This window comes from Crinia signifera, chromosome 4 (assembly GCF_055691185.1).
Source record: "Crinia signifera chromosome 4, ASM5569118v1, whole genome shotgun sequence".
Taxonomy (NCBI): Eukaryota; Metazoa; Chordata; class Amphibia; order Anura; family Myobatrachidae; genus Crinia; species Crinia signifera.
This window is the reverse complement of record NC_139220.1, coordinates 228,128,641-228,416,998: the sequence shown is the minus strand read 5'-3', so window position 1 is coordinate 228,416,998 and position 288,358 is coordinate 228,128,641. Positions and strand designations below refer to the sequence as shown.

The 288,358-nt window shown below is 42.9% G+C and overlaps 3 protein-coding genes and 1 long non-coding RNA gene across 5 annotated transcripts; 2 read left to right on the top strand and 2 right to left on the bottom strand.

Moving 5' to 3' along the window:
* The first annotated feature begins 110,560 nt into the window (after positions 1-110,560).
* Positions 110,561-233,031, top strand: DMXL2 (Dmx like 2). 2 transcript variants are annotated; one of them, XM_083183914.1, is made up of 44 exons: positions 110,561-110,980; positions 129,744-129,869; positions 145,720-145,794; positions 148,876-148,954; positions 151,101-151,254; positions 152,703-152,769; positions 157,397-157,575; positions 160,626-160,803; positions 168,759-168,933; positions 170,737-170,943; positions 171,339-171,601; positions 174,643-175,315; positions 180,693-180,814; positions 182,456-182,545; positions 182,963-183,080; positions 185,080-185,199; positions 185,357-185,593; positions 186,316-187,998; positions 189,287-189,397; positions 192,594-192,763; positions 194,349-194,446; positions 196,713-196,878; positions 196,989-197,253; positions 198,683-199,761; positions 202,274-202,465; positions 204,645-204,721; positions 206,626-206,756; positions 207,649-207,897; positions 209,680-209,861; positions 212,294-212,430; positions 214,594-214,679; positions 216,319-216,520; positions 217,591-217,708; positions 218,492-218,560; positions 219,021-219,107; positions 219,979-220,100; positions 220,193-220,331; positions 220,645-220,705; positions 220,787-220,914; positions 222,643-222,720; positions 228,516-228,607; positions 230,485-230,537; positions 230,790-231,007; positions 231,129-233,031. In XM_083183914.1, the coding sequence occupies exons 1-44, from the start codon at positions 110,894-110,896 to the stop codon at positions 231,336-231,338; spliced, it is 9,153 nt and encodes a 3,050-aa protein (XP_083040040.1). In that variant the 5' UTR covers positions 110,561-110,893; the 3' UTR covers positions 231,339-233,031. The 2 variants fall into 2 exon arrangements, with proteins under 2 accessions (XP_083040040.1, XP_083040041.1); XM_083183915.1 differs by lacking the exon at positions 218,492-218,560 and having other exon boundaries at positions 110,562-110,980.
* A 2,062-nt stretch (positions 233,032-235,093) lies between these two features.
* Positions 235,094-251,686, bottom strand: GLDN (gliomedin). The gene is made up of 10 exons (XM_083179765.1): positions 251,240-251,686; positions 248,049-248,100; positions 245,716-245,733; positions 243,845-243,961; positions 241,702-241,848; positions 240,837-240,974; positions 238,484-238,567; positions 238,277-238,405; positions 237,564-237,714; positions 235,094-236,025 (listed from the first exon to the last, which is right to left on the bottom strand). Exons 1-10 carry the CDS (start codon positions 251,612-251,614, stop codon positions 235,560-235,562), a joined length of 1,677 nt encoding a protein of 558 aa, XP_083035891.1. The 5' UTR covers positions 251,615-251,686; the 3' UTR covers positions 235,094-235,559.
* A 6,481-nt stretch (positions 251,687-258,167) lies between these two features.
* Positions 258,168-261,277, top strand: LOC146075063 (uncharacterized). The gene is made up of 6 exons (XM_083183913.1): positions 258,168-258,434; positions 258,618-258,782; positions 258,863-259,526; positions 259,909-260,163; positions 260,288-260,410; positions 260,504-261,277. The coding sequence occupies exons 1-6, from the start codon at positions 258,279-258,281 to the stop codon at positions 261,184-261,186; spliced, it is 2,046 nt and encodes a 681-aa protein (XP_083040039.1). The 5' UTR covers positions 258,168-258,278; the 3' UTR covers positions 261,187-261,277.
* A 2,987-nt stretch (positions 261,278-264,264) lies between these two features.
* On the bottom strand, positions 264,265-266,753 carry LOC146075062 (uncharacterized). Its single transcript, XR_014473494.1, has 3 exons — positions 264,904-266,753; positions 264,631-264,768; positions 264,265-264,550 (listed from the first exon to the last, which is right to left on the bottom strand). It is a non-coding gene; the product is annotated as an uncharacterized LOC146075062 (long non-coding RNA).
* Between the last annotated feature and the right edge of the window lie 21,605 nt (positions 266,754-288,358).

Genomic DNA, 288,358 nt, shown 5'->3' with positions numbered 1-288,358 from the left:
AGGCCGCACACGCCATCCAGAGCTGGTAAGTGTGACCCCATGCAATCTTAAACATACATGCAAATGTTTTATAACTATAATGTTCACTTGTATTGTTATGCTAAGTAAAGTGCTGCTGTGGAACTACATAGCCCAGCAAGGTCATGCACAAGAAATTGCATGCTCCTACTTTCAAATTGCTCATAATGCTGGGCCCTGTAGTTCCACAACTGCTCATATTGATCAACACTGTAACATTCTTTCTAGCAGCCTAACATGTATGTGGCCACAAACACAGAGGTGTACTGGTGGTTTAGCTGCCATGACTACATACCACAGATTATCCCATAGTTGTCATGTGGCCACTAATTTAATAATAATTTAAACAAATAATAGTGTTAATAAAAAAAAAAAAAAATGTGGTGAGGAAATAATGCAGTCCTTATCCAAAGGAAGTATTGTCCGTTACAGTCATTTCAATGCATGTGTTTTGTAAATGCTTATCCATTGTAAGGTCCATAATGGCTGCCCATCTTTCCTTGTACAGATTGTCGATCCCGAAGTGCTGCAGCATCCAAGAACAGAAGGCCCGTTGCTGCAGAATCTGCGGAAGTAGGTAAATGATCAAAAAACACGCCATTACACATACAGTACACACACCCATGTCACATCAACAATATCTCACACTACATTCATCTCCTGCTGTTACATTGCAACGGAAATGAATGTCATCTGAGCTAGGCATGTGACATATTATTCATGTCAATGTTACATGCTGTATCGGGGTACATGTGTAAGTACATAACACCCCTAGGTATGTGCGTCCAGCATCTCAAGCCCTATGTAAAACAGTATAGACGACAGTGTGGCCTATTTATACATCAGTACTTACCTCTTCATCTGTATCCACAGGTGTATACAACTAGGGACCAACCAAACAGATTCTTCAAAAATGGTGTTAGACGAAATGGACATCATTCTTGAACCGGTCGAGACCTTTGCGGCAGAGGAAGAAATACAGACCTCATCACAGAGTGATCTTCCCCCAAGTGGGGTGTCTCCCAACCCAACCCACCCCCACCCACAAACACACCCCATACAGCAGCTTCTGCTTCCCAAGTAGCTAACTCCTTGGTCAATTTCAAGGACAAACAGATTGAATTCATGGCCTCCCAAAGCCTGCAAATAGGTAACATCCAGGGGTACATGCGTGACACCTTTCTTCAGTTACGCAAAATTGCACGTAGTGTACGGGTTGGTGTAGGCACTCATGTGCGCATTGCTAACAGCATTGACACCCGTTTTGCAGAACAAACTTCTGCTGTAAGGGAACAGAATAGGCATATTGGCAGCCTTGCGCAAAGTATAGCTGCACTAAGCCAATCATGCACAGCGCAGACCAATGCCTTAATAGCTATGCAGGCCCAAATACAGCAGCTGGAAGCCAATGTGGGAGGTGGCACAGCATCAACCCTCAGCAGTGTATCCAGCACCCCAATAAGTGCCTCCCCCACTTCCCCACCCCGGCGGAGTGTTAGGACCCGTGGTGGCCTTGGTGCAGGTTCTAGAAGTGGTGTAGGGGTGCCTGATGCTGGGAGAAGGTAGCTCATATATATGTTTGTTAATTATATATGTTTGTTAATTTTGTTAAATCCCAAACATCTTGTAACATGCCCCCACAGTTGTTATCTTTCACCTGCAAAAATGCAGATTGCGTCTGAAAAAGTAGGCAGAAGTAAAAATGTCTAACCGCATTCCATTGTGTTTGTGTCTTTTTATAAAAACAAATTATTGTGTGAATTATAACATATTGTAATGGTATATGACAATGGGATTGCACTAAAGTAGTGTGGGGTAACTCCATGGCCGGCAACGGTTGTGGATCTACATATTCCAGCAGGCTCTGACACTCATGGTTTGGACTGTAATGGTTGTAGTGTGTCAGGGCATGCTGGCACATGTAGTTCCACAACACCAGTGAGCCATGTTTGACTGCAAACTTCATTCATACATGTATCAAATGTACTTACAAGCTAGATACCAGCAAGGGATAGGTCAGCACCACCATCTGCATCCGTTGGGCACTGTGTATTAGGCTAAATGTGGGTGGAAACAGATGGTATTGGTCAATAATTTGTTTATGAGTACACTTACAGCACAGGTACATTTTGGTGTACAGGGCACATGTGCTTACCAGAAAAGTAACGGCTGATGATGTATGTCCGCCACAACTTCTTTAAAGTAAGTAACACTTGAGTAAAATGCTTAGAGAAAGTGGGCTGTGATACCCCCAAGGCCCATGAGGTCACAGACTGAGTGGAGCCTGTGGCCAAATAGTAGAGGGCACACATTAATTTGTGCTGGCCAGACACTGCATAGTTGGCTCCCCTAAAAGGGTCCAAATCATCTCTCACCTGCTCATATAAGTCCAACAGGTTAATGCGGTTCAGCGTAACCATCCCCACAACCTGTTGATCCGAGAGAGAGTCCAGGTACAGGCGAGCACGATACATACGTGGGGTACGCAGTAGTCGGGGGGCTACCAGGATCTGGTGCGCAGCTTCCTCCCTCCTGCGCAGCTCCTCCAAATGGGCCACATCACAGATAAGCAACTCCAAAACAGTCTGCAAAATCTCCATGTCTGAAACCCTCACAGGTGTCCTTAACCCCTTCCCGACATTTGACGTACATGTACGTCATGGTCGGGAAGTACTTCCCGACATTTGACGTACATGTACGTCATGGCTTGTAACTGTCACAGCGTCTATAGACGCGGTGACAGTTAGGAGATGTCTGCTGTCCCTGACAGCAGACATCCCCCCTCGCCGCCCAGGGGGGGCAGGGGTGCCCCCCCCGGTCGGCGATCGCTGTGATTGGCTGTTCAAATCTGAACAGCCATTCACAGCGTTTCCTGTGTTACCGGCGGCTAAGCCGCTCGGTAACACAGAAAACGGTGGTGATCGGTGTAGCACCGATCACCACCGAGCGGCAGCACCCCCCTCCCACCCGCCGGGCACTCACCCGGCAGCTCCCTCAGGTCCCCCGGCAGCAGCAGCAGCACGCCAGGTCCCCCGGCAGCAGCAGCAGCACGGAGCCTCAGCGCACGCAGCGCTTCCCCCCTCCCACCCCAGCAATGAGTTAAAAAAATTAAAAAAGGCACTGAAATATATATATATATATAAATATATATATATATATATATATATATATGTGTATGTGTATATATATATATATACACACATATATGTATGTGTATATATGTATATATATATATATATACACACACATATATATATATGTATATATATATATATATATATATATATATATATATAGACAGATATATGTGTGTATATATATGTGTGTATATATATATATATATATATATATATACATACATACATACACACACACACACACACACACACACACACACACATATATATATATATATTTATATATATATATATATATATATATATATAGAAAGATATTCCCGACATATGACGTATATATACGTCATGGTCGGGAGGTACTTCCCGACCGAAGACGTATATATACGTCATGGTTTTAAACTGTCACCGCGTCTATAGACGCGGTGACAGTTTGGAGATGTCTGCTGTCCCTGACAGCAGACATCCCCCCTCGCGGCGATCGCTGCGATTGGCTGTTCAAATGTGAACAGCCAATTGCAGCGTTTTCTGTGTTACCGGCGGCTAAGCCGCTCGGTAACACAGTGATCGGTGGTGATCGGTGCTGTTAAGTACAGCACCGATCGCCAGCCCCCCCATCCCACCCGGCAGCCCCCCCTCCCTCCCACCCACCCGGCTGCCGCAGCGCCAGCACCCCTCCCAACCCCCCACCAGCCGCAGCGCCAGCCCCCCTCCCAAAGCTGGTGACCAAAATGGGGTCACTTGTGGGGGGGTTCCACTGTATTGGTGCTTCGGGGGTCTTGCTAATGCGACATAGCACCCACCATTCATTCCACCACCAAAAATCACTCCTTCCCTTCTGAGTCCTGCCATGCACCCAACTGGTATTTTTTGGTCACATGTGAGGCATTGCCGTACTCGGGAGAAATTGGGGCACAGATTTTGGGGTGCTTTGTATCCTTCATTCCTTGTGAAAATGAAAAATTTTGAGCCAGAACTGCATTTTTCTGTAAAAAATTACATTTTTTTACACAAAAATGCAGATCTGGCTCAAAATTTTTCATTTTCACAAGGAATGAAGGATACAAAGCACCCCAAAATCTGTGCCCCAATTTCTCCCGAGTACGGCAATGCCTCACATGTGACCAAAAAATACCAGTTGGGTGCATGGCAGGACTCAGAAGGGAAGGAGTGATTTTTGGATTTTGCAGCACAGATTTTGGTGGAATGAATGGTGGGTGCTATGTTGCACCAATACAGTGGAACCCCCCCCACAAGTCACCCCATTTTGCAAAGTACACCCCTCAGGGAATTCATCTAGGGGTATAGTGTACATTTCAAACCCCCAGGGGTTTCACCAATTTTGATACAAGTGGGCAGTGAAAATGAAAAATTACATTTTTTTACACAAAAATGCAGATCTGGCTCAAAATTTTTCATTTTCACAAGGAATGAAGGATACAAAGCACCCCAAAATCTGTGCCCCAATTTCTCCCGAGTACTGCAATGCCTCACATGTGACCAAAAAATACCAGTTGGGTGCATGGCAGGACTCAGAAGGGAAGGAGTGATTTTTGGATTTTGCAGCACAGATTTTGGTGGAATGAATGGTGGGTGCTATGTTGCACCAATACAGTGGAACCCCCCCACAAGTCACCCCATTTTGCAAACTACACCCTTCAGGGAATTCATCTAGGGGTATAGTGTACATTTCAAACCCCCAGGGGTTTCACCAATTTTGATACAAGTGGGCAGTGAAAATGAAAAATTACATTTTTTTACACAAAAATGCAGATCTGGCTCAAAATTTTTCATTTTCACAAGGAATGAAGGATACAAAGCACCCCAAAATCTGTGCCCCAATTTCTCCCGAGTACTGCAATGCCTCACATGTGACCAAAAAATACCAGTTGGGTGCATGGCAGGACTCAGAAGGGAAGGAGTGATTTTTGGATTTTGCAGCACAGATTTTGGTGGAATGAATGGTGGGTGCTATGTTGCACCAATACAGTGGAACCCCCCCACAAGTCACCCCATTTTGCAAACTACACCCTTCAGGGAATTCATCTAGGGGTATAGTGTACATTTCAAACCCTCAGGGGTTTCACCAATTTTGATACAACTGAGCTGTGAAAATGAAAAATTAATTTTTTTTATTTTCACTGGCCAGTTGTACCACAATTGGTGAAACCCCTGGGGGTTTGAAATGTACACTATACCCCTAGATGAATTCCCTGAAGGGTGTAGTTTGCAAAATGGGGTCACTTGTGGGGGGGTTCCTAACTTTTAGCATCTTATGGTGCCTAGAAACCTACATGGTGCCTAAAAAATAATCTCATAAAAAGGAAGCTCCAAAATCAAGTAGGTGCTCCTTCTATTATGAAGCCTGTGGTTTGGTCACCGTGCACACTAGGGCCACATATAGGATATTTATGAAAACCAAAGAATTGGGGGAATCAATTTTTAGTCACATTTCTCTAGTAAAATCTACTGTATTCGTTAGAAAAATGTATTAAAATTGAAACTCTGCAAAAAAAATGAAATTTTGAAATTTCACCTACACTTTGTTTTAATTCCTGTGAAACACCTAAAGGGTTAACAAACTTCCAAAATGCTGTTTTGAATACTGTGAGGGGTGCAGTTTTTGAAATGGCATCATTTATGGGGGTGTCTCACATACAAGTCCCTCAAAGTCACATCAGAACTGAACTGGTCCCTAAAAAAATCAGTGTTTGAAATTTTCTTGAAAATTTGAGAATTTGCTATTCATATTTTACGCCTCCTAGTGTCCAAAAAAATGAAAAGGAAGTTGAAATAATGATGGCAACATAAAGTAGACATATGGTCTATGTTAGTTATTAACTATTTTGAGTGGTATGATTATTTGTCTCACAAGCAGAAAATTTAACATTTTGCAAATCGCTAAATTTTCCATTTTTTCACGACATTTTGGTATTTTTCACAAAAAAACACAGACTGTATCGACCCAAATTTACCACTAATTTGAAGTACAATGTGTCACGAAAAAACAATCTCAAAATCACTGGGATAAGTAAAAGCAAAAAAAAGTTATCCCCACTTAAGTGAGACATGTCAGATTTGAAAAAAATGGCTCTGTCAGGAACGCAAAAACTAGCTCTGTCAGGAAGGGGTTAATGATGTTGGGGTTTATGTAGGGGTGTTTGGGAGTGAAAATTAGGGCACCTGTGGTGAAATTAACCATGTGTGCACTTGACCAAAATGAGCTCTGGGCCAAATCGCCAAACAGAACCTGGTCTGAAATAAGTGCGATTATTAGACACCTAAAAAGTGTGATTTGCGAATGCGCATTGCATTAAATAAGCGAGTTGTATACTTTTCTATACGAAAACATCTGGATGCGATAAAAATGCGAAATAATTTCGCACTTTTGGTCCGCATGCGTTAACGCACATAATATGCGATTTCACTCCCTTAGCGCACCCTATTAAATATGCGAATTGACGGAAAAATGCGATGTCGCCATTTTGTTGACTAATTAACGCCAAAAAACGCAAATCTCATCCCATAGAATGTCACCCATGGAGTCGCGACCCCATGCTGAGAAGGTCAGGACCCACTTTGGGGTCAGGACCCACAGTTTGAGAACCGCTGTTGTAGGTAATATAGATTGTAAACTCCTTGGGGCAGGGACTGATGTTAATGTTCAGATATTCTCCATACAGTGCTGTGGAATATGTGTGCGCTATATAAGAAACTGTTAATAAATAAATAATAGACAGCTTTAAGCATCTTTCACAGAGCACAAGCACCTGTAGTGTGGTGCTGAGTATCCCTAACATATGCCTATGGTAATCACTCATCCAGGACTGCTCTGGACATTGCAGTAATATGAGAATTTATCCAGACTAAACCAGAATCTAATCCTAGATGTAAAATGTATAGGAATCTAAATGTTATCTTACTTATTGCCTGTCCCGGACTATGCTGTGATCACTTCAGAATTAGCTCATTAATACAAGTCCTGTTGAGAACCCAGGCAGCCAGTTTGGCACAGTGGTGAGACAGAGGCACCCAGTGTGTGTCAAGAGGGGCCTGCTTGAGGTCCTGAGTCCTGCTGCCCCTTTTCTTCATTGCAGGCAGGGAGAGAGGACTGACTCTCCCCGAACACAGGACATGCTGTTGTGTGTTATGCTAGTGAGAGAGGCAGCAGTCAGTCTCCCTCTTTTGTGCAGTCAATCACCCACCCCCACTGCCCACCAAATGTAACCGGTAGAATTCTTGGAATTGGTTATGACTAGACAGGATTATATGCAACATAAAAAGCTTGAAATATGCATGCAAATATGCATGAAAAATACGTAAAATATGCATGAAAAGTGTTAAAATATGCTACATTAAATAATAAAAAAAGTTATTTTTTACTTATTTATTTAAAATTCAGCATACAATTAGTTGCAAATAAACCTAAAAAATAGGCTCACAGCATCCGCAGAGGTCTAGTGCCGTACACAGGATTTTTTTTCTTCCTGGCTGCTACAGCATACTGCAGCGTCCAAAGCTCTTCTTGCATCAACTACATGGACCCTCATTTCCAGCACCGATAGATCAAATGTTAGCATAGCGTGTGAGGGCGGCACAGTGGAAGGCTTCCTCCCTGCGCTGCATACTCACTGTGACATGGCATTTCCTCCACAACACTTGATGTCACAACCCTTCAGCCCGCCTCCTCTGCTGCAGAAGTCTGTCTCTTGGTGTAAAGTCCCAGGCCAGGGGCAGGCAAAGGTTCAGGAGCTTCGTAATGGCATCCGCCCCGACTGACTTTTATCAACATGGATTGGCAGCCTAGAGCAGTGTCAGACATATCGTACAACCAAGGTTCCCCACACTGCGCACATATTGCCCCAGCCTGCACACTCTACCACTACCTGGCCAGCAGCAGCAGGGCAAAGCAGTGCTGTGACTCGCGGGTGGAAAGGGGGCAGAGCCTAAAATATGCACCATCACTAGATTTCAGGTGAAATATGCAATAACCAGTGAGAATGGGCAAAATATGCAAATAAATATGCAAATGCATATAATCCTGTCTCTAGTTATGACCAAAGAATAATCTGGTAACATACACTGCAGGTGAGTAAACATTGCTCAGGCTAGATACCATTAATACAGGCACAGGAAGATAAAGCAATGATGATGGTTTCTGATGTTTGCTCACAGATTGATGGATATCGATGAAAACCCTCTGAATGGTGACTGGTAGAATGAGATGGCTATATAGATGAGCAGGTAGGTGATAGTAATAAGCAGTGAGTGCTGTAGAGAAATGGGGTTCAATAGTATTGACAGTATCGATGGTATTGATGGTGACTGTACAGGTGATAATAACCAGGAGTGGTACAGTTGAGAATCGGCTGGAACCAAAGGATGGTAATTTGCATGATGCTGTAGAAAGCAGGATATTCACAGGAGCAGATCTAAAGATGCAGCTACACTGGAGACATCATTGTACTGTTGGCTATGCCCATGGCCGGAGAATGTAGGGAATTCTGACATGCTGAGGGCATGGCTGCGGCCTGTAAAAAAAGGTGGTGTGGATGAACATGGCAGAGGGCTGTGAGGAGCAGGTACTTGTTTCGGAAGGAGCAAATTCCTGTTGTTTGCATGAGCATGAACTGCACCGGACTGATGCCAGCTCGCCCGCAGAAAGCACACTGTACCGCAGGGGTGTGGTATGGGACTCCGACAGTCGGGATCCCGACAGTCATTATCCCGACGTCGGGATCCCGACTGTCCAGAGTCAGACAGTATGGCGAGTGCAAAAAAGCCCCTTGCGGGCTCGCTGGCTCACCACGCTGCGGGCACGGTGGCTCGCTACGCGAGCCACCTATTCTATTCTCCCTCTATGGGGGTCGTGGACCCCCACGAGGGAAAATAGCGGGTGGCCGTCGGGCACCCGGCTGTCGGCGTTTTGACAGTCAGGATCCCGACGTCGGGTAAATGATTGTCGGGATCCCGACTGTCGGGAACCAGTCCGGCACCCGTACCGCAGAGCAAGCTTAGAGAGACACTTGAATGGTAAGAAGAAAGTGTTTCTAAGTTTCTGGATCATGACAGGCACATTGGTCCTCTCTACTCCTCCTCCATCTAGGAATAACAGAAAACACCAAGACAGACAAAATAAACAATGAAAAAGAAAACTAAATGTACGCTAACACACAAATAAAAAAAATGTCAAGACAATGACTCAATATAATATCCTAGATAGACATCAGGACGACCTGTATACGACCGCTCGTTCGACCATAATGAGACCCAATGGATGAGACGTGCAGCGCGTCTCGTCTGAGGAGTCCACATAATGTGATCGTGTGCACACAATCCGTTGCAAAACCAGTCAAGATTGGATGGTTGGGTCCAATCTTGTTGTGGTGTACGGTGGCCTTAAGATATTGCTATTTGTTTTACTCTCCCGGTGCAACTCCACCTACATATTTAACTATATACACACCTTCACAGGTTATCAATACATTCTAATGACGTGGATTGTCCTATGCCATTATTGATATTAATATTTCTGGTAAGGAAACTGCTCATTGACTGTTATTTCATTGATCCTTTTTCCTGGGGATCACTAGACCTGTACTTCGTAAAAGTATATCTAAATCAAGCTTGTATGACCACTTCCCAGTTATTTGTCAATTGGTAAGAATCATATTGAAGTTAGCATGTTATTTTAATAATGTCTTTCCATAAGATCATGATAGTCTACAGCAGGGGTGGGCAACTATTTTGGCTGTGGGCCTCTTAACACTTCCAGTAAATATTCGAAGGCCACACACACACACACACACACAAAGAGGTGCAGTGGGGCCCCTACCTACACAACCAATGTGTGTGTGTGTGTGTGTGTGTGTGTGTTTGTGTGTTTGTGTGTGTATATATATATATATATATATAGTGTTCTAGAGGCAGCACTGCCACTAATGCAGTTTACTTGCTCTGGTGTCCTTCCCCGGATAACTGATAGTTATCAAATGTAAAGAGTACAGATTGGCGGCAACCAGAGTCTGTTAATGAATGAATCAAATGAATCAATGCTGCAGACGCGTTATGATGATAACGCGTCTGCAGCATTGATTCATTTATTAACAGACTCTGGGTGCCGCCAATCTGTAATATATATATATATATATATATATATATATATATTGGGTGTAGGGGGGACGGCGGCACTCGCACACAGAAAGAAATACACGGAGGCGTGGATGTACCAACGTTTCGTGGCTGTGTTGCCACTTTATCAAGGTGCCTAATAAAATACATATCATAAAACACTCACCTAAATAGTAGCTGGGCAGCCCGTCCATGCGACCAAGCGTCTGGCTCCGTGGCGTATGATGATGACGTCACACGTTTCCTACGGCGCAGTGCCGCACGGAGGGGAGCCTGCACTGTGCAAAAGAGAAGAACAATAAAGTTATTGAAATAAAAAAAAAGAGGGAAATTAGGAGAAAAAAACAGCTCTGGTATAGTACCAGTGTAGCAGCATATATACAGACGAGAGATAAATTCACCAATACATGGAATAAATATATACAAAAACATGTAGGCATATTAGAGAGATACTGTAGCAATACTTTTGTTATTTGCTTATAAATAAATTACCTCTAATGCAAAAAGTGGAAGAAAAGGTTAATGGAAGAAAAAACTAATTATGGATAGAAATAGACAGTGTGTCTATAAAAAACAAGTCAAACCTAGGTTCTCATTTAAACCTCGGGGTGCAAGTGTATCCAAAGTATAAATCCACCGGCACTCCGCCTTGAGTAGAATCAAAGACCTGTCACCCCCACGGGGAAGTGGAGGCACATGGTCAATGATCCTGTATCTCAAGGAGGTCAGGGAATGTCTAGCTTCCAAAAAATGTTTGCTGACTCAGCCTCCTGTCTGTATATATATATATATATATATATATATATAGTCAGTTTGGTGGTGCGGCACTCCCAGTGCGTATCGTGGTAGCTGGTAACCTGGTGCCCGCCGAGATGTAGTCTGTAGGAGACAGGCTGTATACGTGCGTGATGGCGGCGGCACTCAGACAAAAAAAGAAGAGACAGGAGACCTGATAACTTCCCAACGTTTCGAAGCGCAGCGGCTTCTTTATCAAGGTGCAAAGAACAACAAACTTACAGTGTACAATATCCTACCTTTAAGCTGATTCGGATCCCCTCACGCCCACCAGCCGTCCCGCCCGGCTCCATCTTAGTGACGTCATCCAGGGGAGACGTCCGGCGCGGCTGCAAAGGGCATCCTCAATCTGCCCATACCTGAAAAACAGTAACAATAATGCAAATCTTAATGAATTATACTTTAAAATACCATAAAATACAGTTGAGTCGCGTATGTGAAAAACTACTACAAAATGTAAAAAATGTACAAAGTGCACACAATAAGACGGGCGTCCTATGACCCCGATCAGCTGAGTGATACACGCTTCAAAACATGCTAAAACACGACTCCTAATACATATATATAACAATGTAAAAAATAGTGCAATAAAGTGCTTATGTGAAAAACTCGCAATGTGAGAACTACATGTCCCTGCAACATGGGAAAAATTCTCTGGTTGGTCTCTAAGCAATGATGCACCCACCCACCTTAGGGGGGGTGTTCATGTATATGCAGCAATGGTCTGGGAACTCTCGGGAGCTGATGAATGGCAGATTTCCAAATTAAGATGTTACGGCATAAATGAGCATGATCGTGGCCTACCTACAAAAAGTACGAAAGACCAGCATGCTCATTTAAGCCCCTGGGGGACAGTGTGTCGAGCCGATGTATCCATCGGCTCTCTGCTCTGCACAACATCAACCCTCTGTCACCCCCTCTTTTTAAAGGTGGGATCTGCTCAATTATCCTGTGTCTCAAAGAGGCTAAAGTGTGGCGAGCCATGGCAAAGTGCCTTGCCACGGGCTGTTCACTGCTCCCCACTAGTAGGGCTTGTTTGATGGCAGACCTATGGGCTGCGGCCCTTTCTTTAAACGTGCGAATTGTTTTGCCGACGTAATGTCGGCCACACGGACAGCTCACAAGGTACACCACATAATTGGAGGAACATGATACTTTCTGTTTGATTTTAAAGGGCTTGCCGGAGTACGGGTGACAGAATGTATCTCCTGCAATCATGAAGCTGCAAGTGGTACACCCGCAGCACTTGTAACAACCGGGTTTGGGGGTCCCGAGGAAACTGGAGGGTGTCTGGGGTATGGCTTCAACCACATCATTCTTGATGAGGTAATCTTTCAAGTTTTTCCCCCTGGTGTATGCACACATAAGTTGAGAATTGTGCAAGGACCGCAAGGCTGGATCCGTCCGGATGATGGGCCAATGAGACTTGGCCATCCTGTTGATCGGCCTGCTCTGTGAGTGAAATGCATTCACCCAAATGAATTTATTTGCTTTGTTATTACGATTAGTGGGCCTCATTGCTTGCTCCCTAGTAAGGGCTAGGGCTTTATTTTTAGATTTTTCAAGATCCTCCAACAAATACCCCCGTTCTCTGAATTTCTCAACCATGTTGGAAAGAGCCCCCTCCAATTCTTCTGGGTCACTAACAATTCTGCGAACCCTGAGCATTTGGGAGAATGGCAGTCCTGCCTTCAGCGGGGGAGGATGATGGCTGGAGGCCAACAGCAAATTATTGCGGTCAGTGGGTTTGCAAAAAAGTGAAGTGGCAATCCTGCCACCCTGGTTCTTAATATTGACGTCTAGAAAGTGAATACTTTCTCTGCTGATATTATACGTCAGTTTTACCGGAGAAGAAGAAGCATTGTGGCTCTCCAATAGATTCTCCAGCTCCTCTCTGGGACCAGACCACAGGATCAGCAGGTCATCTATATACCTGGTGTAGAGCAACAGATGCCTACTGATCCTGGGGTCTTGATAGAACAACTTGTGCTCCACAGTGAACATGTAACTATTGGCTAGCGATGGGGCCACGGAGGACCCCATCGCACAGCCACACTGCTGGAGAAAAAAATGGTTGTTAGACATGAAGAAATTTCTGGTCAATGTAAGCTTCAACAATTTGATAAACAGGTCAATGTCGGAACCCTTATACAGAGGATTCTCCGTGATGAGTGACCTGACTGCCGCGAGCCCCCCCTCATGCGGTATGCAGGTGTAGAGGCTCGCGACGTCCACTGTACACAACAGACAATCCTCCGGTAACCGACCCAACCCCTGCAGTTTCGCCAGTAAAGAGGTAGTGTCCTTCAAATATGTGGGCTGGCCTTGTACACAGGGCTGAAGGAAGCTGTCTAAGTAGATGGAAATAGGTTGATACAACGACCCCCGGGCCGAGATGATGGGTCTGCCCGGAGGGTCCACCACACTCTTGTGTACCTTGGGAATGGTGTATAACAGAGGCACTATTGGATAGGCCGTTCCCAAGGCTTGTCGTGTGGTGCTATCAATCAAGGCCTCCCTCAGTGCAAGGTCCAGCAGATTATCCAATTCCTGTTTGAACTCCGTGGATGGATCTCGGGTAAGTGGTAAATACACGTTTGTGTCTGCCAGTTGCCTGTGGATTTCTTTCAGATAATCTGTGGAATTTTGAATGACGATGCCGCCCCCTTTGTCGGCCATCCGGATCGTAATTGAAGAATCTGTGCTCAAAGATTTTAGGGCTCTCCATTCAGCTGTCGAGAAATTCGATCTGCTGGAATCTCTTTTGGCTATAATGGTCCTGGTGTCATGCTCAATCATCCTGTTGAAGGTTTTTATTGCTGCATTTGATGTAAGCGGATCAAATTTGGACTTTGGACGAAGTATCGGTGGTAATAGACTTGGTGTGACACCCGTTGCTTCCTTGTCCTGAAAGTATTCCTTCAACTTAAGCTGACGATTGAGCTTAAATTGTTCCACTTTGATCTTGAAGGGATCAACTCTATTAGTAGGAATGAAATTGAGTCCTTTGAGTAAAACCTGCATTTCTGGCGGAGTTAAGGAACGTGAGGAGAGATTGAAAACAGGATTCGTTACTTCTTGTTCACTGGTGGCTTGAGCGATTTTCCGCGACCTTTTGTTTTGGCCACCGCGTCTGGTATAGCGTCGCTTCCTTGGGCCAATTGCTTGCGGGTGCGCACCCCCATTGGGGTGCGGCCTCGGGAGTTTTTTGCCCCCTCGAATTCACTGGCAGAAGATCCTTCGTTTGACGATTCAGTTTCCCGGATGTTACGTTGAAACCGGTTGAATTGTCTTTTTCTAAATGGGCGTGTGGACAGATCACCCCCTGTTAACCAGGGGTACACTTGATGTTTATCATAATCCATGTTTACGCGATCTTTTTTATTTTTCTTGTATGCCATGAGTTCTTTTTTGTATTTGTCAATTTGGCCAGATAATTTCTCACTCCAATTGGTTCCTGTATCGCTGGTTAAGGTAGCAAGGTGACTCTTTTCAAATTCTTCAATCTTGGCACGTGTGGCCGACAGTTCCCTGGTTACCTCCTCGATGACTAACAACATTAAATCGAATGAACACTTGTTCAATATTGAGGTCCAGGTTCGGCAAAAAGGGATACTGTAGCGGCCCAAGGTGGGTACATTTTTAATGCGGAATCCGCGCGGGATCTTTTTATCCCGGATGTAGTCAGAGAGCGTGAGTCCGTGGTAGAAGAAATCGGTCTCTTTCCGTTTCAGATTTAATAATTCATGGAAAAGCTGCATATTGTCCATAACAGCATGGCTGGCTCCCACATCTGCCTTAAAAAGCAGTTTCTCATAATCGGAATCAGAGAAACTGAACATCACTCCATGGGTCAGTTCCACCCTAGATTGCGCTGAGGCTGCCGCATCTGCAGCAAACGATGGAGTGTCCATGTTCAGGGTTTCCATGCTAGTTCACCGGTGAGTGCAGTGAAGCAGTGGCTTAAGTGGTGCAAAAACCACAGCGTGCTGCAGCCACAGTGTGTGGAGGCAGGGGTGATTTGGTCAGCTTTGCGGTGAACGAAGATGATGAAAGCAAATCGCGGGGGGTGCCTGCACTTTGGTGGAGTCAGCAAAAACTCGCCCAATATTCAGTCAGTTTGGTGGTGCGGCACTCCCAGTGCGTATCGTGGTAGCTGGTAACCTGGTGCCCGCCGAGATGTAGTCTGTAGGAGACAGGCTGTATACGTGCGTGATGGCGGCGGCACTCAGACAAAAAAAGAAGAGACAGGAGACCTGATAACTTCCCAACGTTTCGAAGCGCAGCGGCTTCTTTATCAAGGTGCAAAGAACAACAAACTTACAGTGTACAATATCCTACCTTTAAGCTGATTCGGATCCCCTCACGCCCACCAGCCGTCCCGCCCGGCTCCATCTTAGTGACGTCATCCAGGCAAGCCCTTTAAAATCAAACAGAGAGTATCATGTTCCTCCAATTATGTGGTGTACCTTGTGAGCTGTCCGTGTGGCCGACATTACGTCGGCAAAACAATTCGCACGTTTAAAGAAAGGGCCGCAGCCCATAGGTCTGCCATCAAACAAGCCCTACTAGTGAGGAGCAGTGAACAGCCCGTGGCAAGGCACTTTGCCATGGCTCGCCACACTTTAGCCTCTTTGAGACACAGGATAATTGAGCAGATCCCACCTTTAAAAAGAGGGGGTGACAGAGGGTTGATGTTGTGCAGAGCAGAGAGCCGATGGATACATCGGCTCGACACACTGTCCCCCAGGGGCTTAAATGAGCATGCTGGTCTTTCGTACTTTTTGTAGGTAGGCCACGATCATGCTCATTTATGCCGTAACATCTTAATTTGGAAATCTGCCATTCATCAGCTCCCGAGAGTTCCCAGACCATTGCTGCATATACATGAACACCCCCCCCTAAGGTGGGTGGGTGCATCATTGCTTAGAGACCAACCAGAGAATTTTTCCCATGTTGCAGGGACATGTAGTTCTCACATTGCGAGTTTTTCACATAAGCACTTTATTGCACTATTTTTTACATTGTTATATATATGTATTAGGAGTCGTGTTTTAGCATGTTTTGAAGCGTGTATCACTCAGCTGATCGGGGTCATAGGACGCCCGTCTTATTGTGTGCACTTTGTACATTTTTTACATTTTGTAGTAGTTTTTCACATACGCGACTCGACTGTATTTTATGGTATTTTAAAGTATAATTCATTAAGATTTGCATTATTGTTACTGTTTTTCAGGTATGGGCAGATTGAGGATGCCCTTTGCAGCCGCGCCGGACGTCTCCCCTGGATGACGTCACTAAGATGGAGCCGGGCGGGACGGCTGGTGGGCGTGAGGGGATCCGAATCAGCTTAAAGGTAGGATATTGTACACTGTAAGTTTGTTGTTCTTTGCACCTTGATAAAGAAGCCGCTGCGCTTCGAAACGTTGGGAAGTTATCAGGTCTCCTGTCTCTTCTTTTTTTGTCTGAGTGCCGCCGCCATCACGCACGTATACAGCCTGTCTCCTACAGACTACATCTCGGCGGGCACCAGGTTACCAGCTACCACGATACGCACTGGGAGTGCCGCACCACCAAACTGACTGAATATTGGGCGAGTTTTTGCTGACTCCACCAAAGTGCAGGCACCCCCCGCGATTTGCTTTCATCATCTTCGTTCACCGCAAAGCTGACCAAATCACCCCTGCCTCCACACACTGTGGCTGCAGCACGCTGTGGTTTTTGCACCACTTAAGCCACTGCTTCACTGCACTCACCGGTGAACTAGCATGGAAACCCTGAACATGGACACTCCATCGTTTGCTGCAGATGCGGCAGCCTCAGCGCAATCTAGGGTGGAACTGACCCATGGAGCGATGTTCAGTTTCTCTGATTCCGATTATGAGAAACTGCTTTTTAAGGCAGATGTGGGAGCCAGCCATGCTGTTATGGACAATATGCAGCTTTTCCATGAATTATTAAATCTGAAACGGAAAGAGACCGATTTCTTCTACCACGGACTCACGCTCTCTGACTACATCCGGGATAAAAAGATCCCGCGCGGATTCCGCATTAAAAATGTACCCACCTTGGGCCGCTACAGTATCCCTTTTTGCCGAACCTGGACCTCAATATTGAACAAGTGTTCATTCGATTTAATGTTGTTAGTCATCGAGGAGGTAACCAGGGAACTGTCGGCCACACGTGCCAAGATTGAAGAATTTGAAAAGAGTCACCTTGCTACCTTAACCAGCGATACAGGAACCAATTGGAGTGAGAAATTATCTGGCCAAATTGACAAATACAAAAAAGAACTCATGGCATACAAGAAAAATAAAAAAGATCGCGTAAACATGGATTATGATAAACATCAAGTGTACCCCTGGTTAACAGGGGGTGATCTGTCCACACGCCCATTTAGAAAAAGACAATTCAACCGGTTTCAACGTAACATCCGGGAAACTGAATCGTCAAACGAAGGATCTTCTGCCAGTGAATTCGAGGGGGCAAAAAACTCCCGAGGCCGCACCCCAATGGGGGTGCGCACCCGCAAGCAATTGGCCCAAGGAAGCGACGCTATACCAGACGCGGTGGCCAAAACAAAAGGTCGCGGAAAATCGCTCAAGCCACCAGTGAACAAGAAGTAACGAATCCTGTTTTCAATCTCTCCTCACGTTCCTTAACTCCGCCAGAAATGCAGGTTTTACTCAAAGGACTCAATTTCATTCCTACTAATAGAGTTGATCCCTTCAAGATCAAAGTGGAACAATTTAAGCTCAATCGTCAGCTTAAGTTGAAGGAATACTTTCAGGACAAGGAAGCAACGGGTGTCACACCAAGTCTATTACCACCGATACTTCGTCCAAAGTCCAAATTTGATCCGCTTACATCAAATGCAGCAATAAAAACCTTCAACAGGATGATTGAGCATGACACCAGGACCATTATAGCCAAAAGAGATTCCAGCAGATCGAATTTCTCGACAGCTGAATGGAGAGCCCTAAAATCTTTGAGCACAGATTCTTCAATTACGATCCGGATGGCCGACAAAGGGGGCGGCATCGTCATTCAAAATTCCACAGATTATCTGAAAGAAATCCACAGGCAACTGGCAGACACAAACGTGTATTTACCACTTACCCGAGATCCATCCACGGAGTTCAAACAGGAATTGGATAATCTGCTGGACCTTGCACTGAGGGAGGCCTTGATTGATAGCACCACACGACAAGCCTTGGGAACGGCCTATCCAATAGTGCCTCTGTTATACACCATTCCCAAGGTACACAAGAGTGTGGTGGACCCTCCGGCCAGACCCATCATCTCGGCCCGGGGGTCGTTGTATCAACCTATTTCCATCTTCTTAGACAGCTTCCTTCAGCCCTGTGTACAAGGCCAGCCCACATATTTGAAGGACACTACCTCTTTACTGGCGAAACTGCAGGGGTTGGGTCGGTTACCGGAGGATTGTCTGTTGTGTACAGTGGACGTCGCGAGCCTCTACACCTGCATACCGCATGAGGGGGGGCTCGCGGCAGTCAGGTCACTCATCACGGAGAATCCTCTGTATAAGGGTCCCGACATTGACCTGTTTATCAAATTGTTGAAGCTTACATTGACCAGAAATTTCTTCATGTCTAACAACCATTTTTTTCTCCAGCAGTGTGGCTGTGCGATGGGGTCCTCCGTGGCCCCATCGCTAGCCAATAGTTACATGTTCACTGTGGAGCACAAGTTGTTCTATCAAGACCCCAGGATCAGTAGGCATCTGTTGCTCTACACCAGGTATATAGATGACCTGCTGATCCTGTGGTCTGGTCCCAGAGAGGAGCTGGAGAATCTATTGGAGAGCCACAATGCTTCTTCTTCTCCGGTAAAACTGACGTATAATATCAGCAGAGAAAGTATTCACTTTCTAGACGTCAATATTAAGAACCAGGGTGGCAGGATTGCCACTTCACTTTTTTGCAAACCCACTGACCGCAATAATTTGCTGTTGGCCTCCAGCCATCATCCTCCCCCGCTGAAGGCAGGACTGCCATTCTCCCAAATGCTCAGGGTTCGCAGAATTGTTAGTGACCCAGAAGAATTGGAGGGGGCTCTTTCCAACATGGTTGAGAAATTCAGAGAACGGGGGTATTTGTTGGAGGATCTTGAAAAATCTAAAAATAAAGCCCTAGCCCTTACTAGGGAGCAAGCAATGAGGCCCACTAATCGTAATAACAAAGCAAATAAATTCATTTGGGTGAATGCATTTCACTCACAGAGCAGGCCGATCAACAGGATGGCCAAGTCTCATTGGCCCATCATCCGGACGGATCCAGCCTTGCGGTCCTTGCACAATTCTCAACTTATGTGTGCATACACCAGGGGGAAAAACTTGAAAGATTACCTCATCAAGAATGATGTGGTTGAAGCCATACCCCAGACACCCTCCAGTTTCCTCGGGACCCCCAAACCCGGTTGTTACAAGTGCTGCGGGTGTACCACTTGCAGCTTCATGATTGCAGGAGATACATTCTGTCACCCGTACTCCGGCAAGCCCTTTAAAATCAAACAGAGAGTATCATGTTCCTCCAATTATGTGGTGTACCTTGTGAGCTGTCCGTGTGGCCGACATTACGTCGGCAAAACAATTCGCACGTTTAAAGAAAGGGCCGCAGCCCATAGGTCTGCCATCAAACAAGCCCTACTAGTGGGGAGCAGTGAACAGCCCGTGGCAAGGCACTTTGCCATGGCTCGCCACACTTTAGCCTCTTTGAGACACAGGATAATTGAGCAGATCCCACCTTTAAAAAGAGGGGGTGACAGAGGGTTGATGTTGTGCAGAGCAGAGAGCCGATGGATACATCGGCTCGACACACTGTCCCCCAGGGGCTTAAATGAGCATGCTGGTCTTTCGTACTTTTTGTAGGTAGGCCACGATCATGCTCATTTATGCCGTAACATCTTAATTTGGAAATCTGCCATTCATCAGCTCCCGAGAGTTCCCAGACCATTGCTGCATATACATGAACACCCCCCCCTAAGGTGGGTGGGTGCATCATTGCTTAGAGACCAACCAGAGAATTTTTCCCATGTTGCAGGGACATGTAGTTCTCACATTGCGAGTTTTTCACATAAGCACTTTATTGCACTATTTTTTACATTGTTATATATATGTATTAGGAGTCGTGTTTTAGCATGTTTTGAAGCGTGTATCACTCAGCTGATCGGGGTCATAGGACGCCCGTCTTATTGTGTGCACTTTGTACATTTTTTACATTTTGTAGTAGTTTTTCACATACGCGACTCGACTGTATTTTATGGTATTTTAAAGTATAATTCATTAAGATTTGCATTATTGTTACTGTTTTTCAGGTATGGGCAGATTGAGGATGCCCTTTGCAGCCGCGCCGGACGTCTCCCCTGGATGACGTCACTAAGATGGAGCCGGGCGGGACGGCTGGTGGGCGTGAGGGGATCCGAATCAGCTTAAAGGTAGGATATTGTACACTGTAAGTTTGTTGTTCTTTGCACCTTGATAAAGAAGCCGCTGCGCTTCGAAACGTTGGGAAGTTATCAGGTCTCCTGTCTCTTCTTTTTTTGTCTGAGTGCCGCCGCCATCACGCACGTATACAGCCTGTCTCCTACAGACTACATCTCGGCGGGCACCAGGTTACCAGCTACCACGATACGCACTGGGAGTGCCGCACCACCAAACTGACTGAATATTGGGCGAGTTTTTGCTGACTCCACCAAAGTGCAGGCACCCCCCGCGATTTGCTTTCATCATCTTCGTTCACCGCAAAGCTGACCAAATCACCCCTGCCTCCACACACTGTGGCTGCAGCACGCTGTGGTTTTTGCACCACTTAAGCCACTGCTTCACTGCACTCACCGGTGAACTAGCATGGAAACCCTGAACATGGACACTCCATCGTTTGCTGCAGATGCGGCAGCCTCAGCGCAATCTAGGGTGGAACTGACCCATGGAGCGATGTTCAGTTTCTCTGATTCCGATTATGAGAAACTGCTTTTTAAGGCAGATGTGGGAGCCAGCCATGCTGTTATGGACAATATGCAGCTTTTCCATGAATTATTAAATCTGAAACGGAAAGAGACCGATTTCTTCTACCACGGACTCACGCTCTCTGACTACATCCGGGATAAAAAGATCCCGCGCGGATTCCGCATTAAAAATGTACCCACCTTGGGCCGCTACAGTATCCCTTTTTGCCGAACCTGGACCTCAATATTGAACAAGTGTTCATTCGATTTAATGTTGTTAGTCATCGAGGAGGTAACCAGGGAACTGTCGGCCACACGTGCCAAGATTGAAGAATTTGAAAAGAGTCACCTTGCTACCTTAACCAGCGATACAGGAACCAATTGGAGTGAGAAATTATCTGGCCAAATTGACAAATACAAAAAAGAACTCATGGCATACAAGAAAAATAAAAAAGATCGCGTAAACATGGATTATGATAAACATCAAGTGTACCCCTGGTTAACAGGGGGTGATCTGTCCACACGCCCATTTAGAAAAAGACAATTCAACCGGTTTCAAGGTAACATCCGGGAAACTGAATCGTCAAACGAAGGATCTTCTGCCAGTGAATTCGAGGGGGCAAAAAACTCCCGAGGCCGCACCCCAATGGGGGTGCGCACCCGCAAGCAATTGGCCCAAGGAAGCGACGCTATACCAGACGCGGTGGCCAAAACAAAAGGTCGCGGAAAATCGCTCAAGCCACCAGTGAACAAGAAGTAACGAATCCTGTTTTCAATCTCTCCTCACGTTCCTTAACTCCGCCAGAAATGCAGGTTTTACTCAAAGGACTCAATTTCATTCCTACTAATAGAGTTGATCCCTTCAAGATCAAAGTGGAACAATTTAAGCTCAATCGTCAGCTTAAGTTGAAGAAATACTTTCAGGACAAGGAAGCAACGGGTGTCACACCAAGTCTATTACCACCGATACTTCGTCCAAAGTCCAAATTTGATCCGCTTACATCAAATGCAGCAATAAAAACCTTCAACAGGATGATTGAGCATGACACCAGGACCATTGTAGCCAAAAGAGATTCCAGCAGATCGAATTTCTCGACAGCTGAATGGAGAGCCCTAAAATCTTTGAGCACAGATTCTTCAATTACGATCCGGATGGCCGACAAAGGGGGCGGCATCGTCATTCAAAATTCCACAGATTATCTGAAAGAAATCCACAGGCAACTGGCAGACACAAACGTGTATTTACCACTTACCCGAGATCCATCCACGGAGTTCAAACAGGAATTGGATAATCTGCTGGACCTTGCACTGAGGGAGGCCTTGATTGATAGCACCACACGACAAGCCTTGGGAACGGCCTATCCAATAGTGCCTCTGTTATACACCATTCCCAAGGTACACAAGAGTGTGGTGGACCCTCCGGGCAGACCCATCATCTCGGCCCGGGGGTCGTTGTATCAACCTATTTCCATCTACTTAGACAGCTTCCTTCAGCCCTGTGTACAAGGCCAGCCCACATATTTGAAGGACACTACCTCTTTACTGGCGAAACTGCAGGGGTTGGGTCGGTTACCGGAGGATTGTCTGTTGTGTACAGTGGACGTCGCGAGCCTCTACACCTGCATACCGCATGAGGGGGGGCTCGCGGCAGTCAGGTCACTCATCACGGAGAATCCTCTGTATAAGGGTCCCGACATTGACCTGTTTATCAAATTGTTGAAGCTTACATTGACCAGAAATTTCTTCATGTCTAACAACCATTTTTTTCTCCAGCAGTGTGGCTGTGCGATGGGGTCCTCCGTGGCCCCATCGCTAGCCAATAGTTACATGTTCACTGTGGAGCACAAGTTGTTCTATCAAGACCCCAGGATCAGTAGGCATCTGTTGCTCTACACCAGGTATATAGATGACCTGCTGATCCTGTGGTCTGGTCCCAGAGAGGAGCTGGAGAATCTATTGGAGAGCCACAATGCTTCTTCTTCTCCGGTAAAACTGACGTATAATATCAGCAGAGAAAGTATTCACTTTCTAGACGTCAATATTAAGAACCAGGGTGGCAGGATTGCCACTTCACTTTTTTGCAAACCCACTGACCGCAATAATTTGCTGTTGGCCTCCAGCCATCATCCTCCCCCGCTGAAGGCAGGACTGCCATTCTCCCAAATGCTCAGGGTTCGCAGAATTGTTAGTGACCCAGAAGAATTGGAGGGGGCTCTTTCCAACATGGTTGAGAAATTCAGAGAACGGGGGTATTTGTTGGAGGATCTTGAAAAATCTAAAAATAAAGCCCTAGCCCTTACTAGGGAGCAAGCAATGAGGCCCACTAATCGTAATAACAAAGCAAATAAATTCATTTGGGTGAATGCATTTCACTCACAGAGCAGGCCGATCAACAGGATGGCCAAGTCTCATTGGCCCATCATCCGGACGGATCCAGCCTTGCGGTCCTTGCACAATTCTCAACTTATGTGTGCATACACCAGGGGGAAAAACTTGAAAGATTACCTCATCAAGAATGATGTGGTTGAAGCCATACCCCAGACACCCTCCAGTTTCCTCGGGACCCCCAAACCCGGTTGTTACAAGTGCTGCGGGTGTACCACTTGCAGCTTCATGATTGCAGGAGATACATTCTGTCACCCGTACTCCGGCAAGCCCTTTAAAATCAAACAGAGAGTATCATGTTCCTCCAATTATGTGGTGTACCTTGTGAGCTGTCCGTGTGGCCGACATTACGTCGGCAAAACAATTCGCACGTTTAAAGAAAGGGCCGCAGCCCATAGGTCTGCCATCAAACAAGCCCTACTAGTGGGGAGCAGTGAACAGCCCGTGGCAAGGCACTTTGCCATGGCTCGCCACACTTTAGCCTCTTTGAGACACAGGATAATTGAGCAGATCCCACCTTTAAAAAGAGGGGGTGACAGAGGGTTGATGTTGTGCAGAGCAGAGAGCCGATGGATACATCGGCTCGACACACTGTCCCCCAGGGGCTTAAATGAGCATGCTGGTCTTTCGTACTTTTTGTAGGTAGGCCACGATCATGCTCATTTATGCCGTAACATCTTAATTTGGAAATCTGCCATTCATCAGCTCCCGAGAGTTCCCAGACCATTGCTGCATATACATGAACACCCCCCCCTAAGGTGGGTGGGTGCATCATTGCTTAGAGACCAACCAGAGAATTTTTCCCATGTTGCAGGGACATGTAGTTCTCACATTGCGAGTTTTTCACATAAGCACTTTATTGCACTATTTTTTACATTGTTATATATATGTATTAGGAGTCGTGTTTTAGCATGTTTTGAAGCGTGTATCACTCAGCTGATCGGGGTCATAGGACGCCCGTCTTATTGTGTGCACTTTGTACATTTTTTACATTTTGTAGTAGTTTTTCACATACGCGACTCGACTGTATTTTATGGTATTTTAAAGTATAATTCATTAAGATTTGCATTATTGTTACTGTTTTTCAGGTATGGGCAGATTGAGGATGCCCTTTGCAGCCGCGCCGGACGTCTCCCCTGGATGACGTCACTAAGATGGAGCCGGGCGGGACGGCTGGTGGGCGTGAGGGGATCCGAATCAGCTTAAAGGTAGGATATTGTACACTGTAAGTTTGTTGTTCTTTGCACCTTGATAAAGAAGCCGCTGCGCTTCGAAACGTTGGGAAGTTATCAGGTCTCCTGTCTCTTCTTTTTTTGTCTGAGTGCCGCCGCCATCACGCATATATATATATATATATATATATATATAATTAGTGAAAGAAGGATTTTTCAACAGGTTACATATTGTGGGTAGAAAAATGGACACGTTTTTCTACCCACAATATATACCCTGTAAAAAAAATCATCTGAGTGCCTCCTTCATTCACTACCTATTCATCGTCATTTTGGACGGGCACCGGGGTTGGAGACCAGAGAGGGAGAGTGCCAGACCGCAAGAATTATATATATATATATATATATATTTATTGTTACACACGTGTGTGTGTGTGTGTGTGTGTGTATATATATACACACACACACAGTGTTACAGATGTGTATATAATATATATATATATATATATATATATATATATATATATATATATATATATATATATATATATATATATATATATGATCCGAGGGAGCCGGCACTCGGGGTTGCTGTTCTGTAGTCTTATGCCCAGGTGCCTTCCCAAAAGCCAAAATGGCCTGTAGATATGTGTCCAAATAGGCGGCACTCAGACGATGTAAGTGGTTAAACCATAAAAGGTTTATTGTGCAAAACAAGGGCAACGTTTCGGGGAGGACCCCCTTTCTCAAGCCAAAACAAACATATATATATTACATATGTACATAAAATAATTTGCTGTCAGCTCCTTACTTGTATTATTATTTTTCATGGCTGTGGTGCTAAGAGAGGGGAAGCAAGGAGCGTTACTGGAGCTGCCTGCGTAGCCAACCATTAGCCACCTCATACACAACCTGCCAAAACCTGACTGAGCCTGCCCCAGCAGCATTACTGGAAGTGTGGGGAGGGTGACGCGGTCACGTGGTGGCTGCACCAACCAATGGCGGGGAGGTGGCTGCCGCGTCACTGCATCCACTCCCACACTCCCAGTAATGCTGTGCGCTGCGGGCGCAATCTTGCATCGGTGGGGGTACCACACTTCTTTTAACCCTGCGGTTAAATGACAAGTGGCTCAGCTAGTTGGGCCGCTTGTCATAGTGACAGAGGTCAGTGCGGCAGGCCAGACCTGAGCATCTGGCAGGCTGCATCCGGCCTGTGGGCCGCCTGTTTCCCACCTCTGGTCTACAGGCTCAGAACTTTCATATTATCAGACTACAGTATATCATGGGATCGTCTGCACCTGGAACAGCCAAACAAATTATACTTTTTAGGATTAGCAGGAAAGAGCCATATCTTTATATGTCTTCTTTGGTACAGTGCCCTTATAATACAGTACTTAATATCACATGATACACATCAGGGGCGGATTGGGAATTAAAACCAGCCCGGGAAAAATCTTGAAGCAGCCCTAAGAGGGGGGGGGGGAGTGTTGTTGCGCGCCGGAGGCGCGCCCGAATTTTTAGGGGGTGTGGCCTATCAATATGGGGGTGTGGCCTATTCCAACAAGGCCACGCCCAATTTTTGCCGCTGTGAGGGCATGGCTAGTGGCTCTCTTAGCTGCTGGCTATGTCCCCAGCCCCTCAGGCTGCAGAATAGGCGCATGCGTACAGCGTTTATTCTACAGCCTGTGGGGCTGGGGAGATAGAGATGGGGGGGGGGGGGTGACAGGGGGTCTCCCAACACAGTAGAGTGGCATGGTGGAAGAGGATGCAGGGAGGGAGGGGGGGATGGAGGGTGCCGTAGAATGCTGGGAGGGGAGATGCAGAGTGGCTGAGAACTAAGGGAGTGAGGACTTACACAGGGTGGCACAGGACGCAGAGTGTGAGGGGGCATGGTGGCACAGGATGCAGGGTAGGAGGGGGGATGCAGAGTGGCAGGGGATGCAGGGAGGGGAGTCACAAAGTGGTGGAGGAGACAGTGATGCCCATTATAGATATGCCATACACCGTGATGCCCATTATACATATGCCACACATCCTGATGCCATTATACATATGCCGCACACCGTGATGCCCATTATACATATGCCGCACACCCTGATGCCCATTATAGATATGCCGCACACCCTGATGCCATTATACATATGCCGCACACCCTGATGCCATTATACATATGCCGCACACCGTGATGCCCATTATACATATGCCGCACACCGTGATGCCCATTATACATATGCCGCACACCGTGATGCCCATTATACATATGCCTCACACCGTGATGCCCATTATACATATGCCTCACACCGTGATGCCCATTATACATATGCCGCACACCCTGATGCCATTATACATATGCCGCACACCGTGATGCCCATTATACATATGCCACACACCGTGATGCCATTATACATATGCCTCACACCATGATGCCCATTATACATATGCCACACACCGTGATGCCCATTACACATATGCCACACACCGTGATGCCCATTACACATATGCCTCACACCGTGATGCCCATTATACATATGCCGCACACCCTGATGCCATTATACATATGCCACACACCGTGATGCTCCATTATACATATGTCACACACCGTGATGCCCATTATACATATGACGCACACCGTGATGCCCATTATACATATGCCGCACACCGTGATGCCCATTATACATATGTCGCACACCGTGATGTCCATTATACATATGTCACACACCGTGATGCACCATTATACATATGCCACACACCGTGATACTCCATTATACATATGCCACACACCGTGATGCTCCATTATACATATGCCGCACACCCTGATGCCCATTATACATATGCCACACACCCTGATGCCATTATACATATGCCACACACCCTGATGCCATTATACATATGCCGCACACCCTGATGCCATTATACACATGCCGCACACCCTGATGCCATTATACATATGCCGCACACCCTGATGCCATTATACATATGTCGCACACCGTGATGCCCATTATACATATGCCGCACACCCTGATGCCATTATACATATGTCGCACACCGTGATGCCCATTATACATATGCCGCACACCCTGATGCCATTATACATATGTCGCACACCGTGATGCCCATTATACATATGCCGCACACCCTGATGCCATTATACATATGCCGCACACCGTGATGCCCATTATACTTGTGCCGCACACCGTGATGCCCATTATACATATGCCACACACACACGTGATGCCCATTATACATATGCCTCACACCGTGATGTCCATTATACATATGCCACACACCGTGATACTCCATTATACATATGCCACACGCCGTGATGCCCATTATACATATGCCGCACACTGTGATGCCCATTATACATATGCCACACCGTGATGCTCCATTATACATATGCCACACGCCGTGATGCCCATTATACATATGCCGCACACCCTGATGCCCATTATACATATGCCCACACCGTGATGTCCATTATACATATGCCCCACACCGTGATGTCCATTATACATATGCCCCACACAGAGATGTCCATTATACATATGCCACACACCGTGATACTCCATTATACATATGCCACACACCATGATGGCCATTATACATATGCCACACGCCGTGATGCCCATTATACATATGCCGCACACTGTGATGCCCATTATACATATGCCACACCGTGATGCTCCATTATACATATGCCACACGCCGTGATGCCCATTATACATATGCCGCACACCCTGATGCCCATTATACATATGCCCACACCGTGATGTCCATTATACATATGCCCCACAACGTGATGTCCATTATACATATGCCGCACACCCTGATGCCATTATACATATGTCGCACACCGTGATGCCCATTATACATATGCCACACACCGTGATACTCCATTATACATATGCCACACACCGTGATGCTCCATTATACATATGCCGCACACCGTGATGCTCCATTATACATATGCCGCACACCGTGATGCCCATTATACATATGCCACACACCGTGATGCCATTATACATATGTCGCACACCCTGATGTCCATTATACATATGCCACACACCGTGATGTCCATTATACATATGCCACACACCGTGATGCCATTATACATATGCCTCACAGTATGAACCTCTCTCTCACACTTTAGTTACCTTAAAATCAAGCTGGCTGGCACTTCATCTACTTCTTCCTTTCATTAGATGTGTGCTCCCGTGTAGCTCCGCCCCCTTCCACTCGTGTAGCCCCGCCCCTCAACTCCGTGTTGCTCCGCCCCCTTTCCAGTCCCTGCTGTCATGACTGATGACACATGAAAGTGGGTTGGAAGCCAGGGAGAGAGCTCTGTGCTGCCGGCGCTGCTGCCTCTAATGTAGTGTGACAGTGTACTGGCAGCCGGCAGCTACAGAGTCTGAGGACAGAAGCGGCCGGGGATGTACAGCAGGGAGAGAGCCTCCCTGCGCAACCATCCTCACAGTGAGTGCTTGCCACACACAGAACCGCGGGAGCAGCTGCGTGCGGTCGCACATGCGCACCAGCACTCCCGCGGCCATTTTTATTTCTGTAATAGCCGAGGCTGCCCGCAGCCATATTTGTTTGGGGCACAGTGCTGCGGCCACGGCCGCCCGTTAACCGCAGAGATGGCGGTCTGCGGCCCCGCCAATGGGGTGAGCGGCCTTTTAGTGACTATTAGGGGCCGGCCCACCGGGAAATGGCCCGGTTTCCCGGTGGTCCAATCCGCCCCTGATACACATATAAGTAAAATGTGACTGGAGCTAAATTTTGGCAAATGAAATCTTGGCTCCAAAAGCTAATGTCCAGAAAATATTTCCAGTTCTTGTACCATTGTTTCAACTGAGTTGAGCTTGTTTCCTTTAAGTACATTCTAAAATACTGTATACCATATGTATATACAGTATGTTTATTATAGATTTTGCTAAAAATTAAATTTTAGGCTTAGTTATCCTTTCATTTTACCTATGAAATATATAATTTGACAGTAGATAAGAATCACTTGGCCTATCTAATCTGCCCATGTACCCGCACACCCACATTATAGTTAATTTTTTGTTTGAAATCAATTAACCTACGGGTATATTTTTGGAATCTGATTTGTCAAGCAACAGATATGTACTAATTTAAACAATAATTCCAATTTTACTTTTTAAGGGGAAATAATCTTTAATTTAGTCATTGTGATTGATTAATATTTAATATACTTGTATATACTAAGACTTTTTTGAAAGATGCATTATGAATAGTACTATATGATCATTTTGTTGATTGGATTTTACGTACGTTTTAATTTTAAAAGTGTCACAAGGGATAAACGAAGCAGTCACACAAGATAAACAAGTCTGTCAATGTTTTAGTTTCCAAGCTTGTGTGTTGGGATTATCTGAACCTTATCATTCAAGCAGCAAATTACCAAGAACTACATTAAAAATGTGTATAGTCATTTTCAATTTTGAAAGATTCAAGACCATACATAATTAAAAAGGTAGGACATCTGTTATTTATGAGCTGGGATGGCAGTTTTAATTTAGACCCTTATTTAGCAACGGCTTATGTATATAGAATTTGGGATGGCAGCACAAATTGTTTGCAATGCCAGCTTCGAGAGCTCTCAGCATCACAAAGTAGAAACCAAATCAATTTGCTTTGTTGCTGCACCATTTCTAGGTTAGCAGATGGGAGTCTTCAAGAAATATTTTGTCCTCTTATGTCTACAATACAAGAAAACATGTTATGTTATCTATATGTAGGTTATATTATGTATAAAAGTGTTTTATTCTGTTGACACTTTTGAAAACAGATCATTGATTGATCAGAGAAGCACATTTTGTATTTAGATATAGTACCTTCAAGAAAATGTAGTCAATAACATTCGACAGTCAGAATCCCAGCAGCATATTCCAACGGCTCAAAATCCTGATCGAATGATAAGTATAGATTACGGTTAGACACTAGGAGGAAGGTTAGTGTTAGGCTGCAGGAGGGGACATTAATTGTAGGATGCCAAAGGCAGTGGCATAACTATAAATTTTGCTCCCCCCTGCCAAAAAAATTTTGCCCCCCCAGGCTCCTCTCCAGCGTGTTTCCCCAGTGCGTGGGAAGGAAGAGAGACCAGCAGACACTGCTGCTTCCCTTGGCTCCAACGCATCCCAGGCCGCCCTGGCACGCCCTTCCGCCTGCCCATCCTATACACAGTAGCCAATAACCAGCTCTGTGTACAGTCAATTGAATCAGTGGGGGGATTTGTCTTCTCTGCCATGGCCACACCAGCACTGCGGCTGACTCGCCTCCGGTGCTCAGTCAGAAGGCAGCGGCAGGCAGCAGCTTGTCAGTGCGTCAAGCGGGTGCCAGTGCCCACACAGACCGCGCTGCTGCTTGCTCCCCCAAGTGGCAGCTGGGGCTGCCTTACAGTAGTTACACCACTGGCCAAAGGGGATGGTTAGGGTTAAGCTGTGGGAAGGGTGGGTTAGAGTTACAATATTTACCAAAATCCATTAGAATTTTTACCATCAGTATTCAAACCATTAGAAAGGCAACCACTGGGATATCATACCATAACCATTTCAATGGTATTTATATCCTGTAAAAAAATATAGGAATGGAGGCTTAACATTCTAAGTAAAAACATACAAATTGATGCAAACATGCAAACTGATCATACAAGCACAATCGAAGTAGTAAGGCCCTTGAGGTAAACTGAAGCTATACTGTACATTTTGTAGTTAGTTATAGTATTTAGATATTTAGATCATGTAAAAAATATTGGCTATATTGTCAATATTACAGGTAATTGCAGCTAAGATTCTGCAAAAAAAAAAATGATTTCCAGGATTTGACTAGCCACGGGGTTCATGCGGAATGGTAGTTGCTTAAATCAAATTTCAGGGTCATTACAGGTGCATGTAAGAGAACGGGTAATCTAGTGAAGAACAAAACAAAACAAAATTACCTCAATGCAATGTAATGAGATATACATTTTGCATGATAATATAAATGCAGAGATACATTTGCAAACATATGCTAAACCACCAGTCATGCCAAGGCGTGTTTGCTTTGGTGTTCCCAAACCGTATTATAATAAGCACTGACATTGGGTCATATGTTTATGTATTACTGAATTGAGAGCTACAGTAACTAACCTTTAGGATCAGCCTACCCTCCAACTACTGATCACATTCATGCTTCTCAGAGCAGGGAGATACATAGACCTTTCTTTTGCCTGACTGTGACAATACGTAATTATGATATTTATGACAAAATGACATGCTCAAACTATTATGAACTGGTCCAGTTTCCAAAGACATTATGAGTAGATCTGTGTCCTGGATCAGGGTTTCTCACCATACTTCAAATGGTATTGAAGGGAAAGTATGCCTTTTTGCAGATGACACAAAGATATGCAACAAAGTAGACACACCAGGAGGGTAAATCAAATGACTGATGATCTAAGTAAACTTGAGAATTGGTCAAGAGCATGGCAACTACAGTTTAATGCTAAAACATGCAAAATTATGCATTTGGGACTCAAAAACCCAAAGGCTCAATATAGTATCAAGGGTACTATAATGGAAACTACTGAGGAGGAAAGAGATCTAGGAGTCACTATTTCAAGTGACTTAAAGGCAGGAAAGCAATGTAGCAAAGCAATGAGGAAGGCTAGTCAGATGCTTGGTTGCAGAGGGAGAGGAATCAGTAGCAGAAAAAAAGATGTTATAATGCCACTTTATAGGTCATTGGTACGGCCTCATCTGGAATACTGTGTCCAGTTCTGGAGACCATATCTTCAGAAGGATATAAATACATTGGAGAGTGTACAAAGATGGGCAACTAAAATGGTGCATGGCCTACATCACAAAACTTACCTGATAGACTAACAGATCTTAACATGTATAGTTTGGAGCAGAGAAGGGAAATGATCAAGGGTTTTAACATAGTACAGGAGGGAAATTTTCTTCAAAGGAAAATAAGTAATAGAACACGAGAACATGCACTGAAACTGGAGGGAGGTAGGTTCAGGGGAAATGTTAGAAAGAATTACTTCACAGAAAGGATAGTGGATAAGTGGAATAGCCTCCCATCAGAGGTGGTAGAGGCTAAGACAGTAGAACAATTTAAACATGCTTGGGATAGGCATATGAATATCCTTACAAAGAAATAAGGATTAAAAAGGGTTGAGCTTACCTGAAGGGTAAAAAAAGGGGCAGACTAGATGGGCCAAATGGTTCTTATCTGCCGTCAAATTCTATGTTTCTATGTTTCTATGTACTTGGATCCAAAAATACGGAAAAATGTAATCTTCCCAGCACCAGATCCCATGTGTTTTGGATTACATAAAGGCCCTTCCTCATGATTCATTCATGGCACGGTGGGTACTACTAACAAAAAGCACATGGAGGATACACACCAGTGGCAGTGACCAGAGGGAGAGTGTGTAAGACTACGGATTATGTGAGGCACTGTGTTATGTGATTAAACATCATGTAAAGAAATAAATCAGAAAAACCGTGTGTTGTTCATACACTTTGTTAAAAAATAAAGGGATTAGGGTGCCATTACCAGGAGCACTATGATATCAGTTGATATAAGAGCAGGAGCAGAAACCCAGTACCAGTGATAGTATTTCAACATCTATTAAAGGGTTCCAGGGGACACAAAGTTTGAGAACTACAGTACAAGCACCTGAAGTCTGAACAATATTTTACAATGTTACAGAAAACATCACCTCTAAAGGGAAATTTACTGCAGAAAAACATAAAATTACAAACATGGCAAATACAATACCACACACAGTATCAAGGTGGTGGTACTGCTATTGTTATTGCTGTTTCGTGCACTATTTTCTATCGTTTTCTATTGTGGAAGCAGGGGCCAACTTGCATAACCTTGTATGATGAAGCCAGGGGTAGATTGGCCATAGACCTTTTAGGGAAGATTTCTGGTAGGCTGACACACCTCAACTATCTTGGGGGGGAAATGTGCACTCTAAAAGGGATCATGGATGGGGAGGATGGTGAGGGATGTTGGATGGGTAACAGTGTGGAGTGAAAAAATGGGGGGAAGATAGTCTCTTAGTTGCGCTCTTACCATCCAAAACAATATACCAATGGTCAGGATGCAGTCCTTTTTTCAATGCTCTTTTCCTTGTTCAAAGAATTTTCCAAAAAGTTTATGGCAAATGTAAAAAGGAAAAAGAGAAGACCATAGTGTAACCAATTTCACAAAAACGAATATTCGTATCAATCAATATAGGATTCGCCCTTCTTCCACTATGGGTCTTGGGGAATTCTTTCTTTACTGGAGCACCTCAGTGTTAACGAGAGAATGATTCTCTTACATGAAGCTTACATTCATATGTATTCTACCAGACATATAAGGGAATCTTTTTTAACGAGCTTCACACCACTCAAACCAACCCAAAGATGTTGCTCACACATCTGCTTACTTGATCCAATTGTTTATCCTCATATCTCGGTTTCTTTCATCAAATCCATAATCCGAAAAAAAAAAATCCTCCCAGAGTAGGCAGTTTTAAAAATAATTTATTGATATTACTGATGTTGAAGTCTATATTTTTTCCTTTTGGTTGTAGAATTTGCAGTGTGTATATCCATTTCATGGTCTTTGTGATGGGCTTCCTTAAAAAGGTTGTGAGAGGCTGTGTTGTTCATATCCTATTTTGATGTTGCGAATGTGTTCGTATATTCTCGTTTTGAGGGGTCTAATGGTTCTCCCTATGTATCGTGTGCCGCATGGACAGGAAATGATATAGACTACTCCCTTTGCTTGTTTTGTACCATCAATTTTTTTCTGTATGATTGTGGTAGGTGACACAGATGTAGCACCTCTCAGCCAGCCCAGGGAATTGCCAGATTCCTTGAGCTTGCAGAGAGGTGCTGCATCTGATGGGGACGCACGCATGCCACCTTCACTCTGACTGGAGTCACACGAAGACAGCAGCTGCAACGTTGGAATCACCAAAAAAATGGCTGCAACACATGTGCATTAGAGTTTGAGCTCTCTAGCGCTTACACTCTATAGTCCTGCGCTGTTGCCAGCAGATAGGCAGGTTCATGGACAGAGAAGGCTGCACGCAGTCCTCCCCCTCTCTTAAAACAGCCCTGTCAGAGACTATTTCTCCTGCTGTATCCAGCCATAGTACCTGTTATATACATCATAAAGTTCACTCTAAGGGTGGGTACACATTTAAATGATATCGGCTGAATATGTCATTTCAAGGCAAATCATAATGACAAATTGGGCATATAACTAAGTGAGACAGAGGATTTATTGTAGCCATATGAATTATTTTGTAATCGTTGTATAATAGGGATTAGGGGGTGCTGCCTCAGCCATATTAACATGAGAATTAAGCAAGAAGAGAACAGAGTCTGGCCCACTTGTATGTAATAGATAATCAAAATGTACCTATCATTGGTTAATCTAAAATCTATTTATATAAATCTATAGATTTTAGATTAACCAAAAAAGGTAAATTTTAGATGATCTATTTTATCCAAGTGCGCCACTATCAGACTCTGTTCTCTTCTTGCTTACTTTGCATATAATTAATAGTATATGCCTCTCTGAGTCCGATACTGCATACTGTAACCTACCAGTAAACAAACCCATTATTATAACTTCTTAGCAAGACAAATGAGTATGAGAAAAATAATACAATTCTGGGTTTTAAAAATGTCCTGAGTGAATAATTGTAATATTAATTTTTGTTTGTTAAGGGCAATACAAACTATATATATATTTTTTTTATTTATTTATTTATTAATCTATGTGTTTATAATGTATCTCATCTTGTTCTCTTACTATTTACATATAATCAAGACTTTTGAAAAGATAAGTTACTTTAGATTGTTCACAATCTGGAAGAACATACCACAACCGTTAACATGACTAGCACCTAATTTCAACTGTTTTTAGATAGAAAAAAACTGCTAATGATGAGATTCCTGTGAGCAAGTTTAGCAGGAAATTTACAAGGTTCTTCTGTTGCTTGAATTAATAGTGAAGTATGCACAGCTGTTCTTGGCTGACACTTAGAAAAGCAGATGAAAGGAAACTAGATGCAAATACAACAATTAAAGGAAGATCTTATTTCTTGGTAAATCAGTCAGCTCTGCATGAAATCTGCACTATCCCAATGCTCTGTGATGAATGTCACTCACTTCCTTTCATAAGACAGTGCAACAACAAACAGAACTAAGCTTCCACAATTATGTATTTAAAAGAGCTTTTATCTTTGCTGCTGTAACACAAATACTAATCTTTTAATTGATAAATGTTCTACATACTGTAAACTACAAAAAGATAGACATGTTAGGTATGCAATATATTATGACAGCATACCTCCCAACTCTCACGATTTTGGAAGGACAGACCAATTTATTGGGCATTCTCTCACCACCCCACACTGTCAGGCTTCAAAGTCTTCCTCGGGAGGAGGAAGTTTGGTGGACCAGCTTGCAGGAGAAAGAGGGACTGGGTCAGGGCATAATTATAGGTTCCAGGTGCCCTAGGCTAATACACATGTAGCTCCCCTTGTAATGTTGCTACACATATGTGTATGGACGCACAGGGAATCGACATTCATACTGCCCATGTGCATGTAACAAAGGTTATACATCTAGCATGTATGATCTAATGCTTGTGGCAAGGAGACTTTGGCTTTAGGCTGCCCAGCTGGAATTATAGCACCATGTACATAAAGTAATGGTTCCATCAGTAGGTTACATTGGCACAGCCATCTAGCAGTCACCTTAAGAACTTTACCTCCTCAGTACATCGGGATGGGTGATAGCTAACAAGCATGGAATAAATGAGGCCTTAATTTTATTTCTCGGCTGTCATCTGCAAGGCGCTGCAGCAGCCTATTGGCTGATTAGGCACAGACAGAGCACCAAGCATGCCCTCGCAGTAACAAAAATAGGGTGTGTCTTGTGATCATTTGCCATGAGGTTACTAACCTCATTTTGAGTGACTTCTTCACTCCTGGGCAAAGTTGGGAGGTATTTTCCAGTGATTCTCAAACTCAAGGTATCCCAACAGTCCACATTTTAAAGATTATGGGGCAGATGTATTAAGCCTTAACAAGAGATAAATGCAAGTGGGATAAAGAGAGATAAACATCCAGCCATTCACCTGCTAACTGCCAATGTTACAGGCTGTGTTTGAAAAAGTCAGATAGCAGGTGATTGGCTGGACGTTTATATTTCTTTTTCACCCTCGCATTTATCTCTTGTTAAGGCTTCATACATCTGCCCCATTGGGGGAAGATGTATTAAAATGCTGTTTATGTTTTTAAAATAACGGGTCCCGCTTCTCCTGCATAACGAGGAGAAGCAGGAACCTGTTACTGACAGATGTATTAAACCCCCCCAGCCGATAAGGAGAGCCATTATGCCCAGCATTAACGGCTCTCCTTATTGGCGGCCCCGGCGGCCCTGTGCATGCGTGATCTCCCTTAATGGACATGCGTGATATCTTGCTATTACCACAAGATCTCCAGCGCCACAGCAGGGCTAGCATTGTCCCCACAGTGGGGTATAGGACAAAGCTAAACCATATCTGGCGGAAGTGGCTGGGGCTATTTACGCCTTGGGGGCTGTTAATACATCACCCCAGGCGCTATAATTAATACCTCAGTCAGTTTGTTTATACTATAACTATCAAGTATGTACATCTTTAAAACGTGAACTGTTACTGTACCTTGAGGACTGAGTTGGAGAAACACTTTATTTACTATGCTTAATACTTTCCTGAAATAATACAGATGAATAGCAGGAGGTGAGTTGGGCCAGCATATTATTGCGAAGTAGGCAGCATACTATATGTGAATGAAGATGCAGTGGTACGTCGCACTGATGGAATTTCTTAGCTTCATAGGAAGCTCTTTAGAGGTGCAAAGTTCTGGTGATAAACATGTCAATTTCAGCAGCCAAGTATAGAAATTGGTAGCCCAGAAAATGGGTATTTGTGTTATCCATGCCTTAAGCATACAATGTGTCTCAGGTGACATAGGGATAGATAGAAAAGGATTTTTGCATTGAGGTTTCTCCCATTTGTGTGTTTATGCGTAGTATTCTGATAATAGCCAATTGCTTGCACATAACAGTGCACAGTTGTTGAATTAAGCCCTAAATTCCATATTTCTTCACCTGCAACTTTCTATGTGTTTAAAATAGAGATGTGCAGGTTCGGATTTACCCGGAACTCAAAACGGGATCTTATAACGGGATCTTATTGGCGATCGGCTGTCACATGATTTGGAGTCAAATCATGTGACAGCTGATAGCCAATAACTAAATCCGGGTAAATCTGAGTAAATCCGAACCTGCACATCTCTAGTTTAAAACTAATTCCTGTGTGCAGCCCAGCATTACTGGTACGATGACAGTTGTGTTTTGCTGCAACTGCAATGTGAATGCAATGCAAAAGTAAAAAAAAGATGGCCTACTACTCCCATTCTAGCGGCACAGTCGTACGCTATAAGGTATTTTAAGGCCAGATGTTTGAGGACACATCTGTACTTTTCTGTGAATATTATCATAAAAATTGTGCATCATACTGTATAAACTTACAGTATATTCACTTACTTAAACATGATAGGCAATTTTCTTCCTTTCTGTCAAGACTAATTTTCATGTTCTCAGAATATTTCAGTTTAGGAATACCCTTTTTGTCCCTTAGTCTAGACAGTTGCCCCATTTTAAGTGGTTTTATTGTATTTATTATTTATATTTTTCTTTAACTATAGATGAGAATAGGGAAGTTGGCTTTATGAATTCACTCTGCCTCAGAAATGTTAGATAGTCACCTAAATCTAGATTGCATGTCAACTCACATGACTTCACTATGTACAGGAACATATAAAGGGGTGTGGAAGGATGGGCAAAAGAGATTTAAAATTATGTCATACCTTTATTATTATTTCAGTAAGATGTCAGTCTTTGACTTTCAAGAAAAACAAATCCTTAATTCGAAATGAAGCCCTGGTTTACAAGTAATAGGTGCGAATAGCATAGTAATGCATTTTAAAAGATTTTTAATTTTTTTTAAAGAGATTTTAATATTTTTTGCAATTTGTTTGCAATTATTATTAGTGTGACAGTAACTAGTTTAATTCTTTTCATCCAGAAAAGTCAAAACCTCATAGAAAAAGTGCTGAAAAAAATTGGCTATTAGGGCTAATAAATATCTGTCAATAAAAAGGGGGAAATGCATAAGGCCAATTCGACGGTAATAGAATCCATTTTTATTGTGATAAACTCTATTCATCATACAATTGTCACCACTAATGCGAAGAACACTATATAAATAAACAGCCACATACTAGCCTATTATCTCAGAATGGCCGGTAGGCTTCTAAAAATTGGTTGCCGCTCCCAGTCCCCCTGCATAGTGGACAAGTTTTCTGTCCAGCCACCATCAAACCTGCACCCCTCAGCCATATATAAACTCCTGCAGCTGGGGGTCCCATAACGCAATTCAGGGTGAATCTTGGCATTGTGTCGCAGCGATGGGACTGTGTTGGTATGAATTTGTAGAAACAACACTCACTCCACCCTAACCCCTTGAACTTCCGGTTTCCGAGTACTTCCAGGTTTGGGCTCTGTATTTTCCCGTCAGAGCAAAATGTCATCTTCCCAATCCCTTCATCAGATCTCTTGCGTGTTTTGGATTTCATAAAAGTACCTCCCTCATGGTACAGGTGCCATTGCACAAAGAACACCTCAGGGAGAGGGTGTGGGATGGGCTACAGTGCGATTGAGGGCTACCATGACTGAGAGTTCTGTGTTGCGTGAATGGGTCTTGTTGCGGGCCATGTATCCAAATCTGAGTAATTTGAATTAACATTGCAAGCCAGTTTAAAGATTTGCAGATTGTGGAATGGCTATAGGGATGAGATCAGTCTATATATGGCATTTAAAATGGATTGAGCCATTGAATGATGATTAAGGGAAAGGACAGTGGCATCATATACTGTCAATATGGAGATGGCAAGGCTGCTAATGACACACAATGTGAGGAGTATACATAAGCCAGAACTAAGGGTGATACTGGAGCAGCAGGTTAAGGAAGACTGAAATGTGGTGTTGCTAATGCGGGAAATTTGGAAAATATGTGCTCTTAGAAAAACAAAGACATGTTTTGGGCATGTCAACGTAATATTGATGCATCCACATGAAAATAGTTTAGAGATAGTTGCCTATAAGGTAGTAGGAGAAGGAAATAGATATGAAATAAACATGCCAATAGTGCTGTAGTAAAAATTAGGACAGAGAACAACAGATAGTGGGAGTGGCAGAGAGTTAAATGTTCTTTTTGATAGGTAGAAGGTGCACCAGTGAAGAACTGTGTCAACATGGTCAATGGAGTAAAGTAGATTACAGAGAAGAGGGTAATACATGATGTTTTAAACAATCAATAGTACTGAAGGGTTACTATGAGGAAATAGAATTTAGGCATTACTGTAAGTAAATTGTTACACCATGCAATGGTAATCTCAGTGGAAGAGAAGATATTGAAAGAAGAGAAATTTATAAAGGGTAAGAAAAATGAAGAGAAGTTGGGTCTAGAGATTTTGGGGCTGATGAAATATACCAGTGGATAGAGAAAAGTATGGGAAGAATTGCCTGCAGGTAGAATGGAGGAGGCATGAGGAGATAGCTTGTTGAATAGTGTTCATTTTGATCTTGATTCAGACTTGTTTGCTGATCTGCTAATTTTTCAGATGACTGCCAGTGGTTACCCACCACCCAGAAAGACTGAAAACCTGCCCTGTGTATATCTGTAAGTGAATTGTAAAAATTTCGCAATCCACTGTCCTGTTGCACATCCATATGCAATTCACTCAACATCGAATGATTTTACCAGTCTGTGCAAATGTGATTAAGTCTGACCTTTCCACAACTCTGCGACAGATACAGGCTGATCGAGGCCGGCGCTGATGTCACACACCCTCCCTGAAAATGCCTGGGCATGCCAGTGTCTTTCCTGACACACCCAGAAAATGTCAGGTAATCACCCACAAATGGCAAATTTAGGGTTTATTTACTAAGATGGGAGTTCTATTGAAGATGGGATGTTGCTATGAGCCTCCAATCAGATGTTATCTATTATTTTGTAGAAGGTGCTAAATAAATAATAAGTCAATTCTGCTTGGCTGTCTTCCAAATTGCGAAAGGATTGCAATTAGATATTTTAAGTATTTCTGTTGCTATTTTGGCTCGGGCATGTGCGCAATGATCCATATGCATGCTCAGTCATTAGATCAGTGTTTTTCAACCACTGTGCCGTGGCACACCAGTGTGCCCTGAGCTGTTCTTAAGTGTGCCCCCAGATCTAGAGATGCCCAAACCAGTTTACAGCCACCACCAGTTCAACTGTTATTTACTGGTCTTTTCTTTTCATGTAAAGGGCCAATGTATTTAATTTTTGTTACCTGTGGGGACCAGTGTGATGTTTTTTTTATATGGGGGGGCCAATAGGTTTGTTTTTTTTCCTGTGGGGGCCAATGTGTTTTGCCCTGTGGGGATCTCATGGTGTGCCTTGGCAATTTAAAAATCTTATTTAGTGTGCCGCAAGGTAAAAGGGTTGAAAATCACTGCATTAGATAATTGAACTGATTGCAAATTCACACAATAGTAATCAACTCTGAATCAAGCTTCTTGCCTTTAAAGTAGGTGGTGAAGTCATGGACTATCAAGGAGAAAAAATGAAGTACAGATGGAGCCAGCAGGGGCTGGTGAAAGTATCGCCAGCCCCCCAGTGGCCGGCTCCCGCCAGGAGGCGCACGTGCACGAGATGCTTGCGCGCCCCGTGGCAACCAAGCTTCCCCCGGGTCCCCGCCGCCTCCCTCAGCGCCACCATTGGTCCACCTCACCGCCCGACCCCCCCAACCCCCCCCCGACCCCCCTAACCCTGCCCGTCTCCCTGTAGCGGAGATGGGCAGGGAGACGCGTCCCAGTCCCCGTCTGCCGACGCTCGCCAGAGGAGAGGATCCCATGGGGCGCCGGGATTCAAAGAGGCCGGCTCCATCTGTAGTGCAGCAAGACAGAAATGCAAGATTAAGGAATGTCAAAGCAGCACTAAGCATTAGAAGACAAGATGGACATTAGAGAAGTGAATGAGGTTTGCTTGGCAAGTGACAGGGCACTGTTGTACATGAATCTGAGTGTGAACAAAATCGCTGTTGGAGCTACGTTTCCTCCAGTGACGCAGGGCAGTGCAAAAATCTTTTACAGACATCAGGTCACTTGTGATGTAAGTACAGTATTGTAGCTGTGCCTAGTCATTGTGATGGTATTCTCATTATATCATTAGGGTGATGACTTAATCTAGAAATACAGAATGTGTCAGTGAAAATGTCACCTAGATATCTTGAATATTGTGTTCCTTTATCTGACTTTTAATTTTTCAATATTTAGAATTTAATCTATATTTTTATTTTGTCTTGTGGATGCAACTATACCTTCCATCACCACAAAACCTATTTTACTCAACAGCTGTTTTACCAAGAAAAGCATATTTTACTAGTGCAACTTATTTAAATAGTACACCACACTACGCTCGGCACACTAATTTATTCTTCCTCTATGGGTGTCGTGGACACCCATAGAGGGACAAAGTGCCTGGATTTCGGCGGTCGGGATTCTGGCTTCAGGATTTCGACCGCCGGGGTACTAACTGCATCCCATTGGGGTGGAGTATGTATATATATATATATATATATATATATATATATCTAAGAAAGGGCAGAAAGAAGGCGCTTCATGGTGTAGTATATTTAAAAAACACAATTTATTTTAAAAGATTGAGCCACGGTAAGGGTTAACAAGAACTCGTACCAAATGCAAGGGCTGTGTGGACTGGGTACCACATGGCATAAGTATAAAACCAAGGCATATGCTGCTCACACTGTACCAGGTACTCGGGTGCACTCGAACGCCGCGGGGCTGGGTTGCAGAGAAGCGTGGAGAAGCACAACGGGTCCTGGATACCGGTGTCAGAAGGAAGGAGCGTCGTAGGCCACGCCCTGACGCGTTTCGTCACTGCGGACTTCGTCAGAGGGCGTGGCTACTACGTACGCTCGTGGAGTTAATGTAGGGCTGTCCCTGTCAATCACTTGACCGGGTCAGTATGCGGTAATCACCGCCGAAGTATGGGGACGGACTTAGGAACACCACGTCACTAGATCACGTGGTGCCCGCATCTCCGTCAGACGGAGCGGCTAGTATAGTATAGTATGTCTACCAGTACACGCTGTACGGACCAATCACCGTCACAGCATTGAACCATCCTACAAGTGAGAGATGTCTAATTGGTCTTCTGCTAATAGAGCCGTGATTAAACAACCAAGCGGCATAACACGGCGTACAACAGCCGCTTGCAGCAAAACACTCCCAACCATCACTATACAGATAGGAGACTAGTTCAGTAATAAAGCTAAACGTCATTTGTACCAACACTAATATATATTGTGCTACCGGTACAAAGTATTAGTGAGAACAGCATATCACTCCGGAGTATACATACATGGAAAATTACAGAGTATACAATACGCATTTTCCTAAAAAATGTATATAGACAATAGCACATATATAAAAAAATATATATAAAAAAATACCATATAAAAGATATAAAAAACAAAAAATACATAAGGGAAACTAGTATGTAACCCAATATTTATACCACATATAATATACTGCAGCATGAAAGAAGAAAAGGAAGAAGGGCAACCGATGCCGCCCATCAATGTTTAACTAATGGTCATTTGTCGAATACATTTATCACAAATGCAAAACCGGCACATAATGAAGTAACAGGAAGATGACATTTGCATTATATTCAAAGGCACCAGCACTTTACAAAAATATTTTTTTTATAAAAGTTTGAAAGCATCAACCAATGAAACCATGTACCCTATATCATTCCTTCAAGGATGTATCTGGGCATGTTTATCTATTGCATTTAAATCCTTCTATACATATCATTATAAGCTTAGAATGTTTACAAGGGACATAGGGACTTAAGTATAAGGTCAAGAACCAATTTTAGCCAATAAAGGGTGTTATCTCGTAACCCTCGTTTAATCCTCTGGGTACCAGAGTGTCAAGCCTCAGTATCCAGATGGTTTCTCTTTTCAAGAGAAACCTATCATGGTCACCACCTCTTTTGCTGTGGTGAACCAACTCAATCCCCTTACATGCTAGTGTTTTAGGGTCACAATTGTGATGTTCTTTAAAATGTCGGGGTACACTATGATTAGTGACCCCATGTTTGATGTTCCGGAGGTGCTCAAGGATTCTAACCTTGAGACACCTCTTCGTCTTCCCGACGTATTTCAAACCACATCCACACATTAGGAGATATATGACTGAAACAGAATTACAATTAATAAATTCATTGACCTTGATATCAGTACCTTCAATGACAGGTCCTTTTTTCATATGAGGACATATTTTACAGCGATTGCAAGGATAACTGCCTTTTAAACTCAAAAAGGTCTCAGATGGTTGAGCTGAATTTTCAAGCTGACTTTTTGAGATCATCATTTTTAGGGTTTTTGCTCGGCGGAACACCATTTTTGGGGCCTGTGGGATGTGTCCAGCCAAGATGGGGTCCAATTTGAGCACCCCCCAATGTTTCTTAAAGATATATTTGAGATCTTTCTCATGTGAATTGTACTGTGTTATAAACATAACATCATCACCATTGTTGGAAGTGTGTGATGGAGTTGGAATAGTACTTTTAGGTTGGAAGAGCTTACTCCTATCCAGCTGGCGTGCCCTTTGAAGGGCTCCCTGTATCACGCCATGTGGATACCCTTTCTCAACAAACCTATTCACATATATCAAAGCTTGTTCCTCAAACAGTGTCAGACTCGAACAGTTCCTTCTTAAACGCAAAAATTGCGAATAAGGAATGTTATCCTTCCAAGCGCCTAAATGGCAGCTTGAGTACTCAAGGTAGCTGTTCGCGTCGACACGTTTGAAGAACGTGGATGTCTGGATGGTCTTATCAACAGGAAAATTACCTGCATCCAATACAATATCAAGGAATTCAATCCTTGTTCGATGGAAAGATGACGTAAATTTTAAATTATATGTATTGGTATTAAGACATTCAACAAATTTATCAAATGAGGCTTCATTGCCCTCCCATATAATTATAATGTCATCAATGTATCTTTTTAGAAAGATGACACTAGTACTAAGTTCGTCCCTTATGGTGGTGGTTTCCCACTCGGCCATATAGAGGTTGGCAAGGCTAGGGGCACAAATCGTGCCCATAGCCGTGCCACACGTCTGCAGGAACCAGTCTCCAAGAAATTCGAAATAGTTAAACTGCAGTACAAATTTTAGACAGTCACAAATGAATATTTGTCTACTCATAGAAATATCGGGATCAAGGCATAAACGGTTGGCAATAGCCTGTATTCCCTTATCGTGCGGGATACTGGTATAGAGAGCCTGCACATCTATAGTAGCAAGGGCAAAACTCTCTTTCCATTCAATATCTGCCAACATTTCTAATAGATGTGACGAATCACGTACATACGTCTCAACCAAAGGTACATATTTTTTGATATATGTGTCCACATATTCAGATATACGTGAAGTGAGTGATCCTACTCCGGCCACTATTGGGCGGCCAGGAGGGGGAAGAATCCCCTTATGTATCTTAGGCAGGTGGTAGAACGTTGCCAGGTTTGGGGTGCTATTATACAAATATTTGTATTCATTTAGACACAGTAATTTATCATTAAGGCCCCTCTTGAGAATTCCCTCAAGATGCAAAAGGTACTCCCCAGTGGGGTCCCCTCCCAATTTTACATATGATTTATCATCTAGCAACAATTTATACGCTTCCGATACATACATCTCTCGATCAAGTATCACAACTCCTCCGCCTTTATCGGCGTTTTTTATCACGATGGAGCTGTCTGATTGTAGGCTCTTAATTGCAAGATTTTCCCTATGACTTACATTAGGTTTAATCTGATTATTGATGTTTAATTTAGAGAGATCTTTCTTCACCAACTCAGTAAACAAATCAATATATGGTCCGCGAGATTCCAGCGGATAATAAGTAGACTTTAGTTTGAGATTCGAATTTAATGAATCTAGTGATGCATCAATGGGAGCCAAAGAACTGGGTTTCCTTAGGAAGTGGCGCTTTAAAGTTAAACGTCTAGCGAATAAATTTAGATCTATTTGTATATCTTTTTGAGACCTTTTTGAGTTTAAAAGGCAGTTATCCTTGCAATCGCTGTAAAATATGTCCTCATATGAAAAAAGGACCTGTCATTGAAGGTACTGATATCAAGGTCAATGAATTTATTAATTGTAATTCTGTTTCAGTCATATATCTCCTAATGTGTGGATGTGGTTTGAAATACGTCGGGAAGACGAAGAGGTGTCTCAAGGTTAGAATCCTTGAGCACCTCCGGAACATCAAACATGGGGTCACTAATCATAGTGTACCCCGACATTTTAAAGAACATCACAATTGTGACCCTAAAACACTAACATGTAAGGGGATTGAGTTGGTTCACCACAGCAAAAGAGGTGGTGACCATGATAGGTTTCTCTTGAAAAGAGAAACCATCTGGATACTGAGGCTTGACACTCTGGTACCCAGAGGATTAAACGAGGGTTACGAGATAACACCCTTTATTGGCTAAAATTGGTTCTTGACCTTATACTTAAGTCCCTATGTCCCTTGTAAACATTCTAAGCTTATAATGATATGTATAGAAGGATTTAAATGCAATAGATAAACATGCCCAGATACATCCTTGAAGGAATGATATAGGGTACATGGTTTCATTGGTTGATGCTTTCAAACTTTTATAAAAAAAATATTTTTGTAAAGTGCTGGTGCCTTTGAATATAATGCAAATGTCATCTTCCTGTTACTTCATTATGTGCCGGTTTTGCATTTGTGATAAATGTATTCGACAAATGACCATTAGTTAAACATCGATGGGCGGCATCGGTTGCCCTTCTTCCTTTTCTTCTTTCATGCTGCAGTATATTATATGTGGTATAAATATTGGGTTACATACTAGTTTCCCTCATGTATTTTTTGTTTTTTATATCTTTTATATGGTATTTTTTTATATATATTTTTTTATATATGTGCTATTGTCTATATACATTTTTTAGGAAAATGCGTATTGTATACTCTGTAATTTTCCATGTATGTATACTCCGGAGTGATATGCTGTTCTCACTAATACTTTGTACCGGTAGCACAATATATATTAGTGTTGGTACAAATGACGTTTAGCTTTATTACTGAACTAGTCTCCTATCTGTATAGTGATGGTTGGGAGTGTTTTGCTGCAAGCGGCTGTTGTACGCCGTGTTATGCCGCTTGGTTGTTTAATCACGGCTCTATTAGCAGAAGACCAATTAGACATCTCTCACTTGTAGGATGGTTCAATGCTGTGACGGTGATTGGTCCGTACAGCGTGTACTGGTAGACATACTATACTATACTAGCCGCTCCGTCTGACGGAGATGCGGGCACCACGTGATCTAGTGACGTGGTGTTCCTAAGTCCGTCCCCATACTTCGGCGGTGATTACCGCATACTGATCCGGTCAAGTGATTGACAGGGACAGCCCTACATTAACTCCACGAGCGTACGTAGTAGCCACGCCCTCTGACGAAGTCCGCAGTGACGAAACGCGTCAGGGCGTGGCCTACGACGCTCCTTCCTTCTGACACCGGTATCCAGGACCCGTTGTGCTTCTCCACGCTTCTCTGCAACCCAGCCCCGCGGCGTTCGAGTGCACCCGAGTACCTGGTACAGTGTGAGCAGCATATGCCTTGGTTTTATACTTATGCCATGTGGTACCCAGTCCACACAGCCCTTGCATTTGGTACGAGTTCTTGTTAACCCTTACCGTGGCTCAATCTTTTAAAATAAATTGTGTTTTTTAAATATACTACACCATGAAGCGCCTTCTTTCTGCCCTTTCTTAGATTTGTTTGCCCTGTGGATTCCAGGGACTTCCTCACAGAGAAAGAAGCAGCGGCAGGTCCTATTTGTTACTGGACTTTTGGTACTGTTAACCCTCTGTGTGTCACACAAGGTTCCCACTAACTGGTATTTTGCAATACTGACGGACAGTTGGGCGCAGACTTTTCAAATTCTTTCCATATATATATATATATATATATATATATATATATATATATATATATTAGGCAGTATATGCTGGGAGGGTGCCTGATATACTTGAGTATGGGGGTGCAGTGTCCATAGGGCCAGTATTCAGTGTGGGGTGCAGCATACATGGTGGACATGTGTGTGTGTGTATGTGTGTCCCTCACTACAGAGGTGAGAAGCAGTGTTAGCCTTTTATGTATTTACATGATACTAGACTCCATTTGTCTGACATTAAAATCCTTTCAACTGCTACCCCTGAATGCAGTGAAGTGAAAAAGGCCTGGCTCAGTATGGGCCAGATGCACTAAGCTTCAAAAGTGATCAAATGGAGAGTGATAAACATACCCTCCAACATTTTAGTCATGAAAATCGGTACAGTGGGTGTGGTCACGGATACAGGGGGCGTGGTCAAATGTTGAGGTGGTGTGGCAACACCTCATATATTTGTGGCCATGCCCCCACCTGAGAATAGACATTAATTAAAAATTGTGAAATACTCTACCCCATTGAGCCTTCTCTGTTGTCCAAATCCTGTGGCGCCAGTCAGATCCATGGGCGTGCAGGCAGTGTGGGCACCCAGCCATTGGCTGATGTGAGGGGACCAGTAGCCACTGTCGCAGAGCAGACCCGGCCCAGGCTGGTCATTTACTCTGACTAATGGCGAGTGATCCGGGGAGTGGGGAGAAGGCTGTGCCTGTGAGTGAGTGTGGCTGGGGGGCTGCTATGGAGCATGGGACTGCACCAAATCCTGTGGCGCCAGTCAGATCAAAGCGGGCGCACAGGCAGTGTGCATGACGGGTGCGCAGGCAGCGTGCTGACGGGAACGGGAACAGAACAGCCGCATATTACCACATATTGGAACATATTAACCCCCACATATTAACCCCCACCGGGCCCAATCACATCCATAGAAGCCCTGCAGAGTCGGAGGAGCGACCACCGGCTCAGAAAATGGGTACATCGGTACATTTGTTATTTAGCCAGTACAGGCCGTTAAAAACGGTGCTGTACCGGCTAAATCGGTACAGTTGGATGGTATGTAAACAACCAACCAATCAGCTCCTACCTGCCATGTCACAGACTGTGTTTTAAAAATGTCAGGCAGGAGAGGATTGGTTGTTTATCACTCTCCATTTGATCACTTTTGAGGCTTAATGCATCTGGCCCTGTGAGAGAAGATGACAGTGCTGGACTACTGGAGCCATCTGCATGATCTCCACCCAAAAGTAAAATTTTAGTTTTGGAGTTGTCCCCATATTTGCTTTATCTCTTGAGAAATCACTAAACAGTAAGTTACTACGTATGAGGAACTCCCTGTAACACTGACTCACAACAGAAAGTAAAAATCGGTTGTACAGTATGAGTTTGCTGGCAGAAATACTACCAAGGCAAAGAAAGTTAAGAGAATGGGTATTGTTATGCAGTAAAAAAAAGAAAAAAAGAAAACAGACAGCTTCAACAAAAGTATATTATGGCTCTTACTGGGTTTATGTCACTTTTTCTACATTTATGCCAAATGTCACTGAGAATATTTATTACAGGACTTAAAAGCTTTTTTTGCAGGCTGAAAAAAATATCTTAAATTAAAGCAATACAATTCAGAAAATTGGAAAAATATTGAATGTGTGACCCAATATTATTATTGGACTGGAAAGAACAATGTGGGAATTGATTTATTAAAGAACAAAATAAACTTGTTCTTTTTGTTCTATGAGATACGATTTTGCCGGTATTCACTTTTTCTTCCTTGGAATTTTATCAGGTTTTCATTCGGCGTTCCTCTGCTGCCATCTAGTCTCTTTTTGTTATGCTGGATTCACTTACTTCCAGGTTTTCCTGTCTTGTGTCATGTATCAATTATGACTTAACAATTTTTAAAATGAAATATCTCTTTGAGTATGTAGTTTGCAAACAAGAAAATTGGAATAGGCTTTATCAAATCTACCTGTATAGTCAATTGTATTAAGTATTGTACTGTTAAATGTGCCACCCTTTATTATATATATTTTTTTTCATATAGATTGGTATAATTTAATTACCCTGATATGAACTAAAGTGACTGATTATTAAAAAATCTTATTCATAGTACTGAATTATTACCCATTAAAAAAAAATTGGTTTTGTGTGGCAGTGGTGTGGTGTAGGCATTTGGAGAGTACTACATAATCTGTATGTCCTGACAATGTGAACTGGAAATTTATCAAGTGAAGTAATTAGTAGCTAGAGTGCTAGATTACCAACATGGTCAGATGTGCAAACTGACATAGGTAAGCCCTACACATACAGTAGCTATATCACGTGTGTGTGTGTGTGTGTGTGTGTGTGTGTGTGTGTGTGTGTGTGTGTGTGTGTGTGTGTGTGTGTGTGTGTGTGTGTGTGTGTGTGTGTGTGTGTGTGTGTGTGTGTGCGTGTGTGTTATGGTGGGGCACTACTGTGTAATATGTAATACAGAATGGAGCGATAGATAGATAGATAGATAGATAGATAGATAGATAGATAGATAGATAGATAGATAGATAGATAGATAGATAGATAGATAGATAGATAAAATAAAATGATATCTCACCCCAGCAACCTAAAACCTGTGACACCCCTGATTTTTCATCAACACATCATGCATTTGTGTTATATAAAAGCAAGTCTGACAGGCAATAACAAAGTTTGTGAATGAACAATTTTTTGTTGCTGAGGTGAAAGAGAATCAGTAAGGGAGGAATAAGCAGGATGCTTAAAATAAAAAAAAAAACATTACATTAAGCATGCAGCAATGTAACGATACCCTGAAAACAAATTTGGGTGCACGGTTCGGGATCTGCACTGTGGGTCTGATTCAGAGGTGAATGCTAAGCAGTAGTGTCTTTGACTTTTGTTGCAGCTTCAACTGCAAAGTGATACTAATGCTGCAGCTGATGTACTTTCTATTGCAGTGGCATAAGTTCATACCAGTCACCATAGGCAAATCTAGAAATATGGTAATGGGTGGTCCCAGATCTAAATACTGAAGCATGGTGGACCTTTGCGCGGCCTCATGGAAAGGAGGCGTGTCATCACAAAAAGGGGCGTGGTATTACACATTAGACCACACACCGTAATACCCATTACAAATAAAGCCACACGCAGTTATGCCAATTACACATTGTGCCACACATCATGATGCCCATTATATACTATATAACAAACCGTAATGCCCATTACATATTTGACACATAAGTGCCGCTTACCTACATGTTCATTGCTAGGGGGTACTTGCTTGATGCCAGGGGCTTCATGCTTGATGCCAAGGGGGCTTCATGCTTGTTGCCGAGGGGGAATACATGCTTGTTGCCAAGAGGGAGTTGTTAAATGCTCATTGCAAAGGGGGCATGGGGATTGCTCGTTGCTAAGGGGGAACACATGCTTGTTGCCAAGAGGGAGTGAATTGTTCCTAGCCTAGGGGGAGTTAAATGCTCATTGCTAAAGGGGAGTGAATTTGCTTGTCTGGGGGGGGGTTTGCTCATTGCCAAGGGGGAGGGGGATTGTTTGTTGCCAGAGGGGAGTGAAATTGCTCGTTGCCAAGGGGGGGATTGCTCATTGACAAGAATGTCAATAACTACAATGCTTTTATTATACCCTTTCTCACTCCCTGTCACCCTTTTACTCTTCCTTTCATCCTTTTCTCTGCGTCACCTCTGTCCTCTCTGTGTCACCCTTGTCCTCTATGTCAACCCTGTCCTCTTCTGTGTCAACCCTGTCCTCTTCTGTGTCACCCCTGCCCTCTTCTGTGTCAACCCTGTCCTCTCTGTGTCAACCCTGTCCTCTCTGTGTCAACCCTGTCTTCTCTGTGTCAACCCTGTCTTCTCTGTGTCACCCTTGTCCTCTATGTCACCCCTGCCCTCTTCTGTGTCAACCCTGTCCTCTCTGTGTCAACCCTGTCCTCTCTGTGTCACCCTTGTCCTCTATGTCACCCCTGTCCTCTTCTGTGTCAACCCTGTGCGCTCTGTGTCAACCCTGTCCTCTCTGTGTCACCCCTGTCCTCTCTGTGTCACCCCTGTCCTCTCTGTGTCAATCATGTCCTCTCTGTGTCAACCCTGTCCTCTATGTCACCCCTGTCCTCTTCTGTGTCAACCCTGTCTTCTCTGTGTCACCCTTGTCCTCTATGTCACCCCTGTCCTCTTCTGTGTCAACCCCGTCCTCTCTGTGTCACCCTTGTCCTCTATGTCACCCCTGTCCTCTCTGTGTCAACCCTGTCTTCTCTGTGTCACCCTTGTCCTCTATGTCACCCCTGTCCTCTTCTGTGTCAACCCTGTCCTCTCTGTGTCAACCCTGTCCTCTCTGTGTCAATCATGTCCTCTCTGTGTCAACCCTGTCCTCTCTGTGTCACCCTTGTCCTCTATGTCACCCCTGTCCTCTTCTGTGTCAACCCTGTCCTCTCTGTGTCAACCCTGTCCTCTCTGTGTCAACCCTGTCCTCTCTGTGTCACCCTTGTCCTCTCTGTGTCAACCCTGTCCTCTCTGTGTCACCCTTGTCCTCTTTTGTGTCAACCCTGTCCTCTTCTGTGTCAACCCTGTCCTCTTCTGTGTCAACCCTGTCCTCTCTGTGTCAACCCTGTCCTCTCTGTGTCAACCCTGTCCTCTTCTGTGTCAACCCTGTCCTCTTCTGTGTCAACCCTGTCCTCTCTGTGTCACCCTTGTCCTCTATGTCACCCATGTCCTCTTCTGTGTCAACCCTGTGCCCTCTGTGTCAACCCTGTCCTCTCTGTGTCACCCCTGTCCTCTCTGTGTCACCCCTGTCCTCTCTGTGTCAATCATGTCCTCTCTGTGTCAACCCTGTCCTCTCTGTGTCACCCTTGTCCTCTATGTCACCCCTGTCCTCTTCTGTGTCAACCCTGTCTTCTCTGTGTCACCCTTGTCCTCTATGTCACCCCTGTCCTCTTCTGTGTCAACCCCGTCCTCTCTGTGTCACCCTTGTCCTCTATGTCACCCCTGTCCTCTCTGTGTCAACCCTGTCTTCTCTGTGTCACCCTTGTCCTCTATGTCACCCCTGTCCTCTTCTGTGTCAACCCTGTCCTCTCTGTGTCAACCCTGTCCTCTCTGTGTCAATCATGTCCTCTCTGTGTCAACCCTGTCCTCTTCTGTGTCACCCTTGTCCTCTATGTCACCCCTGTCCTCTTCTGTGTCAACCCTGTCCTCTCTGTGTCAACCCTGTCCTCTCTGTCACCCTTGTCCTCTCTGTGTCAACCCTGTCCTCTCTGTGTCACCCTTGTCCTCTTCTGTGTCAACCCTGTCCTCTTCTGTGTCAACCCTGTCCTCTTCTGTGTCAACCCTGTCCTCTCTGTGTCAACCCTGTCCTCTTCTGTGTCAACCCTGTCCTCTTCTGTGTCAACCCTGTCCTCTCTGTGTCAAGTCTTTCCTCCTTTTCCCATTCCGTGGCAGCCACTATCGCCGTGTCACCCTTGCCCTCTCTGTATCCTCTGTGTCAACCTTGCCCTCTCTGTGTCACCCTTGCCCTCTCTGTGTCGCCCTTGCCCTCTCTGTGTCGCCCTTGCCCTCTCTGTGTCGCCCTTGCCATCTCTGTGTCACCCTTGCCCTCTCTGTGTCGCCCTTGCCCTCTCTGTGTCGCCCTTGCCCTCTCTGTGTCGCCCTTGCCCTCTCTGTGTCACTTTTACCCTCTCTGTGTCGCCTTTGCCCTCTCTGTGTCACCCTTGCCCTCTCTGTGTCACCCTTGCCCTCTCTGTGTCACCCTTGCCCATTCTGTGTCACTTTTACCCTCTCTGTGTCACCCTTGCCCTCTCTGTGTCGCCCTTGCCCTCTCTGTGTCGCCCTTGCCCTCTCTGTGTCACTTTTACCCTCTCTGTGTCACCCTTGCCCTCTCTGTGTCACCCTTGCCCATTCTGTGTCACTTTTACCCTCTCTGTGTCACCCTTGCCCTCTCTGTGTCACCCTTGCCCTCTCTGTGTCACCCTTGCCCTCTCTGTGTCACCCTTGCCCATTCTGTGTCACTTTTACCCTCTCTGTGTCACCCTTGTCCTCTCTGTGTCACCCTTGCCCTCTCTGTGTCACCCTTGCCCATTCTGTGTCACTTTTACCCTCTCTGTGTCACCCTTGCCCTCTCTGTGTCACCCTTGCCCTCTCTGTGTCACCCTTGCCCTCTCTGTGTCACCCTTGCCCTCTCTGTGTCACCCATTACCTTCACTGTGTCACCCTTACCCTCTCCTTGTCACCCACTTAAGGACTTTTTCCCCACTGATGTCCGTGATCCAGCTGCTGTCCTGTATAATGCCTCCTATTTTTTTATAAAAAAAAATATATATATATATATATATATATATATATATATTAGGCCGGGGCCCCACTGCACTGGCCCTGGTGCGAGGGAGTGCAGAATGTGGAGCGGATGCCTGCTCTAGAAGCCACGGATGTAAGTGGCCACGCATCCACTAGCGCCCGGGCAGCAGCACATCAGCGCTCTTTCATCCCGTCATGTGCTGCAGCCAGGGTGACAAGCTCCCTGCTCCCCTTGGAAGGTGGTAAGCAGGGAGATGTGGGGCGACCCAGCCTTTCATGGCTCCCAGCTCACTATATATATATATATATATATATATATATATATATATATATTTCTAAAATATGGGCTGACCCTGCTAGAAAATGTACATTTTCTACCTAGACTTATGCATATAGATATTTATATATATATATACATAATGCGTGGGGCTGGCACTCCTCTTCTATTGAAGTCTCTTATGGCCTGGTGCCATCAGCGGGGATGAAGCCAAAGTACAAACCCAAATACATATGAGGGATAGCAGCGGCACTCAGGACTTAGTGCAATCAAAGACGACTCATAGCCAAGATCAATGACGTTTCAGCCCTGTTTTTGATAAAAGCCCTGAAGGGCTGAAACGTCATTGATCTTGGCTATGAGTCGTCTTTGATTGCACTAAGTCCTGAGTGCCGCTGCTATCCCTCATATATATATATATATATATATATATATATATATATATATATATATAGCGTGGGTGTAACCAGGTGTACTCCAGGAGACAGACAGACAGCGGCACTCAATGGGTTTTTTAAAAGTGGGTTTAGTGATACTCCAACGTTTCGGGGACTAGCCCCTTTGTCAAGGTGGCAAAGGGGCTAGTCCCCGAAACGTTGGAGTATCACTAAACCCACTTTACACCCACGCTATATTCTGGATCCTGAGGGCACCTGGGAAGCTGTCTGTATGAGAAGGAGTGCCAAGCCGCAAACCCCAATATATATATATATATATATATATATATATATATATATATATGTATGTAATGAACAAACAGTGGCACTCCATGGGTTAAAGCAGGAAAATATATGTTAAATTGGCATTACGGTGTGTGGCATTATGTTTAATGGGCATTACGGTGTTGGCTGTATGTGGAATCGGCATTACAGTGTAAAATTTTGCAGTGCGCCTTCGGCATGCGCTGTTCCCATTTTGGGTGTGTGTGGGGGAATGATTGTTTAATAATTGCTGCATACTAGAGGGGAGAGGGTAGGGTGGTGAAATGATGGCGATGGTGGTGGGCCACTTGCTTGTGTTGCCCCCCAGGCTGAAAGTTGCCAGCCAGCCCCTGCATGGCAACATCCCATCTGAAATAGAACTCCCATCTTGGTAAATTTCCCCTTAGCTGTTTAAGCTGTTTGATGTATTCTCCCTCCCTCACTAACTTACATTAGAGGAAAGAGCATCAGTGCTAGGTCCCAGCTGGTCAATCCCCCACCGTTATTTCCACTGGGGAAAATAGCGGCTGGAGCCTATTCAATGCTGTCTTTACCGACAGCATTAAAGAGGCTTCTCGACAGAATGGACCCGATTTTAAAAGCAGTCTGGCCCGTTTGGTAGAGAACGCCCATTGATTGTCAAGATCACGGCTGTATCTTGACAATCCACGTCCGTTTCCAAGGAAATGCCCCTTTTTCATCATTCAGCACGTGGGACATTGAATCCCGCCTGCCGAATAACAGTCAATCGGGCCGAGAACGGGCCAGAGTCACAACTGTCGGGACGACACGATTGTCGGGACATCCTGACAGTCATGACCCGGGATTGAATACCCCCTAAGACTGCTTCCGGCGACTCATACACTTTGTAAGTACATGGAAACACTATTACACCGAAGTTTGGCCACCACAAATTACCTCAATGGTGAGCAGTGTGTGTAACACTGGATCGTGTGCATTTTTGAATCATTTATAAAAGGGCGGTTGAGCATGACCCTGGCCTTTTTGGTACCATACAGCAGCTGATAATACTTGCAAATGATCTGTTTGTCCTATTCAAACCCAGAATAAACAATTGCCAAAAGCTTTGGCTCTATTACAGTGCTTATATGTGGTGCTATTTTATAACACTTAATTGTGATATTAAGGTAATAGGTAAGCACGCATAATTTTTGGATGAATGTTTGTATACTTAACCAGAGATCAACTTAAGATACTTTCCATACTCACAGGCACCTAAGTCATCAAATATGTGCACCAACGATAAACAGTGACCAAGGAACCACTATTAGTTGGGAAAAGTTATCATATATATTATGTCTAGAAGGTGGTGTTTGGTGACAATCCCTTTTTCTCCCTCCATACTGAACCAAAATCAATTAAAGAGGTGCCATTTTAAAGATTAAGTTCTCCCCTTCTGATTAATTGTTAATTTAGAATTGCAGTTAGTCACATGATCCGTCCTCGGACGAAGATTTGAGATCTGATGTCCATTGTGCTGTTCCAGTACCCACAGTGGGGATCTGGTCAGAGCTGCAGCAAGGATCCGGGCAGTGGCTGGGAGGTTGTAGTAGTCTGCAGAACACAGTGTCCGGGAAGCGCTGAGTGAGCGTCTGACACTGCGAACAATGGCGGCAGAATTTGATAATTCAAAAGATAGGCTGGCCGCTGATTGGCTGAGAGAGCAGCCAATCAGCGGCCGGCCTATCTTTTGAATTATCAAAATCTGCCGCCGCTGTCCGCAGTGTCCGAAGCTCACTCTTCCAGAACACTGCGGCCTACTACAAGGTCCCAGCCACCAGCGCTACCCGGATCCTTGCTGCGGCGCTGACCCATATCCCCGCTGTGGTGCTGCTCACCACCCGCTGCTGCAGCTCCCAGGGGAGATATGTATGCACAGTGCTGGGCGGGTGTATAGGGTAACTACAGCACGGAGTGTCCTCACCTGCTCCCCGGCTCCCCGGGTCATCTACCACCAGCCACGTCCTCACAGCCACTGCCTCCAGTGCCATCTTTCCAACTGGGGTGGGCCCCTAGAACACTTGGGCCCCAGGGCAACTGCCCAAAATGCCCAATGGGAAAGACGGCACTGGCGAAGGCTGAGCAGTACTAGGCAGGAGACATCCTGTCTCTTATAGCATGTGTTGGCAGGGCTCCTGGGACAGAACTTATTAACCGTGCAGCAGCGGCAAGTGCACCACAAAGCTCCAAAGGAAGAGCAGTGGTCACACTTGGATCCCACTGTGAAGCAGCAGGTGCCACCTTTAGGGTTTGGAGCCTGGAGGCAGGAGTCTTCATTGCCTCTGGGAGTTACACCTCTGACTGTTACACCTCTGACTCAGAGCCCTCTGTGTCCCATGTGTCACTATGTATGTGTCATTTTTATTTTTAATATATAATAATATATATTCTCCCCCTCCTAGCACTCTGTACATGCATTCTGGGTAGAGATGTGTGGGTACGGTTTTACTCGGATTTACTCGTTTCTCAAATTGGGATCATGACAAGATACAGTAGATAGATATGACCAGCAAAGCAAATGTATGTACTATGCTGCATCAGCTTCCCAGCTGCCTTCCTCTGCCAGCTGGGCTAATGCAATTGCAGGAAGACAGACAGTAAAGTGCTTTTATTTAACTGTATAAAATAAAAATATAAAAATGTCCGAAAATTGTAGATTTTTTAAAAAAATTATCAAATTATGTCAATCAGATCTATTAAATACTTATTCAGAATTTTTTTTTAACAAATCTGCATAAATGTTAATAAAATTATACTGGATTGGATTTCAATAGCTATTTTTTACACACTTTGATCATAAAAAAATTGACAGTTTTTAGGACATTTTGGTAAAGGCTACTGGCATAAGCATGAATTCACAGGTTCAAGTTTTCTCAGGTCAATTCAACCACAAAATCTTTCATTTTGCATTAAATGTATTTACTAAGTGTCCCTTTTTAAAGCCGATTATCAGAGGCTTTGAACTATAGTTTTAAAATGTCAACAGGAATCAATGCTAATTCAGTCTGGTTTAGCATTTATTTCTGTTACCACTTGAAATCCATCGGTCAAAGCTTCAAATGATCAGCCATTTGGAAAGACCACTGAATAGTAAATCCATCCACAAGGGTTTCATAGAAATCTTACATTTTAGATCCAGGTGACTCAGTAATTTTACTCCGCTGTGCAAAATCATTGTTTTCCCTATTCATGTGAATATTTGTATTTTAATGAGAGCAGAAAATCAATTGACATGCATTGCTAAGAGTAATGAATGGGAAAAGCTCAGCCAACCACAAGCAATGCTTATACACTGTCCATTTGTGGTTGGCTGAGCAGCTAATGATATCCAGTCCAATGGGACTGCTGTTCAAGCAAGAGAATACTATTTTGGAACTATTCCAGAGTGCAATGGCTTGCAGGGCATGATGGTGTTGTAATTCCTCAAACCCATTAATGCCAATGGATTCCAAGGCATGCAGAAGTATTTTTTTCCACATTTTCCTTGCGAGAATTGCGAGAATTGTAATCCTTTGCCACTTTTATTTGACAAGTGGCATTCCAATGATTCTGTGCCAGTCAGTACATTTATTCAAACGCAGTATGTTACATAAAGATATAAACATAAATTTATTGGTGCATATAAATGATATTAACAAAAACAGCAGGCAGTTAAAAAATAATGATTACTAAAGAAGATTCGATACTCATATGTGAAAGTTCTTGAATATGTCCTTAATGACTTCATTAATCTGTCAATTCCTCTGAGGGTATACTTTTGATTACAGTTAATACTCAGGGAATTGATAATCGATGGTTACAGTGCCACTGCGTAGTGTCTCTGTCCGTCTTACAATAAACATTGCTATGAAATGTGGCTTACACCATATAAGGTATACATATACATTCTCTTACACACATGTAAGTGATTAAACCAACTTTTTCTTAGGGGCCCACTCTTCATGTCTCTGATAATAGGTGCTAGAAACAAGTGTGATACCCCCACCAAAGAGACTACCTTTGCAGGGTTATTACTGGCAAGGCAATTGCATGGGTTAACTGTCCCCTCCCCCTCCATTTCGTCCCCCAGCTTTGGAAGCTGCAGGAGGAATCTTGAAGCTGTTAGGACCCAGCATGAACATCTGGCTGAGGTCTGGTCTCGCACCTGCTGCTGGTGGGACACCTGAGACCCTGGTAAAAAGTTATATAATGGGTCCTATGGACTTTTAGGCATGGAGATTATAGTGTACAGTGTAAGGGAGCTGCTTGTGAGGATAAGATGCACTGATGGGCAACACCAGCACTGAGAACCAGATCGCTAAAGAACTCTCCAGTGAATTACCTGTCTCAGGACAGACCCCAGCGGCTGCTCAGGACAATGGGGAAGTCCCAGGTAGTGGCAGTATTTCCTATCAGTGATGTCAAAGATGGAGGTAAACAGGGCCGTGATTCGCAAATCAAGCAAGAAAGGTCACAGGCAGTGGTGTAGCTACATATGTGGCAGACCCTGCTGTGGCTTGGGGGAGCGTCGCCAGCAGGGTCTATGGTGGGCGCCGCTGGCTGAACTGACAGATGACCGAGTCAGCAGTGAGCAATGAGCTGGTCCCGCTCCGTGCATATCTAATGAGTGGTGACCCAGCGCAGTGTATATTTAATGAGCGGGTCCCCCCCTGTGCATACGCTTAGAGCTCAATGCTGGGTCACCTGTCAGCTCAGCCAGCGGCACCCATAGTCAATCGCCTTGCCCCTTCTTGGGGGGGGGGGGTAATTTTGGCAGGGGGGAGAAAAGTCACGCCACTGGTCACAGGGGAGTCGTGAATCACAAGAGGGGAGGTTGCGAGAGTCTGCAAATAGTGGGGGGTCCACAAATTGCGTGGGGGTGCAACGGGAGGGGAAGTGCTCTCATCTCTCTTCCTTTTGTCTGCACTCACTCTCTTTGCACTCCCAATCTCTGCCTGAACTCCCTCACATTACTCTGCGCTCTTTCTCTTTGCACTAGCTCTCTCTCACCGGTCCCTCTGTCTCTATTGAGCTCCTCTCTCTCTGCACTCCCTCTCTGTCTCTATTGAGCTTCTCTCTCTCTGCACTCCCTCTCTCTCTCTATTGAGCTCCTCTCTCTCTGCGAGCCCCCACTTTCTGCAATCCCTTTCTCCCTCTCTCTCTGCTCCCTCTCTCTCTGCGCTCCCTCTTTCTCTATGCTTTCTCTCTCTGTGTTCCCTCCCTTTTTGTTTCTTCTTATCTCTCCCTTCCTTTCTATCTCTGCACTCCATCTCTCCCTCTCTCTCTGCACTCCATCATCTCTCTTTGTGCTATCTTTGTGACCCCGCTCTCCCAGACACTCCCAGAAAATGCACAGTTACTGCCCCAAAATGCCTGCAAGGTGTCATTCTCCCATCGCTGGCTGCCCCTGCATGGACGGCTCCCACATGCACACAACGTACAGTGTATGGTAAAGTATGAGTGGATTATAAGTATGAAAAAGTTCAAAAACATTTTTTTCAAAATTGAAAACCTCATGTGTCCATCTTTTGACCATGTCAACATTTTTCATGTCAAAAACTTGACCCTGTCGACCTTTTGACCCTGTTGACCTTTTGCGTGTCGACATTTTGGTGTTGACTTATTGACTGTCTATTTAGACACTGTGGGGGAAATTTACTAAAGCAAATTTGTTAAAAAATAGGTGTATTTGTATCCAGAAATACACTTATTTTTGACATTTACTATCCGGAAAATACGGCAATTTGTAGTCGTATTGATGTGCTATCAATACGACTACGAATTGCCGTATTTTCGGGATAGTAAATGTCAAAAATAAGTGTATTTCTGGATACAAATACACCTATTTTTTTTACAAATTTCCTTTGGTAAATTTTCCCCTGTAGGTCTATCAACCGGAACCACATTTTCAGCCTATGCAGGTTAACCCTTTGAGTGCCAAGGGAATGTATTAAAATAGGTGTGAAAATTGCCAATCACACATTTTTATTCATCATAATGACACGTAATGTTTACCTTATGTAGGAAATATGATCTTTTTTTACACATTTTATTATTTGAATTTATATTTATAATGGATATTTTGTGCATCTCTCACAGAGATGTTAAAAGTTTTATTGTTCCTCAGTGAGAAAAACAAAATAGCAATCTAGCAAATATGATACCTTTTAATGGCTAACAAAAATAAATGTTGTTAAAATGCAAGCTTTCGAGACTTCTTAGGTCTCTTCCTCAGGCATGGTATAACAAGGTGTGTGAAGAACCACATATATATACACAGCAGAGTAGGAACAAGATGTGATAGATGGACATTCTTAAGATCAAAACAAAACAAAATAACAGAATGAGCTTGTAAATTGAGTCCTTAATTGGTTTGTAGATAAGTAGTGTGAAAGTTTTATTGTCTCTAAGTTGATGACAGACCAGAGTTAGAGCTCCGATGCCCTCACTCTCTCTGGGCCAGTCTCCTCAGATGTTGTAGTGGGCCATAAATCCCTCGGATAGATTCAGTCCTGTGTTAAGGGTGTCAAACGTTGTCATTAATTTGTATTCCCAGACCCTCCTGTCTCTTTGTGATTTGAAATTTCCTTTTAGTATAATCACTTTCATATGATCCTGATTGTGTCCTGGGCTGCAGAAATGTTTGGCCACAGGAAAGTGTGTCTTTTTTTCTTTTATTGTGTGGCGATGGGACCTCATCCTTGCCTTAAGTTTTTGTCCTGTTTCTCCAACATACAGACCCCCAATAGGACATTTGGTGCACAGAATCAGGTACACTACATTGGTAGTAGAACATGTGAATGTCCCTGGGATCTTATAGTCCTGTTGTGTGTTGGGGATCCGTACACTGTCTGTAGTGAGGATATGGGCACAGGTTTTGCAGCTCCTTACATTGCAGGGATAGGTTCCTCTTTGTGTAATGGATGGCAGTGAACTTCGGATTATAATATTTTTCAGGTTTGCAGGTTGTCGGTAACATAGTAGTGGAGGGTCTGGGAATATTGTTTTCAGGCGGTCATCTTTGTGTATGATGTGATGTAGTTTTTTTGCAGTTTTTCTTAGCACCTCAAGCTGTGGGTTGTAGGTGACTACCAGGGGTACACGGTTGTTTCTTTCTCTTTCTTTATATTGGAGAAGTTGATTTCTGGGTATCCTGATGGCTCTGATAATCTGATCGTTGATTGATGTGGGATGATATCCCTGATTTAAAAAGGTCCCTTTAAGTTGTTTTAAGTGGACATCTCTATCTGCTGGGCTGGAGCAGATGCGATGATATCTGATGGCCTGGCTGTAGACAATGGATTTTTTGATGTGTTTCGGGTGGAAGCTGTCCCATCTGAGGTATGAAGGCCGATCCATGGGTTTTCGGTATAGGGTTGTCTGTATTGCGTTGTTTTGAATTGTTATAGTGGTGTCAAGGAAGTTTATCTCGGTATATGAGTAATTCATTGTCAGGTTTATTGTTGGATGAAATCTGTTAAATTTTTCATGGAAATGTATGAGTTCTTGTTCAGAATCAGTCCAGATGATCAGGATATCATCGATGTAACGGAAGTAAGCCAAGGGTTTGATTGAGCAGGATGCCAAGAAGTCTGGAGGGATAGAACAGAACTCCCAGCAAGACACAGGTAAATTTAACTGTGTGATTAATCTGTCATCTCACAAACCCACTAAAGTAGAAGTCAGTGTGCTATCTAGAGGACTTACATTCTGTCCGACCAAGCCTCTCGACAAAACAGAACTATGTAGTGACATGGAAGAATATTTTAGGAAACTAAGACTGAAGGAGTTCTTCCATGACAGAGAGGAGACAGAACCTACAAATAGCCAAACACAAATTAGACCAGTCCACAAGAAGAGTTCTGTCTGGACACCACCACCTGGCCGCAGTACCATTTTGGACCTATATATTGACTCTTTTAGAAATGTGGTCCAGTCAACAATATTGGAAAAACATAAAAAGGAATACTTTAACATCAGTGTGCAAGAAAGAAGAGCTATTCACACCTTAAGAAACAACAAGAAAATCACCATCAAGCCTGCAGACAAAGGTGGGGCCATAGTCATCATGGACACATCGGACTATACTAAGGAAGCAAATAGACAGCTGATGGATATCCAATACTACACCAAACTAGACAAAGATCCAACTCAAAAATATTTAAGGGAGTTGAGAAGGCTTGTCAGGGGGCTGTCAGCAGAGTCTACAGAACTTTTGGACTTGATACCCGACAGTCCCAGAATTGGAATATTCTACATGCTTCCCAAAATACATAAGCCCGGCAACCCTGGGAGGCCAATCATCTCATGCGTGGGAACCCTCACTGAAAAAATCTCAGGATGGGTAGAGGGTGTCCTGAAACCACTGGTGAGACATACAACCAGCTTTCTCCAAGATACCACGGACCTACTGAATAAATTATCAACCCTAGGTCCCCTCCCTAATGGAGCCATCCTTGCCACCATGGATGTGGAATCCCTATATTCCAATATCCCCCATGAAGATGGACTGACAGCATGCCAGATATATCTTGAGTCCAATGGGATTGCTTCTGGTCCTGCAACACAGCTTACAAAATTCATCCTTACACACAATTATTTTTCCTTTGGCAAAGAAATATTTCTACAGCGCACCGGGACCGCCATGGGCAGTAAAATGGCACCGCAATACGCCAATCTGTTCATGGCAAAACTCGAGAGTGACTTCTTGGCATCCTGCTCAATCAAACCCTTGGCTTACTTCCGTTACATCGATGATATCCTGATCATCTGGACTGATTCTGAACAAGAACTCATACATTTCCATGAAAAATTTAACAGATTTCATCCAACAATAAACCTGACAATGAATTACTCATATACCGAGATAAACTTCCTTGACACCACTATAACAATTCAAAACAACGCAATACAGACAACCCTATACCGAAAACCCATGGATCGGCCTTCATACCTCAGATAGGACAGCTTCCACCCGAAACACATCAAAAAATCCATTGTCTACAGCCAGGCCATCAGATATCATCGCATCTGCTCCAGCCCAGCAGATAGAGATGTCCACTTAAAACAACTTAAAGGGACCTTTTTAAATCAGGGATATCATCCCACATCAATCAACGATCAGATTATCAGAGCCATCAGGATACCCAGAAATCAACTTCTCCAATATAAAGAAAGAGAAAGAAACAACCGTGTACCCCTGGTAGTCACCTACAACCCACAGCTTGAGGTGCTAAGAAAAACTGCAAAAAAACTACATCACATCATACACAAAGATGACCGCCTGAAAACAATATTCCCAGACCCTCCACTACTATGTTACCGACAACCTGCAAACCTGAAAAATATTATAATCCGAAGTTCACTGCCATCCATTACACAAAGAGGAACCTATCCCTGCAATGTAAGGAGCTGCAAAACCTGTGCCCATATCCTCACTACAGACAGTGTACGGATCCCCAACACACAACAGGACTATAAGATCCCAGGGACATTCACATGTTCTACTACCAATGTAGTGTACCTGATTCTGTGCACCAAATGTCCTATTGGGGGTCTGTATGTTGGAGAAACAGGACAAAAACTTAAGGCAAGGATGAGGTCCCATCGCCACACAATAAAAGAAAAAAAGACACACTTTCCTGTGGCCAAACATTTCTGCAGCCCAGGACACAATCAGGATCATATGAAAGTGATTATACTAAAAGGAAATTTCAAATCACAAAGAGACAGGAGGGTCTGGGAATACAAATTAATGACAACGTTTGACACCCTTAACACAGGACTGAATCTATCCGAGGGATTTATGGCCCACTACAACATCTGAGGAGACTGGCCCAGAGAGAGTGAGGGCATCGGAGCTCTAACTCTGGTCTGTCATCAACTTAGAGACAATAAAACTTTCACACTACTTATCTACAAACCAATTAAGGACTCAATTTACAAGCTCATTCTGTTATTTTGTTTTGTTTTGATCTTAAGAATGTCCATCTATCACATCTTGTTCCTACTCTGCTGTGTATATATATGTGGTTCTTCACACACCTTGTTATACCATGCCTGAGGAAGAGACCTAAGAAGTCTCGAAAGCTTGCATTTTAACAACATTTATTTTTGTTAGCCATTAAAAGGTATCATATTTGCTAGATTGCTATTTTGTTTTTCTCACTGAGGAACAATAAAACTTTTCTTATCAACTGGCTAACACGGTACCAAACTTTTTTCTTTTCACAGAGATGTTGGCACTCCAAGGGTATAGGCACATACGTGCGCCCAACGAGCTTGGCATGAGCAAATGTATGCAAGCTATGATACTCCAACTGCTCTGCTACTCCCTCAGAAAATGCCCCTTTGATTTTAATATTATTATTATTATTTGAAAATATCTGATTCTATTTAAGTCATTCGCTAATTTTACTTAGCCAGATTAACCTTTTTAAACTTTCATTTAAAAATCACGTTATGTCCAGGTTTCTGTATAGAAATAAAAACTTAAAAAAAAAAAACAGATTTTAAAAACTCACTTGATACACCGACACAAATCTTGGGATGCTCCTCGTACAAAGGGGTAATTCTGACCTGATAGAATAGCCGTAAATTTGCAGCAGCCAGCATTTAAGTAGATGCTGTCCCACCAGAGTGAAATCCCTCCTTTCATATTAATGTGTTCGCTAAGTGAATAGGAGTGTACGGTTACAAATCTATTGCCGTCATGCAAATATGTTCAAAACCATTCGCAATGATTTTTACACTGGGCACCAGTCATCGTAGGCTCAGAATAGCCTGAGACTCAATCGCGGCTGCGATGAAAACAGGCATATTTGGCCTTTTGCTGACATCACACACCCTTCCCTTATAATACTTGTGCCTGTTACTTGGCACCAGAAGCTGCAGCAGCTCTTCTCAACCAAAAACATGCTGCTGTGTGCTGGGCTGCAGTGTGACCAGGGAGGTGTTTAAAGTGCTATTTTTTTCCTTTTTTTTCTAATGGTGCATGACCATGCCTCCCATTATTAGACTATGCCCCTGAAAAGTACCTGGGCACAGGGCAGCCAATAGGGCGGTGCTGTGGGTACAGCTGTCCCGGGTGCGGGCCTCTGGAAGCTCATTTTGCCCACTGCAACCCCCTGACTGCCTCCGCTGCGCTCAGTGCACTGAACAAAGCAGGTTCCAGAGCGCAAGTTTATTCAACCCAGGGTGCCGGCGGCCAATTAAAATGCTGCACTGACTTTTTAGCCAATCAGAGCTCGCGTACCGGCAGCCAATCAACACGGCTCTGATTGGCTCTCCAGCCAAAGCTGCATTTTAATTGGGCACCAGCATATTGAGTTGAAGAAGCCTGTGCTCCGGAACCTCCAGGCTGCAGCTCAGCGAAAGAGGAGATGGGGGAGCAGGAGCCAGGTTTACAGTAAGTCAAGTGAGGAGAGGGGGCCCGGACTGGAAATGAGTACCGGGCCCCAAAATTACCCATCAAAGTGCTCCATGCTTCTAATAAGCCCCCCAATTTCTTTTAATATTGCACAGCATCTGCAGATTTCCATGCCCTTAATCTTTGGCCTGTCACTAACACTCCTGGAACATGGCACAAAAATCTAGTATTTTGTTTTGTTTATTTTTGTATATTTTTGTTATAACATGTTCAATCTGTGTTACTGATAAGAATATATTCTTGACAATTACAGTAGATGGTGTTTCAATTTTGCTATAGAGTGAAGAAAGATTTGTAATTACAATCACTGAAAAGTATAACTCATCAGAATATTTTACTGTTGATGTGTAGGATATTGTAAACAAGCTGTCAGCAACGTGATTAAGATAAAGAAATGCTGCAGCATCCATTATAACTGTGGGGAAGATAGCAGTAATGAATAAAGGCTTGTCTCTCTTGAAATGAATGTCACTCAGCACGGAGATAATCTTCAATTCTTGTCCTGCCTGAAGGACATTAAAAACAGGTCAACAGCCCCATCTAGTGCCAGATAAACATATATAAAAGACAAACATACAGTAGGCAAAATCTAACAGGTTATAAATCAAATGTGAAACAAATACATTTTTCAGTGAAACATTTTATTTTTGTTTTTATTAAGTAGTTTTTGTGGTACTTATGTATTATCTGGGCTCCCATGTTAAATGCACCCCATTTTTTCATACCCCTACTATCCAATTACGCATGGAGTTGATTTTATATAGTGTGGTGAGCGCAGCGAGCCACCGTGCCCGAAGCGTGGCGAGTGCAGCGGTCTCATAACAAAAACGGGAGCCCAGATATTACATAAGTATCGTTTTTATTGCTTTTAAACATAACATAAAGGTCTTACATACTATACAGAAACACATGGTGAAATGTAATAGGATGAGAGAATGAGAAAGTGAAAGATTTGTTAAGAAAGCTCCAGTTTTTTTTTAAAGCGGCAATCATTTACACTGCAAAACCAGTTAGATTTTTAAGTATAAATGATTGCCGCTTTAAAAATAAACTGGAGCTTTCTTAACAAATCTTTCACTTTCTCATTCTCTCATCCTAGTACATTTCACTCACAACCTCTATTAAGATGTACGTAAATCAATAAAGATTAAATAATTTGAGTGCTTATTGTGTAAAGATATTGACAGAAGTAGAAGTTCAATCCGTTAATGAATCAACCAACATGGCATAAATATTATATATATATATATATATATATATATATATATATATATATATATATATATATATATATATTGCATCTAATATCAAATGTACTTACCTATCAGTTGATGAATAAGAAAAAGAAGAGATGTTCTCTAAGCACTGTGATGTTTGGTGTGGCTCCCTTTTTTGAATAATGGACTGTGCTGCAGGCTCACATCTGTAACTGGAGGGAAGTCCAGGAATAGAGCAATTTGTACCTAATGGAATGGGTAATGTTGGAGGGTATGTCTAAGATGTAGAACCATCCCCAATGTCATCATATTCCATGTGTCTAACTTCATAGTTCATGAGCATGCCTCCAACAGCATCACAGTACTATTTTTTGTTGATGTAATCAACTGAAGAGGACTCTTTTCAATGGAATTCAGTAATACATAGGAGGAGAAGGGATCTGGTGTGTTATTATTTAATAATATACATTTATATGGGTTCTATGTTTACAATATTGTATTTACAAGACCAGGGAGCCCTGTCTGCTATGGCAAGCTGGCACTTGTGGTTTTCCTTGTGCAGCATGACCTGAAAGCTCTTAAAATTGGTCATGACAAGGCCATTAAAGAAGAATGTTCTTTTTTTTTCTTATGGACACAAGACTGGTTGTAGGTGTTCTATCTTCCCTACCAACTTACTTATGGCCTGAATATAAGTTGACAGACAGTATAACCACTCCTACTATTCAATCATTCAAAACTACTGTAGATGTGAAAATATGAAGAATGGTGTTTTATTCTAGTAACAGGATTCATAAATAGAAATGGTCTGGTAAAGCTGGAATAAAAACAAGTAATGGAACTGTCAGGTCTTAACCGCATGTTGATCTGTACTCTGAAGCAGATCCGTGGCTGGTGCTGCCAGCAGGGTCGTGGGCAGGCATGATGTTCCACTGACCCCATATTACTGTGGTCCGGTGTGCGACTTGGTGTTCCATGCCGGCGTGCAGCTGCATAGAACCTGCCATGAGACCCAGGGTCAGCTGACCCATGTACTTCAATCCCTGGAACTCTGTGTAACCTGTCTGGGTTCCATGCTCCAATCCCAGTCCCTGATGTGGTCACATGACAGCCCACCAATCAGCTACCTCTGAGGGGTATAAAAGGAGTCAGTCTTGTTCAGACCAGTGCCTTGAACAATTGTCTTCCTCCTGAGAGAGATCCCAGAGGCTGATTTCTAGGCTCCGGGTTACCTGACTCCAGTGTTACCTTATCCTGCTGCTGCTACTGCTTATTCCTTGTTCTTCCATCATCTGCCTGATATACTGATATACCATCTCCAGCATCCTGAGTTATCATCAGCCATTAGAGTTCAGCACAGGACCCCAGTACCAGTGGTACCCAGACAAACCCAGAACCATCGGTTCCCATACCGACAATACCATCGGTTCCCAGACCAACCCAGAACCATCACTTCTCAGACTGACCCTGAACCATTAGTTCCCAGATCGACCTAGTACCAACGATTCAAAGCGCATACCATTGATTTTCATGCCATTGATACCTACCAAGTCGTCCTAGTAGAGCTAGGTACAGAGGACTCTGACAGAGGGCAATGACCAGCCCACGGGTTGCAGCGAAACCCATATCCCCTTGCAGAGGTCCCTGGAAAAGACCACCTGTCGGTTTAGACTCCACGGTGAAATGTAATAGGGTGAGAGAATCAGAAAGTGAGAGATTTGGTAAAAAAATCTCCAGTTTTTTTTAAATGACAATCATTTACACTGCAAAACCAGTTTGATTTTGCAGTGTAAATGATTGCCGCTTTAAAAAAAAATCAACACTATTCCTAGCTGTGTCCTTAGTTCCCAGTGTCCATATATGCACCGCAATTACATCAAACCCCCCAGTTTCAAATTCCCAGAATTCTCCACTGGTTCAGTGCTACCACAGCCAGGGACATCTGTTACCCGAGCCCTGACAGAAATGTGATTACAATATGCACTTCTTGCAATACAAAAATGAAAACAAGCAATAAAGCAGGGTACACATCAAAATATTTATCTGTCCAATTAGTCTGGTGCAAACAAATTCTAGTAATGTATGGGAGCAATAACAATCAACCCAAATGCTGGAAAACAGGTATAGTTGGGTGTGGCTTATAAGTCAGTCCCTTTATAGATGTTACCTCCTGTGCCATAGAGGTGAGTGCATTAAACTGCAATGTAATAGTGAGTTGGGTATATTAGCTATTAGGTATATAATCCACAAGAAGCTTTTTTTCTTTGTTTTTTTTTTTAAAGAATAAATTACTATTTAAAAAAAAATGACAGAAACTTTCAAATACAGTATATCAAGGGTTTACAAAGGTCCAGGAGGGAAATAATCTTCAAATGAAGAGAAGTATTAGAACACAGACATGTACTTAAACTGGAGGGAGGTAGGTTCATGGGAAATCTGAGGAAAAATTACTTTACATCAGAGGTGGTAGAGGATAAAACAGTAGAGCAAATTAAACATGCATGGGACAAATATAAGGATATCCTTACAAAGAAATAAGGATCACATAGGGTTGAGTTAATAATATAGTTAAAAGGGGTAGACTAGATGGGCAAAATGGTTCTTATCTGCCAACAAATTCTATGCTTCTATGTAGGAACCTGTCAGTACTGGCACAATGTCAGTGGCACCCGATACAGCCAAGAGACCCCTATAGTAGCCTTTGGCATGCACAATCAAAAAGGGTTCATTGCTTCATATAAAAGGAGGCATGGCCTTGCTCCTACAGCGCTCTCAGGGCGAGATGTACTAAGCCTTGAAAAGGAAGAAAATGGAGAGTGATTAACCACCAAACAATCAGCTCCTACCTGTAATTTTTTCAAACACAACCTGTGACATGACAGTTGGGAGCTGATTGGCTGGCTCGTGATCACTCTCCATTTTATCACTTTGTAAGCTTAGTACATCTGGTCCTCAATGAGAGTGCTGCTGACTAATATTGCATTGGCTCATGTAACTTCAAGGAGTCGGCATGCATTCTCATTGTGATGGCACTGGGACTTGGGGTCCCTCAACCCTTTGAGTGCCATGTGAATTTGTCAAAAGAGGTGTGAAAATTGCCAAGCAAACATTTTATTTATCATAGTCACCTGTAATGTTTACCATATATAGGAAATATAACCTATTTTTACACAACATTTTTAATTTGAATTTATATAACAAATGTGAGCGACGCTGGCATTTTTAGCCGATATTTTGCACATCGCTCATAGAGATGTTGGCACTCAAAGGGTTAATGTCCGGCTAGAATCTAAAATATTTTAATCAAAATATGAATTTGATTTGCTCACTACAGACAGATTTGCAGTATTTTATTGTTAGCATCAATATCAAAAGTCGTTTTGTTTGTATACATATATGGCATCAATATTGCCACACAGCCAGTACCACACACAATAGGGACAAGACCTAGTGCGGGCATGTTTTTCTTTTCTATTTAGTTTGCTTCACATCTTTTATGATTGACATCTCCTGCTTTAGAGAGACCCCATGATTGCTAAAGAACTGTGGATGTTTAAGGTCTGCATGCATATAACTGCTGGAATCCTAATACTCAGTGATAGTCCATTCTATTGAATAATAGACAACTCGTAGCTTCAAAAATAATCAGTGGGCGTTTGGCACTTTTCACATAATGCCAAATTATCCTTTATTTAAAGGTAAAAGGCAATTCATTGTTTTTATAACTGCTCCCTCTTTTGATTGGCTGGATATATCTTTCCGAAATGTTCAAATTACTATTATTCATTTATTAATCTAACTTGATTTGTTTTTATGATAACAATTTTACTTTTTACAGCACTGTTCAAACAAATGAAATGTTGTTTACACATCTAGGCTGCAATGCTACTGGCAAAATATTGATTTTGTTCTATCTATCCCAAAAATATAGTATGTAATTTATTTTACAACATCTGGCATGTTTCTCAAGAGAATCATAGATGGCATGAACAGTAAATTAGTTTACTTTAATAGAAATAAGTTCTATTTTGTAACTTCTTTTTTAGGGTCATCAGTAGCAGCTGTTATTAACCTTATCGTAGACAGGAATACTGTATATTGTGATTTTGCAATCACATTTGCTTTTTTTTGTATTATCCTGCAATTTGGGATACGTCCAATGAGAATAATCCTGTTGCTTTCTAGTCTACCCCACAAAAATGTATATTTATTAAATATTCTGCTTTGTATAACTTTACTACAAAGATTCCAGTATACTAATTATGCATTTCTCTTAAATATTGACATCTGTATTATTGATTTTTATATACTTTGTTTTTTTAAACACTTTTCACCAATGTGTAATCTAACTACAATAGTTACTGCTATTTCAGTACTTTTTCTACCGACGTGCATTCTAAAATGTCATTTTTCTCAACAAGAAACAGTATCGTCTATTACAGGCATTCCCAACCACGGTCCTCAAGGCAACCAACAGTTTTAGTGATATCCAGGCTTGAGCACAGGTGACTTAATTAGTACCTGAGTGATTCTGATTAAACCATCTGTGCTGAAGCCTGGATATCACTAAAACTTGCACTGTTGGTGTGCCTTGAGGACCGTGGTTGGGAATGCCTGGTCTATTACATTATTGCATACACTAATCGCTGTTATCAGATACATTAGTTCTCAAAATAGATTTAGTGTCATTTGGCCAAATGTAATAGCCTCAGAGTTTGGTGGCCATGCAGGATGCCAGACTAACTTAGAGGTTTCTTAAAGAGGCAATGATTTAGAGGGTCAAAATGACTGGCCCTTTGAAAAAACTCCAAGTTCTCCAGCCCGCACGTACGCCAGACTTTGAGGATATTGCATTTGGTCAATGAAATTTATTGTATAATGAAACAGAACTTGCACCATAGAAGTCACAGCCCCTTAACCATGATTCAGATTGGAATGCTGGGCTCTGAAATTGCAGCCCTGCCGATTATCAAATGACCATGCATGCGGACGGTACACTGTGCGCATGCATGAGCCATTCGTGCAAGGGCAGCCTGCCATGGCTAGCCATCGCCGGCTGCCCACAGGGTGACAGACACCTTGCAAGCATTTGGGAGCAGTAAATGCAGCATTTTCTGGGAGTGTCCCAGAAATTCAATTGGGAAGGAGGGTCTCTGATGACATCTAGTCTTACTCGGCGCTGCGATGAGAGGGGAAAACGAGTCAATGGTGAGTGAATTTTCAATGGTTTAACCATTATGTGCACAGCTGCAAACATATTCACAGCTGTGCACATCGGTGGTTGAAATGCAGTTGGTGCTTCTGTGGGACAGCATTTACCTGATCAGTGATCAGGTCTGAATTACGCTCTAAGTGCAACATTCAGGGCACGATATGCGCTGAGGAGGAGAGCGGAAACCAAAAATATGGACCGGAAGTTGCCTTAATTAGACCTGGAGCAGAAGCCGCATTGGACGGGAGAAGCACAGACCCCGGCAATAGTAAAGAAAAGTTGGCTACCACACATGCTTACTATATACCAACTGTGCGGAACCCGGAAACTGCACATAATCAAAAATGCTTTAAACTTTAAAATTACTTTGGTACTTGTTTAGTTTCACGGCGGCAGCGCGTGCCACTCTAGCTATGAATCTTGGCAGCTTGCCAAACTGCCTTACTTCTCTAAGCTACGTTATCAGCGCAGCGCCTGTTTGAATCCTGGCAGCTTGCCAGCTGCCTTACTTCTATAATGTACGTTTTCAGCGTCCTACGCTGACTCCGCGGCAGCCCAGCGCTGCTACTCCTAAGCTCCTGTCAAGCCTAGTGAGCGCCTCTCACACAGCACTGGCGCCCGCATGATATTCTCTTTTCTATGGAGAGGGGATCATGCGGGTGCCGGCAGAGAGGCGCTCCATCTGTGTGAGATGTAAGAGCGTCTCAGATGCTTCAGCAATGAGACACTCCTGCGACTGAGTAGCGCGTGCCTCTCCTGTCCAAAGAGGGGGTGCGGACGCAATTGCGTATCATGCACAGTGAAGGAGGCATTTGCCAATGTTCCATGTTACATACTGGCAAATGCCTCCATTTGATACCCCCAACAAATAAATGAGGCATTTGCCAGTGCTTCATGAATCCATTTGATACCCCCACTATCCACGCCATCCCTAAGCGTGGCGAGTGCAGCGGTACGCGTCCTCCCGACCTTTTCATATCCCCATTAGCCACATCGGTGTGGAGTTGATTTTAAATCGTGTGGCGAGCGCAGCGAGCAACCGAGCCCAAAACGTGGTGAGCAGACGTGGAATACATGTGAAGTTATCCACGTGCGCTCGCCACGCTTCGAGCTCGGTGGCTTGCTGTGCTCACCGCACTATATAGAATCAACTCCACGCTGACGTGGATGGTGGGGGTATCAAAAGGTCGGGAAGACGCGTACCGCGTCCCCTCGCGGGACTCGCTGTGCGTGCCACGCTTCGGACTGCCGTGGATAGTGGGGGTGTTTCAGGAACACATTCTTAGCTGCCATATCATACATCTGAGCAATAGCTACTCAGAGTTCAGAGGCAGGAGCGTCTCATTGCTGGAGCGTCTGAGACGCTCCTACGTATCAAACAGATGGATCGCCTCTCCGCCGGCGCCCGCATGATCCCCTCTCCACAGAAGAGAGGATATCATGCAGACACCAGCGCTGTGTGAGAGGCGCTCACTAGGCTTGACAGGATCTTAGGAGTAGCTTACAGAAGAAGTAGTACAGAAGTAGTTTACATAGATTACAGAAGTAAGGCAGCTGGCAAGCTACCAGGATTCAAACAGGCGCTACGCTGATAACGTAGCTTAGAGAAGTAAGGCAGTTTGGCAAGCGCCCTCACTGCCACCGTGAAACTAAACAAGTACCATTACTTTTTACTTATGTTTACATAGCGTGTTTACATTGAAGACCGGGAATTGCCTCCAGAGATCATAACGGGACCTGTGATTGTGGAGTCCAGCTGGGATGAATTGATAATCTATGAGGATGTGGAAGTACACACTGAAGGGGGCGAGGAATCAGAGGAGGAGGAGGATGAATGACGATGACATCTTGTCTCTGTAGAGCCAGTTTATACAGGGAGATATGAATTGTGTTTTTTGTGTGGGGGCCCAAACAAACCAATCATTTCAGCCACAGTTTGTAGGCCCTGTCGCTGAAATGTTTGGTTGGTTAAAGTGTGCATGTCCTATTTCCGCAACATAAGGGTGGGAGGGCCCAAGGACAATTCCATCATGCATCACCATTCATTAATCCCACTGCTGAGAGTCATTGATATGTGAGATAAGTGGACTCGTCTTTAATCACATACAACTGTTTGGGCTGAAGTGGTAATAATCACAGAGCTGAGCAATCCCACTGCTTAGAGTCAATAATATGTAACCTGGATGAATCACCCACTGCTCCTCAGCTGGTCGTCGCCAGGTTATATCTGGTCAGAAGGTTCCACTCCTTTGCAGCTCCGCAGTGCAGCTATTTCATTGCTGCACGAATCGCCCACTACTCCTCGGCTGGTCGTCGCCAAGTTATATCTGGTCAGAAGGTTCCACTCCTTTGCAGCTCCACAGTGCAGCTATTGAAATGCTGTACAAATTGCCCACTGCTCCTCAGCTGGTGGTAAACATGATCAAGCCAGATAGGGGTCTTATTGGATATTAAACTTTGCTTGTAAGTCAGGTTACAAGTCTTGCCTAGCTTGCTATAAAAAAGAAAGTTGATGTAGTTCTGTTGAAACCTCAAAGCAGGTCCTAGTGCTGCACGAATCGCCCACTGCTCCTTGGCTGGTCCTCGCCAGGTTATATCTGGTCAGAAGGTTCCACTCCTTTGCAGCTCCTCAGTGCAGCTATTGCATTGCTGCACGAATCGCCCACTGCACCTCGGCTGGTCATCGCCAGGTCATATCTGGTCAGAAGGTTCCACTCCTTTGCAGCTCCGCAGTGCAGCTATTCCATTGCTGCATGAATCGCCCACTACTCCTCGGCCGGTGGTAAACACGATCAAGCCAGATAGAGGTCTTCTTATTGGGTATTAAACTGACAAAACATATACACACTCGCAGAACAACTCAGTGCTGCAAAAAACACCCAATAGGGTTTTTTTGGGGGCCTGTCTGCCGCTGCAGTGCCAATCCTAGATGAGCCACGTGTTTGTGCCGCACACTTGTGTGGCTTAGCATAGTTATCCAGCTACCTCGGTGCAACCTTTTGCCCTAAAAATAATATTGTGAGATGTTCAGAATAGACTGGAAATGAGTGGAAGTTAATGTTATTGAGGTTAATAATAGCGTAGGAGCAAAAAAAAAAAAATCTGCGACTTTAGCCGTTTTTTTGCATTTAAAAATGTTTAGGGGGTGTTTTGGCAAAACCCATTAGAACCCAAAACCTGAAGGTAATCAGAACTCAAAACTAAAAACATGAAAAGTGGCCGGTGCACATCCCTAATTTTTTTACATGCTTCTATAAATGATTCCTGGGACCAACAAAACAAATGAAAATTAAAAAATTCCTTCTCTTTGACTTATATATTGAGGCTTAACTGTGCTACTAACAAAAAGTCAACAATACTGTGGTCAGTTTTAGCTAAAGCAGATATATTGCATTGAATTCACCGGTGGACATCAATTCATTAGATAATATATACCCTAGTAGTAAGCCTGCTCGAAGCAAATGCTTCGAAAGCTAATAAGGCTGCTAATTTTACATTATTGTTTCTGTGAGAGAAAGACATGTGGGCTCACTTGCTGCAAACAGATGGCAGTGTTTCGGTGACACACAGACACTAGACATATACAGATGATTCCTGACAAGTTTTCTTACTTAAAAAGTTATTATCATAGCTACATACACGGAAGGATTTTTACAACACACAAAATTACCTACTGAGGTCAATGCTTCCCACGTATTTCTCAAGCCAGCCCAACAATCCAGATTTTAGGGATATCCTGGCTTGTGCACAGACGGTATAATCAAACTGATTGAGAAACTAATTAATTCACCTGTGCTTAGATGGGATTGGTACGAAATCCCGGCGGTCAAAATCCCGATGCCGGAATCCCGACCTCCGAAATCCCGACAAGGGGGGGACGTGGATCGCCCCTCCCCCCCATCCCCTTGCGGGCAGGCTGCACTTGCCACGCAGGGAGCCCGGTGCCTCGCATAGAGGGAGAAAGTGTCGGGATTCCGGCATCAGGATTTTGAGCGCCGGGATTCTAACTGCATCCCACATAGATATCTTTAAAACCTAGACTGTTGGTGTGCCTTGAGTACTGCATTTTCATACCTCCCAACATGACTCTTTCCATGAGGCACACTGCTCTGCTCCTGCACTTTCCTCTTAATGTATGATTGCCATCACCTGTGTTGAAGCACCTTTCTTATCAATTAACATGTTCACAGATGAAGGTAATCATACATTAAGAAGAAAGTCCAGGAGCAGAGCATTGTGTCCCTCCTGGAGAGCGTCATGTTGGTAGGTATGTATTTTGGAACAACTGTCCTAGTCTCTTTTAGCGGTGACATGTACCTTGAACAGGTGTGCCTATATTGTGGATGGCAGTGTTGAATACTTAGAAGTGGACTCCGACAGCAATGGAGAGACTTTAATACTGTAGAATGTGTCCTACACAGTAGACGGTTCCTGACTTCACCTAGCCCAGAACACATGAGTCCGGTAACCCTCCACCCTTGATGTGGTGGAATCCTGATGGTAGGTCAACAATGTCTAGGTTGACAGTCAAGCTAACATTACATGGTCAATGTGCATATGGTCAACACGGTCGAAAGGTTCACACAGGCAACAGGTTGTTATGGCTATGGTCCATACATGAAAATGTCAACATGAGTTTTGGGGATTATTTTAGTTTTTTAACTTTTTAACACATTGCCATTGACATGGACTATGATTGGGAACAGTAAAATGTGTCGAATACAGTGGTAGTGAGGCACCCAGTCCATAGCATGGCAATCAAAGCGAGCTATGTCAGGGGTTGCAGCACACTAATGGGGGTCCACTTGCACAGGTGTTGACATAGACAAAAACATAAAAAAGCATGTCGACTTTTTCCTTGTGTCGAACTATCACTGTTGACTTTGTTCTTGTCGACCTAAATACCCACACCCCTTGTACTGTAGGTTAGACGTAAATGAGCACCTTTACACTTTAATATATCTTTAGACTTTTATATCTTCTAGCAATTCTGAGAGCAATTATAGTGGATAATACAGCGACAATAATAGAAAAGAAAGGTGTTTCTATTTATACATTCACTTTGTTTCATAAATGAGATCCATTGATTATGCCTTAGCATTTTCTTTTCAGATAATTTTGTTTTAAAGTCTGAAATAGACATGTTAATAAATATATTATTATTATTAATAATATATATATTTTTAGCACATACAATGATTACACCTTACTCACTTCACCACATGCTATTAAGGGCGGTACTCAATCCTGGATGATATTTCCAACAGGAATAAATATCGATCATCAGTATTCAATACTCGACTATGCAAATTAATCTTTTTAAAAAGTCAAATCTGCATTGTCGAAAACGGCACTGGGTTGTCGAATCTGTGGCCATTTTCGACACGTGAATTTTGTTTTCACAGATCCACAGGCTTTCCGACTGTCGGAATTGGTACTTATGTAGTATCTGGGCTGCCGATTTCTAAATCGGGTACATCGCATCGCATGCGACCATCGGATGCGATGCGATGCGATGACCCGATTTTTCCATAGGAATCAATGTTAAAATGGACTGAGTCCATTTTAACATGGAATTCAATGGGAAAAAGGGGTCCTTTTCATACCCCTACTATCCAAGTGGGCATGGAGTTGGATATAAACCTGTGGCGAGCATAGCGAGCCACCGCGCCCGAAGCGTGGCGAGCGTAGCGAGCCCCGCGAGGGGACACAGAATACCGTCCCCTCGCGGGGCTCGCTTCGCTCGCCACGCTTCGGGCTCGGTGGCTCGCTACGCTCGCCACAGGTTTATATCCAACTCCATGCCCACTTGGATAGTAGGGGTATGAAAAGGACCCCTTTTTCCCATTGAATTCCATGTTAAAATGGACTCAGTCCATTTTAACATTGATTCCTATGGAAAAATCGGGTCATCGCATCCGATGGTCGCATGCGATGCGATGCGATGCGATATCGCATCGCATCGCATCTGATTGTATGCCTTAACTTAAGGCATACAATCAAAAAAGCGGCAGCCCAGATACTACATAAGTACCTCGGAATTTTTTTTGACAGTTGTAAAAACCGAGCCTGAAGCATGGCGAGCGCAGCCAGCTATGCGAGGGGACATGGTACACTTTAACCTGTGTCCATATCGACTGTGTCGACATCCGGGTAAAAAAACAGTGAAAAACCTCTATGTCGACCTTTTGGCTGTCGACCTAACCCATGTCGACCTAAAGACCCTGTCGACATAATGACCCTGTCGACCTAACCCATGTAGACATGTGTCTAACATGTCGACCTAAATGCATGTCAACCTCATGACTGTCTAACAACTCACACCCGATTGAATACTCCCCTAATTTAATACGAAGTTACTTGTATAAAATGGTGTCATATACAATATTTTTTTTACCAATTTTTCAATATTAAGTGGAAAAAAAAAAAAATCAGAACTGAGCACTAGATGGTGCTCTTGTTCTTTAAATTAGAAAACAGTGACACCATAATATACTGTAAATGTGTTACATGAAGTACATAAACCCAAGCCAGGATTTACTCAAAATAGCATCTAATTAGTAATTTGCAGCTGCTTCTAGTTATCAAAGGAGAGCTGTCAGTTCAGATCAGTAATAAGCAGCAGGATATTTTCAGGGACCTCACAAGAGTCCCTTGGTTATATAGGCAGCCACATTTATTGTTGTGGAGAATAAAGTTCCTGGCAGTAACATGAAGAGTTCACAAGCAAATTTTAGGTTAATTCATGGTTGAAGAAGCTGGTAAGAAGGTATCACAGGCTAATGTGATATATTGTGTGAAAGTACTGCACTCACTAGTATCAGAGTGCTGCCTGTAACACCTATGAGAGCTGTATACAATAGGATTGTCACCCCTCTTTGCTTATTCCAGAAATTTCAAAATGGTACCAGACAGGGACTGGGACAAGATTAAGTTATAAGGCAATAGATTAATGTGCAGTCATCCCCATCCACCCACTTGATTAACTTATATTATGTTGCCAAGAAGGGGACCGGACTCACTGTGGCTGCTGTCCAGTCAGAATTGCCATGGCACTAGGTTTGACTAGAGTTATGCAAATATTTTTATGGGGCTATAGAAGTACACTGAATTACAATCCTTTCATGGGAAACCTATTACCATTAAAATGGTATTCAGTATACTGTATGTGTGGCACCACTTTATCATTTCAGAAGACTTAATACATTTGTCACCCAGGCTTTTAGGACCATTAAAACGGCAGTATCCTGCATCTATATTGTAAATCACATCCCATCAGTGACATAACTATAGCCCCGCAGCCCCCGCGGTGGCGGGCAGGCGCTGAGAAGGTGTGGGTGCCGGGAGTCTGCGGGGCTATTGTTACCTGCTGCCGTCTGCCCCTGCCGCCGGCGCTTCTGTCTGTGGGTCACGGTTCTCCTGGCTCCTGCTGCTAATAAAAAAATGTGATACTCAGAAAATGGCTTCCCTCATAATGCAGACAGTTTTTAAAGATGCTAGAGGAGGCGGAGGATGCTGGGGCAGGGTGGAACGCGGGTATGTGCAGCCTGTGCAGGTCACTGTGTCCTCTTGAATGAGGACTGGAGGGAGGTGTGCGTGTGTTGGAGAGGGATTAATGGAGCGCCTGGTAGCTGTGAGTAGGGGGGTGGGGATTTAAGAAGATTGAGGAGGGTCTGACTCTGCCCCCTCCTGAAGGCAGGAGGGGGCAGATGAGCAGTGCTGAGGGGCATGGAGGGGCGCAACAGGGAGGGTGAAAGAAGCAATGCCTGGGGGGCAGAGGAGCACTGCATGCCCCTGCCCCCCTGCCCCCCCTTCCCCCCAGCATCTGCAATTGCACCCAGCATATATACCCCCACACACCCTCATTGTCATTGGCAAGGTGTGGGTTCGAAGGCCTAATTTACCTGAGGCTGTCATAAGAGGTAGCACTGTAAATGGATGTGGCCTCATGGAGTGGACATGGCGTGGTCTCTATTCACATCAGGGCCAGACTGGGACCAGAAATTGGGCCTGGCATTTTGAGCACACAGGCCTATCCGCAGTAGGCAGGCCGCGCAGTGAAAAGGGGCGTGGCCTCATGGAAAGGAGGCGTGGTATCAGAAAAGGAGGCATTACACATTATGAAAAAAAGACTGTAATGCCCATTACATATTGCCAAATACATACACCCCACAGTGACAGATAAATATGCCCCACAGTAACAGGAACAAATGCGTCACAATGCCAGATAAATATGCCCCACAGTGCCAGGTACAAATGCCCCACAGTGTCAGGTACAAATGCCCCACAGTGCCAAGTACAAATACCCCACAGTGCCAGATAAATATGCCCCACAGTGCCAGGTACATATGTCGGAGGGGCAGTGACTGTAATGGTGCAGGCTGGGTTTAAAGTGGAGGGGGGCAGTGGGATGGATGGGGTAAGTTGGCTGATTAGGGAGGGAAGGGGGCAAGGTAGCAGCTGACACTGGGCTGGAAAAGTGGGGCCGGGGTTAGTTAGATGTGGGGTAGTATTATGGGGAAAGGGGATAGTTACTGTTCTTAGTTGGCGGGAATATAAGTAATTCTGTTTTGGAAATATAGGGTGAAATTTAATGACATGCGATTTTTAAGCATGTATAAAAATCGCACTTTTTAAAATCGCGTTATTGGGCCGATTTTTAATGAGATGCGATTTCGCGGCAAAATAGCGCAATAAAGTGCGATTTTGTTCAATTTTTAAGTCCTGAAAATGTGCGATTTTCCATCATGAAAATCTGCACATTTTCAGTAATGTGCGGTGTGTTGAAAAAAAAAACGGCGTGCGGTCCCCCCTCCTGAGCATAACCAGCCCCGGGCTTAAAAAGCCGGTGCTGGTATCATAAAATCAGAGGGACAAACAAATAGGGGTTCCCTTGATTTAATGAAACCAGCACCAGGCTCAAGGTCCAGCGCTGGTTCACAAAATATGGGGGACAAAGTGACTAGGGGTCCCCCGTATTTTAAGAACCAGCACCAGACCCAACCAGCCAGCAGGGTAATGCCACAGCCGGGGACACTTATTATATAAGGTCCCGCAGCCAAAGCATTATCCCCGTGGCTGGTCAGCATGGGCAGGGGTCCTGGGGAAGTGGGGACCCCCCAATGAAGGGGTCCCCCCCCCTCAAGGACTTACCAGCCCATGCTGAAAGTCCGGGGCTGTCCCCGATGCCCCTGGGCGGTGGGCATCGGGCTGATGAAAAGTGTAAAAAAAAAAAGAATAAAAACTATTGTCTTATACTGTAGAACTATGAGTCCCAGCAAGCCTACCCCGCATGCTGGGACTTGGAGAACCACAAGTCCCAGCATGCGGGGCATTAAAGGGCCCGCTGGCACTTGTAGTTCCACAGTACAAAAAATAGTTAAATAAAACACACACTGACACCCAGAAAAATAAAAGTTTAATACATCCACAGCCCACACATACTGATACTTACCTACCTTGAGCCCGTAGGTCGGTCCCTGGATCCTGGGTCCGGGGCTCCTGGGCTGAAGAGTCTGGTTCCGGGGCCTTGGTCCTGGTTCCGGGGCTGGTCCGGGGTCCTGGGCTCCAGGGCTGATGTCTCCGGGGTCCAGGATCCGAAGTAATCCAAAAGGGGTACCTGAGGAAGGAAATCCTACTCACCTGGTCCCCGGCGACGACCCCGGCATCTTCTCCGGCAGATGCGCTGCTCCCAGCTGGTACCCGCTCACGGACTGGAGAGGCGCAGAGATGTTCATCTTCCGCGCCTCTCCTGCGGATGTTTCCATTGGTCGCAGAGCGGCCAATCAGGAGCCGAGAGGCCAAGAACCCTGGAACAGCCCCGGAACCAGGACCAAGGCCCCGGAACCGGACTCTTCCGCCCAGGAGCCCCGGACCCCGGACCCAGGATCCAGGGACCGACCTACGGGCTCAAGGTAGGTAAGTATCAGTATGTGTGGGCTGTGGATGTATTAAACTTTTATTTTTCTGGGTGTCAGTGTGTGTTTTATTTAACTATTTTTTGTACTGTGGAACTACAAGTGCCAGCGGGCCCTTTAATGCCCCGCATGCTGGGACTTGTGGTTCTCCAAGTCCCAGCATGCGGGGTGGGCTTGCTGGGACTCATAGATCTACAGTATAAGACAATAGTTTTTATTCTTTTTTTTTACACTTTTCATCAGCCCAATGCCCACCGCCCAGGGGCATCGAGGACAGCCCCGGACTTTCAGTATGGGCTGGTAAGTCCTGGAGGGGGGGACCCCTTCATTCCCCAGGACCCCTGCCCATGCTGACCAGCCACGGGGATAATGCTTTGGCCGCGGGACCTTATATAGTAAGTGTCCCCCGGCTGTGGCATTACCCTGCTGGCTGGTTGGGTCTGGTGCTGGTTCTTAAAATACGGGGGACCCCTAGTCACTTTGTCCCCCGTATTTTGGGAACCAGCGCTGGACCTTGAGCCTGGTGCTGGTTTCATTAAATCAAGGGAACCCCTATTTGTTTGTCCCTCTGATTTTATGATACCAGCACCGGCTTTTTGAGCCCTGGGCTGGTTATGCTCAGGAGGGGGGACCGCACGCCGTTTTTTTTTGTTTTAACTATTTTTTTACAACAGAACCATGCACAGATCTCAATGATCTGTGCATGTTTCTGACAAAATCGCCAGTCAGAAACTGGTCTATTTCTTTTGCGATTTTTAGTAACCTTTACTAAAAATCGCAACCCATTAAATATGCGAGTTCTATACTTTTTAATGGGAAAACATCTGGATGCGATTTTTAGTCTAACTAAAAATCTCACCTTTAAAAAATGCAAATTTTTCCGAAAATCGCAACATATAAAATATGCGATTTTCGGAAAATGTCCGAAAAAGGCAGTTTTTGCGAAAAAAATCGCAAAAATAAAAAACCGCACTATTAATATTAAATTTCGCCCATTCAGTTTGAGTTGGCGAGAAGACATCCAAAATGAGATGGCAGAGAGACATTCAGAGACTCGGCCCACTGGTGGCAACTCTGGGGTTGATAGATAGATTTGAGTATTATCCGCATATCAGTTATACTGAAATCCGAAAGAGCTGATTAGTTTGCCAAGTGAGGAAGTATAGATTGAGAAAAGCAGAGGACCTAAGACTGAGCCTTGCGGAACTCTGACTGACAGAGGTAGTGAAGAGGAAGTAGAGTCAGAGAAGCGAACACTGAAAGAGCAATCAGATAGGTAAGCATAGGCGAATCTAGAATTATGGTAATGGGTGGTCCCAAATCTAGACATAACAGTAGGGGGACCTTAGCGCGGCGTAGCCGCGCGGCAAAAAGGGGCGTGGCCTCATGGTACGGGGGTGTGTCATCAACAAAAGGGGTGTGGTGTTACACTTTAGACCAGGCATGTCCAACGTTGGCCCTCCAGATGTTGTGAAACTACACATCCCATCATGCTTTGCAATAGTTTTAGCATTCTCTAATAGCAAAACTTTGGCAAAGCATGCTGTGATGTGTACTTTCACAACATCTGGAGGGCCAACGTTGGACATGCCTGCTTTAGACCATACACAGTAATGCCCATAACACATTTTAGCAAACTCTGTAATACCCATTACACATAAAGCCACACACCGTAATGCCACTTACACATAAGGCCACACACCATAATGCCCATTACACATTGTGCCATACATCATAATGCCCATTACATACTATATAACAAACCGTTATGAACATAATATATTTGCCACATAAGTGCTGCTTATCTACGTGCTCATTGCTAGGGGGTTCTTGCTTGATGGCACCATAGTACCCATTACACATGATGCCGCACACCATAGTACCCATTACACATGATGCCGCACACCATAGTACCCATTACACATGATGCCGCACACCATAGTACCCATTACACATGATGCCGCGCACCATAGTACTCATTACACATGATGCTGCACACATAATGTCCCTTACACATGATGCAGCACACATAATGCCGCTTACACATGATGCTGCACACCATAATGCCCCTTACACATTAAGCCACACATTATGCATAATGCCCCCACATACCACTACTTGTAGCGTCCCTTAAGCAATGCCCCCAAAAGTGCCACTTACTGTAAATTTTTATATGAGCCTTCGCTGCTACTGCAGGGAGAGATGGAGAGCGGTGCAGCTGCTTCTATGGGGAGAGGAGCAGAGCGCAGCGCAGAGCACGCTCACACTCCCCTCCTGGTGTCCCCTCTATCCAACTGGACATTTCAAATATTGTGCGCGCTGTTGTTGTGCATGATGTCGGGGGAGCACGCCGGGCGCCGGCACCACATGATTAAAGGGGGGGGGGAGGCTGAGGTGTAAGCGGGAAGAAGAATTGGAGTGGAAGCTGCAGGGGTGACAGTCATTGACAGCTGGGCAGAGAGCAGGGGGCTGCCCGGCTGTATTCAGAGCACTGCAGGTCACGGCTGTTTGAAATAATACCCCTTTCACAACAGAAAATTCAGGGATTTACCCGGGAATATGGTCCCATGATCATGCAGGGACGTTCCCAGGCTGACACCTTATACACCAGCCTAGTCCCTGCATTTTCTGGTGTAAGGGGGAGAGACAACCACTTCCCTCTCCCTACCCCCCTTTAACCAACCAGCTATATCTTCAGAACCAACTGACCCATTTACATGAGACCAGTATCATATTGAAGAACTTTTGAGTTGGCTTTGAATGATTTTGGTCCCATGAAACTGGGCTGTTTGGTTACAGAGAAATCTGCCCTCAAAGAACATAAACAGTCATGAAATTACATTTAAGAAATGAAAAAAAACGGTTTAACCTCAATATCCCTGGAACCAATTAACCCATATGGATCCAGCCTGGTATCAGATTGAAGGCCCAGCAATTTGGGTTCGACTGAGATCAACCTCGAGCTTCAGTGATACCGAAGGGGGAACTGGCAGCCGTTGAACTGGGTGGGGGTCGGAATTAGCGGGTCCCATGTTATCCTATAGGGAAAATGTTCCAACTTTGCCTGGTCGTATCTCCGGTTCCCAGGGGGCTAGAGACACGGGGCTGGGCTCATTGGAAAGCTGCATCCATCAGCTACAAAATGGGCTAATGGGTGGTCCTGTGCACCCCCGGACCACCCCCTAGATTCGCCTATGTAGGTAAGATGTGAACCAGGAAAGGGCTGTATCATTAAGACCTAGGGAGTGTAGTGTTTGTAAAAGGAGAGTGTGATCCACAGTGTCAAACGCAGCAGAAAGAATAAGCAGTGAGTAATGGCATTTAGACTTACCAGATCATTCACCACTTTAGTCAGTGCTGTCTCAGTGGAGTGTTAAGAGCGAAAGCCTGACTGAAGCGGGTCTAATAGGGTGTTAGACTTTAGAGTTAAGAGTTAAGTTACTTTGCAGCTCTGCATGTACCCTCAGCAGCCCCTCAAAGCCAGATGAAGCTGCTGTGTTCTGGGTGCTGGTGTGATTCCACAGTGTGGTGTGAAGCCTGTGGCTATGCCAGCCCCAGCGTCAGCTCAAGGATCTCCACAGGCAGAGAAGACGATCAGTGAAGGGGGAGAGAGCCGATCACCGCCTGACCAGCAGCGCTGTGTGTAGCCGACCAGCAGCGCTGTGTGTAGCCCATCACCGCTGGGGGGGGGGGGGTACTGTAGTAGTGCTCCCCCTGCACCAAGTGACTGGCTGCTGAGGGAGACATGAGTGACTGCCGGCGGTGGCCGGTACGCATGCTGAATGCCGGGGGGTCCAGGCGGCTGACTGCTTGAAATCTGCTGCCGGTCCGTCAGCCAGTCAAAGCTCACGGTCCGGCAGCTGCTGACGTCATGACGCTGCAGTGTCATGGCATCCATATGCTAATGACTCGGGGGGGGGAGGGGGGGCGGTGCATCGCACATTCGAAGCCCAGGACAGACTGAGGCATCAGCAGCGCTACTGCACTGCTGCATTCTTTAGAAAAAAAAGTCCCAAAAGGCCATCGGCCCTTCTGGCATTTGCCAGAAGTGCCAGATGGCCAGTCCAACCCTGATTCACATTGTAAATTTTGTGCTGGTGATAAACCATCTCCCGCTGGCATAAATACCCTGGGTGCATGGAGTGCTTTTACTTTAGGGCTCATGCCATCTAAGGGCCCATCTGCCCTGCACCCATCTCAGCTCACAATTCTACCGGCAGCGATTACAAATGCTGCCTAGTGGGAGGGACGACTGTTACATGTTACTTTTGTATTTATGTTCTTTAATCTAAAAATGAATCTAGTTATATGTAAAGAAGTGAATGTGAGTGGCTGGGCGGAGGGTATTTGGGGATGCAGGGGCAGTATTATGTAGCTTTGCCTAGGGTGTCTAGAAACCTTGCACCGGCCGAGCATAAACATCATGCATACAGTAATGCCGCTTACACATAACACAAACAGTAATGCCACTTACACATAAAGCACAGGACTGTCACTTACACATAATGCCCAGGCTAGTGCTGCTTACAAATAATGCCCAGAATAGTGCCCTTTGACATGTCAAGAGTAGCGCCACTTACACAAAATGCCAACAATAGTGGTGCTTATGCATAATGTCCACAGTAGCAAAGCTTTCACATAATAATGCCCAGAGCAGCACTGCTCACGCATAATGCCCAGAGAAGCACCCCATAGCCATAATGCCAACCATAGTGTTGTTTGCATATAGTGCCCACACAATCTCTATAATATGCTAGTGTTTCTTCATAAGCTTAAATTTGAGTGTCACTGCCACCTCTGTGTTAATACAGGTGTCTATTATAGTGGCCCACCATTCTGTCCCTGGGTAATTGCCCCTGTATTCACAATAGCACGCACCTTTGTTAGGCACACTGTCACACAGACAGTGCCTGCCCCCATGGCCTCCCGCAGTGTGTCCCGCGCTGACTCTGACTAAACCTGCTCAAGCAAAATCCACCTGTCCTGCCGGCTCTTCCCTCGTGCACGCACCTGCAGTGCACGCTATGACAGCATCCTGATGTCTCCTCTCTCCTTCCCAACTTGACAGCAGGAATGGAATCGCAAGGTTTCCCTCATCATGTGCCAGGCAAAAGTCGGGCAGCGTCGCTATCACTAAGCAGCGCGGGACTGGCAGTTGCGGCTGCTGTCTGGGGAGCTAAGCTTGCTGCCGGCGCTGCCTGTCATATACTTTGAGTTGGCAGCCCACAGCTACAGGGTTGAATGAGGGGAGGAAGCGCCTCTAAGGGCCGGCGCCTACCTGCTTTGCAGGCTGTGTTGAGCGGGTAGTGCCGGCCCTGACTGACTGTCAGGAACCCCACTGTCGGAGCGTCATCCGGCACCTGTATTTTAAAGTTATGGAGACAAGCAACAAAGTAAACAATAGATGCCATGGTGAATATATGCAAACTGGTACATTTGATGGGAGAGTAAGGGTCACATTTAAATTAAAGGGAACAGAATAAAACATAACAAGGACAATGTATTCTTACCTCTTTAGGAAACAACCAGACACCCTGCTTCTCCTCTGCCAGGGTGTACAGATAAGAGTTGGTCAGAATCCGTGCATCATGTGTTTGGCCAGGCCACCCCACAAGCACATCTGTGAAGCTACAGAATAATGTGTATTAGAATATTTTTACCCCCAAAAAAAGGATGTGAACAGTGGATATAAAACACATAGTAAAAAAATAATTACCAATACTTGTGGCCCACTGCAACCAGTAGTACAGTAGAAGCAGGGGCAAACAGGCCCTCTGGGAAACCGGGCCATTTTCTGGTGGGACGGTCCGGATTTGGAAGCTTACCCCCCTGGCTGGGCAACCGTTGTCCCCACTGGTTGGGCACAACTCTTGGCTGCCCACAATAAATATGGCCACCAGGGGTCGCTCTTGGGTCACCACATCCCCCAGGGACAGTCAGAGCCAGAGCGGCTTCAGCGTGGTGGTGGGTGGAAACGGCTACGTAGCAGCGTGGCACCGAAGCCGGGTTGCCACCAGTGATTTCTCCCGGGCCAGATTTACTTACCAATCCGCCCCTGAATAGAAGGTCATCCTTTGCGGTTGCAGTAATTTGCCAGATTGTCAGGGATGGTAGGGATGTGAGTCCCATCAATGGCACCATTGCACTGGGGATAGCCAGGCCTAAGAAAGCCATGTATGGTGTCATCTAGGCGTTTATCTTCAGGAAAGCAGATGAAGCGGAAAATAGAATAGTAACTGTGTTAAGAAACCAGGCATATAGTTAAATTAGGGGGTTATATTTAATTATATACCTGGTTTGTTAGCTCAGTTAGTTTTCTATTTTCTTCTTCTATGTTTGACAAAAAAAACCACCTTGTTGTGCACCCCAAGTATATCATTTTTTGCTCTTACACAAGCAGATGAAGCAGATTGTACGGTCATTTTTGCTTATTTATTAACAGTTTCTTATATAGCAAACACATATTCCACAGCGCTTTACAGAGAATATTTGAATATTTGAACATTCGCATTATTCCCTGCCCCAATGGAGCTTACAATCTATACTCCCTACCACATGTACACATAATTCATTCTAGGGTTATTTTTGTTGGAAGCCAACTGACCTACCAATATATATTTGGATTGTGGGAGGATACCAGAGTACCTGGAGTAAACCCACGCAAGCACAGGGAGAATATACAAACGCCACACAGCTAGGGCCCCCGGAAGTAGCATACCGCCAGATAGCAATCACTAGTCTCCTTCTTGGCTTGGTGGCCTTGTGATAGTTGGTCATCTGCATGGTCAGTGCTGGAGTTGAGTAGGTCCAGTATATACTAGAAGGTAGAACGCGACATCCAGAAGCAAGCCATCCACTGCACATCCTGAAAAGCTAACACAGTGGTCAAGAAAGCCTCTCCATGCTTGCGGTCTCTGACCCACATCCTGGGATGTTTAGCTGTGCTGATCTTCAGTATGCTCGCCATGGTCAAGGAAACCAGGGCTCTCTTCCTGCAATAATACTGATGGAAGAATTAGCCCTCTCAGTCAGAAATTGCACTCTCCTCCTCAAATGACGCTGCACTGGGCAGCACATGTGTATATCATCAGAGATTATTGGTGCAATGCTGTAACCTCCCCTTTTTATTCTCTCTGTGACCTCATCTTTGTGAGCCTGAATAAAGGCCATTTTTGATGACATCCATAGGTTTTGCTGGCCTTACCCCGGGTTTTACAAAGTTCAGTGGAAATCTGGGAAAAACCTGGGACTATACGATGCAGTGGAAATGGGGTCTTGCTGAGATCAACCTGGCAAAAAAATGCTGGGTTTTACCTGAGATTTTGGTGGCAAAGTGGTACTAGAAAACGAGACAGAATCTGATTGGTTGCTATGGGCAACATTAATTCTATTCATTTTGAGAACCTGCAGTAAATCTACCCCTAAAACTAGCTTTTCACACATCAAAGAAATGTATTCCATTTATAACATTGTATACATTGTTACTTCAATGTAAGTCATACTTATCTACCCTCCCGGAATGGCCAGGAGGGTTGGCAAGCCTCCTGTAATTATTGGGCCCCCGCACCCCCTCCCTCTGCCAAGAAAATACCAGCATTTGCAGCCATGAATCACTGCAATTACAGGCACTGGAGAGACTCTTTGCAGCTTTTCTGGGGGGCAGGGCTTGCCAACATTGAGGTTTGCCCTATTAAGCCCCGCCCCCTAGAAAAGCTACAAAGAGTCTCCTCTCCAGACTTTAACTACTCCTCGAACTGTATTTTTTTATTATTAAAATTAATATCTTGACAATCGATGTGCATTTGATAGTTCTACCATGTCTAGATAGTCAGTCAATAGGTCTACCCCCAAAAGATCAACATGCAATAGGTCAACAGGGTCAAAATGTTGACAGTATCAAAAGGTCGAAATAAAAAAGGTTGATATGCAATAGGTTGACAGGGGGTAATAGTGAACAGGATAGTAATAGTGTATTGAGTGTAGCGAGGCACTGAGCTCAAAACATGGTGAGCAAAGCGAGCCACGCGAGCGTATGCATTAACATACATAGAGGATTCCCGCACCAGCTTTAAATTATTTTCGGACTCTCCTATCTCCAATCAGTAAATATCTCTAGGACCAATGCCTTATTTTTGACTGCAGAGGTGCTACCCACTACTCAGAGCAAATCCACTATTCCACAAGAAAAAAGTATTTGTGGGTGCACTAAGGGTCCTGTATTTCTGTTATAAAATATAACCTTTATTTATTCAAAATAAAATGGGTGAAATATTAAAACATAGTAAATAGAAGTGAAAAAGAAGAGAATAAGTGTATTCAAATATGTAGGGCCACTGTCTTATAGAGTCCTTTATTTGCAGGGATAATACTGTGTGTCCCTGTGTGTTTCACTCTGTCCCTGAACCAGCTGGTAGCTGATATTAAACTTTTCTGACTGTGATATATATCCTACAGACTGCTCCCTATTTTTACAGAGGCTTTTAAATCATTATCTCTTTCATGTGCAATCCATGTCTGGAGTGATTTGATCATGATGAGGACACAGAGAGCCTGATAAGTTTTAGATTTCATTTTTGTTTCTGAAAAATCTGCATCATATTACAGGAAAACAGACCGTTTCCCTTTTGACAAAACTCTTGCTTTTGATAAGAGAATATCCTGCCCCATAACCAGACCCTGCCTCTCACATACCACACACCTCATCAGACCTGCCCTCCCCCCTTTCATTAGGCCTGCATCCAGAAGTTATCCAACCACTGGTGCTGCTGCTGCTGTTATTGTTGCGTAAGGCAATACTACCCAGTGGGCCTTTACAGTCATGTTATCTTTATTTCACCCTGTTCCACTTGTCCACATGTCCATGAGGACACAGAGCGCCTGATAAGTTTTATATTTCCTTTTTTTTTTCTGGTGTTTGGGTAAAGGCTTTAGGTAACTTGAATATAAACACATTGGCTGCTCTCATTTGTTCTAATTATTAGTTATATATCCTTTTTTCACATATGATGCACATTTTTACTCACAGTTCTACATACCTCACAACTTTCTTGGGGACGGAGGAGGGACAGTGTGTTGCGCACCTCCGGCGCGCCGATAATTTTGGGGGTCGTGACCTAATTTCGGGGGCGTGGCATATACTCATGGCTCTCCCACAAGGCCACACCCCCATTTTGACGCTATGGGGGCATGACCCAGAGGCTCTGTGAGCCTCTAGCGATGCCCCCAGCCCCCTGGCTGCGGGAATAGACGCTGTGCGCATGCACACAGCGTTTATTCCCCGCTGCTCAGCAGCCGACAGGGGGGAATCCCAACAGCCCCCCCCCTCACGCGGGACACTGCCGGCCGCAGGGGGGACGCGGGAATGTCCCCTAAAACCGGGACATTCCCGCGGTTTTCGGGACTGTTGGGAGGTATGGTTCTAACAAAAATCTGTGAGTCCAGCGTGACCGTAAGTGTAACATTCTGGTAGACTTACTCGAACAGAGAGCTGTTTATATATATATATATATATATACAGTATCCAATCCTGCCGGCACTCTCTTGACTCAAACACAGCAGGCCCCGGTGCCCCAACGATGAAACAACACAGCAATCCAAGAAATGAATGGCACTCGAAGGGCAGATGCAGCATATAATAAAGGTTTATAGACTTCTATAAACCTTTATTATATGCTGCATCTGCCCTTCGAGTGCCATTCATTTCTTGGATTGCTATATATATATATATATATATATATATATATATATTTATTCTGTGTGCCATCATCTCCACTGCCGTACACTGCCATCCAGCTGTATGAATCCCATTCTAATATATATATGTGGCATATATATTAGAGCCAGTACCGTAACTAGAGATTTTGACTGTGTGCCAGAAAGTGAATTGTTTGCCCCCAAACCCATAGTGGAACTGCGCACACAAAAGATGAGGCATCCAGTCCTGGCGACAGGTGGGGGGGTCAAAGGGGATAGCCGACCCAGGGCCCAACATCCTGAGAGGCCCCAATTCTAGAACCCCACCACTTAGCCCACCTGCCCAAGCTCAGATGCTGATTCGTTCCGACGCATGGGACTCATGGGGGGGTGGAGCCACAGGGACTCGTGGGGACAGAGCTACACAGGACTCATGGGGGTGGAGCTACACAGTGCTCAGGAGGCTGCTGAGCCTGAATGCAAGAGGAAGAAGAGAGACTGCTACAGGGCCACCCAGTGAGACTGCACTCTGTGGGTATTTCTAAGGTAAGAGTGCTTGTGTGTGTATATATGTGGTGCTTGTCAGGATAGACTGCAGGGGTGCGATAAGAGTTAGGCTGCTGGGTATGAGGGTCAGGATTAGGCTAGGGTGAGGGACCACGTCAGTGTCATAGAGTGCAAGACGCGGGGTGAGGGATCACGCCAGTGTGCTAGAGCGCAGGACATGGAGTGAGGGAGTGCATCAGTGTGATAAAGCACAGGACACAGGGTGAGGGAGGGCGTCAGTGTGATGGAGAACACGCTGCAGGGTAATAGAGCACAGGGTAAGGGTGCGCATCAGTGTAAAAGAATGCAGGCCACTCGGTGAGGGAGTGCGTATGTTTGATAGAACGCAGGCCACAGTGTGTCCAGTTTATGTTGCCGAATGGGGGGGTTGATAGCGTTTGAGGGGTTGGGAGCCCTCAGAGATATAATTGTATGGGGGATTTCTGTTGCTGCACAAGAACAGCTCAGCTTCTGAAATAAGTGCCCTAAGCACACCTGCTAATGAGAGGTGCGGACAGTCCAACGGATGTGCAGACATGGAGACAGTGGGGTTGATTGTGCAGGGGCTACTGCACAGAGGACAGGAGCTTCTAGCACAAGTGTCTGGGCTTAGCGGGCAGAGCACAGGGCAAGGTTGGAGCAGAGAGATGTCTGCCTTGTACAGTACAGCTGAGCTCACCTCCAACATGAATGACTCAGCATCAGCATCCATGCATACAAGAATTGGCCATGTATACTTGCGTACACTAGGAATTTGACTTGGATTGCTGTGCAACAGCCAGTTAGGTACAGTTAAACAGTGACCAATCTACAAACACAAACAGGTATACGCTAGAAGTACCCTGGGGGATATAGACGCACATACCCGCTTAGCTGCACAGCACCTAGGTAGCCATCAGCAGCGCCACTGGTCATTGCAGCAGCCAGGTAGGTAACAATATAAGCAGGGACAGTACAGAGGTGGTAGACGCAATTACAGTAGTACAATTTAAACATGCTTGGGATAAGCATATTGATATCCTTACAAAAAAATAAGGATCAAATATGGTTTGAGGTAACAAGTTTAAAAAAGGGGCAGACTAGATGGGCCAAGTGGTTCTTATCTGCCGTCAAATTCTATGTTTCTATGTTTATTGCCAACCAATGAACAAGACTAAACTGCAATCTAGGAGCATTAGAATGTGCTATTATGAAGAAGTGGTTTTGCTGCAGTGTGCATTTATGATTTCTGTAACCAGTCAGCAGCAGCTGATTTGAGATTTACTGGAAACACTGAGGTCACACTGAAACCAGTTGTGCAATGCAGAAGCTGTGGATTGCTGACGTACTGTCTCAGAAACAGTAAAATCAGTGTTGACTCTAGCTTAAACAAGTGGAATTTAACCTTTTTTCCTCAGTTACACCACACATACTGTAGTTCAAGCAACAAACAGAACATCATTAAAAACACTGGAGCATTTTACAAACAGTATTAGTAACATTTAAAATTGAATTTACATATATCTATATATTTTATATATACAGGTTGAGTATCCCTTATCCAAATAATTCCGAAAACCATACATTTCAGAAAGTGAAAAAAAAAATTTGCTTGCTAAAAGCACTACTGGGGACATCTGTAACAGCACTACTGAGGACATGATATGTAACTGGCACTACTGAGCAGAGGCGTAACTAGAACTGTGTGGGCCCCATAGCAAACTATTGCTTTGCCCCCGAGAGGGGGAAGGGGAGATAGAGCAGGGGAGAGAGAGGGGGAAGGGGAGAGACAGCAGGGGATAGAGAGCAGGGAAGATAAAAGGAGTGAGAAAAGGGGATGGATAGAGAGCAATAAAGACAAAAGAGACAGAGTGGGGTAGAACAATAGAGAGAGTGGGGAAGAGTTAGAGGGAGGGGTGAGGTGTGCCAACTGCCATGTCTCCTGTGTGCAGAGGATCCTGAAGTGTGCGCCGGGTGTCCTGTGGGGAGGGTGTGAGGTGAGGAGGGGAAAGAGAGGGCTGAGGCAGTGAAAAGATTGTGACAGGCATATTTCCCCCTCTCACCAGCCTTTAGGCTCCGGCAGTGGTGCTTCTCTTGCCCGGCCCCTGCTCTTCCCTGCGCCGAATCTCTTGCAGCTGCGGTTCTACTGTGCCCCGGCTCCTGTGCACCAGGTCTCTGTGCAAAGTTTCCTGTTAGCGGCTCAGGCATCGCAGGCAGACGCCAATCTCCTGTGCCCTAGGTGCGTGTCCTCTGCGCAGGGGCTCCAGCCTCCTGCAAGCGGCTCAGGCAGGCAGCCACCGATATCAGTGCGCAGGATGTCCTGTGGGTAGGGCATGGGTTCCTGCAAGCAGTCCGCCGATTTCCTGTGTCCGGTTCCCAACAGCGGACAGCGGAGCAGCATTTGCCCGCACTACAGTATGTGAAAAAAAATAAAAGGGTGCAGGGGATAGCCTGCTGGGTCTTTGGGCCCCCAAAGGCCCGGGCTCCGTAACAGCTGTATCCCCTGCACCCATGGTAGTTACGCCACTGCTACTGAGGACATGATATGTACCTGGCACTATATATGTGTCAGAAAATGATTGCTTGGCATTCACATTCAGTACCTGAGATAGTACTGAAACTTTGTTTCATGTTTTGAAATCTTGTTTTATGCACAAATAAAATATATTTGTGTGTATTTCATGTGTTTGTACAACATAAAAGCAATATACCTCATTATAAATCATTCAAATATAAAAATATTCTGAAATATGGAATAATCCATTAAAATATCCATATAAAATATACAGTATATAGATATAGAAATATATATATATATATATATATCAGGGTTGCCGACCCTCCCGGAATTTCCGGGAGTCTCCCGAAAATCAGGTCCCCCTCCCGGCCCCCCGGAAGGGTGGGCAACCCTCCCGGATTCAGGGAGGACCCCCGCTGTACCCCGGATCGCGGCATTAAAATGCCGCAATCCTTGGGTCTCAGGGGAGGGGGCGGAGCTAAAATGTCACAATCGCGTCATTTTAGCCCTGCCTACTCCACGGAGATCCCTGAATTCGCTGGTTTACCAGCATGGGGACTTAGTGATGTCACGCTTAAGCCCCGCCCCCTGAGCGGCTACTGGCTAATAAGAAAGTCGGCAACCCTGATATATATATATAGGAGAGTGTAAATGGCTCCAACATACAAGTGCAGTGCTCCAGTGTTTTATGCTCTAAAGATTGAGGTGATCTGAGCTGCCAACCTCGGTATATTAATCATTGCTTCCTGTTGTTCTTGTGTGTCAAAATAAAAACTTACTTTTAAACGTTAGTTATCCTTTTGCCTCCAGGCTAACCCACCTTGGGAGAACAGAGCAGCTGGGCATACTTCTGCCTAATGCTGCTTTCATATTGCCTAAACGTTTGAGACCCGGTATTTTAAAACGGTATTTAAAATGGTATATTACTGTTTTAAACCCCTTTCACACTGCACATAAATACCGTGTTTCAAGCAGGTTTTCAGTGTGAAAGCAGGACAGACAGTAGCTATAAGACAGCATAGTGCATATGTAATGAGCCGCTCATTACATATGTGCATATGTAATGAGTGCAGTGCATATGAACGCGACGCTCATCACATATGCGCATATGTAATGTGTGGTGCATTACATATGCACTGTACTCATTACATATGCGCATATGTAATGAGTAGATTCTCATAGTGTGCACTGCACTCTCATAGCTACTGCCTGAGTCCTATATACCGGTTCAGAGCCGTTCACAATGCATGAAAAACTGCTCTGAACTGTGTAGGACTCTGCTTTTTACCTGTTTGCAAATACCGGTTATTTGTAACCGGTAAATGCAGACTGGCGCTTTCACACTGCAGCTCTAACCGGTTTAAAAGGCTAAAAAATCGGCAATATACCAGTTAAGAGCTGCAGTGTGAAAGGGGTATCAGTGATTATTCGAACAAGAGGGAGAGTTTTTCTCCCAGATTACACACAGGACTGGGACTTGCAGTTCCACGGAATTGGATTTTAAAAGTTTTCTTGTGCACTACTGATTATCTATTCAATAATATATATATATATATATATATATATATATATATATATATATATATATATACACACATACATACTTACTGTGGTACTTGTTTCCTAGAACGGCCACAATCTTGTCCATCGTGTACCTTAAAGTTAAGGTACACGATGGACGCGATTTCCTTTGAAATCAGGTCCATTTTGCCGGCAAAGGCAAAATCGGAAGCATCGCGACGGTCGCGGGCATTAACATGGCCCGCGACGCGACCGACGCGATTTTGCCATAGGCTTCAATGTTAAAATATTTTAACATTGTGCCATTATAATGGCACAAGATGAGATGGACTTGAAGTCCATTTTACATAACAAACAATGTGAAATGGGCCAATATGACCCATTTCACATTGTATATGGCCCCGTCATGGTTAAAAAGTTAACCAACCCCATTGTGAGCGTCACCCCACAATTGACGCCAACCCGAAGCGTGGCGAGTGAAGCGAGCCCGCGAGGGGCGGCGGTGTGCGTCCTCCGACCTTTTCATACTACTATCCACGTCGGCGTGGAGTTGAGAATATAAAGTGTGGCGAGCGCAGCAAGCCACCGAGCCCGAAGCGTGGTGAGCGGACGCGTATACCTGTGAAGTTATACGCGTCCCCTTGCGGGGCTCGCTGCGCTCGCCACACTTTATATTCTCAACTCCACGCCGACGTGGATAGTAGGGGTATGAAAAGGTCCTAGGACGCGTACCGCCACCGCTCGCCACGCTTCGAGTTGGCGTCAATCGTGGGGTGGCGTTGAGGGGGTAAAATTGGGGGTCTGGGGACTACTTTACATTGAATCCAATGTAAAATAGGGTCCCAGGGGCCCTATTCACATTTGATTCAATGTAAAAATCGGGTCGATCGCATCGCATGCGATGCGACTGACGCGATTTTTCCGACACGATCACCCCGATACAAATCGGTGTGGCCGTGCTAGGAAACAAGTACCGTTACTGTATATAAACGATTATCAGAGGCACTCATGAGACTTATAAAAGATAAGAATCTTTATAAGTCGACGAAAGTTGAATAAACTGAAACACACCTGAATTCTTATCTTTATACGTCACAGGAGTGCTATGATATTTGTTTATATTATTGAACACACACCGCAGAGTGTTCTCACCAGGGCCAGTCTCTCCGATAGCTGGCACTCTTAAGGCCCCCCATACATTAGTCCGACTAGGGACAAGTCGGACCTGATTTCACCCTGCAGCTCCCCGGGAGGGGAACACACGATTAGGCACTTGATGTGCCAAGGTTTGCATATGATAAATCGCATGGATTTATCATATGCAGTCCCCGGGTAGCTGCAGGAGGAGGGAGCCATGTGGGGGACATCAGCGGGCGGGGGATGCCGGCTAATAGAGAGCCGAGCAGGGGGAGGCTGCATAAGGAGCCGGGCAGGAGGAGGCTGTTGCGGTGGGATGACAGCGGGAGCAGGGCGCCGGGCAGGGAGGATGACGCTGTATGCGGCGGGAGCTGGCCCGGGAGGAACAGATAACTTGAAAAAAAAAACATACAGATGACTTGCTAGTCATCTGTATGGGCTTTTTTTTTTTTTCAAGTTATCTGTGTTCCTCCCGGCTCCCGCCGCAGCCAGGCAGCCAGCGTCATCCTCCCTGCCCAGCACCCTGCTCCCGCTGTCATCCCACCGCAACAGCTTCAAGTGCCTTCTGCCTGGCTCCCTATGCAGCCTCCCCCTGCTCGGCTCTCTATAGCCGGCATCCCCCGCCCACTGTCATCCCCCGCACGGCTCCGGGGCTGGGCTGCACATAAGATTTAGCAAATGGGGTGTCTGCAAGTGCGATTTGGGCCGATTTCACGGCCCAATTCATCCGAATCGGGTGAAATCGTGCCCAAATCGCATAGTGTAGGGGGCCTTTACAAAGCTAAGGCCACAGCCACATCCGCTAGCCTGGCTTAACGGCACTTCCAGGCACTCCCCGTTACCTCCAACTCACAGGAACTGCCGGGTGCACCCCCCAGGACCTCTGCTGCTGACATCTGGTTACTGGGCTGTGGGTGGAATGCTGAAAAATGTATTAAAAACATACAGTGCTCACCACTTAAAGTGCAATAACCATATAAACATTACTAATCTCTGCATAGTATAAAACAATGAATGTGTAGCTTACGACTTAAAATACATTATAACCAACATCTTAAAGAGACACTATATCTTATCATTACATGAGTTCCAACTGACTACATTTATGACAAGAACACAGATAAATTCAGATGGCCATTTAAACCTCTTTGTTTAACTGTGTCCAGGATATGTATCCATTTTAAATCCAGTTGCAAGAGGCTTTTATCAGAGCCGGCCTTATCCAATTTGATGCCCTAGTCAAGATTTTTGTTTCCGCCCCCAGCAGATGTATAATGTATCACCACCAAACTTTTAGATATCAAAAATAACATTGTGTCACATGACGTCAGCACCCACCCCGAATTTGGCCAGGATAAAAATCAGTCTAGATCCAGTGTGGGCAACTTAATTTTTTTACATTAAAAGCTGGCTGCAATTTCAAAACAATTATATGGAAAGTAGAGCTGGACCACAGAGCTTACAATCTGTATACCCTTTAAGGGATTTCCTTTGTGCTGCATTTACATGAAAAGGAGCAGAAACCTGTGGTGTGATACTGAAATGATGATTCCACGATTGTCCCCTCTTTGTAATGTCACCTTGTACTGGCTGGGAGATAGAATGACACTACCCTTTATGCCACTGTCATCACAGTACACTGATCAAGGGTGACAGGCAAAACGCTAAATTGCAGTCTTTTAAAGTATTGGTCACATTTCTGCAATAATAAATGCTAAAATATTTTTATACGGTATATACTTTTTTTTACTTTAATTGTATTTATTAATTTAGTTTATTTTCTTACTGAATCCTAAATACAGGCTTTGAGTTCCCCCCTGAATGATCAGTATTTGTCCACTAGCGCGACGGCGGAACAGCAACTGCGTGTCAGCGTGAGCACTGAGCTGCCGCCGCGCCACGTGGGGGGTGCAGTGCGCGATTATAGGCTGGCTGGGCAGAAGAGACTAGCTAATGTAAATGTCTGGCAATACTGACTACTTTTTAAAAAATGTGCTTTGTGATCAAGTCTGAATTAGGCCTAAATTGCGCTAGTGGGACACTAGATGGACACAGATATTTTTTCTGCACCTCTTATTTAAAACAGAGTATCTTAAGACTTACTAATACTGGATTTCATATTTTTGCAATTTCTAGGAACAACTGATGCTGCTTTGTTTTTATTAGTTTATGGTTAAACATATTTGTACAAATTCAATAAAAACAGTCAAGCAAACCTGTGATTAAAATATTAGTTCATTATCCATTATCACTCACAATATTGGCTGATACAAATGTCATAGCATTTTTATATTACACCTGCTATTGTGTAATTTATTGTTACATCACTACAAATGAGTCTAGTGCTCAACCGGTAACTGGAAATAATGACAATTGTAATACATACTTATACTAATAAAAGATATCAACTTTATGTAAAGGGCCATACACACAGGGCAATTTTAATCCCTTCTCTAAGTGATCTGACCAGATCACTTAAGCCCCGTACACACGGGGGTTTTCAGCCTTAATTACCGGGGATATGGTCGCTTAGCATGCTCCCGCAACCAGCCATGCAATGGTCGCTGCTCGCAGGAGCATGCGGCTTCCCCCAGCAGTTTCTAGTTTTCATCACCGACCATGGCTGGTCGCTGATGAAAACGGGACACTCCGCAATTTGGACTGTACAGTGCCTTAGAAATGGAGCACTGATCACTCCGTGTGTATGCCCTGCAGCAATGATGATGCACGGTCCTGAGTGTAGCTATCGCCCGCAGAGAAAGGCAATGCTTCCACTGGCTTTCCATAGATTGCTGGACTTTGCCTTTTAAAAATAGGCAAAGCATGATCGCTCAGCAGGCAGAACCATGATGAGTCCTGAAGCACTTCACTCAGCAAAAGAGCCGGGTCGCCTCATGTGTACGCGACTTAAGATTTGAAAAGTGCAGCAGCCAAATGTCTTTTCACATATATGTAACATTGGGGCAAATGTATTAAGCCCGGTAATGTGATAACGCACCAGCCAATCAACTCCTTACTGTAATTTTTCAAATACAGCTGATTGGCTGTTGTGTTATCACCTTCAACTGTATCACTGTTTTACCAGGCTTAATACCTCTGCCCCAAGGTGCGCAAGTGCAGAACTTCCAGAGGTAAATAAGACACCTGCCTCTGAGCGACAAGCCCTAAAGGGGCACTTGCATACTGTATACAGCAGCACCTCTATAGTTCACAGCAGCTGTGGTGTCACTTGCCCCTATTACATCCAGTGCAGCACTTATAATTTGTATTCTCCCCATCTCATCAACGGTGTGTGGCTCTGCACCCCAATTTTTACTCACTATACACGTCCGGGAGGTGCAGTCTGCTCCTGGGAGTGCTGCAAGTGCCCACTCCTACACACTAACAGGAGTCAGGTGCTGCACATAATGGAGGTTATTCTGATCGGAGCGGGCAAACGTGCGTACGTTCGCCATTACCGCACGCTAGCCGTACGCGGCCGTTAGGGTTAGGTCCACCCACAAATCAGCCGCTTACGTACGGGCAGAAATACCGCAGAAGGGGAGTGGCGTACAAATGAGGGTACGGCAACGTACGCGGACGGCCCAGCCCTTGCACTCCGTCAACTGGCATACAACTGAGCGTACGGCGCCGTTTACGGACGTCTCTCGTCCGTCTTCCCACCGACTTCTTGCGGAGATCTGAGCGTACGCCAGCTTGCACGGACGGGTCCCTATTGTTTTCAATGGAAAACTCAGCTTATGTCACCGCTCGTGAGAGTGAGCGTACGTCCGTGCACGCTGGCATACCCTTCACATATATGGACCTGCAAATCTTGCCTCTCAACTACTAATCTGACAATTGATTAATTAATCTATTTGTTATTCAATTATTGTTTTCTATTAACTCAATTGTCTACCTTAATAAAGACCTAATAAAACTACATTTGAACCCTCATTACATGTATATTTGTTATGTTTTAATGTGGCATTTTAATCACTATCTATGTGTCCCCATATTGCGGTTACTTTTACATCAAGTTATGTTGGTGTTTCTGTATATGTACTAAATTATGTCCATAATTACTTTGTCCACAATGTGTAACATGTATACCTACCCTGATGTTATGTGTGATGTTTTAATCTAACAACAATAAACATGCATGCATTTTCACTATGTGTTATTTTACTCAAAAACACACACATTCACACATCAATCATTACCCCTCACCTCAAATTACAAGTATAACTTACAGTACACATCTGTATGTACCTACCCTTACAAGCCCTCTAACATATTTCTGATTAAAAACACAGGCAATTTCGAACTGTACATAAACTTTTATTTATAACACAAATAATAAGGGGGGGGGATAAAAAAAAATTAAATGCGGGCCTCCAGAAGGCCAAACAGGATCTGGAGGTACACGAGGGTGAGAACGATCTCCCGCATTAGGGCTGCCACCTCCTCTTGCTGCTGTTCAGTGTCTGTAGTGAAGGGATAAAAAAAATAAATTAATATATAACATACACAAATGTTTGTTGTATTTGTACATAATAAAAAGTTCAGAGTTATGTGTGAAGGCCACATACATTTTTAAACTACATTGAAGATGGGTCTGCTGTAAACACAGTACTAAAAAATAATATGTTAACACACACATACCGTACATAGTAAATAACATTAATTCAATTACTCCTTCTTGAATGTATGTATGCTGAGACCCAATTGGTAGTTTGGTTTTGGGGGACTGTCCTCTAACCTCACAATTAGGCTGTGCTATTTAAGGGTTATGACATTGTTGTGGCTTAAGCCAGGGGCTCCCAATCTTTTTTGATTCACGGCACCCTAGAAAATCAGACTTTTTTTCACGGCACCCCTAGGTCAATTTTTTTTAATTTTGATTGGGTTTATATGCGATTCTTAGTGGCAGTTATGTGGTAAAGGGCAGGATTTGCTTCTGTTGGTACACATTCTATGATTGCCAACTACCAGCACTGGTTTTGCTCATAAATAATTAACCACTAATAATTTGAGTTGGTCCTAGACCACCAAGCCGTGGCACCCCTACATGTGTCCTGAGGCACCCCAGGGAGCCACGGCACACAGTTTGGGAACCACTGGCTTAAGCACTCCTTACTATTTAAAATTTAGGACATTGCTGTACAAATTATAGGCCTCCAGCTATGTTTGTAAAGCATGCATCCGCATGGCCTCACACACTATTAACAAAACAATATCTACATTTATGTTGCACATCATGCTGGGAACTGGAGTTACCCAACACCTGGAGCCACATTACTACCACACCACTAATGTCGGATATCTCATTGGATGTACTGTTATGTCAATTATTCAAGGGGTGAGGCATGGCCACACTCCAAAAAACCACCAAGGGGACCCTTGTTCCTGGAGAAGGACAGGACACACCCAGGGGCGTAACTAGGTTTTCAGCGCCCCCCCCGCCGGATGTTTTTTCGGCGCCCCCGACCCCCCCCCCCCCGCCCGGCCGCCACCCGCCACCCCCCCACCTAACCTGACCCCCCTTCTCACACTTACCTGTCCCCGCAGTCTGCATCTCGCCCGGCTCTCTGCCGGGACCTGCCTGACGTCACGGTCCCGGCCGGCTCCTGCAATGAAAACTGACTCTTAGAAAATGGCTGCCCCCATACTGCAGACAGAAAACTGTCTGCAGTATGGGGGCAGCCATTTTATAATAGTCAGTTTTCATTGCAGCAGGAGCCGGCCGGGACCGTGACGTCAGGCAGGTCCCGGCAGAGAGCCGGGCGAGACGAAGACCACAGGTAACTATACCTCCGCAGCCCCCCCGGCGGCGCACCCAATTTCTCTGCACCCCCCCGCCACCGCGGGGGCTGCGGAGGTATAGTTACGCCACTGGACACACCTCATGGTCGCCCTGCAGTGATATGTTGCAACTAATGTTGATGTTGGATACACATATGTGGTTGTTGTGATTGTTTATGTGTAGAAATGTGTAGGTAAACATTAGACACATTATTTACTTACGGCTACTTGAGCCATCCTGGTCGCCGCTGGTTGGCTGTGCGTTGGTTGGGGGGATCCGGAGCAAGGGGGATGGGATGGGAATTTGGATAGAGGTAGTGGGTGTGAGTGGGGATTGGAGAGGTTTGGGGGTGGGTGGTGGAGAGGTGTAGGGGGTAGGAAATGGGGTGGGGAGGGGGTGGGGGTTGGGGAGGGGGTGGGGGAAGGGGATGGGGAAATTGTGTGGGACCAAGCATGAGCCATTGGCTCGGCCTCCTCTTCCTCCTTCTCCTCTTCCTCCTCCTCTTCTTCCTCCTCCTCCTCCTCTTCCTCTTCCTCCTTCTCCTCTTCTTCCTCCTCCTCTTCCTCCTTCTCCTCTTCCTCCTTCTCCTCTTCCTCCTCCTCTTCTTCCTCCTCCTCTTCCTCCTCCTCTTCTTCCTCCTCCTCCTCTTCCTCCTCCTCTTCCTCCTTCTCCTCTTCCTCTTCTTCCTCCTCCTCTTCTTCCTCCTCCTCCTCTTCCTCCTCCAGGGCTGCCTGGTCCAGGGCTGCCTGGTCCCGGGCTGCCTGGTCCCGGGCTGCCTGCTCCCGGGCTTCCATACGTGCCCTTGCCCGTGCTGAAATGTTCATGTTGATGGCATAGAAATCGAAGATTGGGTTTCATAAAAAAGGGGGAAAGAAAAATTCACATTAGTCATGCTCATAACCTTCAAAATTATCATTGCTGTGATATTTCAGACATTTATCATGCAAACTAATTGATATCCTACACCCAAAAACTGAGTAACTACTTAAACCCCCCCTATACACCCCCTATATCCCCCATATACACCCATATACACCCCATATACCCCCCATATACACCCCATATACACCCCCTATACACCCATATACCCCCCATATACACCCATATACACCCCATATACACCCCCATACTCAGGAACATATTTATAAAAAGTACACAAAACATTGCTAAAAAACGCTGACATACTAGTAATCAAAACTTACATCGGGCAATATGGTGGCGAAGGCTGCTGAGTAACACTGGCTGCCGCCTGCGCAGGTCTGACCAGCGCCGCTCAACCTGCCCCAGGCTTCTGCGGACGCCGGTCGTCGAGAAGATCAGGCGGCGGGCAGCAGTATACGCCCGCCGCTTGTCCGCATTACAAACATATGGGCCCCTGGGCCCCAGGTGACGGTCCATAACTTCGACCAGGGCCAAAAGCTCAGAGGTGGAAAAGGGCCTAGCTCGAGGACAAGTCATAGTGGCAATGGCGCAGTTATTAATTGCAGGTACATATATCACTTTTGGTACTTGCTGATTGGTCGAAAAAATTGTTTGTTTGGTATTAACTTTATTAATCCCTCTTACATTAACAAACTGGATGCGAATAGAAACTTACGCGGACCGTTCCGATATACACACACCACAACCAACAGCATGCATTCAATGAAGAGAGAAGTACTGTATTTACAGTGTGCGGAAAATAATACACGCAACCCTCTAGTCATAACTACGCTGCTTAAAGGGGGCACGATACACCGATATGCATGGAGAGGAGTACTGTATTTACAGTGTGCGGAAAATAATACACGCAACCCTCTAGTCATAACTACGCTGCTTAAAGGGCCACAATGCGACATGTTGCTGTATGACAATTTCATACACATTACATATGTAAGGAAAGCATTGTAACGTGATGTTTTGAAATGTGACTCACAAGGCATACACGAACTCCAACAGATACCAGCTGACAACACTCATCATTGGAATGACAGGTGCACACATTTCACGATGTAGCCCACAATGCTCCACAACCTGTGTATGTGCATATACAGGTGATTGATCAGGTGCGTTGAGACCTGCGTAATTTAAGCGAAAATTATCGGCGGGAAATATCGGCGTAAATTTGCATCTACATTGCGGGAAAAAATATACGCCCCCTTGTTCATGGCGGGAAATTAACATATAAATATTCAGTCAGATGCAGGCCACAATTGCTGCAAACATGTCTGACTCTGACGATTCAGCAGCAGAGGACGCTCTGCAGAGAGCTACAGCACAATCCCTGCTTGATGCACTGAACAAGAGGGAACAGGAGCGGAGAAGGAGGGCCCAAGAGAGGAGTAGCCTGCAAGACCAAGCGGGTCCATCAGTAACAGGCCCTGTTGAACCTCCACCAGCTCCACAAGGGCCAAGCAACCAGCCAGAACAAGAGGTTGCATCTCTCCAAACAGGTGTGACCCAGCAGGTGCATGGTTTAGAGAACTGGGGCCACCAGAAAACGAGCTGCAACATCGAGGGTGAGGACTGAGCAGGATACCACCACCAAAAAGCGAAACCCTGCATTTGTAGAGGCCGAAATGCGAATTCTAGTGCCCAGGGCACGCGAATGGATTGAATTGGCAACCAGGAAGCCTAGTTCCAGTGCAAGGAGAAACCTTTGGGACAAGATCACAGAGGAAGTGAACCAGGTGGCACCAGTGGTCAGAAAATGGGACGCGGTGAAGAAAAGGTTAGTGTGTTTGTCAGGGCTATTTTTCTGCAGGCTCCAGCAGGAACTGAGGCCCTTATTCTAGTTCACTCTTTCTGGCCAAATATTTCTTAGATGGACAAAACCATGTGCACTGCAGGTGAGCCAGGTGTTACTTGTGCAGAGATAATCAGATTTGGGTGAGGTTTTACACCTGCCTCACCTGCAGTGCACATGGTTTTGTCCATCAAATAAATATTTGGGCAGAAAGAGTGAACTAGAATAAGGGCCTCAGTTCATTAGATCACCCACACTAGGAAATGTCACGTAGCTAGGGGTACCACATAGTCCCTTTAATTCCGGACACATATTAATTACACAGGTTCTGTGGCTGGCTGACTTCAAGACTCCACTTTACCTAATTTTAAACTGCCACAGAACCTGTGTAATTAACATGTGTCCGGAATTTAAGGGACTAGGTGGTAACCCTACACGTAGCACAGTGGTGCACATATCTCATGGTGATATTTGTATTTTTAAACTTGTAGGTGGACTGACTTCAAAACGGCAATGAAGAGGAAGATGACTGACCGGTACAACCACAGCATGTCCACCGGGAGAGGTCCTATGCCTGACCATTTGGAGTACACCCCCCTGGAGCTGGACTCCATGGACGTGATTGATGTGGGGGAGATCAGGGGGATCTCCAATATGGACAGTGAGCTCCCGGCGGAGGTCTTTGCTGCTGCTTTTGATGGTAAGTCACAGTAATGCATTGTATTTAGAAAGATATTTTTTATTGCGTATGTGATGGTGACATTGTTTTCAATTCTTATCCTAGAAGAAGCAGAAACCCTGGATGTACCGGCAGCATCTTCCTCTGCAGAGCCACAGGTGGAGCAAGTGGTCCAGCCTCCACCAAGAAGACACCCCCAGCCCCAGGAGACATGGCAAGAGAGCATGATGGTGACGCTGGAGAGGATCGAGCAGCAAGGGGTGGATGCTGCGATCCGTCAGCAGCAGGTGGCGGAATTTCTGGCGGAGTGGAAGGCCACAAACAGGCTGCAGTGTGAGGCCTTGACCCGCATTAACGACACTCTGGCGGCTGGCATAGTAAGCATTGGCCAACACCTCAGCCGCCAGAATGAACTTCTTGCGGAGCAGCTGTCCACCGCCAGGTCCCTAAGGGACAATCCCCCATCTGCTGCCCCACCCCAAGCTGCTCCCCAACCTTCCACCTCTGCTGACCCTCCTGTGTCGACTAGGGGAAGACGCCGCAAGGCAGCTGACCCAAAGGCCCCTGTCCCCAAGGCCCCATCTAAAAGGGGGAAAAAAGGGCCCAAATAATGAGACCTGGTTCACTTCCTCTGTGGTTGGACCACAAATGTTTAAATTGCACTGGACATCCGCTTCCTGAGTTGGCCATCTATCCATTTGCGTGCCATGGGCATGAAAGTTCGTATTTTGACCTCTACAAATGCAGGATCAATTTGTGGTGGTGTGTATCTTGCTTAGTATTCACCCTGGTTGTTGCAGTACGTATTCTGGTGTCCCCATTTCTTTCACCATTGCATTTGCAGGGTAACACATGTTTGGAGATATGCAACCTCTTGTTCTGGCTGTTTTATTATTTGTGTGTCTATTTTATTTGTTTATTTGATTTCTCACATTAAAGTGTCAAGCTGTGATGCTGAACAGCAAATAAATTTATTTTACAAATTAAATCAAAATTGTGGTATGTGTAATTTCTTGTGTGAAACAAATACTAGATTTATGTGTACTTACTGACCAGGGTATTTTTGAACATTTGTTGAAGTGTGGTCGAAGTTTCCCATGTGTAACCCTCTCCATGGCCATTCCCATGTTCCTATCCAACTTTTCCCTGCTAATTAGTTTGTGTCAGCACATGTGCAGAGCAACTTAATAGGTGAGAAAGCAGTTTGTGTGCAGGTGAGGTAGCTCCTACAGTAGTAGGTAAAAGCAGGTCCAGAACAATGCTTTCCTCATGGAGTGGGTGAGGCAGACAAACAAGGGTGAAAAGGTACATTTGTGTAGGAATGCATATGTGTCCTCCCTAAAAAAAGATGTGTGAATGGGCCAAACATGATAAATTAGCTTGTGAACAAACATGCCTAACTTTTTAAATATATATGATTTGACAGTGTCATAAGCAGATGTAGGAATCCTTTGTTAGAGAGATGAGAGTGCAATAATGTGATTGGTGGCATCTTACATCCAGAGTGTAGTCAAATCCAAATCATAGCAGATGAGATAGTGGTACAGGTCATTATTTTGGGTACTATACAAAGATTGTGTGGAAAATAGTGGTCATGGGCTTCAAACATTGCTGAAACATCCTTTGTAGGTGTTAGATGTGGTTTATGTTATTGTATCCTAAATACAAAACCTATGTTAGTATTAGAGTGAACACGTTGACACATGTCGACTTGTGTAGATTGAGTGTGCTACTGCGTAAAGTCTATGAAAGCACGCAGTGAATGTGTCTAACTGTTTAGCAAATACCTACCTTAGCGTATAAAAAGATTCTTACCTTAAAGTAAACAAACCTTTAAATGTGGAGAAGTATAGAAAGAGAAGCTTCCAATGTGTTTGCGTGCTGTGTGTGTGGCTTGCAGGTAGTGAAATCATGCTTAGGACTTAATAGACTGCAGCATTGCTTATTACATTCAGGTGTATGTGTTTGAGTAGTAATCAGCGTTAATTAGCAAACTCAGGCGCACGCTGGCATGCGGTATCTGTAGGGGTGGTTTGAGATGGCGGTTGGCGGACGCCTGTTTTGTGTCCGAAATGAACGGTGCCTTAGTCGATCGTGCGGTAGTAGCACCGCTCATTTTTTGTGCACACCCCCGTGTACGCCCATATTTACGCCCATTTTCCCTCATTATTTCGGCCGCTCCCATCAACACGCCCCTATGCCGCCCCATTACCCGTACACTAGCGTACAGGTTTTTTCGCACGTTGAGACCCCGGCCGTAAGCATTGTGGAGTGTTCGCGCCGGCGCATTAGCGTATCTGCACATGCGCAGATCATGAAAAACCCCGGGACGTACGCGTACGGCCCGGCCGCTCCAACCAGAATAAGGCCCAATGTTACAGTGCAGTCCCTACTGCAGCTCCTGTCATTGAGCATACAAGACATCATATGCAAAAGGTCTGCATGCAGTGTATTATATACAGTCCTACCAGCCTGGGAGCTTCAAGGGGGATCACAGGTGACTGCTCCCCATCGGAAAAGTCGCCCTAGAGCAGTGATGTCAAACTCATGGCCCTCCAGCTGTTGTGGAACTACATGTCCCAGCATGCCCTGCCACAGTTTTAGCAATCCATTATATAACATCTGTGGCAGGGCATGCTGGGATGTGCAGTTCCACAACAGCTGTAAGGCCATAAGTTTGACACCACTGCCCTAGGGCATGGGCAACATAAACCTGACCCACTGGCCATTGCCACACACTTGGAGCTCTGCCAATTCACTGCAGGCTTCTGTTTCTGTAGACGACTGAGGGAGTTTCCATATAATTCGGTGAATTTGGTTAGGCAGCTGTTGGACTTGGTAGCACCACCAAGAGAGACGCTATCCAATTTTGATTGCAGATGGCATGCCGTGGGCAATGTCTGCATACATTAGCCATATACAGTAATGCAGGTATCAGAATCCATCCTACCAATAGACCACAAAATCATGTCCATCATTTCTGCAGTGGGGGAAATAGCTGTGTGACATCAGTAACGTGGTATACAGGGGGGATTCCTGTCACCTGCAATGACACGCACTCGGATGCGGGGAGGACACCGAGCAGGGGCAAGGAGGGGGAATACCGTAGAGCGGGGGTGAGAGATCAGCAGCAGCAGAGATGCAGGAGAGGAGCAGGCGCGCGATCCCGTGTCACCCGGGGGCGCGCGTGTAGCTGGCGCGCGTACACCCTGCCCACTCGCCGGAATCCCCCACACAGTCACCCACTCACTCCGCACAGCGGGGACCGGGATCCGGGCACTCAGAGAGCAGGGAGGATCACCCTCGTCCCCGGTCATGGAGAAAAAAGGCCGCCGCCTGCCGTACACCTGATGACAGAGAGGCTCCAGCTGCTGTCAGCGTGAGGAGGGCGGACGGAGGCCGGGTGCTGCGGGGCGAAGCCTCCCTGCGTTACATGGAGCGAGGGAGACATCACTAGCACCGTCCCCCGGACCGGAGTCCGCCATGCATCTGCACCAGGTGCTGACAGGCGCCGTCAACCCCGGAGATAACTGCTACTCGGTGGGCAGCGTCAGTGACGTCCCCTTCACGGTGAGAGACTCCCGGAAGATGCAGCAAGGTGTCCGTAGCCCTGCTCATCCCTGTGCTGGCGAGGCCGACATCCCCTACTGCACCCTCCCTGCAGGGGGCTCCCGGTCTATAATGACACAGCCGGGGTGGTATAACCTGGGGACGCGGCGGCTCAGCGCTGCTGCTGCATAGATGGGGTCAGGGAGGCGCTGCTCAGTGGTGGGGAAAGGATGGCTGCTGGGGAGGGGGCAGGGCAGCCGGATCATATCTGCAGAGGCATTAGTGGTGGTGCTACATGCAGCAGGTACATCAGGGGATCCCAGCCACGCTACTCAAAGCATATGACCAGTCAGCAAGGATAGCCACGCTTGAGCACAGGTTGCTTAATTAGTATCTTAGTTATATTGATTTAACCACCTGTGCTCAATTCTGGATATTGCTAAAACCTGGACTGTTTTAACGTGTCTTCGGGACTGAGGTTGGGAACCTGAGGAACACAGTAGCTCCCCTATAGAATTTGTATATTTTGGATTAGGTTCCCAAGCACTGACCCCAATGACCAGAGGTAAAAAATAACTTGTATTTCTTCAACATCCTGTAACATGACAGTTAGAAGCTGATTGGCTGGTGCTTTATCTCCACCCACTTTATCACTTACTGAAGCTTGGTGCATTGGTGGGAGGGGGAATATATATTTACAGACTCAGAGAAATAAGAATCGTCACTTGACTTCTATGTTTCAGCTTTTAAAAAAACTGTTATCAGGAAATGTCATTATTCTTGATGATGGTTTTTTAATAAAGCCGACATGTAGAAGTCAAGTGACGCTTCTTTTTTTGTCTGAAAGACCGTGAGTGCGGCCCCTTCACCCTCTGCTATATTTGCCTTGGGAAGGCAGTTGGCAAGTTACTAGATATTGCTTTATCAGATTGCCGATTATGAATGTATGTATTGGCAAAACGTCAGGAAAAATAGCGAAAAGTTTTTTGTTTTTATTTGCACCCAATGCAGTTTTGCCGCTAAATAGATACCCCCAATATTAGCCACAAATGTTGTTGCTAGGCATAAGTTTAATATTTATGCCCGACATGGGGGGTGCCCGCTGTTGCCAGCAACGATGCACTGTCAGCCCTGCTGCACAGCCAAGTGGGCAATAACATTAGCAACATGTATGCTAATGAAGGATGCAACACTATCATTCCATCTGTAGTAACTATATGTCACCCTGTAGATCCCCATATTGTCCTGGTACACATCTTCTCAGTGTGTACGCAGCTGTTCACAAGGTGCGATTTTGCTTGCATTTCGATCCTGATTCGATTGGGATCGGATTGAACGGCAAGCAAAACGCATTCAATTTAGACCATATAGTACAGATCTGTAATATATATTCTTGCCTGTCTATTTTACTGTTCTATTTACACTAAATGCTAAACCGTTCGATGTTCATTCGATTTGATTTCAGTTGGATTTTGACTGTCTAATCAAAATTGAACACAAAATCTCACCGTGTGTACACACATGTCTACTTTTATTCTGTATCTTTGCAATTGCACTTTGGGAGAAGGGAACACTTTAGGGATCAGTTTTCCTTGCAAAAGATAAAACAATCCCTGCAACCTTAACAAAAATGAGTGCCGGACGGGGTCCCGACAGTCATTTACCCGACGTCGGGACCCCGACTGTTAAAACACCGACACACGGGTTCCCAACGGCCACCGGCTATTCTCCCTCGTGGGGGTCCACAACCCCCACGAGGGAGAATAGAATAGGTGGCGAGCATAGCGAGCCACCGTGCCTGCAGCGTGGCGAGCGTAGCGTGCCTGCAGCGTGGCGAGCGTAGCGAGCCCGCAAGGGGCTTTGTTGCGCTCGCCATGCTGTCTGAGTTCGGCCAGTCGGGATCCCGACTGTTGGAACCCTATACCACACCCAACAAAAATTATGTTTTTTAGAACAATTTTGAAGTCCCCTCCCTATAACGTGTAATTTAATCTAATGAAAGTGGCTGTTCTATCATGATAGGTGGTTTGACTTTGAAGTGATGTTTTACTCTTCCAGTTTGCAGGGGTGTCCAACTGCACAGCTGTAACAGGGGGTATTGAGGCATTCACTGTGTTTCATAAATGGCATTAAAATGAACTGCTGCCATGGCAAACGTACATGATTAGAGGCTGGGTTTCAAGGGGTACCACAGAGATTTTTTTTATGTTGACAGGTTTACTTCTAGTTAGATTATATTTTGCACACTGTGCATGATAGATACAGCATACATTATTTTCCAATGCAATGCTTTTCCTGTCTGTTACAATGTTATGGAAAGCGTGTTCTGCAGCCTGGTCCTTTGCTTGATGCACTGCAGTACTGCAGACACCACAGCATGTATAAGGTATATCGGTAAATGCAGTAATGTAGAAAAAAGTCTGGCTAAATGTTTCAAAGCATATTATATAATTATGCTTGTTTATTTTATATGTTCTAAAGAAATTCTAAAAATGGGGCAGATGCTCTAAGCTTCAAAAGTTGTAAAACAGAGAGTGATAAAAAACCAACCAATCAGCTCCTGTCTGACATTTTTCAAACACAGGCAGGTGGGAGCTGATTGGCTAACTGTTTTTCACTCTCCATTTTATCACTTTTGAAGCTTAGTACATCTGGCCCAATGTTACATACTTTATGGGACTTTAATCCTTTTTTGAGAAAAAAACAGTATATGTTTAATTTTACAGATCTTGCGGTCACAGAATTATTTTGATTTTTAAAATACGTAAATAATAAGACTTGCAGTGTCTGAAAAAATGGAGGTGGAAATGCTTCCAATGGCAAGCACACAATGGTTTGTTAGGGGTCATTGAAGCCAATGGTTTTGTCTCCCATAACCATTTATATACTTTCCTAACATTAAGTCATCAGCATGTATCTTGGCGCCACTTGGTAAAGGGGCCTTACGTTGTCTTATGGTGGTAACATTTTCAATTGGGTTGATGAATGCAAATTTTTAATCACATACAGTACCTGTCATTAAATGGCCTACCTAACAGCTGTGCATTTTCTATCACACAAGTTCAATTGTTTAATGTATTTTGCAAAAAAAAAAAGTTGTTTAATAGAATTAATACAATGGATATTTGTGAAAAGTGAAAGAAGGGACTGTCTTTATATTTGTGCAGAGTAGATCAAATTTGGTCAGCAGAACAGTAGCTGGAAGGGCGCCAAACAGTAGGTAATTTTAATGACTGGCTAGACCAGTTGGTTAAAAGACATACCTATATATCTTAATGAGAAAAAAGAAACTGGTCAGACCTCTCAGTGCTGTAGCCCTCTCTGCAACACAATGGTAATAGTGTAACCAATTATTGATGAATGTGAAACAAAGTATCCTTTTACAGAACTCTAGTAAACAAGTGTGTCTCCTTTATGTTCCTTCACATATTACATCCTTTTGGCAAATACAGCCAAACCACGCATCCAAGAGTCAGACACTTACTATATACATATTATTTTAAACAAATCCAGCAGAATTATTATTTTATTAAAATAAATAAACAAATGTAAACATTTTTTTAATGACCATTGGTGGAAGCATTGATGTTCAGACAATCACAGACTAACGTTTCTAAGTGGATGCTAAAGTTGATTTTATTAACATTAATCCTGGATGCCTGCAGAGCTGAGTAGACACCCGGCATACACAGCGGCTACTGCTAATTTTACTCTTCCCGGGCGCCAGCAGTGAGCAACAGACGCCGGGCATAGGCCCTTATTCTGGTTGGTGCGGCCAGAGCCGCACACGGGGCTCCGGCCGCACAAACCAATCCCCACCCACCCTACGGATCGCCACGGCCGTCCGTACACGGACGGCTGGCGATCCGCATAAAAATGGTGGAGGCTACGCCTCCACCATGGTGGGAGCTGCCCCCTGCATTCGATGGTCGTCGACCATCGAAGGCAGGTCCGCACGCCGCGGCAGCTCCCGCAAGCTGAGACCACACGGACAATCGTCCGTGTGGTAGCTTGTATGGGGGCTGAAAGCTGACATCCGGCGACGTCAGCTTTCCGCCCCCATGAGTTGCGTCATGGCCTCATTACCATGCATACGCCCCGCGTTTGCATGGGAACGCCCATGAAACGCGGGGCGTACACATAGGGAAATGAGGGCATGATGCCTCTCACGCCCCTATACGCCCCCTTTGCGGCGGACGAAATACGTCTGCGGCGAAGGGGGCTGCACATGCGCAGATTCACCTCTGCGCATGTGCAGTGTAAAAACATCGGCGGTACGGCCGCACGCGGGCCGTACCGCACGAACTAGAATAAGGGCCACAGTGTGGTCTTTTTTGCACTACACTTTCCTGTGCACACAGGCTGATGAAAAGGACTGCAGGCCCTGAAACTTTGACCTGCATCTATTTTTTTTTTTATTCATAAAGGACCATTTGAAAAATCAGTGTAGTGCCGCCACTAAGTTCCTTGGGTCACTGGTAATTATATATACAGGATATATATTCAGGAAGGCACTACGGTAGTTGCTATTTTATCCAGAGTGCCAAGCTAATTGGATTGGATAAATTGTGTCTTTTTAATGTGCTTGTCTAGCCCCCATCTTAACTAAAAATAGGTTTGACAGCTATGCCAAAACCCATTTAAAAATTGGGTGTAGCCTTTTGGTATCTAGGCCACGCTCATTTTTGCATGGTGTCGGCACTTTGTCTTACCAGAACATACTTTTTGGCTCTTTGCCTCTGATTGGTTGGCCACCCCTGGTCTAGTGTGTACGCACTCCAGCGGTCATCAGTGATGTGTTCCTTGTTGTCCCCGCTGTAGGGCTGACGGAACACATCACTAATGAGGGTCAGGCCGCTGAATGCAGCATGGCGGCCACATTGTTCAGTCAGTCCCTGCTTCGACAAGTGTGTTTTGAACTTGCCGATTAAGTGAGATCCAAAGGTTAACGGGATACGGTCGAAGTGTCGACCCCAATTAGGTTGACAGTCATTAGATCCACAGACAGCTAGATCAATAGGGTTCTAGGTCAACATGGATGAAGGTCGACTGGTCTAGGTCGACACAATTCAAGGTCGACACATGCGTTAGGTCGACATGGGTTAGTGCGACAGTCAAAATATCGACATGGGTTTTTGTTTTCTGAGCTGTCAAATGCCGACAGGCGGTATTTCATGCCCTACCATCCACTAGGGCATGATGGGAGAATAAAATAGTTTGCCAAGTGTAGCGAGGCACCGTGCCTGAAGCATGGCGAGCAAAGCGATGCACTTTAAATTTTGTCCATGTTGACTGTCTTGACATTCAGGTAAAAAAAAAAGTCAAAAAACCCATGTCGACCTTTTGACTGTCAACCTAACCCATGTCGACCTAACGCATGTGTCGACTTAGACCCCTGTCGACCTAACGCTGTCTCCCTTGCTGACTGTCGACCTATTGATTGTCGACCTATTGACTGTCGACCTAGTTGGGGTCAACAATTCAATCCACACCCGGGTAAACCCTCTGTTCAAACCCCATGACCGTTTCTGCATGTTCTGCATAGTGCTAGAGCAGGGGTGGCCAACCGGTCAGAGGTAAAGAGACGAAAAATATCGGTAGTCAAGCTAAAGAGCCGACATAATGCGTGCGCCGAAGGCGCATGCGCCCAAAAAAGGGGCGTAGTCTATTTTGACTCCTTGGGTGGGTGTGATACAAATATGCCTCCAATAGTGCAGTGCCATATATACATATGCCCCCAATAGTGCCAGATACACATATGCCCCCCACGGTGCCAAGTATGCACCACACGGTGCCGTGTATGCCCCCACAGTGCCAAAAAGCTGGTATGCCCCCACAGTTCCACAAACTGCTATGCCCCCACAGTGCCACAAACTACTATGCCCCCACAGTGCCACAAACTGCTATGCCCCCACAGTGCAAATTACCCAGCAGCAGCACTCACCGTTGTTGCTGCTGCTGCCAGGCGGGGAGAGGACAGTATGGTGCCCCCCTGCAGTCCTCCTGTCATGTCATCGATGGGAGGAGAGCACAGCACACTGCGCGTCTCCTTCCCTCTCACTTTCCTGTGACTGGGCCGCCCACCACTCAAAGCTCGCTGGCCCACGAGCTGATTGGCGGACGGTCCAGTCACAAGGATGCACAGTAAGGGGTAGGAGAGATGCGCGATACGCGCTCTCCTCCCCTCATAAGGAGAAGGGATTCAGGGAACCGGCGGCAGGGGGGACTGGGACAGACGGTGGACGGCGGGCAGCAGTGGGAGCAGGAGCCACACTTTACAAGGGGGAGAGCCGCATGAGGCTCAAGAGCCACAGGTTGGCCACCACTGTGCTAGAGGGTGGTAAGCTAGGACTAATGTGACTGGTTGTGTTTATTGTCAGGAATCACAGTAATTATGATAAGCACACTGTCCGTGTGCATCACTTACTGGCCCGCTGGTGCACTCTGTACAAACAGAGTGACTGCTGGAGTTGTTTGGCATGATGTCCCTGTGTCTGTTTCTCACGTTGTTACACGTCGCCCGACGTTGTTTCAAACCGCACTGGACATGTGTGCCGTCATGCCACCTGCGATCATCTGAACGGTGCTCACCTATCCAGTAACCCCAGTGAACCCAAGTGCGATCACATGAGACAGGTAGAACCAGGTAAACTCTCTTCCTGATTTTGCTCAAATTGCTGTTGTGGCCAGCAGCCAATAAACAGGCATTTAAGGGGATATAAGCAGGCCTCCCACAATCCTCCAGCACCTTCAACAATTGTCTTCATCCTGTGTTTGTGGCAGTGAAGTTCTCAGAAGGCTCCAGGCTTTTTCCGGTATACCAGCTATTCAAATTCTGCTGCTGTTTACTTCTTGGTTATTCTCCTACCGCCAGATTGACTAGCTTTACCATCCCTGCTTAGCATTTGCAAGTCTCTGTGCCCGGTCCAGGATTCCTCAGTGCAGACCAGCCTGTACCATCAGTATCCAGTCCAATATACCTGTGCCATCAGTACCCAGCCCGATATACTTGTGCCATCTGTAACCAGCCCGATACCACCCAGTACCTTTGGCAACAGCTCTGATTACATTGCTGTAAAATCAGTTCATAGAATTCAGAGACTGGCAGAGGGCCCTTGCCAGACTATCTGGTGAAGACCACCGTCAGGTTTAGACTCCATGCCTTTGTCAGAATATTCGGCAATTCTCTGTGTTACAGTACTCATCCCCAGTATATGCACCACTATATCAATTCTCCCCAGTTCCGTTACCCATCGGTGTCTACTGACCCACTTCGGTCACAGCCTGGAACACAGCGCCCCCAAGACCTGACATTTATCTGGTTAGATTAAAGAGGTATGGGAACACGTTCATGCTTAGTGAAATCAGTTGTGGGTCAGATATTTAAATGTACAAAATATTCTTCCTACCCATGGGCCAAATGTAATAGACAATAGCCTGAGAGAGTCGGGTAATTTAGCCACGAGGCAGCACCTTCATAATTCCCACTCTAAATAATGTTTTAAGTGAGTATATAATGTGATAAATGGACCCAGTTGCGGTTTTCTTGTACCACTAATATCCCAAATTATTGCACATCATTTTACAGAAACCCGGTATATTGTGCAGTGTGAAAGCACCTTAGTTGGAATAAGCCAGCCTGAATAACCCAGCATTTCATCTTAGGTAGTAAGTAGGGTTGAACATATGTACAACCCAGCACATGGTGCTGTGTGAACGGGTAAGCCCGGTATATGCCACATGGCACCTGGAAAGGACCTATTTACAAATACCCGGGTGCAATCTGTCATAGTGATCGGAAAGGGGTATTACTGAACAGATTATCAGCAATCAAGACCAGTCGTGAAGAGGTCTGTTGAATTATGACAAATTTGTACTAATAAAAAAGTCCTATAATAACACTACTCAAAAAATAAAAAATCTCTGCATTTGGCACATGAATGTGTTTTCACCGTATCCAATGATGTGGAATTTGGTTGAAAAATCTAATTTTCTTTATCATGTCACAATTACTAGATACAAACAACAAAAGCGGTAGTTGCTACAAATGGAGCCATTTTTATTGATCCGGCTCGCCAATCGCCGCGCAGCGCCCCATTCCTAACAATAGACGTGTGCGTTTGTCCACGTGTGCTGGTTCGCTAGCTGCCAGATACAGGTGTCTGGCACGCCAGCAGACCCGATCAGAATGTCTTTACAGTATATCTGAAAAAGTATGATCACTGAAAATTTCAAAACTGAAATATTCTGATTGTATAGGTAATCAGCTGGTCGCAGGAGCAAGCTCCAGCGATTAGAACGGGGCTGAAAACGGGAGTGCACACCCGGCGATTTATCGCTGGGGCACACTCCCATCACTGGCAATATGGTCGCCAGCGACCATATTGCCAGCGATATCAGCCCCTATCGCTGCCGTGTGTACAGGGCTTAAGAAATAGTGAGATTTTGGTATATAAGGAAATGGTCAAGTAATTTTTAAATAGTTGAGATGGTCTTACATTTGTGAGAATGGTGTTATTTTTGTAAAAATATATAAATGTATTAATAATAATACAATAATCCGTTGATAAATGGATGTTTGTTCTCCATAACCACCCATTTGTATTTGACTACGGTTGTATGTAAAGGTAATTTTAATGAAAGAATATTTAATTACTGTTCATGTGTAACATTACAACTACACATAATTGACATGGATAGTGCATCCCAGTGTGTAGGATGGCTTCAGTGTAGAAACTCCTGGGTTGCTGACTGATCCCGTTTTCAACAATGTCCTGCACTTTGTTGCCACAGGTGAACCGTTGACCTTTAACTGATTTTTTTTTTTTTTAAGGGGCCGAAGATATAGGAGTCAAATGTAGAGATATCAGGGCTGTATGGCCTATGTTTAAGGACCTCCGATCAAAATTTGGCCTGCTGATCTAAAGTCTTATTGGCCACATGTGGCCTAGCATCCTGGAGCAGCACTATAGCTCCGTACACAGGGAGCAATATGATCGCTGAGCAATATTGGCTTAATATTGCTCAGCAATCATGTTGCTCAGTGTCCCGTTTTCAACAGCGACAAGAGATGGGTGCTGATGAAAAGGAGACCCTGCCGCGGGAAACAGCTGATCGTCACAAAGCCGACGGGGGAAGCCGCTGGTCGCAGGACCATTGCAGGGCTGGTGATGGGAGCGCACTCCCAGCCACAGTCACCCCGCACACACAGTGATATGGTCACTCAGCGACCATATCCCCAATGATTTTTGCTAGAATTGTGTGGCTTATCCCTTTCAAGAGCATTTCTCTGCGCTTGTTTTTGATGGTCTGTTTCAGCCTCAGCTTGTTGTGGATTATGCGATGCACAGTTACCTTGCTTATCGACAGTGCAGCAACAATTTCATGTTTGCTGATCCAACGATTCTTGTGAACGAGATCCTCCACAGCCAAAATTGGGGCAGGATTGGTGACAACGTGCTCTTGCCCGGAAATTCTTGACGCTCACCTTCTCCGTGAAGAAATTGGATAACAGTTCTTTTCACTGAACTGGAGGATTCCATCATGCATCCGACAACTTTCCAGGAATGAAGAAACTGAGGCAAAGCCGTTCACTACACATGCACAACTGGGAAAAACACCCTGCCATCTATCGGCAAACCCACTGTGATTAGCTACAACAGCGCTACAGCAAAAGTCATTTGGGCACACCTTACAGTGTATTCATTTATGAAATACCAATAAAACTACAGTAGTGCTTAAAACTGTAGAACCTAAACAATCCAAATTAACCATAAAAAGTAAAGACATTTTGTTTAGCAAAGTATTATGTTGATCATTTCTATTTGCACAGTGTCTCATTGGTCTGGCCAGAAATAAACCAGCAGTAGTCCCCCCATCATTGCAGGGTCCCAGAATCCTTGGTCGCGATGCTCCATTATGAGTATATCTTGCTGAAAACATTACCCCTGTTCATCGCATATGCTACCCAGGTTGTCAAAGAAACAGTGCAGATGGGAATGTAAAAAAGTGAATTTTAAGTATTATTTTAAGTAATTCTGCAAGCCTGGTTCTTGTAGCTGTCCAAAAGTTATTCACAGTGGTCACATAGTTCGCCTCTTTACAGTTCCCTAAATTACACACACAGCAGCCATGGATGAGAAGCAGCCAACTAAAGTTCCAATCCTTTTTACATTAAATATTTAATTTGTCAGCAGTTTACTTATTTCGGGCCAACGAATATGCTTTTTAGCTTTGCTTTACTTCAGGGTCTTTTCCTTCACATAATTGAAAACCTGGATTTTTTTTAATACAGAGCTTTTAGTAAATTCTTCATTAGAACCAACTTGGAAAGCGGAGGTAAACTGATTTCATGTGTCTCTGTGAAATAGGGATTTTTAGTGTCTGCTCATCCATAAAGGGAATGTGGTCATTGACAGTCAAGGTTGACATGTATTTGGTCGCCATGGTCAAAAGGTCAACACAAGCAATAGGTTGACATCGAAAAGGTAGACATGAGTATTTCATGTTTTTTCCATAAAAAAAAAAAAGGTGGTTTTTCATACTTAACTTTACACGTGGAGAATATAATCGTGACCGAAGCATGGCGAGCAGGACGGTACACTTATATGGTGTCTATGTTGATTTATGCAGATATAGACACAAAATATGAAAAATTCATGTTGACCTTTTCATTGTGTCGACCTTTTGACTGTTGATCAATAGTGGTCGACCTATTGACTGTCGTCCTAATTACTGTAGACCCTATGACCCATACCGCTCATAAACACAGAAAACAGCAAGCAACATAGCATCCAGCACTAAGGAGTGTCTTGCCCCAGAACCAGCAAGGGTACAAGCATGAGGAAGATAAGTAGGGAGTTACTAAAGACATAGAGGTTAAAACCCCATACCCCCGGTGCAATTCTGGCAAGAATTGCCGGGGAAATGGTCCCTGAGCTACCATATTCCTGTGCATACGGGGTGACTGTTGCCAGGAGTGCGCTCCCGTGACTAGCCTTGCAATGGTTGCAGGAGCATGCTCCTACGACCAACGGCTTCCCAGTGAACAGCTGTGTCCCCCCCCCCCTCCCTGCGGCTTCCCCCGGCAGTATCTCCTTTTCATCAGCGACCATCACTGGTCGCTGATAAAAAGGAGACACTAAACAATATGAGCAATGTAACATTTTTTATGCAGATACAGAAACATATTATGGCATGCCATTCTGGGATGCGGTCGTTAGGTCGATCCAAGAAAGGTTGACACTCCTTAGGTCGACATCGGAAGGTCGATAGGGACTGAAGGTCGACAGGGTCCTCTGGTCAACCGGCGGAAGGTCGACAATGCAGAAGGTCAACACTTATTTTTCGATTTTTTTATTTTATTTATTTTTTGGACACTAAGTGTACCGCTGCGCTTGCGATGCTTAGGGCATGGTTGTTCTATTCTCCCTCCATGCCCTAGTGGATGGTAGGGCATGAACTACCACCTGTTCTGAAACCACAGTGGGGAAAAAAATCAAAAAGACTTTGTAGACCTAAGGACCCTGTCGACCTTCAGTCCCTGTCCACCTAAGTAGTGTCGACCTTTTTTGGGCCGACGTAACGACCGCATCCCAGAATGACATGCCACATATTTTAATCATCAGAGTCTGCTTGTGAATCTTATTCACATAGTGATATAAATACTGTAAGACACCTTTTTTGCAAAAAAAATACCTCTGGTGCTAGTAAATGATGAGAGAGGACACACCTGTACCTTATAATATAAGCAAATAAATTATTTTTTTATGCACATTACTGCAGACCACAATAATACATATCTGGATATTGTTTACATATTACTTAAGGAAAATCTAATCATACATATGGATTGAAAGCTTTATAATATTGATTCAGTTTGTGTGTGATATATTATTGGACATTGTAGGTTTTTAGCATGTTATATTGGTCTATCATGGCTAGTTAGATAGACGTCAAGACAGGTTTAGCACCAAATCAGTTTTGTTTTGTTGGGTGTGTACTATCAGATCACTCTTGCCAATTTGATAAATGCTTGTACTGACTAAGCTATTATTAGATTGATGTGCATCTGTACACACTGTTCAATTCTAGAACAACGTGTACTTTTCTCAGATCTCTTCAAGGATATTTTGAGGTCAAGAATTAGACAGTGTGTGCAGCACAAAATATGTCAACCCCTGGTCTAACAATCAAGGGGTGTTTTCAACCAATTATGGTTGTTCAAGCCAGGAGCGGTGTGTTTCAAACAACAACACCACACCTGATTTCATTGCTGTCATTGAGTATCAATGCAAACATATTCTAACATTATGGTGGAGTTTTTAACAAATTACAATCTTGGGCAATTGGCACAGCATAAGACAACATTTTACAGCAATTTTGGAAATTAAAAAACCCCCAAGGTTTTGCCGGGCGGGGCAACTAGTGTTAAAATAAAGGGTAATCAAAATTTAAATCCATGGTCCATACAAGCAGCGTTAAACAGTAATTGACTTATAAGAATCTGATACAAGGGTTATAATCTAGATTCCTGTAGATGCATAGGGCCTATCCATTGCTCATACGGCATGTCAACAGCATTCAATACAGTAATGCATGCTGGCATGAGCATGTCTGCCAGTAAAGCTGGGTGCACACTTGTCCAATCCTTGTTAGATCTGACTCCTGGCTGACTGGTGTGGACAAGTGTGTGCCCTTTATCAAATCACCCGCTATACAGATCCTGTTTGCCTGTCAGGTCTCTTGGCTTAGAAGCCAGACTGCTTCCCAGCTAACCAATATTGTATTATTTGGATGCTGAGACTGGTTCAGGTGGCCGATCTCCAGTCCCAGCAGTTCTGCACACTATTAGTGTGGTGGCCGTGCTGGATCCAGAGGGAACCCAGCACAGTCTGCTGATGCAGCGGACAGCAGCTAATAGTTTATATGAGCCTATTCTGGATCACTCGTAGTGATCCGAATTCAGTCCCTGCCCCGTTGGTCATGGTTTGCGCACTTCTGCAAACCCCGTCTGCAAACAGCTGCAGGCCATTCGCAGCGGGTGAGGGAGGGACAGTGGCAGCGCTGGACCATGGGAGCACCCAGCATTTTATGCTGGGCATTCCCATGGGTACCCGGGCACGCCGATGCCTGCTCGGGGTGAGTGGCTCAGCCGCCCGCCCAGTTATTTCCGGGTTTTAACAAATTAAAAATCAGGCTAACTTTTATTTGCGAAGGCAGGCAAAAGCATTCCATGGTTGGCGACCATTGAATGATTTCTCCTGCAGCCGTGGCATGCAAGGGAAAACTGGGGGGGGGGGGGGGTGAGCTTCCCACCTTACTAAGAAAATCAGAATTACCCCCATAGGCTGCTAGCAGCCAGGTGAAGAATAAACTAAGAGGATGCAAGACCTGGGAATGTAGTGGCAGGTAAAAGAGCTTAATGACTGCCCACTCAGGTGAAGCAGTTGTATATTACAGTATTACAACATTGTGTCAGAATTGCAGGCCACCTGTAAAGAACAACAATATTAGCATACCATGAAAGCTACACCCACCAACCCCTGGAGCCATGGGGCATATTGCTCAGGAGGGGAAACCCTATTTTATTTTTTGGGTCCTGACTCTCCAAAGAAATGCAGCCCTGGACTGACCGGTTTTGTTAATGTGATGACAGGGAGATGCTATACTGTGTCCTCCTGCTATAGCATTATCCATTAGCTGGTGCTGGTTGTTGGATTATAATGGGAACCTCATGCTGTTTTTTTCCTCTTAATTTCCACTACCAAATTAAAATCAGGGATTAAGGGGTCCAGGGCTGGTCTTTGTTTTTATGGTTAGACTTCACAATTTTTTTTTATTATGGACAACCTTGATATTCCCTGTTCCTGTCCTTCATGATGTTAATAATTCTCAACCTGCTCACTTCACCATTGTTAAGGAAATTCCACATTTTAGACCACAATCATTAATAGACCTTTCTCCCACGGACCAATTTATTTCTTCAGCAGATGCAGTTTGGTTGTCTACTAAAGGATTGGCCAAGTGTGTACGTACAGTATGACCTGGATGTAGAATCTAAGAGCAGGTTTGCAGTATGATTGCATAGTATGAACAGCCTGATTTGCCGAGGATTGATCAAGTGTGTACCCAGCTTAGATCTTAATCAGTGGCACCAGCTACTGTGTCTATAAAGGTGCTCACACACGGATAGATATCATGTACAATCCAATATAAAATACCCAATTTCCCTTGAAATCCAGAACACTCCTGATCAGAACACAGAACGATTGAGTAACGATCAGAGGGCAAAGAAGGGTCATTTAAGGGCTGAAACCCATATACCACGTCATTGCCACATTGTTCATCATGCCTACACATTAAACAATGTGTCCAAATCATGCACAATGAAGAGTTAATCTTTCCACCTGATGAAGGGATCAGCAGGCTGGATGAACGACTTGAAAGTTTTTAAATGATTGGACTGATCGGAATGATCGGTCGGAAACAGCCATATCTTTTAAAAAAATCGGTACTCTTTACCTATCACGGCGCCCACGATCTTCATCGCGGGCGTCGTGGGTAAAGAAATCGCGGTGATCGCGGGCATCGCGGCCAGTACATTAACGGCCGCGATGCCCGCGATCACCGCGATTTCCCATAGGGTTCAATGTTAAATTTAGTGCTGCCCGCGATTTTACATTCAATGCGTCAATGGCCGCGATTTGGCCATAGGAATTAATGTTAAATGGGCTACAGAGCCCAAATAGGCACAATTAACACTTAAATGTCCCCCCAAATTTGTAACGCCACCCCACGATCCACGGCAACCCGAAGCGTGGCGAGCGCAGCGGTACGCGTCCTCCGACCTTTTCATACCCCCACTATCCACGTGGGCGTGGAGTTGAGAATAGAATAGTGTGGCGAGCGCAGCGAGCCACCGAGCCCGAAGCGTGGCGAGCGCACACGGATACCTTCACAGGTAAACGTGGCCCTACGCGGGCTTCACAGGTATCCACGTCCCCTCGCGGGGCTCGCTGCGCTCACCACGCTTCGGGCTCGGTGGCTCGCTGCGCTCGCCACACTATTCTATTCTCAACTCCACGCCGACGTGGATAGTGGGGGTATGAAAAGGTCGGAGGACGCGTCACGCCGCCGCTCGCCACGCTTCGGGTTGGCGTGGATCGTGGGGTGGCGTTACAAATTTGGGGGGACATTTAAGTGTTAATTGTGCCTATTTGGGCTCTGTAGCCCATTTAACATTGATTCCTATGGCCAAATCGCGGCCATTGAAGCATTGAATGTAAAATCGCGGGCAGCACTAAATTTAACATTGAACCCTATGGGAAATCGCGGTGATCGCGGGCATCGCGGCCGTTAATGTACTGGCCGCGATGCCCGCGATCACCGCGATGGGCGCCCAACTAAGTAAAGAGTACCAAAAAATCTTAGCCCATGTAAGCACCTTTAAGAGTGTGAGAGCTCGACTGCAAGCTTGGTGTGCATTAATGAGTGCTACTATTAAATCACCTGAATAAATATACTGCTTGATCCACCGTTCACTTACAAAAAAAGATCCACTTATTGGATGCAGAGTAAAAATGGGGAATATGGCAGTTTAAGTGCTCTATTAGATTGTTCCTGCAGTGATAACTATGTTTACAATATAAAATAGTAGATTACCTTATCAGTCTGTGGCTAACATTTAAAGTATTGCTAAAAGCTTTTCCGGAAGCAACAAATTGTTAGCAGTGGTAGTCATTCTCTAGATTATTCACACCAGACTGAGCTCTTGGCACAAAGAGCAAATGCGGCATTGGTTGTCAGCTAGTGACGTTCATCTGCTCTAGGGTTCAGTATAATGAAAAATGCTAAGGCACCCTACGCACTTTGTTCTACAGTTTGTCAGGGATGGCTTTCTGCATTGCCGTCTACAATCTGTTCTCTCTCTTCAGAGTATGTGTGTCTGATATATATAAAACAAGATGTCGCTCTCCTATTAACATATTGGTTGTCATTTGGGGTACTTCAGTTAGGAAATTAGCAGGGGTCCCACATATATTGCACAGTTTTATGGCTGTATACACAATTAAATGACCAGCAATTCCAATACAGAATTTAGATATATTGGCATGTTGTCATCAAAGTTGAAGTTTCAGCCTGAAGTGTCTTCGTAAAGATGGATTTACTGGAAGTATGTCAGCACACACAGGCAACAGACTGTAGGCAGTGTACTGAATATGCCTCCAGGGCCCCCTTATATAGCACCAGATTTAACAAAGTAATCACCAGTTACAGTAAAGTATGTACTTATCCACTCACTGGTAATCTCACGGCTCGACTACTGCAATGTTACCCTCACTGGCATCGCTCGATCACAACTGGCTCCTCTCAAATCTGTTCTCAACTCTGCAGCCAGGCTTATCTTCCTCTCCGGCCGCTCTAATTCTGCCACTCACCTTCAACAAAATCTGCACTGGCTCCCATTCCCTTATAGAATCCTCTTCAAACACCTCACACTCACATACAGGCACATCTCTAATTCCATTGCTCCATATATCTCTAACCTTATCTCCATTCATACACCCTCCCACCCTCTATGGTCGGCGGACGACTGTCGTTTCTCCTCCACCCTGATCACTGCTTCCCATGCTAGAGTACAGGACTTTGCCCGTGCTGCACCCCTTCTGTGGAATGCAATCTCGCTCCATTAGACTCTCCCCAACCTTGCTAAGCTTCAAACGGCACTGAAAACTCACCTATTCATCAAAGCGTACCTTTCTGCATAAACTAGACTTGGGGCTGGTTCTCCGACCCCCTTCCTGCTTACATCTTACTATCAAGCCATCTCCCACTTTCTTGCACCTCATGTAATCTGTATGCCTTCCCTTCCTACTAGATTGTAAGCTCCTCAGCGCAGGGCCCTCTTCCCTCCTGTTGTCAAAGCCCTCTTCTCTTCACATGTCACTCACAGCTCTCCCATACTCAAACACTCAGTGACCATATTTGCCCGCATACTCCATCATTGGCCACAAGCCTCTAGTAGTACGTTGATTGAGTCCTCACTACTTATATTGAAGCTGTAATGTGTATTGAACTGTGGCGCTCCTTACCTATATTCTATTTTTGTTATTCAATGTAATTCAAGTTTTGTCTCCCTGTACTGTTCCTTTGTATGGTGCTGCGAAACACCTGTGGCGCCTTATAAATAAAATAATAATAATGCAACAGCTTTAACTAATAGGGATTACTATGGGGGGGTATTCACTCCCACCGCTATTCCCGATGAGGCCCTATTCAATGCTTTCTTCTCCGACCGCATTGAACAGGGTTCTTGGCAGAACGGGCCTGACTTAAGAAGCAGTCGGGCCCATGTTGCCAAGAACAGCCATGGATTGTCAAGCTCCCGGCTGCAGCTTGACAATCCACGACAGTATCTCGTAGCCACCCCCCTTTTCGCCGTTCGGCAGGCGGGACATTGAATCCCAACTGCCGATTTCACGTTGAGCCGTCCAAGAACCGGACAGGGTCACGGCTGTCGGGCTAGCCCGACAGTCGTGCCCCCTGGATTAAATATCCCCCTATATGTCTGTCACAAATGGCATTGCATTAAACTGATGTAATAAAGTAGAAAACAAACATTTAATATTATTTCTTTATATTCAGCATGACTTTTTAGACAGGATATCATTCACATAAGTCCCGACCCTATCCCAGTGGAGCTTACAATCTATATTCCCTACCACATGCACACACACAGACATTTTAGGGTTAATTTTGATGGAAACCAATTAACCTACCAGTATATTTTAGATTGTAGGAGGAAACCCACGCAAGCACGGGGATAATATACAAACTCTGCACAGTTAGGGCAATGGTGGGAATCAAACCCATGACCTCAGATCTGTGAGGCAGTATTAAGCAATCATTAGGTGTTGGTATATAGCCAGTGGCTGCTTTATTATACAATGTAAAAATCATGATGACCAGCGTGCGTAGTGTGCTTATCATAACATCATACACAGCAGGCACTGTTAAAACCCTACTGATATCAATGTGCCAATGACAACACGGTGATCTAAATAAACCTCACTTTTGACGTGCCCATTAAAAATATAGATAGCTGCAAAATGCCCATAATAAATGAGTATATATAGATGCTAATTAAAAAGTTAACTGTGTAGACTGGTACAATTTGATGCGTGTATGTACACAGTGAAACTAAAGAATGTCTACGCACTTGTATTTAAAACCAATAAACTCAATTTGCACTAAAAAGTTAACTGTGAAACTTATGTTAGAGTAAATGCTTTATTCCAGGGGTTCTCGTTCCTCAGATCCCCACACAGTTCCCAATTTCCAGGTTACACACTGACACATTTTAAAAGATCCACAGGTGGAACTAATTATTTCACTTGTGGTTCTGTGAGGAGACCTACAAAACTTGCACTGAGGGCCGAGTTTGAGAACCTGTGCTTTTTTCCATTGTTCTGCTGTTTGCAATAGTCATCATTGAGTGTTCTCCACTTACAGATGCATAACACACAAAACCACAACCCACAGCAGGGAAAATAAAATAGAAAAGTAGCCAGCCTGGTTTTGCTTGTTATAAGTGATAGATGGAATGGCAACTATGCTGGGGCTCCTGGTCTAAGGACTAAAGATCTGGTGGCAGGAGTTTGAAGCTTCCTGATTTAATAGATAACAAGTTTGCTTCATTGCTAACTAAATAAATAATTTCAGTGCTTTCGTATACATTGATACATTTGTGCTTATAACACCTTTCCATTTGGTTTCTCAACAGGCTTATGGATCAGGCTGCGATATTGTCATACTAGCACGTGACTTTGAGTGTGTACAGATAATTCCCGGTGCTAAACACGGAAATATCCAGGTTAGCTGTGTGGAGTGTTCCCAACAACAAGGCCGGGTAAGACTTCACTTTTTTATTTATTATTGGTATATACATTATTGCATAATTATGGTGCATAGTAATCTAAAGCTGTGCACACATGGTGTGATTTTGGTTAAATATTTTGACTATAGTCAAAATCGCATAGCAAGTTAGTCAAAATCGCACATTTGCATGCCCAATAGACTGTGCAGGCAACTATATATTGACTATATCGCCTGTAGAGTGTATTTGGCCTAGTAGCAATATAGTGTAAATCTTAAGTGAAGTTAGCCGAAATCAGACCAGTCAAAATTGTCCATTAGCTACACACCATAACAGTCCTTGCATCTAGATTTTGGAACCGTTTTTTGTGCCTACTAAATGTCTGTGGTATTACTTATGCCCCTTTCCCACTGCAGCCTTAAAACGGTATATTGCCGATTTTTGAGGGCAAAATACCGTTTAAGGCTGCAGTGGGAAAGCACCAGAGTTGAAATACCGTTTAAAGTTAAACGGTATTTCAACCCGTTTTCAAAGCAGAGTCCTACACGGTTAAATAACGTTTAAGAGGCAGTGGGAATGCCTCTTAAACGTTATTTAGCCTCCAGGCAGTCCCAGTGCCTGATGAAACCTAGTAGTTCGCACTTTGTGAATGTGTAATGTGTGCACGTGCATACTAATGAGCCGCTAATTACATATGCGCATATGTAATGAGCGGCTCATTAGTATGCACGTGCACTCATTACATATGCGAAAAGTGAGAACTACTAGGTCTCATCAGGCACTGGGACTGCCTGTATCCTGCATGGACCCTGCAATGACCCCAGCTGCCTCCCCACTGCCCACAGGTAAGTACAAGGGGAGGGGAGGTGGGGGCACAGGGCAGGTAGGGGGGGGTTAGGTACTATTTACACTGGGGGGGGGGGGATTAGGCACTCTTTACACTGGGGGAAGGGGGGGGGGTTAGGCACTCTACATTATACACGGTTCACTGCAATGGGAATGGTACTTAAATGGTATTTAAAACGGTAATCTGCTGCAGTGGGAATGCTAATACCGTTTTAAATACCATTTAAGATTACCAGTACTTTAAACTGGTCTGCAGTGGGAAAGCAGCATTAATTAAAGGCCCCCATACACTATGCGATTTTGGGACGATTTCATCCGATTTCGGCACTTTGTGCCGATAATCGGATGAAATCGGCCCAAAATCGTAGGTATGTGACATTTGATCCGATCCGATGCGCGGTCCCGTGCGCATCGGACCGGATCAGGGAGGTCGGACGGTCTGTACATACGATCACGTCCGACCTCCCTGTATGCATATGCCTGCCACCTGACAGGCATATGCATACAGACACCGGGGGAGTAGTGGGGGCGGCATCGGTGGTGGGGGCGGCCAGCGGCGGTAGTGGGGGCGGGCAGCGGCGTCGGGGACGGGCGGAGTTTGCGGTGAGCACAGTGTACTTACACATAGCAGCGGGGACGGGACGCGCAGTGGCGGCTATTATATTTTTAAAATACTTGTCAAATGACCGGCCGCTCTCTGATTGGCTGAGAGCTCTCCGGCCAATCAGAGAGCGGCCGGTCATTTGACAAGTATTTTAAAAATATAATAGCCGCCACTGCGCGTCCCGTCCCCGCCGCTGCTGCTATGTGTAAGTACACTGCGCTCACCGCAAACGCCGCCCGTCGCCGCTGCCCGCCCCCACTACCGCCGCTGGCCGCCCCCACCACCGCTGCCCGCCCCCACTACTGCTCACCGCCCTGCAGCTCCCTGGGGTTTTTTTTTACATGGGATAAATCGCATGCGATTTATCCCATGTAAAAATGGCACATCAAGTGCCAAATTGTATGTGAGCCTCCCGGGGAGCTGCCGGGCGGCTCGCAGGTAAATTGGGTCCGACTTGACCCTAGGACAAGTCGGCCTAATGTATGGGGGCCTTAACATTCCAGAACTGATCAAAACAGCTTTTTTGCATTGTTTTTTGATTGCATGTTTTGTTTGCAATGTACAATACTGTGCAATCCTGTAGCCCTCATTTTGACAAATTACCATAAAAATGTTTATAGCAGGTGGGTGCTATTGTGCTTTTGGGACCTGTTTTGAGAAAGATTCACCAGATATTTCCTCTACATCCAAGTGTTGCTTTTCCTCACACTTATTGACTTCACTTGGGCATCTAGGACTTCTCCCGTGCTCCTCACTTATCCTGAACATATCTCTCTCACACCATATCAGACTCTCTACCAACAGGAATTGGTTCATATGTTCCACAAAAAATGCATCTGTTAAATAAAGACCTCCAATCCTCATTGCATGCTTAACTCACAATCTGTTTTCAACCCCATCATCTTTTCTCAGTCCGCTTAAAAATAAATCACCCCTCTTTCCTATACTGTTAAAGGTGGCCATACACACGCAGATTTATCTTCAGATCTGGCTGGTTGGAACAAAAACATGGTTATAGATGAGAGCAAATGACACTTTACCATTTGCTTGGAAATGCTGTAAAACTGACAAACTATCACTCGACCATAACCGTGTTTTTGTTCCAACCAGCCAGATCTGAAGATAAATCTTACTAGTGTATGGGCACCTTAAGTCTTACAGCAGTGTCTCCCACCCTCTTGATTCTATGAACTATCCTTATCTTCAGTGCACTCCCCCTCTCAGTCTTCGGCTCTGGACCTTTTTGTCCTTTCCTACTAAAGGCCCTATGTCACTGAGGGGTAGATGTATGAAGCAGTGATAAGGGAGAAGAAGTGAGCCAGAGAAGAAGTGGCCTAATCATCTCTAAACGAACATCTATAATTTGCATAATATAAAATTATACAGAGAAGCTGATTGGTTGCCATGGGCCACTTCTCTTCACTTCTCCTCCCTTATCACTACTTCATTCATCTGCTACTGCATGCTATCAAACTGTTAGTCACTTAGAGTATATCGCACTGTTTATATTTTTCATCCTCTTGTAGTGTCTGTCTTAGCATTTTGCAATTCTTGTATTTATTATCATTTTCCATGTGAAGATATTTGCTGACACCCTATAAATAAAAATGTACAAAAATAGTTAAAAGACAAAGTTAGTGGAGCCTATGGTGTTGTTTGATCGATAGGAGGAGTTCGGCGAAATAGGGACATTCCTGATTATTAAATAAGTTAAAGAAGGAATTGACATTCCGCAAAGACAAATGATGAACACTATTGCGCTGCCTTAGATTATGTATAAACTAGTGGTCCTCCTCCCATTCGATGGATGTACTCCACGGGTAAGTAGTCACACAGACAGTGGGGGTTATTCTAGTTCACTCGCAAATTCACAATCACTCTCTAATGGACAAAACCATGTGCACTGCAGGTGGCGCTGATGTAACATGTGCAGAGAGAGTTAGATTTGGGTGTTTCATTGGTTCTGTGTAGGGTAAATACTGGCTGCTTTATTTTTACACTGCAATATAGATATCAGTTTGAAGTACAAACCCCACCCAAATCTAACTCTCTGCAAATGTTACATCTGTCCCACCTGCAGTGCATATGGTTTTGTCCATTAGAGAGTGATTGTGCCTTGAACTAGAATAACCCATAATGGGGCAGATGTATCATAGCGGCGCGATAAGCGCCGCTATAATACTTCCTGCTTCGCCTCAATAGCGAGGCGAAGCAGGAAGGGACATCGACAAGATGTATTAACATCTTGTCTGCCGAAGCGGGGGAGCGTTAACTCCCCCCTCCGGTGATGTCCCTTTCTGGAGATAGCGCATCAGTTAATACTGATGCGCTATCTCCTGTCCCCCGGCCGGCCGCACTGGGCATGCGCGGGATCTCGCTGTTCACGCGAGAGCCCCAGTGCAGCCCAGACCTAACAGCAGGGACAGTGCTGTCCCTGCTGTTTAGATAGGGCTTCGCCAGCCTGATGCTGGCGAAGCCAAAGCAGGCTTCGTGCGGAACGGTCAGCGATGCTGACCGTTCATACATTCGGCCTGCTATCATTTAGATAGCAGCGCCGATATGGACAGGGGCGCATAGCGCCCCTGTCCTTTACCGCATCTCACCTCCTTCATACATGGGGGAGAAGCGGTATCAGTGCACATAACGTGCGCTGATACCCCTTCTCCCCATAACGACCCTTCATACATCTGCCCCAATGTCGGTTGAAGATGAAAGAGAGGGACAAAGGGAGAGCAGGTCAGTGATGTTACTGCGACACAATTTCACACTGGGTGGATAAAGTCACACAAACTGACCTGTCTGCCAGAGCCATATATGCATGTAAAGGTTTCTTTAGAATCCCCCTCTGGCTGGTCACTCGTAAGTAGTGGTATCTCACCTTGGCAAGGTTCCCTATATGCACCAAAAGGTATCTTTACACATCTGTGTGTCTATGATGGTTTCTATGTGGCCCTCTCTCGTCACATGCTCCCAGGTAGTAATAATAATAATAGCTCACCTTAACACAGTGCCCTTTCTGCACCAGAAGTTATCTTTACATCTGATCCATCAGCCTTTAGGCGTGGTTATCTTTGATATCTTTTTTTTCTTAATTGACAATCCTGATTGTGGCAATAGTAGAATGAGCAGCCTCACAAATAACCCTAGTTTCTCTCTGATCTATGCAAAAACAGACAAAAAAGTTAACCGATTTCTCCATCTGTTGCACTATATTTTTGGTACTTATATGTTAGTTGGGCGCTCACTAAGCTATTTGCTTAGTGGGCTATTCTGCGTAAGTAATCGCATCGCATCGCATGTCCAGTGTGTTACAGGATGCGATGCAATATTAATAATAAATATAGACAGTGCTATGTTTTCAGGCCTTATCGCTTCGCATCGTACCTCACGCATGCAATGCGATTTTTACACTGTCCTGCCAATTGTAGGTACCCCCCTAGTACACACAGCACCCCCACTATCCACACCACCCTATAGCGTTGCAAGTGCAGCGTTGCCCCACTATCCACACCATCCCGAAGCGTGGCGAGCGGCGGCGGAACGCGTCCTACCGACCTTTTCATACCCCCACTATCCACGTCGGTGTGGAGTTGATTTTATATAGCGTAGCGAGCCACCGAGCCCGAAGCGTGGCGAGCGGACGAGTAAAACATGTAAAGTAGTCCGCTGGGCTCGCTACACTCGCCATTTTTGGGGCTCAGTGGCTCGCTGCGCTCGCCACACTATATGAAATCAACTCCACGTGGATAGTGGGGTTATGAAAAGGTCGGGAAGACGCGTTCCGCCACCCCTTGCGAGGCTCGCCGTGCTTCGGGATGGTGTGGATAGTGGTGTGGTGCTTAAATGTATTCACAAAACATAGTTACGCTACTTTAAAATGCATACATCAGTACTATGTGCATATAAAGTACTGGGATCGCATCGGATCGCACTAAAACGGGACATGCAATGCGATTTCCTTCCGCAAGCGTACGTATGTAAATTGGGCACCCAACTAACATATAAGTACCATTTTTTTTATTTACAGTTTCTCATATAGTACAACATATTCCGTTGTGTTTTACAATTGGAAAAAACAGTGATAAAACAAGCTGAGTAATAACAGACCTACAAAGAGTTAGGAGGGATCTATAGTTAACAATAGGGCAGATGGGTACTTGTGAGTTATCCGGGCTGCCGATTTTGTCCTTAAGTTTAGTTAACTTAAGGACACCCGACCGACGCGATGCCCGCGATTTAGCCCCAAATCGGGGGCATTGCGTCAGTCGTGGCCGTTATAAGGGACCACGACGCGATGCCCGCGATTTCCCATAGACAGTAATGTTAAAAGACGCGATGGACCCGATTTCCCATAGACAGCAATGTTAAAATAAAATGACAATGTGAAATTGGCCAATATGGCCATTTCACATTGGATATGTTTTAAAAAAAAAGGTTTCATGGCCCCCCACCACCGTTAACGCCACCCCGCTATTGAGACCAACCCGAAGCGTGGCGAGCGCAGCGGTACGCGTCCTCCGACCTTTTCATACCCCTACTATCCACTAGGGCGTGGAGTGAGAATAGAATAGTGTGGCGAGCGCAGCGAGCCACCGAGGCCCGAAGCGTGGCGAGCGGACGCGGATACCTTCACAGGTATCCGCATCCCCTTGCGGGCTTCACAGGTGTCCGCGTCCCCTCGCGGGGCTCGCTGCGCTCGCCACGCTTCGGGTTGGTGTCAATAGCGGGGTGGCGTTAACGGTGGTGGGGGGCCATAAAACATATCGAATGTGAAATGGCCATATTGGCCAATTTCACATTGTCATTTTATTTTAACATTGCTGTCTATGGGAAATCGGGTCCATCGCGTCTTTTAACATTATTGTCTATGGGAAATCGCGGGCATCGCGTCGCGGCCCCTTATAACGGCCACGACCGACGCGATACCCACGATTTCGGGCGCGATGAAAAAATCGGCAGCCCGGATAACTCACAAGTACCGGCAGATGTATTAAGCCTTAACAAGAGATAAATGCAAGAGTGATATAGAGAGATAAACATCCAGCCAATCACCTGCTAACTGCCATGTTACAGGCTGTGTTTGAAAAAAGTCAGTACGGAGCTGATTGGCTGGACGTTTATCTCTCTTTATCACCCTTGCATTTATCTCTTGTTAAGGCTTAACCCCTTCACGACATTTGACGTATATATACGTCATGGCCGGGAAGTACTTCCCGACCGTTGACGTATATATACGTCATGGCTTAAAACTGTCACTGCGTCTAGAGACGCAGTGACAGAGGGACGATGTCTGCTGTCCCTGACAGCAGACATGTCCGTGCATGCCCAGGGGGGGCGGCGATGCCGCCCCCCCGTCGGCGATCGCTGTGATTGGCTGTTCATTGTGAACAGCCATTCACAGCGTTTTCTGTGTCACCGGCGAATAACGTTCGCCGGTGACACGGGATCGGAGGTGATTGGTGCTGTAAAGTACAGCACCAATCACCGCGGGGTGTAAGGGTGACACTGGTGTCACCCCACCTCACCCCTCCCGCCCCCAAAGGCCGTGATTGGTTCGTCGGACCGACGGACCAATCACAGCCATGGAGGGGGGTTTAAACTAACGGTGACTGCACTGCAGACGCCATTCCGGTCTGGAATAGCGTGCAGTGCGGTCACCGTGCCCAGCTGCCGCCTATACTGACCAGAACCCATCCAAAATACTTACCTGATCATTGATATTGCTTATGCTTGTGACATCTTGTGACATCCTGTGACATCTTGTGCTGCTGCGATTTATTAGATAGAGAGAGAGTTAGAGAGAGAGAGATAGAGAGAGATAGAGAGGCCTAGTGCTATATTTTGTGCTGCTGCAGTGTGATAGAGCTATAGATAGAGAGATAGAGAGAGAGATAGAGAGAGATAGAGAGAGAGATAGTGACCGATTGTGCTATATATTTTTTATATAACTGAAAGAGATAGAGAGAGATAGAGAGAGATAGAGAGGCCTAGTGCTATATTTTGTGCTGCTGCAGTGTGATAGAGCTATAGATAGATAGAGAGAGATAGAGAGAGATAGAGAGATAGAGAGATAGTGACAGATTGTGCTATATATTTTTTTATATAACTGACTGCTGCCCCCCCTTTTGTGCTGATCAGTATAAATTAACTGATCAGCAACTTTTTGGGGGCGCAGGTTTTTTTTTATATATAGATATACCTGTCAGTGCTGCTGCTGCAGTGTCATAGAGTGATAGATAGTGAGAGATAGAGAGATAGAGAGAGATAGTGACAGAGAGTGAAAGAGAGTGCTAAATTTTGTGTCTGCTGCCCCCGCCTTTTGTGCTGATCACTATATCTGAGGTGATCAGCAACTTTTTGGGGGTACAGAGGTTTTTTTTTTATATATATACCTGTCAGTACCACCAAAGGTTGTGCACCTGCTGCCCCTCACTGGTAATCAGTGTCGCATCACTGATCACCTTTTTTTATTTTTTGTGAGTGCTGTGGGGTCTTTTTTACATTTTTTTTTTTACACACACTGTGATTTTGTGTGTGTCCTGTGGCCACTGTGCGCTGATCAGTGACGTACATCACTGATCAGCTTTTTCGGCACAGGGTTGATCTATTTTTTTTTTTTTTTTGGATCAAATTCCTGTTGCCTTTGAGCGCTGTTCAGTGACGGACGTTACTGACCAACATCTGTGCTCAATTTTTGGCGCAGGACCTTTTTTTTTTTTTAACCCCTTCCATTTTTTTTTTTTTGAACCCTTCAAGTTTTTTTTTTTGTATTTTTTTTTTTCTGCACTACATACACACTACACACTACATACCCCCCGGGTTGAAATAAAGTTTGTACCCCCCCCTACACTATACACGTGTTGAAACATTTCACTACCAGTAACACAAAAATATAAATGGCATCCCAAATGTCATCCCAAATGTCGTCCCAGTCATCCAGGAGAATGTATTCGGTGGAGGAGGCATATGCCATGCTTGCCTCTGACTCTGACACAGCCAGTGAGGCAAGCGGGGAATTTGAAGGATTTGTCTTAAGCTCCTCTGATGATGAGGGACCCCCTCAAAGACGCCCCCGTAGAGCAGCTGAGACCCCCCCCCAATAATTGATCTCGTATGGACCCCACCACCAGACAATTTTGAGCCCCAGGTTCCTGAGTTTTTGGCCATCCCAGGAATCCAATTTGATTCAACAGGTCTCAGAGAAATTGACTTTTTCAAATTATTTTTCGCTGATGATTTTATAAATTTAATGGTGGACCAAACTAATTTATATGCCCAGCAGTTTATTGCTCAAAACCCCACGTCATCATTTGCTAGGTGGACCCCTGTAGATGCAGTAGAGATGATGACATTTTGGGGTCTGGTGTTACATATGGGCATAGTAAAAAAGCCACAAATTAGGCAATATTGGAGTACAGATGTTCTGTACAGCACCCCATTTCACCGTATGGCCATGCCCCGGGCTCGTTTTGAGGCAATCCATAAATTTATACATTACACCGATAATGCACAGTGCCCACCCAGAGATGATCCCACCTTTGACAGGCTATTCAAAGTCAGGCCGGTCATTGATCATTTCAGTGCCAAATTTGCAGAGCTATACATCCCTGATAAATGTATTAGTATCGACGAGTCCCTTATACATTTTAAAGGAAGGGTTAAATTCCGCCAGTACCTTCCCAGTAAGAGGGCAAGGTATGGCATAAAAATGTATAAGCTGTGTGAAAGCACCACAGGGTACACCCACAAGTTTAGGGTATATGAAGGGAAGGATTCAAGAATTGAACCGCCAGAATGCCCCCCCTCCCTCGTAGGTGTTAGTGGAAAAATTGTCTGGGATTTAGTGCACCCCTTCCTGGATAAAGGTTATCACCTCTATGTGGATAACTTTTACACCAGCATCCCCCTGTTTAAGGCCCTTGGTTCAAGAGGTACAGCAGCTTGCGGTACTGTGCGCAAGAACCAAAGAGGCCTCCCCAAAACGCACATTGCCCAAGTACTAAGAAGGGGTGAAAGCAGGGGAATATGCACCGAAAATATGTTGTTGGTCAAATATAAGGACAAGAGGGATGTCCTTATACTGACAACAATTCATGGAGACAGTACCACCTACATCCCTGTACGAGGTACCAGTACCCACACCTCAAAACCAAATTGTATCCTAGATTACAATAAGTACATGGGCGGAGTGGATCTTTCAGATCAGGTACTGAAGCCGTACAGTGCCCTGCGGAAAACAAATATCTGGTACAAGAAGCTGGCCGTGTATATCATCCAGATGGCACTGTATAACGCTTACGTGCTATTCCGTTCTACCGGCCAGAGGGGGACATTTATGCACTTTCAAGAGGAAGTCATAAAGGGCCTAGTATTTGGGAACCAGCAGGCAGAGGGCCCCAGTACTTCTAGTACTGGCCCCCGTATTGTACCAGGGCAGCATTTTCCCAACGAAATCCCCTCCACTGCAAGAAAGGGCAGGACACAAAAAAGGTGCAAAGTTTGCTATAAAAAGGGAATAAGAAAGGAAACTATTTTCCACTGTGAAACTTGCCCCGACAAACCCGGCCTATGTATGAAGGAGTGTTTCAAAATATACCACACATCTATGGATTATTAGGTTCATCATTTCACCGTGCTTCGGGGGTCTTGCTAATGCCATATAGCACCCACCATTCATTCCACCAGAATCTGAGCTGCAAAATCCAAAAATCACTCCTTCCCTTCTGAGTCCTGCCATGCACCCAACTGGTATTTTTTGGTCACATGTGAGGCATTGCCGTACTCGGGAGAAATTGGGGCACAGACTTTGGGGTGCTTTGTCTCCTTCATTCCTTGTGAAAATGAAAAATTTTGAGCCAGAACTGCATTTTTGTGTAAAAAAAATGTAATTTTTCATTTTCACAGCCCAGTTGTACCACAATTGGTGAAACCCCTGGGGGTTTGAAATGTACACTATACCCCTAGATGAATTCCCTGAGGGTTGTACTTTGCAAAATGGGGTGACTTGTGGGGGGGTTCCACTGTATTGGTAATGCAACATAGCACCCACCATTCATTCCACCAAAATCTGTGCTGCAAAATCCAAAAAACACTCCTTCCCTTCTGAGTCCTGCCATGCGCCCAACTGGTATTTTTTGGTCACATGTGAGGCATTGCCGTACTCGGGAGAAATTGGGGCACAGACTTTGGGGTGCTTTGTCTCCTTCATTCCTTGTGAAAATGAAACATTTTGAGCCAGAACTGCATTTTTGTGTAAAAAAATGTAATTTTTCATTTTCACTGCCCACTTGTATCAAAATTGGTGAAACCCCTGGGGGTTTGAAATGTACACTATACCCCTAGATGAATTCCCTGAGGGGTGTACTTTGCAAAATGGGGTGACTTGTGGGGGGGTTCCACTGTATTGGTGCTTGAGGGGTTTTGCTAATGCGACATAGCACCCACCAAAATTCCACCAGAATCTGAGCTGCAAAATCCAAAAATCACTCCTTCCCTTCTGAGTCCTGCCATGCACCCAACTGGTATTTTTTGGTCACATGTGAGGCATTGCCGTACTCGGGAGAAATTGGGGCACAGATTTTGGGGTGCTTTTTCTCCTTCATACCTTCTGAAAATGAAAAATTTTGAGCCAGAACTGCATTTTTGTGTAAAAAAATGTAATTTTTCATTTTCACTGCCCACTTGTATCAAAATTGGTGAAACCCCTGGGGGTTTGAAATGTACACTATACCCCTAGATGAATTCCCTGAGGGGTGTACTTTGCAAAATGGGGTGACTTGTGGGGGGGTTCCACTGTATTGGTGCTTGGGGGGTCTTGCTAATGCGACATAGCACCCACCAAAATTCCACCAGAATCTGAGCTGCAAAATCCAAAAATCACTCCTTCCCTTCTGAGTCCTGCCATGCACCCAACTGGTATTTTTTGGTCACATGTGAGGCATTGCCGTACTCGGGAGAAATTGGGGCACAGATTTTGGGGTGCTTTTTCTCCTTCATACCTTCTGAAAATGAAAAATTTTGAGCCAGAACTGCATTTTTGTGTAAAAAAATGTAATTTTTCATTTTCACTGCCCACTTGTATCAAAATTGGTAAAACCCCTGGGGGTTTGAAATGTACACTATACCCCTAGATGAATTCCCTGAGGGGTGTACTTTGCAAAATGGGGTGACTTGTGGGGGGGTTCCACTGTATTGGTGCTTGGGGGGTCTTGCTAATGCGACATAGCACCCACCAAAATTCCACCAGAATCTGAGCTGCAAAATCCAAAAATCACTCCTTCCCTTCTGAGTCCTGCCATGCGCCCAACTGGTATTTTTTGGTCACATGTGAGGCATTGCCATACTCGGGAGAAATTGGGGCACAGACTTTGGGGTGCTTTGTCTCCTTCATTCCTTGTGAAAATGAAAAATCTTGAGCCAGAAGTGCATGTTTGTGTAAAAAAATGTAATTTTTCATTTTCACAGCCCAGTTGTACCAAAATTGGTGAAACCCCTGGGGGTTTGAAATGTACACTATACCCCTAGATGAATTCCCTGAGGGGTGTACTTTGCTAAATGGGGTGACTTGTGGGGGGGTTCCACTGTATTGGTGCAACATAGCACCCACCATTCATTCCACCAAAATCTGTGCTGCAAAATCCAAAAAACACTCCTTCCCTTCTGAGTCCTGCCATGCACCCAACTGGTATTTTTTGGTCACATGTGAGGCATTGCCGTACTCGGGAGAAATTGGGGCACAGACTTTGGGGTGCTTTGTCTCCTTCATTCCTTGTGAAAATGAAACATTTTGAGCCAGAACTGCATTTTTGTGTAAAAAAATGTAATTTTTCATTTTCACATTTCCACATATAGGATATTTTTGAAAACAAAAGAATTGGGGGAATCAATTTTTAGTCACATTTCTCTAGTAAAATCTACTGTATTCGTTAGAAAAATGTATTAAAATTGAAACTCTGCAAAAAAAAAGAAATTTTGAAATTTCACCTACACTTTGTTTTAATTCCTGTGAAACACCTAAAGGGTTAACAAACTTCCAAAATGCTGTTTTGAATACTGTGAGGGGTGCAGTTTTTGAAATGGCATCATTTATGGGGGTGTCTCACATACAAGTCCCTCAAAGTCACATCAGAACTGAACTGATCCCTAAAAAAATCAGTGTTTGAAATTTTCTTGAAAATTTGAGAATTTGCTATTCATATTGTAAGCCTCCTAGTGTCCAAAAAAATTAAAAGGAAGTTGAAATAATGATGGAAACATAAAGTAGACATATGGTCTATGTTAGTTATTAACTATTTTGAGTGGTATGATTATTTGTCTCACAAGCAGAAAATTTAACATTTTGCAAATTGCTAAATTTTCCATTTTTTCACGATATTTTGGTATTTTTCACAAAAAAACACAGACTGTATCGACCCAAATTTACCACTAACTTGAAGTACAATGTGTCACGAGAAAACAATCTCAAAATCACTGGGATAAGTAAAAGCAAAAAAAAGTTATCCCCACTTAAGTGAGACATGTCAGATTTGAAAAAAAGGGCTCTGTCATGAAGGCACAAACTGGCTCTGTCATGAAGGGGTTAATACATTTGCCCCAATAGTAGATATATAGAGCAACACTTTCCTTAAGTGGTGATATCACCGTGAAATCACCTTTGGTTATAGACCTTGGACATCAGCCAACATACATAAAAAAGGAGGTGTACAATAGTGTAAAATAATTTGGATATATAAAAAACTAGCAATCCTTTGAAAATATGTATAGGTAACAAAACTATAACAAGGTATTTAAGGACATCTTTAGTATTCCTTTTCAAATATAAAGTGGGCATATTAATTAGTATTTTATGTTGGCTCATTCATTAAATGTCAATTGTGTTTGTACTTACGCAAGGGTGGCCAGACTTTTGTGACCTGGGATCTACTTTTTGTTCGCTTATTTAGTGGTGATCTTCCGGAATTAATGCACTGAAACCTTATGCAAAATGTATTGATAAGATGGCTTACACTGCATGGCATCAGCAAGCTTGGAATAATCAGGACACTCGGTGCTCCTTCATAACCATAAGCAGGCATCATGGTGGTCAAAATAGTAATGTCCACATGAAATAGTAGCACACATAATAATGCAAATATATAAAAAACACAGCAATAATCATGTCTACATCAAACAATATTTTTTTTTCCAGGGCAGTGATGTTCTGTGAGGCAGGCTCCACAAAATGCCATCACAGGGCCTGATTCAGAAATGGGCACTTCACTATTTTTTACTACTGCGCATGCACAAAACCCCCAGAAACCCCCTTTCTGCACAAATGGACCTAAATGTACAATGGCATTCACATGCGGGATCAGAGGCGGATTTTCTACAATGCAAACTAAGGGGCCCTGTAAGGATACAGTGACCATCCAAAACATTCCCAGAGGACTACTGCGTGACATCATGACATCGCATAGACCTGTCCACACTCCCATAGTTCCTTTTATGTTATTTGATAGGATTAAATATGTTTGGACACACAAAATGGTCTCATCCCCTGTATGTGGGCAGTCAGTTTACTTTAAATGTGACACAGGTATGAGGCCTATTTCCAAAAGACCTAGAGCCTGATTCAGCTTTGTACCCACTGCCGATGTTCATGCATCTGAGCATTTACCGGTAGACTCTGCTCTATCACTGCCACCTGCAATTAGCAGCAAAAATATAGTGATTGTTTGAGGGGGGCCCAAACCGGTATCTTACCTAGGGCCCCATGATGTCTAAAGCTGCCTCTGTGCAGAATTGATAGCATTAGTGGTGGTGACTGTATACCATGGTTTATACTTTAGAAAGCTATGATGGCGTACAGACTATTCAGAGGGATCCATGCAGCTATGAATATGGACACAAATTGCAAACACAAAATGCACCCTGGAAAATAAGCTCTCTTTGCAACCTATACAGATCTGGTCACATTTCTGTTTATGGTCAGATCTAAATAATGACTAGCATATTTTATGAATATGTAATATTACTTTCCACATGTAAAAAATACTATCCAGTGCTTGCCTTCACAATTCCTATACTGCGCTATAGACCCACCACTTGTGTATGGAGTCTTTCTGACCCACTAACATCTCAGACTCTGGAAGTTGAAGTCAGGTGTCAGGCAGAGCGCTCCCCAATAATTGTAGTGATATAGGGAGCCGAATGCATGGATACCCACAATGGGAGTATGTGTTTGTTCCAGGTAGTGGGTAAGCTGGATTGCTCTGTGATCCTCTGCTCCATGATTTTTCACAGCGTGCCCTGAATGTATTTCTTTAAGTGTTGCTAGGTTCCATCTCCTGGCAGAGTGCTCTCCAGTAGCAGCAGAAACGCAGGGATTATGGAGCTAGCTGCTTGGCTGCACGCAGTATGTAGCATTGTGACACATATCTGGCAGTAGAGAGATTACAACTTGTTCCCTGTCTCTCAGCCGCATGATGTCACCAGCTCACTGAGACCACAGAAGTCATCACAAGTTTGTTTTTGTTAAGTTGGTTGTGATCTACTGGTGAATGTTCCATGAGCTACCAGTAAATCGCGATCTTCCTTTTAGCCAGGTCTGTCCTTTTGCTCCTGATTTAAATGTGCATGTAGTGTTGTTCTATTTTATAATCCCCAGGCAGCGGGGAGGTGCTAGGCAACGGGGCGGGAAGCGGCTGCAGAATTTAAAAAAATATTTTCAAAAGACTTGCCTGACGGCTATTGGTTGAGAGAATTCTCTCCGCCACTCAGCGGCTGCCCAAGTCCATTGAAAATATTTTATTAAATTCTGCTGCATCTTCCCACTCTGCTGCCCAGTACCCGCTGCTGCCCATCCCTGCACATAGGTGTGTTCCAGCAGTGCTTTACCACTGGCACACACCTACGGATTGGACCCAATATATTTTGGATGCCAAAAAGCACCCGCGTTGTGCCGCTGATAAGTCCGATCTGAAATGCACGTGACCGCGTATCAGGTCGGATGGGATGTCACACACATCCGATTTGGCCCAATTTCTTTTCCCAAATCTTGCTACGATCATGTTCCAGTTAAGGCACAATTAAGACCTAACTGAGTACTGTAAAATCAACAGGCCAATTTGTCTGAATAACCATTGTCTGCTTTTCGGTATTTGGGAGCAGATGGTTGATTGTCATTTGCTCTCATACATTACCAGATTTTTTGTTCCCACCACACAGATTGGAAAAAAATAAATCTTTAGGTGTGTATCCAGTTTTACTCTCTGGTGAGACAATATGTGGCTAATTGAATTGACCTCTAATTGTAAGCAAAGCTAACAAGACACTGTTTTCTCTTGTACATTAACATGCATTTGTTTATTACATGAGTACTTGTTTTATTTATCTGTATGGTATATAATGCTATCGTTTTACTGTAATTGAAAGCTGTATGTTATTTCTATGTAGATTGCTGCTTCATATGGAAACACAGTTTGTATATTTGAACCACTTGCTTCAGTTAACTCCCACAAGCGAAACAGTGTAAGTAATAACCTTTAATTCTGCTGTGATGTCTTTCATCTTATCGTAATATTTTTTCTTGCTTTTTAATGTTTTTGTTGTATTGTTAGTTGGCAACATACAGAAATGTACTAAAAGGCCACTTTCCAGAATATGGTATTTTTTTCCCCATTGATATTGCATTACTATGCAAACCAAGTATCTGTGATGCAACCAGGTATCATGGCAATAAATACTGTTCATCTTTCTTATCTTACCTGTTTAAGGCTACATAGACTTCGTTCTCGGCAAAGGCCATGGAGTGCACTTCTATCATCAGACATCAGAGAAATGAGACAGAAAATCATCAAAGATTTACTAGCATAATAGACTGTAATGTGTATTGTAGTTCATTGCTATGATGTCTGGTGGCATATAATAGATTTAGATTAAAGCCCCATATGATTTTACACCTGGAAATATAATTGGTGACTGCTCCACATCAATTTACAGTATTACACACTGGCCCTTATTCAGATCTGATTGCAGTACAAATTTGTTCTCAAAATGGGCAAAACCATGTGCACTGCAGGTGGGGCAGATGTAACGTATAGAGAGAGTTACATTTGTGTGAGTTATTTTGCTTCTCTGCAGGGTAAATACTGTTTGCATTATTGGGTGGAGCAGCAGCGCAACATCGGGGGCAGAGAAGGAGGCAGTGCTTGAAGCTCGACCCGGGTTACCCATTCATACTACACACTGACCCGGGTCAGAGCCGTGTTCAACCCTGTTTGTAACCTGAATTGAAATGTCGGTGTGCTCAACCTAGGAATTTTGCTTTCACACCGCAGCTCAACACGGAAATAACCCGGGTCCCGAGGTGCGGTCTGAAAGGAATAATAGTGAAAGTAATGTCTTGGGGATCTCTGTGCATTGCAGTGTACATCTGTGATAACAGGCAGGAAAATACACTGACATGATCACTGGTGTTTCCTGTATTAAAGAGATTATCTGGATTTAGTGAATCCAGGTCATTTCTGGCAGTGCTCTTAACATTACAACTTTCAACTGATATCAGCCTATAATATTGGATGTCAATTATGTTCTTCCAGTTTCAAAGTAATAACGTTGTAAAACAAATGTAATCATTAGAGTAAAAATATATGTATTCCTGTAATTTCTAGAACATGATAGTTTTAGGCATGCGATAAAGTCACCATTGGGGGTTATAACCATGGCTAATTGAATATGCCCCTTAGTGTTCATTTTATATATTTTTTTAACTTGTTAAATGTTAGAAATAGCTATGTACATTAAAAAAAACATTTATTACACATAGCCTTCCAGGGATACACAGGTGGAAAAATATTGAAAACCATTGTTATATTTTACTTTGGCCGAGATAGCCGTATGGCTGATGCTTAATCACATGTTGCTTGATTTGCTACTGCCACATCCGGTCTGCATAGCCATAGATCTTCTCAAGCAGTCAATAGTCTCTGTTATATTGTATAGGCCAGTGATGGCTAACCTTGGCACTCCAGCTGTCGATATTCTCTGTTATTTTGTATAGGCCAGTGATGGCTAACCTTGGCACTCCAGCTGTCGATATTCTCTGTTATTTTATATAGGCCAGTGATGGCTAACCTTGGCACTGCAGCTGTCGATATTCTCTGTTATTATGTATAGGCCAGTGATGGCTAACCTTGGCACTCCAGCTGTCGATATTCTCTGTTATTATGTATAGGCCAGTGATGGCTAACCTTGGCACTCCAGCTGTCGATATTCTCTGTTATTTTGTATAGGCTATGAATGTGTAAGTAATTACGAATGAGTTGTGGTAGCTCCGGTGGGTGTCTCTTTTCATTCTTAGGTGGTAGATGCACTTGCTTGCTTTAGCAATTCCATAGCCCAAAATATGACTATCGAAATTGCATTAGCATACTTTTATTGCCGGTATAGAACGCCTGTTCTGGCCCGGATAGAAACATATGTTGTTTTCCCCTAAATTAGTTACCTAGGGACCGATGTACTGTGTTGTGGAAAGAGATAAAGTGTACAGAGATAGACTACCAACCAACTAGCTCCTGTCATTTATCAGAGAAACACAGAGGGAGATGTACTAAGCCTTGCAGAGTCATAAAGTTGAGAGAGATAAAGTAGCCATTCAGCTCCTACCGCCATGTTATAGGCCATGTTTCCAGTGCTTATTACATTTGCATTAATGTTTGTACATGGCAACTAGGAGTTCATTGGTTGGTACTTTTTCTCCCCCCCCCCCCCCCCCCCCCAGTTTATCTCTCCCCACTTTATTGAAACGGTTTATTTATAATTTAGCAAATAAAAGATTAATAAATCATAAACCACAAACATCCAGGGTAGGCATGGATCGGGAGAATGGAAATAAGCATTCATCTGGAAAGTACATTAGTGACAATAATGTCAAAAACAACACTCATACCAAGTAGACATATTTAATGGAGCAATACAATAACACAGGGGCAGATTTATTAAACCTGGTGAAGTGATAAAGTGGTCGGTAATAAAGCACCAGCCAATCGGCTCCTAACTCAACTTAGACTGGGTTTGAAAAATGACAGTTAGGAGATGATTGGCTTTATCACTTCACTAGGCTTAATACATCTGCCTCACAGAGCAGTATAGGCAATAATCTAGATGCATTTACTATTGAAGAGTAGCAAGAAAAGGGCACTTTGTTTACTGCCAAGGATTAGTACATAGGCCTCCTTGATCCATATTAGCATAACCTGTTGCAGAGATGAGTTGAGAAGCTATAAGGCTCATCAATGGTAATTGCCATCTGAGCTACAGATGTATCCACATATACTTACTGTATCCTCACGTCACACCAAATAGTCCTTTTTGTTGCGCCACGGACTTAGTTAGCCCCCCAAAAAACTACTTTTATTACCCAGTACACTAGATGTGAGTTAAAATGCAAACATTTAGGAAAAAGTAGCACAATAAAGAAAAAAGTAGGTAGCATGTAATTCTCACTCTGACACAATAGTGTCTCCCATTTGACCCATTTGAGTTTGACTCCCATTCTGAGATATCATATATGACCTTTTACATACTAATATGTTTATTTTTTATTTTTAGCAACTTAAATATCAGTGGCTTCGGACAGGCCAGTTTTTGCTTAGTTCTGTGACTTATAATTTGGCATGGGATCCTCAAGGTAAGTAAATTCTGTTTTCTTTGCATGTATTTTAAGAAAAAAAAAACATATTGTCCATAGTTGGCTGTATTATTTATTACCTTAAGTTCTTATCGTGGTTAGAGGATATGTTTGTAAGGAAATAAAATTACTTTGAAGTATGAAAGGTATCCAATAACCACCTCATGTGAGCGCTTTGTGTTTCTGTTACTCATGTTTTTGCTTGTAGAAATGTTCTTTTATACCTGCAGATTTTTGTCTGTGAAAGAAGTACATTTGACAGCCAATATTACTGTCACAATTCTGGATGTAGTACAGTGGTTCCCAACCCTGGTCCTCAAGTACCCCCCAACAGTGCACGTTTTGCAGGTCTCCACACAGAATCAGTGAAATAATTAGCTCCACCTGTGGATCTTTTAAAATGTTCCTGAATAATCTGTGCACCTGCCGGATGACCTGGAAAACGTGTACTGTTGGGGGTACTTGAGGACCAGGGTTGGGAACCACTGATGTAGTAGGATAGGGTTATAGTGAAAAAGGTCTACATTCGTAGACCTCCATGGCCGGATTATAATGGGGGCACAAGGGGTCAGTACCCCTGGGCCCCCCTCTAGATAGGGGCCCCCTTTGGTTGGCATGTATTTAAAAAAAAGTGGGAGTGGGGTAGTGCTGCAGCTTCACCTATCTGCCAATGTGACAATGATTAATTGTGCTGAGCATCGGGAGCCAAGTGTGCACTGAATTACTGGGAGTTGACTAAGTTCCATGACACTTTGCACCAGAGGGCAAAGGCTGAGACGTTTGTGCTGAGCTCTGATTGGTGGAGCTCATTACATGCTTCTCAGGCCTATGGAGAACAGCAGCAGCAGCCTAGTCATGGGATGGTTTTTAATCAGAGGCAGCACTGGGACTGTGAGGTCTCCTACAGAGTAAGGTGCAGAGGGACAAACACAGGCTTTTCATGTGGTATGTATGTGTGTATGTGTGTGTGTGTGTGTGTATATATATATATATATATATCCCCTGCTAATAAAATCTTTATTAGAATGCAAGATGATTGGAGGTCTGAGTGATGGTCACATGGCCACAGGGACCATGGGGTGTTGGAACAGGGATGCCCTTTCCAGTTGTTCATTCCTCCCAGAGTCCTTCTCACCCACCTAAAGTGCCCTTGTCCCCCTGCACCGAGCTTTAGCCTCTACAGTGTGTGGATGATTATTGTTGGAGCAGCCCTGTGCTTTGCTCTCCTCCCTTTTCATTTGTTCCTCCCTTCTACACACTCATCTCCCCGTTCATTCTTTCCCACTCCCCTTCCTTGCGGAAAACCCGGAATGGGGTTAAAAAACTATAACTCCAAAAATGTTTAGGTCACTGCAGGACCAAGAACATGCAGGCGGGATTCAATGTCCCGCGTGCCGGGGAGCGAGAAGGGGGCATGGCCGTGAGCTGTAACCGGCAGCTCATCACTTGCCGGCCGTTCTCGGCAGAATGAGCCCGACTGCTAGTGAAGTCAGGCTCGTTCTGCCGAGAAACCCTACTCCAGGCATGTCCAACGTTGGCCCTCCAGATGTTGTGAAACTACACATCCCAGCATGCTTTGCAATAGTTTTAGCATTCTCTAATAGCAAAACTGTGGCAAAGCATGCTTGGATGTGTAGTTTCACAACACCTGGAGGGCCAACGTTGGACATGAATGCCCTACTCAATGCTGTCCGGGAAAGACAGCATTGAATAGGGCCCCGCGACCATCTCCCCGTGGGGAGATGGTCTCCGGTGATTAAATACCACCCTTAGCTCCCCAGCATAAAAATGTTGTTGTGACCCAGAAGATGCCACTACAGCTATCTAAATGGAGGATATTCTAACGTAATGCATTTCATCACTGTCTACATGAATGCTGACACATCATACCCAACCAATAGGGTAGAGCCTGCGTTTTACTGTGCGTCAAGGTAATCTAAATAATTTCATGCATTACGAAAGAACAGGAAATTACAAATCATTTTGACATAGAAAGTAACATCTCTAAAGCCAGCTTGTAAGTATATAAATGATACATTTATAAAGGAATCTGTACGTTTAGGTAGTCATTTCACATAGTGCAGATCTAATAGTAGCCATTATTTCCAGTTTTTATTTTTCCCTCACAATAATGAATATTCTGCAGGGAACAGACTGCTGACAGCCACTGATTACTTGCAATTATGGGCGCCACCTTCCAGTGATATTCTTGAAGAGGAGGAGGATGATATTGACAGACACGTCATAGAGGATAAAGTTCAACCTGCACTGAATGATTGGAACTCTATCTGGCAATGCAAGTAAGTTGAGAAGAGGCATTGGGCTTGCAGCAGCCGTTCTGCACAAGTTCTAATATTACAGCTGCAACTATAACTGATGTAGTAATCCTAGCAACACATTGCTATACTATACACACACCTTTACATCTTGTAAACTGCACAATATGCTAAGACAAAGCACATGTTGTTTAAATAGGTTTGCATATTTATATAATCCTACATAAGCACAGTCCAAAGGAATTCGGGAAGCATGTTGCTTGTTTTTATCTATAAATATCACATTTATATGATCATTGGTCTGGTCATGTAGGTATATAACACCTTCAGTCATTATTTATCATGATATCATTTTTACCAAGTTTCTTTCCCCCCATCTTCTACTGTATCCTAATGCTTGTGCATTCTCTCATTCATGAGTATGTCTGATATAACATATGGGGGAATGCAATTGGACAGGTCACTTTTTCATGTGGTAATAACGTGACCTTACTGCAAGTTTTCTTGCAGTACGGTCATGTTTCGCAAACACACGTAGGTCCGAGGACTCGTCACTGATATGTTTTTGCCCAAAAGTGAGTCATTTTCATGTTGTAAAAATGGGCTTTCATTGCAATTGTCGGTGAATCATAGCACTAATTTGGTTCATTTTACTAATTAGTGGATTGGATTGTTCTCCATCAGCGGTCAGACCACGTTTAGCTCTGCTAATCAAGAGTATTCTTCTTTTCATAGACAGTTGGGTAAAATCAAGAAGAGCCTTGTATATAGACTTGCATATTATAGCTGTATTACAAAATTAACATACTTAGGCCCTTATTCAGATCTGATCGCAGTATAAATTTGTTCTCAAAATAGGCAAAACCATGTGCACTGCAGGTGGGGCAGATGTAACATGTACAGAGAGAGTTACATTTGGGTGGGGTGTGTTGAAACTGAAATCTATATTGCCATGTAAAAATAATGCTGCCAGTATTTACCCTGCACAGAAACAAAATTACTGACACAAATGTAACTCTCTGCAGCACGTTACATCTGCCCCACCTGCTGCGCACATGGTTTTGCCCATTTTGAGAACAAATTTGTACTGTGATCAGATTCTGAATAAGGGCCTTAGTGTATTCCTACTAATGCAGTGCACGCTAGAACACCCATAGAGACGTGCTGATTAAACTGACTAAAGCCAAATTGCACAGAACCTGGTGCGCCAAGAAGAGATGTGTGGCATGACTTCACATCTGTATGTGTTCATATTATTAGTTCTGACCTTATACTACACTACATTTTATTAGTTTTGCCAGCTTAATAGTTTGTCTGTGCTTAATTATGATCTTTCATACAAAAACCTGTCCTATAATCTGTAACCTAAAGGATTCATAACAAATCAATTCTCTTTATTTATTCATCTAATTTACATACTGTGCGAGGCGGCAGACTATGGCAATGAATATTTAATGTTTCTTTACAAACAGGACTGCAGTGCCAGTGCTTCTGATGAAATGGTCCCCAGATGGCGAATACTTTGCTACTGCAGGGAAGGTAAGTTCTCATCAGTTTTGTTTTGTTATGTTTCTATATTAATTTTATATGAAACATATTTTTATAGTTTGATATGTTTTTTCATACAGTGTACTTTTGAAGATTACAATTGTTGCATATCCTTTTCATTAAACTGTGGTGATTGTAGATATATGAGTGTCTCCAGAGTTGAAGTTATCTAATTCTGTGGACACACGGGCCTATCTGGCTGCCGCTGGGGTGCCGGCATTGGCTGGCAAGTAGGGTGGGACGGTGTGGCAGGGGCAGAGGGGGCCATGCTGCATTGAACAGTATGGGCCTTGTTTTGAGATAGTAGAAATAGACTGTGCTGCACAGTCTATTTCTACATTTGATTCCGAGGATCGAATTGGGATCGGCTGCTGCAAAGCGCAGTGCAATTTGTACTATGTACTTAGCGATTTTGTCTATGTAGTCAAAATCAACAGGGCAAATCGCACCATGTATTCACAGCTTTACATTTTATGCATGGCATTGGGCCTAATTCAGACCTGATCACAGGACAAATTGGTTCTCAAAATGGACAAAACCATGTTGCACTACAGGTGAGGCAAAATGTGCAGTTATTTTGTTTCTGTGCAGGGTAAATACTGTCTGCTTTATTTTGACACTGCAATATAAATTTCAGTTGGAACACACCCCACCCAAATCTAACTCTCTCTGCACATGTTACATTTGCCCCACTTGCAGTGCACATGGTTTTACCCAATTTGAGTACAAATTTGCCCTGCAATTGTGTCTGAATTAGGTCCCTTATCTAGTTATATATTCTCATCCACACTGAAACAGTGTATTTGAATTTCATTATATATGTACAGTGTGTGTGTGTCTGTATATATATATATATATATATATATATATATATATATATATATATAATGACGGACCCATTTTTGCTCCTACGGGACCCCCATTGGTCAGGATTTGGAGTCTTACTGGCCGTGAACCTAATCTGGACCCAATCAAGCCACCGTGCGTTGGTTTTGTCCAAATCAAACAAATAGCAGATATGTTTTGGTTAGAATGTGACCCTTATCAAGAGGCATAACCTTTCGGCAGGGTCAGCAAAACACCAAAGTTCCCAAATAGCAATTCTGTTCTGCTAAAATATATCCTGGGTGGGGGAACAAAAAACCTTCTGAGGTGTTTTATTCAATTATTTTTTTTCTCCACATTATATTTCTGGAATAAAATAAAGCAAATTAAACAGCTGTAAGGTTTGTCTTTTTTCAAGGATATAATGTAGCAGACTAAAGGTGCCAGCTTTGGTTGTTTTCCTCTGTCCTCTAAAGTCATGTTGCAGCATCCACGATTATCCGACCATATGATTTAGTGACAGATGGCTTCATTAAGAGACTTCCAGCTATAATGCATTTGCTGCCTCCGCTTCAGATGGCATCTTGTTTCCATTTTCATCATTGGTGACTCATCTTTACTTGTCTTGCTCCCTTTCCATACTGACCTATGGAATCACCCCTGCACTGTTTAAATCTCCATAAGCTTGTTGCATAAGGGGAATTCATACACTATAATCGTTTTTGAACAGATAAACTAAATGGGCAGCTTTGTTGTTGCTTACAAAATGTTTCTTCATTTTACAATTATCATATGTATCGTTTAAATATTCACGCATTCAGCTAAAGAATCGGGTGGCTTGATTTTTTTTTTCTAACTACATTATAACAAATTTATGCAGCTTCCTGAGCTTTTTGTCTTTCGATGCACAACTTTGTCACAAAATGTGTTTGCAAAATAGAATTACATTCATTTTTTTTTTTTAAATCATTTCTTAAATGAAAGAAGCATATGCAAAATAAGTGTAATACATTTTAATAATGGTAACTTACTGCAGGTTGAGTATCCCTTATCCAAAATGCTCGGGACCACAAGCATTTTGGATAAGAGATTTTTCTGGATTTTGAATGGGGTTTTTTTTGTGTTTTTTTTTCTATACTTACCTGGTCCCCTGGTGGTGCCGCGATTATCCCCCGGCATCCATGGCAGCATTCAGGATCCTCTTCAGTCTCCGGTCTCAGGGGTGCATTGTGAGGGCGCGCAATGCACCCCTGAGACCTGAGATGCTGCTGAATAGGATCCTGAAGGCTGCCATGCACATAGGGGGATGAGGTTAGTATGAAAAAAGGGGTGGGGGAACCCCCACAAAAACCCAAAATATTCTGAAAATCCACGGCTTTCGGAATATTTCAGTTTTTGGAATACACAGATAAGGGAGACCCATCCTGTATTCTGTATTTGGCCTATTTCTATCTTCACCTGCAGAGTTTTCTCTGAATAAAGCTTTTACGCATAATAATGTTGGCTGAAGAGATCATTTGCTGGATGTCAGGAACAGTAATAGGGAATACATACATGTATACGATTGTTACCAGTCTATTTAGGAATACTGTTGGATGTTAAATTACCTGAAATGGTTAGAACTTGTATGTACCAACTCATGCGCAGTGCACATAACATAAAGTTTTTTTGTTCAAAGTACAAATCTACTTTTGTTAATTTAAACACACAGGATAGATGAGGATGAGTCATGCTCAATTTCTCTATCTTGTTCCAAGTTTTGTGTTTGTTCTGCCAGTTGTAGACTTAAGCTAGGTACACACTATGCAACATTATCAGTAATGATATTTATGATATCGATATTGTTAATGATACATCGCAAAACAATATCTGTCAGTGTGTATACAATGTATCATTCTCATGTGGGACCGCCAATATAGTTAACGATATGTGGGCTGCAGGAATCACTTAGTGTGTACCCAGCTTACCATTTTCAGTGTTTACCTAAGTTTATGATGATCCAAAGTTCTAATCTTGAACATAAACATTTAGTGGCCAAATTCAGAGCATTATCATTGGCTCAAATAATTATTAATACTATTATAAGTATTTATACTATTAGTACTATTATTACCTTTTTTTTAAATGGAGATCCCTTGTTTGTAAACATCTTCAAGCATTTTTAATACTACGGTATAATGAAAATAACTATTGGTCAGTGGCTAAAAAGAACACCAAATTTAACTTTAATATTTTGTGATTTTTTTGTTACCACCGTTGCGTATCCGGTCGCTAATATCTATATCATACATTTTTTGTTCTCAAAGTACTGTATGTTTGGAAATTGTATTGGGAAATCAGAGATCTGTTGTTTAGTTTTTTACTTTAGAGCCTGATTTAATTGTTTTCCAATTGGACATACTGTTACTGGACTTCCCTCTTAATTTATGACTGCCATCACCTGTGGTGAAGCACCTTTTTTGATGGTAATGTTAAAATTAGAAGGAAGCCCAGAAACAGAGCATTGTGTTGCTCCTGGAGTGGGTCATATTGGGAGGCATGAAATAACCATAAAGAGATTTGTTTTCTTGTCAGGATCCTCAAATGGAGTGTAAATGATGTGATTTTTTTTCTTTTTTTTTCTCTTAAACTTTGATAATAATTATATTTTGCGAGTGAATCTGCTATTTATATAGGCCAAATCAACTGTCTGTGATGGCTATAAATGGTCTTGAAAAAGCTGTTCTGCGAAGCGCGTGCCGGCTAGCGGTGCGCAGGCAGAGCCAGCTCTCCTTCACTCTTTATTATTTTTATTGTTAGGATGTGATTTTGATTACTTGTGTGAACTCTCCACTATATCTCACAGCCCTTATAAGGGTAGTGTCATATAAGAGGCGTTAGTACCGGCTAGAACCCGCTCTGCAACGTGCCCAGCCATTGAGCACCTATTTTAGGCACAGACAGTATACGGGTAGCCGAGTGCTCTTGTACCACTGAGCAGACCGGCATATATATGTTTCCTGCCTGACACCAGTGATCTCAGAGCTTTGCGGTGAACACCACACCGCAATAGCCTGATAGATCCTGTTAACAGAGCAGAAGGACACCTACTAATAGCCGAGTCCATTTAGGTCTTTAGCTGAAATCTCCACGTGCGGGCCCGCCAAGGAGTTAATGCTAACATATATATTATCCACCTTACACCCATTGTCTTCCCAGTCATTATCTGGGTAATAGGGTGATTAACTCAGTGTGTGTTTCCTATATATTAAATAGGAACAGTGATTATACCTCTTATGTGGATATCCATGGTGAAAGATATTAAATGTGAAAATACACCAAACATCTCTTATACTCACACATGTTAATCCATCCTCATTACAGAAGTGAATTCAGTGAGAGCAGCCTGCCTGCCACCTTTATTTTATTATTCGTGATTTCCTACTTTAAGTGTTGTTTGTCCATTTCTCTCTATTTTTTAATAAACATTTCGCAGTATTTCTTAAAGCATACCTAATAAAAGTATACATTTTAAATGACATAGGTGCACCCATATAGACAGGACATTCTTGTTTTTCTCTCTTTTTGTGACATTTCTTACTGTCCTGGGGTAGCACACCTCCTTCTTCAGTCATTATCATATTAAACTGAATTTTGTATATTGTTTGGGGGTCATTCACAACACCTTTTATGTAGTCTTGTGCGACCAATCCCTCTCCTCTTGGTCTATGGCTATAAATGACCAGAGAAGTGGCATGAATAACTTATGGGCAAATTTCCTTTTATGTACTCATTGAAAACTTTCTATCAACAGGACGATTGTCTTCTAAAGATCTGGTACCCTCTAACTGGCTGGAAATCCTCTTTTTTACTCCATGAAAGCTTACCGAAAAAAGGAGTTTTGGTTGATATAAATTTTTCATTTGTGTACCTTGCCCATCCCAGGGCAGTGATCGGATTTTCATGGAGAAACACAAGCAGGTTTATGCCAAGGTAAGCATATCTACAAATGCTTTGTTTGTTGCAGAAACATCTGGAGAGGTAGAAGTGGTTGGTTAACACTGTGGCTGGTGTTCAATTACCCCCGTGATCTGCAGGCAAAGCAGAATTCCCCAAAACAGCCCCATCACTGATTTCGGAAAAAAACATTATTTTTTTTACGGGCCTCTTAATTGGATAGCCCCCAATATAAAATCGCCAAAACATCAAGAAAACTTGCTTAAAACGTTTATTTTTATAAAGGAGTACTTGCATACTGGCCTGCAGTGTATCTCCTTCGAGAAATATTTGTATTCACATTTCCCTAATGTGTATGTGTGAGAGAGATGTGTATGTATAAATTATTTACAATCTTTGTAATTAAGCACCTGGTTACTTAAGGCCTTTACCATTTGACTGATGAATGGTGTTTTTCCCAGGGTTAGATTTTTCGTGAGAGCATAAAACAACCAAGTGGAGGTGTTACCCATAGTGTCCCATAGACTCGTTTTCTAGGTTGCAATGGCTGCTTCCATTTTTAGAAGCTTTAGTAAATCTACCCTACTCTTCAAGTAGGTCATTACTGATTGTAATTGGATCGTATCCACGAATATCTGGATGTTAAATCTTGTATGTAGCATCCATCCTTTACCTTCAGTAGCACTGACTTCGAGATTCTAGCTTATCCTGGGACTGCTATTTGCAGTATAGAACTTTTCTGATATTCATACATAAATGCTAAGTGGGTCCATTGCTTAGTGATCAACATGATAAACACATGTGTTATCATACATTGGGCTTTAATAAGCCACACAGTATGAGATGCCTGATGTGAATGAGCAGCCAGGTCCTGTCCAACGGCATCATTTTACTGAAAATGCATCTTTGTCGCGTGTGTATATATCTGTGTGTGTGTGTGTGTGTGTGTGTATGTATATATATATATATATATATAGCCACTCCAGATAGCGAGCACCAGCGGTCTTGATCACCAAGAACTTATCACAACCACACAGGGTTTGCAAGCTTTCGGGCTTCCTTTATTCCAGCCCTTCGTCAGGCAACAATTACAAAAGCACAATGCACAATACAGATCTTAAATAGCAGTGTACATACCAGCGTGGTCAGACGCCGTCCTGGCCCGCAGCGTGTGCGTCCGCCGGAAGTAGAGGGCGCACCCTCGTCAGTCCTCCCCGTCTCGCACCGCTGAGCGGTCACCATGGCAACGTCGGACACAATCAGTCTCTTAAGCGCTGAAAGAATGCGCTGTGACTGTAAAACAAGTAAAAACATATAAATATACAATACATACATAAAACAAACATATACAAAACAGGATCAACCTGAAAAGAGCACCTACTCTATATACCTTAATATCCCACAGTTTATTAGTAATGTGAGAATGCATATGAAAGCGGGGATAGTTATCCAAGCATAGGCCAATTGCCTAGGAGCAGTATAGGAGTACACAGTCTAATAGGGATATAAATGTAACCTAATCTACAAATATGCTCATATTTAAATGGTCATTGAGACCTTTGGGCTTGACTGTATCTAGCAGATAAATCCACTTAGATTCAAGGCGAAGGAGGCTTTTATGTCGGTCTCCACGCCTTTTATCCTCGGGCACATGGTCAATTATGACATGCTTGAAATTAGCAAGACTATGTTTCATTTCATGAAAATGTCTGGCAAGGGGCTGATCCGATGTTTTTCCCCCCAGAGCTGCTCTTATAGTCGTCCGATGCATCGCCATCCTCTCCTTAAAGGGGCGGATGGTTTTGCCTATGTAGCATAAGCCACACGGGCATTTTACCATGTATACTACATAGGGCGTACTACATGTCACAGCATGTCTGATCACGTACTTTTTTCCGGACTGAGGATGATAGAAATTTTTTGTGGCAATCATATGTTGGCACGTAGTACAGCCAACACACTTAAAACACCCTGGCTCATGTCTACGTATTCTCTTGTCTACCAACATATGTTCACTAACATCACTATGTACCAGCCAGTCCCTCAAACTCTTTCCTTTTTTATAACACGGCTTTATAACAGCGAACCAAAATGGCGGCCATACTATCCTAAAATGGCGTGTGTGCAACTAGACTTCCACAATATATATATATATATATGTATGTGTGTGTGTGTGTGTGTGTATGTGTATATATATATATATATATATATATATATATATATATATATATATATATATATATATATATATATATATATATATATATATATATATATATATATATATATATATATATATATATATACAGGTTGAGTATCCCGTATCCAAAATGCTCGGGACCAGGAGAATTTTGGATAACGGATTATTCCGTATTTCGGAATATTTTAATATTTCAATGATGTATTTTAAAGTATCTTGCATGTATGCTGTATAAACACATAATATACACACAAATATATTTTATTACCACATAAAATACACACAAATATATTTTAATTGTTCAAAAAACAAGGTTTCAAAACGTGAAACAAAATGTGTGTACTATCTCAGCACTGAATTTGAATGCCAAGCAATCATTGTCTTGCACATATATAGTGCCAGTTACATATCATGTCCCCAGTGAAGCTGTTACAAATGTCCCCAGTGAGTTTTTAGCAAAAAAAAAAATTTTTTTTCACTTTCTGGAATGTCCGTATTTCGGAATAATTCGGATAACGGATACTCGGATACGGGATACTCGACCTGTGTATATATATATATATATATATATATATATATATATATATATATATATATATATATATATATATATATATATTTTAGTGGGATGTGGGTGGTCCAGCACTCCGCTCAATAGGAGACTGGATATTCAAAACAATATTTTTAATGTGAAATCTCATGGTCCGACTTTTCGGGGTCCCATGTGCCCTGTTTTCAAGGTGAAAACCTTGAAAACTGAGCATGGGACGCCAAAACGTCAGACCATCAGATCTCGTTGTTAACAAACTTCTTCTACATTCCCAGATCACTAGCCCCCTGGTTTCATTACATAAATTCATTAAATGAAGGTCTCGTTTCATTTCAGGGGCTCTGTGTGCAATGTCCTACTTACATCCTGCCAGGATGGCATTTGTCGCCTGTGGGCAGAGACCCTGTTGCCAGAAGATAGCCTTCTTGGAGGCCAAATAGTTGATCATGGCAGCTCCAGCAGCAATTTATCATTTTCCGGGAAGCAGAAGGATAAGATTGAGCATGCACTTGAGGTGAGATGTCTGTTTACATTTTTTTTTCTGATTGGTATAAAATTCTGCAACTTGGAAATATTCACCTGCCTTTATGGGCAGTGTTCAATGATCATTATCGCGATGTGCAGCAAATCCTGTTAAGGATTCACTGCACAATCGACACATTCGGGAGGGCTGGAGCATTCGCTGCCAGCCCTCCCTGTCACTCTATTCAACGCCGCAGGGGCTCGTTGCCCCTAGCAGTGATTTTTAACCCCTGTGGCATTCGCCGCAGGGAGCCGGGGGACGGCGGCAGGCAGGGAGATGGAAGCCTCCCTGCTTGTGCCGGAATGTGTGTGGGGGTGGGGGAGGGCTGGCAGGGGCACTTTGGAGGGAGCGGCTGCACTGGTCCCGCTCGTGCATATGTAATGAGCGGGACCAGTGTGAAGTGAATATCTAATGAGCGGCTCCCTGCCTCCTGCTGGGGAATGTGTAAAAAAAAAAAAAAAATTAAATATATATTCATGTGCTGAAAGCATAGCATGCCCCTTCACAAAATAAAATTACTGATTTTTTGACTAAAAAAAAACCACCCCTTTATTTTAAAAGAACACATTCCAGTTCACCTTAAAAAGATGCCGAATGCAAAACGGTGAATCATGGCGAAAATCATGCTGAAAGCAGTTCTCCAGCGAATCCCAGTGAAAACCCCATTGAAATACACCAGCGACTTGCAGCGAGCATGAAATGGAGAACTGGCCGGCATTTACTATTCGCTTTCAGCGAACATTGAATAGGGCGAATCAGATTTTCAGTGAAAATTTTTCACCGCAGGGAGTGAAAACAGCCCGATTCGCCCAAAAAAAGAACGGTGAATAGAGAGCATTGAATACTGCTCTTTGTCTGAAGATGTCTGGGTTCATGCAGACTGAGCGCTGTGCTAGTTGTGTAGCGTGTCATGCTTGTAATCACCCTACACATGCTCAGCAAATAGAAGTACGCGCTTGCGCCTACACAGACTTGGGTGATTGACAGGAGAGGGAAGGGTGAGCGCAGTTTGGTGTTTTTATGAACCCATGTATCCAGATAGCCTCATATATTTCTGAGAAATACATATTGTTTGAGACTTAGTAAGAGTAGTTGCTAATGCAGTGAGGATTATTGTGGTCAACACGTGTGATTGGCTAATTGATGATTTGCAGATGCTTGGCATATATTATAATTTTGTATCCATTTTTCAGAAATGTCTAAAATCTTATTGATGAATAACAGCGATTTATGTATTTTGCAAGCAAGACATACTGTACAGTTAAACACATAGGCGTAAATGTATGTGTCATATGCATGTTGTACATCAGATGTATTTTTCTTTAAATTCAATAGTTTTTATTGAAAGTTTTGTATTTTTTAAAAGAAACATACAAACAAATTCCCAACAGAAACAAAGTGAACAATAGCATATGGGAATAAGCAATGTCTTGAATTTACATAGGATAATGTATGGCGAGACGAAAGTTAGGTTGTACCGGCTCCCTTTACCACTATAAGTGAAACGTGTTAGCCCGAAGGCGCCCTCCGGGCATACATAACAACAGGAGATACTGAAGCACAGTTACAGGGTTATGATTTGAATGATACTACAACCCCATAGAGGAGAGACAAATCAGAAAATAGACATCTAAACCCGCTAATTCTAATAAAGTATACCTCCCAAAACGCCCAAAGCAAACCTCCCAGATAACCCCCCCACCCTGTACAACCCACCCCAAACTGAGGCGTACCTGGATCCCATTAACTACCCCGATACCCTCCCTAAACTATACTAAACTTACTGTCGTAGCTTTACGGCTATTGGTATAGCCGCACATCAGATCTGTGAATATTCCCCAATATTAGGAACCAGAAGGCTGGTAGCGAATCCAGAAGACACCTCATCCTGAATAGATGGGTCCAGAAGTGGAGCTGACACATGTGGAACACAGACCACAGGATTAGGGCTCACAGGCTCAGCCATCCGAGCACCAATTTTAATGAGGAGCCTCTGGCTGGAGGCGTTAAAAGCCTGGAGGATTCTTCGCAAGGGACCAGACATCTTGACAAGGTGACAAAATGGTCGTGGCTAGCACACCACCGGAGTGCACAAGTGGGAATGTCCAGACACCTTCAAGAGTCACTTAAGACTCCAAACAAAATACAATGTAGGTCCAGCGATGTGTGGCAGGGCTGTGTTGTCACCGGGTACCACGATACAGTGGACAGTGTAAAGGGCTGGTGCGTGCAGGACAGCAAAACAGGAGGTCAGCGCTAGTTTCTAATAGCAAGATATAGCCGAGCGCTACAACAGTCTGATGTCTAGGAGATAGCTCACATGGCCCAGTAAAACAGTGGAGCACAAGCCTGGCACTCCCTCCTTGAATTACTCACACTCCCTGAATTACTCACTAGTCACTGCAGTGCGCCCGGGAGGATCAGCAAGCGGGCAGTCCGCAGATACAGCAAGGCAAGAGCTGGAGCTATGCACTACAAGGAGACTCCAAGATGGCGCCCGACCGCTCAAGTAGCTCAGAGCGCTTCAAGGTAAATGGGTTGCCGTGTCCACAGGAAACCGTCCGATCAGGCTCCAAACATCGAACCCGACGCAGGGGAGCTTCAGGGGCATCGGAGACCAGGTCTGGATTGCCGCCGGTCCCTCAGGCAGGATAATTAAAAGGATATATAATGATGCTTGCTCATCCCGAGGCTGCTGACGCCCCCACATCAGCTGTATTTACTGACTAAGCAAATCTGTATATGCCTCATCATTTGGACAGAAACATTTTATTATTGCATGTGCTTTATTTTCTGATTATTGTAAATTACACCCATTTTGCCTCATACTATCCACCACCCTCATAGTTGGTTGGATAGTTTATCAAGTTTAACTATTCATAAATTACATTGTGTTGGTCGATTTGAAAAAAAGATAAAACTCCCAATTGTGACACTTGCCAATATTATAGATTCTCTAAAACATTCTCCGTAACCATGTTTCTACTGATTACAGCTAGTTACTATATCTTTTAAGAAAGGCATCCAGCCCACTTTGTTGTACTATTGTTGAATGTACAGTAATATCACCACCTTATCTGGTATAGGATTTCACAGAAAAACAACTATTTTCACCATTGATGACTTACTGACCTCTTTATGGTCTTTGGTACGAAAAGTTTCTTATGCTGTGGGCACACAAGCCAATGTCGATTTGATATTGGTGGCTGCATGGGACCCAGCAGGGTGCCTGCATCGGACAGGAGGCAGGGAAGGCGCAGCAGGGGGAGCCTGGGCCATACTGCATTGAGCAGCATGGCCCTCATTCCAAGATGGTAGAAATAGACTGCTGCACTAGCTTCTACATTCGATTATGATTCCATAGGGCCACACACCAGGATCAAATCAGGATTGGGTGCTGCATAGCACGGTGCAATTTACACCAGGGTTGCCTACCCTCCCGGAATGGCCGGGCGTCTCCCGAAAATCGGGTCCCCCTCCTGGCCCCCCGGGAGGGTGGGCAACCCTCCCGGATTCAGGGGGGACCCCGATCGCGGCATTTAAATGCTGCAATCCACGGGTCTCAGAGGAGGGGGCGGAGCTAAAATGGCAAAATTGCGTAATTTTAGCCCCGCCCCCTCCACGGAGATGCGCAAATTCCCCTGTTTAACATCATGGGGTGGGCTTAGTGACGTCACACTCAAGCCCCGCCCCCGAGCAGCTGCACCTTTGTGTTGACATTGAATTACATTTGAATGTAGTTGCTACTAGTGTCCATTCTAGCACCCGCCATCTTTGAAAACCCATGCAGTTCCTCTTCCCTGCCTGGGGTGTCGCTGCCTGCTGTGATGTTTCTAGCACAGGTATCGTTTGCATATCAGTGCTAATATACAGACCACATTGTGCTAGAAGCACTACAGCAGACAGCGACACCCCAGGCAGGGAAGAGGAACTGCATGGGTTTTTAAAGATGGCGAGTGCTAGAATGAACACTAGCTACTAAAGAGCCTTTTTTCAAAGTCACCAAACTTTTGTTCTTATTAAACTTTCCATTTACTTTCATCATTCCATTCCATTTTTCTAATAAGGTTGCCCTTCGGTGAACTGTATCAAGTTGTCCTGGGTCACAGTAAGCAGCAATACTGTATCCTATTTTCAAGATGTGATCTAACTATGGTAGCTTGTATAACTCTAATACTATGGGGGGGGGGGGGATTTAATTAGATGCAATAGAGACAAATCAGCCATTGCCACAGCATTTCATCACCAGCAGAGGCAGCTCAATTTGCCCCTTTATACTGTCTGATGAAATACAAGATTCTCTGAAAAGTGCTTCCTGCTGCGTATGGTGCAGTGTGCACTTTTGAGCGAGACTATCCCCCCACCGTGAAGTGTTGCATTGTCAGTCGAATTTGTCGGATGAATCTTCCCGTCACCTAATTGAATTCCCCCTATGTGTGCGTCACATTTTTTTTATCCTCGGTTAATTTAATCCCAGGATTTATATGCTTTTGCAGACCCTGTTCTGTTTTTCAGCTATCTATTCCTAAATTTTTTCATGTCTGTCTCATGTCACCTGCTGTGTCCAGTTAGTTGTTTTGGTTAAATCCATGTGTGGCAACTTACTACTTGGTGGATTATTGTCATCAGCATTTGGACAATTTATGTTTTTGCCCATCTGCAAAGTGGACCGTACGCCATTAAAAACTTTAGTAAAGTTTAATAAACTCTGTGTATTACTGTATTTCATTATTGAATTAGTTACCTATCAATGCACTTATTTCTCCTCTAGACCTAGTACTCTAATTTAATAGTATATTCCAAACTGGTGGTGAGACTTTACCAAAATCCCAATAAACTACATTATTGCTATGCAAAAATCCTGCTTGAAAGTTATTGCTTCATTAAGGATAATAATTTATAAGCCCTGGCCAGTCTCATATACTGTAGAGCAGGGGTAGCCAACTCCAGTCCTCGAGAGATACCAACAGTTCACGTTTTCCAGCTCACCTCGCAGGTGCACTCGTTACTGACTAACACATTTTAAAAGATCCACAGGTGGAGCTAATTACTTCACTTGTGATTCTGTGAGGAGATCTGGAAAACATTAAAGGTGCCCATACACGGTACAATTATTGTATGCAATTTGGAATAGATTGCATCACATCGCCTTGCAAAACATATGCGATGAGATGCAATCTAGTCTAAATTGCATACAATAATTGTACCGTGTATGGGCATCTTAACTGTTGGTAGCTCTCGAGGACTAGAGTTGGCTACCCCAGCTGTAGAGTGAGTCATCCCTCTTTCTAAGCAAAGTGAGCTCTACTGCAAAGTGGGAATGACCCTGAGACATTTATAATTTGAAAATATCGGTTTTAAATGGCATATTAAACATCAAGTTTATTGTCATTGACAAATTAATTTTAAAATCTAAAAATGTTATCACTAGTTCGAAAAATAGAATGTTAAAAAGGTTATGAAAAAGTATCAGAAGATAAATTAAATGAAGAACCATAAAAATAAAGCATACAATAAAACCATGTGTCACTTAAAACTTAACGCACTTCATGATATCCTGCCAATTCTTCAGGCCGTCAAGTCTTTCATGAAGCCTTAAAATATTGCTCTAACTGCCATTAGACATAGTTAATTAGTATACCTGGGTGGATAGGACAGACAAGATAAATGTAAACAGATTTGGACTTTTTCATTATGAAGATTAAAATAGTAACGGTACCAGAGGAAGGAAGGAGTTCAAGTTAGCTATAGGATAAAATTATTGGGTTCTACTCATACTGGCTCTTCTGGGTTTCTGGAGCTCCTGCTGCTGGGAGCCAGGACTCTGTCATGCTGAGAGTGTGTGTGTGTGTGTGTGTGTGTGTGTGTGTGTGTGTGTGTGTGTGTGTGTGTGTGTGAGGAGTAGTGTTAGCCTTTTATTTAGATGCTGTATTTCTGCATTGAGCAGGCTATAGTGATGCTGCACTATCTACATCAGTGCCCAGCAATCCAGTGATGGAAAACTCTTGGGAGGGAATCACTATTAAAAGAAAGAACAGTGGAATATCTTAAATGAAACAATTTACAGGATCCAAAACAGCATGGTTTTACTGCAGGGAGATCATGTCTCATTGACTTTTTTAACTCAGTGACCAAAATACTAGATGAAGGGGGGGGGGGGGGGGTGTAGATGTGGCATATCTAGACTTTGGTAAGGCATTTGACACTGTCCCACATCGCAGGCTGCTAAATAAACTTGAAAGTGTGGGATTGGATTATAAAACAATTAAATGGATAAGCGCCTAGTTGCAGGATAGGAAACAGACAGTTGTAGTAAATGGAGTGCATTCTATGGACGGACATGTTACCATTGGAGTACCCCAGGGATCTGTACTTGGACCAGTGCTCTTTAATATCTTTGTTAGTGACATTGCAAATGGTATTGAAGGGAAAGTATGCCTTTTTGCAGATGACACAAAGATATGCAACAGAGTAGACACACCAGCAGGGGTAAATCAAATGACTGATGATCTAAGTCATGGGTCCTCAAACTGCGGCCCTCCAGAAGTTGTGAAACTACAAATCCCAGCATGCCTTGCCACAGTTTTGCTTTAAGGGAGTGTTAAAACTGTGACAAGGCATGCTGGGATTTGTAGTTTCACAACATCTGGAGGGCCACAGTTTAAAGAACCATGAACTAAGTAAACTTGAGAATTGGTCAAGAGCATGGCAACTACAGTTTAATGCTAAAAAATGCAAAATTATTCACTTGGGACTCAAAAACCCAAAGGCTCAATATAGTATCAAGGGTACTATAATGGAAACTACTGAGGAGGAAAGAGATCTAGGAGTCACTATTTCAAGTGACTTAAAGGCAGGAAAGCAATGTAGCAAAGCAATGAGGAAGACTAGGGAGAGGAATCGGTAGCAGAAAAAAAGACGTAATAATGCCACTTTATAGGTCATTGGTACGGCCTCATCTGGAATACTGTGTCCAGTTCTGGAGACCATATCTTCAGAAGGATATAAATACATTGGAGAGTGTATAAAGAAGGGCAACTAAAATGGTGCATGGCCTACATCACAAAACTTACCTGGAAAGACTAAAAGATCTTAACAAGTATATTTTGGAGCAGAGAAGGGAAAGGGGGGACATGATAGAAATCTTCAAATATATCAAGGGTTTTAACATAGTACAGGAGGGAAATTTTCTTCAAAGGAAAATAAGTAATAGAACACAATGACATGCACTGAAACTGGAGGGAGGTAGGTTCAGGGGAAATGTTAGAAAAATTACTTCACAGAAAGGGTAGTGGATAAGTGGAATAGCCTTCCATCAGAGGTGTTAGAGGCTAAGACAGTAGAACAATTTAAACATGCTTGGGATAGGCATATGAATATCCTTACAAAGAATAAGGATTACAAAGGATTGAGATTACCTGAAGGGTAAAAAAAGGAGCAGACTAGATGGGCCAAATGGTTCTTTTCTGCCGTCAAATTCTATGTTTCTATGAATCTAGTTAGCTGTGTGAGGATTAGCTGCCTGTTTATACCCAAAGCTTTTTTAATAAAACCGCCTTTTCTCTGTGCTTTAGCATGTGATGTAAACCCTGTTTATTGAATTGGTGGCCATAAGGTAAACCTTACAAGTATTTGGATTCCTCCTATATTCAGTGTCACAAGAGGCTTTGAATTTAATTCTGTCTTGAAGAAAACAGAGCTGTTCTTGGATTCTGAGACTTGATTTCCAGGAAAATAGAAAAGCAGCAATTGAAGAAGAACTACATCATCTTATCATTTTTGCTTGTTTATGCTTCTTAACCACCCACCCCCTCTTCCACTAATAATAGCATGTGTGATCCAGACATCGAGAAGGCAGCTGCTATGCTTTGTCTGTACATTAATTAAGCTTTGGTACCTGTAAAACATTAACATTTGTGTTCTTTTTTTTTTTCACTATCATTCAGACAATTCATCACTTAAAACACCTGCGGAGAGGCAGAAGACGGTCCTCTGTTCTGGCCGCTCACACAGAACTACTACCCAGTCAACCCAGCCAGCAGGAGGCCCACAGGCACATTTCCCATCATGCTAATTCTTTGTGCCACTTTCACATAGCGGCAAGCATAAACCCAAACACAGGTGACGTTATGTTTTTTTTATATGCAGCCTTTCTACCTCATTGTCATAATGGTTCTCCACGTTTTAAAGAATATTTGTTGTTGTCTTTATACAGTGTGCTTTTGTTATCTTATCAAGAATAAAATATGGGTCTACCATACAAATAATGATGCATGCATCAGTCTAGTTTGTCTTTTTTATTTTAGACTAATACATATGTATCATATTCTTGTTTTTAGTCACTGCACATATTATGTCGCAGTACCATCAAAACTGCCATATTATTGTTCCCAGCTTGTATGCAAAGAGTCCTGAATCATTTGTATGTTAATATTTCAGGGTGAATGTGTCAGTAGCACCTATTAGTAATCTTAATTATATGTAAATTAATTTAAAGAAATTGGATTTCTGTTCTGCAGTGTGGGCATCAATATTTGAACAATGATGAGTGACAAAAAATTATACTATATGAAAGAGGCTGTTAAGGTGTGTACACACCGCCCGATATATCAGACATATGATTGAACGGTCGATATATCGGTGCACCATCGGCCAGTGTGTACCATTGATATATCGGGCATTGTTTACAGATATATTGTGTCGGCTGTGCAACATAGCCGATACCCGATATATCTAAAGATATATTGGTGCATACTGCTGTGTGTATGGGTGATCTGCTGACCGCTAGTACAGCCTCTCCGGGAGCCAACGGTGATTTACAGCTAAGTGAGTGGACGCATGCAAATGTGCCCACCCATTTGTGATGTCAGTCCTATCTACAGATGGATCTGTCGGGACTGACATCATAAATGGGCGGGCATATTTGCATGCATCCGCCCACTTAGCTGTAAATCACCGGTGGCTCAATTGAACTGCAGATATATCTACTAGTGTGCACCCAGATTTAGACACAGCACTATTGCACTTATTTTAAGTCTCTTCAAAAAGTCAAATTTTATTTAATAGTTTATAGTAACAAGTACCAAATATGCTTTAATATTGAGCATGAAAAATAACGGATTAAATTATTTTAGTGCTAGTATTCTTTAATCATTTTATTTGTTTTAATTCAATAATAAGTATGGACAGCGCAAAGAAGGGGCAGGATAGGAAAGGTTCACTCAGTAGTACGTAAGGTCTGCTTTTTAGGGAAAAAGAAGAGGGATCCCCTGTATTGATCCTCTGCCTTTAGGGAATTTATGCAACCTCATTGGCAAAATGAGTCAATTGACTAATATTTCTGAAACCATGATCTATAATTATTATTGTTCGGCACATAAAAGCACTGTACAGAACACTTGCTGTCCCTGCCACTTTGGAGCTTACAGACTAAAGCCCCATACACACTACACAACAGGGGCTGTGGCCGATATGCAGATGGAGCCTTCTTCAACTAGCCTTCTCTGGAGAGTCATAGTGAGCCATGGCTTACCAAGGCTTATTATCTATTGTTCTCAGTTGCAATACAATGCATAGAACAATACAGTAGGGGATAAGAAAGGATTCAGTCCAACAACTCTGGCTCACTTAATCCTATTAAATGTCTAGATGAGGATGGTTCTATCTGTAGTTAACCATATCGTCCGCTGGTGGCCGATATTGTCCGTACACACAGAACCTTATTGGCCGCCAATAACATTCACTGACGATAGCAGGGCCCGCTAATCATGCAGGTCATTAGGCTAGATTGCTAAATTGACATTTTTGGAAGACGTCAATCATTGTTAACGACACACAAGAGCACTGGGCACTGTTTGAAATCAGATCCATGACGGTAGTGCTTTGCAACAAACATGCTAATTACTGTGCCATGTATGCTTCCAGATATTCCTCCTGTATTGACTGGAGCAGCCTTTCATCTGGACGAAGGTTCTGGTGGCTTTGTAGTCCATTGGCTTAATAACAAGGAATTGCATTTTACATCGTCAATTGAAATATTTATACAGCATTTGAAAATTGCTGTGGAGCAGCAGTCAGACAGCAGGGAAGAGGAAGAGGATGATGACGGTTTGTTAATGAAACTGGATAACGGTTAGTATATAATGTGCTTTAGTGGCAAAAGGTCACTCTGCATATATTACTGAACGGGAATGCAGAAGAAACTAATCAGAGGTAGAAAAGACTTGTTTTCATAAACAACAATAAAAATACAAAATAATATCCTCCTTTGAAATCATAATGTGTCATCATTGTTTTTAAGTACAAATGATTATTTAATATTAATGAACATCACATCCTACTCTGTAATATCAAGTGATGCAACATTGGGCACGTGCAGCCACCAGCACTGACATTGCTGTTATGATGTTCCGTCATTTTGACAGGCTGGTAACTAGTTAAATATATTTTCTGTATTTTGGTTTTACCTGTACAATCAACTTGTCAATCATTAGATTGCTACAGACAAGTCTCCTTCTTCCTTCTAGGTGGGCCAGAGGGTGGAGGATCCTTGGCTGGCTCTCCTGAACATGAAGAAGCAGAAACAGATTTGATTACTAAAGCCTCTTCACCTAGTGCTAACCTACCTCTACCCACTGTGTTGTTAGACCGTAAGATTGAATCCCTTCTCACAGAATGGAACAAGAACGCAGACATGCTTTTTACAATTCACCCCGTGGACGGCACTTTTTTATTGTGGCATGTGAACTACTTGGATGAGTACAATCCTGGAATTTTTAGACAAGTGAAGGTATTGTTTTTAGTCATATTTTTCAATGAAATGTTGCTCCTGCACTATCTGCAAAGGCATTCTATAATGATGAACACATAGACATTGCTGTAGCACACAGCATACCTTAGCTTGGTAGAATCCTGACATTTTACTAAGCCGGAGCAAGGTTTACACAATATTACTAAACCCCGCCACCTTGAGGTAACAATGTTGCAACTTGTGGGTCTATCAGGAGGGGGCTGGGCCACAATGACACAATTCTAATAGGATTGTTTGACTTTGGCTCCGCCTCCTATATATTGCCCATAATCTTGGCAACTGGGGTATAGTCATGCCCCCAAAATAGGGCCAGTGCACAACCCAATCATTAAAATCAGGGGTGTGGCCAAATAATAGTCTGTACACATTGTGCCTGGTAGAGCCCCTTAAGGTGCATACACACTGTACTGTACTTTTTTTGACCAATTTGGTTGAAAGACATTTCCATTGAACCCAGTGTCCTGGATGAAAGATGTTGACGAAAGATATGGACGAAAGACGAAAGATCTAGAGTTTATAGGTTCTTTTTGAAAGATATTCAAATTGAGCTGCATGCACAGTTGACGAACAATCTTGATGAACAACTGGCGAGTATGTGCATCATCATTCGTCGTTCGTTTGTTCGTCCAGGACACAGGGTTCAATGGAAATGTCTTTCAACCAAATTGGTCAAAAAAATTGTACAGTGTGTATGCACCTTTAGACACATAGTACCAGGCAGAGCCTCTTAGACACACTGTGCCAGGTATATAAACATATATATGTCTCCTGGTGCCTGAGTCTAAAAATCATAGATCAAAATGAAATGTACAGGGCACTCAGGACACCACTTAGCAATTTGCATATATTTATAATTATCCCACAATGTCCTCTAATATTAAACTGTTTAAAAAAAGAATCCCCCGGGAGTGGCCACAGCTAGTGTACACATTACACCAGGTAGAGCCCCTCAGGCACATAGTGCAGCTGCGGGCAGGCAGGTGGCCCTGCACCACAAAAAGTGTACATTATTTGTCAAAAGTCCTCCTTATAGTAATACCCATTATACATTATGCCACCTACTGTACCATAATGCAAATTTCACAATATGCCACACTCTATAGTGCCCACAGTACTGCCATTATACATGATGCCCCCCAGTAGTGCCACTTACACAAAATGGCCCCAAAAATGGTACTTACATTATGCTCTCAGTGCTGCTGCTGTGGAGACAGGAGAAGAGTGGACCACAGAGCGTGCTCCTGCTCCCCTCTCAGTGAGTCTGATAGACAATTTAAATATGCCACCAGCTTGTGAGCCAATCTGAGCTTGTGATACAGTAGCCAATCGCTAACTGCAATTAATGGTCCACAAGCTCTGATTGGCTGATGGCCGGCACCACATTGGAAATGTCCATTGGCCCTGGTGTAAGAGACTTTCTAGCAGTTGCTGTGCACACCACATACAGGTCAGCGGCAGGTACAAGGGAGAGAGTGGCCCTGCAGGTGGTGCTGTCATATGGTGCGTCCACAGTGCAACTGCGCTGTGGAAAAGGCTGGCACACAGGTAGTTACTGCCCTGCTCCAGATCATTTATATCACATTACAATGAGGAGTAACTAGATATATTGTAGGCCCCAAGGCAAAAGTTTGTAAGGGCCTCTATGTATAACCCAATGAGAAAAAATGTATATTGTGACAGTAAAGGTGGCCCATCTCAGCTATGGGTCCCGTAGCAGCTGCACTTCCTGTAACCATGGTAGCTACCCCCTGTAACTAACACATATACCTCACCAGAAAGCTGGCCCCTCTCAGCTCTAGCCCCTAGAAGCTGCATGCCCTGCACCTATGGTAGCTACACCTCTGTAGATTGCAGCACAGCCAGTGGGATAAATGAGTGGTTTAGTCCACGTATGGCTATCTTTACTGTGTGGTTACAGGTCATAGCACTCTGCAACAATTCTTGGCAATTACACTATTATGTCTCCTCTAACTCTGTGTTGTGCAGCACTAAAACCACACAGCTGTTACCTATTACGAGACGTAGCTAGGTAGAAAACTCTACAGTGTCTAGGTCAGAACCAAAAGGTGACATGCTTTAGGTCGATATTGGCAAGGACATAGGAGTAGCGCCACTTAGGCACATAATGCTCACAAGAATATTGCCGAAGGAGTAGCTCTGCCTATACACAAAGCACCTGCTTCTAGCTGCCAGCACTGCTGTCTGTCAGACTGTATGACGGGGGGGGGGGGTCTCCTTTCCGGTGCCTCACTGCTCTGCTATGGGTGTGCCAGCAGATGCAACAGTGCAAGACACCACTGGTACACACCTAATTATGGCCCTGGTATGCACTACTGCTACACTGGGACTGTAGAAATGCATGCACACTTGGAAACGGAGGTCACAATTACTTTTATTATGACCATAAAGAAGCACTTGCTGTCCTCAATGTTCCTTCTTACAAAACATACTTCTCACTTGTTTAGTGCAGAGACGTTAGGTCTTTCAGGAGTCAGTGGATCTTCCCCTTCTCCTCATTGTTCATGACTAAAGGCAATAACTAATTGAAGTGCTTTTCTTCTGCTCTCTGCTAAGACATAAATTAGGAGCCTGGGGATCTGTTGCCAGTTCTTAATAGTTCGCCTTCCTGACACCAATTTGCTTTCCATTCCTTCGAAACAAAACATCAAGTCATCAGAATCAAGGCTTTTCTTCTTAATGCCACAACACGTTTTAATGCTCACTTGTCCCTAGTGCACAGTAATGAGCTTGAAGGCATTCTCCATTTTATGCATTGAGAAAAGAAAACAGATTTGCTCAAGGGCCTCCTGGCTCATACATGCTGCTGTGCACAGCTTGCAAGGATAAGAAATAGACATGGGTATGAGTTCCTACAAAATGCAAAAACAATAAATAAAAATAAAACATTGTTTTTTTTTCTTTACTGTAAATGAAACAAACAATTTAGTATTCATCATATTCTGATGAAACAATCTGCACCATATTAATTAGCTATGTATATATATATATATTTTTTTTAGGTTTCCTTTTCTTCTCGGATTCCAGTTGCTTTTCCATCAGGAGATGCCAGCTCACTAAGCAAAAATATAATGATGTATGCTTGCACTACCTCCCCCAAAGAAGATGATGTTGACGTTTTGCAGAAGATGGCTGGGGAGGCAAATGTTTCTCCTTTGAAAGGAACAGGAACTGGTATGGTTTCTACAGTGATGATGGTTTCGAAGCATATTGATGGGTCATTGAATCAGTGGGCAGTTACTTTTGCCAATAAGTCTGCATTTTCATCCGTGCTCACTGTGTCCCATAAGTTTCGTTATTGTGGCCACAGATTCCACCTCAATGATTTGGCTTGTCACTCTGTCCTGCCTTTGCTGCTAACCTCCTCTCACCATAATGTGCTGATGACTCCGGACTCTGAAGACAATCCGTGGGAATTGGACCATGGTAGTAAAATAAGAGATCCAATGAAAAATGTGAAATGTTTCCCCAATCAACATTTTAAAAATGCAGCAACACAGACGTTCCATGATCCAAATGCGATTTATAGTGAGCTTATATTGTGGAGAGTTGATCCAATTGGACCCTTGTCATACAGTGGAGGGGTTTCCGAACTGGCACGCATCAACTCTCTCCGCACTTCTGCCTTCTGTAATGTGGCCTGGCTTCCAACTCTTATCCCAAGCTATTGTTTAGGTGAGTGTGTCGTACTCTTTAATGTAATTTTTTATAAATAAATATATATATATTTTTTTTACTAACCCATTGATAGAATTTAGGATTGTTAAAGAAGCGTTTGCTTAAAATTTACTGTCGATTTGGATATCTTGTTTAAAATAAGGTAAAATGTTACATTATCCAACTTCCAATCCATTGCTTCCCACTGAATATTTGAATAGCCCATTGTGGCTGCACTCCTTTCCTACACCCGCTTGCTGATTCATATGCATTGCTGTGTTGTTTATGGGGGAAATGTAATAGGGTGAGAGAATCAGAAAGTGAGAGAGTAGGTAAGAAATCTCCATGTTTTTTTAAAGCGGCAATCATTTACACTGCAAAACCAGTTTGATTTTGCAGTGTAAATGATTGCCGCTTTAAAAAACCTGGAGATTTCTTACCAAATCTCTCTTTCTGATTGTCTCACCCTTTTTCATTTCATAGTGTTCCCGCTAGGCTGTTTTAGCGGGGCGCTGCGCCCTGCCCGATTTTTACAGGGCAAAATGCTAGCAGCGCCCCGCTAAAACAGCCTGGTGCCTGCCCTGGTTGTGTGCACGGGGAAGCACAGCGCCGCCTTAGACGGCGATTCCCAGTGCTTCCCCAGCAGCACGGTAACTTCGGTGGGCCCGCCCCCTTTAGTGACGGCGCCGGCCGGGCCCACCCCTTTTCATGACGTCATGGCCTGGGCACGCCCTTTTTGTGATGTCGGCGGGCCCGGTCCGCCCCCCCCTGCACTGCCCCCGTGCAGTGGCGCCCTGCCCGCCCTCATTTCTAGAGGGAACACTATTTCACTCATTATAGTTTTAGAAAGAGCAGAAGTGGATGCTTGACGCCTTCACTTAATCATTACATTTAAAGGAACTGAAAGGAGAACTTTCATGTGATGTTTTGTCATAGTTTAGTGAATTATTTAAAAAAAAAAAATTAAATCTCATTTTGTGTTGGTCTTTTTCTGAGGTAGTCATCCAAATGAGTGGTTGCTTTGTATTTTTTAAGTCTATATAGAAAATATAATTTAATATGGATAAAATCAGCCTTAAATGTAATTACTTAAAATGTCTAGATCAGTGGTCCTCAAACTATTTTGCTCTGGGACCCCATCAGACAATAAAAAAAATTACAGGACCCCAGCAAGTTAGTGCAGAAGGTCATCACATCACATGTGTAGGCAGCAGACCGCACATACATGGCAGCATTATAGAGGAGGAGTCTAAAATGACAAGACAATAAGATTTTTCAGACCCCTTGAATCACTGATACTGACATTAGAAAAGTCATCAGCCTGATTGTCAGCAACATGGAGTCGTGACTCCATGCTGAGAAGGTCGGGACCCACTTTGGGGTCAGGACCCACAGTTGGAGAACTGCTGGTCTATATACATTTTTGTATCTCTTCATATATATATATGAAGCACTCTCCAGTATCTTAGATGGACATAAAGTGTTTGTCGTAGTATTTCAACAATAAGTAATTTATTGGCAATGTGGTGTTAATCTCCATAAATGCTCCGATGTTTCGGTCCCAAAAGAGGACCTTTATCAAGGAGCTTGGAGCAATGAAGTACAATCAGTCAGCGTAGTAGCCCTGCTTGGGGTATGAACAGCATGCTGCGGGAGGCGATCGGTTCTCCTGCTGGTGGGGGAGGGGGGTCAGGGGTGCTGGTGGGTGCTGAAGGGCGGGTTCTGCGCCGTCCTCAGTCGCTCGGCCCTGCTCATCTGCCCACGGCCACACATGTGGGAGATGAGCAGGAGTTTTCTGAGCGACTGCTCTTAATTGCCCGGCGGGTCCGTTCTGAATCTTGGGTGGGGGCATGCATGTAAATTGCATGTAAATCGCTGTGTGGTCTATACACACAGCGATTTACAAGCGTTTTTAGGCATTTTCTGAGCGATTTGTTAAAATCGCTCAGAAAATGCCTGAATATCGCGCTGTATGTGGGGCCCATAACTTGTGTTAGGTGCTGACTGGCTGGCGCGTTATCACCTGGGCAGATTTAATAAACTTGGTGAAGTGATAAAGTGGCTGGCACTTTTTCACCGACCAGCCAGCTAACTGTCATTTTCAAACACAATATGTAACTTGACAGTTGGGAGCTGATTTGCTGGTGATAAAGTACCAGCCACCTTATCACTTCTCTGAGCATAATAAATCTGCCACTTTATAGGCAGTTTGTTATTTTAAATTGAATTTATATCCACAACTGCCAGTACCATTGCTGTGGTTGTTTATACTCTCTGGACTGTCTGAGAACACACACATTTTTGGCTGAGGAGATATATTCTATATTCTTTATATCACGTGCTTAAAATGACGGTATTTTTTACCATGGGCCAATTCTCTGCTGACTCATGTATTGACGGGTACGCTGAACCGCGATTGTGCCATTGAATTGTGTGCGGAGAGAGTGGCTAGGTAATAACTCCTCTCCCCTAGTGAGGGACAAATTTACTCAAGCCATGGTCATCCAATGGGGATTAGAGTTTAAAGAACGGCTTGTGAGCCAGGAACAGTATATTTTTCATTTTTTCCCACTAGAGGCATAGATTGGTCCTTACTGGTGCTGGGGTTGATGGCATGCTGTGCAATGGAGAGAGATGTAAACCTCAGTAAAGTGTAGTGACACTACTGTGAGGTTTTGGTACAGATAAAAGATATTTGTTTTCCAGTTATGTCCCCAGTTGAAGGGAAGTATTTCTAGAGATGGGTTTAAATTTCATAGTGAGACATTTTTAATCTCTTTACATTTATATTGCTGTCTGTGTGCTCTTACATTGTGTATGCTGTGTCAGTTGTTTTAAATGTGTTTCTTAATTCTCCATTAGCTAGGGAGGCACTGATGCATTATATGCAAACCTATGAGGCAGACAAACCAGGGCTACACCCATCTGTGGGATTAGCCACTGACCTGGCAGAAGCTGCCTAACAAAAACCCTGACCGTATATTGTGAAGTTCATAGAGTTTGCTGAGTATATCCTAGCAGTAGGTATGGAAATATTCAATTCACTTTTTTTTGTTGACACTTCAGGAAATGACCCCATGTATCTGGGCCTAGCAAGGGTTCATCTGGTTCCTGATACCTATTTCATACAATACAATCCAGGAATTTCCCAGGTCAGCCCTTTTTGTTGAAGTTTACTAATTAATCTTCAGGAAGGATTCTGAAGAACTCAGCACTGAAGGTGCCCACACACTGTACAATTATTTTCTATAATTTGGACTAGATCGCATCGCATCGCATTGCATAGGTTTTGCGATGCAATGAGATGATAAGATCTAGTACAAAATTTATGTGCAGCACATATAGAAACGTAGAAACATAGAATTTGACGGCAGATAAGAACCACTTGGCCCATCTAGTCTGCCCCTTTTTTAAACCTGTTACTTCAAACCATATTTGATCCTTATTTTTTTGTAAGGATATCAATATACCTATCCCAAGCATGTTTAAATTACGCTACTGTATTTGCCTCTACCACCTCTGATGGGAGGCTATTCCACTTTATTAGTTTATCTGGTTACCATGAAGAATCCCTCCATGTATACTTTCTAATTATGGGAAAACCCATTATGATATAATAAGACCATGACCTCAGAGTAAATTAAATATCACAGACAGAGGGAGCTCCCTTGCAATGGAAGAAACCATCAGTATCATGTGATAGGCGTAGTTGTCACAATAAAGCAGTCAGCATTTACCCTGAAAATAAACAAAATAACCCACCCAAATCTTATGGCCCCCATACACCAGAACGATATTGTACCTAATCGTACAATCTCGACTGGTTGTATGACTGTTTGTATGCAGATTGAGTGCACATCGTGTTCACACAATCGTGCAATGCGCAGTCCCGCGGGTCGTATGGTTGGGCCTCTGATCAGACGTGCTGCATGTCTGATCAGTCATTATTAAAAGCAGATTGCATGTGCTTTTACTCTAAAGCTCTAAAAATATGTTAAAATATGGAAATACAATTGGTGCATAATTTATGATGCTAACAAAACACAGCATGCAATTCAAGAATGACCAGCAACATCAAATTCAATACTCCTATTACAAGTGAAAGTTCTAGAATGTGTCATCCATATCTTCAGTCATCCGAGGGGGACCCGTTATCGAATGATTCTCAGAATCGATGGCAATCTTGCTGCAGATGTACTAGACCAACACGTTGCATGGCTCTCTATCTTAGTCAAATCCCAGTTTCATACAGGGAAGACTCCCTTATACTGTTCCCTGTCTGATTTTAAAACCACAAAATGCTCCCTGTCCTCCTGGAGGCACCCTGCTGGAACAGTGGCATCTATTTACAGTGACAGAAGAGCTTGGGGCAGCCCAGCCTGTCTGTAACTGCTGGGCATGCCCCCAAGAGTGAGGCCAACAAGGTCGTGTACCCCCTCCCTGGCTATTCATGCACCATTTTGGAATGTGCACATACTTCAGTGCCTTGCCTGTATTTCAGCAGTTACACTGGTTTCTGCTTGCGAAGCTATAATTCGTGCTTATGAGTTATTCAACCTGATCTTGTTTTAACTGGTGTTTGGACCTAATGACCAGTGTACCCAATGTGTGTTACAACACCTAGACTCACTCTTATCTTCATAGTCTCATATATGCTGGCTTAAGTACTGTATGTACTGTATACAAACTCTTTCTTTATTGTTCATTGCATAAACTGCAAGGCATATAGTAGGTCTGTTTGTCCTTATGTTACAAAAACAAGGTCTGTGTACAGAGATGTGATAACTACACAAATGTACTGTATGTGCTATGCAGAAAACAATGTAATTTTAAACCACTGGTAACAATAATGTATCACACAATTTTATACTATCGACTTGTACTGGATATGGGCGAAATACATTTCAGTCTGCCTAATGACCCCTCTTAGGTTATTAAAGCTTGTATACTCCCCCATTTACACCATGCTCCACCTACAAAGCCAGATTTCCATATAATATATTGTAAGAGAACTATCACAATTTAATTAAATTGTCTGAAGTGTTTAGGATAAATGTAATGTAAAGTGAAAACTTGTGTCTGGAATGAGAAATCAGAAATCACCTTTTTTATAGCTTGTTTTTATTCAATCATTTGATATAAGGGACCAGATGTATCAAGCTTCAAAATGTGTTGAAATGGAGAGGGATAAACAGCCAGCCAATCAGCTCCTACCTGCCATGTTACATCTGGGCTTGTAAAATGACAGGTAGGAGCTGATTGGTTGTTTATCACTCTCCACTTTATAACTTTTTGAAGCTTGATACATCTGGCCCAAGGAGAGAGAGAGAGAGAGAGAGGTTGAATTGTGAAACGTGTGCATTTAAACTATTTTGCCAAACATTTTCTTTTTCAGGCACCTACTGTAACTCAGCTAGTGCCTGCTTTGTAGCCTCTGATGGGACTAATTTAAGACTGTATCAAGCAGTGGTTGATGCACGAAAGCTGCTGGATGAGCTATCAGACCCAGAGTCCTGTGTAAGTCATATATAGTTTTACGTTCCACTTAAGAATATTGTGGCAAATACTAAAGTTTCAAATTATTAATATGGTTTGTTTTCTTTTTCTGAATGCTTGCAATAAATTACTATTTTATACTACTATTTATACGAAATCCTAATAAATAAAGCTACAGTAGTAGTGTATATTCGTTTTGGAAAGTTTTTTACTCCTTACCTCCCTTCCTTATTTGCAACCAGTGTGTGACATCAAAACAAGGCTTTTTTTTACCTTGTTATTTTGTTTAGACGGTCTACCATTACATTGTGAAGCTGTGTGTGTGTGTGTGTGTGTGTGTGTGTGTGTGTATATAGTAAAATGTACTGAAACTGAAGGAGATTCATGTTCTAATCTACATCTGGATAATTCTGGTGAACAAATATTTTTCTTTATTTATATGGTGTCACAAGGGACCTGCAGCACCCAATTACAGAGTACAGTACATAAACAAATAAGAAAAACAGTGACTTATAGTTTAATACAATAGAGGAAAAGTACAGGGTACAAAACCTTAGCTGCATCAGCAGATGACGCTGGATTTGGTGCCATCAAAGATGATTTAAGTAAGAGAAAGAAAAGCACACGAGGGTAGAGGGTCCTGCTTGTGAGTGCTTACATTCTAAATATGGGAATTAGTTTTTTAATATGTAATGAGAAAAATGTTTTTCACTTCATCAATGCACTGGATAGGGGGAAATTATTACATAGGTTTTCCAGTGGTCTAAAAACTGATAGGATACAGTATGCTTTTTATTATTGGCAGGTTCTAAGCCTAAAATACAACAATAAAAGTTTTTTTGACCTTCTAAATATAACCCAGTTTTTCTTTTTTAAAGCTGTAACATGCTGCGGTACTGACAGATCCCATTGTGGTCCACAATATTTACAATTGGTCTGTGCATGGTTTTCAGCAAAAAAAAATTCACAAAAGAAAATAAAAAACCCTATGTATTCTCCTCCCAAAGTGTAAATTAGCCAAAGGACGTTACGCTAATCTGGTAGTAGATGAGACTTGGAGGTTTACCTGAAAATTTTGCTGATAGCACTAGGCCTGACCAGGCAATGCCAGTGACAATATAGCAAGGGGGCCCTCAGTGCAGGGTCCCCCAGTCATAGTTTTAACCAGTCCTGTGGCAGTCACGGAGCTGGTGGTAAAACAATCTGTAGGTGGCTCTCTATCATTTTTCACTAAAGGTGCCCATCCATTAGTGCAAGGTATGGCAAGTGATACCCCTTCAACACTCCCGGCAGCACAGATCAGAATCTGAGGTAAAAAACATGCTATTTGGCTCTTTTCATATGATTTCTTGGCCTGATGTGCCAAAATCAGATGAAAGGGGCCCATATCGCACTAGTGGATGGGTACCTTTTAGAGCTGTATATAGTGAACCCAGATTGCTCTGGCAGTGAAGTTGCTAATTTGATTTGCTTGATAAACGATAATGTTTATTTTAATGTAAATATACCACCCCCCAAGAGTATTCTCATGTTTTTTTTTATTTACTGTGACAGCAACTTAAAAGAAAGCCCAGTAAGAATAATGTATACTTCAGTATACCCCACTTTCCCTCTGTGCATATTTTCAGTGATCTGTTACTAATGCGTGCTCACTTATTTTAGAAACTTATTGGTGAAGTGTTTAATATTGTCAGCCAGCAGTCTACTGCGCGCCCCGGTTGCATCATTGAGCTCGACGTGATAACTAGCAAGGTATGTAGATTTGGTTTTGTTCTGTGAATTAATTTCTTGTTCTCTCTGACTTTTTTGTTTTTTCTCTTGTAACTAATGTTGTATAGCATTGTACCTCAATTTTGGTGCAATCAGCCACCAGTAAAAGTGCAAATAGCTGCCCATTCCTCAGCTTCAGCAAGTGTAGCTGAAATTAGCTTTATAAATATTCAGATCACAATATTGTAACTAGAGCAATATACATAAAAGTACTGTAAACCTGAGAGAAGGGTTTGGACTTCAGTTAAGTACATTAGATTACAACAATTCCGAAATAGCAAGACAGTATTGTTGTATTAAACAAGTATTCCATGAATACATTCTGTGATTAAATAGCCATCAGGCTGTAAATGTTGCAGTCCTCTAACAATGATTGGTTGTGATGTCCTTTTACTCTAGTGCGGCTCCCGAACTCAGCTGCTTCATGTATTTCAAGAAGACTTCATTTTGGGATACAAGCCACATAAGGATGAATTAAAAGTAAAGGAAACTGAGGTTTTCTTCCAGCCATCTCAAGGTATCAAAAGAAATAGAATATAATATAAAGTTTTTCTTCCAGCCATCGCAAGGTATCAAAAGAAATAGAATATAATATATAGTTATAGGAGAGATGGGTGCCAGGATACAGTTGTAGTCAAAAATGAAAAGGTTGAGAAAGGGCACATAGCCGTCCCCTGAAGGCTGCCTCCAGAACATTTATTTTCTGTATTCTGATGCTCTGACATGGTTTGATCATGGAGTGCCAATTTCATCTCTCTCTCTCTCTCTCTCTCTCTCTCTCTCTCTCTCTCTCTCTCTCTGTGTTGAATATTTAAATATGGGTGCATTCTCTTCTCTGACCACACATAGGACTATTTTAAGCATATTTAAGTTCTGCGCCAGGCCGCAAATGTCTGTATTGTATGTAATGATTAAATATAGGTCCCATCCTTTACATATATTTTTTCTGGCTACATTTTCAAATTAAGCTTATCTAATCAACTGAACATTTTATCTTGGGCAAGAAGCATACACAGGGCAATATTCAATTGATGCCGGAATGGATCCGGCATCCATTATTCAATTCATTGGCCAAATCCAGAAGTTGGATTTGGCCAATGACTGACACTCACCCGGCCGGCGCTCGGACCGGGTGAGCGCGGCAGCGGGAGTTGGCGAGAACCGGAGAGGGAGCCTGGATGGAGCCAGGTGAGCTGCTCTCATCCGGCTAGGCGGCGGGTATGTACGGGAGGATGCTGGAGGTTGAGGGTGCAGGCTGTGGCAGACAGGAGGACGGCGCAGTGTAAGCTGCTGCTGCTCACCCGGCACCGTCCTCCCTGCCTCAATCCGGCATCTTGTTATGCCGGATTGAGAATGACGGAAACACAGCAGTTTTGGCTGTGTTTCCGTCAACAGCAGGTGAATTAGTGGCTCTTCCGTCAATCCACCTGCTTTTCGGCATGTCGAAAGCTAAGATTGAATAGATCGGAACCCTTTCCGATTTATTCATGTCGAAAACTGCCGTCTTTTCGGCAAGACGGCAGTTTCGACACTGATTGAATATACGCCACAGTCTCTTATGTACTCCAAGCTGTTACTACTTTGTCATCCGGTTGATATTTTTAGTCTTAACTTTTTGCGTTAATGAGTCCAAACCCAATGATGCCTGCTTTGTGAGATGCCGCTTAAGGCTTGGCCTAGAACCATATATAAGGATTTGATTAATATGGTACCTGTGATTTACACCCCTTACTAGGAAGTATATGTGACCAACACTTAGCTATAGCATAAGGGTTGTTTGCAAAGTGAACCATTTGGGTCATATTTGTGGCATCAATATGTCCAAACTTGTATCCAAACTAAACACAAAGCTATAGACTATATTGGCGTAGATGGGCGTACTAAACTAAAAAGCAAAAAATTGTGTACATTTTCTAGCTTACAATACTATGGTTATGCTATTTGCTTCTCTGGTTTCTCACCATAACTATGATGCAACACATATGGCATAACCCACGCAGTGCAATGTGCTAGGCCAGTTTCTGTGTCTGGGGTTAAGGACAAGGTGAATATGGTCTTTTTTGGGGGGAGGGCACCAATTATTTCTGATAACCCAAAACGCTAGATGAGTTTAGACACGCAAAGTGCTTTTGAGCGTGACACTGCAACCAACAATGGATGCCCATTGCTGATGCAATCTAAAGTGACAGGTAATATGTTGTGATGGGGCATGGTAATCCCTCCCAAAGTGTACTGTATATATCTATGATTGCATTGTTACCTTGATATTTATATAGGCTAAAGAAACATCTATGGTTATTATTTGTGATTGGGAGCGCTTTCGTCAGACTTTCATTTTAATTTTAAGGTATTTAGGTTTTTTTTTGTTTTTTTAAAGTACCCCAGCTATACTCCTATGTCTGCATGACCAGGTGCTTTTGCAGATACTCAGTTAATTGATTACAGTTTTCTATTTAAAAATGTGAGTTTTGTTGCACTTTTGTGGGTCTATAATAATATATTTTCATTATTTACAGGTTATCGGCCACCTCCATTTTCAGAAAAATTTTTCCTTGTTGTAATAGAAAAGGATACACAAAACCGTTCAATCTTGAACATGTGGCATCTTCACTTGAAGTCTGTACAAGCATGTGTGGGTACGTATATGTAAAGGGACAAAACATATTTGATATTTGTATCTCTACAAGTTTACAATGAGCACACCGTTAAAAAGAAAAAAAGAAATATAAATTATTCTATATATATATATATTGTATGGCACTTATAAAGTATTGTTTTATGTTTTTCCAAAAGCAAAACCTGCAGATGCAACAAAACCTGCAGACGCTACAAATTTTCTTACCATACCTGGGCAAGTCAATGCTGAGTCATCCCCAGAAACCTCTCCTGGCCCAACCCCAATGACTCGCTCTGCATCAATTGCTAACCTGCAGACTGCCAGTAAACTGATTCTAAGCTCCAAGCTAGTGTACAGCCATCCACTGGATATCCCAAATGGTGTAGAAGTGATAAGAGCGACACCCTCGGCAGGTAAGGCTGTCTCCGCTTGCCCTAAAACAGTGGATGAAATATGACAATACTTTCCCTTTTTTTGTCAGTAAAGCTTTTAGTTAGCAGCTTTATTTACGGCGTTGTGCACTGTACAGCCTTCTTTATTGAGGGAAATATTTTAAATAAACCAGTTAATTGATCATTCTCAACAGAAAATTTTGAAATGATCTAAAGGGGGTGGTATTCATTCTTGGGCGCTATTTCCGCCAGGATTGTCACAGATTGTTGAATTCACAGCCGTGTTTCGACAATCTGTGACAGTTTTCGCCAACACGCCCACTTTTCAACACTTTACAGGCGGAACATTAAATTCCGTCTGTCGAGTATCTGTCAAGCGGAGCGAAAATAGCCCAGGATTCCGATCCGACAGTCAGAATTCCAGATTGAATACCTACGTAAAGCCGCCCATACACGAGGCTTTCTTTGGGTGTGATGCACGCTCCTGCGCACATCGCACAGCACAAAAACTATGTGCGGCACATACTTTTTGTACTAGATCGCATCACATCTAGTACAAAAAGCACACTGCTGTAGCACATCACGTGCTTTTTGTACTAGATGCGATGCAATCTAGTAAAAAAAGTATGGAGAACATTGCTCCATGTACGGGCACCATTAGAGTACATGTATAGTTTAATTTTTTCTAACAATGAATTGGATAAGCAAGACCAGGTTATGACAATTTATGTGTGTCCCCACAGGTCACCTTAGTTCCTCATCAATTTACCCAGTGTGCCTTGCACCGTATCTAGTGGTTACTACATGTTCTGACAACAGAGTGCGGTTCTGGAGGTGCAGTGTGCAAACGTTGCAAGAAAATGAAGGCAGTGAGGAGCAGCATAGCTATTGCTGGAAGGAATGGTCTTTAATGAATGAAGGGCGTGATGAGAGCACCAGTTCCGTAAGCGTGGCAGGAAAGCCAGTTGCAGTAAGCTGCTCTTACACAGGAAGACTTGCTATAGCTTACAAGCAGCCCATTCAGCATAATGGCTTTGTTTCCAAAGAATTTTCTATGCATGTATGTCTCTTTGAATGTGAATCCACTGGAGGATCAGAATGGGTCCTAGAACAAACAATTCACCTTGATGACTTGATAAGAGTTGGGAGCATGCTTGATGCTAAAGTGAGCGTTGACAGCAACTTATTTGTGTATTTTAAATCAGATGTATTTCTAAACAAAGACAAACATCTCATGCCCAATATCAAACATTTAGTACACTTAGATTGGGTATCAAAAGAAGATGGCTCGCATATACTTACTGTTGGAGTCGGTTCTAATATTTTTATGTATGGACGTTTGTCAGGTATTGTTACTGACCAGACCAACAGCAAGGATGGAATTGCTGTCATCACATTACCACTAGGTGGTAGTATAAAGCAAGGCATCAAATCCAAATGGGTGCTGCTCAGATCAATTGACTTGGTGTCCTCTGTGGATGGCACACCTTCACTGCCAGTATCTCTGTCCTGGGTTAGAGATGGTATTTTAGTAGTTGGAATGGATTGCGAAATGCATGTCTATGCACAGTGGAAACACAACCTGAGGTTCAGTGATGCTGAAACGTCAGTCTTTGAAGACAAGCCCACACAGTCGGATTCTGCTCAAGCTCAGATGATCTCTAAGAAAACCAGCGTGATTGATGGTGCTGCTATTGTTGATGATGTCTTTGGCAGTCCAACTGTCATTCAGGATGGGGGTCTTTTTGAGGCCGCCCATGTGCTTTCTCCAACCCTTCCACAATATCACCCAACGCAATTGCTTGAACTTATGGATCTAGGAAAAATTAGACGCGCAAAAGCCATCCTTTCACATTTAGTTAAGTGCATTGCAGGGGAGGTTGCAGTCGTAAAAGACTTAGAAGCTGGAGATGAAGCTGCTCCAAAACGCCACCTGTCACGGACTATCAGCGTAAGTGGCAGCACCGCTAAAGACATGATTATCACTGGAAAAGATGGAACGAGAGAGTACACAGAAATCGACTCCATCCCACCACTACCACTTTATGCACTACTCTCTGCTGATCAAGATACGGCCTATTCTGCTCCAGAAGAGACTACGAAAATATCCCAAACTTCTAAACTAAGTTTTGATACCACGGCAGATGATCAATATTCAGATTTGTTTCAGGTACAAAGTGTGAATACTGATGACTTCATTGGTTTTGAAATTGAAAAAAGAGAACGGAGATCGAAAGTGATCAACCTGTCCCAGTATGGGCCTACCTACTTTGGTCGTGAACATGCCAGCGTACTTTCAAGCCATCTTATGCATTCCAGTTTACCTGGCCTGACACGATTAGAACAGATGTTTCTTGTGGCTCTGGCTGACACAGTGGCCACAACCAGCACAGAACTTGGGGAAAGCAGAGATAACAACTACTCAGGTAATTGTGATCACCAAAGTTTGACTGTGAATAATGATGTTGGGATTTATTACAATTAAATAAAGGAAAAACTGCAAATATATATTGAGCAGTTAGAAAACAATCAAGACAAATAGATGTTCGAAATGTAAAAAAAAAAAGAGCTAAACCAGGGATAATTTATGCCACAGTAGACCATGCATCACAGAGCCTATAGAAATGTGTATGAATAACATAATATAAATGGAAAGTACATTTTATAAAATGTAGGTTTTAACCTTGTTCCTGTACTAAACCGAATGTTACTGCATGAATAACTTCAAATAAATGAAATAGAGGATTACACTACATACAATCAATGAGAACCTACAATGTAATGCTATCTGGCAGATTAAAGCAAGTTTACTACTAAAAGTATTTGTTGGGAACGCAGTATGGCCCAGACCTTAACTTCAAAATCCTGGTCCATATGTGTTCTGTGCAGTGAAGGCATTTTGTTAAAGTATTGTCAGGTGCTTCTGGGCTCGGATTCAGTATTGAATTCCGGCATTCAGAATCCCGACAGCGGAAATGCCGACAAGGGGGGGACGTGGATCGCCCCCCCTTGTGGGCTCGCTGCGCTCGCCACGCTAATTTATTCTCCCTCCAAGGGTGTCGTGGGCACCCACGGAGGGAGAATGTGTCGGTATTTCAGCGGTCGGGATTCTGAACGCCGGGATCCCGACCGCCGGGATTGTAACTGCATCCCCTGGGCTCTTATGGATAGAACGTAAACAAATGTCTGACCACTTTAAGTACACCATTATCTATTTTTGTATAGAGAAAGAGCTTGCTTTTCAGTATGTAGGTTATAATAGCAGCCATCACCATTGTGCTTTGGAATGTGACAATTGGTGAGCTCTCCCTTGTCATCTGCTGGGTGACCTGGAAACTGTGACAGTTATTTGCCCTGAACCACTAAACTGAGATATTTTTTGGTACTTATATGTTAGTTGGGCGCCCACTAAGCTATTTGCTTAGTTTTCCGTGTCCCCTCGCGGGGCTCGCTACGCTCGACGCGCTTCGGGCTCGGTGGCTCGCTGCGCTTGCCACACTATATAAAATCAACTCCATGCCGACATGGATAGTGAGGGTATGAGCGTACTAATTATAACATATAAGTACCTATTTTTTTTTTATTGGACTCCTAAGTGGATGAAAGGGGGTAAGATGTTCCTCCCAACAAACCTTTGCCCAGTTGTAACCGGGCACATCCCCAGTTATGATTTTATTTAGCTATCAATTTAATATAGTCTCTATATGTTTACAGGGGGAGACAATCTAGATGAATGTGGCTTGAGGTACTTGTTGGCCATGCGCTTGCACACGTGTCTTCTAACATCCCTTCCCCCATTGTATCGAATTCAGCTGCTTCATCAAGGTACAGTTTTATGTCTATTAATATTCACACATGATTTCTTTATGTTCTGGGTTTTTTGTGTCATTGTTATTACTAGAGTATCTTTTCAGTACTAGAGTTTGAATGTTGTAGAAGGTGCTTCTTCTCTTTTTGTTAGAGAATTGTTTGATAGAGTATCCGGGTGGCTGACAGACAATGTCTAGTCCCGCAATGGGCAACCTGTGGCTCTCCAGCTGTTGTGAAACTACACATCCCAGCATACCTTACCACAGTTTTGGTTGAACAGGATTGGTGTACAGTAGCGCTCGAATTACCTCTGTGCGAAGGGGCTGCAGACCTAGAGTGGTCCAGGCTCTGGTTAAAAATTGTTAGCAGGTGGGGAGGTACTGCGCTCACCTTCTGGGTGTCTGTACAGTGTGAGCTGAAGACTGTGCGTGACCTTAGAATATTAAACAGTGTCACCTGTTAGTGACACTTTTTATTATTCTAAGGTCACGCACAGTCTTTAGCTCACACTGTACAGACACCCAGAAGGTGAGCGCAGTACCTCCCCACCTGCTAACAATTTCTTACCACAGTTTTAACAAAACTGTGGCAAGGCATGCTGGGACTAGTAGTTTCACAACAGCTGGAGAGACACAGGTTGCCAATGCCTGTTCTAGGCCAACAGTTAATTGGTCCACACCATATGGTCCACACCATATGGTCCACATAAGCAAAAGATCGACATGGCTATGGTCACCATAAGGAAAGGTGGACATGAATTTTTGGGGATTTTTTTTTCATTTGATTTAAACCTTTTGCTACTTTACCATGCACGTGAACTACGGTTGGGAATAGTAAAGTATGTTGAGTGCAGCTTTACCAAAGTGAGGCACCTGGCCCGAACCATGGCCAGTCAAATTGTACACTATTTGTGGGTCCACATGTGTCAGCATTGACAACAAAAAAACATGAAAAAATATGGCACATCAGTGTCATATTACACGCCTAATTTATTTACTTGTTTCTAATTAGAACTGATTTCCCACTGTGACATCAGTAATATAACCGAATAATATAATAATAATAATATTTATTACAAGGGTGCACTAAGAATTGCATTTACATTGGAATGAATCATTTGTTTAATTTGACTAATTAACAGATGGTTCTCCACCTGTAGTCAGAGCAGGATGTAATCATGTTCTACTCTGCTATTTGACGTATTCCCTTTTGCACACTGAACACAATTGGTTAAAATCAGGATAGCCTTATATACACAACTTGCATTTTAAATCTGTATTACAAAATTAACATACTTAGGGGGTATATCCAATTAACCGCAGTAAATTACTGTGGTTATTCGATTCCCTGGGAAGCACTTATTGCATAATGCCTGATAACCAACCCTCAGAGCCATAATAACACATGGGTCTGGATACTTACCCCAAATCGCATGCGTTAACGGCTGAAAACAAGCTATAGCCTGATAATGATCAAAACCTGCGTTTTTATCAGCCTAAAAATTAGCTAACACTATTATTTTCGGAGGCCTTATTTGTAACTACAAGAAAATCAGGCACAACAAAAATTATTAAAGGTAATTAATAACCACAGCTCCAATTAGACATTGTGTTGCTTCCAAAAGAATAAACTGGAATTTTAAACAAAAACAAAAATAATTGAGAGAGCTCACTGTGATGATCAATTATTTATGAAAAAATTAATTCAGAGAGTATGAATTATTGAAAGCATAAATATAACTATCACAAATTTAATGATAATAAAATACTTATAAAAGCAATTAGATAATGTCCAGCATTGAACCCACCACTGATATATAATACCCATGTATTTAAGTGATTGGATCCATATAAGATTTATACAGTAGATGTAATAGGTGTAATGTAGGTGACCGTGCTAGGTCCAAATAGATATGCTCACAGCTCCCAACGAATTGGATAAACCAGCACCAGTCCAATGTGCAAAAAAAATTATACATATTTATTGTCATATTTATTGTCCACAGACAGCAAAAAAGACCAGTCATGATCATGTCAGAATAAACACCCAACAGGCTTAAATAGAAGCTATACTTTGCATTTCAGCATCATTTTAGCATAATTAGGCAGCGTCTCCTCGACAGCCGTTTCGGTGCCTCCGCACCTTTCTCAAGAGGGGTGACTAGGTCTCTGGTAGATGGTATGTCCAGTGTGATTGGGGGAGCTCCTGATGTAATGAAGCTTGAGGTTTAAGAAGAATAGGTGTATTGCTGCTGTTTGGGTAAATGAAGGTCGGTAAACACCTTGGCCATTTGTGATAAGGCTCAATGATAGATGAACTGCTGTATTATCCTCACAACAATGGTATCAGCTGAGCGGTTCTTCTGTATAAGTCCTGTTGATGCAATAACAGGCAACTGGCTGGAATGAATGGAGTCTTCAGCGAGAAAGGACAGTGCAGCGAAGAATGAGGCTGTCAATCACCTCTACCTGCATGGCACTGTTGGAATAGGAGCCGACGTCTGAAGCGATCAACACCACAGCGCTGCAGCCTCTCACCGCTTCTCCCCACGGAGGTGTACCGCCAGCCACGGAGCACCTGTCAGATGAGGCTGTCAATCACTTCCACCGGCGTGGCGCTGTTGCAATAAAAGCCGACGCTGGGAGCGATCAACACCGCAGCGCTGCAGCCTCACACCCACTTCTCCCCATGGAGGTGTACCGCCAGCCACGGAGCACCTGTCACATGGATTTGTACAGCGAGATCGCCGCAGGTCTCCCTCTGTGCAGCATGTGTGATGAAATTGGTCTGAGGGCAAGGGAAACAGCAGTCCAATATTGAGGAAAATAGCTGGGGGATATAGCAATGGTGGGCAGAATTCCCAGTCTTAATGATAAAAAATTGTGTTTTTATCAGCCTAAAAATTAGCTAACGCTATCACTTTCGGAGGCCTTTAAAATGTAAAATAACACTAAACTTCCACTTCCCTTAAATTGTTTTTTTTTTGGAGTCTGTTGAAGGTGGGAGAAACATAATTTTACATTTTTTTTAAGTTGGTTGTCAGTGGACCATAATCCATCTGTATGTAAGTTCAATTGAAATGACATTCTTGTTATGATAATGATAATATGATCTATGTTACTATGTTATCTTCTATTGAAATTAGTAGCAGTTGGTTTCTCTATTGTTTTCTAGCAGCACATGTGTTGAGACTCGTTTATTAATCCTTTAGGGTTATCCACATGTCATTTTGCATGGGCATTTCATTCGGAGGCTGAGGAAGAATTAATCAACATGATCCCTGCTATTCAGAGAGGCGATCCACAGTGGTCTGAACTTAGAGCAATGGGAATTGGTTGGTGGGTGAGGAATATAAACACACTCCGCCGAGTCATAGAAAAGGTAAAATATACAACATAACTATATCTTATTACTTATATCTTATTAAACTTATTACATTTTATACACAGTACATGAGTATCTACCTTTCTTATGAGTAATAAAAAGGGTAGTGCAACTATATACTTTTTGTATTAAATATATATATTTTTAAATAAACTGTAAGTAGTTAATAGTCAGCAATACACATGTTAGGTTATGGTACATAGACATTAACCATTTCGGACAATTCTGAATCAATAGCAATATGTACATACAGTACACCCTACCTTCTACCTTCTTTAGAGCATGTGATGCATTTTTGTCATGTACACAGGTAATTTACATAGATTTTCTTTGGATCCCTTGTTCTTGATCCAGCTCTACCTTATTGACTAGTGCCATTCTATCAAACTCTGCCTGACCTTATTTACCTCCAGTCTGCTAAGAACACTTCAGTATGTAGGGCATGTCTGATTTAAAGAAATAAAAAAAACAGAATTTTTCACCCATGTTAAGAACACAACTGAGATTGATGGAACATGTTGTTACATACAATGAGGGATATTCAGTTATGCTAATTGGCAGCTAGAATGGTTGTAAAAAGCTAATTAAATAACCTTTTTCCTGCACCTAAAAATTGGGATTCAGACACGGAAGCCCACTACCTCCATGCAAACTGGGGAATCGATGAATTCCCCCATGTGTGTGCCCCTTATTTTGCTGTTTTCGCCTATGCAGCTTATGTAGCGGCTAAGTTCGGTCCAACATCTGACATTCATGCGCAAGGTCATTCCCACTGGTTGAATTGCTCCATCTCTGCCTCTTGGTGCCACCCTAATTATAAATATTTGCTACTCCTATGGTGTTACCCAAATTAATCTCCATACAATCTCAAATGAAATAGAGCAGTGGTTCCCAAACTGTGTGCTGTGTTACCCTGGGATGCCTTGATACACTTGCAAGGGTGTCTCAGGGTGGTGGTCCAAGAGCAATTCAAATTCAAATTGGTCAGTACAATAAATGAAACAATTGTTTGCGGCTTCCGATTATAAAATGTGTACAAACAAAAGCTAATCCTATCCCTCACCACATAATTCACCTTAAGGATGACGTTTAAACACAATTTACTTAATTTAATATATTTTTTTCCAAATTTCTCAATAAGAACTTTTGCACTAGGGGTGCCGTGAATCAAATTCTGATACTCTAGGGCACCGTGATACAAAAAAAGTTTGGGAACCACTGCAAAAGAGCATTGTAGTAACCTTATAATTTTATATCTTTAAACCAAAGTCCCTAAAAACGAAACTGAAGAGCTGGCATTAGCCATCATTATTATCCTCTACCAAAGGGATGTTCTCAAGGCTGTCGACATTGAGCTTTTATAGCAGCCAATGAAAGGCCCTTTGAGAAATTCTGATAGAATGGCTGGTCGAGTTGAGTTTCTGAGTTGCTCCATATAAGTTTGAGCATGCTCTGAATGGTACTGATTTACAAGGTGAACCACACATATTGTACATTATCAATCTTTTAATAAGAGATTATTACCACATTACTTCATCATATCAGCAGGCTAGCATTTAGATGCGTTTGATGTATTTGACAGGTTGCCAAGGCAGCATTTCAAAGAAACAATGAACCATTAGATGCTGCAGTTTTCTACCTTGCAATGAAGAAGAAAGCCGTTCTCTGGGGATTATTCAGGTAAGAGGAATTTAATGTAATAAAAAATTGAATGCCATTACTTACAAATACTAAATCCTCATAAGTGTCAAAACATATAGTTCATTGTTTTATCAGCTGTTAGAAAGGCAGTCATGTTTTTTCTTGTTTTGTTATTTAACTGAGAAGCCAATGATCTGCATATCAGCCAAGGTGTCTATATAGTTTTGTTAGTGTAGAAAATGAATATTTATATTTCTAGGTAGCATATATTTCCCGACTAGTTTTATATTCATCTGTTAAATAGACAATTCTGCAGAGAGTGCTTTGTTTAAATACTCTCATTTGTTTACATATGTGGATGCCATTATACTGCTTAAAACCTAACTTTTGAGAGTAGTATACAGCCTATTGTTAATATAATGTTATAAGAAGAGAACAAGACTTTTAAGATTCTATAACTGTACAAAGCAAAGGCTTAGTTGTATTTTTTTTCTTACTTTGGCTGACAATTATTATCTGCTATAGAACTTTACAAAATAAGTTTTTGGTACTTATGTAATATCTGGGCTCCCATTTTTCTTATGAGACCGCGGCCCCTCGCCACGCTTCAGGCACGGTGACTCGCTGCGCTCGCCACACTATATAAAATCAACTCCATGCGTAGTTGGATAGTAGGGGTATGAAAAAATGGGGTGCATTTAACATGGGAGCCCAGATAATACATAAGTACCAAGTTTTTTCGTAAATTTTGGTGGTGTGACCTATACTTGCGAATGTGCTCAGCATCTATTCATGGGTGACGGGGAGACTCCCAACTGCCCCCCCCTGCCATGGACACGGGAACGTTCCCAAAAAAATCAGGATGTTCCCATTTTTAAGGCAGGAGAGTTGGGTGGTATATATTCTTCTTTAAAAGTTATGGTCAACCAATGTTAAGTTTATAGTATGCAGTGTGTTTTATTATAGTATCCCATTAGCTTTCAGATAACAGCGCATATTCTTCTGTCATCCAGTCTGGCGGACAGTGTGGTAATTGACTGTAGGTAGAGTGGCTATCCAGGAGCATAGGCACTGAAAGGTTAACTAAAAGTTTGCCCCCAACCCCTCTCACCTTCACCTCAATTTTTTGTGTTCGTACTGCAACTGTTTCCTCCAGCATGTGGGGGCCACCCAGCAAAGGGCAAGGGTACTTTCTGTGATGTGATTGCACAATAGATGCAGAAATAAAAGTTATTCGCAGAGCTGCAAAGTGTTCGCATAGCTAGGGAAGGCCCATGCCTTCTCAGCCTAGCTGCAAAAGCATGCGTTGGTGGTCCTCCATTTTGTGGCTCACAGCAACTATGTGTGACTTTATGCACCTACCGCAACTGCCCTAAAAATGGTCTGGTCACACCTCTGTTGCCTGGGAAGTGCCCACCTAATGCTGCATCAGCGTTCGATGCCATCACTTAGATTGCAGTCACATTTTACAGAATGCAACCCCGGTTTAAGTCCTTGTGCAAGCGTGCAACCCAGTTGCGAATTTAGCAATTCAGCGATCCAAGCTGAATCAGGCCCAGTATACTGCATATGCAAACTTCTATAATTCTCACAGTTGTAATAGTGTTCGTGGTTTACTCCTGAAGGTGGTTTCTGTGTTTATTGTTCACCCGGCAACATGGTCTTCCTCTAGCTCTTTGTCCACCTTTATGGATTTATATCCTCTTCAATTAGTCATATGTATTCTCTTTTGGTACTTATCGATACCCCTAAATGGTATTGGCCCACCTCTAAGAGTTCCTTTGCTCGTTGGGCTACCACTACCATCTTACAGGCTTCCCTATCCTCTGATAAGCCAGTCCCTGCTTCACTCCAGGCTCAATCTACTCATACCATTCATTGCATCCTGGGCAGTCCTCCATGGTTCCTTAGGGGAACAGCTGTGTAGAGCGGTGACCTTCTCCACTGCATACCGTCAACAAACTTTCCGAGTTTTATACCTTTGGTTCCTGTGACACTAGCTCTGTAAGGTTATATATGTGGTTTTGTTTTTCCATGTTCTGGTTTTCTAGTTTTTTTCTTTAGTTTTAATCTTTAGTTTAGAGGGAGAGCAGATTTTAGTTAACCTTTAGCACCTCAGCCAGCTCAGTTACCGCACTGTCCCCCACTTGGATTCTGAGGAACTGCGTTTATAGTAAGTATGAAAATCCAGTTGTTATGGTTAAGAAAAAAATGATTGTTTCCTGGAAGTTTTCATTATTTCCATTTTATTGGTACAAACGTTTTTTTTTCACTCTACAATTTAATACTGTTCATGTTCTTTTAGGTCACAGCATGATGAGAAAATGACCCAATTTTTTAGCCATAATTTTAAAGAGGATAGGTGGAGAAAAGCAGCTCTGAAAAATGCCTTCTCCTTACTTGGAAAACAGCGCTTTGAGCAATCAGCAGCGTTCTTTTTACTGGCAGGTTCTCTAAAGGATGCTATTGAGGTACGAGGTGGTACTGCTGTTATATTTATTATTAAACAGTTGTTTAAACGATTTTGCACCTGTACAACAATCTAAATCAAAAGCTAATTAAACCACTTGTCCTTTTTAAGGTATGTCTAGAAAAAATGGAAGACATCCAGCTGGCAATGGTAATTGCCCGCTTGTATGAATCAGAATTTGACACCTCCTCTACATACCAGTCTCTACTCTATGAAAGAGTGTTGGGTTGTCAAAAAGATGGCACTGGCTTCTGCTGTTCAAGGCTGCACCCCGATCCATTTTTACGGAGCATTGCTTACTGGATACTGAAAGACTACACTCAGGCCTTGGACACTTTACTGGAGCAAACCCCAAAGGAAGATGATGAAAACCCCGGTAGGTATAACTTCCTACTAGATAAAATGTCACATATTTTCTATATTTGACACAAAGCACCTATAAGTTCATCTAAAAAAAAAAGTATGTGTGACCGCATACATTCATAATACTTATTTGCTTATGTGGATATTATTATAATTGATTTGCTGATGTGACCTTTAGTTCAGTATCTGAGCAGTAATAAAACATATTGGTATTGATGGGAGCAAGCATAATTACTGTTCTGTTCTAAAACACTTATAATGTCAGAAGAGCATTGAATAATGTGTTCTGGAATTATGGACACAGAACAAGCCAATATTTTTGAACTTCTCTGTTCCATGCAACTACACACACAAACACAACTGGATCTGCACTTGTAATGCTTAATTGGCTAAAAAGACCAAGGACAAACTTTTGTAAGGCCCATACACACTATAAGATTATCTTTCCAATCTGGCTGGTTGGAATTAAATTTTGGAATATTTTGGGCGCAAAGAACAATTCAATATTTGCTTCGAAACTTCGAAAACGGACAAAAAATGGCCATTCAGACAAATTAGTTAAATCAATTTATGCAGATGACTGCTTTTGTCCATTTTCCAGATCTTGTAAGCAAATGGTTGATTTTAATCTGTTCCCAAAAACTGCCCAAGTAATGGATCCTTATTGACTATTCATGTAAAATCATTTGTATATTTGGACAAGGACAAGCACACATACATGTATAAACTAAAATTCATTTAAATAATGCAGTAGAAGGAAAAGTGGATAATTTTTTTAATGTATAAAGTAATTGAGTAAACTTTTAAGTGCCATATTTAACGTAGTAAAACTCATAATTCAGACAATAAATTATAGTTTTTATATTCTAGGATGAGCAAATGTTTTGTATTTGTCTATCCATGGTCAAATAGAACTAGGGAATTATATAACTTTTCCATTCATTGTCAGTGATAATTGGGCCAGGTACCCTTGCTTTTGATCAGTGTCCCTCATTAACTGTATCTTCGAATTGGTGTTCTTTTCTTGCTTGGTGTTCTCTTCGTGTCACTGTGACAGTAATATGTTTTTTTTATTTTTTTATATATTTATATTTCATGAAAAAATAGTTTTGATAATTGGGCATTTTTTGGCAGTTACAAAAATGCTGTCTTTTGTGGTAGCTTGCCAATACTTAGTGAATTGGCTACTTGCTTTGTATGATGGATAGCGTATTCACCAACCTAATTTATATTATTAGACATGGTAATGAATTAACTATGGACACACCCTCCCGATTATTTTTCATTCCATTTTGTTTTTACACTTCTAACATAGAGGCTAATTAGCTGTTCTGTGAAAGACACAAAATGAAAATAGGAAAATTAATGTTTCTTTTAAGCTGAAATAACCCTGCATTGATACAGAACTTTATTTGTGATTTAATTATGTTATATTTCTTTAGTTCTCGTCAAGTCGTGCAACCCTATGGTGTTTAGTTTTTACAACTACCTCCGGACTCACCCACTGCTGATACGCCGACATTTTAATGCTCCAGAAGCCACTCTTGCTACAGTAGGTTTAAAGACTGATAAAAACTATGTGGATGAAATCAATTTAATTGAGAGGAAATTGTTTTTTACAACTGCAAATGCTCACTTCAAAGTAGGATGTCCAGTGCTTGCATTAGAAGTTCTTTCCAAGATTCCAAAGCTAAGCAAGTCAATGGTCATTGATGAAGATCTGTTAAGCTTGGGTTCGTTTGGACAAGACAGTTTACAATCCATAGACAAACCAAACAATTTGGATGAGGGGACTGAGTTGGTATGGAGCATCCCAACCACAACTTTAACAAAACCATCACAATTTGAAGAGTCTGTTACTGATTTTGACTGGGGTTCTCCATTGGTGAAGATTGAGGATGAACCACTTCAACTGGATTGGGGAGATGATAAAGGGAGTGACCAAGAAGATGATGATGATGGGTTAGTATTAAAGAGTTTGAACTTGGACCAAAATAATCAAAGTCTACAAGATGCCAGTTCTGAAACACCAACTGTAAAATACACCAAATTGGCAGATAGTAAAGTTGATGTAATTGCTGAGCAGCTTAAATTTAGAGCCTGCTTAAAGATTCTTATGACTGAGTTGAGAACATTGGCTACAGGGCATGAAGTAGATGGTGGAAAACTAAGGTTCCAACTGTATAACTGGTTGGAAAAAGAGATTGCTGCAATGCACAAAATATTTAACCATGAAACCGACAGTAAAGATTTCACAATTGAATCAGCTTCTTCTGGGGATATATTAGACAATCAAGAATTTTCAGAGAAAACCGATATTGACTCCTATGAACGTCATCAAATAGAACGCCAGCGACTACAAGCTAAGCGGGAACATGCTGAAAAACGAAAGTGGTGGCTACAAAAAAATCAAGCACTTTTACGAGTGTTCCTAAGCTACTGCAGTTTGCATGGTGCACAAGGTGGTGGCTTGGCATCTGTAAGAATGGAGCTGAAGTTTTTATTACAAGAGTCTCAACAGGTAATATTTCAGTTTGTAAAGTAAACACACATAGAAACCTATTTTATGTTAGTAGTTAACATGACATTTTTTTATATTTTACCTTGCAGAATGTATGACTTTTTAAATAGGCTAATAAATCTATTCATTTGGGATGATGTGATAGGGGAAGGGGTGCAACAGATGTGGAGCAGTGAGATATATCAGTCAATTTAAGAAGAAATATAGACCAAATAGGTTGCATTAGTCAATGTTTGTAAAATCTAAGCAAGGAGAGAGACACACAAAGGTAAACCATTGATAAGGCTATTGAAGGAGTAAGTAATGTCTCTTGTGGTGACTTTTGGCAGGACTGGGATGCCAGTGAAGAGATTCACAAACCTGATATGATGATTAGCCTCATCACTGCTTTAGGGACCAATAGAAATTGAGAAGATCCATTTGTGAACAGATAATGAATGAATACGGCACAGTATTGGTTATTGGTTACTACATAATTGACAAATGGGGTAATTTTGGCTATACTGCAATGGAGGTGGTGCCAGCAGAGAAACTGGGTTTGTGCAGTGAAGCTATTGAGTCAGTTAAGGTATTGAGGAGCTAAGCTTGGGGAACAGTGGAGAGTATGGTGGAACAAATGACCAACTTAAGTTTCATTCTGGGAAAATATAGCCCTATTGTGTAGTGTGTAGAAATATAGTGACTTTCTTCGCTTTTCATTTTACAATAATACATTACTCATATTGTAATGTCATACTCCATTTCTTATTTCCATGAAATAAACAGGTCATATCGGTCATATATATGGTCATTATCGGGCTATCCAATTATTGAGTGTCTGAGGAACCCTTTGTATAATCACTGATCATTGTTGTCATTGGGAGATCAGGATGCCTGCTTGGGGGATAATGGGATAAATAGCTAAAAAGCTGCCTGATGCTAAAAGAGTCGGTACTTGTGTAGTAGCACGGCGCCCATCACATCGCAGACCATAAGGCATGCGATGGCAGCCGATGTTATACAATTTTAAATTGTATACCATCGAATTGTATGCCATTGTATCGCATATACAATGGTATGCGATTTAAAATTGTATAAGCACCCTAATGGTGGCTTACAATGTTAAATGCACCCCCACCCCACCCCCACTATGAACGTGGCGAGCACAGCGGGCCCGCGAGGGGCGGCGGTATGCGTCCTACGACCTTTTCATACCCCCACTATCCACGTCGGCGTGGATTTGACTTTTTATATAGTGTGGCGAGCAAAGTAGTACGCGGGGCTCGCCACGCTTCGGGCTCGGTGGCTCGCGCTGCGCTCGCCACACTATATAGAGTCAACTCTACGCCGACATGAATAGTGGGGGTAGGAAAAGGTCGTAGGACGCGTACCGCCGCACCTCGCGCGCTCGCTGCGCTCACCACGCTTCGAGTTCACGTTCATAGTGGGGGGTGGCATGGGGGTGCATTTAACATTGTAAGCCCCCATTAGGGTGCTTATACAATTAAACATCGTATAGGGGGCTTATACAATTTTAAAACGCATCCCAGTGCATCGGGTGTATGGCATGCGATGCGATTATATGTCGTGCGACCAAATATCGTGGGCGCCGTGCTAGTACTCAAGTACCAAAGCGTCTCATGCAACATAGTGTGCCAAGAGCGGCTGTTTGGTGCGATTGCATCTGTGCTTTTATTTGATAGACACATATTTTGGTCGGTCACCATGAGTGCTAAGTGCATTTTTCTATGTACCACAGGTTACCATAGTAACCTAATTTATCTGTATATTGTAATTCTTTAGTCATCATTTACCAAATGACTTGTGATGTCCTAGAACATTGTATTATTGACTGTCTCAGATGACCCAGTTAGCAGCATTGTATGTATTGTACTTTAGATCTCTTACAGTTTTGTATAAAAAGGTTTTGAACCTCACCAGGACATTCTTTAATGAATGGCAAAGGCCAAAATGTGTATTTAAAATTAGAGCAGCTTAATTAGCCAAATATGCTCTTTTTAGATTTGTCTTTTTTTTCTGCTGATATTTTATCTTTACTTCACTCTTACATTTTCTTGAAATTATTTAATAGAAGCCAAGGAACAGGTTTGTTCTGTACAGTTTAATGAGGTTTTACTGTGAAGTGTTACATGACCATGGATTGTTTCATGTTTGACCACACAAGTAAATGGATTTTACCGAACGTGTAGCCTTGAGTAACTTTTTTTTATTCTAGTATTTTTTTTTTCAGTTCTGTACAAGGAAATGACATCTATAAATTCTTGGATCTATTTACTCTGGGGATAGATAAAGAGGGTGGAGATAAAGTACCAACCTAATATGCCTGTGTCCTCTTAGCAATACTTACATGTGTTCCAGAGTTACAGTATTGTAACACCCCAGTAATGGTAAAATAATAGGGTTCAGCAATGTTTACACCATAAATTATATTTTAGGTTTGGCTTCATGTCTGTGCGTTTTTATGTGCCATACTGTACATAAATTAATGTTTTGACTTTTCACTCACACACAGGAAACAACAGTAAAGCAACTGCAGTCACCGCTTCCACTACCTACAACCCTCCCGTTATTATCAGCAAGCATTGCGGTGACAAAAACTGTGATTGCTAATCCTGTGCTGTACCTGAACAATCACATTCATGACATTCTATACACTATTGTTCAGATGAAGGATCCCCCACACCCAGTCGACCAGGATCCAAAGGTAATTCTGAAAACCCCTTGAATGCAGTCTATACCATTTAAAAGTGAACTTTATATATTTTACAATCGATAATTAACTGTAGTAACATATTTTCTGTGTTATCCTGTTTTGACTTACTGTTCTCTGCATAATGTATGTTTCTTCTGAAACATAATACTGTAGCCCTAAACAACACTCCTAGCTGGCACTTACCTGTATGAACCTATTTCCAAACCTATTTCATATTGCTGAGAGTCCTACCCCATTCCTGAAAGTGTGGAAACTGAATACTTAATTTTAATTATGAGTCTGTTTATTCTTTATATTTATTCTAATATTATAAAATATTGTTTTTTTAACATTCATATGATTTTTTTTTTTATTATTATCGGTGTATCATCATCAAGCACTGCTACTGTTATTTCTTCCATGTAAGGGCCTGATTGAGAGATAGATGGACACAAAGCACTAGTTCAGTAGTTGAAACTGCTAAATTGTGCTAAGTCTTAAGGAGGTGTCTTGTTTAGGTAGATGCCTTGTGCCAGTTTCTGTGATCCCCAGCTGTGTCTGGAGACACAGCAACTGATCGCTCGTGAGACATTTGCCATCCACGTAATCCTCAGGTTACTAGGTATGGCCATCTAAAATGCTTAGTTGAGGCGAGTAAATCTGCATCTGAAGATGCAGGCACTGTCCTCAGCATTCCCAGAATACAATGGTCTCATGTACATGAATGTTGCTTGGCATTGAGCGAAGAGTTGATTATTGTTTTGGTTTGCATATATCCAAGTTATAAGTACAGTGTGTAATTATTCTGATAATATGGAGGAGGGAGAAGCCCCATCGTTTGCCCTATGTGCTGAAACCCCTATATGCATCTCTGCATGCCAGCTTCCTCCACTCTATATATAGCAGTAGAGCTGTGAAGTATAGAGAAAACAATGCACAGGCATGGGAATAAACTACTAGGATAGCCTGTACAATAATCATTACCGAGGTATGGATGTTGGTCGAACAAGTGGATTTTGCATAGCCCTGCACACAGGGAGGTTCAGGGTATTTTCTAAGCGTTCTGACTAGATCGCTTAGAAAGTGCCCCTACATCGCTCCTTGTGTAGGGACCATTGCGATAGTCATGCACAGACCCCCACGTCGCTATCGCTCGGCGATTAATATCCTGCATGCAGGATAAATCTAGAGAGATCGCTGGTCAGGGCCAGTGTTCTCACCAGAGACCTGACCGATCTCTCCGCTCACATCGCTGACACATCGCTGTGCAGCATTGTGTGCTGAGCGACCTTGCTAAGCAATTTACATTGCTCAGCAGTGTCTCCCTATACAGTATGTAGGCCCATAAATGCATGGATTGTAACATATTGGGCCTTCACCTAAGACTCCACAGGGCAGTTTGAGCTTTGCTGCTCCTGATATGCAGGTCACGGCCCTCTGACTGGTTTCCAATGTTTGGGCTGGTGGCCAAATTGGAGTGTAGTTGACAGGAATAGGTCAGAACCTGGCTTTTTATGTGGAATCATGAGAATAGCCAACTTCACTGCAGTGTGTTTTGGCAGCACTTGGGTAACAGTGAAGCCATATCTGGTAAGATGGATCTGGGCTCTGGCATGCTGTGACAAGGGAATATACTTATCTAAATGAATCTTGAGAGTGAAGAATGTGTTAGGACTGTCCTATATGTGTCACTGCAACTATAATTGTTATTTCATACATAAGACATGTAGCTCACACTTGTTAAGTGACATCTTATTTCTTCCATCTCCTCCTAACATCTGAATACAAATACTGCCATAATTTCGGGTGCCGGATGGGGGCCCGACAGTCGGGATCCCGACCAGCATTCACCCGACGTCAGATCCCGACTGTCAAAACACCGACAGCCGGGTTCCAGACAGGCGTCGGCTATTTTCCCTTGTGGGGGTCCACGACCCCCATAGAGGGAGAATAGAATAGGTGGCTCATGTAGCGAGCCACCGTGCCCGCAAGATGCTTTGTTGCGCTCGCCATGCTGTCTGGGTCCGGCCAGTCGGGATAATGACTGTCGGGATCCCGACTGTCGGACCCCTATACCACACCCCATAATTTCATGTCAAATCACGGCATGTTTTACAGAGCGGCCACAGTTGGTCAAGTTCATAAATGACCAGTGTCTGATTTAGTGCGTTCCCTGTATTTTGTCTTAAAGGTATACACACTGCACTTGTTGGCTGCTTCACTTTCTTCATCCATATACCAGGCCCTTTGTGACAGCCATAGTTACAGGTAAGACAGGATCTTTTTCTTTACTCTGTATTCTTATAATGGTTATTTTGTCATGCACTTTTTTTTTTTAAGGGACGAATTTACATTTTAAAAAGTTTGTTTAGCTTTGACTATATTTGTAAAATTGTATAGATCTTTATAGTAATAGTAATAATTATTATTGTAGGAGGTGCACAAAAATTTAGGTTACTGTAAGAAAAAGTATGCTGCTAAGACAAGAAGCATTCTGAAAACTAGAATGATACCACATCACTGGCACACACTAGTAACATAGTTATGGTGTGTACACACGACATGCCGTGCGATGCGAGTCGCATCGGGACTCGCATCGCACGGCATGAAGGAGAGAAGAGAGTACAGTACCGATACCTGTCACCATCCTGCAGGTGCCGGGTAGGGGCACAGATGGCAGTGCGGGGCCGCGGCACAGCAACAGCTTCCCCCCGCCGCCCCCCCATGCATACATCAGAGTCCACCCCCCTCCCCTATATGGCGGACTTTCGGGTCACTGCGCATCAGCCCTGCAGCCCCAGGAGAAGCCCCTCTGGCCGCCGGAGCTATGTAAGTATAAAGGCACAGAGACTATATAGTGCAGATCTGCACTATTTAGTCTTGCCTGCCCTCACTATGTCGCTGCTGATTTGCGCTCACACGGGAGCGCGCATCGGCAGCGCATCAGGCTCACAAGCCCTAAAAAGTACACAATCGGCATGCGATATGGCTTCCGATGTGCACTATATCGGCAACATCGGAAGCCATATCGCACCGTGTGTACACAAAATTAGTGTTATGGTAGCACTTGAAACAATGTTGCCTCTATTAATAAGCCTGTAATAAAGTTGTTTGTAAGTTGCATGTAAATACAGCAGTGTTATGGAGCCCACACATGGGGAGATTTTGCTGAGCGTTAGATCACTCCGCGCACAACGCTGCACAGCAATATGTGCTGAGCGGTCAGCACACACAGGGCCAGTGTTCTCCGGTGAGAACACTGGCCCTGACCGACGATCAAACTAGATTTTTTCAGCATGCGATAGCGGCATGGAGACTCGGGTAGACATACCGTAAACGGGGACTCAGGGAGACTTTCTAAACAAGGGCACAGCAGATGCACCCATGAAATCATTGGCCACTCAAATTACTGTATTCACCAGGATGGACTGACAGTGCTCATCTTTATGATATTACTGTATGTATCAAAAGCAATAGCTTAATATTCAAAGTAATACTCAAGTATAAAGCAGCCTTCTTACAGAACTACATATGTACAGAATTTACAAATTCAAATTAAATAGCTTTCACCCTCAGTAAAATTAACGAAAACTTCATGTGACACTGTAACTGTGACATGTTCTGCGCTATGGAATAGTAATGCTCTTTATGTGAGCTTATGCATTTGCTTGCTGTATACAGACATTAAACACACAAGCCCAATACTGGACAGAACTGAAGACAGAACTGTTCTCGCAGATACTGTGTGGCCCTCTTTCCTTCTGTTGTCAAAGCCCTCTTCTCTTCACATTTCACTCACAGCTCTCCCATACTCAAACTGAGTGTTTGAGTATGGGAGCGACCATCTTCATCCACATACTCCTCTCCATCTTTGGCCACCAGCCGCTAATAGTACATTGACTAAGTCCTCACTACTTACATTTAAGCTGTAATGTCTATTGAACTGTGGCGCTCTTTTTACCTGTACTCTATTTTTGTTATTAATTTACTGTAATGTTAAGTTTTGTCTCCCTGTACTGTTCCTTTGTACGGCGCTGCGAAACACTTGAGGTGCCTTATAAGTAAAATTGATAAAAATACTGTAGCAACTATGCAACATACAACATATAAAAGGGGCCGATTAGTTTGTGGTTCTCTGAGTTTGGTTAATTGTCATCAATTATTTTATGCAGCAGTCAAACAGAAGCAAACCAGTTTACGGGAATGGCTTACCAAGGTCTCCTCCTGAGTGACCGAAGACGGCTTCGGACAGAAAGCATTGAAGAACATGCCACTCCAAATTCACCACCTGCCTCATGGCCAGGTAAGGGCACTATAGCAAGGAACACAGCTTGTGCTAAAATTATTGGCAGCAATGTCTAGTTTTGTATTTAACCATGTTTTTTAGCAGTTTTTATAAATATGGTAATTAGAAGACATATTCTTTAAAACAACTATTTGCACACAATTAGTAACATTAAAATGAAAAATTGTTTAAAAATCTAATTTAATACAAAACTGCTTTGGTATCATGGTAGTTGTGTTTCCCAGTGACTCTGATCGACAGTCAAAAGGTCGACATGGGGTTTTTCACTTTTTTTTGGAGCTGACCGACATTATTTCATGCCCTACCATCCACTAGGGCGTGGTGGGAGAATAAAATAGTGTTCCGAGCGAGGGGACGCAGTGCTATATTTCAGTGTAAAAAACAGTGAAAGACCCCATGTCGACCTAATGCTTGTGTCGACCTAGACCCATTTCGACATTTTAGCATGTCAACCTAATGATCCATACCCTGATAAAGTGGATTTGACTTAAAAACAAGCTAATTAATAAATATAATGGTAATTGTATCAAATCGATTATTTTTCTATTTATTTTATTTTAGGCAATTGCTCTAATATAGTTCTTACACTGAAGTCCATTACAGTTATTGCACACACACGCCTAATTATTGCTGTATATTAGGACGTTTTATGTTTACAAACTAATGCCTGCTTTATTTTATTTTGTTATGTTTTATTGTTCTTTTGTTACCATTGTAAATGTTACTTTAGTAGACGATATTTGATTATTTTCATGTGCTTATCTATATGGGGTTCAAGAAAAAATGAGCAAAGCGTTGTTCGCAGAGTTCCTTTCTTTGACTGTTCTGGCTGCACCCAATCACATTGCAAGGAATTGCGTAACCCCCTTATTGTTTTTTCATCTTGCAGGCGTAAGCTCTCTAATCAATCTCCTAAATACCGCCCAGGATGAGGATCAGCCCAAACTTAATGTCCTGCTGTGTGAAGCCGTTGTAGCGGTCTATGTCAGCCTTCTGATCCACGCCCTTGCTACCGACTCCAGCACAGAACTGTTTCGTATAGCTGCTCATCCGCTAAACAACCGAATGTGGGCAGCAGTATTTGGGGGAGGAGTTAAGCTTGTTGTGAAACCAAGAAAGCCACCAGAAAGTATTCCAGGTACACTTTGCCCTACATGTTAATCCGTTTATGGTGTCTGTCATCCTCAAGCTGTCCGTGCTGATTAGGTTTGATGTTTTCTATTCTTTTTCATATTCTACAAGGTGTATGATATTGGTGTGCGGAGAATGTGGCACTACTGTCAATAGAAGATTGATAATTGATCAGAGTTGTTCTTATGTACAAAACTGTAGAACACCTCCTCTTGGTAGACCAAAGGAATGTAATAAGCACAAACCTTCCCATTATCACATGAAAAGGAAACCGCTTAACACTAGCGTGTGGGCAAATGTCAGTGATTATGTGGATGTTAGAATGCCCCGGGAATTTATGGAACAATTCAGTGAATTGTCTGTCTACACTATAGTGGTAGCATGCTATACATTGATATTGTTTCAATGATGGACCACAGGTATATACTAACAAACTCTACATAGAGGTAATGTCTCAAGAGATGGATTGTTTGATAGTCAGGGTGTAATAGGACCCACTTGTACAAAGTGTTTGGATGTGGCCACACCCCCTTCTTTGAAAATGGTGTAAGATATGTAATACACCTATTAAAGGAATAGATGAGAGTGGATCCATCTGTATGTACAGTTGCATGCTCTGCACAAAGGGCACCAGAGATGCCTACTTTGGGCGCTTCCCCCACCACGTCACGCAGGGAGAGGGGACTGACTGCCTTTCTTCCCAGTCAGCACACTGCTGTGGATGCTCTTTTGTGGCGAAAAACTGCAGCTGAAGGGCGCTGACCGGCGGGGTGGGGAATGAAAACAGTGCTGTAGGGAGCTGTGTGGTGCCCCAGTAATATACTGTATTTAGGACTAAATTTGACACAATTAAACAGACTAGTATGGTAACTATGTACCAGTTTGCTCCAGATTGTCCATTGCTTTGTTGCTTCCTGCAGGTGTGTGCAGCTAAGTGGGGTACAAGTAGGAATTGAGGAAACTTTGAGTTTGTAAAACACAAATTTATGTATGAAACAGCTTGTTGGTCAATCCTACTGGCAGTTGCAGGCATTGCTGGATTAAAACTGTGGAAGGCCCGAGGCAGTCTTAGGGCCCTCTTTTGATCTCCTAAAATGTTTTTCAATTTTACCAACCAACAGTTAACAATCTGGAAACTGTAATGTAAATGTGATATCTATGGTTTATATACTTAATTTGGTAATGGGTACAGATGGAGCCATTCTAGCGCTGGCAGGAAGCGTGGCTGGCGGACGTGCAGGTCCCAAGGTCGACATGACTTAAGGTCGACATGGGCCATGGTCGACATGGTTCTAGGTCGACATGAGTTTTCACTGTTTTTTTTTTACCCAAATGTCGACACAGTCGACATGGACACAGTTGGAGTTGAAACGCAGCCCCTCGCATCGCTCACTTCGCTCGCAATGCTTCGGGCATGGTGCCTGGCTACGCTCGGAACACTATTTTATTCTCCCACCGCGCCCTAGTGGATGGTAGGGCATAAAATACCGCCTGTCGGCACATGTCGGCTCAAAAAACAGTGAAAAACTCATGTCGACCTAATGACTGTCGACCTTGGCCCATGTCGACCTTAAGTCATGTCGACCTTGACCCATGTCGACCTTTAACCCAGTCGACCTTCCGGGGTTGACCTAATGACTGTCGACCTAAGTGTGGTCTGACAGATGACCGTTTCCTGTTTAGATCACCTGTAATTCTTTGATTATCTATTTCATTTTTATTTGTGAATGCTTATGTGGCAAATAAAGACCTGAATTACGACATGTATATGGGCTATTTTTTTCTATAGCAATCCCTGTCCTATCAGAAGAAATAGATAAGCATCGCCGTCGATTTAATATGAGAATGTTGGTGCCTGGACGGTCCGTAAAGGATGTTGCTGTTCCACCTCCAGTTCCTGCTGAGAGACCAACATACAAAGAGAAATTCATTCCCCCAGAACTGAGCATGTGGGACTATTTTGTTGCCAAGGTAGGTTGCATGTTAGTTTACCGTTTTTTGTATTTCTACTAAATTGCAGTCAAATTAATGATTGATTTTATGGAAAGTTTGGCTTGTCTACTGTACAGTTTGTATACAATATATGCTACTAGAGAACAATGTAATTATTTATTTACAGTACTAACCGTTTCTTATATAGCGCACACATATTCCGCAGCGCTTTACAGGGAATATTTGAACATTCACATCAGTCCCTGCCCCAGTGGAGCTTACAATCTATATTCCCTACCACATGTACACTCACACACAGACATTCTAGGGTTAATTTTTGTCGAAACCAATTAACCTACCATTATATTTTTGGATTGTGGGAGGAAAAATAAATAACCACCCGGGGGGTATCATATTACAATATACTTCATGGCATTTGCTTATTGATATTCCACGTGTGTGACATTATGCCACTTTGTTGTTTTAATGGCAAAATATTTGTTGCTCCTGATTAATATCGATAATTTTGGTACAATCCAAGAGATTAAAAAGTCAAATCGACAAAGTGCTCGGACGGACATCAGAACCCGCATCATATACCACAGTCGCTACCCCGCCGGATATTTCCTATAACAGAGGGGGGCCCTTTTTGATCTCAACACACAATCTATGTGAGTATCATTTAGTGCAAAAATTTGCAAACTATTGGACTAAGCGGTCTTAATTGGAAGCACCTCTGGTAAACTCCTATCCCCTGCACCCTGTGCTGTATTGAGATAATTTGAATACCGGACTTGAATGATAAAAATCACTCAAGGGCACTTTTAGTATGATACCCCCAGGTAGTTATTTGTTTTCATATACTGATCTGCTGGATTTTTTTATACTGTACATATTTAGATCATTTCTTTTTTTTCTGTGTATTTGTTATGTCTTTATTTAATTTAATGTATTTTTAATTGTTTAATAAATTGTGATTACTTTCATTGTGATTGTTTCATATGTATTATTAAGAGCCACAAGGTTCTTTTTCTGCTTTCCAGTATATACATTTAGGATGGAGGTTATAGTTGCAATGCACACATTTTAACAATACAACACATTTAAAAAAAAATAAGGATGTTTAAAAAAGGGGCAGACTAGATGGGCCAAGTGATACTTATCTGCCGTCAAATTCTATGTTTCTATGTAACATCTGAAGAAATGTTTAAAGCCTCTATTTAATATTATATTTCTTTAAAGTTGAACATAGCCTTTATTTTAAAATATATATAGTTTTTCTTTATCATTTACATTTGCTTTAATGTAGTAAATGTTGAATTGTTCACGTTACCTATAAAGGATTGTGCTTACATGACTAGAAGTCATTGGGGTTGAAGAAAGGTTGTTGCCCTCAGATATCCCTTGCATGTTGTTGGGCATTTGTAATCTCTTGATAATTGAACAGAGTTGCCAGTTCATACTTTAATACATTTAGTGACGGAGGCACACTCCCATTGTCTCTCCCATACAGCAGACAAAATATCTGAAGGTTAGCAATCTTCGTTCCCTTTTTTTTTTTTATCCATCAGACACAATATCCAGCTCATACAGAAGCCACGGTTCATGGTTTACTACTGACCTGCGATAAGTCGTTTACGGAACATGTTACGTGAAATCTTTGCTCAGGGTTAATTATAAGTTCAAGGTTACAGTTTTCTCCCATAAGTGATTTATTGATTTTTTTTTTCAGCATTTAAGAGGGCATGCTATATGCTTTACTAAGGCCCTCATTCTGATTGCCTCAGTCCCCGGCGTGTGCAAGGCTGCTGTGTGGGCGCCTTCAGTGACTTGGATAGTTGCCGTGGTGCCCGCACAGTGGGGGAGGGATGGAGGTGGGCAGGGGGCGTTCACATGGGGATGCCCAGCTTTTCCTGGGCAAACTCACAAAAACACATGGCTGTACCCAGGAAAACGTTGGGCATCCCCATGCGAATTACAGGATCTCACCTGCCCACCCAGTTCTCATACCGGTCGCTGCAAGACTAAGTCAACCCAGACTGACTTAGATTTGCAAGCATGGGAAAAATCATTCAATGATCACCGACCATTGAATGATTTTGCTCCCGTATGCTACCCTGCGAATGGATTTTTATGCAAAACATCCATTCGCAAAGCAGAGGGGATGTGTGGACCATGGAGGGGGATGGACCTCTCACACCCTGCCAACCAGAATCACCCCCTAAGTGACATTTTTTTTTTTGTTTTGCTGTGTGTATAATTATAAAGGAAGTGTAAAGTGAATGTACAGCATAAATCATTTCTGGATTCAGCCAAATGCAAAGGGTTTATAAGTAGAATCAGGTTGTCAGGATTATATTCAGACATTATAAACAGACACTTATTTAACATTATTGCTGTTGTATTCTCTATCTGATTATTTTCTCTTTGTAAATTAGTTTGATGACCACTCCCAATGCTTTTTATTGCAGCCATTCCTTCCTCTGTCAGACAGTGGCCTTATCTACGACTCCGATGAGAGTGTTCCAAGTGATGATGATGAAGATGATGATGACGCATTTCTTTCTGACACACAGATACAAGAGCACACAAATTCTTCTTCTTATAGGTAAAGAGAAATAAAAAAAGTTCTGTAAATTTCTATGCCTATAATTCTAATTTCCCACCAGGTGTGTGAGTGGTTATTTTTTGTGTCTATGGGGGTATTCAATGTGACGGTCACGGCAGTCAAGCAACCGTGACCCAGTCCCGTTCTCGGTCAGCTCGACCGAGAACATGCAGGTGGGATTCAATGTCCCGCCTGCAGCGGGACGAGAAGGGGGCGTGGTCGTGAGTTGCGGCCGGGAAGAGGCGAGCTGCAGCCCTTTCTGCCCAGATACCCTGCTCAATGCTGTCGGGGAAGACAGCATTGAATAGGGCCCGGCGGGCATCTCCCCAACGGGAGATGCCCGCCGGCGATTGAATACCCCCCTAAAGGGCAACACATATTGTTGAGGTGTACGGTGAGAACGTCATGCCATGGAAACAGGTTTGGGTTTGGTGCACCTCCTTTGGTAACCGCAGGACAGATGTTCAAGAGGAAAACCAGAGTACCCGGAGTAAACCCACGCAAGCACGGGGAGAATATACAAACTCCGCTCAGTTAAAGCTATGGTGGGAATTGAACCCATGACCTCAGCACTGTGAGGCAGTAATGCTAACCATTATACCATCCGTGCTGCCCACAGATGATGACAAACATAACTTTCGCTAAAATTCCAGTAAAAGGGAATGGGTCTTGTTTGGAGATATAATTTACAAATGTAAGAGGTCTTTCTATTTCACAACTAATCAGTATTATAAGAATATTGCAGGGATCACATGAATGGGGACATATTAATGAAACCTGACCAGGATTAAGTTATGTCTTACTGTATATCTTGGGTCACATTTTGCTACTTGCAGGGATTCATATCTCTGATCCCCCCCCTTTAGACATACTGTACTCCAAAATCCCAGGTTTTCGCACATGAACTCGCACAAGATTTTGTTATGTCTGAAAGGTACCGACCCCGCAATTGAGCTGGGTTTTTCCCGGGTCTTTCTTCCCGGGTTGTTGACCTGGATTAAGTGAGAATGATGCGGGTATTTGCTCTCTGGCATCTTGAACCGTTTAATTTGCCTGCAAGGGCCGCATGATGCCTGCTGATATCATCAGTGATGGCTGGAGAGGGACAGATGCCACACATGAGAGGACTACGGAATGCAGTGCAGAGAAGCGTTTCAGTGCCAGAGGGCAGGGCTGCCGAGAGGTATGCCAGGCCCCGGTAAAAATCGCAGGAGGCATGGCCGTCTCTTACGATTAGGCCACAACCCAAGAATGTTTAGGGGGGAGGGTGAAAAAAACACTCTAAAGTCGAGGGGGGGGGGGGTGTTATTGTCACCACAGCACAGCACATGCTGTACCTGTGTGCTGCTGCTGCCCAGGAGAGACGGAAGGGGTGGAGGTCAAACCAGGGCCATCGCCGAGCCCCTCCATCAAACCCAGGCTCGAGTAATTAGTATCCGCTCCCCCCCCCCCCTCGGCAGCTCTGCCAGAGGGTATAGAGTGAAGAGCCTTATTTACAAGATTTATGTTAAAGTAAAGACTTTCATACATTTTTTTTATTACTTGAACAAAAATACTTTTGTGCTTTGATTAAAAAAGTGTTTGAAAAAGAAAACTGGTATGGTATTTTTATTGGTATATCATACATGGAATGTAAATTATTTACGATTGTAAACCACACCCAGTCCATTTAGCGCTGTCCCCACATTTACATGACCTCATTATTGTATGCCTGCAGAAATGTGGTCACTTTTAAAACCTAGGATTTTGCAGATGAAAAAATCCCGGGTCTGAGCAGGGAAATTTCCAGTTCGTATGTCTGAAAGAAGTATGAGTGGCCCTATTATATTGATGTGCCCTCTCACACAGAAATTATTTATGTAATAGATGAGGCTAAAAAAGAGCAGCATAATGGAGTCAAAGGGAAAATTTGAATTTCAGTAAAGGGGCGACTCTACAGTGGGCGTTTCATAAAAGCAGTGGTTCTACAGAGGTACAAGTTTGGACTTAGAGGTGTCATTTAACTTTTTGTAAAGTCTTCCCTTTTATTCTGCTGCCACATAAACATATACCCACCCCTGTGTTTTGGAGTAGTCTATGTAGAATGCCTGCTCAGTATGCCCTTCCAATGCATTCTGTAAATGAGGTCTCTCTTGTTACAATAGTCATCTGTTCTGTTTGCAGCTGGACACTGATACGGTTGGCAATGGTGAAACTTGCAGTTCATAATCTTAAGAACTTCTTTCCGACTGCCGGACTAGAATTAACAGGTTGGTTACTAGGTGCATGTATATGGATGTAATGACAAACAAAAGGCACTAGTAGAGCTTGCTTCTAACAGTATTATATATTTTTTTTAGAAATGATATTGCCCATTAATTTACCCACATAGAAATATCAAATGTGTTTGCTTCGCAATTTCACATACAGTATCTATAAATTCAGAACACTTTACAAATAAAGAAGCTAACAGGACACATATATGTCTCCCTTGTTGCCATCAGCAGAAGATGCAATGTGAAGTTGAACTCTATGTAACTAGGTATACTGTATGTTAATGGATCTATTTCTGTTAAGTATTACAGTGGACTTCTTTCCACTTCTCTCACCTTCCCTGAATTAGTTTACCTTGCCGCACTAACATCTAAGTTCCTAAGTTCTGTTTGAGATGGACACATCTCTGGATATTTCTTAACCCCCAATTAGATATAGTTTTAATTGTATAGATCTTTGTAAGCATCCACTTGGCTGATTTGGTTGAAGTGTAAATGATTGTTGGATCCTCTGTCACGATAAATGGTTACGACTAGCATTTTTCTGATTTATTAAAAATTGAAGCATCCTTATTGTAAAGGACTATATTCATTTGGAGCTTTGCCTCCTTAATAATTGATGAGTTCAGTATGATTTCCCGACGTTCATAATGCCGACAAGCATTGGCAGACAGTCAAAATGCTGACACAGTTTTTTGGGGTGTCTAGTTTGACATAGACACCATATAAGCGGCACACTATAACTGTATGCCCACTTGGATCGTGAAGTAAGAATAAGTCGGTTTAAAAAAAAAAATCACAAAAAAATCTCCTTTTGATTATTTGACATGTTGACATTTTAAATGTCTCATTGGCCCTTATTCTGATCGGTGCGGCCGGAGCCGATTATGCGGCCAGGACCGTGCGTGCGAAACCCCGCCTTCCATACGGATCGCCAACTCCGTCCATATGCGGTAAGAAGCTGGCCGAACGGACCGCACGTGTATTTTTCACGGAATACGCCTCCTCCATCTAAGGGAACCTCCCCCATCATTCGATGGTCGCAGACCATCGAATGCAGGACCGAATGCTCCACCAGCACCCGCAACCTCAGACCACACGGACATTTTTCCGTGCAAAAGCAGGGATCTGGGCGGGCAGCTGACATCCGGCGATGTCATATGTCTGCCCCCTACACGTGCGTCACGGCCGCATTACCATATGTACGCCCAGCGTTTTCATGGGAACTCCCATGAAACGCGGGGCGTATGCATATGGTAATGAGCCCAAATAGCCCTTCACGCCCCTCTCCACCCCCTGTTCGGAGTGTTCACATTTCATGCGGGATTTGGCCGTACGCCCCGCTCGCACATGCGCAGAGACGCCTCTGCACATGCGCAGACACAAAATATCGGCGGGCCGAACGCACGCGGATATATCCGCACCGATCAGAATAAGGGCCATTGTGACCATGTCGGCATTTTAAACGTTTCGGTATTTTGACAAGTCTTCCAATGGTTGTCGGTATTTTGACCATCAGAATTTTGACAGTCGGTAAATTTACTGCATCTCTAATTGATTATGCACAGATATATTTAATACAGAACAATGTTTGTTTGATAGGTAATCTATTTAAAGATGATTGTGCTTTTCTTAGACCTACCTGTAACATCTCCACTTGGCATCGCGGTTGTCAAAAACCTAGAAAATTGGGAGCAAATTCTTCATGAAAGATTAGGCCAATTTGAAGGCCCACCACCCAATTACATTAACACATATCCCAGTGAACTTGCCGCTGGTGCGGGACCTGCTATTCTACGTCATAAAGCAATGTTGGACCCTGAAAATACACCATTCAAGTAAGAAATTGTGTCCGCCTGTATTTTGTATATTAAAGGTCAGAAAACATTATTATAAATTTTTACGGCATTTTATTTAAGTGACATTACAAAGAAGAAAAAATGTAGATTTGGGTTATGTTTTTGATCAGTATAACAAATATAAGATTCTAAATAAAAAATTTCACCCTAAATTCATGCATTTGTTATCGCTGTGGAGGTCTGCTTTTTCAATACTCGCTGACAATTGATAGCTAATCTGTTGCCCTTTGTGTTCCTAAGGGACCCACATTATCCTTAATCTCGGGAATGACTTAAAATGTTGCATTATACAAAGAAAGGCACCAAAGTATAATAACATATTTTAACTCACTGATCTTCTTGTTTTTAATGTGGCCCATGACGTAGAACCAAAAAATAGGCAACAACTTTTCCACAGAAAAATCAACAGCAGTGTTGACAAGATCACCACTTGTCACTAGCTGAGCAAGCACTGGCATTCAGCATTATTGAAAACAATGGTATCAGTGAAAATGTTATGTGATTCTGTTATGGACCTGTTCATGCTGATATTTTTCACTTCTCCAAAAGTATTTTCAGAAAATAATAGATTTTGCCATTCACTGCATTATATTTCTGTGGGTCCATTGAAATGAATGGATTTTTCACTTCTTTACATGTGTATATATCAGGTAACTTGCAAATTACCATGTAAATCAGTTTAAAACCATGCTGAAACTTTGAAATTCTGCAAAAGTATTTTCACATGTGTATATAAAAGTTTGGCCGTTATTCAAAAATAATTATTGTTTTTCAGCCACAGGGGGGTAGTCTATCTGTGCAGGATTTTTCACCAGTACCAGCAAAAAACACGTGGATTGGCGAATTTGCCGCAAATTCACGCCCGTTTTTGCGCCCGTTCTTGCCCCGTACCAATTCAACTCAAAGGAAACCACATGGGCAAAAACTGACGCAAAAACAGGCATTATGGAATACTGGTTGATGAATCATTGCCGTTTTTTCACCTGCCATCATTTAATGAAAGTGGTATTTTCCTCACGATATGACAATACAGTACTATTTTTATATAGATCCAAGGATTACACTGCGCTGCCTACCAAACGGATATGGCATTTCCTAGTCAAGCAAGAACTCCTCCAGGAAACCTTCATACGATACATCTTTACAAAGAAAAGGAAACAAAGTGAGGTAAATTTAGAGGAATAGACATGTTTTGCATCAATCCATATTCCACATTTTTGGGTAATAATGCTTTTGTCTGTTTTATCGTTTTGCTTTCCACCTTAATTTTGTTAGCAAATGTAGTAGCTTAAGTGTTTGTGTGATGTTAGGCTCAAACCGCTATATTGGTTTATTTTTCAGTGTAACAACATTATGAATCATTTCTTACTTTCCCCATACATCAGGCAGCAGATTCCCCATTCAGATGGGATCTGCCAATCGGCGGTCATCGATGAGCATTGATCCTTTGGGGAAATTAAACTTGTTAAAAAGCCCTGCTTTGCCAATCCCCCTAAACAATCTAGTTTTTTTTTAAACTTGTTTAATATTTTCGATTCCCCAACCCACCCATTAGGGGGTTGGGACATTGCCACACTCATAGTAGTGTATGGAGGCCTTAAGAAGTGTTTGAGGATAATTATGAGAATGTGAATACTTTTAGTGGAACATAGAGAAATGGGTCTATGTACTGTAAGTATGATCCTTCCACTCTATTGTTACTCTTTGTTGGTTCACCTTTTCAGCCTTGTGTTTCTGCTTTTTCATATAATTTTTTTAATTATTTTTTTGTTTGTTTTTTGTTTTATTTTAGTTATATGTTCATTGTGCATGGCAAAGCATTGCAAAAGTATTAGTTGTTTTTAAAATGAATTTCTTAATAGTGATCTGGAATGTCTCATATTTATTTTTTCTTGTATGTGTTTTTTTGTGCATGTGTTTCCGTGTTTGTGATTGTGTGGTGTCATGTAGTCTGTAGAAGACAGTGCGGAGCGTGTCAGAGTAGACTCCCTATCCCTAGCGGATCTTCAGAAAAACCAGGTAGTATGGCTAACAAAGGCTCCTCCTTCTCTAGCACTCACACCTCCATATTCACTGGTTACCAGCATTTTATGTTCTAATAGTCTTCACTGCCTTCTCCTTGGCTTTCTTCTCTGCTAGCTATATGTTTATATTACATTGCTTATAGTACGCAATGCGTTATTTAAATATGCATACCTTCAGCAAGATTCCATAGTGCCTGGCTGACATTGGGTTTCTGTGGATCTCTTATTAACATTCTATGTGTGACACTAATGTTGGATATTTTCTCTGGCGCCTGGTTTGGGGAACATTGCTATTTCTGCTCTACCTGTCTGAATACATAATATGGACATAAAAGTAAAGTGCTGGAACAAGTGAACTTTGATTGCATGTGTTTAAACTGCTTCTAAATGTGCTTTAAAGAGAAAATCACATTTTTGCAAAAGTTGCTGTTGTAATGCACAGAATTCTGTTGCAGGTGGAAGCTGATCTTGGTTATCCAGGTGGAAAAGCAAAAATAATTCACAAAGAGTCTGATATAATAATGGCTTTTGCTATTAACAAGGTAATTCAACTAAAATGTTTAAATGTACAACTATAGTCTTTATTTTACGTTTAACCTGCTCTGCTGTATCCTTCATTTTATGAATCATTGAATTGCTTTACAGAATCATTTTATGAGGCTAGGGTTACATTTTTTAAATTGTGGTTGTAGCCCAACATTTAAACCGTCACTGATATTAAACTCCAACTTGGTAATCATACCCTTCGATGCTCTAACTCATCTGGTTAACATGTACTTCCATACTGTATATTTTAGAGCAGCTATTCTTATAATGTGGATCATTTTTTTACATATATAGTATATTGTAGCTTTGGATTTCCTTTTCTTTGGAAGTGCTGCCGTTTGTTCACGTCAACAAGTTCCTCTCACTTTGCTGACCAGCTCTGCGAGAACTGTTGGAGTGAGGCAGCTTTAGCAGGGCTAGAACTTTCTGCCGGCTTCAGCTGTAATAGAGATTTAGGACATGTACACAGCTGAACAACATCGGGATGATTTTATTTTTTTCCAGGCTGATTGCTCTCCATTGATAAATTCTGGTTGGCTGTGTTGCAGATCAATCAGAAGACATTATTAAAAATTGTTAAATCCAGCATGGCATGTTAGATTATGCCGTTGTCCCACTGCAGTACGATTGGGCAGCATGATGTGATTGCAGGTATATCAGCTGGGAACATATCATTATGATGTGTACTTAGCCATCCATTTAGGAGCTAATAGTCATTCCTAGCCTTGTACTCATCCTTTTCATGAAGTGAGCAAGTTAGGGGTAAATAAATAGATAAATCCACTTAAAGAAAAAAAAGTAACTTATTTTGTAATGAGTATATTATTTTACTTAAGAAATTGATGATAGTTTGCTAATTCTATCTAGGCAACTGGTAATGAAATTGTCTTGGCCTCGACACATGATGTGCAAGAACTTGATGTATCCTGTCTGTTGGCTGCTCAACCGTATATATGGATTGGGGAAGAGTATGACCGAGAGTCTAAGGGGTAAGTCTGTCTCTGCATCTCCATTTCTAATACCCTATGTTACACCTTAATCAAGAAGTGATCTATAAGTGCTCATCTTTGCTTTTTCCTAGTTCGGATGAACTTGATTTTAAAGGCTCCACCACAGCTATTCATCAGCCAAATGTGGCTTCCTTCAACTTGGGACAGATGCAGTCCTCGTCTTCCATGCCGTGGTTGGGGAGTGGGCAAACCAGCACTGGCGCTGGCATTGTATGCATATCTTACTATCTTTATCTTGTATTTTAATTGTGTGACATTGGTGCATCCATAAGCTTTCATGTTCTTCTACACCTGCAATAATATAATACACTTAACTTGATGGGGAAATTGCTTTTCTAGTTTTATGCGTCAATGAGTGAATTTATGAAATACATTCTTTTTAAGCTGTATTAAGTAATTAAGCTAGTCCTAGTGCAAATCCAAACTTTGTACAACTTTGCTACTGCACTATATGCATGAAACATGTCTCGAGTTAATGATTGGTCAAAATATAATTATTTTTTTTTTGACATTTTTCCAAAAGATAATAAAACGGAATCTACATAACGTTAAGAGAATGGCATCCCACCCAGTCCACCAATATTGTAAGTAAAAGCTAAAGAAATATGCTTTCAAATAAATGAGCTCTGAATGCAGCAATATCAGTTTCACTGTGTTTACTCTAGATCTTACCGGCGCTCAGGATGGCAGTGTCCGCATGTTTGAGTGGAGTCGTCCCCAGCAGCTTATCTGCTTTCGTCAGGCAGGAAATGCCCGGGTTACAAGATTGTACTTTAATTCCCAAGGCAACAAGGTTTCTTTACTTTTCGTACATTATTCTCCTGTGTGGATAATTATACAGTATATGTTGGGACAGATTCAGAAAAGCAATAAAGCAAATGATTTTGTGTCTGGAACATACCATGTTGCTATGCAAGGGACTTGTATATTGTTTCTCTAAGGGTAAATACTGGCTGCTTTTGTATGTGGCTCACAGATGTTAGGTACTGTAGCTTTATTTTTGCACTGCAATTTAGATTTCAGTTTAAACTCACCCCACCCAGATCTAAATCTGCAGCGCAACATGGTTTTGGCCATTTTCATGCTTTTTTGCTTTGCTAACAAAGCTGATTCAGACTCCACAAATACAGATTGGTTTCATTCAGGCCACTAGAAGTATAATACAGGCTGAATATCCCTTATCCGAAATGCTCGGGATAACAAGCGTTTTGGATAAGGGATTTTTACCCATTTTGGAATATTTTTTTTTCATACTTACCTGGTCCCCTGTCAGTGCCCTGATGTTCCCCCGCGTCCATGGCGGCCTTCGGAATCCTCTCCAGTGGCATCTCCCGTCCCAGGGGTGCATTGCGCGAGTGCGCGGACGCAATGGTGACGTCACCCGCACACTTTCGCAATGCACCCCTGAGACCGGAGATGCCGCTGGAGAGGATTACGAAGCCCACCGTGGACACCGGGGGACGAGGTAAGTATAAAACAAAACAGTGTGGGGGAAAAAAACAAAAAGAAAATTCTGAAATATTCTGAAAACCTACAGTTTTCAGAATATTTCGGATAAGGGATGTACGGTTAAGGGATACACAAACTGGACAAGTACAGTATGCAGCCACTGTGCGCTAAGATCAGATATTTGGTAGATTCAGAGAAATTATGTCACTATTCTGCAAGCTGGCTGGGGGAGGAGAGTATGGGGGGGGGGGGGGGGAATCTTAGAATGCACACCCAATATACATGAGGTGCTATCATGCTGGGACTTGTAGTTCTGCAAAGAAAAACATGTGGTGCAGATGCACACTCCATATTATTAATCAATCAATCAATCAATCAATAACAGAGGTTCTTGGTATATCAATTGGCCAAGAAATAGGGGGAGGAGAGTGACAGGCATGTACAGTTGTCAGAGCAGGGTTGGGGCAGCAAAAAGAGGGAGTGGAGAAAATTAAAGTTGGGTCAGGGTGCACACACAACCACTACTGTATGTACATATATACCCCACACATGCACTGTATGTATATACTGTAGTAGTTGTTTGCTTTCATAACTGAAAAAGGTTTCTCAACAAAGTATTAAAAAATTAACATTTCATTTATGATCATGTTAATTGGTCCAATTACATTTGAGTCCTGATACAGGACTGGGTATAAAAATAGTAAGAAATGCCTAAACACTTTATTGGATATTTTGTTTAACCCCCTTGAATCAAAGCTGAAATATACTGTATGCATCTCCATTGTTTAATTTCAACTCCGTTATGGTGACCTAACTAAATATAGACAGTCCACTCTTCCTGCAGCTCAGTTGACTGGAACCTATTCATTGGCAGGAATGGTGGTCTATTGGCCTTAAATACGCTAATATAAATTTTCTGCAGAGATAAAAAAAATCCCAGGTTTTTGCACGTAAACACTTATCAACCCATGATTTTTGGCAATGAAAAAATGTCTTTATTTTATTGTGTCAATGATGAGCACTGTGTGCTGTAATTTCAGGACTGTAAATTTTCTGTCTTTATAACTTACAGTGTGGCGTGGCTGATGGAGAAGGGTATTTAAGCATTTGGCAAGTAAACCAGGCAGTCTCCAATCCCAAACCTTACCTGGTAAGTAGTTGAAAAAGAGTTGCTTTATACTTAATAAAATGATGAAGTAGAATTTTTAAGTGTACTTTATTAATTTTCCCTATGTAGTATCAAGATTTCTGTGCTTCTACATATTGAAGCTGAAAACGGGTTGTATTTGCTTAAACATAGCTTGATCCGGTGCCCTCACAAAATAGACTGCAATCTGATATATCAGTGGTTCTCAAACTTGGTCCTCAGGACCCCACCTGACAGGTGCATTCATTACTTACTAACACATTTTAAAAGATCCACAGGTGGAGCTAATTATTTCACCTGATTCTTTGAGAAGACCTGAAAAAACATGCACTGTGTGGGGTCCTGAGGACCGACTTTGAGAACCTGTGCGATATATCAACACACAAAATAAGAAAAAAAATGATATATGTGTGCTGAGCATATTTTCTGCCATAAGACATTTCACCTGCATGCGATGCAATGCGATTTTAAATTCTATAACCAGCCTAATGGTTTTTTTCAATGTTAAATGGCCCCCCTATACGATTTTTTATTGTATAAGCACCCTAATGAGTGCTTACAATGTTAAATGCACCCCCACGCCACCCCCACTATCAACGCCAACCCAAAGCGTGGCGAGCACAGCGAGCCCGCGAGGGTCGGCAGTACGCGTCCTCTGACCTTTTCATACCCCCACTATCCACGTCGGCGTGGAGTTGATTTTATATAGTGTGGCGAGCGCAGTGAGCCACCGAGCCCGAAGCGTGGCGAGTGCATGCGCATTACTTTGCATGTATTCTGCGTCCGCTCGCCACGCTTCGGGCACGGTGGCTCGCTACGCTCGCCACACTATGTTGTACAATCAACTCCACGCCGACGTGGATGCTGGGGGTATGAAAAGGTCGGAGGACGCATACCGCCGCCACTCGCGGGCTCGCTGCGCTCACCACGCTTCGGGTTGGCGTTTATAGTGGGGGTGCTATTAACATTGTAAGCACCCATTACGGTGCTTATACAATTAATAATCTTATAGGGGGGCCATTTAACATTGAAAGCACCCATTAGGGTGCTTATACAATTTAAAATCGTATACCATCGCATTGTATGCCATATACAATGGTATATGATTTTAAATTGTATTACATTGGGTGCCATCGCGTCGCATACCATTGTAAGGCTTATGGTATACGATGCGATGATCGCCGTGCTAGGAAACAAGTACCCAGCTCAGTTTACAGCTAAAATGGGGCTACTGCTTCCGAAAACATGCAGGCTTAACTGAAACTGTGTGTTTTCAGTAGAATATATATTTTTTTTATCTGGCAAACTAATTAGATAGCCGAGTTAATAAAATAAATTAGGAAAAATAGCTTCAGTTTTTCACTCAGTGTTTTATCAGGGGTAATAGGATAACCCCCCTTATTCTTTGACAACTATCAAAAAAGTGCATTAATTAAGGATAGAAGTGGGGGAAAATTATGGCCATGGATAGTGTAAAGTCAATCTGAACTGCTATTTTATAAATAATGTGCATTTCATTGGTACATAGAAGACAAATGCTTGTTCATGAATAGCAGCGCTTGTTTATGTATGTGCATATTAGCTATGAATTCTGTAGGTTGCAGCATACATGAGACTGAGCGCTGTCTTTGTATCCTGCAAAAGAAACAGAACAGACTGTGCACACAGTGATATGTCTACATGTCTGTCTAATCTGACCATCTATCTAATCTAAAGGCGTTACTTGCACATTGAAAATTCTGCTGGGGAAAAGCGTTGACCTTTACATTTTCTTTATAATTTCCTTGGCATAATACAACAGTACCTAGCCACATGTTTTTCCTTTTTGTGTTTTTTTATTGTGAACAAGTAAACTTTCATCTCTGGCCGCAGCCAGAAGCCAGTGCTATTTACTGTACTTGCACGGCCTTGTATCTACAAACTGCTACCGTTTGATCAGAATAAGGAACATTTCTGCCTCAAAGGTAATTTTGTATTTACAGCTGCAGGCGGAATGATAACCGGATTAAACCTTTACTTTATAATTGGTTGAAATATATGTTCACATTGGAGCGCCGAGTGAATTTATAATCGGTGGTTTCCAGCAAACCTTAAAATTGCTCAATTTCTATATTTGTGTTTCCATTTGTGTATCCTGTAGAATTAAGTTACTTCCTTTACTAAAACTCAAAGCAATTAGCCATTTCTGAGGTAAATATAGCATTGCACATCCCAAAGCTCCCTTATTGCAGCGGTAAGTCTTAACAAGATAATTTTGTCTAGAAGCTTCTGGAAGGAGTTGAAGCATGGATGTGGCTTGCACAAAGTGTGCACCATCCATGTGATGAACTGTACCGGTAGTATCAAAATGAGTTTCAGTCAAAATATCAGATTCATTTTTACAACATAGCTGTTTTTTATTTTATTTTGCAGTCTATAATAAAATAGGAATAGTATCCCTATACAAACAATGGCCCTTATTCTGGATCACTCGCAAAGGCAAATTCCTTCTCAAACGGACAAAACAATGTGCACGGCGGGGGGGATTAGATGTAACATGTGCAGAGAGAATTAGATTTGGGTGGGGTTTTACTTCACAGTGAGATCTATATTGCAGTGTGAAAAAAAAGCAGTCAGGATTATCCCTGCACAGAAACTAAATCACTCACACAAATGTAACTCTCTCTGCACATGTTACATCTGCCCCACCTGCAGTGCACATGGTTTTGTCCATTTGAGATGGAATTTGCCTTTGCGAGTGAACCAGAATAAGGGCCAATGTTCTTATTGTTGCAGAGTCTCTCAGAATAATGATAATTATATGTATTTGTTCTGCATTTTGCATTTGGTGGTTTATGCATATTTAGTTACTATGGAATCCTTTTATATAAATAAGTTGTAGTTCTTTATTTTAAACACATAGTCCATTTGTAGCCTTAAAATAAAGCGAACATCTCTATTTACTTATTAATCCAGTGTATGTGCAAATAAAGTGGTAACAAAATGTGTAGTGAAAAGTGCACCACTTGTAATATTTTATATAACATTGAAGAAAAACATATCTCTCTAGAAAGGTTAAAAGGGAAAACAGTGTTTAGGTAGACTGTCAACACATGAATAGGTTAGCATGTTTTTCGTGTTTTTTCGTGTTTTTTGTGTGTCAATGTCGACACCTTAGGACGTGGACCCCCATTGAGTGTACAACATACCATTACATGCCTTGCTTTGGTCACCATGCATTCGGAAAAACTCATGTTGACCTTTTCATGTATCGGCCATTGCCACATTGACCTTGTGCATGTTAACCTACTATCGGGATACCCTCTAGAAATGGGAGAGACTGTAATGTATCCCTGTTGGAAACCGCTATCTCAATTCACCTTTTATATCAAACCACCACTGTCACTCTATGAAATACAAACTTAATTAATTTGTGAATGGAATGTCACATTGTGAATAGTAATAATCTATTACACATGCCTACAAAGTGATTTTCTTTTTTTTCCATATAAACCTGCAAGGGAATATTCTCTGAACATTTATTAAAATTTAGAAGCAAGTAAACAAACCCAGGGCCTCCGAGAGCGGCCCAGGGATTTGGGTACTTTTTGGGGTATGACCAAACCTGTCTAGACTCTACCTCAAAATTAAAAGCGATGGCACTGCAACAGCGAAATTATAAGCGATGGCACTGCAACAAATTATAAGCGATGGCACTGCAACAGCAAAATTATAAGCAATGGCACCAGCTGCTGCAAAGGGAAATATTTAACACCCTCAACAGCAGACCTGGGCCAAGGCCACCCCTGAGCGCAGGTAATTACTGTCCCCCTTTTTAATGGTGCCCTTGAACTAAAGCAGATAACCTCTATGCAATATTTTTTAACAATATTCACAATATCGTTAACGATATTGTTGTTCATATCGTCTAGTGCAAGCATGGGCAACCTGTGGCTGTTGTGAAAATACAAGTCCCAGCATGCCTCACCACAAGTTTTGCTATTAGCAAATGCTAAAACTGTGGCAATGCAGCTGGAGAGCCCCAGGTTGCCCATGTCTCGTCTAGCACGTACTCATTATATTGTTAACAATGACCACTCCCATGGGTTGTTAACAACCCCCGTCCCTGTCATCTGGACATGCAAATCTGCATATATCATGAATAGCTGCACTTTTAGTGGGGGCCAGGCGATGTCACTGAACGATATTGCTAATGATATTGTTCAGTGTGTATGTCTTATATCATTCGTCTGGGAGGTACAACGATATTGGTAATGTGTATATATACATATATACCCAGCTTTATTAGTAAAATGACTTTTAAATGTGCCCGCAAATTGTAGTTGTTTCAAACATTTATGAACAACACTTTGTAAACGCCTTCAACCAGATTCCCAATTTCTAACCAGTTCCCTAATATATATGAAGCCGTAAAATTAGCTTATTCAAAGCTTTCAATGAGGTGATGATTCTCATAATCGTGAAGTGAAACTAAAAAGAAAAATGTTCATAATGTATGTGCTTCCCAATATAAGTGATCATTCTGGAGTGCTTGAGTATGTAGTCTAGAACACTAGTTCATGTTGTGTTGTATTTATTACTCCTGTTTTATGGTCGAGATGCCGTGCTATGAGAGTCCCGATACGATCAGATCGCATCGGGACTCGCATCGCACGGCATGCATGGAGTGACACAATTTAGACCAGCGGTTCTCAAACTGTGGGTCCTGACCCCAAAGTGGGTCCCGACCACCTCAGCATGGGGTCATGGCTCTGTGTTGCTGATCATCAGGCTAATGTGTCTGAGATGGGGGGACAGGGTATAACTCCATTAAGTAAACACACACTGTTTCCCTCTTCCATCCCCCGGTCACCCGTTTGCATCCACTCCATTACCCACTTCCTCTTTGTCACAAAAGCGGTCACTTCACTTCACCGACAACACATGTGGCGGCCATTCAGTAGGAACTTGCTGGGGTCCAGTAATCATTTTTATTGTCTGACAGGGTCCCAGAGCAAAATAGTTTGAGCACCCCTGATTAAGACTATATAGTGCAGATCTGCACAGTATAGTCTTGGCTGCTCTCTCTATTTGACTGCCGATGTTCACTCACACGTGAGTGCGCATCGGCAGCGCATTGGGCTCACAAGCCCCAAAAAAGCACACAATCAGCATGCGATATGGCTTCCGATGTTCACTATATCGGCAACATCGGAAGCCATCGCACCGTGTGTACACACTATTACTCATTGTGCACAATAATTTAGGATGAACAGAAAATGTATTAATTTATATCATCTGTCCGAGATTTTGAAATATTATATTAGGAGTACTGTGTTCAGTTGGGAGTATATGCGCCTTCATACTACTTTCATTGCTGCATCTTCTGTTTAGGTGATCTCTCACATAAGATGGAAACTGTTACACCATAACTAGCTTTGCATTTGGAAAGTGTAGCATATTGGTGCTGCTGTACCAGTGGTATCTCTAAGGGGTTGCGGCCCGCACCGACTATCATTCACCAAGGGGTGACCTCAAATTGCCAATTCTTGCTCAGTGACAGGAGCTGGTGATGCACTGTAACATTATATGGAGCTCCAGCTACGGTCACAATGTAGGAACAGCAAAGACCTTATAAAGTCCTTCTGTGCTAAATGTAAGTAGGTGGATAAAAGGTCAGTGAACCTTGTCATGTCATGTCATGTGGGCCTATATCTACATTTATAGGGAAATTAGTCAGCATATAACAAACTATTCCATGATGATTGTGCAAAATAAAATCAGTCCTAATGGAAATATCCTTACTTTTTGTTTTTTAGAGCTGGCAGTGTCATACCAAAACCACAAGTGACTTTGCATTTGTTACCTCATCAAGCTTGGTTGCTACATCAGGACAATCCAATGATAGCCGGTAGGTGCATTGTAGTAAACTAGCATTTTAGTATAAAGTGTCAGTAATGTGCTAGAAAAATTTGCTATAGGAAAAATATGTACAGATATGTCCACATACAACTATCCTCTATGAGATGCAAGTTGCATTATGCATGGTATGTGAGTGCGTGTGACTTTGTAGTGCCAGGCGACGTTGCACTCATCTTTTTCCATTAAAATGTGCTTTATTCACCAAACGGATCAAATAGGACACACAAGCAGCTCCTGCTTGTGCATGCTGCATATAATTTTAATCAGCAAGAGTTGTTTGTGCAAATTTGCACCATTTTCTCCCGCCATGCTATGGTGCAACTAGAAGTGCTATTTAACATGAAACAAGGCAAGATTTATGCCGTCATAACTGTATAATACATATATAGTGTAGGGGCCAGTGTACATTACATACTCAAGGATGGGAATAATGGAACAGAGTCGAACTTCAAAATGATTTCTCTCTTTGTGATTAAAAACTAAATTAAATACACATTAATGCTACATTAACACACACGCCCTTCAAACAGTTCAGTAAGTACCCCTATTTTCAGCATAGCATGGTAATAGTAAATACAGGAGCAGGAACTTTTATACACACATTTAGGAGGAAGTCTTATCTGAATTCGTAGCCACTTTAAAGCACTATCACTGTTCTGGTTTATCTGCAGTTTGCAGAAGACACTAAACAATGTACATCGAAAGCCTTTCTGTTTAGATTCTCCTTTATTTCCTTCTGTCTTTTGCGAAAAGGAGGTTGGTGGGAGGGTGGTGCAGGATGCAGTGCTTCTGATACATCAGCTTTTCAGAACTACTGTAATTCAACCAAATACAGATGTGTCCACATACATCTAGACTCCTTGCATGTTTAACAACACTTCTCGTCATGGTGCGACAGTAGCTTAGAGTGTGTTTGTGTGGGACTTTTCCATTAAAATGTATCTTATTTTGAAAGCAATGTGAATAGGACACGCAAGCATTTTCTGTTGATTGAAATGATATTCAGCATATTCTGTATGTGACCCCAGCTATGGGGGATATTCAATCTCCTGCAGCCATTCCCGATGGGGAGATGGCTGCGGGGCCCTATTCAATGCTGTCTTCCTCGACAGCAGTGAGCAGGGGATCTCGGCAGAACGGCCGGGAATTAACGAGATCCCGGCCACAGCTCGCCGATTCCTGGCGGCTTCTCGCGGTCACGCCCCCTTCTCGACCCGTGACACGCAGGGCATTGAATCCTGCCTGCAAAATCTCGGTCTAGCGGACCAAGAACGGGATGTGGTCACGGCTGTCGGGAGAGCCCGACAGACATGACGCAACATTGAATACCCCCCTATATCTGCATATGAAATGCTAAGTTACAGTGTTTTCCAGCCAAAAGTTTCAAGCAGAAAAGGGTATCCTGAAATTATGTTCCTTCATATATTGGGAGTCTTGACAATTTCTTTAAGTACCGGGTGCATCAAAAACAAGCTGGGGCATCCCCTCAGTCCCATATCACCGTCAAACATGAATAGATTAAATACACATTTAGGTTACATCTTTGGTAATTTGTAAAAGCCCTGGCCAGATTTTCCCACACACATTATTTTTGTGAGTTTTGACTATAATAATAATAATAATAATAATAATAATAATAATAATAATAATAATTATTATTAATATTAAAACAAATGGTATTTAGAAGTTATAAATATATTTGTTTTATTATTATAATCCTTTTACTCAAAACTCTGGAGTGTATGGCAGTATGACAGGTGAGGCTCCGCCTACCCTGACTGCATATCACTGCTTCATATGTTTTCCATCCAAGTCTGTAAGCCAAAATCTATTGAGTAATGAGGACTGTTCTTTTTTTTTTTTTAGAAATGTCTGCCTGTGGGATACATTGATATCACCCAATAACAGCCTAGTTCACGGTAAGCTTGACATTTAGTCAGAATTCTTGTTACAGTTCCTTAAATACAATTGCTTAAATCCCCTGTAATTATTGCACAGACTGTTTTTTTCATCCTCTGTTGGTTATTTGTATAATTATTTTTAAATCAAGCTCTCATATGAAGAATAACCTTATAGGAATTCAATTTTTTTTTTTGTACATTTTATCCATATGGAATTTTTATCTAATATGGACCTGATAGGATTTCTCATTTTCCCTTTGCCTATTTTAGCTTTTACTTGCCACGATAATGGCGCCACAGTTCTTCAGTATGCACCGAAACAGCAGCTCCTGGTTACTGGTGGCAGAAAAGGCTGCATCTGTATCTTTGACATTAGACAAAGACAAGCCCTTCACACATTCCAGGCCCATGACTCAGCAGTGAAAGCCCTAGCCCTGGATGTCACTGAAGAGTATTTTGTTACTGGGTCAGCAGAGGGTAATATGAAGGTATAGTAATGTGCATAGGGAACTGTGTACACCATTCTAAAGTGTTATTGATGTTTAGAAAGTGTATGATCAAATGTTACACAAACTAGTATGAATTACTTTATTTTCTTTTTCGATCTAGGTATGGAACTTACTGGACCATGGTCTAATTCATTCTTTTAAAAATGAGCACGCCAAGCAGTCCATATTTCGGAATATCGGTGCCGGTGTAATGCAGATTGAAGTAGGCGAAGGCAAGCGCATTTTCTCCTGTGGAGCAGATGGTACTCTGAAAATGAGAATGTTGCCTACCGCCTTGAAGATCCAATCGGGCATCTTCGATATTCTCTAGACACTTTTAATAATAGGCCTGTCTCCACTTCCAAGTTGTGATCCACTGCTGCTAAATGTGTAGGATGATGTAGTTACTGAGGTATTAGAAGCTGCTTAGAACGCAGGTATAAAGGTTACTTATAGTGGAGCCGGATGCTGGTGAATAAAATGAGCATGCATGTCTGCCGTATAGATCGAGTCAAGTAAAATTGAGTATATGAGAAGTTTTGTTAGCAAGGTTATGGCAGGCGTTCAGAAATCGCTGCTACCTTTTGGCATCTTTCAGACCTATTAAGATGCTACAATTTTATTTTGTGACGAATCAGAACATCACTTAGCATAGTATCCTTTGCAGATAGCAGACTGACATGTAAGATTCACGAACAAAGAAACAAAAGGGATTTAGAGGTCTTGAAGGTTTACAATTGTCATATGGTCTAAGTTCTAAATGCTCACAAGCATAATGCCAGTATTCAGCGCAGGAGCATTACTGGGGCCAAGTACATATACACAAACAATACACTGAAGTAGCAAGTATTTCACGGTGTTACTGTGGTTACTTGGGAGGTGATTTGATTGTTTTTGTTTTTTTATTGTTATTATTTTTCTTTTTTAACATTTTAAAACTGTTTACACATTTGACATTTGCTTCCAGGTTTAACAATTGTACTTAAAGAAAGCATGTCTGTTTTCCTCAAATGTCCATACTAAGTGAAGGTAATATATGTGTGTACTGTCAGTTTGCGATACAAAAGCCAGGAAAACGTGTAATGAAACATACTAAGAAGTTATCTCGCTCCAGGCCAGAATAGCCACCACCCCTTTATTTCTATTTTATTTGTTTGCAAGGTGGGAGCAAACATTCTTTTCCTTGGCAGGTATCTTTTTATATAGATTTTTTTTTTTATTGATTTTACTTTTTGATGTTTTTTTTGTTGTTGTTGTTAAACATTGTACTTTGCACATAATTTAACTGCACTCTACTTTGCACATTGCCACTGGTCCACATGACAATCCATCTTTCCCATCTTGCTTTCATCCATAGGAAGCTATATGTTGGCTGTAGTAAACGTGGGCATAATTCTCTGCACTCATGCTTGGTTTTTAAATGCATTTCGGTTTTGTGCAAACACATGACTATACTCTGCTGGATGCGCATTTGCCATTGAACTGGGTTTTGTAACCACTGCTCCCGATAGATTTCACAGCAACACATTTAAAATGAATGTCAGGCTTCCTGTGGCCAGATAGTGAATAGTTGAAAGTGATAACTTATTACACAGCGTATGTATAACTATGCAGAGTTAAATATTGTTGGCTTGTATAATACTAGGCAGTGTTGTCTTTTTTTGGATGTACTTTCTCTGTTGTAAACAACCACTTGTTAATAAGCTACCCAAGACTACTGTCTGTATATTTAACGGTCATCCTTAAACTTGTCCTATTATTTTATTTGCAATGTTTTGTGTTGTGTGTTTTACTGTAAATTATAATGGCATTTTGTGCACCTTTCTCTTATAACTGCCTTCTCTGAAGGCAATTTAAAGATATGAAGTATGTAGATAGGAAGGAGAAAGTAATTGTTTTACCTTTATAAGTTAAATAAACCCCTGTCATCTCATGAAATAAAAAAACATTGTCTGTGTTTTATTATGTTCTGTAAACAAATCCATTTTATTAAATAAAGACTGGAAGTGGTTAAGTGCTCGAAATTGATGTTTGAGCGCTTTCAAAGTGGGATGGGGGATTTAGACTGGATTATGTTGCGGAAGGATCGGTGTACACAATTAAAAAGGACAAGAAAAGAAGATGAGAAGAGCAGCAGCATTGAGATATAAGAGGTGAGAGATACAGTAGGATAGAAGAATAACAGAGAGTAATGCTGTAAATTACAATAGTTCATACAATCGTATTAGCAATGAAAAGAGAAATGTGGGGAGAATGGATCCCGGAGGGAGGTAGAGACAATTGTGGCGATTCACCACACCCACACTCATGTGCGCCCACCAGCAGCTATTCAGTGGTTTCTACCTCTCTTAAGTTGGGATGGCCATCGTTGCCATTGCCATCAATGGTAGGCATCGATGGCAATTCGGCAACTGGCCATAGTGCTTAACTATGCAATGGATGACCATCGATATATTTACATATCGATGGTCATCCATTTTGTTTGATTGATGGGCCTGTGGGCCAATCAAAACACGAGGGCGGTGCTTCGCGGGTGTCTGGGGCGGAGCTATGCTCAGTGTCCTGGCACTTTAACAAAAAATACAAAACATCGTTTTGCTGTTCAATCGATGGAGGGAAACCATCTGGTTCTCCCCCATTGATGGCAAAAGTATTCGACATCGGCCATGAACCATCAACTAATAAGATACTATCTGTAAATAATATAAGTAATGAGTTACATACCTGAAGCAAAAATTGGAGGGGGGGGTGCATGCAGTAATAACATAAGTAACCGTTCACACATCCCTCTCCATTCCATTTCCATTTTCAATACAATAGAACAGACACACACACTACTACTACTGTTACAGTGAGTGCACACAGACTGTATTCATCTGTTTCAGATGTCAACATCTGACACATGTGCAACATCTGGCCCTACTGAGGAACTATACAGTCCAGCATGCCCTAAAGATGTGGCATGGCATGCTGGGATGTGTAGATCCACAGCAGTTTAAGGGCTGCATGTTGAATGCCTAATACTGTATGTATCCAATGCATTTAACTAGAAGGTAATTGTCAAACCAAATTCTATAATCCAGCACGAAACACACAAAAATACTCATTGAAGATTTATTTAGATATAGTGATTCTAATTTACACTGCACATTCTACTGTATTTTAGTTCTATAAATATAATTTTTAAACCTATATGGACATGCTGTTACCAAACTATTGTACAATTAGCTTGACTACATAAAATCAGTCTACAGCAGGCATTCCAAACCACAGTCCTCAAGGCACACCAACAGTGCAGGTTTTGTAGATATCCAGGCTTGAGCACAGGTGACTTAATTAGTATCTGAGGGATTCCGATTAAACCATCTGTGCTGAAGCCTGGATATCACTAAAGCCCCGTACACACGGGGGAGATATATTGCTCAGCCATATATTGCTAGCAATATATGGCTGAGCAATATATTGCTCAGTTTCTCCTTTTCATCAGCGACCAGAGATGGTCGCTGATGAAAAAGAAACTGCCAGGGGGAGCCCGGCAGTGGTAATCAGCTGGTCGCAGGAGCATGTTCCTGCGACCAGCGATCACTACAGGGGTAAAAACGGGAGCGCGCACCCGGCGATATATCGCCGGTGCACACTCCCATCGTGGGCAATATGGTCGCTTAGCAACCATATTTCCCGCGATATTATACAAAATCGCCCCCCGTGTGTACGCACCTTAAAACCTGCACTGTTGGGAATGCCTGGTCTTCAGAATAAAGAATTGATGACCATTTATTTATTATTTATAAACATTTAAAGCTGCTTGTACTCAATTAGATATAATTTTACCGTTGCAGTTTTCATGTTGTGCGATATGATTAATCAAGCTTTTTTTTACCATCAATATTGCCATGTAGTGTGCTTAGAAATATTTAAGCTTCTACAAATTTGGATAAGGATCAGCAGTAACCTTTATCCATGAAGCGCTAATTTGTTACTCATCTTCTGAGTGGCTACAATTAATAGGGTAAAATTATGGCTCAGATGCTATAAAACATCAATATCCATGAGGTAGATGTGTACCGGTAATTTAGATTTTGTTTAAGTGTGTAAAAATTGTTATAAAAATAGAATATGTATTGGCATCTTAAGTAGATTTGTATAAAATTTATGTCATTTGATAACATTATTAAAATGTGTTTAAAGGGGTTTTATTTTTGTCCAACCAACTGTAGCTAGCCATTGAAACCATTACTTTCAGTCATTTGGCAAATTTGAAATACATTTTACAGACACAACACATCTAACATATTAAACCTTTGCACAAACCTGTAGGCATTATTTATTTTATGCTTATGTTCTAAAAAAACAAAAAGAAAAACAAATCACCTTGATTTGGCACTTAAGTATATTGATAGGATTTAACTACTTAAATTGTGAACTGAATGCATTATAAATTGTCCATTTATGGCTGGAGCATAAATAGAAAACTTGTTTCAACAGTCAATAAGATGTAGCAAATGTATTTTATTTATTGTATATTACATAAATGATGTATATATTTACAATACTAATTACCGGACATAAAGTTCACAGGATATAACATCAGAAATCCATCTTCCCATGCATATAATTGTTTATCTTTAGAATTGTAGGACAACATTGAAAGAACAGATGTTGATGACCTCAAGTCGAAGCTAGCATCAACTTGCTTCTGTTTCAAGAGATCGAATGCAAAGGTCACCCTCAAATCTTTGGTATCTGTGACATAGAGAATTCCACATGCAATAAATGCATTGCCTGCTTTAGACTTTGGGTATGTAGTGTTGATGTGCTGGGTAAGAGTGAAGGTTTTCTCATCCAAATGAGCAACCATAATGCTTTTATCCACATCAGAAGAGTAGATTATCCACAAATCTTCTTCATCTGCTGCCAACTTAAAGTAGGACTTGGAATTTGAGAAGAGGTAGCTCCGATTGTGATATGCTGCGTTATCAATGCTCAATGTTTGGAAGGATTCGGTCTCTAGTTCATACCTGAAAGAAAAAAAAGATTCTAGTAATTTCTCTGTGTGTGTAGCATGAACAACCATCGTGGAAAACAATGATGTAATAGAGTAGTGTTTTTGTAAATTGTCTATAAAAAGCTGGTCATTGGAATTTGGTGTTATTCAGATGTGGATGAAGTTGCTTCCTGATGCATAAAGTACCAATTATTGGTTCTTTGCAAACGTGCAATAATCATTCTGTGTGTGCGCAAACAGGTCTTCAGCAGACTGTCACTGATTGATAGGCTGCTGCCATTTGGAGGGTAGGGGATGAGACAGTGACCGCCTCCGTTTACAAAAAAGTTGTTGTAACTTTGCCATTTAGGGGAAGGAAGAGGCATGGGATCTCCATAGCTGGATGGCAATTTCTTGGCCTCTGCCATGAGTGGCTGGCACGTCCCCATGGGTGTCACAAGCAGCCTTATGTGATTGAGTGATATTATGCTGTGTCCTAGGACTCCGGTTGGATCACTACTGCAATAGGAGGCTTCTGCATCACCATACAGCGCTATCTCTGCTGCTTCTGAGGCAGCAGCAGTGATAACTTCAACCACAGCTGAATCAAGCCAATGATTGTCTTCGCTAAACCAGGATGTTTGATAAAAACATCTCAGCTATTGGGGTGCCATTGTATTTAGAAAAAAAAATAATTCTTCAAAATATGATAAGAGAAAATTGGGTACTTATGTAGTATCTGGGCGTCCAATTTAGAAATCGGATCGCATCGCATCGCATGCGACCAAATCGTATGCGATGCGATGGTCAAGATTTTTCCATAGGATTCAATGTTAAAATGGTCTGAGTCCATTTTAACATAGAATTCAATGGGAAAAAGGGGTCCTTTTCCTTTCCCCACTATCCAAGTGGGCATGGAGTTGGATATAAACCTGTAGCGAGCCACCGAGCCCGAAGCGTGGCGAGCGGACACAGAATACTTTTTAAGAAATATGCGTCCCCTCGCGGGGCTCGCTTCGCTCGCCACGCTTCGGGCTCGGTGGCTCGCTGCGCTCGCCACGCTATATAAAATCAACTCTATGCCCACTTGGATAGTGGGGAAATGAACAGGACCTTCTTAACATTGAATCCTATGCAAAATCGAATCGCATCGCATCTGATTGTATGCCTTAAGGTAAGGCATACAATCACAAAATCGGACGCCCAGATACTACATAAGTACCGAAAATTGAATGGTCATTATTGTTATTTATTTTTAACCAAGACCTGTTATTATGTGTCTGAGGAATAGTTAGAAAATAAGTTCTGTAAGAAATTGATAGTGTGGACAATGGTTTATGACCAAGTAGTGGAGCAATCTCAGGTGACAAATGGCCATCCAGCCAGGCCTTCAGTATACACCTACAGCTTCAGGTGCCACTGTTTACTTGTGTCAATAGTCCTGTGGCCTTATCATTAGTCTTGAAAATAGCTGAGCCCAGTGCAGGTAATGGTAGAGAGTGCAGTGAAGAACCCAGTTGCTTCACCCAGTTCAGATGACCGTTAATTGATGTTAAAAATATACATAATTACCTTACAATTTTATTGGACCCTCCTTTGTGGTAATACAGTGCTTTGTCATACACTAGGTGGCCACATCCATGATAGAACCAGCGGAGTTTCATGGTCTCGTAGTTCTCATTCAGCAAGGCTGTTCTATTTTCATATACTTTTACAATTAACCCTGCAAGCAGAAATTCATTTAGACTAATCTCTATTAAATTGGTGACTAAAAAATCAGCATTACTCGATAATTCTTAAGCCTACTGTATAGCTATGAACATATCATATCCTGCTAAAATACAGGGGGGTCTTACGCAATTTTGTCTCAATATTTTTAAACCATGCTGGTTATGCTTTTTGGGGGGACCCCATATAATTTTTGGTTTTTATTATTTTTAACTCTTTCTTTACTTTTCCTGACAGAACCGTGCATGGATTTTATCTGTGCATGCTTCTGTCAAAACTGGCACCTTTTAATGAAACTCACATTGCAATCTGCAAGTTTGCACATGATAAATCATATATATAACCGCACAGTAGCCTGGAACTTAAACATTTTCAGGCAAGTTGCACCTTTAATAACAACCTTAGTGTCAAAGGGTGCAATTTTATCCTGCACAAAATATTTGGACCACATTTCATTTGGCCAAATGAATTGGAAAGATCTATTTGCAATGTCAAGTTACATTATTGTGATAAAACAAAGTTACTGATCAAACATTTATTTGTATTTTTTTTTATACCTGAAAAATGTCCCACAATCCAAATTCTTTCATCTGCCGTCCTGTTTGAAAAATCCGTCATCCATGCTCCAAACGTCTCCTTTACTTTTGCAACATGAGTTGGATTCTCTATGGCCTTTATAGTGCAGTCTTGTGGAAAGCAAAATACATGTTTTGCATTAGATAATACTGTGCAACTATTACGGGTCAAGTAACTTGAACATTTACCTCCTTGCTTTGGAAGTTGGTCAGTGGTTTTCTCATTTGTTTTTCCAGCCATCGTATCATCATTAGGAATAGCGCAAGTCTCTCCTTACAAAGGAAGACAATGTTGGGTTACCATACAGTACACAATATTAAGATCTCCATCTAACATCAAGTATATCTTGAAAAAGAAAACAAATAAACATATGAAATTGTTAATTTACGTATTTAGGGACTTCCAGTTGTTTGCCCTATGTTGTAACCCCCGTATCTAAGCCATTGCTGTTTTTTAAGACCAGATTAGGAAGCTGAGCATTGAGTTTAACATAGCAGATATAAAAAAAGCTGGAAGCTGTAGGCACACGCTGTATGGTGACTGTCTTGAACACCAGTGCATCCATTTCTTTAATCTTACCATATCAGGAGGGAATAGCGGCACTAACCATGTAAGGAGGGAATAGCGGCACTAACCATGTAATATAATTCACCACCATCCCTCCCCTATCCCTCTTTCACTTAAATATTATTTTTCATGTAAAACCATCCTAGCTAGTCACAAAATTGATTTTGTCAATATAAAATTATTATTCTTTACTGATGATAAAAATATGACATACGCAGTTGCGCAGTCCCGCTCAAATCAAGTAATTAATATTTATTTTCATTGAAATATGTCTGAAACCTCACACATAGGGCCAAATGTAATAGCCTCCAAGTCCGGCTGCTGTGCTGGATGCCAGGAAAGGGAAATCATTTACAGGGCATGGTTTTGCCTTGTAAGTGATTGGCCCTTTTTAAAATAGCGTTGAGTTTAGCCGGCATCTCTAACAGCGGTTGAACTTTGAGGATATTACATTTGGCCCATAGTGTGTTTAGAGTCCAATTACCTTAAACAAATATTTCACGGATTTACACAATATTCAACAATGTAGGCAGCCAAACGTTACTTGAAGTCTCCACTGTGACTAGCATTATCTGATGGAGTGTATGCTTAGTTATAACCAAGGATGCTAATCCTGGGATTTGGACTATGAAAAACGCTCAATCCTGGGACACCCTGGATTGAGTTTGTTGATGAAAATACAGCCTCCCCATGCATTGTCACTCTCACTGGGTTTGGGGCTAGGTTTTGGTAGCACTGTGGCAGGCAGCGGCAGGACTCCCTCCTTCAGTCCTCCTCTTCCTGAGGGTGGTGCAGCGGGCTGCACATTGTGACCTCTGACATCAAGTCATGCTGTATACAGCTGGGGAAACCAGGCAGGTTGATCCATGCACTGGAGCTTCTCATTACTGCCTGGCATAAAAAAAAAATGTGCATGCACTAACTAATCCTGAAATCCCGATATTGGAAGCTCCAATCCCAGGATTCAAATCCCAATAATTTAACCCCAAAATCCCAGGATAACACAGATCCAGATCCCAGGATTGGCCTCCCTATTGACAGTTTAACCCCCATTGGAGCTTGTTCAAAAAAGGAGTCCATCTCACAGATAAAGGTTCAATGTCACTAAAAGACATTCATGTACACATAAGCCAGCAGTACAACATTGAAAAGAAACTAAAACATCTCTCTCAAGTCTTTATCTGTTCCAGTGAAAGAGTCAAGGCCCATGGCAGCAGCCCGTCTGAAGTCATCAGTGCATATTTGGGTTTGGGAACATAATTCACACATTTTCAAAATAAACATACTGTAGTAACCAAGTTAACTGTCAGATGTGTAGTTTAATGCTCCAGTATTTGGTGCACTTACATGAGTATAGTGTTTAACAGCTGTCAATAAATAACACTTTAATTATAAAAAAGATACTATACTGTACATCCTTCAAGAAAGGAGAGAAGAAAAACAGAAAAGTGCTATACAGAATGCCCTTTCTTTTAACAGTTAAACAAACATACTGTATATACAGTACACAGGGCCGGTGCAAGCTACCGGAGCGCCCGGGGGGGGACACTTTGCGATGCGGCCGCCACACAGGGGACGAACGATCCATAGGGGGAGTGGAGAGGGGTGGGGTTGCCTGGCGTGATGCGCCACCACAGGGGGTGATGCCGCTATGTCACTCCACAGGGGGAGACGCTGGGGTCAGCCTGCGCCAGCTGTCCATCTGCAGGGGGGGGGGGGCTATGCAGCTGCTGCCGAGTTGCTCGGGGGGGGGGGGGGAGGAGAGGAGTGACAGCCACTCACCTTCATTGTGGGGGGATCTCCCAGTGGCCGGCGCCCTAGGCAAATGCCTAAAGCTGCCTAGTGGTGGCGCCGGCCCTGACAGTACATCACAGTTTTCTTCATTTCTGGTAACCTAATATTTAGCCATTATTAAGAGAAGCAGGAGCTTACAGTATGTACAATAACAATACCAAAACTATCATAATAACTTACCGGTACACTGACTGCTGAACTCTTGTATGGTTTGCTGAGATGTTTGAGGTTTAGCTTTTCTCCTACCTGGAGGACCCACAGGGCCTGGAGGACCAGGTGGACCTGGTGGTCCAGCAGGGCCTATTTCTCCTTTCATACCTGAAATATTTTAGAAACATGATCAGAATAATGTATTGATGCAGAATGGAAAGTATTGTAGATCTATATGTACTGTACATGCCATTACTGGCAAAACTGAGAAAGATCTGTAAATACAGTACTAGAATACTTTTTCCTAAAGTTCTAGTGGTGTCAAACTCATGGCCCTCCAGCTGTTGTGGAACTACACATCCTAGCATGCCCTACCACAGATTTTATATAATGGATTGTTAAAACTGTGGCAGTGCATGCTGAGATGTGTAGTTCCACAACAGCTGCAGGGCCATGAGTTTGACACCACTGTCCTAAACCGTGTCCTACAGTAGGGTGCACATTTATAGAGCATGCAACCTAAATGTGTCAGAATATTGTTTAAATAAAAAAAATAAGTTGATGATCTGCCTTTGCAAAAATGTGAACGATATTTTAACTGAATTATAAATATAATCATGTTTAAGATAATATAAAATATGCTGCCTGCCCTGTGTACTGTTCATCATATAAAGATATTAAGCTGCAAATACTTAGCGATGACATTACATTACCTGCCTCTTTCCACCTTCTGGTAACTAAGGTTCGTAGCTCACCTTTATGCTTAGTACAGCATATATTCCATAGCATACAGGTATAACTCGTCCACACACAGTGGAGCCATCTATTTTGTAAACTAATGAAATATTTATAAGAAACAGTAGCCTGCATCATGTTTTGGAACATGGCCACTTACCTTCACAAAATATGTCATTGGATATGTCACCTTGGTCTCCCTTCTCTCCCTGCTCACCCCTTTTTCCTTGTATGCCATCCTTTCCGGGGGGACCAGTTTCACCAGGATCTCCCTTCTCTCCTTGCTGACCAGGCTCACCTTTCATTCCTGGCTCACATATGTATAGCAAAATAAAGGGCATGAAAGCTGGCAGTATATTATTTATTTTTAGAAGATAGGTGTTCTACACTCTAGACAGGCATTATCTTATTTGCATGTGTTTTATAGAGTACAGTGTGGATCCTCTTGTGTGCTTTTATAGGATTTGTCCTGTGTAACAAGGATGTGGGAACTTGTTATCGCTTAGCAACAGGTGAGTGTGAAACTGCTGCTACTTCTTTCTGTCCAAGCCAGACACTTGGATTGTGCATCTATTATTACAATTATTAATGGATAATCAGTGGTTTGTTATTCTAAAAGTTGGACATATATTTTAACTTGATAAGTAATAAGATAAGAGAGCGCAAGATGAATTAAAAATCAATCAACTTTTATTTACCATAAAAGCTAGTAATAATCAAAAAAAGCGCAACAATTTAGTAATTTGTTATAACCTTTAAAATAAATCTGCAATATATAACAAATTACTAAATTGCGCTCTGTTATCGTATTATTTGTCAGCCTATTCAGTAGTTATCAAATTTAATTGTGGGAGCATCAAAATGCCACATTTAAATAATTAAGAATTTATCCACAACTGTGGTGATAAGAGTCATAGTTGTTGCGCCCGATGCGTTTGTCTTTGCTGATGTATTTCAACTTACATATACTTGGTATGGGAGCTTCTTTCATGTTTTTATAGGAAATTTGTTCTTTTCCACCCACAGAGTTATTTTTAATGCGTATTGTGTAATAATTGTCTTTCTATTATATACATTTTTGAATTTCATTGAAGGAGTTGAACCCTTAGGGGGGAATGCAATCTCACCGCTATTCCCGAGGGGGGAAATAGCAGCGGGACCTGGACATTGCATCCCGCCTGCTGATTTCACGTTGACCTGGCCGTGAACAGGACAGGGTCACAGCTGTCGGGCTAGCCCGACAGTCGTGACCCTGGATTGAATATCCCCTTAGTTGTAATTTAGAGAAACTGCATTCATTTTCAAAGATGCAGGGTCCTCGAATGAACACTATTTTTATCGTTTTCAGTCTTTAAAGTAACATATACAGAGGAGAAAATTAAACCACAATGTAGATGGGAGCAAGAACTGAAGGTGTCCCTGGATGAGGGGGAATGGGCCAGCCTGTTTAACTCAATATACAAAATGACTAAGTCTAGTTCACATATTGAAAAATTCATGAGACTGTTTTATGCGGTATATCTAACGCCAGAAAAAAATAATAAATTTTGTCCTGAACAACCAAATACATGTTGGAGATGTATGGAGGAAAGAGGTGACCTGCTGCACGTCATTTGGTCAGACTAAAAGACCTATGGCATGAAATTGAGCACCTAATCTGGCAAGTAACAGGAGTTAAAATAAACTTGACCCCCCAAATGGTATTACTACACATATACAATAAAGAAGTGAAAGTAAAAAACAAATATATATTAAACCACATCTATATTGCAGTTAAAACAGCAATAGCCCAGAACTGGAAACAGAACCAAGCACCAAACTTAAACTTAGTAATAAGTAAAATAAATTATGCATACAAGATGGAAACATTAGATATACAAGAAAGTAACTTAAATAAAAAATGGCAAGCGTGGGAAAAATACATTGAAAAGGAAGAAATACCACTTGGGGGGATCCAAGAATAGATCTAAGATTAAGGAACCCAGAACCCTGGGACAAATACCACATAAGTATTGTGTAATAACCGAGATTGGTTAGTACGGACCTGTAATTGTTAAATGATAAATGTTAAGTGTTTGTATGTAAATGAATGTAATTGAATATATGGGAGATATAGGACATACATGTAGATGTCAAATATATCCAAATGTATGTAATTGTTTTAAAAATGTAATAAAAAAAAAGTAACATATACAGTAGCCATTATTGACCAAAACTATTGTGTATGAAAGAAAGGTATTTGTTTAAGATTAACTTTCATTTTGACATGAACTTTGCTTCATGAGCTCTATGAAGAAACATACCAATTTTTCCTCTTCTTCCAGTAGTGCCTGGTTCCCCTTTTTGTCCTGGCAGGCCAATAATCCCATCTGAGCCATTAACTCCTGGCATCCCATCCAAACCGTCAATACCAGGCAGTCCTTCAAAGAAACACAGGTATGCAACCAAGCTGTCACATTGCATTGGTATATATGATATGGCTCTACACTTCGATCCAACTATGAATATTAAATGTCTCTGGGGAATGCCAAGAACAGAAGCTTCTAGGCTGAGTGATATAAAGGTCACAGAAATCCCAGGGGTTACATTGTTTCTGCTGAACTCTAAAGTGTTTACTTTATCAATAATATTTACTGAGTTTGCATGTACCTTAAAACCACTTCTATGTTATAATCTGATCTCTAGGGGTGTGATACCAGAGACCAATGTGTTAAGGATGACATTAAAATATATCCATTTTACCCACAGCTACTGATAGCTTTGGGGTGTTCCCTCCCTACCCCATTCTAAATTTACATCCTACTTCTTGGGGCTCGTATCATGCAAGAAATTGTTAGTTGCATCTCTTAAGGGCCTGTGGCTGGCACTCTGTGAGAGGGTACTATTGAGGCTTTAAACCACTTAATCAGCGGCATTCAGAATTTTAGGCACTCCTTAACCTCATTCATCCTAGTAAAGCATGTGGTAACATAGCCCTAATTTTACCCAAATTATACCTTACATACAAACAGGCCTTCCAGAATCTGAAAAGCACAATGTTATACATTTATAGAGGGTCTATCCTATTAATTGTGAACGGTTTGAAGTGCCATTCCCATGGTATTTGAACGCCAGCAACAGCACCTTCATAAGCTGGTTCCAGTCTGAATTCCCTCAATTGCCTTTTATAAGTTGGTTCCAGTCTGAATTTGCTCAATTGCCTTATGGGCCAGCGAGCACTTTTGTGCAAATTTGACTGCTGTAAATTGTGGCCACTTCCACTATAATAGGATTGAACCCATAGTGTCACACACAAAAATTTACCATGACTGATTGTGCAAGCAATGTGTGTTTTGTGATTCAAACAGCATTGTTTAATTGTTTCATTGTTTAATAAAGGACAAATGTTCACAATAATTTGGATACTAGGGGAAACCGTTCATTTGACTTTATAAAATTAAAAGGTTTAAATAACATTTTAAAAGCATATAAAAAATATGCTTGATGCACCTGCTAATGGGGGTGCTGCATCTGGCAAAGGGGAACATATGTCCTCCTCAGCAGCGCTGATCAGCAACTGCCCCAGGCCCCTCCCACAAGCACACGCTGGGTAAATTGTACCCACTCCTTTCCTTCCTGGAACCACTAGTTCTCACCACAGGTTCTTCTAATGTGCAGTCAGTTGATTTGGAGTTACTGTACAGTACTAGACCTATTTTCCCTTGTACTGAGATAATGCACACATTACTGGAGTATTTTCTTATACCTACTATTGCCATTTGAAAATGATGTTATCAAGCCAAATTCAACTCAACAATCATCCATCCTATTGTCTTGTCCTCTGGCTGTCATGCTAGCCATAATTATAGGAGAGCAGCATTATTTTTACATGTACTAGGATGTTACAAATATTTATAAGAAAAAAACTAAGTTAATAGGCAAAATTAATTTAATGGAGTTTAATCAGGCAGCAACCGCTCTGAAATCTCTCACATATTTACTGAACATTTACTTATACACAAACTTAAATGAAAATAATAAACCTTAATTATAAGGTGTGCACATTCCACATGGGATTAGTAGGATTATACTGACAAATATACCTCGAGAAACATTCAGAGACAAGGTATTATGAGCACTAATTATATCATCAAATGTTTTTTTCCGAATAATTGAAAGTAATGTGATTTCTTACCTGGAGGCCCAGGTGGTCCTGCAAAAGAGAAGTAATAATTATTCCTATCAGATCATAGATTATTTTTATTGCAGTTACAAGAGAAATCTTGTCCTCTAGATTTTTGTTTTTAACTAAAAGCCCTACTCCCTAGCACCAGTATTCTGCTTTTATTTAGCTTTCCATATAAGTAGTGCTGAGCTAGGGTTTTGAAGCCATTTGATTGGAGAAAGTTTAGAAACTGTCGAATTACTGTAGTTCCTAGCAACACATTTACATTATACAACTAATATTTCCCTACAGAAAAAGTTTCAGTAAAAAAAATGTTAAATGGCCCAATTGACCCGATTTCACATAGGGAACAATGTTAAATGGCCCACAGACCCCAAATAGCCACCCTGAAGTGTGAAATGGCCCCCCCAATTGTTAACGCCACCCCACGATCAACGTCAACCCGAAGTGTGGCGAGCGGCGGCGGTACGCTTCCTCCGACCTTTTCATACCCCCACTATCCACGTTGGCGTGGAGTTGAGAATAGAAAGTGTGGCGAGCGCAGCAAGCCACCGAGCCCGAAGCGTGGCGAGCGGACGCGGATACCTTCACAGCTATACGCATCCCCTCGCGGGCTTCACAGGTATCCGCGTCCCGTCGCGGGGCTCGCTGCGCTCGCCACACTTTCTATTCTAAACTCCACGCTGACGTGGATAGTGGGGGTATGAAAAGGTCGGAGTACGTTCTAGGAAACAAGTACCAAAAAATGGATCCAAATGCCAGCTGCAGGGTTCATTAGAGGAAATGCTTAGCAGCTAGCACATATGGTGCTCCATGATGGTATAACTCTGGGCTGCTACTGCACAGATTACATCATGTGGCATTAGTGTGAGCTTCTATTCAGTGGAGTACAGCATTCTGACCCCTTATTGACTGGTCTTCACAGCAATGTAGAAGAAGCTGGCACTGGGGTTAGATTGAACTACAGTTTCTGCAGAACATTGATTGTCATGGTGGATAATGGGGAAATAGGAAACCTAAATTGGCACAGTTATATTCACCATTGGGCCTATGAGTCACTGCCATTGAGTCACTAGCATTTTGATCCAACCTTTCCTGCTGGCTTTCCCCACCCCAAAGATAAGCTAATAATACCAGTTCTGATAAAGTTTTATTGTCAAAACCACATGTGGTACCTTTAAAAGATTTGCACACATAGCAATCTTGGTCATATAAATATATAGCAGTATTAATTGCAAAATCAACCATGAATATTCGACAAAGTGCATCTATTTTAGCAATAGTGTTTGGATATGGAGTTGTATGAAGGGGTGTTGGTAAAGGCAACAGGGAGAATATAGTGTACATTAGAGTACAGTGAACATGGGGAGGTAGTGCAGTGACAGGAAAATTAGTACTGTCTCAGTTTTAAGGACGAATTAAGAAAGTGAGGGGCAGATTTATTAAGCTTGGTGAAGTGATAAGACATGTGATAAATACATAAATAAATAAGAGGTGTAAAAAATGTCCCTGCCCTAGCCATATGGCCAGGGCAAGGACGTGAAATGCCTCCTGAAGTGCAGTGCGGACTACCATAAGTTGGTGCTAATCACTATTACCTTTTCTGGCAACCCTGGATCAGGGGCACATAGCACCTTGGGCTTCAGGCAGCTAGCTTTTCAACTAGGACTAAAAAATTCTCCATTCTGTATCTAGGGTACAGAATGGATACTAAATCAGGCTTTAACAATGAAAACAAATGGCTGTTGGCTTGCTATATATTTCTGATTCTGTGCTTTATGCAAACACAAAAGGGTATAAAATATCTGCAAGCAAGAGACAGTAAAGTATGATATGCATGAAAGAAGTCCTGCAGTACAATTTCTGAAACTGGTGTACAGGAAAACTGTCTTGTTGCTCATGGTAACTAATTACACTGTAGGGTCAGATTCAGTTATCCACAAGGTTCCAATGCACCCTCTCTGGCTAACACTACTAAAAATATTAGAACAGGAAAGTCTCTATATTTGCGTACACTGCAATAACTTCAAATTAAGGCAACTGGTGGAACCTTTCAGCTAATTGAATCTGTCCCTTAGTGTCAATTTACAAAATAATAGCACACATCTGCTTGGTTGCTGTAGGCAACACCACAAATATCATGCTCACTAGTTTTTTTTTATATTTCCCCCAGTGGGTGTAGGCACAAACTCAAGTAGTTAATTGCATAAAGATCTGAGTAGAGAACATTCTTCATGCTTAATTGTTAAAGAGACGCAAATAAAATATGTGTAACATGTCTAGTCATATTCTGCAGTTCACAGTGTATATTTGGCCATGTTGACAAGAAGAAATATAAATACCTGTTAAGCAGAATCCTTTTGTACTGTTGCATAAATCTAGCATAACGCGAACCTGTATAATAAGAGACACGCATGTGATAATCATAATAGCTTGGATTCAAACATTCTTCCTGAATGTATTAATTCATATCTCTGTAACACTCACACCACAGCCTCATAATTCCACTTCAAAAACGTGAATCTTTATTTGTAATACAAACATCTTAAGCTGAGCATACACTAGGGTGACTTCTCCCTTTGCAGAAGTCGCCTGCAGTCCGCCCTTGAGTCACCTGGGACCTTTCCAGACGTCAGGATCGCATGCAATATGCTGTAGAAAACAGATTACTTCTGCAGCCAGTGTGATGTGCACGGGACCACGCATCACATTGGACCTGCTGTTAATCAAGTGCATTCTGGATGCTTTTCATGTGATTGATCACTGCAATCGCATAAAAAAAAGCCCAAATTGCACGTGAAGCGCCGTGCATGTGTATGGGGGCCATAAGACTTCTGATCGTTTAGTTTTTAAAGTCATATATGCCTTCCCATATTGTGCACCACATGTCTGTAAGCAGAGCATGTGCATTTCTGATGATAATGTCATCAGCACCATCTAGCATATACATATTGACCCCTCCTTGGCATCACTGCAATATTATGTATGGCAAATCTGTCTCTTTGCACTACCTATTTAATACATTCGTTTGGACTACTGTAGCAAATAAGTTTTCCATTTTATATAGATGAACCACAACAGATTTAAAAAGGTGCCTTTATATGGCATTTGTTACATTTCTGTACTGTGTACAAAATAGAAAATGCAACTTTAGCATTACCTTCTAACATTACCAAACCACATCTCTAAGCTAGAGGAGTTCAATAGTCACAAATAGCACTGCTTGTGATCTAAGCATATGTTGAGATATACTGTATGTGATGCAATATGTCTACATTAATAATAATAATTTTAAATATTTATTCTATGGACTGGAATACTGATGATGATTGACGTAGGGGTTATTTTGTGAAAGTAAGATTATTTATTTATTTATTTAATAACAGTTTCTTATATAGCGCAGCATATTCCGTTGCGCTTTACAATGGCGTTAATCAAGATGGAGTGGGGGGAAGGAGGAGGGCGGATTGGGAAGTAAAAGTGGCCCAGGAAAATGTAGAAGTGGCCCGACATGGGCAGCACTAGAGGTATAACACGCGGTGTGCGGCCATGGTGGCATCACTTGATGACAGAGGTACTGTACTGCAGAGATGCAATAATAGAATGAACATGAACAATGCAGTGTAATGAGTGTGGTGGGCTGTCGGTCCTGCAGGGCCACATGTCTGCAAACAAAACAGGCCTCGGGAGTGTATCTGCCCACCAGAAATATGCCCTGTCAGCTGAGTGGCCAATCCCCCAGCGCAAGTGGGCAGAGAAAGGTAGGAGTGACATATAAGAATTGATTTCCCGTCAGTACAGGATATTGAGCATGAAAGGATTTTTATATATAATATAGATTTTTCTATGTTATTATTCAAACTAAACATGTTTGTATTTTTACTAAACGGTTTTCTTTAAAACCGTATTATCTGCGTGTATTGTGTATGCATGTGGTAGGGAATATAGATTGTAAGCTCCACTGGGACAGTGAATGTTCAACTATACTCTGTAAAGCGCTACTGAATATGTATGCGCTATATAAGAAACTGTTAATAAATAATAATAAAATAATAAATAAATGTGATATCATGAGTAAGCAGTCCCTTGGCCTGGGGTCATTTCTGCATCAGGACATGGAACACAATGGTAGATTTATGAACTGGTGATCAGGGGCATATGTGCTAACCCCATGCGCTAAAGCAAGGGATAGCGCTTCCCCTGATCTATGACACCCGCCGAGCGGGTGTCTATTGTGCGGCAGTGTGGGGCAGGAGGCATAGCGCAGCTACGATATTTCGTACTGGGCGCCTGCCTCCTGCCTAATTTATGAATGGTCAGCATCGCTGACCGTTCCGCTGCCTGCAGCTATCGACTTCGACAGCTGCAGGCGGCGATGCCCTATGCCCACAGCAGGGACAGCGCTGTCCCTGCTGCTGGCTCTGAGCTGCACTGGGGATCTCGCGAGAGTAGCAAGATCTCGCGCATGCACAGTGAGCCGGCCGAGTGGGGAGGAGGCAGCGCAACAGTATTAACTGATGTGCTGTCTCCAGGAGGGGACATCGCTGGAGGGGGAGTTAGCGCTCCCCCAATTCGGCCGGCAAGATGTTAGTACATCTTGTCGGTGTCCCCTCCTGATTTGCCTTGCTAATGAGGCGAAGCAGGAACTGTTATAGCGGCTGCATGTTGGAAGGCACCTGGGCGCATACTTCCTTATTTAATATTGGAGTGCCGATCTCCCCCTCTGCCTTCTGTGTTTGTGCATGTGAGAAACAGATGTAGTTTCGCTCTCTGCCAGCAGATGGCAGTGTTTTGGAGACTCACAGACACTAAATATATATATATAGATGATATATGTGTATTTATATATTATACTTGATTTAGCTTCATAGTGGGAATATCACCTTTACTGTATGTATGAGGAATGATGTTCTTCAATTTAATAATGAAGACACAATATCATTATTCGCCATATCAAATTAATAATATATAAATTAGAGCTTAATTATTTCTCATATGTAACTGATTTTTTTAAATGACTTTTTTAATAGTTCTAATGAGTTATAAATATAATAGTAATATTTATATTGCTTCACATAAATATACAGTAATGTTTCTTAGGTTGGTATGTTCTAAACCTATAATAAAAACACAAGCTGACTGTAACCAAAGCCAATGGGAACAGCCTATAACAAAGTAGAAACTGGGATTAAATATCTGCTTAACAGAAATAGAGAATGTGGAGTTCATGAGAGGTACGCAGCAATAATATCATATTCCCTAAGACACTTTACTTAAATAGCCAAATATTGGATAGTAATTGGTGGCTGTACAATGTCTGCTACAGTCACTAAGATTCTGGAATTCTGAACAACAAATATTAATGGGAGAACCTCACTATTGCTAAATGTTCTTGATCTAAAACACATTATTATATGTACAATATACTGTACATACTAGATAGATACTGTACATAATGAAGAAAAAAGATATGACGCATAAGAAATCATCTGTTTCGAAACATATGCCTAGATATTTGTCTTGAGTACCCTACCGGGACCATTGAATATGTCATCATCATAAGCATGTCTTCATTTTCAGCTCGTATGTAGGATTCATGCGGCCTGTGGCGCTGACTCCTTTTGTTTCGGGAGATGTGAGGTTCTGCGTCTTCTACGTTTTTCTCTTGTATCTCTGATATAAGCTGTGTCAGGTGAGAGGTCATTATGTCCTCCTGAGATGGTCTTTGGTAGGATTCCAGCTGCCTCATTCTAGAAGCAATGTCCTTCCACTGCAACAGGATGAATAAGGTTCCACCTAAATTAAGCATTGTGATAACTACCAGCACAGCTATAACAAGTCTGATTGCCATACTAAGTTTTTCCCTTTCAGAACAAGTCACCAAAGTTTCAATCCTCTTTGTCCCCATTCCTGTGGCTGATGTTAAGCAAGCACGCTCTGCTGAGCCTCTTTCTCTTCTGACCCTCCACAAGAAGAGCACTGTCTTCTTCTAGGCACAATGCAGTGTTCATGGGCTGCAGCCTGCTTAAGTGATTTGAGTTGCCGTGGGCAGTTTATGAAGGATTATACTTTCAGATTGAAATGAATGATGTGGAAATAATGGCAGAGGCGTGTGCCCAGGAGAGGCAAGGAGGGGCCCTTTAAGGGAATGGAGGGTGACTTGGAAGCATCAGTCAGTTTACGTTTTTCTTTTACAGATGAGCAGTCAATGAAAAGAGATTGACAGTAAACTTTAGTGAGACTTCATTATATGGAAATATTACACACACATTAGGCACAAACCACAGCTGTGTGATAAAGATTTCAACTGTTCAGAAGACATAAATTGGAAACAGACATCTCCTAAACAGGGATTGTTGTTACTAATTAGTTTATAATTACATTACGCAATCTCTCATTCTAATCGCTGATATAGAGCTGACTGCAATTTTCAAAAACATCTTAATGTACAGTATAATCATTATACTGTAATGATAATCTGAAGTGTGTATGTTCCAGATAACAGCCTCTATTATGTTTCAATGCGCAGCATTTAAGTCCTGAAAATGGATGTGTATTTTATAGTTTGTAGAGAATATGAATCTGCCGTAGATGGTCCTACTTTGTGTGTATGGAAATAAATGTGTACAGTATGTTCTGCTGTATGCAGAGCTGTACATATCTTGTGGTCACAATGGTTATGAGCACATGGTTAGCTACTCATTGCCATAATCACATTTGTGCTAACTTTATTTCTTTCCTCTCTAATGGCATCCATACATTAGTAAGATTTAGGTCAATTTCACCCGATCCCAATGACGGTGCCGAAAAATCATCCCAAATCGGATGTGTGTGACATCCCATCCGACCCGATGCGCGGGTCAGACCCTACACATTGAACCTGCTGCAGGTTCAATCTATTAGATCGGGCCTATCAGCATCACATTGCGGATGCATTTTAGCACCCATGATGTATTGGGTGTGAACCATAGGTGTGTGACAGCAGTTATGCACCGCTGGCACACAACTATGTGTGGGGATAGGCAGGGGCGGACAGCGGTGAGTGCCATGGGATGGGCAGCGGTGGGGTCCGGACAGCGACAGGCAGCTGGTAGCTGCAGGTTCCGGGTGGCTGGGCTGGAAGCAGCAGCAGAATTTTAAACAATATTTTCAGAAGACTGGCGGGCTACTGATTGGCTGAGAGAATTTGCTCAGCCAATAACCGTCGGGCCAGTCCTTTGAAAATACCCGGACCCCGCTGCTGCCCTCCCTGCAAATCACTGCTGCCCAACTCTTTTGCAGCACCCTGGAAGTTTATAGCATACCCTCCAACATGACCCATTCCATTAGGTACAAAATGCTCTATTCCTGGGTTTCCCTGCCAGTGGCAGTTACAGAGGTGGGACTCCAGCACAGTCCAAAATTCAAAGAGGGGTGTAACATCAACTGCCAGTGAGTGCAGGACAGTGATGTTTGAGGTGGCAGTAGGTGTGGCTCCCCTTTTTGAATATTGGACTGTGCTGCAGCCCCACCTCTGTAACTGCCACTGGCAGGGAAGTCCAGAAACAGAGCATTTTGTACCTAATGGAATGGGTCATGTTGGAGGGTATGTTATATGCGATAAATCACATGTAAAAATGGCACATCAAGTGCTAAATCATAAGTGAGCCTTCCGGGGAGCTCAAGGATAATTTGGTCTAACTTGTCCTCGATTTCCCACAGTAACAAAAAAGATCAAATTTACATGGACTCACTTTTCAGATAAACTTGCACCCTCCAACTCACAGGCTATTACATACTCCAATTTTTGGAAGAAGTCTGCATTATACTCAAAGCAAGATAATGTGAGTCCATACTCACACAAAAACTTACATTTCCCCTATAGATTTTACACTAAGGTTTGTCTGCACAGTATGGGGTAAATAAACAAAGAACGCATGTAAAAAAGTTTAGGAATTGTGAACCCTAAGGGATTACTGGGCCCTTATCTGGAGCCTAGGTTTCATAATAGATACTTAGATCTGCTGAGTTTTAAAAATATAGAAGTAAATTTGCTAAGATGGGAGTTCTACTGAAGATAAGATATTACCCATTAATTACATTTCATTTATCTCTCTCTTTATGTATAGCTTCGGCTTCCTATCACTAATTATTAACACTTAGTATCTCACTGGCATGCCGCGCTGGGCCTCCTAGCTTATGATAGTTTTTGGGGTGCCACACCCTGCACCTAGATATAGCGCTAGGGACCCCCAATATACAGAGAAGCCTTGACGCGGCTTGGGGGCATGTCATACACCTGCGCAGGTATATGTAACCAATATCTCTGAATTCTATTATCATGTAGTGTTCAAGATTGGTTGCTAAAACTATTCAGTGTGCCGGGGGAACCAATGTCTTGTTGCTTACTAAGTATTAACCCCTCCCTTGCATGCACCTGAAAAGTTTTACTGAACTAATTTGAGCATCTACCACTATCTGTATGGATATTGCCCACAGCAACCAATCAGATTCTAATATCTTCTTGAATGTGCTAAATAAATAAGAAGTAGATCTGATTAGTTGCTATGGGCAACATTCCATCTTCAATAGAACTGCCATCTTAGTAAATGTACCCCTATGTTTTTTAGCTCTGTTCAGCAGATCTAGATCTCCATTAGAAAACCTAAGCTGTAGATAAAGGCCAAGTAGTCACTTAGGGGGTCACAATTTCTATAAACTTTTTTTATGTCGTTTTTTTGTTTGTTTGTTTTTTTCATAAATGGGGGAGGGAATAGGGGCCAAATCGGTGTTTTGTGTAAGATACTGTGGTTCTGCTCTCCTGGTGTATTAGTTGTGGTTAATTGTTCCATTGATTTCCATTTCCAAAACCCTAATACAGTCTTGAGAATCTAGGACACCTGCAGCCTGGATTTCATAGCAGTGTTGTTTGCTTTTCACCATCGCTAACAACGAACTGCTGGATATCTCCTGTAATGATTGAAAGTCTTATGTAGCCTCGCAGAACGCACTGCTGGAAGCTGGATCACAGTGTGATAAACTAAACACAAAATATAAGCGGGTCCTGACTATATAATAGCAATTCTGATGTTATACTGTAGAATTTGTTTGGGAACTTTATTCATTGCTGCTTTTCAAGATTTTCATATTTGTTTTCAGGTCAGGAATGATTGTTGTTACAAAGAACAGGACAACACACAAAATAATCAATTCCCAATCATGAATTATTCTTATTATGAATGATACTCTGATTGGTTAGCCCTTATAATTGATATTATGGAGGGGTATTTAGCACTTGTGATAGTGAATTGATTTCATTTAGGGATGATGATTGTGATTGTAATATCCATAAAGATACTGTCACTGGGCAGTATTCAATGAGAAAAATTCTCCGTGTTTTATGGAGAGTTTGTGCTTTTCTCGCCTTGGATGGAGACTTTTGCTCTCCAAAAGCGAGCAACCCTATTCAATGTGAAATATTCGCCGTCTTTTTAAGTAATTTTCGCCGTCTCTCTCCGTGTAGAACTTCTCCATCTTTTGATGGAGAGCTGGAATGTGAACTTTTAATCTAAAAGGTTTTTTTTTTTAATTTTGGTGTCAAAAAATCAGGTTTTTTTTTCTGTGAAGGGGCATGTTATTTTTATTCATGTGCTTATAGCACATGAATATATATTTAATAAAAAAAATAAATATTTTTTTTAATTTTTTTTTTTTTTTTTTTTTTTACACAGTGCAGCCAGCAGGGGGCCGGAGTGCTCGAGCCGCTCATTAAATATTCATATATTCACTGCACCCGATGCACGTTCGGGTACAGTGAATACTGGGTCCCCCGCTGGCTATAGGGGGGGGCAGCCTGTGCTGCCTGGGTCCCGGGGGGGGGGGCCCTACCCTCCACATATGTTCTGGGGCATCCAGGGAGACTTTAATCTCCCTGGATGCCACCGTCCCACGGCTCCCTGTCCGCTCCCTGCCGTGGACGCTCGTCCGCTGCAGGGGTTAAGACTCGCCGCGAGTGGCGGCGAGTCTTACATACGTTGAATAGTGGGAGCAGGAGGCTCCGGAACACGGCGAGTGCATGGCGAGAGAAAAAATCTCTCGCCATGCACGGAGAAAATTTGTCATTGAATACTGCCCACTGTCTGGGCAGTGCTTGCACTTCCTGCTCCTGGAAGCTCCTCCCCTTTTGTGCTATATTATTACATCATGTGCTAAGGGGCGATTCTGTCACCCTGTTACTCCGCTGGGTATAAGGCGAACCAGAGTAATACATTTTAGAGACAAATTTGAAACCATGTAATTGGACACAAAGAAAAGTTGATTAAAGCAGAGGTGGTTACTGGGAGTTAGCTGGGAACTAGATGAGCAAGTTCTGAGGCCATCACTGCCAAAATATGTGGGTCAATGTCAGCAGCTGCTCCTACCTATGCGGAGGAGAGGGGTTGCCGTGATGTGGGACCCCCCTCTGCTGTCACCAAGCTCGCGGTCCCCACTGCTGCCACTCCCAGTCCCCACTGTCGGTCTTGGTCCCCGCTGCAGGGCCAACACATGTGCCGTAGCCTCTTCATTACTGCACATGCGCTGGATCCCAGCCTCTATGGGCTGCTTTTGCAGCAGCCCACACAGGCATATTCAGGGTCTGGCAGAACCCGGTTTTTATGGGTTGCCACTCAGCAGCCCATAAAGAGGCATCCCAGAGGGAGGGAACACCTACCAATGGGACTGCCTTGGGTGACTGGCAGGTCGGACTTCCAAAAAAAAGTCACTGCCAGTCACAATGTAGCAAGAGCAGTCTTACAGACTGCATATGGCTTCACTTATGCCGAGAACAGTGGATTTAACGTATGGGGGGGGGGGGGGCTGCAGCGCTGCAGTCATAGGTAAAAACCGCCACCGTTTAATGTATACTAGTATATATAAGCCTTTGGAGGCATATCATTTTTACGGTATATGGAAACTTGAGGCTCTTGGAAGATTATGTACTATGGGCCAGTTGCACCAAGCTTCAAAAAGTGATAAAGTGGACAGTGATAAACTACCAGTCAATCAGCCTCTAACTGTCATTCTACATGCTGTGTTTGAAAAATGTCCATTGGTAACTGATTAGATAGCAGTTACCACCGTCCACGTAATCACTTTTTGAAGCTTCGTGCATCTGGCCATGTATGTGATGACAATGAAGACTTAGGGCCGTATTCAATGTTGTGCGAAAATGGTTATGTTTACGATTTTTCGCACCTTTCTCTTCTTTCGGTACACTGACGCGATTACTAATTTCGATTTTTCGTGTATTCAAAGTTTCGTTTTCGTGGAACGCCTAAATGCGTAAACTAACCAATGAAGTGAAAACTGGGCGTTTCGTTTTCGCTACCCAGCCTCGCCCGTTTACTATATAAGGAAGAGTACTGCGTAGTGTACTGCGTAGTTTACCCTCCATTTTGGAACACTGCGGAGCGCTGATTTGTATCGTGGACTGTGTGCTGGAAAAGCATATCCAAACGAAGGCAGAGCACTGGAATCACTCGCGGTCTTGAGGTTAACCTTTTTTTTAAAACTGAGTGTAATGTAATTGTTTTATTTTGTTTGCATATGTTTTTTATGATGACAAGTGTGCAGGGATGAATTCCAGTTTTGGGGTGGCCGGTTTGATAGATTTGACAATTCTAAAATGCAATTTTAGAATGTATGTTTTTTGTGAAATTGCGGTTTGCTGTTTTATTGTGCAGGTTTGGGGTGTCCTTTTTTTTGCGCCAAAGATCAGGGTGTGGCTACACTGCTAGTAAGGTTTGTTTGGGGGCTGCAGGGCTGCTGAATGATGTCTTTGGGGTACCATGTGGGGTCAATATTGGCATTGTCCCTGTTTTTTTGCCACCACACATCAGGGTGTGGCTCTTAACCTACTGTACACTTGTAGTAAGGTTTGTTTGGGGGCTGCAGGGCTGCTGAATGATGTCTTTGGGGTACCATGTGGGGTCAATATTGGCATTGTCCCTGTTTTTTTGCCACCACACATCAGGGTGTGGCTCTTAACCTACTGTACACTTGTAGTAAGGTTTGTTTGGGGGCTGCAGGGCTGCTGAATGATGTCTTTGGGGTACCATGTGGGGTCAATATTGGCATTGTCCCTGTTTTTTTGCCACCACACATCAGGGTGTGGCTCTTAACCTACTGTACTCTGCTTGTAAGGTTTGTTTGGGGGCTGCAGGGCTGCTGAATGATGTCTTAGGGGTACCATGTGGGGTCAATATTGGCATTGTCCCTGTTTTTTTGCCACCACACATCAGGGTGTGGCTCTTAACCTACTGTACTCTGCTTGTAAGGTTTGTTTGGGGGCTGCAGGGCTGCTGAATGATGTCTTAGGGGTACCATGTGGGGTCAATATTGGCATTGTCCCTGTTTTTTTGCCACCACACATCAGGGTGTGGCTCTTAACCTACTGTACTCTGCTTGTAAGGTTTGTTTGGGGGCTGCAGGGCTGCTGAATGATGTCTTTGGGGTACCATGTGGGGTCAATATTGGCATTGTCCCTGTTTTTTTTCCAACAAACATTAGTGTGATAAGTTGAGATTGAACATATTTCACTTTCATTCATAGAAATGTTGAGGAACTCTCAAAGACATTTCAATGAGCAGGAAGCACATTCGGATGATTCCCGGAGGTTATCCAATGAGTCAGGGCAAGACACAGAGGAAAACAATGTGCCCGGTCCAAGCACAAAAGAATGCAACAAATTAAGGAAGTCCAAAAGAAAGGTAATGTTCTCCTCAATTTGTACCACCCCACTATTGCATTCACATGCACTGTCCATTAAATGTATTTAATTAATTTTCATTTTCTTATAGGCATGTCACAATTGTTGTCCGACTTTACCTGTTATTTTACATTGATTTTATATTTATTGTTTCAATGGCTGCATGTGTACATTATTTACGCAGACTTCAAGAATGAGAAGCCCTAATCTTTATGAAAATTCGACATCTGAGGAATCGCTAGGAAGATTTGATAATGCTTGGGAGGACAGTGAAGAATTTAGATTGTGGCGATCAAAAATATCATCATCTCGCCGAAAGGAAAATACTTCTGCAAATTCTCAAACCAAAGTAAGTTAAATACTGTATACTTCTTGTTTTTATTTCAAAAGAATGATGCTAATATTTTGGCTTTGTATCTTTTTTATTAGCAAAATGAAGAAACCCATTCTCGTAGGCATGATACAACTGTTCGACACAGGCGTCAAGAAGATGGTCACCAACATGAAATACGTTGTACAGAACCACAAGCTCCAAGGCATACAGGCAATCGTGATAATGATGGAAATTCAGATGCAGGTGGATCACATAATTCTCCCGGAGATGGATCTGCAGAAGAAAACTGCAAGAAGATGCAGAGAGGAATCCGTTTCAATGAGTCAGAAAGCTTTGCCTTAGTTGATTTAGTTGATCGTTACTACGACATGCTATTCGGGCCAAGGGCACAAACTACTGCTCCTAGACAAAAAAGAAAAATATGGAACACAATTGCTGAGAAAGTAACATCGATTTCTGGAATACGCAGGGATGCAAAGCATTGCATGAAGAGATATAACGACTGCCGTCGTCAAACTAAAAAAAAATTAGGAATTCAACGAAGGCACGAAATGGGGACCGGTGGAGGGCCGGAACTGAAAGTGAATTGGCTTTCATGGGAGGAAGTTATAAAAAAAAGATTAAACCCAATCATGGTTACAGGCGTAGCAGGCAGAATTGACTCCAGACGTCAGGGAGATTTTGTGCACGAAGAGGAGCCTTCCAGAAGGAAAAGAGGATCTGTAATGAAAGACAGAAACAATAAAAGAAGGCAAATAGGTAAATACAATTTTATTTTACACTTCAAGTTTCAGGTATGACCCAAACACTCTGGTCTGAGATGAAACTTGATCGAAACTGAGGTTTAAGCCAAATTCTCAAGTATGTATGGCTGCCCATTGTGTGCTGCCACACGATATACTGCGTCAATGTCACCTGGAAAGCTATTCGTCTGCAGGTTATTTTCGCAGATGAACAGCATTTATGATGGCGTTACAAAGTGCTCGGCTATGCAACGCTGTCGACACACTATACTTTGTTAATGGGTGGTGTTTTGAACTACTAGCAAAAAAAATCAGTGCTTATTGACCTGATATTGTTACATAATAATTTCATAAGTATTTCAATTAAATGATAAGGATTTTTTAAATTATATTTGCAGATGATCGTCCAGTTATTGGTCAAAGCATTTGTAATGAAACAGCTGTAACAGCACTTCAAAAGAACGCCTTTACACCCAGTAGAACCCAAGAAATGCTAAGCATACCAAGTTGTTTTTTAAGTTCAGCGGAGACTACTTTCCAGGGTTTTGAAGCAAGTTTACCTGAAAAACAAACATCATCAAGAGATTTGCATCAAACTAAATCACGAGGAAACAGTGTTGATTCAGTAGAAAATGCACCAACACCGACTGAAGGTACAATATTTATTTTTCCACAGTTGAATGTCCATGGTGTACATATATATATATATATATATATATATATATATATATATATATATATATATTGAAACAACTCAATTTATAATTTTATTTATAGATGACAATCCAATGAACATTGCAGGAATGTCCTCCTGTATTGATCCATGTTTTAGTCCAGATTTGATCGGAAATAATTCCAATGAAGAGAATGATGAGCATCAAGCAGCTTCTACACCAATTGGTAATTAGTGTTTTGATAAATAACATTCATCTAAAAAACTCTTAAATTACTTATTAAACCATATAACTGTAATTTGTTTAACTTTATTCACAGCAAGACAGCCAAGGGTGCAAGTAACAACTAGCAAAGAGATTCCAGATGCAGAATATCAGCACATCCTTGCTCTCTCTGATCAAATGCAGGATCGACACAAATCATTCCACACTCTTTTACAGCAAAGTATGGGTAGCCTGGAAACTTCATTAACAGAATTAATTACCACAGTGCAAGAGAATGAAGTTAACCGTCAAAAAGACAACAAAGCATCTCAGGATATTATGATAATCATGGCGACTGCGCTTAACAAATTAGTAGAAAACACATCATGTCAAGCAAGTAGTCTAATGCTAATTTCAGAGGCAAATCAACATTCTGCAACATATTTGAATGTGATGGCAGAATGCCAACGTCAGACAGCATCAAGTTCGGAATTGATTGCCACATCTTTAAAATTGATTGTTGAGAACATGGCCAATAAAGCTCAACGTAGATCGGATTCACACCATGCTCAAACAAGTCATCAACAGTTAGAACGAAAGACCACTGCCCTTACAGCAGGTTCAGCAACCTATTCATATTCACAAATGTATACGGGGTTTCCAGGAATGTTGCCACCGGGCCGTTATCCTCCAACAGCAACAGTATCTGGGCAACCAATACAATCACCTTCCACGACTGAGAAGCTGGCTTCAAAGATCGCTGAAAATGAAGAGGAGTGTATTACACCACCAGAATAGGGTAACATTTTTGTCCATCTAATTTTTATAAAAATATCCTTTTGAGCACTTCCCATTCCATCACGGCAGTGCCCTTCGTGCGAGTTCTCACCCACATCCCATAATGGAATGTAGGTGAGAAGAAGTACAGGGTACTGCCATGTTGGGATGTGTTAATGGCCTTTTCAGCTGTATCTGCTTGTACCCACACTTCCCATTCCATCACGGCAGTGCCCTTCGTGCGAGTTCTCACCCACATCCCATAATGGAATGTAGGTGAGAAGAAGTACAGGGTACTGCCATGTTGGGATGTGTTAATGGCCTTTTCAGCTGTATCTGCTTGTACCCACACTTCCCATTCCATCACGGCAGTGCCCTTCGTGCGAGTTCTCACCCACATCCCATAATGGAATGTAGGTGAGAAGAAGTACAGGGTACTGCCATGTTGGGATGTGTTAATGGCCTTTTCAGCTGTATCTGCTTGTACCCACACTTCCCATTCCATCACGGCAGTGCCCTTCGTGCGAGTTCTCACCCACATCCCATAATGGAATGTAGGTGAGAAGAAGTACAGGGTACTGCCATGTTGGGATGTGTTAATGGCCTTTTCAGCTGTATCTGCTTGTACCCACACTTCCCATTCCATCACGGCAGTGCCCTTCGTGCGAGTTCTCACCCACATCCCATAATGGAATGTAGGTGAGAAGAAGTACAGGGTACTGCCATGTTGGGATGTGTTAATGGCCTTTTCAGCTGTATCTGCTTGTACCCACACTTCCCATTCCATCACGGCAGTGCCCTTCGTGCGAGTTCTCACCCACATCCCATAATGGAATGTAGGTGAGAAGAAGTACAGGGTACTGCCATGTTGGGATGTGTTAATGGCCTTTTCAGCTGTATCTGCTTGTACTCACTTTTTACCCACACAACAGCAATTTGTTTAACGCTTTATCAATATCATTTCAGATGTCCATTTGAGGAATTGTGAAGAAAACAAGAATTTCTTTCAAAGTTTAACCAGTTTTAATTTTATTTTTTTCTGGAACAAAATTTGTTTTAAAATCTCTTTGACTTTTTCAAAATTTGGGTTCGATGGTCCGCTTTGAACTGCAGTACAATGTTGAGGTTCATTTCAATATTCTGAAGACAACACCCTTTAAAGACAGAAGAAGTTCGCAAATGTTAGAATTTTTTACGAAATAACAGCATTTATAAAAAATAATCGTAATAATGTTAAATTTTCTGTCAACAAGCAGAAATATGAGTACGCTTGAAAAGTTTAATGTCTGGCTACAATAGTAATGTGCATGTGATATCGCTTATAGGTGATACCTCATTTTAGAGTGACAGAATAAAAAAAAGCTTGTTCAGCATCATCAGTTACTCAGGATGACCAACTTGCACTATTGGAAATATCTTTACAGCCACCAGCGTACAAGTTTTTTTGTTTTAATAAAAAAAAAATCAGGAAATATGGTTTGGTTTTGTTCAGATGTGCGAAAAGAACGATTGCTACATTTGCAATGAGTGTTGGTGAATGACAGAATATACTTGGAGCAGATAAGATGGATAAATAATAATACAGATGTTTAGGTCGCACAGGAAAATTAGTGTGCAGTGTAACTAGGTTATCCTTGATTATGCCCCCAGCATGCGCAATGCTTTAACCAGTGCATAATAAAATGCAAAGGTTGCCACAAGATCAGATGTCTGCAGATGTGTATTTGTAAATATTGTACTACCTACATAGCTACATATCAGAGACCCATACTTTAATTGGGCATGTGCTAACAACAGAGAAAGGTAATATCTATGGGAGTGTGGGTTTGTGGACATTTCCAGATTACCTTGCCTGGAACTAGAGGTTACAAATCTAATTTAAATAACAGCAGCCTACATTTTCAGAAGATTTTCCAGGCCACCCCTTTGGACAAAGTTTAATTTCAAGAATAAAATATAGATAAATGAATCACGTTTTGCCAAAATGTCATCCGTAAATCAAGTTATATGGTAAGGAAGAATATTAACCTCTGTTTCCTGACATTTTTTAAGAACGGAAGCGCACACACTTTACAGGGGGGCAGTGGTTCAGATTAGCATACTCACCAATTTCATCAGCAGAGGAGCAGATAATCCCACCGTCAACAGATCCATCCGTAAAGGTGAGCAGGCAGAAGGGTCATAACTGAGCAGGTCCGGCAGCCACACAGCACATCCTGCAAGGGAAAACAGACGGGGGGCACAGGTTATTGACTGTTTGGATGGGTAGGAGTCTTGACACCGGATTCCCATGCGCACTGAGCGCACACACTTTACAGGGGGGCAGTGGTTCAGATTAGCATACTCACCAATTTCATCAGCAGAGGAGCAGATAATCCCACCGTCAACAGATCCATCCGTAAAGGTGAGCAGGCAGAAGGGTCATAACTGAGCAGGTCCGGCAGCCACACAGCACATCCTGCAAGGGAAAACAGACGGGGGGCACAGGTTATTGACTGTTTGGATGGGTAGGAGTCTTGACACCGGATTCCCATGCGCACTGAGCGCACACACTTTACAGGGGGGCAGTGGTTCAGATTAGCATACTCACCAATTTCATCAGCAGAGGAGCAGATAATCCCACCGTCAACAGATCCATCCGTAAAGGTGAGCAGGCAGAAGGGTCATAACTGAGCAGGTCCGGCAGCCACACAGCACATCCTGCAAGGGTAAACAGACGGGGGGCACAGGTTATTGACTGTTTGGATGGGTAGGAGTCTTGACACCGGATTCCCATGCGCACTGAGCGCACACACTTTACAGGGGGGCAGTGGTTCAGATTAGCATACTCACCAATTTCATCAGCAGAGGAGCAGATAATCCCACCGTCAACAGATCCATCCGTAAAGGTGAGCAGGCAGAAGGGTCATAACTGAGCAGGTCCGGCAGCCACACAGCACATCCTGCAAGGGAAAACAGACGGGGGGCACAGGTTATTGACTGTTTGGATGGGTAGGAGTCTTGACACCGGATTCCCATGCGCACTGAGCGCACACACTTTACAGGGGGGCAGTGGTTCAGATTAGCATACTCACCAATTTCATCAGCAGAGGAGCAGATAATCCCACCGTCAACAGATCCATCCGTAAAGGTGAGCAGGCAGAAGGGTCATAACTGAGCAGGTCCGGCAGCCACACAGCACATCCTGCAAGGGAAAACAGACGGGGGGCACAGGTTATTGACTGTTTGGATGGGTAGGAGTCTTGACACCGGATTCCCCTACACAGTTTTGGAATATGGCTAACTCACCAGATTAGACGGAGATGAGATCACTCATCCAAGGTAACCAGGCTTCCACAGAAACATCCTTAAAAGCAGACAATAGAAAGGGATAACCACCAACAACCTGTATGGAAAGTATGTGAAAATGTAAAACAGGACATATGAATTTTCAATCAACAAAAATGTAAATAGATCACATCTCACCTGCATAATGAACAATCTTTTGAAATTTATTATCACTTTAGAGGACTTTTAAATAAAACTTCCAAACACGAAACAGTAATAACAGCAACTGGGCAAACAAACTCAATGAACTGTAATGAACTCCATCAAGAACAAACTCTGTAAAATAAAAGGTAAATAACATTTATGTAGATAAATGATATATTTATATATATATATATATATATATATATATATAGATATATAGATATATATGTGTGTGTGTTTGTGTACAGATGTTTTGTATATACTCACATGAGAAGAAGGTGTCAATAAGATGCCTTCTGGTCTCTGCTCCTTCGTCCATACCCACAGATAATACCGAAGAAAGATCCCCATCCTGGCTAACACCAGCATGAATATTCACCGGCAAACGTCTTGCGACACAGATGTTATGCAGAATGCAACAGGCATTAATAATGCCGCAAACTTTTCCCGGTGAATATAAGAGGGTCCCGCCGGAGATATCTAAACACCTGAACCGGCTCTTAAGTACACCGAAGGTCCTTTCAATTACACCCCTCGATGCAATGTGAACCTCCTGGTATCTTCTTTCGGCATCACCTACAGGATCAGGTAATGGGGTCAACAGCCAAGGTTTATTCGGATAACCCGCATCACCTAAAAGGGATAATTGAAAAGGTATTAGACTTTTTTAATTACAGTAGCAACTTAAAAAAAATAATGAAAACTTACATACCCAACAGCCAGCCATCTGGCATTCGACCTTCCTCAAAGTCCAGGAATAGAGATGACTGGCTTAAAACGAAGGAGTCGTGGGTCGACCCAGGGAAACCCACACAAATGTCCAATAATCTCATTGTGGAATCACACACCATCTGTACATTGAGGGAATGGAAGTGTTTTCGATTCCGATAACATTCTTCCGATTCCCTCGGAGGTGTGAGTCGCACATGGGTGCAGTCTATCGCGCCCAACACATTGGGGAATTTCCATTTTTGAAAGAAACCAAATTTGATCTCATTCCATTCGCTGTCAGTGTCTGGGAATTTTATAACCTGGGTCGTTAATTTACGGAAAGCTTTTATGACCTGGGACAAACAGCGTGACATTGTTGGCTGAGAAAAACCGCATGTCTGGGACAAAGTAGGCTGGAAGGTGCCTGACGCAAAAAATTGCAATGCAGCCAGTAGTTTCTGGAAACCACTGACTGCATGATTTGACCGTACCCGAGGTTCCAGGTCAGCTTCCAACAGATCATACAGCGAATAGATATCCTGAGACGATAAGCGAAAGGTACCTATCACTTCCGCCTCAGAGAGACCGTCCAGTACACGCCTAGTACGATACTGGCGTGGACGTGGAATTGAAACACGCACTGACTCACCAAATGTAGACAGATGCTGACCACGATGCTGATATCCACGCCCCTGACCATGATGCTGATATCCACGTGCCAGGCGACGACGTTTGCATCGCAGCATGTATGTCGATAGGACCATGAACATCACAATCAAGTCAGCAAAATACTCCATTATTGTAGGCAGTGATTGAAAAATAATTATTTCTTCTCCAAAAACGCAAATTGCCCTAAAAAAACGCTTCCAAATACAGCTGACTGCAATAAGCTGCTACTCCCTGAAGTCCCAAACGTAGGAGTGAGGCACTGTGAGGGGTGAACAGCATCTTGGGAAAAAATAACATGTGCTTTACCAATGCATGATGGGAAATCAAGTGTATTAATAACAATTTATATATGCCCCTTCTTAGGAAAACAGCAACTAAAGAGGCAAACATTTCTCCAACAAGAATGTTTAGGTTCCGGAGGTTAAAAGGAGGCATCACTCAATAAAAATTTGTATTCGTGACCCATTGGGCGTCGAAATGAAAATGGAGAAACGGATCAAACATGTGCAGATAACAATTTCGTCATCTCACGATTGAATACATTTGTGCGAAAAAGCGAAAAAATCTATAAAAAAAACCACGAAATGTAAGGGTTTGACCAAGCGAAATAAGCGAAACGCAAGCGAAACTTAAAACTTTCGCATGCGTGAAAAATCACAACATTGAATACACGAAGTCTTTTCGTCGCGAAAAAACGAAATTTTTTAGAGAAAAAATGGATTTCGCAAGGGATTGAATACGGCCCTTATAATCCTTTCACACAGAAATGCAAATTACCAGCTTAAAAATATCTACTTGTTAATTTTCCATTCAACAGGGGTCCTTTTTCTGTGTGAAAGGGTCAACCTGGGTCGTAAATCCCAGGTCTCCAACCCTGGAATTCACCAACCTTCAGGACCCGGAATTTTCAACCGGGTTGACCCTTTCATACAGAAGAAATGCAGGTACTTATGTAATATCTGGGCTCCCGTTTTTCTTATGAGACCACGTCCCCTCGCTGCGCTCGCCACGCTTCGGGCACGGTGGCTCGCTACGCTCGCCACACTATATAAAATCGACTCCATGCGTAGTTGGATAGTAGGGGTATGAAAAAATGGGGTGCGTTTAACATGGGAGCCCAGATAATACATACGTACCGAAATACCTGTGGTAATCAGCAAATTACCTGGTAGATATTTTAACCCAGCTTTTCTGTGTGAAGGGGGATCAGGCTGGGACTGGCAAATGATCTGGCACTGAATATGCCCTGTAAAAGACTGGATCACTGATTGGATTTTTTGTCACTTTCATTACTTTTACTTAGCGAAGCACTACACAGATCACACATCTGCAGAACATGCTGTACAAGGTCTTTTTGAAAAGTATATTTGTCCCAAGTTTGCATTATTTTTTTATTGAAAGTACTTGTGAGTTGGTTCAATGGTGTATTGATTTCTATTTGCAGATTTTGATGTGTTTTGCAGTTCAAAATGTGTTTATACTCCTGTGTTTGCCCTTAAATCTAAAGTTTGAAAAAGAGTCTGAACATGCCTGAGAATGCAATCTTGGGCAAATGTGATTCTTTGTAAATTTACAGTACCCCACATTTTTACGAAGGTAGGTGGTCAAATAAGCCTGAGATTGTAATATACAGCAGTGGCTCTGTTGAAATGCTTATTTTGAATTCTAAAATTGTATTTCCTAATGTTGCATCACTTTCCAACATGACTTTGACAGAAGCCTCCCATCAGTACTATTGTGGGTGATTTTGTACCTTCCCTCAAACTCTTGGGGACAGATTCAGTAAATGCCAAGATTCCGTCAGAACTTCCTGGGGTGACAACCTAATGGATTATAGAGTGCAAAACCACTACAGATATGACCTCCATATACTATTACCCAGTTACCTCTAACAGTGTAATGTGGGCTAGGTGAAATGAGGGAGATTGCTAGACTAATGAGGGAGAGAGGGAGTCTCCTGCAGAATGCAGGAGGGTAGGCAACTATGCTCTACTTATCTGTATGTATGCTCTACTCTAGTCTACATACAGTAGTCCACAAAAATGTCATGTCATTAATTGTATTTAAACCTGCAGTGAGCAGCAGTACGGCTGAGAGCTTTGTGTGATAGCAGTTTGAATTTAATACTGAATGTCACAGTTAGTCAGTGCAGTGACTGGCAGAGTGGGACAGCAGAGTTGAGAGCAATGAGAGAGGGAGTGAGGTGGGTAGTAGTGCTCAGAATAGACTGGAGAGAGGGAAGGACAGAATGCAGCAGATTACATAATCAATAAAGGAAAATTTGAGAGCGTGATTTAGGTTGAAAAGCTGCTTTTAGCTGGGGGACACGCACAAGCACGTGGCCCCTGGTTTTCTTCCAACAACCTGCAATGGAACATAAGTATTACAAAACCTTATAGCCATCATTTATGTAACGTGAGTGTGGTTTAGCCAAATTTTTATATCAAATAGTTATAAACAAATAACACCTACTAGCGCCATTTGGAGAATATGGGCCTGATTCAGAGATGAACAGAAACTGTATGGTTTAAGTACATCTTCGTATTTTATTTTTGTGGCACTGTACACAGGGGTGCCGAGAGAGGGGGGAGCAGGTACAATTTACCCGGGCCCGGGCCTGTCAGGGGGGCCCTGGTCTGGACACACAGGTTATTTTTTTATTTGGTGGCAAGTACCCCTAACATGACCCATTCCATTAGGTACAAAATGCTCTGTTCCTGGACTTCCCTGCCAGTGGTAATTACAGAGGTTGGACTCCAGCACAGTCCAAAATTCAAAGAGGGGCAGTCACATCAACTGCCAGTGAGTCCAGGACAGTGATGCTTGGGGTGGCAGTATATGTGACCCCCCCTTTTTGAATATTGGACTGTGCTGCAGGCTCACATCTGTAATTGCCACTGGCAGGGAAGTCCAGGAACAGAGCATTTTGTACCTAATGAAATGGGCCATGTTGGAGGGTATGTGTAAATCCTTTGCAAAGAGCATGTAACCCCTGGCAGAGCATGTTAACCCCTGGCAGAGCATGTAAATCAGGGCAGACAGGTTAATCCCTGGCACAGAATGTTAACCCCTGGCAGAACATGTTAACCCCTGGTAGAGCATGTTAACGTCTTAATATGCAATGAACATTACGGTGTGTGGCATAACGTGTAATGAGCATTATGGCATGTGGTATAATATGTAATGGGTGTGTGACATGTGTAATAGACATTACAGTGTAAATTTTTGTACGTGTATCCACCTTGGAAACAGTGGCGTAACACAAGGTCTGCAGAGTGTGCGGGGATCTCCACCCGTGGGGGCCCCAGGAAGTTGTTGTACCGGGGCCCAGAATTTCTCTTGGCGGCCCTGACTGTACATGAGCAGAATGATTTTTCCGAAATCGCAAACCGTGCCTTCTAGATTGATTTACTGCAATAGTTTGATGGCAGGGCGAGGGTGGCACTGTGCATGTTTCCAGAAAATGGCGGAGTGCCTGTTCTGTTTTTTGGGAATGATGACGTCAGTATCTGCATCCCCAACATGGATTTACTGGCCTCACAAGTGAGATATACTGTGCAATACAGTACATCTCTGCGTCAAGTTCTCAGTTTAGAGCATAACAGTGACCTCTAAATTGTTTTTAAATTTGACCCCTCCCTTCCTAATGGAAAAAAAAATGTATGCCCCAGATTGGGATCACCTATGCTTATTATAAATAATACCTTACATCACAATACCTTGCGCCAGTCCTTTAGGATGCTAGTGTGTCTAGTTTATGATGTGTCTAGTTATAAATTGTCGGCTTAAAATCAATAGCAGCATTACACCAGCGTTTTATTAGTTATAGCTTCATTGGATACTGATTGTGAATTGACTTCTCCTCTGTCCGTTTAATGTACAGGTAATCCCTATTCATAATACTACTGCAGACTACCGCAGCATAGTAGTGATTCCATAACATGGGTCACACTGTAATAAACTGTTATTGGGGATTCATATCAGTGCTATGTTAAGAACTGTGAACTGTGTTAAGTACAGGTATGGTGTTACGGACCTTACATTTGATTAACACCTTTTGCTGTAGGGGGAGGTTTACTGGGTGGGGCAGTATACAGGATGGACATATGTCTTTGTAACCTTATTTAATCAGTATAGGTTTAGATGCAAGTCCTTTAGGACACTAGTGTGTCTAGTATCTGAAGGGCCTAGTTATAAAGTGTCATCTTAAAAACAATAACCGCAATACACCAGCGTTAAACCGAAGGAAAACAGAAGGCAAACAACAAACCAACATTACTACAGAAGGACTGCAATAAAACACAAAACTCAGGATCATTATGTTGCCTCTCTTCACCTTTACCATGAGAATGCCTGGACCAGGCCCACCACCCCTAGGTGTGAGAACACCAGGACTGTTACCAGGCCTACGCCTCATGGTGGGCTGGGGGCTTTGGGGGAGAGCACCAGGGCAAGCCTATATAGCAACACTTACAGCATATGTTAATGTGCTCCCCACTTGCTCACACCCACCCGTACTGCTCCCATGAGACCAGGACATTTATGACTTTATCAAAGTAATGACTCCCAAAATGAACCCCCCTTTCATGGTCCTCTGCAAATGTGGTTTATCCTGTCTTTTTGTCCCCTCCAACATTGTATTTCTACCCCACCATGTGTATTCCTGTAATATGTACCTCCACAGATTGCACACCCTGCCAGCGATGATTTACACTGTGCACCACAGCTGGTTGCCTCGAATGTTACCCCTGCGAGCAGGATGTGCTTCACATGGATTTTTCCTTACACTGTATATCCTACTACTACACAAGCACCCGCTTTCCCATATCTGCATTGGGTCCTTATATGGATCACCTCCCACAGTGTAAACTTCGTAGTGCCCCCAACATGGCTGCCTCATCTGAATCACTTGTGGATGGGATGAAAAATGCATGTACACAATACACAGCAGTCACTTCATTTTGTGTCATTTTTTCTAGGGGTAACCTATTCCACCCATGGTACTCCTACGCAGTGCACCTAAAATGGCTGCCTTTCCTGGTACCTTGTTAAGGTGGAATACACAACTCGTGAAAGTTACTATCCATAATGCCTGCACCAACACTGCATTGGGCCTGCTGTGCTGTCAAAGCTTTTTATTTATGGCTGTGTGACTTACCTATTGCTGTACTACCCAAAACCTATGTAATATGTGCATTGTTTTGATGTCTGTAAAGTGCCTTGAGTCCTGTTGGAGAAAGTGTGCTATACTGTATAAATAAAATTTACTTGCTAAACCCCCTCTATCATTAAGAATATGCTTGAAAGCATAGCTCAGATCTGAACCCATTCCTCATAGTAGTTGAATGTAGTAAACATATGTTCTCTCTCTTTTTATAGTCACAAAACCCATTGACCCCAGGCCATTGACTGCATCATACTATATATGACACCAAGAACCTTTGCAATGTGTATTTTTACATTGTCTGTCTATTAGCCACCAGAACACTTACCCCTTACCGTTGTCCATGCTTTTATGAACATTTCAAAAGATCTTATTATTTTTCCACCCTCTCTTCTGATGCTTGATGTCTTTTAATTTTCCTCTTGTAATATAAGTGCCTTTACCCAACTTGCGCCTGTAGAATAAAGTCCTGGGATCAATCCGTGCAGTTAGTTATGCATTTGGTCTAATACAGCAGAGGACATAAAAACACAGCAGTGTTCATCACAATCACTTTTCAGAACACAGCCACTTATGACCCCTGTAGCCTTTCTCAGTACAGCCAATAATGCATAGCACAGAGCAGCACAAAGCAGCGTGCAGTATGCCTCCACACAGTCACTAATAGTAGCGCAGAGTCCCAGCGATACATAGCAGAGTACAGCGTAGCCACACAGAAGCGTGCACCAGCTGGAAATGGGCCAAGTCCCTGCACCTTATATAGAGGTGAAGTCCTGCGAACATGACATTTGGCCTAAAGTGGAATCTGAGTCTGGATCCCCACGGTTCGGAGTCCTCGGAATTACTTGGAATCCGAACCGCTCATCTCTAATTTTAATATACATGCACCATTTAGAATTTCTTATGTAAAATAAATGACATTTTAAATATTATCCTTACCACAGTTCTATCGAAACTTTGTAAATGCCCATATGTCCCTTCTTTCTCCCTATAAACCCATTTTTATTTGAATCACAAAAAGAGTGACATTTGGAACTGTTTAATTTCAGAAAATTCGGTGTAATAGCTTATATTTAAATGTACTGTAACTGATTGTATAAAAAAGGTCCATTTCGCAATTTCTTTTTTTTTTACATGCTTACTTTGACCTAAACTGATAAAATAAAGAATGATCTTCTTAATAGATTACCAAAAGTACTGTGCGATAACCATGATTTTAAAAGGAAGCACATATTGTTTAATGATAAAAGTGCCAGCATACCATTGTTAGTACATAGTAATTTATGTGCATGAGTAGAACACTTTGTACCAGTCTAAGTGGATTTATATTGTTGCGGAAGAGAAGAATTGGGTGATTAAGCATCAGTATGCAAGTGATTGGACACTTTGTGTACATATGCTTTTAGTTGAGCCATCAATACTGTATGCCATTCTTCCTGCATTCCATTTCTAAATTAAATTACAGTTCTTATTTAACTAAGATGAGGACATTACTCAATCTACATATAAATTAGATTAAATCAATGACTTAAAAAGACTCAATGAATGTATTGTTGAACTCTTCTGAATTATTATAGTGTAATGTACTATGCTGAAATGGCCTGGTAATGTATGCTCTCATAACTATTCAGCTATTAGAATAAAATAATATATTCAAAGTCAAGCATATGGATGTTATGTTTTTGTGCTAGACACAGCTTCTAAGTATATTACACAATGAAACTATTGAAAGAAGAAATAGCTACTTTTTATGAATAAACTTGAATAATTGTAGACATTTTTCACTCTGAGTTTCATCTAAAATTGCAAACAGAGGCCTAATTGCTACTGCTTCTTCATGATCGTGCTTTAACATGTCTGTAAATGTTTCAAAGTTCTATGCATTATACTTTTGTAATAATGAGATTTGATTTTACATATATATCTATATATACATACAGGAACAGTAAGATTGCTGGGATCGTTACTCCCGTAGACAGAGGCGTAACTAGAACTTTGTGGGCCCCATAGCAAAATTTATAATGGGGCCCCCCTAACTAAGTTCTCTACCAGTGCACATCGTGTGTGGCCACCATTAGTGGGAACAGTTAAAAATGTGCCCCTCCAATATATATTTTGAAAATAAAAATGCACACATTACAAAAGGTGTGTGGCCTCGCTTCAAAGGGTAATGCCCCTCACACATTATGCAACACAAAGCAAAGCCCATTACCTGTTCTGCGATACACCGTAAAGCCCATTACATGTTATATGACACACCGCAAAGCCCATTACATGTTATGTGACACACCGCAAAGCCCATTACATGTTATGTGACACACCGCAAAGCCCATTTCACATTATGCAACACACCGCAATACCATTACACATTATGTGACACATCGCAAAGCCCATTACATTTTATGCGACACACCGCAATGCTCATTACATGTTATGCGACACACCGCAAAGCCCATTACATGTTATGCGACACACCGCAAAGCCCATTACATGTTATGCGACACACCGCAAAGCCCATTACATGTTATGCGACACACCACAAAGCCCATTACATGTTATGCGACACACCGCAAAGCCCATTACATGTTATGCGACACACCGCAATACCATTACACATTATGGCACACACCGCAAAGCCCATTACACATTATGTGACACACCGCAAAGCCCATTACACATTATGTGACACACCGCAAAGCTCATCATACATGTTGTTACTTTTTTGTTTTATTTCTTTCTAAGGGATGGTATCAATGAGGTGTGCTCTGTCTAGATTTGTCTCTGATCTTTTTATGGGTAAGAACTTTTTACCGTGGTCCTGGCTTCCAGCGGTATATAGGGGAAAAGATCAATTATCCGCCTCTTGTCACTCCTGCCAGTATCCAGCTGAGGCAATTGGTGGGGATGGTTCTATATTTGTGGAATCCACAGTTATCCTCCAAAGTTTGTAGAATTGGTGTGCGGCACAAACAAAAAATAAAAATGAATATAAAAACAAAGGGTGACCACATCCACCCGTGCCGCACACCAATTCTACAAACTTTGGAGGATAACTGTGGATTCCACAAATATACAACCACCCCCACCAATTGCCTCAGCTGGATACCGACAAGAGTGACCCCGATATACCGCTGGAAGCCAGGACCACGGCTGCGGCGGGGAGGAGACGTCTGGCTGCTTGTGGCTGGAAGTAATAGCCGAGAAACAATCAGTGCACGGGAGTGGAGGTACGAACTTTACATCTTTTTCCCACCCCGTGTATTTTTATTTCAGTGAGGACTTCTGTGACAATTGGCTTCAGGTGGATTGTGCTGCACATCAAAAGTGATTTTAAAGAGACAGTTTATTTTTTTGTGTTTTGAGACACCCTTGTTCTGTTGTGCTGCAATTTAAATGTGCTCTTAAAGAGACATTTTCTTTTTTAAAGAAGATTGTAATTTTCTATTTTATTATTTTTTTGTGCTTGAGATGACCCAGCTCTAGGAGGTTATAATACATGGGGACCAGGGTGAGCACGAGGAGCCGAGGTGGGGGGTGGATTCCGGGGACCGCAGTGAGTGTAGACGGCGGGGAGAGTATCGGCGGCACCCGGTGGGAGGCTGGGGGATGTGGCGGCCGTGGTGAGCGGGTGTGCCTCTCTGGACACAGCCACCACCATACATCACTGGCAAGATTCCTACCTCGGCCGCCCCTCGCCGTCCGTTCCACTGCCTTCAAAGTGCCATAGCCAGGCTGCAGACTCCCACAGGCTCTCTTCCGGACTCGCACCCCGCCCCCCTCTTTACTTACTTTCCCTGGCTCCGGCGAGCAGAGCAGATCATAAGCCACACAGGCAGCTGCAGCAGTGGCTCCCTTAAAAAAAAATACCTAAGTGCGGTGCAGGGGTCAGGGAGTGCTTACTGTCCATCGGGCCCCCCCAGCCGCCGGGCCCCATAGCAGCGGCACCCCCTGCACCCTGGGTAGTTCCGCCACTGCCCGTAGAGACACCTATACACCCGATTTTCATCACAAGAGTGGATCAATAAGTACCTGTGTTAAGAATGAAGACAAAAAATTTTCACAAAATGTTTTATTTATTTTTCAACATAATCTCCTTTCACTTCAATACACTTTTTCCCAACGTCCCTACCATTTCTTTAAACCCTCTGAAAAATACGATTTGGCAAACTCACTTAGGCTTCTGTCTCAACGATGGCCTCCTCTTTTGAGCTAAATTTACTTTTTTCCTGCGAGCCACGTTTTCAGGTTAAGGAACAAAAAGAAGTCGCAGAGAGCCAAGTCAGGCAAGTACAGTGAATGCGGCAACAATTCATAGCGCAATTCATGCAATTTGGCCGCAACAATTCCGGATGAGGGAGCTGATGCATTGTCGTGGTGGAAAAATAAATAACCTATGAATCAATCTGAAATCTGATATGGCGTTGCTTGAAAGAAGGTAGTACACAATAGTAATACCAACTACGGTATTGCTGCTAGTGCACTCTGGGCCCGTATCATTGGCACTTCTTTGTGTATTCTTCCTGTGCCATGGCCTGCATTTCCTTAAGGAACAGTCAGATTGCTGGGGTTCATTACTCCCGTAGAGCCACCTACTGTATACACCCGATTTTCATCGTAATCCTGTTCCACCACCATTTTTTTACTGTTTTTGAATTTAAGTAGATCTTTATAATATTTATCACATTTTTCTTCCAATTTCTGCATACAAATTGGGTTACTCTCCTGATTCCACAGATCTTTGTAATGTGTTAAGAATGTTGAAATCTGTCTAGTTCTCATCAACTCCTTGTTAGCCTCTTCCACAACAAGGATCATAAGATCAAATGCACATTTGCTTAAAATGGCGATCCACTTCCTAACGAATTCTTGATTCGTTCTCCCATTCGTGGAGACGTTTTTCACTCGGAATCCACGTGGAATCTTATGATCTTTAAAGTAGTTAGCCAGTGAGACACTTTACAATTTATAGTCCACTTCTCTGCATCTCAGTTTAAAGATCTGATTAAATAGCAGTACGGATGGTGTAATGGTTAGCATTACTGCCTCACAGTGCTGAGGTCATTGGTTCGATTCCCACCATGGCTCTAACTGTGCAGTTTGTATATTCTCCCCGTGGGTTTCCTCTGGGTACTCCGTTTTCCTCCCACATTCCAAAAATCAATTATCCGCCTCTTGTCACTCCTGCCAGTATCCAGCTGAGGCAATTGGTGGGGATGGTTCTATATTTGTGGAATCCACAGTTATCCTCCAAAGTTTGTAGAATTGGTGTGCGGCACAAACAAAAAATAAAAATGAATATAAAAATGAATATAAAAACAAAGGGTGACCACATCCACCCGTGCCGCACACCAATTCTACAAACTTTGGAGGATAACTGTGGATTCCACAAATATACAACCACCCCCACCAATTGCCTCAGCTGGATACCGACAAGAGTGACCCCGATATACCGCTGGAAGCCAGGACCACGGCTGCGGCGGGGAGGAGACGTCTGGCTGCTTGTGGCTGGAAGTAATAGCCGAGAAACAATCAGTGCACGGGAGTGGAGGTACGAACTTTACATCTTTTTCCCACCCCGTGTATTTTTATTTCAGTGAGGACTTCTGTGACAATTGGCTTCAGGTGGATTGTGCTGCACATCAAAAGTGATTTTAAAGAGACAGTTTATTTTTTTGTGTTTTGAGACACCCTTGTTCTGTTGTGCTGCAATTTAAATGTGCTCTTAAAGAGACATTTTCTTTTTTAAAGAAGATTGTAATTTTCTATTTTATTATTTTTTTGTGCTTGAGATGACCCAGCTCTAGGAGGTTATAATACATGGGGACCAGGGTGAGCACGAGGAGCCGAGGTGGGGGGTGGATTCCGGGGACCGCAGTGAGTGTAGACGGCGGGGAGAGTATCGGCGGCACCCGGTTGGAGGCTGGGGGATGTGGCGGCCGTGGTGAGCGGGTGTGCCTCTCTGGACACAGCCACCACCATACATCACTGGCAAGATTCCTACCTCGGCCGCCCCTCGCCGTCCGTTCCACTGCCTTCAAAGTGCCATAGCCAGGCTGCAGACTCCCACAGGCTCTCTTCCGGACTCGCACCCCGCCCCCCTCTTTACTTACTTTCCCTGGCTCCGGCGAGCAGAGCAGATCATAAGCCACACAGGCAGCTGCAGCAGTGGCTCCCTTAAAAAAAAATACCTAAGTGCGGTGCAGGGGTCAGGGAGTGCTTACTGTCCATCGGGCCCCCCCAGCCGCCGGGCCCCATAGCAGCGGCACCCCCTGCACCCTGGGTAGTTCCGCCACTGCCCGTAGAGACACCTATACACCCGATTTTCATCACAAGAGTGGATCAATAAGTACCTGTGTTAAGAATGAAGACAAAAAATTTTCACAAAATGTTTTATTTATTTTTCAACATAATCTCCTTTCACTTCAATACACTTTTTCCCAACGTCCCTACCATTTCTTTAAACCCTCTGAAAAATACGATTTGGCAAACTCACTTAGGCTTCTGTCTCAACGATGGCCTCCTCTTTTGAGCTAAATTTACTTTTTTCCTGCGAGCCACGTTTTCAGGTTAAGGAACAAAAAGAAGTCGCAGAGAGCCAAGTCAGGCAAGTACAGTGAATGCGGCAACAATTCATAGCGCAATTCATGCAATTTGGCCGCAACAATTCCGGATGAGGGAGCTGATGCATTGTCGTGGTGGAAAAATAAATAACCTATGAATCAATCTGAAATCTGATATGGCGTTGCTTGAAAGAAGGTAGTACACAATAGTAATACCAACTACGGTATTGCTGCTAGTGCACTCTGGGCCCGTATCATTGGCACTTCTTTGTGTATTCTTCCTGTGCCATGGCCTGCATTTCCTTAAGGAACAGTCAGATTGCTGGGGTTCATTACTCCCGTAGAGCCACCTACTGTATACACCCGATTTTCATCGTAATCCTGTTCCACCACCATTTTTTTACTGTTTTTGAATTTAAGTAGATCTTTATAATATTTATCACATTTTTCTTCCAATTTCTGCATACAAATTGGGTTACTCTCCTGATTCCACAGATCTTTGTAATGTGTTAAGAATGTTGAAATCTGTCTAGTTCTCATCAACTCCTTGTTAGCCTCTTCCACAACAAGGATCATAAGATCAAATGCACATTTGCTTAAAATGGCGATCCACTTCCTAACGAATTCTAGATTCGTTCTCCCATTCGTGGAGACGTTTTTCACTCGGAATCCACGTGGAATCTTATGATCTTTAAAGTAGTTAGCCAGTGAGACACTTTACAATTTATAGTCCACTTCTCTGCATCTCAGTTTAAAGATCTGATTAAATAGCAGTACGGATGGTGTAATGGTTAGCATTACTGCCTCACAGTGCTGAGGTCATTGGTTCGATTCCCACCATGGCTCTAACTGTGCAGTTTGTATATTCTCCCCGTGGGTTTCCTCTGGGTACTCCGTTTTCCTCCCACATTCCAAAAATATACAGATAGGCTAATTGGCTCCCAACAAAATTAACCCTAGAATGTCTGTGTGTGCATGAATATGTGGTAGAGAATGTGGTAGGGAATATAGATTATAAGCTCTACTGGGACAGGGACTGATGTGAATGTTCAAATATTCTCTGTAAAGTGCTGCAGAATATGTATGCGCTATATAAGAACTGTGTCACGTTTCGTGAAGCACCAGCTGGAGTGTAACGGAGGCTGGGTGCTTTGATGTAGGGTTGTTGCATTAACGACAGAAGGGAGTAAGGCAATTGAATAAAATAAACCTTATTTAATGAAGATACTGCGGTACAGAAGATGAATAATGACACATTGATAAAACTAGTTATTGGTAAATGATAAAGTCAATAATATACAATGCTTATTGAAGAGCTTGAAGATGATTGGTAATTGAATAATTGAACAACTGAAAGGTTGGATGATTGGTTGAAGAATTGGATGATTGAATAAGGATTGGATGATTGAATAAAGAATTGGATGATTGGAAGAAGAATTGGATGGTTGGATGAAGGATCGGGTGATTGGATGAAGGATTGGAAGATTGGATGAAGGTTTGGATGATTGGATGAAGGATTGGATGATGAAGTCCGAAAGAAGCTGTGCTGAATAGGATCGTTGCTGCAAACTAGGGATTACCACAGAGAATAAATGTCAGGAATAAGGAGAAAGATATTACCCCTTTGGGGGGTTAACCTTGTCCAGTCCGTATAGGCAGCAGCGGGTTATGTGATGATATGGTAAAGGCAGTGAGATGATCAGCAGGATACTGGAGGAAGACTTCACCAAAGGCGCAAGAACTGCAGAGGTAACTACAGACAGCCAGGGAGAGTCAATGATACGTGCGGATAGACATCATTGTACTTGCCCGGCAAGTCAGTATTTGAAGGGGAAGCTGCGCCGTGATTGGCTGACACTTGACATCACTTGAATGGAGCCGCGCAGAATAGGCTAAAGGATCCTAAACGATGGCCGCCGCCAGAGGTTACGACAGAAACCAGCCGGCGGTGATTGTGTGCGGATGTGCTGCAGCCGGCGTGTCCAGCCAGAGGCCTAACCTGGCGGCTCATGTCTCATGCCAACCAGACCCCGCATGGCACAGAAGCACACACCATTGCTGTCACCTGGCGATGACAGCGCGACAGTATGCACACTACCAGCATGAGGATTGGTAGTGGAGGTGAGTGTCAGGGCAGGAGATAACCTGTCAGTGGTCTTAGAGCTAGACGTAGCACAGAGGGAACGGGTAGCAGACATGGTGGTCGTGACAAACTGTTAATAAATAAATAAAATAGATCCTCAGCATTGGGAGAGGCTTCAGGGAGATCTAGTGACTCCTGTGCCAAGATGTCATCAATCTGTGACTGGGAGAAACTGAAAGTTTCACCAGGTGGTGTGACAATCAGTCCCATATTACGATCTGTGGAAAGTCCCTCACCCACTGAAGTATCCATGAGGAAATAATGTATCGCAAGTAAGCCTGTGAGGTAATACTACTTTAACAATGTGGTATAATACCTTGATTGCACGGTGCCTTGCAACTAGTGTTAGTTTCTTAGGCTAAAACCCCATAGTATAGTCCACAAATTATGCCGGCACTCCACCAATAGAACAAGTCAGATACACTCTAAAATAATTGTACATCAAATCCAAGAAAGGAGACACACAAGCATATATATATATATACGCAACCTTACTCCCGGCACTCTGTTGCCCCTGTGGCGGGGTGTCTTGCCCTGGTGCCCTCCGTGGTGGTTACTCCACTGCTATATACTCCTCGTCGGCGGCGGCACTCAGGGACTGTCAACACTTATACTGAAGTGAAAAAGCCTTTAATCTACGTTTCGGAGGTCTTGCCCCCTTCGTCAGGATACCTGCTCCAGGTACCTTAGGGTTTTACCACCCCAACAACGCTGATTGCGATGAACTTTTTCTGACAAAGTAAGACATTTTTTTGCTTTATGATATTTGTTTTTGTCAACCTATTTATGGACAGATTTATTGAAAGATTTTTTGCACTGTATGTTATAGGCTCCTTGAGAAAGGTCCACACAGGACCGAAACGTCGGGGCAATGTCTAACTACATGTAACTAAAATCTGCTAAACTGATTGGAATAAAAATTCCTGTATATGGATTTTACACAGATTGTTCTGGACTATTTATTAGGCGAGTGCCTGACATTCCACAACCTGGACTAGGTGTGGATACCCCCTTGGATTATATATATATATATATATATATATATATATATATATATATATATATATATATATATATATATATATATAAAGTCTTACAAAAATCGCACTCATTGATGTATAAGAAAATGCAGGGTGCCGGTCAAAAAATAAACAATAGATTCTTGCTAAGTAGCAAAGCTGCAAGCAGCAGAGTCACAGAGTAAGTGGGCCAGCAACACCAAAATAAAACATATTTGGCTCCTTTAATGTAACATCAGCCAGAAGTATCCAACAAAAACATTCCCCTTGCTTGAATGGGGATAGTAAGTACAACAGTCAAAGATACCGTTTCGGTGTCCACAACACCTTCATCCTGGACTGCTCAACTAGTAAATGACACAGCCTGGCTATATCTAGGGCGGTACAATCTAGCTCAACCCTAAACAACAGATCAAACACACCTGTACGAAGTCATGAAACATTACCTGCAAGCCACTCACGATTATCACTCTCTTTGCGGAAGTCCATATATGGATCTTCCGTTATTGCGCACAGGGATTGCTTCCCTGGGCGTTTAAATCCTGTGACACGCAGCGTGATCTAGCGTGACACGCATCGTGTCATCACGTCCGCCGGGGTCCAGGAAGCAGACGGGAGCATGTACTACAGCTCCATACATCTGACCCGCGGCGTGAGACGCATGGCGCTGCCCACCAATGCGGAAGCGGCTGTAGATAGCGCTGTAATCAGCGTGTGTTACCTGTCAGCCGTATTATACACATGGGGCAATTTCTTTAAGAGAGATCTAACCAGATAACGGCCTGCAGAAAATGTGTTAATTAGAAAATAAAGACATGGGTGAAAACATGAAAAAAGTTACATGACAATACTGAAGAAATAATGCAAAAAAATGAAAAATAGTGAAAAATAGTAAAAAGAAAAATATAAAAATAAAAGTAATAATAAAAAAGAGACAATAACTCCAAAATTCTCTATAATGCATATAAGGGTCAAAAAAGGCCAAAAAAGATCAAAAAAGAAAAAAATTGACTGATCCACTAGAGATGGGGAGATGTTGCAAAAAGCAGACTATGGGGGCATTGGTATAAAAAAGCCTAAATAAATGGGGACATAGTGAATTCCTCATTCACACCCAGTGGAGAGAGGGTCTTTAATTTGTATATCCAAAGGTTCTCTTTTTGTAGTAACAGTCTATGCCTGTCACCGCCTCTTCGTAATGGCGGTACGTGGTCCAGTGGGATAAACTTAAAGTCTTTCATCAGGTGTTTTTCCCTGGCAAAATGTCTTGCTACTGGAGGTGTATCTTTGTCCACTTTAAACAGTGCTTTCTTGATTGACGATCTGTGAAGTGCAATTCTTTCTTTAACCATACGAATGGTTTTACCAATGTAAAGTTTTTTACAGGGGCAGTGTATAGCATAGATGACGTATTTGCTCTCACAATCAAGACGATGGTTAATTTTATAATTTTACCTTTTCCACTTTCTCACCCATTATACGGGAAGCCATTCAAAAAAATTGGAAGATCATCAGCACAGATCCCATTCTAGGCCCATCATGCCAGGAACCGCCACGATTCTGCTATAAAAGGAGCAAAAATATTAAAGATAGGGTAACGTACTCGGACATCAGCCCTATAAAGAATCCGGGCTCCAGCTGGCTCCAGCTACGGAATGACGCATTTAGATGCATGAAGTGCGTAAACTGTGCCCATCTACATACGGGTGAATCATTTATCCATCCTGAAACGCAAGTCCAATATAAAATTAACCATCATCTTGATTGTGAGAGCAAATACGTCATCTATGCTATACTCTGCCCCTGTAAAAAACTTTACATCGGTAAAACCATTCGTTTGGTTAAAGAAAGAATTGCGCTTCACAGATCGTCAATCAAGAAAGCACTGTTTAAAGTGGACAAAGATACACCTCCAGTAGCAAGACATTTTGCCAGGAAAAAACACCTGATGAAAGACTTTAAGTTTATCCCACTGGACCACGTACCGCCATTACGAAGAGGCGGTGACAAGCATAGACTGTTACTACAAAAAGAGAACCTTTGAACATACAAATTAAAGACCCTCTCTCCACTGGGTTTGAATGAGGAATTCACCATGTCCCCATTTATTTAGGCTTTTTTATATCAATGCCCCCATAGTCTGCTTTTTGCAACATCTCCCCATCTCTAGTGGATCAGTCAATTTTTTTCTTTTTTTTTTCTTATTTGATCTTTTTTGGCCTTTTTTTTTACCCTTATCTGCATTATAGAGAATTTTGGAGTTATTGTCTCTTTTTTATTATTACTTTTATTTTTATATTTTTACTATTTTTCACTATTTTTCATTTTTTTGCATTATTTTTTCAGTATTGTCATGTAACTTTTTTTATGTTTTCACTCATGTCTTTATTTTCTAATTAACATATTTTCTGCAGGCCGTTATCTGGTTAGATCTCTCTTAAAGAAATTGCCCCATGTGTATAATACGGCTGACAGGTAACACACGCTGATTACAGCGCTGTCTACAGCCGCTTCCGCATTGGTGGGCAGCGTCATGCGTCTCACGCCGCGGGTCAGACGTATGGAGCTGTAGTACATGCTCCCGTCTGCTTCCTGGACCCCGGCGGACGTGATGATCACGCTGCGTGTCACAGGATTTATACGCCCAGGGAAGCAATCCCTGTGCGCAATAACAGAAGATCCATATATGGACTTCCGCAAAGAGAGTGATAATCGTGAGCGGCTTGCAGGTAATGTTTCATGACTTCTTACAGGTGTGTTTGATCTGTTGTTTAGGGTTGAGCTAGATTGTGCCGCCCTATATATAGCCAGGCTGTGTCATTTACTAGTTGAGCAGTCCAGGATGAAGGTGTTGTGGACACCGAAACGGTATCGTTGACTGTTGTACTTACTATCCCCATTCAAGCAAGGGGAATGTTTTTGTTGGATACTTCTGGCTGATGTTACATTAAAGGAGCCATATATGATTTAATTTGGTGTTGCTGGCCCACTTACTCTGTGACTCTGCTGCTTGCAGCTTTGCTACTTAGCAAGAATCTATTGTTTATTTTTTGACCGGCACCCTGCATTTTCTTATACATCAATGAGTGCGATTTTTTCAAGACTTTCTCTGTATCTCCATTTGTTTTTAGAAAAAGACATATCTAAAATTCTCTTTTCTGATACGTCCGAATTATGTTTTGATGTGGATAGCCCCGCTGATGTGTATGCTGATTTATCAAAACTGAGAAAAAGATTAATTGAATTGGAGCTTCATGGTCTTACAATTTCTCAATATCATAAAGATAAACTAATACCACGCGGCTTCCGCATCGGAATCAACCCACTATCGGACGCAGCAGCCCAGATTTTTGCCGTCAATGGTGCATGATTTGAAATCAATGTAGCTTGGACCTAATGGTCCTAGTGGTCCAACAAGTGAACACAGAGATTTCTACTTTGCAAAGTGAGATAGCAGAGTGTGAGAGTGGAGGTTTGGATGTGCTAAAGTCAGACGAGGCGGGCAATTGGCTTAACAAACTCACTGAAGTTGTGGATACTTTCAAATCTGAATTGTTGAGCTTTAAGAAATCCAAATATAGAAAAGTCTGTGAGGACTACAAAGAACTGTGTGTGTATCCTTGGCTCAACAAACAAAATACAGGCCGCTCCTGGCGCAATACCCAGAGTAGTAGGCGAAGATTTGATAGGCATTACACCGATATTGACAGCCACACGTCACAAAGGCCCTTATTCTGATCGGTGCGTACTTTCCCGAATTCTTTCGGATCGCGTTTTTTAGCCGTCTGCGCATGCGTGGGGAACGCTATGCGCATGTGCCACGTATGGTCTCCGTACTTGTTCTCACTAATACCGTACAGAAATGTGCACCGCAATCATTCGGCCAATATGGGTGTGTTATGGGCGTCATGCGGAATGACACAGGGGCGTAGTTTCAAAGTGGGCTAAACTGGGCGGAAACATGGCCAGACACGGGGGAGTACACATATTTGGGTAGGCGTGCATTCGGACAGCACGCCGAATGCACGCGAACAAAAAGGGTAGAAATGTGCGGTGTCCAAAAGGCTAGTATTGCTTTGCGGACACCACTCGGTCATGCGCTAGGCAATCGGAACGCCTAATCAGGACGGACGCAACACAACTAATGTCAGCTGAACCCAATACAATCACCTACTTTACTCATTACTTGTTAATGACACGCTTCTCACTGCTACAATTGGAAGCATTGCAGCTTAAAGGGAACATTACATACTGCACTTGTCACACACTTTTACACAGCAAATAATCAACACAACTTAATATTAATAATACTAATACACATGTCACTGTATACTCTTCACCACCAGTGCCGCTGTCTTGTGGTGTCCCACAGGGCTCTATACTATCTCCCATGCTTTTTGCAGTATACATGCTTCCACTTGGTGACATAATCAGACGTCACGGCCTGGTCTACCACTGCTATGCAGATGATACCCAACTGTACCTGTCCTTTGCTCCAGGCACCGTTAACACAATAACAACCTTAAATGGCTGCCTAGCTGAGCTCCAGGAGTGGATGAGTGCCAGTTGGCTGAGACTGAACCCAGATAAAACAGAAGTCCTGATGATAAATCACAGGACAAGACGGCAGCATAGCCAACTGACAGGTCTTAAGCTGGGGGGCACAGCACTAAAAAACTCTGATCATGTGCGGAATCTTGGTGTTGTCCTGGATAATGGCCTGACACTTAAACATCAGGTGTCAGCCACAATCAAATCCTCATTCTTTCATCTGAGAAACATAGCCAGAATCAAGCATTTAATTCCCTCAGAAGACCTTCCTAAAGTCATACATGCATTTATATCATCACGACTAGACTACTGCAATGCTCTCTACCTGGGTCTTCCAGCAAAAGAATTGCACCGCTTGCAGCTGGTACAAAATGCAGCCGCCAGACTATTAACTAACCAGCCCCGCTCCTGCCACATAACTCCCATTCTCTACGCCCTTCACTGGCTACCTGTAAAATGGCGAATCGTTTTCAAGATTGGCTTACTCACTTTCAAGGCCCTACATGACCAGGGCCCAAGGTACCTGCAGCAGCTGCTGATCCCCTACTGTCCTACTCGATTACTACGATCCACTGAAGAAGGACTACTAACAGTACCCAGAATCTCCCTGAATTCATCTGGGGGTCGAGCTTTCAACTTTGCTGCTCCAACTCTGTGGAACTCTCTTCCTCGCACAGTGCGAGAAGCGCCCACTATAGAATCCTTTAAAAATAGACTAAAGACATACTTATTTACCCAAGCATTTTACTGACATCTACTGTTAAGCTTGTTTTGTATTTCGAGCTGTAAAGACAATGTGTGAAGCACTTTGAGTCCTATTGGGAGAAAAGTGCTATATAAATATCATTATTATTATTATTATTACTTCTGCGTGTATCAATTAATACAGACATTTGTGGGGCCCAAATAACATTTATTAAAGAAACTTTGCCAAAAATGTCAAAAACATCACAAAACAAATGGTACCATAACAGGACTAAAAGTAAATAATATATAATAAATAGCCACAGCAGAATCATTAGGAACACATCAGGTGGCTTCACAACAAAAGTACAGCACCAACACTTCAAGTACAGCACACAGTAATGGTAGCCGAAACAGGGCAACAGGGGAACCAAACATGACATTTGAACCGCGGGCAAATGTGGTGACCCTCGGCACGGATTTTGACACAGGAACCTGACACACACAGCTCAATGGAAGATTTGGGAAGACATAACGGTGGAGATTAATGGGGACACAAGTTCATTTGCGGGCACGTTTGCCCCTGGCAGGCTCCTTGCCACGTGCAGCAGCTCTTCGGCCTCACCCACGGCCACAGTCAGATGGTGGGTCACGTGGAGCACATGCTGGGGAGGGGGTGGATGTTCTTCCCCCTCTGGCAGCAGGGAGTGATGATGTTGGTAAAGCACCAGAAGCGGGTGACATTAGGACCCTATTGGTGGTAACTAGCTCCACCATAAGTTCATTATGGAGGAGGAGGAGTTCATTTTGCCGCAGGGCTTGATCAGCCAGCACCTGCAGGCTAGCAGCAATAGCTTGCTGGCTGTCACTCATAGCTTGCTGGCTGGCACTCATAGCCTGCAGGCTCGCAGCAATACTCTGCTGGCTGGTGGTCAAACCCTGCAGCACCTCCTCGGCCCTACGCACCCGCTCGAATGCCGAGTCTCCCTGCTGCACAATACTGTCTAGCACACGGCCCCACGTGGACAATTCAGCCGCGGACATTTCCGGCTGCTGCTGCACGGGCCTGCTACTGGGGCCAGGTGGCACAGACTCCACAACCTCCTCAAGAGAATCTGGACCAAGCGGTGGGGATGCTGTTGAACGAGAAATTACCAATTACCACACATTCCATGCCAAATTCAAAACATCTACTTATGGCCTGGCAAATAATTACCTTCAAGCGTAGAAGCCATCACTTCCGCTGGGGACTCGCTGTCTATGGTGCTCACCCCCCGGACCTCCTCCACTGCAATGCAGCACTGGGCCATCTCTTCCAGGGGGGTGAGCTTCAGCTTGCCAGGCATGGGGCCAGCCCCAGAGGTGTGGCTGTGTTGCCACCGCTCGGTCAATTTCTTCTTGAGGTTGCCTTTGAAGTCGTGCCACCTGCAATCAAAGTGTACATATTAATACATGTAACTCCTCATGTTTGCTGTAGCACCCATTGCAATCTGAAACATAATACAACATGTGCCTACTGACACCAAACTTACATTATACTCATTTTTAAAACCAACCCTTAGAAGATACAACAACAGTCACCCTCCAATAACTATCAATTCAATGTCATGGCCAACATGTCTGTGCCTCCAAGCAACGTGAACACCCATTGACCAACTCCATCTAATATTGAATGTAAACATTACTGGACTTGTACTGCTCAAATGTAACACACATGTACTTGCCTCTTCTTAACGTGCTCCGCCTCACGAACTTGTGGAGCCACTGCATTAATCTCCGCCGTTATCTCCTCCCAGATCTTCCATCTCCTTGTGTGTGTCAACTTTACCGCTGGGCACTCTATTAAATCACGTGCCCGGGTCACCAGGATGTCAAGCTCCTGCGGTTCATATGCCATGTTTCTTGTGGTTGGTTCCTCTGTTGCCCGACTGCGGCCACGGGCACGGCCACTGGCACTGCCACGGCCACGGCCACCGGTTGCTGTACTTGAAGTGCTGGGCTGGCTACTCTGTTGGGAAGCCACCTGCTGTGTTCCCAATGATTCTGCTGATGCTGAGGATGGGCCAGCTGCTGATTGGCCTGATGTTGATGGCCCATCTGGCTGCTCTGGGTTGAGGGGGACATAGGTGGTGTTGGCTTCCATGCAGGACAAGAGATTCTGCACCACCTGTTCTTCCTCTGACTCTGAGCCAGCCATGTTTGCAACAACTGTTTGCCTTTC

Coding starts and splice junctions, on each gene's coding strand:
- DMXL2 (XM_083183914.1), top strand. CDS start 110,894: ATGCATCTGCACCAGGTGCTGACAGGCGCCGTCAACCCCGGAGATAAC. Junction 189,398..192,593: donor AATTCAGCTGCTTCATCAAG/GTACAGTTTTAT, acceptor TTAATCCTTTAG/GGTTATCCACATGTCATTTT. Junction 206,757..207,648: donor ACCACCTGCCTCATGGCCAG/GTAAGGGCACTA, acceptor TTCATCTTGCAG/GCGTAAGCTCTCTAATCAAT.
- GLDN (XM_083179765.1), bottom strand. CDS start 251,614: ATGGGGACAAAGAGGATTGAAACTTTGGTGACTTGTTCTGAAAGGGAA. Junction 240,975..241,701: donor CAATGACATATTTTGTGAAG/GTAAGTGGCCAT, acceptor AAAATATTTCAG/GTATGAAAGGAGAAATAGGC. Junction 237,715..238,276: donor GATTGTGGGACATTTTTCAG/GTATAAAAAAAA, acceptor TTCTGCTTGCAG/GGTTAATTGTAAAAGTATAT.
- LOC146075063 (XM_083183913.1), top strand. CDS start 258,279: ATGTTGAGGAACTCTCAAAGACATTTCAATGAGCAGGAAGCACATTCG. Junction 258,435..258,617: donor TAAGGAAGTCCAAAAGAAAG/GTAATGTTCTCC, acceptor TTATTTACGCAG/ACTTCAAGAATGAGAAGCCC. Junction 258,783..258,862: donor CTGCAAATTCTCAAACCAAA/GTAAGTTAAATA, acceptor CTTTTTTATTAG/CAAAATGAAGAAACCCATTC.